The 288,358-nt window shown below is 42.3% G+C and overlaps 1 protein-coding gene across 4 annotated transcripts; it reads right to left on the reverse strand.

The window, feature by feature from the left end:
- Nucleotides 1-34,433: 34,433 nt before the first annotated feature.
- Nucleotides 34,434-176,922, reverse strand: KIT (KIT proto-oncogene, receptor tyrosine kinase). 4 transcript variants are annotated; one of them, XM_033945332.1, is made up of 19 exons: nucleotides 176,840-176,922; nucleotides 101,387-101,659; nucleotides 100,111-100,389; nucleotides 93,318-93,454; nucleotides 90,641-90,800; nucleotides 88,521-88,707; nucleotides 84,944-85,059; nucleotides 81,231-81,337; nucleotides 81,010-81,136; nucleotides 77,689-77,793; nucleotides 77,490-77,600; nucleotides 70,657-70,807; nucleotides 66,319-66,404; nucleotides 53,511-53,638; nucleotides 48,984-49,106; nucleotides 40,041-40,152; nucleotides 39,848-39,947; nucleotides 37,451-37,556; nucleotides 34,434-35,086 (listed from the first exon to the last, which is right to left on the reverse strand). In XM_033945332.1, exons 2-19 carry the CDS (start codon nucleotides 101,535-101,537, stop codon nucleotides 34,961-34,963), a joined length of 2,412 nt encoding a protein of 803 aa, XP_033801223.1. In that variant the 5' UTR covers nucleotides 101,538-101,659; nucleotides 176,840-176,922; the 3' UTR covers nucleotides 34,434-34,960. The 4 variants fall into 4 exon arrangements, with proteins under 4 accessions (XP_033801223.1, XP_033801204.1, XP_033801214.1 ...); XM_033945313.1 differs by lacking the exon at nucleotides 176,840-176,922 and adding an exon at nucleotides 176,576-176,744; XM_033945323.1 differs by lacking the exon at nucleotides 176,840-176,922 and adding an exon at nucleotides 154,142-154,277.
- Nucleotides 176,923-288,358: the final 111,436 nt, after the last annotated feature.

The following is a 288,358-nucleotide window of genomic DNA, read 5'->3' on the forward strand; positions in this document are numbered from 1 at the left end:
AGAAGAAACTTTACCACCATTTGTTCAAGTGTATTACTTGCCAAATAAAGATGGGGCTCAATTGCAGTCTAAAACACTGAATCAGGCACCATTGAATGTTTCTGAAATCTTAGAAACATCAGATGAGAAACAGTTGTACCTTCTACAATGATTTTGACTGTAGTTCTTGCAATAGATAAAATATGGTTATTGAGACTTTTCTTCAAAAACACAGTTTCTTGGTTGTAAAATACAAATGTTTCCTGACCTTTCCAGAGAAACTCAAAAGCGACGTAGAGAATTTCTATTATTGAAACCTGGAGTCACTTTACTGGGAGCAACGTTTTACCTGAGACATCCTTGCAAGTGTATTATTTGCTACCGCTCAGTTAAATGTCTTTTTCGAACCTCAACAGCCAACTGCTTTTCTGGCCATGTCTCAACTGGATAAAGAAAAACCAACATATAAACTGCCCATACCTCAGTTCTTATATTTCTCTTTTGCTCGCTTAAATGCAGTCTTGGATCTAAATTTTGAGGACTTGAGCTGGGTTAGTTGAAAAAATTTCCTTTTATGCATTTTGTTTAATTTGGTCTGATTGATTTATATTGGATATAGGTCATATCCTACTAACCCACTTTCTGTACAAATGTTTACTTGGTATGTAACCTGAAAAAAATTTATAAATAAATAAAAAAAAAGATTTTTACTGCAGTGTTCTGAATGATTTGTAATCTCCTAATCTCCTTTTGAGTTGCAAAGCTTTGAGTGCATAACTCTAGAATTGACTTGTAATCCCAAAACTGCTTTAAAAAAACACAGTTGAAGAGATTTTCTATACGAATGTAAAAAAATCTTATCTTTCAATCTTCCTGTTTTTTTTTTTGTTTTTTTTAAGTGTGTGTGATCAGAAATGAATCCATGGGTGAAACTGAAACTTTGCTGTACTGTGGACAGAATATTTTGTAAACTTTTTGTGCTCGATTATTTTCAAGATCATAAGTAAGGTATTGCGGTTGCCCTGCCAGTCCATTTGAATGGATAGAAATTAAGGTCAACAGGAACAAACTGTTTCAACTGAATAAGATTACTTATGAGATACAATCTTTGAGATAAAACAAAAGCAGGCCGCATGCTACACCTTCAGATCTTCCAGGCTATACCAACTCACAAAGCACCACTGATGCCACTGCCATCAAGTTTGTATCTGAAAATGAGATTTTAAAAAGTTTTACATTAGAAAAGCAATGGTCTAGATTTCTGTTATCTTTTATTTATTAAGCTTGATTACATACCTCACTTTGATGTTCAACATGGTATAATCTATCTATATATATATAAAATCGGAGGTATGTATGTGCCGCGATCACGCAAAAACGGCTTGACCGATTTGAACGAAACTTGGTATGCAGATCCCTCACTACCTGGGATGATATGTTCTGGGGGTCTCGCGGCCCACCTGCACACGTGGGCGGAGCTACAAACAAAATCAGATTTCACCCATTCATGTCAATGGAAAAAATGTAAAAAGCTGCCATTCTCACAGTAATTCAAAAACGGCTTGACCGATTTGAATGAGACTTGGTATGCTGATCCCTCACTACCTGGGGTGATATGTTCTGGGGGTCTCTCGGCCCACCTGCACACATGGGCGGAGCTACAAACAGAACATCAGATTTCACCCATTCATGTCAATGGAAAACAAGTAAAAAGCTGCCATTCTCACAGTAATTCAAAAACGGCTTGACCGATTTGAATGAGACTTGGTATGCTGATCCCTCACTACCTGGGGTGATATGTTCTGGGGGTCTCTCGGCCCACCTGCACACATGGGCGGAGCTACAAACAGAACATCAGATTTCACCCATTCATGTCAATGGAAAACAAGTAAAAAGCTGCCATTCTCACAGTACTTCAAAAACGGCTTGACCGATTTGAACGAAACTTGGTATGCAGATCCCTCACTACCTGGGGTGATATGTTCTGGGGGTCTCGCGGCCCACCTGCACACGTGGGCGGAGCTACAAACATAAAATCAGATTTTACACATTCATGTCAATGGAAAAAATGTAAAGAGCTGCCATTCTCACAGTAATTCCAACTACCTGGGGTGATATGTTCTGGGGGTCTCTCGGCCCACCTGCACACATGGGCGGAGCTACAAACAGAACATCAGATTTCACCCATTCATGTCAATGGAAAACAAGTAAAAAGCTGCCATTCTCACAGTACTTCAAAAACGGCTTGACCGATTTGAACGAAACTTGGTATGCAGATCCCTCACTACCTGGGGTGATGTGTTCTGGGGGTCTCTTCACCCAAGAATTTATATGTTCTTGCTCCTGGAGGTGAAACTAAAAATGTTGTTTATAATCAAGTTTTGTGTTTGTTGTATTGTATTCATTTTGTCAAATATTTCACATTATAATTTGAATATTGTACTTTTTATAAAGCTGTAAAAAAATAATTTCATTCACCACTATAAAGTATCTTTATTTGAATCCATTTACAGTGTTATTGCTATAATTAAATACCCGTGCTACGCCGGGGCTTCAGCTAGTAATAATATAATATAATATAAAATATAATATAATATAATCTTGAAATATAAAAATACTGGTTACAAACAAGTGGTAGGTTCATACCTTTCTATTGGATTAACTTAAAGCTGAAATAAATTTCAGTAATCGTATACTTGCTTTCTTCTTATTGTTTGTGTGATCATTGTGGTACAGCGAGGTTTCTGATAAAGTTACTGGGTTGAATGCACTTCTGAATCCTTCTACCTTTCAAAGGGGTATATGAGGAGGAACCCCCTACCATGGACCCCAGTGGTTCAGTCTACACAGTCTATAGTGTTTTCCGTTGATGAAGGGGTGTAACTGGTTTAACACTGTTTTTTCCCCAATACCTTGGAGATGAAGGGTAAAGGTTGGAGACAGGTGTAAAGTTGCGGGGCACTTTAGGGTCGAGCATAGTTTTTTCAAGATGGGTCTGATGACTGCCGACTTCCAGTTTGCAGGCACTATAACCATTTGTAGAGAGGTGTCAATGAGAGGAAGGATGGCGTCTACAAATGCATCTTTCACCACCAATAGGAGGCATGGCAGACAGGGGTCCAGGTTGGAGCCGGAAGGACAAATTGTGTCTAGTATCTCTAAGTTGTGTGCTCAAATTTCAGGCGGTGTAACTTCAAGGGGAGCAAGGATATGGGAATGGCAAGAACTTGTTGGGTAGGGTTGTCAGACAGTTTGGCACCCCCCCCCCCCCCAACTTCTATAAAATCTGCCTACCTTGGTACTCCTAGCCAATGTAGGTGCCTAACTTAATTGATAAGCTAAATTGGCACTGATAATAGGTAACTAACACCTCATAACTGGTGTTAATTGGACTTAATTGAAAGTTAGGCACTTAGTCCAGTGGGTATGGTTAGGTGGCAGATCGTGGGTGTGTTTATGAGTTAGGCACCTGTTTTTGACTTAGGTGCTGTTGTGCACACAACTTAGGTCTAGGCATTTAGGCCAAGAAAACCCTGGCATAAATACAGTGTGCCTAAAAATTAGGATGCCTAGCGATGTCTAAGGCGATGGTGCTAAGTTCAGTTCTATACGGTGTGCTTTTTATAGAAAAGTGCTTTTTATAGAAAAGTGCCTATCTCCACACTAGTTGGCACTGATTTTTTTAGGCAGCATATATAGAATTCAGCCACAGGTTATAAAATACTATCAATAGGTTGAAAAGCCAACGGTGAAAGCTAGAAGGAAACTTGGGTGCATAGGGAGAGGAATGGTCAGTAGGAAAAAGGAGGTGTTGATGCCCCTGTATAAAACTCTGGTGATGCCATTTAGAATATTGCATACAATTCTGGCGACCGCTCTTTCAAAAATTTATAAACAGGATGGAGTCGGTCCAGAAGAAAGCAACTAAAATGGTTGATGGTCTACATCTTAAGGCATTTGGGAACAGTTGCATACATTCAATTCCATCAGACTATATTTTGATAAATTAATCATTAGAATTTCCTCTGGGATCACGTCCAAAGGCATTCTCCTGAGTTATGGCCTTTGTTTGAATTTGATCTTCCTCTTCACCATCACTGTTGTGTTCCTTCCAAAAAAAGGTGGGCCTCCTCCTCTGATCCTGAACTGTTGCTTGACATATTTGATGATCCTTTAAAAGTAACAAGTCTCCCCTTCATAATCTTCACATGACCTTGTTTTGTTATCCAGAGGTATACTTTGCCTTGAGTGTAGTCTCATAGAAACATAGAAACTGACGGCAGAAAAGGGCCACGGCCCATCTAGTCTGCCCATACCAATGTCCCACCCCCTAAATCCCTCCGTGAAGAGATCCCACGTGCCAATCCCATTTTTCTTAAAATCTGGCATGCTGCTGGCCTCAATTACCTCTAGTGGAAGACTATTCCAGCGATCAACCACTCTTTCGGTGAAGAAATATTTTCTGGTGTCACCATGAAATTTTCCACCCCTGATTTTCAACGGGTGCCCTCTTGTTGCCGTGGGACCTTTAAGAAAAAAGATATCTTCCTCCACCTCGATACGGCCCGTGACATATTTGGACATCTCGATCATGTCTCCACTCTCTCTGCATTCCTCGAGTGAGTAAAGCTGCAACTTATCCAGCCATTCCTCATACGGGAGATCCTTGAGTCCTGAGACCATCCGGGTGGCCATTCTCTGAACAGACTCAACTCTCCGCACATCTTTGTGGTAATGTGGCCTCCAGAATTGTACACAGTATTCCAGATGGGGTCTCACCATGGATCTGTACAATGGCATTATGACCTCGGGCTTATGGCTGACGAAGCTCCTACGGATACAACCTATGATTTGTCTAGCTTTGGATGAAGCTTTCTCCACTTGATTGGCAGACTTCATGTCTTCACTAATGATCACCCCCAAGTCTCATTCTGCTACAGTCCTTGCTAGGGTCTCACCATTTAGGGTGTAAGACGTGCATGGATTTTTGCTGCCAAGGTGCATGACTTGCATTTTTTGGCATTGAAACTTAGTTGCCAGGTCCTGGACCAATGCTCCAGTAGGAGTAAGTCATGTCATACTGTCAGGTATTGAGCCTTTGTGAGGCACTATGCTTTTGTCTGTTGTTCTCTTGCCCACTATGTTGCATAGTTTGGCGTCATCGGCGAATGACGTATTTTACCTCGAAGACCCTTAGCCAAGTCGCTTACGAAGATGTTGAATAGGATCGGGCCCAAGACTGAGCCCTGCGGCACTCCGCTGATCACCTCCGTCGTTTCGGAGGGGGTGCCGTTTACCACCACCCTTTGAAGTCTACCCTTTGAAGTCTACCACTAAGCATTTCAATTTCTTACCAAAACAAATCTACTTTCTTCTTCATTCTCTCATGTAGTCTCTTGAATTCAACATCAGTAACTGTCTCCTTAATCTTCTTTAAGATATCTTTCAACTTTGTTTTTAATGAGGACATCATATTCTTTGTAGTGTCAATATTGAGAATCATTAGATTCAGGGAACATTTATTCAGGATCGCTATCAATTTGTTAAAATTTTCATTTTCCATGAACATCCAAGGTTCTTTAAATACAAGGAGTCCCCTTGGGATATATTCCTTCTTACAATATTCAGTCAAGGTAGCTCCGTCTAATTCCATTTTTATATACAGTACCTTTTAGATATCAGGAAAAATTTTTCCCATAAAGAAGTTATATCTGGGGAATTCTCTTCCAAGTAGAAACCTGTGGAAGTGCTCAATAGTTCAGTGATGAAATCTGTAGAGAAACTGAATCCAGTTTGTCATGATTGTGCAGCCATTTTATTCCCCCCCCCCAAAAAAAAAAATCCAGTGCCAAAACACAAAGAAATCCAAAGGGACAGTGGTAATAAACCAAATACCACATAACTAACCACTGTAAAAAAAATCTTATAGCCACCACTTCATATCAAAAATACAATCCTTATTTATTTTTTCTTGTTTTCTTTTTCTAGGGTAGGAAAAACCTCAGTAATTTCGTGCATCTGTAATCTGGTGCAGTAAAATCACACTTAAAACGTTTCCACTCTTTCACTCATTGGCATAAAAACCTCCCCATTTCGGGTTTTTTTTTTTTAAAATTGAAAATGAAACCTACTTAAATTGATTAAACTATTGGATTACTTATCTTGTCATCTTCTTTCAACCCTTATCTCATGATCCGACAGGATCAATCTTCTTCCTCACGTCTTTTGCAGTCAAAGAAGTAAGCTCTCACAGGAGATAAGTCCTGCGCATGTTCTGAAGTCAGGAAGGTCAGTCTGACACTGCAGCATTTTGTGGCACTTTTAAAACCACTGTGTCAGGAAATACTATTCATGCTGCTACCTCACTCTTCTCACTGCTCTCTTAAAAAAAGACCAAAAGAAATCAGAGAGGAAGATAAAAAAATGTTCTATGTCATGCACCTTCTTATCATATTCAATTACAATCCAAAATTCACCCATTTCACAATTGTTTGTTTTAATTGATGCAAACTGTTTAGTTTTTAATTGGTATAGAAAATTTTTTTAATAATTAAATAAATGGTTCTTGATTATAAACCTCAAATCATCGGCTGAAACCAATCAGACTGACACGTAGACTCAACTGATTTATGCTGCCATACATCACTCCCACAACACAACCAAGACCCTCACATTAATAGAAGTGTTGCCATTCAATCAATGAATTAGTAACTCAGTTCCCATGAATATAATTTAAAAAATCATCGCTGCTCAATCTGTGCTAGCAATGTTCTACAATCAATCCCTCTATGACCCACAGGTAAATACTATAGTCAATAACCAATGCTCTAAAATCATCAAACTTATGTAATAATTGTTGACAATGTTTAACCAGCAGGGCTTCACTTCTCTCAAGTTTTAAATTATTTTTATGTTTTGCTAACCTCGTTTTAAATTTTCATGAGGTCTGACCTACAGTATATAAATCTTATTGGAGGAGCATTTCAAGCAATATACTACTGATTCTGTAGTACATGAAGTGGAATATTTCAATTTAAATATTTTATCACCTGGATTCTGAAATAAAAGAATTATTTCAATTTTGGGGCACATTTGGCAAGAATTACAGGGGCGATGGTCCCCTTCTCTCTTTTCTTGCATAGTAAGATCTCTAATCATAGCTGGGCATAAATGTTCCTTAAAGTTCTGGTCTCTGTAATGGGCCATTCTTAAAGTTTCCCTTCAAAAGCTTCAGAAGACTGTAACATCTGCCAATGTCTCCTGAAGATTTTTGATAACTTATAACTCTCATGCATATACTTCATCACACAAATGACATATTCCACATCTTATTGAGAGTTATTTTTAGATTGTAATAACAACTCTCTGTTATACAATACTCTCTTATATGCACAGATAGCCAAGCTTCTAGGATATCTCTAGTTAGAGAATTTCTTAATCAAACCAGTAGCTTGTTACTTATACACTGTCAGAGGAACATAGCCTTCAGAACCTTAAATATTGAGAATAAGGAAGACTTATTTTTAAAAGTTCTGGATGACAACTGTGAAAGTGCAGAATTGTATTATGATCTGTTTTTTTTCTGGTATACAGCAGTTGAAAACCCTTCTGCTGACAATATTACTTGAACATCTAAAAAAAGAAAGAGATGTCTTATCATTAGTCATAGTGAATTGTATCTTGTCATGATGATCACTGAACCACTGCACAAAACATATTAAATCTTCTTCTGAGCCCTTCCAGAAGAAAAAGATATTGTCAAAACAAATCCATAAAAAAGATTTTTGAAAACGAAGACAGGTATATCCATTTAGATTCAAAATCTGCCATAAGTTAGCTACTGATGGTGCCATTGTAATCCTCATGACAATACCCGAAGTCTGCTAGTTAATCTTTCCATTATAGAGAAAACCCCCCTCTTCTTCATAGCTAAAGAAGCTAACTTTATTTAAAAAGAGGTAGGAACTTCTAGAAACTCTGTTCTTTCATTCAAGAAGTGTTGCATAACCTTCAAAGCTTCATCTTGAGGGATCATTGTAGAGAGGGATTTGATGTAGTTTGCATTAGAGGGCACAAAAAACTGATCTACATATATGGAGGTCGCTTCCAATAAAGATCCTTTACTAGACACAATGGGTCGACCAGGTGGTCTTGACTAAGATTTATGCACCTTTGGTAAAGTGTACAGCATTGGAACCTTGGGATATGGAACATTCAAAAATGTATATTCTCTTCTTGAAAGGAAACCTTGTTCATTAGTACCTTTCATTAAGTCTTGTATAATTTTTTATAGTGCACATGTAGGGTCTTTTGACTAGAACATAAACCCTCAGTGGCGTACCCAGCTTGTGACACCCGGGGCCCATCATTTTTTGACACCTCCCCCCCCATCTATATGAAAAATATGATTTTTAGTAACAATCCACATATCGCACAAGAGTGTACCTAGGCAGCATCTTAAACACTGCAGTGAGCACTAGAACACCAACACATATATTGTAAAACTAAACAAGCCAGATCCCGCACAGTCAATTGATCCTGCAGTCAATGGCAACTGAAAACTATGTTCTTTTCATACACCAACTTAGAGGGCATGGGGGATTTCATCCATTAGGTGCTGCAAAACCGAGCAGAAACAGATAATGTAGAAGTAATGTGGTCAACTCTGAAGCTACCATACAAGAAGCAACCAACTGCTATATAAAATCGGTAAGTAAACGGCGAAGAAACAATAAGCCATAGTGGTTTTCTGCAGAGATCTCAGACCTCATAAAAGAGAAGAAAAGAGTGTTCATCTCTTACAAACAATCAGGGAAGCAGGACTCTAGAGAAGACTATCTGGCCAAGTCAAGAGCCGTCAAAACAGAAGTCAGAGAGGCCAAATTCCGAATGGAGGAGAATCTAGAAGGGCGATAAATCCTTCTTCAGGTATATTAGTGACAGAAGCATAAACACAGGCGAGATAGTATGCCTTAAGAAACCAGACGGGAACTATGTAGAATCGGACTCCGACAAAGCTAAACTTTTAAATGAATACTTCTGCTCAGTCTTCACCCGCGAGGTGCCGGGTGTCCTCAGCTGCAGACAAGGGATAGCTCAGTAGACCTGTTTCGTAATTTCGAGTTTACGCACAGCACTGTCTGCTGTGAGCTGTCTAATCTCAAGGTTAACAAAGCGATGGGGCCAGACAACCTACACCCCAGGGTACTCAGGGAGTTAAGTGACATCTTGGCAGAACCGCTATCCACGCTCTTCAATCTCTCCCTTAGTACAGGTAGAGTCCCGTTGGACTAGAAAACAGCTAACGTCATTCCACTCCACAAAAAAGGATGCAGGACAGAGGCTGCGAACTACAGACCGGCGAGTCTCGCATCAATAGTGAGCAAGCTAATGGAAACTCTAATCAAACGTCAATTGGATACAATCCTGAACGAGGAGAATCTACGAGATCCTCGTCAACATAGATTTACAAAGGGGAGGTCCTGCCAATCCAACCTAATCAGCTTCTTTGACTGGGTGACGGGGAAGCTGGATGTTGGGGAGTCCCTGGACATCATATACTTGACCTTCAGCAAAGCATTCGATAGCGTACCACACCGCAGGTTGTTGAGCAAGATGAGCTCTATAGGATTGGGAGACACATTGACAGCATGGGTTGGGGACTGGCTTGGAGATAGGCTTCAGAGGGTGGTGGTGAACGGCACCCCCTCCGAAACGACGGAGGTGATCAGTGGAATGCCGCAGGGCTCGGTCTTGGGCCCGATCCTGTTCAACATCTTCATAAGGGACTTGGCTGAGGGGGCTTCGAGGTAAAATAACGCTATTCGCCAATGACGCCAAACTATGCAATGTAATAGGCAAGAACACAACAGACAAAAGCACAGTGCCTGATGAAAACTCAATGCCCGACAGTATGGTGAACGACCTACTCCTACTGGAGCGCTGGTCCATGACCTGGCAACTAAGTTTCAATGACAAAAAATGTAAAGTCATGCACCTTGGCAGCCAAAATCCATGCAAGACTTACACCCTATCTAGCCCACCATAAAGATACTAGGTGCAATTCTGGATCAACGCCTAACCATGAAAGACCAGGTGGACTCCTTAATCAAAAAGGGTTTCTTCACTCTCTGGAAGCTCAGATCCATTAGAACCTATTTCGATACGTTGGCTTTCAGAACCCTGGTCCAATCCCTCATACTGAGTCTACTTGACTACTGTAACATTGTCTATTTGGCAATTTCCCAAAAAAATATGCGATGTTTACAAGTAATGCAAAATGCAGCGGTCAAACTGATCTTTGGGCTAAAAAAGTTTGATCACGTGTCACCCTATTACCAGCAGTTGCATTGGCTGCCGATGGAGGCACGCATAAAGTTTAAATTTGCCTGCTTCTGCTTCAAAGCACTATACGGACTTGCCCCTAAATACATAACCAACCTTTTCTCCTTCTCAGCCAACAGACACAAGAGGAGCTCACACTTCAACTTCATTTTCCCCCCAGTTAGAGGTTGCAAACTGAAAAAACACCACAAACACCTTCTCTCACATCAAACAGCACTGTGGGGTAGGGACCTAGATCAATTGCTTTTGCCCACCACTTATGAGGATTTCAGGAAACGTACAAAAACACACCTGTTCCTAAAATATCTAGACAACTGAACCCTCTTCTCCTTCCCCCTTGAAATTGATCACCATATCCTATTAATCTCTCTATCCTCAAAAATGGATTTCCTGTCCCACCAACTCTCTTTCTTCCTCCCCTTTTAAGTTCAATCAATTTGTACCTTGCTTAATCTTTTGTAAACTGCATAGAATTTTACAGTATTGCGATATATAAACTATTATTATTATTATTATTAATGGTGAGATCCTAGCGAGGACTGTAGCAGAACAAGACTTAGGGGTGATCATCAGTGAGGACATGAAGACTGCCAAGCAAGTGGAGAAAGCTTCATCTAAGGCTAGACAAATCATAGGTTGTATACGTAGGAGTTTCGTCAGCTGTAAGCCTGAAGTCATTATGCCATTGTATAGATCCATGGTGAGACCCCATCTGGAATACTGTGTACAATTCTGGAGGCCGCATTACCGCAAAGATGTGCTGAGACTTGAGTCGATCTAGCGAATGGCCACCCGGATGGTCTCAGGACTCAAGGATCTCCCTTATGAGGAACGGCTGGATAAATTGCAGCTATACTCACTCGAAGAACGCAGAGAGAGGGGAGACATGATCGAGATGTTCAAATATCTCACGGGCTGTATCGAGGTGGAAGAGGATATCTTCTCTTTCAAAGGTCCCACGGCAACAAGAGGGTATCCGTGGAAAATCAGGGGCAGGAAACTGCATGGTGACACTAGGATATACTTCTTCACCGAAAGGGTGGTTGATCGCTGGAATAGTCTTCCACTACAGGTAATTGAGGCCAGCAGCATGCCTGATTTTAAGACATAATGGGATTGTCACGTGGGATCTCTTCACAGAGAAAGGTAGGGGAGGGTTATTGGGGTGGGCAGACTAGATAGGCCGTGGCCCTTATCTGCCGTCTGTTTCTATGAGATACATCCTCGCCCAATATGGAATAATCACAAACTAAAAATAGAAATATGTAGATAAAAGTTAGTAAACTGAATCGCCAAGAAACCAGATTCTGCATACAATGCAATACCACAACACCACAAAAACAGTAACGTGTCCTCTAATACTGTGCAAAATATAAAGACAGTAGATGTAAATTTGAAAAAACTGATACATAACAATCACCACTTTACAAATTAAAATAAAACAAATAAGAAATAAGAAAATACCATTTTATTGGACTAATCCATTTTTCAATTAGATTTCAGAGGCCAAATCTTTCTTCAGAACAGTACTGTTATGGTATCCTGTCCTGACCTGAGGAAAAGGATTTAGTCCAAAAAATTGCCTTATTTCTATTTCCTATTTATAAAATTTTATCAATACAGTTACAATACTACTTGATTCTAGGTAAAGCAACAAATCTTTCTACCTTTTGTCATTTCTGCTTTAATCATCTTCTCTTTGCTCTCTTCTTTCTATACAGTGTTTGTCCTCTCTCCCTTCCATGCAACATCTGCCCTCTCTTTGCCCCTTCCACCCAGCTTGTCCCCTCTCTCTCTACCCCTTCCATCTATTGTCCACCCTCTCTCTGCCTCTTGCATCCACTGTCCACCCTCTCTGTTCCATATAGCATCTTTCCTCTTTCTATGTCCCTTCAATAAATTGTATATCCTGTGCCTTTTCTCTCCTTTGTACATGATTCATTTTGACTTCACCCCCTCACCTATGCTCTGGCATCTCTCTCTTCTCCTTTCTTTCCTTCCTTCCTTCCCACTCCACCCCATGGTCTGGCATCTCTATCTCCTTCCCTTCTCTCCCCCCATAACCTGGCATCTCCCTCCTATCTCTCCCTCTGGTACCTCCTCTCCTTTCCCTCTGGTCTGGCATTTTGTCTCCTTTAGTTTCTCTTCCTTCCACCCATGCCCTGGCATCGCTCCCCTCTCCTTCCGTCTCCCCCTCCCACTCCATTATCTAGCATCTCTTCTCCTTCCTTTCTCTCCTTCCTTCCACCTGGTCTGGCATCTGCCTCCTCCCCCTCCCCCTCCCCCTGACATCTCTTCCCACCCCCTCCATGGTCTGGTAGCTCCTTTCTTTTCCTCCCATGGTCTTGGCATCTCTTTCCTCTCCCTTCCCTGGTGTTCTTTATCCCCTCTCTCTCCCCAATTGGGTGCAGCAGCAGCACTTCTCTTCCCTTCCCCAATTGGGTGCTGCAGCATTTCTCTTTCCCCTCCCCCCAAAAAAATTGGATGTAGCAGAACATTTCTCTTCCCCTTCCCCTCCCCCATTGGGTGCAGCAGGACTTCTCTCCCTCCTTCCCCTACCCAATTGGGTGCAGCAGCAGCACTTCTCTCTTGCCCCCTCCCCAATTGGGTGCAGCAGCAGCATCTCTCTTCCTCCTCCCCTCTTGGGTGCAGCAACAGCATCTCTCTTCCCCCTTCCCCCTCCTTGGGTGCAGCAGCAACAGCATTTCTCTTCCCATCTCTCCCATTGGCGGAATTACAAGCTTCCGTCCATCGCTGACCTCTTGCTGCTCTTCCTTGCTTCGGGCCTTCTTCATTGCTGGGTCCTGCCTTCGCGGAAACAGAAAGTAGGCAGGACCTGGCATCCAGGAAGGCCCGTAGCAAGGAAGAGCAGCAAGACAAGTTTTAACTTCCTTAGCTTCCCTCCGTCGCTGACCTTAGCCCTAGTGAACTCAGCTCCTGGGCTTGAACGTGTGTGTGCGCCTTCTCTTTTCCTCCCCCCCCCCCCCCAGAAAGTAACTTCCGGTTTCGAAGGGAAGCTGGCACGCACACCTTAAAGCTCCGAAACATGAGTTCGCTATGGGCTAAGGTGGTAAATCGCCAAGCTGGTGAGAGGTAGGGGTTGATTTTTTTTTTTTTTTAAATGTTGAGCAGCAACAGGATTCGCGATAGATGGTAGCCAGGCAATCATCTAAATTAGCCGGACGCAGCACCCAGCTAAAAGGCCCTAGGGCAGTGGTAGGCAAATTCATTAGTCAAAAGAGCCAAAATCAGCAGTACAACGATTAAGATTTTTTTTTGAGATCCATTCCCCGTTCCCACTTGCGCTACGACAGCTACGTCAACCCGACTGACACCCTGCTCGTCCGCATGTAGTCGAAATCGATTCATGGCAGAGCCTAGAGAATGACAGGGGGAAAAAATTTGTCTCCGTCCCCTCCGTCAGCTCGGTCCCCATCCCCTCAAACCACCTGATTCCATCCACACAAGCCTTGAATTGTTTTATATTGAACTTATTATATTAAAGTATAAAAAGAAACAATATTCTGTAAAAATTGTCAATTTATAAATCAGCGTCTTCTCCCCACTCTCTCTTCCCCATTTCCCTTCAGCATCTTCAGCCTACTCTCTCTCCACTTTCCTTCAGCGCACACACATAAAAACAAGCAAGTAATTTTATATCATTTTCATTCTATTCATTCATAGAAATTAAAGTCTAAATAATGCCAGTCACATAACAAAACATGATTTTACAAAAATAATTCCCTGCACAGTCAAGCCTGCAAGGATTACTAGATGTCTTTCAGCAGCTCCCCTCCCTCCCCCTTACCTTCGTGGCCAACTCAAAATGATCTACCAACAATAAAATTTAAAAAGCACACTGTATGCAGAGAAAATGTTAATTATCATTTATATTCCACGGGTTTTCAAAGAGGTCAAGGCAGATGACTTTATGCAATGTCACCTCAGTAACAACTATACAAAAATAGACAAATATACCCCTCCCTTTTTACTAAACTGCGATAGCGTTTTTAGCGCAGGGAGCTACGCTGAATGCCCCACGCTGCTCTCAATGCTCATAGGCTCCCTGCGCTAAAAAACGCTATTGCGGTTTAGTAAAAGGGGGCCATAGTACAAAATATAGAGAGCATATATAAATTCTCAAAACAAACACATTTTGATCACTAAATTGAAAATAAAATCATTTTTCCTACCTTTGGTAATTTCATCAATCTCTGGTTGCACTTTATTCTTCTGACTGTGCATCCAATATTTCTTCCCTTCTTTCAGCCTCCTGTATGCTTCCTCTCCTCCAGACCTCATTCCCTCCCCCAACTTTTTCTTTGTTTCACTCTGCCCCCTTCTTTCTTTCTCTCTCCATGCCCCCTTTCTCTCTGTATGTCTTTCTCTCTCTCTCTGTGCCCCATTTCTTTATTTCTTTGTTTGTTTCACCCTGCCCCTTTTCTTTCTATATGTCTGTCTTTCTCTCTCTTTCCGTGCCCCATTTCTTTCTTTCTTTTTGTTTCACCCTGCCCCTATCTTTTTTTCTCTCTCCATGCCCCCTTTCTTTCTGTCTGTATGTCTGCCTTACTCTCTCTCTCTCTCCGTGCCCCATTTCTTTCTTTCACCCTGCCCCTTCTTTCTTTCTCTCTCCATGCCCCCTTTCTTTCTCTGTCTGTCTTTCTCTCTCTCCATGCCCCATTTTTTCTTTCTTTCTGGCTCCCTGTCCCCCCACTCCCTTTCTTTCTTTCTGGCTCCCTGCCCTCCCCCATGCCACCACCATTGGGAAACATGCTGCCACTTCCGCCATCGGGAACAGGCTGGCGCCGAGTTCTCCCTGCTTTTCTTTCCCGCGGGGCCGACCAACTCTCGCCACCAGACGTCAATTCTAATGTCAGAGGACGTTCTGGGCCAGCCAGGCAGTGATTGGCTGGCCCAGAACGTCCTCTCTGACGTCAGAATTGACATTGGGTGACGAGAGTTGGTTGGCCCGATGGGGACGAGAAGCAGGGTGATCTCAGAACATGGCGCTGGCCTGTTCCCCGATGGTGGTAGTGGCTTGGGGGAGGGCAGTGAGAAGGGTAGGGAAGCAGGTTGGGCACCCCTGCTATAGACGAGCCGCGAGCTGCACTCAAATGGCTAAAGAGCCACAGTTTGCTGACCACTGCCCTAGGGAGAACACTGGAGGGTGGCCAGCTATGCACCCCCTTGGGGCGTGCACCCGGGGCAGACCTCCCCCCCTCCGCCCCCTCTCCTTGGTACGCCACGGTAAATCCTTCCTTTATTCAAGTGTGAAGTTATCTCAGCACATTTGGGGTACTTTCATAAAGCATTTTTGGAGTATAAAATATGTTTCAAATGCTTAAAATAGTTATTATTAAAATTGTACAGGGGCATACGTACACACAAATACCAACAAAAACAGGCATACTTTCACATGATTTGCACATAGGTGCTCAAGAAAGCAGTCAGGATGGAGCTGTGACAGAACTGTAATAAAACCAGAGAGAATTGACCCCAAAAAATCCACAGAAAAAACAATCCAAGGAAAACAAAAATAAAACAAAACACTGGAGTGACGATGTTCCTGAAATGGACTTTATTGAAAATATCAAAGTACCAAATGTACAATTAAGTGATCCACATGAAGATAAAAAGATTCACATAAAATCCTAAAGGATCTAGTCCGTGTTTCGACAAGATAGTCTTCTTCAGGGGTCCTATAAATAATAGGGTAAATTGGAGTGATATGTAAACAGTTTGTTGCAGTCTCTATGATGGTGAATCTAAAAATGTGAGTGACATCATGCACAAGAATAGTGTGGTGCAAAAGGTAAAAAAGACTGGTGGAGTGATAAAGTGATGAGACTAAAATGAGTTAGTGAAAGAACGTGACAAATGTGAATAAAGAGGATAATGAATTGGATGGCACAGATGAAAAGATGGAGAGTGACTCCAAAGAAATCTCAACGTGTGTAAATAGTAAAAATATCATGATCAATACAAAATGCGGAGATGGGTGAAGAAAATCTCTGGTGTGGTAAAAATAGTGACCTTAATGTAATATATACAGTGAATATGTTGTGAAATTGATTGCTAAGAACATGAGGAAAAAAGCAGAAGGAAAAGAGAAAAAAAAACAAAAAAATTACTATGTGGGACAACATACAAATCCTGAAAGTCCTATGGCGGTAGATAAGAGGAAAAACTAATTGATCCAGAAAAGACATAAATTAAAAATTAAATGATTAAAAATCGATCTACTTGTACCTGTTCTACTCCACGCAGGATTTTGTAGACTTTAATCGTATCCTCCCCTCAGCCGTCTCTTTTCCAAGCTGAAGAGCCCTAACCTTTTTAGTCTTTCCTCATACGAGAGGCGTTCCAGCCACTTTATCATCTTGGTCACTCTTCTTTGAACCTTTTCTGATGCCACTATATCTTTCAGCCTCAGTCCTTCTACACCAACATTCTTCAATGCAAGGCTTGAGGGTTAGTGGTTGTGTCCATTCATACTCTGATTCTTTCTTCTCTCCTTAAAGAATGTCTTGGAGATGTTTTCCCACAAAGATAGGAATAGTGATGAATTTTGTCTCCATGCCATTCTCTAGCCAATAGAGATTCAGCCAAAAGATTTTGCATGGTTTTGTTTGAGACCCTGGGGGACATCAACATAAAATTTTGCTCAGTTTGGAGGAGGTTGAATGTGGATTTCTGGCCCACTTGATATGGACTGACCCCCCAAAATTCAAGAAAACATAAGGTGAGCAAAGAGAATACATAGAGAAAAGCCACAGATTAACTGGGGTCTGTTGCACTGTACCAGTAATGAATTAGAGCAGATGGGATTAACCTTTTCTTCCCCCTTTGCCATTTGTTTCTCTGTTTTCATGTGAACTACATTTGTTTACATTGTAATATATAGAACCTTGCATAACAGCAGGAAAATGAAGTGTTTTATGAGTCTGACCTTCTTCATTGTGGTTTGTGGCTTAGAAAATATTCCTTTCTAATCTGCAAATTAAGAACAAGGAAGAGAAGCAACAAGGGCAGGTTTAATTCGTCGAGGGCCCCTAGGCACACAAGTACACTGGGCCCTCTGCCCTGCCCCACCCCACCATGTGCCCAGGCGGAAACAGGAAGCTGTGTCAGAGGGAAGCTTTGGGCAAGCAGCACCACTTGCAAAATTACAGTTCCCGTTGCCTTTCTTACCCACGTTGCCTGCTTGTCTTACTTTCTGTTGAGGGGGGGCACGTTGCTGATCGGGGGGACCCGCATTGCCGATCCGGGGGGGGGGGCGTGTTACCGATCGATGCTGGAGGGGCCCATCGCTGTTTGGAAAAAACAATGTTAATGCCCTCCTTCATTGGGCCCCCCTGACCATTTTGGGCCCTAGGCACATGCCTACTGGGCCTATTTGTTAATCCTGCCCTGGAAGCAACCACAAAATACGGAGGCACCGTTCTCCCTGTTAACTCTTTGTAGTCTAGAGCAGAGCATCCCAAACCTGTCCAAAGGACCCCACAGCCAATCAGGTTTGCAGAACATTCGCGATAAATATCTACAAGATGTCTGCCTTTGTCTAATGCAAATTGTTCTTATGTATATTAAATGTGAATATCCAGAAAATCCGACAAGCTTTTAGGGTCCTCAGGACAGGTTTGGAAAGACCTAATCTCCTAATCTGTGGTTTAGCATTTAAATGTGTCCTATTTTGGAATGCCTATGGGAGAAGGGTAATGCCATAACATGGTGCATTGGCAAAATCCCCCAAAATGTTTATTTTACAAACTACACCACCATTCCAAGAACAGTCAAAATTCCAAGTGCAAAATGGAATTCCCCATGAAATGCCAACTGGATAACCAGTACTCATAACTTGATAAAGTGGACTGTTATATCCCAAATCCTTTATTGTTCAACAATCCAAAATTCTTTCAGTGGTATTTGATGCTGTATTTTACAAAATACAAAGGTGCCTATGTGGCTTTATAAAAAAGGCTTTCCAAACTAACCCTAATAGTGAGGGAATTGTCAGTTTGAAAGTGGCCCCCACAATATTAGGTGGTAGGGGTTAAGTGAAAGGCGTACTGACAAACGCCAGGTCCCAGGTTCAGTTCCTTCACAGAAGTTTCATTAGGGATAGAATCAAATAAGAAGCACAGCCAGGGGTGATTATATAAAGAATATATTATAGAAATAGTCTTACAGAAAAGTAATATTTATAAGCATTACAATTAAGCAGAGAGCATTACACTTAAGCAGAGAACAAGCAGTCTCACTGCCTTACAGAGGTCAGAGGCAGAGAGGGACATAGAAGGTTGCAGTTCTAGGAAGCTTCGTGTTTCATAGATAAAGGGCAGGATAGACAGAGAGAGGGAGAGCCAAGACAGAACCAGAGTGCCAAGCAAAGAGCCAAGAGGTAGTTAGATAGAAAGAGAGAGAGGTAACTTGATAGAGCAGAGAGCAGGCTTTTATACCTTGGAATCTTATTCTGAATAGAGAAAATATTGTATCTCCCAGTATCTTTCTGTTTAGAATTTGTAAACTGTTTGAGACAATGGTTAATTTAATTAACAAAGGAGGGTGAGAAACCTGATGGGATTAAGTCTCTGGCTTGATCTGTGCACCATTGTCCTAAGCACCCTCTTAATCAGACATTAACACCTTTTAGCTAGCCATGATTCAATCAGGGCTACTTGAAACTTAAAATATATCAATCAGGGCTACTTAAAACAGTTTCCCTGCACTAAGGGTCTATCTGCCTTCCCATGCCAGGGTCAGATTGATATAATCTCCCAGAGGCCTCTAGGCTGACAGGAATCTGTGGGACTGTTGAATGATCAATGAGCAAAAGGGGCGCTCAGAGAGGATAAGGCTATAGTGGAGAGACTGAATGAATTTTTTGCTTCGGTCTTTACAGAAGATGTAAGAGATCTATCTGAACCGGAAATGTTTTTCAAGGGTGATGATGAAGAGAAACTGAAAGAGGAGAATTTAGAAGATGTACTAAGCCAAATCGACAAGTTAAAAAGCGATAAACCACCTGGACCGTATGGTATACATCCCAGGGTACTAAAAGAATTCAGACATGAAATTGCTGACCTGCTGTTAGTGATCTGTAATCTGTCGCTAAAATTATTGTGGAACACGTTGACTAACATGATTTAATGAGACGGAGTCAGCATGGGTTTAGTCGAGGGAGATTTTGCTTGAATTGGAATTGAAATACTGAATAAATATTTAATTAGAACTGAGCTGCATTCGGCAACTGCCACCTCCAGAGGGTCCCCAGAGGTCTAAGAATTAACAAGGAACCTAGGTTCTTGGATGATGTAGAATATGTGCATAGATGGAATGAGGTTTTGACCAGATGTTCGCTGGATTTAATGTTAACAATTGATGTGTTGGATAGGAAGTTGAAGATGCACAGCAGGAGTTGAGGAGTAAAATTGATCAGTTTAAAGCCAACACAACAGGAGATAAGTTTGAACAGCAATTTACTGATCATAATCAAAATATGGATAAATATAAATCAGACAACAGAAAATTAATAAATTTAAGAGAGATGCATTTGATTATATCTGGATGAGTAAAAATCTCAAGTCACGTAAGAACTATCAGGGGGTAAGAAGGTGATGCATATTAATTCTTCTAGTGCATCATCAACTGATAAGCTTCAATCCAGTGGTAGTAGTGTAGGAAGAACTGAGGAAAATCAGACGCATGTTTTACCCTTTGTATCTTACTTGCTTATGACTCATTTATGACTAGGGTATATTTACATAAATTTTTCCAGAAATTGCGACTATGTGTGTATTTTTCAGACCAAATAGAGATGAATGATTTGAATGAAATTCGAAAGTTTAAAAACAAATCTCCCAGGTCCTAATGACCCAGTGATCAAAACATTTCAAAGGTTGGTATTGAATGAGGTGGATTTCAATAGAAGGGACAGTTGAGAATGTCTATCATAATTTGTCCAGAAATCAAACTAGAGCATTACATGGATTGAAGAAGATCAATCAATAACTCGAGCTGATAGGCGGGGGGCAATGTTGTGCTTCTTTAGAGAAAGAATTATGAGAGGGAAGCTTATAATCAATTAATGGATCATGAGTATTACCAAATGGGTATACATTGAAGGAATTAAGGCCAGTGCTGGGCAGGCTTGCACTGTCTGTGTCCTGTATATGGACATTCAATTGAGGACGGGCTTTGATGGCTGGGATGGTTAAGATGGACTGGAGTGAGCTTTGATGGAGACTCCAGTAGATAGAACCTAAGCACACTACTGGACAGGGCTTTGGTTTCTAGCCCAGAAATATCTAAGAAAAAGGACCACTTAAATTAAATGATTGATTTATGGAGCATGTATGGTTGAGCAAACTGGATGGACTATTCAGGTCTTTATCTGCCGTTATTTACTATGTTACTATGTTAAGATCTGGGGGATTTTGACCCTACCAGTGATTTTTGCCTGGAAGGTTTTGGAGTGTTTAAATGAGGCAAAAGAAAAAGGGATTATTAGAGAAAGGAAATATAAGTACCTAATGGTGATCCAAAAGTTCCCTTTATATATTTCATACCCAAAATACATAAATCTCTTCATGGACGTCCAATAGCGTGTAGTATGGGGGTCCTTATTTCAGTCATTGTCTCAATTTCTAGATTTTCATCTACAGACTTTGGTTCATCAAATTCCTTCTTTTATAGAAGATTCCACACATTTGATTCAACAGTTGCTTCAAATTGAGGTACAACATCCAGTAACATTGGTAACATTAGATGTGAAAGTGTTATACTCAATATCCTGCAGCAATACACGGTGGAATTAATAAAAGAATTGGTGAATGGATTAAGTTTGTCTGTATTGTTGAAAATGTTGCTGGGGGAGTTTAGTGATTATTTTGTGTTTGGTAACTATTTTTATTTGCAAATTAAAGGAGTGGCCATGGGGGCTACAGTGGCCCCCATGATAGCCTGTCTGTATATGGCTCAGTTTGAACAGAGGTTTGGCTATGGTAGTATGTATAATAGATATATCGTGAATTGGAAAATATTTATTTATAAAGTTGGGTGATGAATATACTTTGCGTGAATTTCTCCAGTATTTGGAGGATTGTGATGTCAATATATCTTTTTAATCCATGATTTCTACCTCTGTGATTCATTTTTTGGATCTACAGATTACTATTGAACAAGGACAGTTTAAGATATCGATATTCAGAAAGATGACAGGTCGGAACACTGTCCTCCACTACGCTAGTTATCATCCTAAGAAATTGAGGGACAATGTTCTAATAGGCCAATTTCTGCAGCTAAAGCGATTGTTTGCTAATTCACAAGATTTTTTGAGACAGGCTGGCCAGATGAAAGAATGTTTTGCACAAAGGGGTTATTCCCCTCCAAAAAAAATGATAGAAAAACATTTAAGAGAGCAAAATACAGTAGTAAGAAATAGTTAATGTTGTGTTCGAATAGAGATCGAGAAACCCAAAAGGTGGCATGTGTATTGCCTCATTCAGCTCTGGCTCAACAAATTAGGAAAGTAATACGTAAACATTGTCACATTCAATAGAGGAAGAGACGCTTACAATGTAGGCCAGCAAAATGCTGACCTACATTGTAAGTAGACGCGGCTGCTACACTTACCACAATAAGTGTAGTGGCCGCGGCCACCTGTCCGATTGCCGGCAGGAGGGTGCCCAACCCCTCATGCCGGAAAGCCGCTCGCTCCTATACTCCCAATCGCTGGCAGGAGGGTGCCCAACTCCTCTGTCGGAGGATGCCCCCCCTCCGGACCCCCTAAGCTAACACCCCAAATGACCCCCCCTAACCTCCCTCCCAACTAACCTCTAATTGTTGGCCGGATGGACGGGTATTGATGCCGTCCAGCCGACAGGCCTGCCTCGTCGAAATGAGGCAGGCCTGCCCCTTCCCATCCCCATTAAGCCTAAGGACTGATTGGCCCAGGCTCTAGAAGCCTGGACCAATCAGGCCTTAGGCATAGTGAGTCCGCCCATCCCCACTAAGCCTAAGGCCTGATTGGCCCATGTGCCTAGAGCCTGGGCCAATCAGGCCTTAGGCTTAGTGGGAATGGGCAAGATCCGTCCGTCTGGCCAACAATTAGAGGTTAGTTGGAGGGAGCTTAGGGGGCTCATCGTGGGTGTTAGCATGGGGTGATGTTAGTGTAAGGGGTGGGTCCGGAGCGGGGGGACATCTTCCAGCAGGAGGGGTTTGGCACCCTCCTGCCGGCGATCGGGAATGTTGGGGGGAGGGAGGGTTCCGACCCTCCTGCCGATGATCAGACAGGTGGCTGCGGCTGCTATACCTATCGCAACAGGGAGATCCCTTGCCGCGATGTGTAGCAGCCGCGTCTACTCTAACCTGATTCTGTAATTGACGTCTGCAACATGGACACTGGTTACAGAATCGGGGTTAGTGTAGGCCTGATTCTGTATAGGATGCCCCTCCCGGGCGTCCTATACAGAATCCAGGCCTTAGTATCAACTAAGTGTGCATAAGTGTAATTTGGCATCCCCAATTTATTCCAGGTTTTCTATGCCTAAAGTTAGGCACCAATATCGGAGCTTAAGAGTACATGAGTCTCAAAGAGACCCTAACTTGAAAACACACCCATGATTCACCCTTAACCATGCCCGCTTTTAATGTAGACAACTTGGGCTAGACACCTAGTTTTTATACAATTGAGTTTTTCGAGTTAGGTGCCTAATTTTCAATTGTTCAATTAAAGCCGATTGTGAGGTGTTGAGTGCCAGTATCAGTACTGATTAAGCCTATTGCTCAATTAAATTAGGCGCCAATATTGGCACCTAATTTTAGGTGCACTTTATAGAATCAGGTCCACAAAGTACCATAGACATCCATGGTACTTTGATGTCTAAGTGCTTTGAAAATGAGCCTTTTAGTCACTTGTCCTGATTTTTCATCTTGGCAATCGTATCCTTGGAAAATAGAAACATAGAAACATAGAAAAAGCGGCAGAAAAGGGCTATAGCCCACCAGGTCTGCCCATTCCAAGTATCCCCCCCTGAATTTACTCCCTTAAAGATCCCACGTGAGTATCCCATTTTTTCTTAAAATCCGTCACGCTGCTGGCCTTTATCACCTGCGGTGGGAGTCTGTTCCAATGATCCACCACTCTTTCGGTGAAGAAGTACTTCCTGGGGTCGCCATGAAACTTCCCTCCCCTGATTTTCAGCGGATGCCCTCTGGTGGTCGAGGGTCCCATGAGCCAGAAGATATCATCTTCTGACTCGATGCGTCCCGTGATGTACTTATACGTTTCAATCATATCTCCCCGTTCTCTTCTTTCCTCAAGTGAGTACAGCCGCAACTTCTTTAGTCTTTCTTCATACGTGAGATCCTTGAGCCCCATGACCATCCTGGTGGCCGTTCGCTGAACCGACTCGATCCTCAGCACGTCCTTTCGGTAGTGTAGGCTCCAAAATTGAACACAGTACTCTAAGTGAGGCCTCACCATGGCTCTGTACAACGGCATCATAACTTCAGGTCTCCTGCTGACGAAACCTCTGCGGATACACCCCATCATTTGTCTTGCCCTGGAGGAAGCCTTCTCCACTTGATTGGCAACCTTCATGTCCTCGCTAATGATCACTCCTAGATCGCGTTCCGCCGTGGTCCTAACCAAGGTCTCACCATTTAGTACATAAGTTCTAAATGGGTTTCTCCTGCCCAAGTGCATTATCTTGCATTTTTTTAGCATTGAAGCCTAGCTGCCAAGTTTTTGACCTTGTTCCAGCAGCAGTAGGTCGTGTGTCATATTATCAGGTGATAAGCCACTGCCTACTATGTTGCAAAGTTTGGCGGCGTCGGCGAACAGTGATACGCTTCCTCTAAGTCCTTGCGTCATATCTCTTATGAATAAGTTGAATAGAATCGGGCCCAGGACCGATCCCTGCGGTACTCCACTGATCACGTCCGATGCTTCGGATGGGGTACCTTTCACCACCACCTTCTGAAGTCTACCGCTCAGCCAATCCCCAACCCATGTAGTTAGAATGTCTCCTAATCCCATCGATTTCAGCTTGTTCAGTAATCTTCGATGAGGGACGCTATCAAATGCTTTACTGAAGTCCAAATATACCACGTCCAGTGACTCTCCGGCATCCAGTTGTCTAGTAACCCAGTCAAAAAAGCCAATCAGATTAGATTGGCAGGATCTACCCCGGTTGAACCCGTGTTGGTGTGGATCACGCAGTTTTTCCTTGTCTAGGATTGTGTCAATATTCTGTTTGATCAGTGTTTCCATGAGTTTACACACTATAGACGTGAGACTCACTGGTCTGTAGTTTGCTGTCTCTGTCCTGCAGCCCTTTTTGTGGAGTGGGATTACGTTGGCTGTTTTCCAGTCTAAGGGGACCCTTCCTGTGCTTAGGGAAAGATTGAAAAGAACAGATAATGGTTCTGTCAGGACTTCCCTTAACTCCCTGAGCATTCTGGGGTGTAGGTTATCCGGTCCCATGGCTTTGTTTACTTTGAGTCTTGAAAGTTCGCCATAGACACTACTGGGCGTAAATTCGAAATCTTGAAACGGGTCTCTTCGATTATCTCCCGTCTGCAGCTGTGGACCAGCTCCCGGCGCTTCGCGGGTGAACACTGAACAGAAGTATTGGTTTAGTAATTCTGCCTTCTCAGAGTCTGATTCTGCAAAGTTACCGTCCGATTGCTTCAGGCGTACTATCCCATCTTTGTTCTTTTCCTGTCACTAATATAGCTGAAGAAAGATTTATCCCCTTTCTTAATTTTCCGTGCTAGCTCTTCCTCCATTCGGAATTTGGCCTCTCTGACTGCTGTCTTGACAGCTTTGGATATGTCTAGATAGTCCTCTTTTGCCCCCTCTCTGCCTAAATGTTTGTAGGCGATAAATGCATCTTTTTTCTGTTTAACTAGGTCTGAAATTTCTTTACTGAACCATTGGGGTCTTTTGTTTCTCCTGCGTTTACTTACTGTCTTTATGTATCGGTCTGTTGCTACGTGTAGTATGGACTTCAGAGACGACCACATATCCTCTACATTGTCAGTTTTTGCTTGTTTATGTAGCTCCTGATGGACAAAATCTCCCATGTGGTTGAAGTCTGTGCCTGTAAAGTTGAGAACCCTTGTTGCTGGGTTTGTTTTTGGGAAACCTTTCTTGAGGTTGAGCCATACCATATTATGGTCGCTGGAGGCCAGTGTGTCTCCTACTGAGACTTCCGTGACGCTATCTCTGTTGGTGAGAATTAGGTCTAGTAATGCCTGGTCCCTGGTGGGCTCCAATACCAATTGCTTGAGACGTGCACCCTTTATGGAGGTTAATATTCTTTTGCTGCTACCCGTAGTCGCGGAGAGTGTGTTCCAGTCTGCATCTGGCATGTTGAAGTCTCCTAGCATTACTGAGTCCCCGCGCAGTGTGATGTTCTCTATGTCCTCGATTAATTCCATGTCTTTGTCCTCCTGTTGCCTGGGAGGTCTATATATCACACCAAGGTATAGGCATTTTTCATTTCCTCTGGCCAGGTTCATCCAGAGGGATTCCCCAGTGTATCTAACATCTGTGATTCTGGTGGTTTTGATGCTTTCCTTAGTGTATAGCGCTACTCCTCCTCCCAATTTACCCACTCGGTCGCAACAAAGTAGATTGTACCCTGGTATAACCATATCCCACCCATGCGATTCCGTGAACCAGGTTTCGGATATCGCTATCACGTCAAGATCGGCGTTTGTTATCTCAGTCTCTAATTCTAGAATTTTATTGCCCAAGCTGTGTGCATTAAAATACATGGCCCTCCATATCTGTGAAGAGTTTACTTTATGAGTTAGTGTGGCTCCTAAATTATCAGTGATATTTCTCCCTGAATTATTGTGGATGTCATTGGTACTTACCTTAGACTTGGTAGTACGACTTGCCTCCTCAGGGTGGTTTCTTACTGCTCTGGAATATAAGTATGTACCCTCCCCCAACTTACCTAGTTTAAAGGCCTATGGAGTAGGCGGGCCAATCGATGTCCAAATACGTTTCTACCTCTTCTGGTTAGGTGGAGTCTGTCTGGTCCTTGTAGTCCCTGGAGCGTCTCGCCATGGTTTAGGAATCCAAAGTTCATTTCTATGCACCATTCTCGGAGCCATTCGTTAGTCCGTTGAATATGCTCTTCTCTAGCTCTGCCTTTGTTTCTTACTGGAAGGATTGACGAAAAGACCACCTGTGCTCCTATCTGCTTCAACTTCTTTCCCAGCGCTCCAAAATCTCTGGGGATGTTCTCTGTGGCATTCCTAGCAGTGTCGTTTGTGCCTACATGGATGAGAAACATGGGAAAATGATCATTAGGTTTTAGAATTTTGTCTAGGTTAGTGGTAATATCCTGGATCTTGGCTCCAGGGAGACAGCAGACCTCTCTTGACTGCAAATTAGGCCTGCAAATTGGTCCCTCGGTGCCCCTTAGCATGGAATGTGCATAACAGAAACGGAATCAACTATATTCTCAGTCCTAGTTGCCACCCTTCAAATATCCAACAATTAGAGACTATTTGAAGTAGGATTCAAGGCTTCCACTGGCATAATGATATCTGTCACTATGTAGAATCCTTCTGCTGTCCTCTTCTTGAATGATCTGGCGAGTCTTCTACCCAATGACCCATCCTCTACACTATACTGTATCCTATTCACTAAATTGTAATTCTCCAATCTTCTTGTAATTCTCCTGGAAATGTCCAGCTGTTTCTTTTGTAATCTGCCACAAACTGCAAGGTACGGGCGGAATAGAAGCCAGTAATGTAATGTAAATGAAGGACACTATACCCATTGGGCTCTCCTTAGACTCCACCAAGCTCAGTGAGGCCCTGATTCTGAAAAGTGCCGTCCTGATTTTAGGCAGCTGTAGGCGTCCTACAGCTGTCTAATCAACCAATCGAGATGCACGTTTTTTTTAAAAAATGCTCCGCAGGCAGGCCGCCTATATGAAGGCGCCTCCGGGAGCCTAGGGAGGCCTGCAAGACGCCTAAGCTCGCCTAAAGGCCTTAGGCGAACCTAAGCAGCCCTACGCGTCTCCCTAGTAGAGGAAGAGACGCTTAAAATGTAGGCCAGCAAAATGCTGGTCTACATTGTAAGTAGAAGCGGCCGCTATACTTATCGCGGCAAGAAATCTCCCTGCTGCAATAAGTATAGCGGCCGCGGCCGCCTGTTCCATCACCGGCAGGAGGATGACCAACTCCTCCTGCCGGATCCGCGGAACCCCCCTCCCCTCCTAACTCGTAATCGCCGGCAGGAGGATGCCCAACTCCTCCTGCCGGAAAGCCGGCCCCCCCCAACTAACCTTTAAATGTTGGTCGGCTGGATGGGTCTTGCTGCCGTCCAGCCGACAGGCCTGCCTTTATTGAGGCCAGCAGCGTGCCTGATTTTAAGGCCAAATGGGATAGACACGTGGGATCTATTCACAGAGAAAGGTAGGGGAGGGTCATTGGGGTGGGCAGACTAGATGGGCCATGGCCCTTATCTGCCGTCTATTTCTATGTTTCTATGTGGAAATGAGACAGGCTCGCCCCTTCCCAGCCCATCACCGCTAAATCTAAGGCCTGATTGGCCCAGGCTCTAGAAGCCTGGACCAATCAGGCCTTAGGCATAGCGGGTCCGCCCATACCCACTAATCCTAAGGCCTGATTGGCCCAGGTGTTTTCAAGTGGACTTTCTGGGACACCAGGCCGCTCAGTGGTTTAAATCAATATCTGGATTTTTGAATAAGAAACCAAAAAATGGTCTTCGTGACATTTGGAGCATTGAGATTAAGCATCTCAATGGCCACGAATTTGGACTCGGAGGATGAAATGTACGGTGTCATCGACCCCACAAATCACCTTAAGGAACAGATTCCAGCTTTTGCAGGAAGGACCTGCCGTTGAAGAATAGGAAATAGTCCAACAGATGGCTCCAGCTCCGGAACCAATGAATCAGCTTCCCCCGAAGAAGCGCAGAGTACTAGTCATCGGGGACTCCCTGCTGAGAGGCACCGAGGGACTAATTTGCAGACCAGATTTGCAATCCAGAGAGGTTTGTTGTCTACCAGGAGCCAGGATCTGGGATGTTACAGCCTGCTTAGGACGAATTATCAAGCCCCAGGACCACTTCCCCATGCTTCTCATCCAGGTCGGAATGAAAGACACTGCCAGAACACCCCGGAGAAGATACCTGAAGATTTTAGAGCCCTGGGTGAGAAGTTGAGGTGGATGGAAGCACAGGTGGTCTTCTCCTCGATCCTTCCAGTGAGAGGTAAGGGAGGAGCCAGGGAGGATCGTATCCAGCGGTCAAACGAGTGGCTACACGGATGGTGCAGAGAGATGAACTTCGGATTCCTGAACCATGGAGATTCACTACTAGGACTACAGGGACCAGATGGGCTCCACTTGACCAGAAGGGGTAAGTACGTCTTTGGACACAGACTAGCACGCCTGCTTTGCAGGGCTTTAAACTAGATAAGTTGGGGGAGGATACCCACTCATGCACTGGCGAGGTAAGCAACCATCCTGGCGAGGTAAGCTGCCACTCCAATTCGGAGTCTGAGGTAAGTACACACATAACAAATAGTACTGTAGGAACCACACTAACTCATGCAGAACAATCGCCACGGAAGCCGAGCAAACACAAAGGGCTATGTATGCTATAGCCCACAGTTTGGGTAATAAAATTCTGGAATTAGAAATGGAAATAAGGAACGCCGACCTAGATGTGGTAGCGATATCCGAGACCTGGCTCACGGATTCCCACGGGTGGGATATGGCTATACCGGGATACAACTTACTTCGTCGAGATAGAGAAGGCAAAACAGGGGGGAGGGGTAGCACTTTACACTAAGGAGGACATCAAAGTTACCAGGATCACGGACGATGTCAAGTACACCGGAGAATCCCTTTGGGTGAACCTGGCCAGGGGGAATGACAAATGCCTGTATCTTGGGGTTGTATACAGACCTCCTAGACAACAGGAAAACACAGACATGGAGCTAATCGAAGATATAGAGACCATTGTTTATCGGGCGCTGCAAAATCAGGCCGCAATTGATAATGTAGAGGTAATGTGGTCAGCTCTGAAATCTACCCTACATGAAGCAACCAACCTATACATAAAAACGGTAAGCAAACGGCAGAGGAACAAATAAGCCTCAGTGGTTCTCTGCGGAGATCTCGGACCTCGTAAAAAAAGAAAAAAACATTTATATCCTGCAAACAATTAGAAACACGAGAGAACAAAGAAGACTATCTGGCTAAGTCGAGAGCCGTAAAAACAGCAGTCAGAGAGGCCAAACTCCGGATGGCAGAGAATCTAGCAGAGAACATTAAAATAGGGGATAAATCCTTCTTCAGGTACATCAGTGACAGAAAAAGGAATATGGCTGGGATTGTGCGCCTTAAGAAACCAGACGGGATCTATGTAGAATCTGACTCCGATAAAGCCAAACTACTAAATGAATACTTCTGCTCAGTCTTTACCTGCGAGGCGCCGGGATCCGGCCCACAGCTGCAGACAAGGTAAAGCTCGGAAGACCCGTTCGAGATTTTGAGTTTACGTCCAGCAGCGTCTACTGCAAACTTTCAAGGCTCAAAGTGAACAAAGCCATGGGATCTGACAAACTACATCCCAGGGTGCTTAGAGAGTTGAGTGATGTCCTAGCGGAACCATTATCCACGCTCTTCAATTTTTCCCTGAGTACAGGAAGAGTACCATTGGACTGGAAAACAGCTAACGTCATTCCACTTCACAAAAAGGGTTGAAGGATGGAAGCTGAGAATTACAGACCGGTGAATCTCACATCGATAGTGTGTAAAACTATGGAAACACTAATGAAGCACAAACTAGATATGATCATGAATGACGAGAATCTACAAGACCCCCATCAACATGGATTTACAAAGGGAAGGTCCTGCCAATCCAAACTGATCAGCTTCTTCGACTGGGTAACGACAAAGCTGGATATGGGGGAGTCCCTGGACATCGTGTACTTGGACTTCAGTAAGGCTTTTGATAGTGTCCCACACTGCAGGTTATTGAGCAAGATGAGTTCGATGGGATTGGGAGAAACGTTAACTGCATAGGTAAAAGACTGGCTCAGTGGTAGACTTCAGAGGGTGAATGGCACTCTCTCTGAAACGTCGGAAATGATCAGTGGTGTGCCGCAGGGTTTGGTCTTGGGTCCAATCCTATTTAATATGTTCGTAAGGGACCTGGCTCAAGGGCTTCGAGGGAAAATTGCATTATTCGCCGATGATGCCAAACTATGCAACATAGTAGGCAACAGCTCAGTGCCCGACGAAGGACCTACACTTACTGGAACATTGGTCCGCAACTTGGCAACTAAGTTTTAATGCCAAAAAGTGTAAGGCCATGCACTTTGGCAACAGAAAGCCATGCGGAACGTACACCCTAAATGGTGTGATCTTAGCAAGAACCACTGCAGAAAGGGACTTGGGAGTAATTTTTAGCGAAGACGTGAAGTCTGCCAACCAAGTGGAGAAAGCTTCATCCAAGGCTAAACAAATGACGGGTTGTATCCGAAGAAGTTTCGTCAGCCGGAAGACCAAAGTTATAATGCCGTTGTACAGATCCTTGGTGAGACCTCATCTGGAATATTGTGTACAATTCTGGAGACCGCATTATCAAAAAGATGTGCAGAGAATGGAGTCATTTCAGCGAATGGCCACCAGGAGGGTCTCAGGACTCAAGGATCTCCTGTATGAGGAAAGGCTGGGTAAGTTGCAGCTATACTCACTCAAGGAGCGTAGCGAGAGGGGGGATAGGATTGAGACGTTCAAATATGTCACTGGTCGTATCGAGGTGGAAGAGGATATCTTTTTTTTCTTAAGGGACCTACGGCAACAAGATGACATCCGTTGAAACTCAGGGGTGGGAGATTTCATGGTGACACCAGGAAGTACTTCTTCACCGAGAGGGTGGTTGATCATTGGAATAGTCTTCCACTGCAGGTAATCCAGGCCAGCAGCACGCTGGACTTCAAGAGAAAATGGGATAAGCATATGGGATCACTTCAGGGAAGAATTTAGGGGGTGGGTCATTAGAGTGGGCAGACTTGTTGGGCCGTGGCACTTTTCTGCCATCACCTTCTATGTTTCTTTGAGACAAACTTGTTTTTTCTTAATACATAGAGCTTTCTGGACCCCTGTTGATTTACATAAATTAGATAATTCCAAGTCTAATAGACGCTGGCATTGTCATCTTGAAGCTGGGACTTTGGATCATTTACTTTACTATTGTCCCTTGATACTGAAGTTTTGGAGGTCTATTTGGGACCAAGTAAATAATATGATACTATTTTATTTGGTACACTTATGAGAGCTAAAAGCCAATTATCAATGAGAAATAACAAACTTCTATTAGTAATGACAGGGGTTGCCATGCAGCTTATTTTAAGAAATTGGAAAAACTGGGATAGGTTGAATTACTCATTTTGGTGGGAATCCCTGTGTTATACTTATAAAATGGAATGATGTATGGCTATACAACAGGGACGTTTTAAGAATTTTATTGATGTTTGGGAACCATTGGCTAAATACTGTAAAGAAGAATAATTGAGTTTTATTTAATAGATAAGTACACATACACATCCTGGGGTGGGGGTGGGGAAAGGAATGGTATTATAATTGATCCAAGGATTTTATGAATAGTTTCCTGAAGGTTTGATATATTTGTTTTTTAAATGGGAGGGTGGGGGAAATTTCTTTGTGTAGTAATATTTGTAAGTTTTGTTGCGCTTATTATATAATGTACATATATGTGAATCATTGCGCATTTGTAGTTTGAAAATCAATAAAGAATTTGGAACTAATTTACAATTTATTTGCCTACACACAATATTTACAATATTCCAAAAGGTATGTGCATTGTAGGAATGCCTCTAATACAGTTTTTGAAATAAGATAAATGTTTGTTTAACTCTCCATTATTAAATATAATAATAATAGCAGCTTATATACCGCATGACTGTGAAGTTATATGCGGTTTACAATGATTAGAAAGATGCTACAAATTGAGTAGAACTTACATAGTTGAAGAATAGTGGCTAACAGTTTAATATGTAATTATTCTATTTGAAATTATTACTCTTTTATATTATGGTCAACCATTTTCATTTTACCTGTTCTACCTTTGCTCTCTAAGCTTCTAGAATAGTAAAAATACAAGCAGATAATTTTTCTTTAACCTTTTTTATTAGAATGCCTCAGACTTACAATTCAACAAATTAGGTAACTTGTCCAAAACCGTTCATGTAGTCACAACACTTACATATTTATCCATATATAAAAAATATTTTGAAAAGCTAAGGGCTTGAGAATAGCCAAAAAGGAGTTATTGCTACATTTTCACTATTTACAAATATAACAGAACAATTTTAAACATCCTTTTGCTGTAAAATAACAATTTCAATTAAAAAAATATAAAAATATAAACTCTTAAAAACAATAAATGAAAAAAACTTTTTTCAACTAAGTACCCCTGAAGTACCTTATTGTCTACTACATCTTAAAAACTACTCTAGCTAATAGCTATGTGATACAGTAGAACTTACTTAAAACAAGTAACTCAGCAGTATGGATGTATTCTGGAGGGTGCACAAACTTTACTTTTGGGAAGGTGCAATAAGACAGACAAAATCAGTGCAAATACAAACAATGAGCATTTTGACATTGGTTGGCAATGGTCAGCTAGGCACCTAGAACCAGATGGTTATACATGTTTACATAAACACTGGTGGCAATTTTGTATGCTACAAGAAGTGTGTGATCAAGTCAGTTTGCGTTAACACCCTTTGCTACTCACAAACATATTGGATAGCATAAACACAACTGAACAGACTAGCATATTAACATAAATATCAGAATGCTAATGTGCAGACAGATAAGCCCAAACATCTTCATAACTGTGCATTTCCCATGCAGGAGATTTTAGGCACTAGTCAACGTAGAATGAAACGTGGATTGGCTAATCTCCCCTTTTCCAATATGTACATCTTTTACGTGAGGGGAAGACATGCACTTTATAGCACAGTTTCAAATCGCTACTCAAACAACATAGCCGTCTCAAATGTCTGCTTGGAATGTTTTCATTACCAGTTCTTCACATTAGTACACTGGCAAAAGCCAAAGTGGTTTTTATTTCCTGCAAACAGAGTACCTGGGAAGCAGTTTAACAATTTTTTGAGCTCAATACTTCATATATAACCAGCATCCATACATTTGGAAACACTCCGTTTTCATATCAGCAACCTGCCCATTCCACGGTACCAGGCATTTAACGCCATAAGGAGCGCTGAAGAGGCACTCTGCAGAATATAAACTGATTCTTCATTTCATCCTACTCCTATTACATCTCTTTGTCTAATATTTTATTACTTCTGACTTATAGTTGTTCTGCATTAAAGATCCCTTTTTTGAGTTCTTACCAACATCCTTTTCTTTTTTGCTATAGAACGCCTCTCTTAGATCCACTTTTCAGTTGTTCACAGTATACTTGAACCTTTCAAAGATCAGTATGGTGACTGTTTGGGATGCTCAAGAAGATCAGGAGGGGACCGATTTACTTGGATCCAAGATGGCAAGAATGCCAAACTAGGAAGAACATTTAAAAACCTAAACTTATTGTGTAAGAGGCCCCGAGTCCTATACATGGTAATTCAGAGTGTGCATCTTAAAAAAAAAAAAAGCTAAATAACTCTTTGACTACCCTGCATTGATAGATGCAATAGTGCTTCAGGGATGTCAGTTCATAATAGGACTCATCATCAGCCTCAAGAGGATACAAGTCAAAGAGGAAGGGGAAAGGCTGTAAGCAAGAGTGCTAGAAATTTCTGCTACACTGCTGAGATCCTACCAGCTAAGCAGTATATCAAATTTTAATAAACTTAACTACTAAAGCGGCTAATCTTGATGAGTCTGTGTGGTTTGTAATTAACCTGGCAAATGTATACAGCCCTGTCCTCAAGAATAGCACTATACAACTACAAGGATAAACTTTAGAGTTGATGGTTAAAGCCCAGCAATTCTTTTTATAAGGGTTTTGGGTTTTTTCCTTATAATACCTAACGTGATCATATAGGTCCAGGTACAAGAGGACAAGCTTATTTTAATGGTATTTCTGCCTAAATACTAAAATTGCAATAGATCTTCTTTCACAAGATGCAGGCCCTTTGGTAGATATCCAGCAAACCATCAGAGATGGGCCCCTCTGGAGACTCATTTTTCCTTTATAGCCTTTCACCATGACTAAACTGATTACCTTCTCTTATTTTCTTGCTTAGAAAAAGTGCGTCATTATGTAGAATATTCCTCACAGCACAAAGAGGTCAAGTGGTATGGTCTTAGTGCTAAAGATGATTATGGTTTTAAGAGAATAGTCAAGTATGTGAGGACAACATTTCAGCAACAGTTTTGGATTTGTTGAACAATTCAAGGAGTAGCTCAATAGAAGATTGGTAGAATGATCTGTAAAGTCAAAGTGAGTGGAAAGTACTATATTATAGCAGTGTCACACTTTTTCCTATTCAATGGTGGTCGGTCAGTAGAAGGAAAAAATATCAAATGAAGTCATAAAGCCCATATTGTATGGATTGTGATTTTTCTGGCCTTTTCAGTTTTAGTCATCCCCATGGACCAATAGCGGCTGAGTGGAGGAAGTAGTACTGCCCACGGAATTTATTCTCATTGGATGATCTGGTGTTCCTTCTTGGTTGGGTAACACAGTTGAACCATTTGAGCATATCTGTTGAACGAAAAACATAACATTAACCATTTATTTATGACCTTCCATAAAATGCATTCTTATTATATTGTTGGTACAATTTGGCCTACCTTCTAAAAATATTTTAGGAAAACCAAGACAGGAGTTGATCATGATACATCCAGAATTATCCAGGACCCCAATTATCAGAGCTCTTTTTTTTAGCATGGTTCTAAGCCAGCTGTAATGCTCAATTTTGGCACAGGGAGATGGACCTTTCTAATTGCCTCACAAAATACTCACGGATAGGAGAGCCCATAGGTGACAAAACTAACTGTTTGACAAATAGGGTTCCCCCCCAAAAAAAAAATAATAATAAAAAAATAAATAAATAAATAAAATGAAAGAATAGAACAGACGCCAGGTACTTGTGACTTGGATTGGCCACTGTTGGAAACAGGATTCTGGGCATAATGAACCTTTGATTTGTCCCAATATGGCAATTCTTATGTTCTTAGATATTATTTAAACTTAAAAAAATACCAATTCTAAATGAACCCCCTCCACACTAATATAATTTCAAAAAATGTTAAATGAGATAACATTTATATTCTTGCATTAGTCATTTCAGTGCCCAGTTGTTACAATCGTCTACCTCTTAGAATGTCCAACAACATAAAAAATGTTTTGAAATGGTTCAAAAAACTCAAAACACAAGGATGTGTAGTTTTGAAATGAATGCTTGTTTGGAGGTAACCAAATGTGGTGCTTCTCAGTTCCTGGATTTGAAGTTTGTGGGTAGGAGGCCATCTCAATCTATTTGTGCCCTGTAGAGCCAGTTGCTAGATACGGAGTAAGGAAAGATGAGCCCTGGTTATCCATATTTTGTGGGATTCTGAGTCTTAGAAAGGAAGAGACTGGTTCCAGAATTGTTAGGGTGATTTGTTAATTTTCCAGTCTGAGGGGTGAGTAGAGGATAAGCTACCCATTCAGAAGTTGATGCAGAAAGCTTTAGTTTAGAGTTGTATTCTTATGACCGAGTGTATGGCTTGCTAATGCAGGCCCACCATAAAAGCTCAACATCCTGAGTATGCAAATTGCTGCTGTGTTAAAAAGTGTAAAATACGCATATTGTCATAGTAACATGTAGCTCATTGCTAAAATGTTCCCTTACAAAAGGTATTTTTGAGGGGTCTCCCTTCCCTTGCTTTCTCCCTCCCACCCAATCTGACCCTCCTGCTCCTACCCCACAAAAAGTCCTGGTAATCTTGTGACCTCTCCCCCTCAATCTTATTTCTCCTATCCAGAATTTAATGAATCCTCTCCATTTCCCATCCTTCATTGGAACCTTTCCACCTACCTCAATAAATGGAAAGGCAGGAGCAATGCCCACTCAATCTGCTTCCAGAACCACTGTCATTCAGAATGGCGGCATATTGATTTATTTAGCAGTGGACTCTTAGAGGTGCACTGGGATGCACCACTAAAGTTCAGGTGCTGCCATTTTGAATGATGGTAATGTTGGAGGCAGGACTGAGTGGGCATTGGTCCTTTTTGTGTCTTCTTGAGATGGATGGGGAGGAATCAATGCTTTTGGGAGGGGGAGGGAAGAGGATCCACTAGGCTACTGGGATTTATTTTTTATGTCAGGGGTAGGAGAGGAAGGGAAGGGGATCCACTAGAACAGTGTTTCCTAAGTCAGTCCTGGAGTACCCCCTCCCCAATCAAGTTTTCATTCTATCCACAATGAATATGAATTAAAGGAGGTTTGCATATAATGGGAGACAGTGTATGTAGATCAATGTTGTGCATATTCATTGTGGATAGCCAGAAAACCTGACTTATAAGGGGGTACTCCAGGACTGACTTGGGAAACTCTGCACTAGACTATCCAAGGCTTGTTGTATGTGGCAGGTACGAAAGATCCAATTAGGTCAGGGAGGGAGGGAAGGGGGAGTCTATTAAACTACCAGGGCTTACTTCTGAGTCAGTCAGGGTATCAGGTCAGTTCAGGTGGAGAGAAGAGAGGCTGGTCCACTAGACAACCAGGGATTTTGGGTCATCTGAAGTGTCATGTAATATCTTCAATGAGAAAATCCAACCAAATTTTCCCTAGCAGTTGTCCTCTGAGTAATGCATAGCCAGAAGGTGGTCAAAGGGAGTTTTGTACTAGCTAAAACTAGCCGTGTAGTACCACCATGCAATCCTTTTCAACTGATAGTCATATGCTGTAAATGTCCTTAGTGTCTTGTAATGTATGAGGATCTACCAGTTTTATCATGGCCATTTTGTGCAATTGATGACAGATTTTACGGTAAAAACTTATTTTTTTTCTCCTCTATTGTCTTGGAATTTATGAAGTTGTTAGATACCATAATAGAGATCTGTGTGGAAACTAACACTCACGTGCTTTGTACAATCAGACAGCTGCTGCTCAACGAGGTGCACGATTTGTTTGAAGGTTGGCCTCTGCAAAGGATCAGCATCCCAGCAGCTTTTCATTATGTCATACCTGAAAATATATTCACATGTCATTGCCTTTTGATGAGGTCACAGGCCCAATTCTCAAAGTCTACCTGAAATTTGCCTTCTCCCTCCCTAAATCCATAAGAGGCCACTAAAAATGTGTGCACTAATTGTGTCAGTAAATTTATAGAATACTGTTATCCAGCATTGCACCTAAATACCATTCTTTCATTATGGGCTCAACTTGCATAGCGTGGAATTGTTAGGGGATGTTCAAATGGGAGGGACATAATCAGACCATAGGCGAGACTGGCATTTATTTGGGAAACTTACAAACTACTGTTCATTAAACATATAAATGTCACAAATGTGAGCAATGAGCCATAGACCTGTTATAAATGTTTGCAACTACAATTATGTGTGATGCTGCTGCATTTAAGCTAATATTCTATAAAGATACTTGCTTGCGTATCTGTCCTAAAATAGGCTTACTACATGCAGTAATACAGTATCTAAATGGTGGCACCCTGTTATAGATAGAACTGCCACCTGTATTTAGCAGAGGTATTCTGGAGGCAGGGGTAACCATACCTGTCCTGGGGATCCACAGGCCAGTCAGGTTTTGCATGCCTGTCAACCACATATATGCGCATCTCTCTCGTGGCTATTCATTAGGGATCTACAGAAAACCTGATTGGCCTGTGGACCCCTATGATAGGCTTGAGTACCCTAGTCTAGAAGGGTTGGGATAGGGCAGACATTGCATATGAATTTTGTATTTTCAAAAGATAACGTATGCATGTACCTTCACTTTGGAAAATGCTGCAAAGCCCTCAAATAAAAATGGCTTGTAAAATCTGAAACTGTGAGAAGGGTATAGAGAACTGGCCTTATTCTTTTAAACAAAAGGGGATGATTTTCTAATAGGATGCCTTTGTGAGGAATCCAAAAATTTGCCTCTTTATATATATATATAAAAAAAAAAGGGGTGGGAGGTTAATTTTTTTTTTAATTGGCTTAATTAGTGCTGATAATTTTTTTTAAAAATTGGTTTTTAATGGCACTTTCAATTATTTACCGGTAGGTGTCTATACCGAGGCGCCTACTGGCAAGTTAGGGGTTGATCCAGGTCAGAGTTTGGGCACAGATTGAGTAAGGTGCACTCATTTAGGTCAAGAAAAGCCAGGCCTAAATGGCAGTGCAAAGATTTAATGCTTACCATTGACTAAGAAAGCTTAGGAGCGGCTAGGTGTGATTCTTTAAACGGTGCCTAGCAGTTGATTGACATGTGTGCTGAACAGCGCCTAGGAGTTAGATGTCATTTATAGAATCAGGGCCTTGGTGCTTAGGCATGTGCTATTTTTCTGTGCATTTACATGTGCAAGGCAGCACATATTCTTGAGTGCCTTACTGTAAAATTGCTTTTATGTATAAAAATCTGTTTAAAACTATGCTGCTTTTTCTGAAATTCAGACTTGAACCCATAAGTTAGTTGGAAAGTGGCTGGATTTCATCACTCTGAATTTGGGGCTCATTTTACAAAGGTGCGTTAGGGCCTTAACGCGCGGAATAGCATGCGCTAAAATGCCGCGCGTGCTAGCCGCTACAACCTCCTCTTGAGCAGGTGGTAGTTTTAAGGCTAGCACGTGCTAATCCGGTGCGTGCACTAAAAACACTAGCGCACCCTTGTAAAAGGAGCCCTTAATTTTTTGGCTCGGCCCTGAAAAATCCCAAATCCCAGCCCAACCCAAAACGGATAACCTCAGCTATTTAGCAACTTATATGGTCAAAGATTATCCATATAAATAGCCAATATTTTCTAAAGCACTTATGCAGTCAGCATCTGCTGCTGATCGTTTATGTGCTTTTGAATATCAGACCTCCTATATTTGGATGTCTCAAGTAAAGCAGTTAAGGAATAACATTTTCACGTATAATGTGTGTTTTTTTTGTTAATGAGTTATATTTAAAAATTTCTTCAGCTGAGAGGCAGCGAGATAAAATGCTTGCACATACATACAAGATCAAGGGCTCCTTTTACAAAGCTGCGCTAGGGCCTTAACGTGCGGAATAGTGCGCGCTACCCGCTACCGCCTCCTTTTGAGCAGGCGGTAGATTTTCAGCTAGCGCATGCTAATCCGGTGCGTGCGCTAAAACGCTTAGCACACCTTCGTAAAAGGAGCCCCAAGTGTCCAAATAGTGCAATGTGTTTCAGCCTGAGGCGTCCCTATACTAGCAAAACAGCAGTGCTCAGTCTGACCAGAGTTTCCTGACACATGGAAGGTCACAATTTCAACCCTTTTGAAAACAGTTTGCAAATTGTTAATTGTCTCTTACATTTTAACTGGTGCACATTCTGGACTAAGCATTCTGTATCCATCTTTAATCAGTTTATAGAATTTTGAATCCACCGGCATTCGAGGGTAGGGGCTGCCTCCTGTTAATTAAAGAATTATTAGTAAATTTATACAAAACAGGTTTTGTAAACTAATTCTGTTACAAATATATTTGTAGAAAGAGTATAAGTTACCTAAAGAAAATATCTCCCATAGTAATATTCCATATGACCAGACATCACTCTCGAATGTGTACACACAGTTGAAAATACTTTCTGGTGCCATCCATTTTACAGGAAGTCGCGCCTGAAATAAATATATATGTGTGTGTATATATATATATATATAAAAAATCAGTTGACAGATATTGACAGATACATTTTCTAAGGACCTGAACTTATTTAAATCTAACCTAAAAACTTTCTTTTTCAAAACTTCTTTTAATATTTAAAACCTTCTCACTTACTATTATTTTTTAATTTTTTTTTAATCAGCAATTTTAAATAATTCCCATTTTTTTTTTCTCAACTTCTCTCAATATGACTTTCTAAACCCCCAACCCTAATGTTTTTTCCTCTGTCATATTTTCATTTTCTTCTCCTCTGAGAAACGCAATATGTAACTTTAACCTACTTTATCCCTTCCCATTATTTCTCAAGTTTGTCAGTAATGTCTGTCCGAAATTTTTATGTACCTCTTTTAAAACTATGTATAGCATTTTTTTTTTAATTGTTGCTCGCTTAGTACAAAATAGGCGATTTATCAAAATCAATAAAAACTTGAAACTTGAAAACTTGAGTTCACAACATCAATTTATATTTTAAGAGGAAAGGCTCAATTTACTTTTAAGTTTGTCACATTACAGATTGTGATTATACATGGAGGAGAGGGTGGTGAAGTGGTTAGAGCTACAACATCAGCACCCTGAGGGTATGTGTTCAAACCCCGCATTGCCCCTTGTGACCCCGGGCATGTCACTTAATCCTCCACTGCTCCAAGTACATTCGCTAGATTGTAAGCCAACTGGGACAGATAGAGAAAATTCTTGAGTGCCTGTTAAGAAAACCGCTTTGAATGTGGTTGTGTAACTACAAAAAGGCGGTATACAAGTCCCTATATCCTCATATCAAAAGTTGTAAGAGTGAACACATACAAAAGACTTATAGCTCAAGGTTATCATCAACAGGAGTAGGAGCTGCCTAGTAGTTAGGGCTGCAGCCTCAACACCCTGAGGTTGCAGGTTCAAGCCCAGTACTGCTCCTTCTGACCTTAGGCAAGTCACTTAACACTCCATTGCCTCAGGTAAGTTAGTCAAGATTGTGAGCCCACCAGGACAGATAGGGAGAAATACTTGAGTACCAGAATGTAAACCACTTAGGCTAATGAGTGGTATATAAATACTGGAATAAATATGTGCTGCTCTATTAGCTAAACCTTGTGGGCTCACATTTAGAGTGTGTGTCAAAGTTCTAGAACTTTCTGTTATATTTCAGGTACGGTTTGAACCTCAAATATTGTGACATAATGAAAAAAATGATTTGGGTTTTGCCCTATAATTCAGCACTTTTGGAAGCGAATAATAAATTATATGTCAAAAATAATTGGAAGATCATTGCGCTGTTCTCCTTCTTTCTTTATTTTGGATTTGCCAGAGGCTGTTGGCCATTTACCTAAAGGAAATAGGGCGTTGTGTAGGAAAATGAGTCTCTTGGCTAGAAAATGTATATTACAATATTGGACGATCCCAGATCCTCCGAGGTTTGGGCATTGGCAAAACCAATTACATCAGTTGGCCATTTGGGAAGCTAGAGATGCTGGAATTATAAGAAAGCGAAAGATGTTATTTATACAAATCTGGGGTTCATATTTGCAAGATTTGCATCCTAAGGGCCGTAGTGCGATTTAAAGTTGGATCTCTTAATTGGGCTTTTATTTAGTCAAATGAAGAGAGTATCATTGGGTAGAGAGTACTATTGGGTGGGGAGGGGTGAGTGTGGAGAGGGATGGTAAAGGTTCAAACACATATAGATATAATGGGGGTTTATTGAAATTGGAATTGTCAAAGAAGCATGGTACCTATTAAAAAATACTATCACCGAAGCGCAGAATCTCTACATTCCGCAGATATCCAAAGGAAGGAGAAACAAAAACAAGGGAGAACCGGCTTGGCTATCTAAGGAGGTGAAGGATGCAGTGAGGGATAAGAGGATCTCGTTCAAAAAATGGAAACGTGAAAAAACAACAGAGGCCTGGAACTGTCACAAGGTCGACCAGAAAAAGTGTCACAAGGCGGTAAGAGATGCCAAAAAGGCCTACGAGGAAAAGATAGCACAAGATGCCAAAAACTTCAAGCCCTTTTTTAGATATATAAAAGGGAAAAAACCATCGAGAGAGGTAGTAGGCCCTCTCGACGACCAAGGAGGAAAAGGGTGTATCAAGGAAGACAAACAGATTGCAGATAGGCTAAATTCATTCTTCGCCTCTGTCTTTACAAATGAGGACACTGCAACGATGCCTGAAACAGGAAGAGTATTCAAGGGAGAAATTGAGGAAAGCCTCATCACAGTGAATGTGGATCTGGACAAAATATACTATCAGATTGACAAACTAAAAAGTGACAAATCCCCAGGACCGGATGGAATTCACCCGAGTGCGCTAAAGGAGCTTAAGTTTGAAATTGGAGAACTAGTACAAACCCTGGCTAACATGTCAATTAGAACTGGGCAAATACCAGACGACTGGAAAATAGCGAATGTCATCCCAATCTTCAAAAAAGGATCAAGGGGAGAACCGGGTAACTACAGACCTGTGAGTCTTACGTCAGTTCCAGGGAAGATGGTTGAAGCACTAATCAAGGATAGCATAGTGCAACACCTGGAAGATCATGACCTGATGAGAGCCAGTCAACATGGCTTCAGGAAGGGGAAGTCATGTTTGACGAACTTACTTCAATTTTTTGAAAAGGTGAACAGACACATCGATGGTGGAGACCCGGTGGATATAATATACTTGGACTTCCAGAAAGCGTTCGACAAGGTTCCGCACGCAAGGCTTCTGAGGAAATTGCAAAGCCATGGAATAGATGGGGACATACTAAGATGGATAGGCAAATGGCTGGAGAACAGATTGCAGAGGGTGAGCATAAATGGGAATTTCTCGGACTGGGAGAAGGTGACAAGCGGTGTGCCCCAGGGCTCGGTTCTTGGGTCCATCTTATTCAATATCTTCATAAATGACCTGGAAGAAGAAACAACAAGCAATATTATCAAGTTTGCAGATGACACAAAACTAGGTCGGGCAGTTGGGTCACAAAAGGACAGCGAAGAACTACAGAGAGATTTGAACCAGCTGGAGAAGTGGGCAGAAAAGAGGCAGATGAAGTTCAATATAGGAAAATGCAAAGTCATGCACCTGGGCAGGAAAAACAAGGAACATGAATATAAAATGTTAGGTGTAACTTTGGGCAAGAGTGAACAATAAAGGGACCTGGGAGTACTGATTGGCAGGACCCTGAAGCCGTCGGCTCAATGCGCAGCGGCGGCAAAGAAAGCAAACAGGATGTTGGGCATGATAAAGAAGGGAATCACGAGTAGATCGGCGGACGTCATAATGCCGTGGTCAGACCACGTTTGGAGTACTGTATCCAACACCGGTCTCCCTACCTAAAGAAAGATATAACCCTGCTGGAGAGGGGGCAGAGGCGAGCCACAAAGCTAGTAAAAGGTATGGAGAATTTGAGCTACAAAGAACGCCTCAGAAAACTGGGATTGTTCACCCTCGAGAAGAGAAGACTGCGAGGGGTTATGATAGAGACTTTTAAAATACTAAAAGGATTGGACAAAATAGAGCAAGAAACATCGTTATTCACATTGTTAAATGTGACACGGACAAGAGGTCATGGACTGAAACTGAGGGGCAACAGATCCAGGACAAATGTCAGAAAGTGTGGCGTAGTGGTTGAAGCTACAGCCTCAGCACCCTGGGGTTGTAGGTTCAAACCCTGCGCTGCTCCTTGTGACTCTGGGCAAGTCACTTAATCCTCCATAGCCCCAGGTACGTTAGATAGCTTGTGAGCCCACCGGGACAGATAGGGAAAATGCTTGAGTACCTGATTGTAAAAACCGCTTAGATAACCTTGATAGGTGGTATATAAAATCCAAATAAAACTTACACAGCGAGTGGTGGACGCCTGAAATGCTCTCCCAGAGGAGATTGTGACGGAGACCACCATTCGCCCTCAAGTAAGTTTTAAATGTTTTTATGTTATGTTAATATAGCTATTTTGTTAAGTTTCTTATTTCATTGTATTATATTATGTACATCGCTTAGAAACTGTTATAGGCGATCCATCAAAAGATTGAATAAACTTGAAACTTGATTCGGGGATTAAAGGGCAAGTTGGATGCACACCTTCTTGCAAATCACATTGAGGGATACGGGCAAACAAGGGATTCATCAGGGAACACCTAGCATGACCTCTGCGTGCGCGGGTCACTGGTCTAGATGAAGGCATTTCTTATGTTCTTATAATAGTTGATGCATTATTGATGTGCTTTGATGTTGTATTTGCTGTATTTGATGATGTTTGCATCAATAAAAATTGTTTGAATCTAAAAAAATATAAAAGGAATAGAATTTGACAAAAAAATTGGAAGGAATTTAATTTGTGGAAAAAAATTATTGAGAGAACTTTGTTCAGCTAAATGGAAAAAACATAACTGAGACGCTGAAGAGACCGCTGCATGTGGAAAGGGGCACATAGGTTCCACCAAGGTAACAACTTATGATGTCCTGCTTGCCAGTGGCCAAAAGGCCTTTTATTTAAAAAGTGCATAGCCACTTATGGGCATACAAACACATGGACTGTGCCTATACATCTAGGTATTCCCTGTGGCATAGTTTGGATGGAGCAGAGGCAGAGTTATGAAGTATGTGTGAATTTTACAAAATATGCTTGTATATGCATAAGCAAATCATATGTCAATATACCCTCTAATTACAGATTTGAAGGCATATATTAAACCTTTAAGATGTATCTTCAGAATGTGCTTTCCATGTGGTTGTTTGTTATACCAACTGGAATGTTGCACTGCATTCTACATCAACTCTTGTTGAAATTGATGTATCACACTCGTCATTGATCAGCTTTTTTAGTTTAGTATAGAACTTCATATAAAACATTCAATGATTCAATATGTTGGTTATTTGAAACTTTAAATATCTTTGCAAAGTTATACGGCATGCTGTCAATGTGGTGGGTAGGGACTAGTTCTTCCGACATGTTTTGCCTATAACGACTGTATCAAGGATGTCCCCTAATCATGTTGCTCCGGTTCATTACCACTCCCCTTCTTCAAGAACCTATACTTGCTTAATTGAAAAGCTTGCCAAGAAGACTGAACTAGAGCAGTGTTTTTCAACCGCTGTTCCGCGGCACACTAGTGTGCCGCGAGATGTTGCCTGGTGTGCCGCAGGGCCGCCATCAGGGCAGTACTACCAGTCCTGCATTCAGGGGCCCGGAGCTGACAGGGGGCCTGAGGCAGGGGCGCCAGTAGCTCGCCAAGGCAAAGTGAGTCGATCACCCAGGACTCACTTTGTCTTGGCGATCTAATCTATCGAGCCGATAAGTCTTCTTCTCCCTGACGTCAATTCTGCAGTCAGAGAGGAAGTTCGGGCCAGCCAATCGCTGCCTGGCTGGGCGGAACTTCCTCTCCGATTGCAGAATTGACGTCAGGAAGAGCATGCGTCGGCTTTGGGTCCTGTTATTCATTGGTGGGTCCTGTTCCCCGATGGCAGCGGCAGTGGCGGTGGCTTGGGGAACCGCAGGGAGAAAGAAAGAAAGGGGGCAGGCAGGGAAACAGAAGGAAAGAAGAGAAACAGAAAAAAAGAAAGAAAGGTCAGGGAGAGAAGAAGAAAAAGTTGGGGGAGGGAATGAGGTGTGGAGGAGAGAAAGCATACAGGCTGATAGAAGGGAAGAAAGATTGGATGCACAGTCAGAAGAAGAAAGTGCAACCAGAAATCACCAGACAAGGTAGGAAAAATGATTTTATTTTAAATTTAGCAAAGTGGAGGCAGTATTACCACAGTTTTCAAAGGAATTTGCCCAAATAACTTAATAGTTAACTGGGTAAATTCCCAGAGATGAAAACTTCCCTTCACTTACTATGCACAGTTCTGAATTTATATCTGCTGTCTATATTTTACAATATGGTCACCTTTTACTAAACCGCAATAGTGGTTTTTAGCGCAGGGAGCCTATGACCGTCAAGAGCAGCGCTGGGCATTCAGCGCAGCTCCCTGCACTAAAAACTGCTATTGTGGTTTAATAAAAAGGATGGAGGGTATATTTGTCTATTTTTGTATGCTATAAAAACCAAATACAGAGAGAGACTGAGAGCTGTTGACGAAGAGCTACGTGTGTGTCTTTCTTCGATTCCAGCCAGAATATCAGCTTTGTGTTCAGCCAAACAGGCCCAGGTTTCGCACTGAATAAAGTATTTTATAATTTTTCACTATTCTGTTTACTTAATATTTCATAATAAAGTAATTATAAAATACTTTCTTTGTGTTTATTTGATTCCTATTCAAGAGAATTACTTTATATATAGTCAATATAGGCACAGAGTTAAATTTTTTAACATTTTCTAATGGTGGTGTGCCTCGTGATTTTTTTCATGAAACAAGTGTGCCTTTGCCCAAAAAAGGTTGAAAAACACTGATCTAGAGCATAGGTATAGGTTCCTGAAGAAGGGGTGAGTTGCCTTGAAACCGAGTTCAGTAGAACCTAGGGCTGTAGTAGAGACTGGCATCCAGCAGCAGTTTTGGATAAGCCCTTTGCAGAACCGGTATGCTGCACGGTGAAGAATGAAAAATTTAGAGATTAATGCTATCTAGACTGCATAGATCCCATATCAACAATCACCAACTACAGATCCGTAGCCAACATCCCCTTCTTCACCAAATTGATGGAAGGGCTCAATATTCCACGAATACCAATCAGGATTCCGCACACAATACAGCACCGAAACAGCCATAGCCTCCATTGTGGACTACATCACCCATGTACTCAGTTTAGGGAATCATGTGCTAGTCTTCCAATTCGTCCTGAGTAGTGCATTTGACCTAGTAGACCATGACATAATACTAAACTGTCTAGATGCCATAGGCATCTCTGGCAACGTGTTAAATTGGTTCAAAGGCTTCCTGAAAAACCAATCCTACCAGGTCATCAGTGAACAAGTCTACTCCCAATCATGGGCCAACTCCTGTGGTGTCCCGCAAGGCTCCCCACTATCACCTACCCTGTTCAACCTATACATGTCTTCACTAGGCCATGAACTATCCAAACTAAATCTCCAAACTTACATATACGTTGATGACATCACAATCATCAACCCCTTTTCTACATTATCAACCAAAACCAGACACTTCATTTCATCCATCATCGATCAGGTAGAAGAATGGACAAAAAAATTTCAAACTAAAGCTAAACCCTGAAAAAACTAAAATATTTATGGCCACGCCAACGAACAAATACAAAGAACCATCAATCAGCTTACAAGGGAGAAACTTTCCTATTAATCCCACTATAAAAATCCTTGGAGTGACCTTAGATCAGCAACTGACATTTGACATTCACGCTGACATCTTAGTAAAAAAAATGCTTCTACCTGCTATGGAAACCTACTATGATAAAACCATAATTTGACTTCGCATCATTTAGACTATTAGTACAATCACTAATCCTAAGCTCGCTGGACTACTGCAACATCATTTACCTAGGATCCTACAAAAAAAACTACCAAAAGATTGAGAACAATCCAAAATATAGCCATACGACTGATTTTTGACCTGAAAAAATCTGATCAAATCACTCCATATTTCAAAAAACTGCACTGGCTACCAGTCGAGGCTAGAATAATTTTCAAATTCGGTTGCCTATGCTTCAAAACACTATTCGGCATGGCACCCACCTACCTTCTGAATCACTTTGTTCTCCAAGACAAACTCCGCTTCTCACGCAGAACATTACTATTCGCCTTTCTGACTCCCAAAGGATGCAAATCCAAAAGATTCCTCGATAAGACACTTTCCTTCCAAGCAGGAATCTGGAACAATACTCTAAGTGACTTACTCCTTAACCATTTGTCATACCAATCATTCAGAAGATCACTGAAAACCCATTTATTTGACAAATTTGTTTAACTTCCTTAATCGTTTTCCTCTACGTCTTCCGGCATGCTCCTGTTGTATATAACTACATTATACACCTATTTGTTTCCTCCTACTTTATACTCATGATGTAACTTAGCTGCATTCATGCAGTCTCTCTTGTTGTAAACCGTCTTGAAATGAAAGGTATGACGGGATATAAATAAAGCTATTGTTACAAGAACTTTTTGAAATATGTTTTCATGCTATTTCACAGTAAGCACTCAATAATTATTGGTATTGCTTTGATTTGACATCACTGATGCCTATGATTGTGTGTGCTAGTGGGTTGAAATAATTCCTGGCAAAGTCTAAGCAGTAGAGCTGTAACCGTCTTGATTGCTGGGCTCACTTAGTTTATGATTACACACTGAGGGTACACTTATACTATTATAAAATTTGTTTTGATATTGTGATAAAGTGTTTTTGATCATGCACTTATCATGTTATAACATTATACACATTGAGGATCTGTTTTTGATGGGCTGAATTATCGGACAGATAGTTGCCAGTACAATGAGGTATCAAAAATGGGCACTTCCTCATAATCTCCACAGACATTAAGTAAGGCCACTTATTTTCTGCACATGTAGGTTTGTGAAATGGTTTCTCCCACTGAATGTACCAGGGAAACTGTGCACTTCCTGACTTGAACATTACAATTCCTAATTCCTCTATGTTCTATCCAAAACGGGGCTTTATACGTGAGAGCTTTAAATTCATGGATAGTAAAATTATCCATTTCTTTTGAATATTTGGGCATATATTTTCACATATTCACAATCTTCACAAAGACAAAGTTCTCCAGCACGTGAATGTGCTATCTCTCTTACACACAAATTTTCTAGTATCTGATTTAGCTCATCATAAGCTTGATTTATAACTTGAAATAATTCAGGACAAATTGTTATTTGCCATGCACTTACATTTCCCTTCACAACGTAATTTGAATCATTCCTAATATCTCGGGCAAGGCCAAAATCACATATTTTTGTTATTCGTCCGTGAGTGAGAAGAATGTTTCTTGCTGCCAGGTCTCGATGAATACACTTACAAAGAAAATAAATTATATTACTATCTAGTAGTCACTTTATCAAAATAATACATCTTTTTACTAGACCATATCTTATTAACTGTAAATGCTGGGCTTAACTTAGTTTGAGTAGTTTCTAGTATGTAGCATTCAGAAAACATTAAGGGGCACAGTTATCGATGTGGGTTACTATAAAGTTGTATTATTTTATCACTAACTCATGTTATTTTAGCACAAGTCCCATATTATGTAGGGATATCTAGTTAATAATAACGAGTTAACAGTAAAACAGCATCTTAGAAGGACCCATGTTGATAATGTGTATGGAAAAGTGGCCTAAAGGTTAGTGCAGTGGCCTGAGAACCAGAGAAATCAGGTTTAATTCCCACTGCAGCTACACTGTCAAGTCACATTATTATGATCACCTGCTAATATCCAGAATAACCATCTCTGGCAGCACAGATGGCAGCCAGATGCCATGGGAGTGACTCAATAAGATGCTGGATGGTTGCTAGAGGTATCTGGAGCCATGCAGAATGCGCCCTCAACAGTTGTTGACGGGTGCGTGGTGGTGGATCTAGTTGTCAAACATGTCGATCAAGATGGTCCTAAATGTGCTTGATTTGGTTAAGGTCTGGAGAATTTGGAGGCCAGGGAAGTAGCTGAAGTCTTGTTTGTGCTCTGTAAACCACTCGCAAACAATTCTGGCGGTATGATATGTTGCATTGTCCTGTTGAAAGATCCCATTGGCCATAAGGAAGACCGTCAACATGTATGGGTGTATTTGACTGGCAAGGATGGAGATGTATCAAGAGACCCAGACCATATCGAGACAACATTCCCCAGACTATAATGCTACCACCACCAGCTTGCATACATCCAGCAATGGCTGCTGGGTGTTTGTTCTTGGCAGTTTCATGCCTGACACATCTATTTGATGGAACAAGTTCATTGTCAGTACTCATGTGCAAATTGCAGCTGTTTTTTGTGATGAACCTTTGACAGCATGGATGCAGTCTCCAGCCGTCTGCTCCAGAGCCCAATTTGCAACAGGGTTTGTTGCACAGTCATTTTAGACACACATCTAAAATGACACACATCACACATTTGAAAATCAGGGGCGGGAAACTACGAGGTGACACCAGGAAATTCTTTTTCACTGAAAGAGTGGTTGATCGCTGGAATAGTCTTCCACTACAGGTGATTGAGGCCAGCAGCGTGCCTGATTTTAAGGCCAAATGGGATCGGCACATGGGATCTCTTCACAGGGCAAAGGTAGGGGAGGGACATTAAGGTGGGCAGACTAGATGGGCCGTGGGCCCTTATCTGCCGTCTATTTCTATGTTTCTATCTGGAAGCCCTCTGGTTCATTTGGACAGTGAGTTGCTCCACAGTTGCCGTGCAGTCGATATTCACCTCTCATATCAATGGCTCATGCTGCCCCCCTCCCCCCCAAGTTACTATGTTGGGTCACTGAAAAGGTTTCACTCATCCACTCATGGTACACATTAACCACAGCAGCCTGTGAACAGTTCACAAACTCCACTGTTTCCGAAGTACTGCCGCTGTTGACCAGGTAGCCAATGATCATGCTTTTTTCAAGGTCTGATAAAGCACACTTTTCCCCCATAACAGACATGGTTGCTATATTGGCAACTTGCTGACATCTCACCTTATATATTCATGAAGTCTGTGAGGGATACATGCATTAACTCATTGGCTGTGCATTCTTGACGTCAGGTAGGCGATGGTCATAATAATGTGACTCGACCATGTTATTTGTGACTCTGGGCAAGTCACTTAACCCTCCATTGCCCAAGGTACAAAATAGATACCTGCATATAATATGCAAACCATTTGGACTCTAAGCACAGAAAGGCAGTTATATCAAGTTCCATCCCCTTTCCCCTTAAGAGGTTAATTCTAGAAAGTGCTATTGTTTATGCACCAAATACATGTGAAATCATTTAGAATAACTGTATATTCACATGTATGCGGGCACATATGTGTAAAGATGCAATATTCCACTTAAGCACCACTCTATAAAATCAGGCTTATCCAACCTTTTTCTATTGAGGGCCACATTTTATATTGTATAACATTCAGAGGGCGAAAACATATACCATATTATTTTGTTAAATAGTGATAAAATACAATAGTGTATTGTCCCTTTCCCACTTTCACCCAGGCTCTCTGTCTCTCATTACTGCCAACCCCCCTACCACACTCCTTTCTTTTACTTAGCTTCAGCAGCGGGATTCCTGCTTCCCAACCGCATCTTGGCTCGCTGCAAACTTGAGCAGAATGGTGCCAGCAGTTGAGACTTGAAACCACAAGACCAGCCTGAACTTCCGATACCATGTGGTTAAAACGTATAGAGAGCTAAACAAAGGTGGGGAAGCAAGAATCCCACTGTCAATACTGTATTTGCCAAGCTTCTGAGGGCCAGAAAAAAGCACTTGACTTGCTTGATTCTGGCCCATGGGTAAGGCAAGCCTGCTATAAATACACATTATGTAAGATATGCATGTATGTCACAGGTACCTATACACAAAGGTGGGACTTGTACTTCACATGTAACTTATAGAAACTTTAACATTTAGCTATGAGCACTTACACCAGCTCTAAAAATATGCTGTATGGTACCAGATTATGCTAGTATTTTGTATACCAAAGTACATGCCTACTTTCCTTTATAGAATGGGTGACATATTCTAGGTGTCAAAATGTAGGCGCAACATTATAGAATTGTTTCCCCTCCATGATTCTTAAAAACCAGAAATGTTCAGTATTAAAATGAACATGATATTTTGGTATTCTGGTTTATCAGAAGGCACTACTTGGACTACAGTCTGATTAACAGAAAGAAGTTGCACCTTTACATGACAAAGCTAAATAATTAGCTCTATTTAAACTCTACTCTGAGGAAAGACCCCCCTGTACAGATCCATAAGCTCACACAGTAAAAACATATTTTGCTTTTTTCCTTTTGGCCTGAACTAGCATGACTCAAACCTGTGAGCAGCAAGGCCTTATCATGGCCTTTTTTTTTAGCTATTCAGTTGCTTTTCCTAAATATGCAGTCTTCACAGGAAGATTCCAAAAATGATGTCAAACAAGAACTGGTAAAAACATAGACCCAGGGGACTTTAAGCTCACAAAAGCCATTTATTCAGCCAATTATGGGGTCCTTTTACAAAGGCCCACTAGCCGTTTTAGCACTCACTAAAACGTCTAGCGTACCTTAGTAAAAGGACCCCTATGTGAGGTAAAGTTAGACATTTAAATACCTGGATAAATTAAAACAAAATTAATTCAGTAAACCTTGAGCTAAATATCTGGAAAAAGGAAAAAGTGTATGTGTGTGTGTATGGGGGGGAAGGGGGCATCAATCTGAGCTACCATTAAAATGTGTTAGTTTAGAGTTAACCTGGGTTATTGGTAACCAGGTCTCATTGTATAAAATGGGACCTGTGCTAAAATAGCATGGAGTTTGTCATAAAATAATCTGTCTTAATGATAACCCATGATGATAACTTTGCTCCAAAGTTATCTAGTAATCTTTAGCCCTGCAATCAGGCTGAACCCTTATCTTCAAAATTTACCTGGCCACTGTTTAATTTTCACTGCTGACCAACCAAAGCCAAAATGTGGACCAGGAAATTCCTATGAGTTGGGCTTTATTTGACTAGCTAAACTTTATTTGACTAGCAATGATTTGCTCAAACAAAACTGAGCTGGTCACTGAGGCAAAGTTGGGGGGTGGGAGGAATCTGCAACATCGTGGTTTGTCTAGTTAATGCCCAAAGTTTGCTAGACACACCCTTTGAATATTACCGCAAACACATTTGTAGTGATGCAGCACTAAAAGAACCATCTAAAACAGATCTTCCCAAACTGAGGGTTGGGACTCCCAAATGGGGGGTCACAAAATCCACATTTGTAGTGAGAACTGGGTGGACTCTCTATAGATATATCATGGTTTCCAGTTTATTTAAAATTTCTTATACCGCCTAATCAAACCTTCTAGGCGGTGTACAAAAATGCTAAAACCATCTATTAACTAAAATACAGTTTAAAAACAGTCGACAGCACTAATGAAAATACTAACATTAAAAGACTAAAACAAAACAAAATTTTTTTTTTATAAACAGAGACAAAAGAGAAATAAGGACTAGAACTACAATATATAAAGAAAAAGAAAACATATAAGGGAAAAAAAAAACAATAGGGAGGGGAGCAGGTATTAAGAATCCTTCTAGGTCCTAGGTCGTCCTTAAAAGGACAGTTAGGTTTCAAAAGCATCAAGGAAGAGAAATGTCTTTAATTTTGACAAACACTATTCTTGATACAGAATGAGGACAGATGGAGATGGATAAGGAGGTAAGTGAAGGGACAACCCACCTTCAAAATCACTTACATTTTTAGAGGCAAGGAAACTCATGCCCTTTGCAACCTGATAAGAAAAGTTTAGCAGATCTTCAATATCCAGAGCAGATTCATCTTCTTCTGGCATGGCTATAGTACCATTTCGATCAATGTATGATCCTAGCCAACAAACAAGGAAAACTTAGAAATATAGTTTATCTAAGTCTAACTCATTCAGTTACAATAACTCAGCACTGCTCTGTCAAAATTTCCCATCAGACACAGTAACTTAGTAAAAGATGGCAGATAAAGCACAGTTACTTACCGTAACAGGTGTTATCCAGGGACAGCAGGCATATATTCTCACATGTGGGTGACGTCATCTACGGAGCCCCGATGCGGAAGCATTTTCAAGCAAACTTGATTGAAGATTTAAGTTTGCTCTGCTGCTCCACGCATGCGTGCCTTCCTGCTCCACTAGGGGGCGCATCCCCTCGTGGTCTCCAGTTCACTTAACTAGCAAAGAAGCCAACCTCGGGGAGGTGGGCAGGTTGTGAGAATATATGCCTGCTGTCCCTGGATAACACCTGTTACGGTAAGTAACTGTGCTTTATCCCAGGACAAGCAGGCATGATATTCTCACATGTGGGTGACCTCCAAGCTAACTGAAGAGGGATGGAGGGAAGTTGGCAATTTAAGCAAATAGATTTCGCAAAACCGATTGGCCGAACCGGCCATTGCTCCTGGACAGTGAGTCCAGACAGTAATGGGAGGTGAAAGTATGAACCGAAGACCATGTGGCAGCCTTGCAGATTTCCTCAATAGGTGTGGACCTGAGGAACGCTACGGAGGCTGCCATCGCTCGGACCTTGTGTCCCGTTACTCGACCATGCAGTGCGAGACCAGCCTGAGCGTAGCAGAAGGAGATGCAATCGGCCAACCAGTTGGACAAGGTACGCTTGGAGACTGGGTGACCTAACCGGTTTAGGTCGAAGGACAAAAATAATTGTGGGACTTTCCGGTGTGGTTGAGTGCGTTGGAGGTAGAAGGCTAATGCTCTCTTACAGTCAAGAGTGTGGAGCGCCACCTCTCCGGGATGAGAGTGGGGCTTGGGAAAAAACACAGGTAAGACAATGGACTGATTGAGATGAAAATCAGACACTACTTTGGGCATGAACTTTGGATGAGTGCGGAGTACCACCTTGTCGTGATGGAATACCGTGAAGGGTGGGTCCGCCACTAGAGCTTGTAGCTCACTCACCCGCCGAGCGGAAGTGAGCGCAAGCAGGAAAATAACCTTCCAAGTGAGGAATTTTGGATGGCATTTGTCTAGGGGCTCAAAAGGAGGTTTCATTAGTTGAGCCAGAACCACGTTAAGGTCCCAAACCACCGGAGGAGGTTTGAGAGGAGGGTGGACATTCAGAAGACCCTTCATGAAGCGAGAGACTAGGGGGTGGAGCGAGAGGGCTTTCCCTTCCAGGGGCTGATGGAAGGCTGCAATCGCACTGAGGTGTACTCGAATGGAGTTGGTCTTTAGGCCGGAGTGAGATAATTGAAGTAAATAGTCAAGGACCAGGGGGACGGGGACCGACACCGGGTCCTGGCTGTGAGAGGAGCACCAGGCTGAGAATCTGGTCCACTTTTGGGAGTAGCAGGTTCTCGTTGAGGTCTTTCTAGAGGCCTCCAATATCTCCTTGACTGATTGAGACACGGGGAGAGAAGTCAGGGGGAAAGAAACCAAGCATTTAGATGAAGAGATTGAAGATTGGGATGTAACAGCGAACCCTGACCCTGTGATAGTAGAGAGGGAAACCAAGGCAGAGGCAGTGGATCTCTGACACTGAGTTGAAGTGGAAGGGAAAACCAAGGCTGGCGTGGCCAGCGGGGAGCAATCAGGATCAGGGTGGCTTGTACTGTTTTCAGGTGGACGAGCGTCCGCAGGATCAGAGGAAACGGCGGGAACGCGTACAGGAACCTTCCCTCCCAGTCGAGGAGAAAGGCGTCGGCCTCGAGCCGGTCCGGGGAGCATATCCAGGAGCAGAAGAGAGGCAGTTTGTGATTGTGGGGGGATGCGAACAGATCTATTTGAGGCGTCCCCCACTGTTTGAACACCTGTCGTAGGGTTTGAGAGTGCAGTGACCACTCGTGTGGCTGGAGGAGGCGGCTGAGTCTGTCCGCCAGACAGTTTTGTTCTCCTTGTATGTACACCGCTCGAAGGAAGGTGTTGTTGGAGATTGCCCATTTCCAGAGGCACAGGGCTTCCCGACAGAGGGACCAAGACCCTGTTCCTCCTTGTTTGTTTACATAGTACATTGCTACATGGTTGTCGGTTCGGATGAGGACCACCCGGTCGTGGAGCAGATGTTGAAAAGCTACAGCTGCGAGATAGATTGCCCGGAGCTCTAGCACGTTGATGTGACAGCGGCGGTCTTCCGCTGACCACATCCCCTGCGTGCGTAGGCCGTCCAGGTGGGCTCCCTAAGCGTACTCTGACGAGTCCGTGGTGAGTACCTTGCTGTGATGAGGGGCGAGGAAGAGTAAACCTTTGGAAAGATTTGAAGAGTCGGCCCACCAGCGGAGCGATCTTTGCAAGGAAGGAGTCACTGTCACGGGACGGTCGATCGGGTCCCGGTCTTGGTGCCATTGGCCAGGGTCCATTGAGGTATTCTCAGATGGAGGCGGGCGAAGGGTGTGACATGGATGATGGAGGCCATGTGGCCTAGGAGAGTCATCATCTGTCGAGCTGATACCGAGGTCAGCAGAGAGATCCTTCGACTCAGACTTACTAACGCCTCTAGGCGCGGAGGGGGGAGGAAGGAACGGAGGCGAACCGTATCCAGCGTGGCCCCGATGAACTGTAGGGACTGCGAGGGGCGTAGTTGGGATTTGGGGAAGTTTATTTCGAACCCCAGACTTTGTAGGTAGGTAATAGTCTGTTGGGTCGCTGAGATAACCGCTTCCCTGGACGGGGCTTTGATCAGCCAGTCGTCCAGGTAGGGGAATACCTGGAGGCCCTGGGAGCGTAAGGTTGCTGCGACCACCATGAGGCACTTGGTGAAGACCCGAGGTGATGATGCTAGGCCGAAGGGGAGGACTCGGTATTGTAGGTGCCAGTCCCCTACCTGAAAACGCAAGAACTTGCAGTGGGTGGGGTGTACTGGGACATGTGTGTACGCCTCCTTCAGATCGAGGGAGCAGAGCCAGTCGCCCTCATCGATCAGGGGGTAGAGGGTCGGAAGGGACAGCATCCAAAATTTTTCCCGTACTAGAAATTTGTTGAGGCATCTCAAGTCTAGTATTGGGCGCAGGTCTCCCGCTTTTTTCGGTACCAGGAAGTAACGGGAGTAGAAGCCCTTCCCCCGTCGGTCGGGGGGAACCTCCTCCATTGCCTTGAGGCGAAGCAGATCTCGAGCCTCGGAGAGGAGTAGGGGTAGCTGCGTCCAGTTGGGAGGGCAATTCCTTGGGGGGTTGTCTGGAGGAATGGCCCGAAAGTTGAGAGAGTATCCTGATGAGATCACGCCAAGGACCCATGCGTCCGACTTGACTTGTTCCCAGCGAGGGTAAAAGGCTTTGAGGCGACCTCCGATGGGAAGGAGGCCTGGGACTATGGCGGAGGGGGCCCGCCCCCTTCCGCGGGTCCCGTCAAAAGGACGGGGGTGGTTTGGAAGTCGCAGGCGGTTGGGACTTGGGCATGGCCCGGTGGTGGGCTTGCGGACGCCTGGGTGGAGGCCGCGAGAAGGGAGGGGTGGATTTTTGTGGGTAGCGGCGAGGAGGGGCCCTGAACGGCCTGAGCGCGGGCGGTTTAGGTTTTTGCCGGACGAGGGAGGCAAACGAGCGTTCGTGTTTGGAGAGGCGTTTTGTGGCCGCCTCGATCGTGTCATCGAACAGTTCTTTTCCCACGCAGGGTAGGTTAGCCAACCGGTCCTGTAAGTTAGGGTCCGTGTCGACCACGTGCAGCCAAGCTATTCGGCGCATGGCGATAGCAAAGGCTGCCTCTTTGGAGGAGAGTTCGAAGCCATCGTAGGCCGCGTGGAATAGATGGAGGTGCAGGTTGGAGAGGGACTCTAAAAGCAGGCCAAATGCTCCTTGGCGGGAGGCCGGTAGGTCAGTCTCAAAGGCTCTCAATAGTCCAATGAGGTGTTTGAGGTAGGATGTGAAGGTGAAAGTGTAGCTTTGCACCCTAGAGGCCATCATGGCATTCTGATATAGTGTCCTGCCGAACTTGTCTAGGGTTCGGCCTTCTCGGCCTGGTGGGACCGCGGCTGAGACTCGAGATGGGTGGGCCTTTTTCAAGGAGGACTCAACTAGCAGCGACTGGTGGGAGAGCTGTGGTTGTTCGAATCCCGGGTAGGGTACTGTGCGGTACTTGGCCTCCATTTTGGAGGGTACGGCTGTGACCATGTAGGGGGGGTCTCCAGGTTCCTGAAGAAGGCCTGTTGGAGTACCGGGTTAGGCGGTAAGCAGAGGGACTCTCTGGGCAGTGATGGCATATCCAGCTCCGCTAGGTATTCCTTAGAGTATCTGGAGTCGGACTGGAGGTCTAAGTCCAAAGCGTGGCCCATGTCCTGGACAAAGCGAGTGAAGGATGGGCGAGATGTTCCCGAGGCCCCGTGCGGGGTCAGTGAACAAGACCTCCGTCGGGTGAAGAAGGATGGGGAGGCTTCCCTCGAGTATCGAGGTTCCTGCTCCGATCCACGCTCCGAGACCAGGGAAGTACTGTGAAAGTGTTCCGGGGTTGTAGATCTCCGACGTCTCAAGGAGCCCCTCGGAGACGATGTCGGGGTTCGAGGTACCGATCGATGTCGAATCGGTGACCTCGACCCGGACTCACTCGGTGACAACCTGCAACCTCGGGTCGGGGTCCCGGTCCGAGGGGGAGTTCGGAGGATGCGCGGGTTGGAGAGTGATAGCTCAGCCACCCTTAGCGGTCCTGTATGAGGTGTAGGTGAACGGCCTCGTAGAGTGGGGGAACCCCGGGCCTTCTTGGAGATACGGCGGTTCGAGGTTTCTGTCGTTTTAGCACTACGTTTTGCACCGCGGCGGTCTGTGGATGGAGAGCGCCTCGGGTGCCTCGGTGAGGAGTCCGAGGAGGATGGAATGCGGCGAAGCTTGCGCGCTTTTCTTCGAGGTGGCTCGACGTGAGGCTCAGGCTGGTCTGGCACCTGCGGGGTTGAGGTCGAGGCCGGTTGCAAATGGGCCATTGCAGCGGACAGCTCCGACGAGATAATCGCTCAGAGTAGGTCCTGGAAAACGGGCACGGACAGCATCGAGGGCATGTCCACTGCCTCGGTGCACTCCACGGGGGGCGACCTCGTATCAGAGTATTCCCGTGTGGTGCAGGCACGGCCCGAAGGCTTGGAGGGCTTCGCCGGGGCTGTACGCATGGGACTTCCGCCATGCGTCGCCGGCGTCCCCGAGGCTGGTTTCTTTGCTGGTACAGAACCTGAAGAGGGAAAAGGGGACTTACCCGGAGCCGAGGTCTTCTGTTGTCCCGAGGACTTCGGGTTCGAGTCTCGGGGCGATGCCGAGGTATTTGGGGCCGAGGTCAAGGCCGTGGCCGACCTCGAGGCCGAGGTAGAGGGTTGGTGCGGGGCGAAAAGATCCGCCATGCGGGCTTTCCTTCGACGGAGGGCCCGGTTCTGGAAAGTAGCGCACTGGGGGCAGGAGTCGGTTGGATGAGCGGCCCCCAGGCAGAGGATGCACCGGCAATGCGGGTCTGTGATGGAAAGAAGCCGCTCGCACCGGGAGCACTTTTTAAAGCCGGTCAAAGGCCGGGACATAGAATCGAAACTGGCCGCGGCTCGAATAGCCACGCGGCCACGGGGACCCGGAAGCCTCCGGGTCGGTGAAAAACGAAGCAGGAACAGTTTAAACAAGAAAAAACTCGCGCACAGCGACTAAATCGAGAAAAACAAGAAAAAATTGCGGTGCTAGAAGGCAGTTGGGGCAGAGCCTGAAAAAACACAACTTCTAGGCTCAGCGGAAAATTTTGAACTGGAGACCACGAGGGGATGCGCCCCCTAGTGGAGCAGGAAGGCATGCATGCGTGGAGCAGCAGAGCAAACTTAAATCTTCAATCAAGTTTGCTTGAAAATGCTTCAGCATCGGGGCTCTGTAGATGACGTCACCCACATGTGAGAATATCATGCCTGCTTGTCCTGGGATAAAGACTTGTGTGGTCCCCATAATGCAGTCTATAATCACAAATACTAAAGAAAGCCCTGCATCTCATTTTAACAATCTATAAAGAGCTTCCAAATCTTTGTAGCATCTGGGTATTAATCTTTAACCCTGGAGAGAAGCTGTTCCATTGAACTGGTATTCCAGAAACTTTGGAACCACAGTTCAACAGAAGGCTAATTAGGGAACCTCCAGTGCTTGGCTAGATTACATCTTGCTAATATTGAGAAATGTTTTTTGTTTTGTTTTTTAACTGGACTGTTGTAGTTCCTAGGAGCAATGGCATTGACTGCTACAGGTAGTGCTGGGTTTTATATCAGGACATATTGGTCTTCTTCTTCAGTTATCCCTTAGGTGAGACACAAAAGACTACACTGGCAAAGGGAAAAGCTATTTTAGCTCAGTATGTGCTGTTCCCAGACAATCAAAGGCACTTCCGGAAGAGCATCTCCATACCCTGCCATAGATCAGGTTATCACATCTACCAAGGGATGAACCCAATCTGCAAACCAGCATCCAATATTTTAAAACTCTGTTTTATTTTAGACATGTATTAGGACATGTCAGGACAAGAATGTTCTCAGTGATGGCTCCAAGGTGGTGGAACTCACTTCCGAAGGAATTAAAACTAGAAAAGGACACCGAAAGTTCAAGAAAGGGATAAAGACCATTCTCTTCACAGACTACTTTAACTAATAATGCAACATAGAGGAGATAGCTGGCTAGTCCTCACTAGGAACATTATAGGGTAAACACAGTAGAAATATCTAGAATTACTGAGGAGATGATAAACAAAGCACAGATAACTAGAATTATCAGGATGTACGTAAATCTAAGATGAACACAGAATACAATACAGGTATTAGATGTGCAAATAATTAGGATTTAGTATGAACATAGTACACAATACTAGTATTATATGTGTATACTAGTTTTTTTTAGCCCATTACATTAACGGATGCTAGAATAGATGTGTAGATTTAGGCATTTCTTTTTCTTTCTTTCTTTTTTCCTGTCTGTCTTTCTTTCTCTCTCTCCCTGGCCCCTGTCTGTCTTTCTTTCTTTCTGTCTCTCTCCCACTGTCTGTCTTTCTTTCTGTTTCTCCCCCTGTTCAGCAGTAGCCCTTCTCCCTTCCTTTTACGTCCCCCATGTCCAGCAGTAGCTCTTCTTCCTTCCTTTTACCTACCCCCTGTCCAGCAGCACCCCTTCCCTGCTCCCCCTGTCCAGCAATAGCCCTTCTCCCTTACTTTTACCTCCCTCCTGTCCAGTAGTACCCTTTTTCCCTTCCCTGCTAATCACTTCTATATTTAGTGGCCCTGCTCAAGAGTTAAGCAATTCTGAATGCAGGTATGAAGGGAAATCGCTAACTCTGGAAAAGGAGGTGGAACTCACTGTGCCTGTTTGCTTCCATTGCGGGCAGCCTCAGGGCTTTTGCTATGCCAGCACACCTCGCATTATCGAAGTGGGCCAGCTTAGCAAATGCCCCGCAGCTGGCATCCCAGAAGCATAAGAGAAAGTCAGCCGGCCGGCTTAGCAAATGCCCCGCGGATGATGTCCCGGCAGCATAGGAGAAAGTCAGCCAGCTGGCTTAACAAATGCCCTGCGGCTGGCGTCCCGGCAGTGTAGGAGAAAGTCAGCCGGCGTCAGAGATCGGGGCAGGAAATCAGCTGAGGCAGGCATTGCGCATGCGTGGGCACAACGCCACAGATCAGGGATCACGGCTGCACGGAGACTGAAGTGTGCATATGAGCTTAGGGTTTTATTATAGCGGATATGTAGGATGATCGATTTTGGCATAAATGTGTCTGCATTGAAAACCATCTCAGAAAACGCTAACTCTGTATTGTAACACTTTTACAGAAACTCATGTAGACTGCTCTGAATTGACTCCCCAGTCATTAGTAGCGGTACAGAAGCTTTCTTTTTTGAAAATCTCTATTGGTACACTTGGTGCAAAAATACAAGTGATCAAAACAACACAAAAGAACATTCCTCAAACAAATAACAGGCCATCAGAAAACAACGAAGAAAGTACAAATGCTTAATAGAAACAAGCAAGTGAGGAATAAACAATGTGCTGGAAAGAACCAAGAAGCCAACACATGCCAGCATGAAACGGAACAGAACTAGAACAGTAGCCCCAGAATGCTCAACTGTGAAAAAGTACAAAACAATAACGAAAGGTGTGGGCAGAGAGGAAAATCTTCTTGCACAAATACAGGGCAAGGGACTATACAGGCATAAAGAAAAGCCCAACATGCCATAACTTTTTCTATGTTTGTAAAAGAAAGCTAAAATTAACCCCCCCATCCCCCCATTACCTATGACCCCTGTGCTCCAGTAGCCAAAGCTTCATAACATTTCCAAAGCAAACAATAAGCTTTACAGACATCTCGTGGTTTGCAAGAATCTTGTCTGTTTCCACTGAGCCATCTGCAGCATGAGGTTCTGCCAATGCTTTAAAAGCGGTGGGTCATCCCCCATCCAAAGCTGCAGTATGGCATTCTTAGCCAAGGTAATAGCTAATTGAATGAAATGTTTGTGATACTTCCCAACCCCTTGACCATTCAGATCTCCATTCAATTCCAGTAACAATACTGTATAAGGCCATTCAAGGGAAGAGGACCCAATGCTCCTTCCACACCCTTTAAAACCCCCAACCAAAATTCTTGAAGCGCTGAGCACTCCACAAAATTATGCACCAGAGTGCCAACAGTAATGCGGCACCTACCACAGGCGTCGTCTTCCCACAAACCCATTTGCATCCCCCTACTCTTTCTAATATAAGCCCTGTGGAGCAACTTAAATTGTACCTCATGTAGACTTACATTAAGGGTAGTATGAAGAGCATTGACAAAGTCAGCTGACAACTCTTCCTCTGATACCTCCTCTTCCATCAAAAAGGACCAGGAAGCAGTTAGTTGAGCCAGAAATGGAGACAGGCGATATTCCCTACCCAGGGCATACTACCGTGTTTCCCCAAAAATAAGACCTACCCCGAATATAAGCCCTAGCAGATTTTTGGGGTAGGTCTTAATATAAGTCCTACCCCCCAAATAAGCCCTAGTTCTGGGATTCGCCGGCAATTTCCCTTCCCTCCCATCCGTTGTGCAGCAGAACCCTCGAGTGAGCACCACCCCCTGAGCACCCGCCCCCGTCACGCAGCCAAACCCCCATCCTTCCCTCCTTCCCATCCAAACCCCGCCGACCGCATGCGATCCCTATATACAGTACCTCCCTAAGCAGCGCCAGGCCAGCAGCACTCTAAACAGACTGCTTCGGCCTTGTACATCCGTGAATTCACTCTACAGCGTTACATTATATAAGCGCAAATCTGGCAAATTTATCTCTTCCTGTCGCCGATCTCTAACTATATTATTAAAGACAATCCGAGCTTGCCTGGCCTTCCAAATGAGAGTAATCATACATCGATTCCTCTTTTTGGGTAACCCATAGAGGCAACATTTGTAATGGGGAGCATAACCATTTTAACCAGTGCTACCTTCCCTAGAAAGGATAACGGAAGCTCTTGCCACCGATTACACAACGTTTTAAGATGATCAAGCTTATCCCGATATTCTTTTTATAAATCACCAGCAGGTCTACATGTAAATATATACCCAGATACTGAAGAGTGCCTTTTGCTCAAAAGAGGGGAAAAAGGGGGGTCCCACCAGTGTCTCAGATTTTTTTTAAAGTTAAGCCCAGAAAAGGACCCAAACTGAGTAATGGTGAAAACCATCTTGGAAATTGCTAGAGTGACGTTATCCAAAAACAACAACATATCATCCACAAAAAGGTTGATCTTAAATTTCTTTGAGCCGGCTCAAATACCCACAATGTCATCCACTTGCCAGATCTAGGAGGCTAATGGCTCCAAGGACAACACAAAAAGCATAGGTGACAACAGGCAGCCCTGGCGAGTACAGCTCTCAAGCTGAAACAGCAGAGAAACTTCCATCGATATGAATTTGAGCAGTAGGGCCCCTGACAGGAAACTACTCATTATATCAAATTGTGGGAGGATCAAAAAGAGATAGTGCCCTATAATTTTGTTAAAATGATTTTTTAGCGTCTAGACCTGTGTTTCTCAACTTGGTCCTGGAGTACCCCCTTGCCAGTCAGGTTTTCAGAATATCCATAATGAATATGTATAAACTTGATTTGCATACACTGCCTCCATTATATGCAAATTTCTTTCATGCATATTAATTGTGGATATCCAGAAAACCTGATGGCATGGGGGTACTCCAGGACTGAGTTGAGAAACACTGGTCTAGACTCATGATAATCACATCCCTAGAGTGATTTCCCCGAGTCTGCAGAGCAGAGAGCGCGTCTAGAATATTGGTGGATGCATATCTTCCCTGAACAAAGCCCGTCTGGTCAGTATGGATGAGAGACGGCAATACCCACCCTAGATGCTTTGCTGTGATGGAGGCAAAAATCTTAACATCCTGATTAAGCAGAGATATAGGCCTATACAACCCCAAGAGTTCGCTATTTCTCCAAGGTTTCGGGAAAACCACAACGTGAGCATGTGTCAACCTGCCCTGTGCTCTTCCGAACTCACACAAATCATGACAAAAAGCCCAAAAAGGGGTGGGGGGGGGGGAAATCAGGCACTCCGCCACAGTTTTGTAAAATTCAGACCCCAAACCCTCAGGTCCGGGCATCTTCACGAGCTTGAGATCTCTAATCAAATGTAAAATTTCTTCCCCGACATTGGCGCATTGAGAAGCTCCATCTGAGCCTGATCCAGGCAAGGAAGTGCCAAATCTATTTTTTTAAAATTATTTATTTATTAGATTTTAAACTAATTAACAAGCATATAAATCTTGAACATATAGTGATGATTAAAGCACAATAGTACAGAAGATTGCGTTTTATGCAATGAAAGAAGAAAACAAAGAAAAACAATCTTTTAACTTGATTACATTAATCATACTCAAGTCCACTTAAGTGCCAAATCTTTGAAAGAAGGCATCTCTCTGCCCCACATCAGTGACCCTTATCATACAGGAGCCGATAATATTGAACAAAAGCATCCTGTATATCCTGTTCTGCAGTAACTACTTGTCCCCCCACATTTTTAATTTGCGTTATTGCACGTCGCGTCTCTCTCCAGCACACCATGCCTGCCAACAGCTTCCCCGCTTTATTGCCCAATCTATGAAGATTATACTTGTAGACTTGGATGTCCCAGGCAGCACGCCTGGCTAGCAGGGCGTTAATCTGTTTTTTCACATTCAAATATTCTGCTCTAGCCTCTTTTCGGCTCAATAGATTTTGCCCTCTGAGCATATTCAAACACTGACTTACAGACAAAAGCTCCCTGTCCTGCTTCCGTCTCAAATCGAGTGCAATAAGCAAATATATGTCCTCTCATGACAGCTTTCCTTGCCCTTCAATATACACAGTGAGTGCAACATCCTCAAAGCGATTATCAAGTAGATAATTATTCCACTGATTCTGCAAAAATACTTTAAACTTAGAATCAAGATAAATAGTAGGGTTCATTCTCCACACGGCCGACAATATTTATAGTTGTGACCCCTGTTGAATATCGTCTGTGAGCCGCATAAGCTCTGGTGACTAGCACAACACAAATTAGCTCAAAAAAAAAAAATTTAAATTGAATCAGGTTGGGCAGACTGGATGGACCATTCGGGTCTTTATCTGCCGTCATCTACTATGTTACTATGTTACTCTAGATAAATCAACGCCAATGACCAGACATGACCCAGCATTGAATATTTAGGGCCAATTCTGCCCTCGGTGGTGAGAATAAAAACAAAACACTGACCACTGCAAGCTGTCAGGTTTTTAGCAGTTTATATAATTTCATAGAGCCCTGTGCAAATCTTAAACAAGGGGAAAAGAATTTCACAAATCAGGGTCCAGTGCTTTAAACATTTCTTTACAAAACGTTGAGAGACAAATAGATGAATCTGTTGGTAAGGTCAACTTATTGGCTTGAGACTGTCAAATAGGTTTAGTAATAGCTTTAAGTTGTATCAAAGTAGTAAAGTATAGTGGACTTATCATATTTAGATTTATAGAATAGCAGTTGTATTTTGTAATCATTCAAGTCATTAGCAGCATCCATGTGCAATACATTACAATAATCAAGGTGTGAAAATTAAATTATGCCATGAGCCAGCTTTGTAAAATCATCCATTATTGAACTTACCAAACAATGCAATTTGAAAAACAATGTAGAAGCTAATTTACAAATCTGTGCTTTGCTGGTCAAAGCTTAGTCATTCCTAAGCTATGTTTGAACTAGTTTTGGAGACTTTTCCCTCCCACTCATAAGTGTTGTTTTTTTTTTTTCAGCATTCAATACAAGGAAATGATCAATTATCCAGCGAGAGATTTTTGAAAAGCATATAGTAACAAAATTGAATATATCAATAACAAATTCAGAAATGGGGAGCAACAACTGAGCAGTGTCCACCAAAGGCCCACCAAGCCTAGTATTCTATTTCCAAAAGTGGCCAATCCAGATCATAAGAACCTAGGAGGATCCCAAGTAGTAACAAGATTCTATGCTACTTGCCCCCAGGGATAAGAGGAGGCTTTTCCCCCAAGTCTGCCAGTAAGACACAAGTCTCCATTTATAAGCAGAAAGGAAAAATAATTTGTATAGGGAAAAATTTACACAGTGGCATGGTTACCTGTCTTCACTGGTCTTCGTTTGTCTGCTTTAGATGGAATATAAGGCACTCCTGGCTTCATATCCATGTATTCATTGGTGCCATCACTGCACAGAGAAAAGAAGCAATACTCATTAGGGGATGGGGTCACAAGGAGCAACACTAGGATCAATCACACAACCTCAGGGTTCTGAGGCAGCATTTCCACCACTAGGCCACTCCTCACCTCTGTCAGTCAGACAAACCCCAGCAGTTTTTATTTTCCCCACTCATGGTAAAAAAATAAATAATAGCTAAAGACCAAATTGGATCTTCTTGCTTGGCCAGCAGCGATCTGTCCACTTTGGGTAGATAGGCCAACAAATTCCCATTTAGAACCAACACCCTCTCCTTCTGCATTGCTCATTGGTTACCAGTTGAATTTAGGGTTAAATTCAAGATTTTGCTTCTTGCCTTCAAAGCCTTCCATATCGGAACTCCTCCCTATTTACATTTCTTTACAATCCCAAACATTCTACTTCAGACATTTTGCTCAATCAATGACTACAGTATGGTCCTTTTCAGTCTGCAGATGGCTCACTATAAGTCTATGCACTATATTACATTATGTTACTGTTTTCTATCCCACCAATACCTTTCAGTTCTGAGCTGTTTACAAAAAAAATTGGTCTGGGCATTCCCAGGGAGCTTACAAAGTTGATAGATATAATGAGTTTACAAGAATTATAGTATTTTTTGTTGTTGGGTTTTTTCGTTCTGGAATTCATTGCGTTTATTAATTTATGGGGAACTTTCCCTCCCATGCTTCAAAGCTTCAATGAAAACTTAACTATTTCAACAGATACACTCCGGCTAAGAATCAGGTTTCTTTGGTCAGAACCACTCGCCTGTTTCCTTACTGACTTATTTGTTGTTTTTATGTCTGCTGTCCAACATTTTTTCTCTGGTTTGTCAATGTGAAGGATTACTTTCCTACTGAAGTTTGTATTTCCTTTCCATATGAATTTTGTTTTAGGACTGTACTTTTAAAACCAACAGGAGGAAATATTTTTTCATGCAGAGAATAGTTAAGCTCTGGAACGCATTTGCCAGAGGTTGTGGTAAGAGTGGATCGCGGACAATTTCCTGGAGGAAAAGTCCATAGTCTGTTATTGAGAAAGACATGGGGGAAGCCACTGCTTGCCCTGGATCGGCAGCATGGAATGTTGCTACTCCTTGGGTTTTGGCCAGGTACTAGGGACCTGGATTGGCTACCGTGAGAACGGGCTACTGGGCTTGGTGGGACCGAGATTGTGGAACACATTACCTGACTATTTGAGATCAATGTGGAACCTTGAATAATTTAAAAGTGCTTTAAAACTTTATTATTTCAGCATGCCTTCAGTGAGTGGAGAATGATGAATACTAGAGGCTTATTGACTTTTGGCTGTATAGTTCATGAGTAGTTAGTTTTGAATTGGCTGTCTAGTAAGGTTATTATGATAATGGGTGCCAACAATTTATTATTTTTGTATTGCTTTAGTATGTATGTGTTTTATTGGCTAAATATACACATACATGTTTATTGTAATCCATTTAGGATAGCAGATCAAGTGGAAAATAAATAAATAAATAATACCCCATTCAAACCACCCTAAAACTACTAGGAATGACAATAGACAGATGCTGTACCATGCAACAACAAATAAATAAAACAATGCAGAAATCTTTCGCAGTTATGAGAAACCTAAGACAAGTCCAAAAATTATTTGAAAGAACACAATTCCAGCTCATAGTACAATCCCTAATCTTAGGTCTACTAGATTATTGCAACATCCTCTACCTCCCCTGTCCTGCAACAATGACTAAACAATTACAAACAATACAAAATACAGCTCTGAGACTCATGTACTCATTGATGAAACACTACCACATTACAGAAGCATACATCAACTCACACTGGCTTCCAATTCAGGAAAGAATACTATTTAAATTTTACTGTATACTATTTAAAACTATAAACAGAGACAGCCCAACATACCTGAACAATCACCTCATCCAGACTACCTCAACCAGACATAGAAAAACACCCCCCATTCACACACCCTCCAATCAAAGAAGTTAAACGGAAAAAAAACTATACGATGGCCTCCTAGCTACTCAAGCAGCAAACCTAGATAACCAAATCTCCAATCTACTGATAACTACCGTATTTTCACGTAGATAACGCGCACCCGTGTAAAACGCGCACACGGGTATAGCACGCGAAAAACACAAATTTATCTACAGAAATTTTTATATACTGCGCACACCCGTATACCGCGCATGCTGCCCGACTCTCCTTTCGCCCACCCCGACTCTCCTTTCGCCCGCCCCGACTCTCCTCTCCCCCTTGAAGTCCTGTCCCCACCCTGAAAGCCTGATGCCTCCCCCGATGTCCGATTCACACCCCCCCCCCCCCCCCCCGCCGGACCGCTCGCACCTTAACCTTAGGAGAAAGGTGGAAATGATGGAAAATAATATGCGATTGAATAACCTTAGATTTTTGAACTTCCCAAAGATTCCTTCTTTATCAGCAAAAGAAGTTTTGAAAAAGTACTTTTGTGAAGTTCTTAATGTTCCTAATGATGCCTTTCCTCCTTTTTCCAAAATATATTATTTGCCAACATCAAAAAATTCGAAAGAACAGCGTCCACAAGAACAACAAGGTCAGGGTGAACAAATGGATATAACATTATTATTGGAATCTTCAATGAGGGAGGTAGCTATTCCAGCTACCCTATTGGCTACGGTGGTTTTATCACCAGATAAAAATTGGATATTATAGCTTATTTTAAGAATAGACCTATTCTGATTGGCCCAGGCGCTTTAGGCCCCACCAGTAGGCGGAGCTTTGGGACGGATGGGCCAATCCGGCCTCATTCCGTCGTTGGCTGCCTGCCGGACAGGCGAGTTTGACTCCCGTCTGTCCGGCCAACTACACAAAGGTACGGGGAAGGGGGGTGGGGGTGTCGTGGGGGTCGGCCAGGGGGGTCACGGGGGGGGGCGGTCGTTGGGGGGAGGGGGGTTTGCGTCGAGGGCAGGAGGGCCTGGGATCCCTCCTGCCCGTAATGTAGTGCGGGGTGGGGGTTGCCGTGGCCAGGAGGGTTTGGGCTTCCTCCTGGCCCGAACAACTAGCGGGGGGGGGGGGTCACCAGGGCTAGGAGGACTTGGGCTCCCTCCTGGCCTGATATTGTCGGGGAGTTGGGGAGTCGGCGGGGCAAGAGGGCTTGGGCTCCCTTTTGCCCCGATCGTGTTGGGGAGTCGGGGGGGGGCAAGAGGGCTTGAGCTCCCTCTTGCCCCGATCGTGTCAGGGGTGCCGCGGTTGGCTGGGGCAAGAGGGCTTGAGCTCCCTCTTGACCCGATCGTGTCGGGGGTGCCGCGGTTGGCTGGGGCAAGAGGGCTTGAGCTCCCTCTTGCCCCGATCTGGTTGGGTGTCGGGACCGCCAAGAGGAAGCAGCAGGACACCGGTAGGAGCTTCTACATGATGGGGGGGGGTCGGGAGGCTGTGGGGGTGCGAGCGGTCCTTCAGGGTGGGGGTGCGGGTGGGAGTTCGTGCGAGCGGTCCTTCGGGGTGGGGGTGCGTGCGAGCGGTCCTTCGGGGTGGGGGTGCGAGCGGTCCTGCGGGGGGGGGGTTGAATCGGACGTCAGGGGGGGGGAACTATGTAAAAAAAAATTTTGTACAACGCACTCACACGTATAACGTGCAAGGGTATGCACGGTACGTAAAAACCACGTATAACGCGCACGTTATATGCGAGAAAATACGGTACCCCAGACTACAAGATGTTCAGAAAAGAAATAAAAACTATATTCTTCAAGAAATCCCTGAAAATGTCTTAACATGAATACCTTCCTTCTTCCCTTCCCGACTCACCGATAATACCCGAGCTTCTCTTTACCTTCACTAGAAAGGACCAATGATCTCCTTTTGTAACCCACCATCTATATCTCTTTTGTAATACGCCTTGAACCTCAAGGTAATGGCAGAATAGAAATCTCTAATGTAATGTAAAGTAATATAGGATCTAAGGCCAGCAGGAGGAGAGGAGTGATAGTGTTTATTGTAAAAACCTACTTTCCCTAATACACTCCCCTTTTACTAAGCCACAGTAGAGGTTTCTAACATGGCAAGGAGCACTAAATGCTCTGACACTCATAGAATTGCTGTGAGCATAGGAGCAGATCGAAGCATTTAGCACTCCGGGCCGCGGTAGAAACCTCTGCCACTGCTTAGTAAAAGGGTAGAGGGGGAGACAATTTCTTATTTTTCCCATTAGGAATTTTATAACAGCATTTACCATTTAAAATGTAATTAGAAGCCTTATTTATAATCCTTACCAGACAAACTCTTTTGAGTATAGAAGGTTCTTGTAAAGTGCCAGTTCCACATGATCTTCAAACTTTGGGCAAATAAATGAATCACGTTTTCTTCTCAAATAATTTAGAAGATCCCCGTAGCAGCAGTATTCTGTGATAACTAAGGTAGGACCTGAAAACAAAAAATAGTATTTGGACATATCCAGCACTGTTTAGTAATTCAGGTACAATAAATCCCTGCCTGAACGAGCATATACTTTAATTTATGGTAAATAAGTATCAAATGCAATGGGAAATAAAAAGAGCTTAGGCAAGTCAAGTAAGACACATTTTGCAAAGGATGTTGAGGTGTGAACTGTCATATAATATGATTGTCCTAATTATTTCACATTAAGAACTAGCAATGCATGATAGAGTGGACACTAGTCAAAAATAGTGAACACTGTTAGAGTATTATGATAAATACTCATATGATGGTATAGCTAGATTGTATGGACCTTCAGACAACCATCAGGGTAAAAACCACTGATTGTTATTACTCTTCGTCGGTCCAGCCTTTATTGATTATCAAAATTTTTTCAAAGTTTTTAACTGAATTTTCTTAAAATGTTAGTAACAATCAGAACATCACTTAGCTGTAGCTTCTAGTGATACTGTCCTGTCTTCTCCTCTCCCGACATGCATGTTTCACAAAATAAAACTTTCTTCAGGGTTGATAATCAATAAAGGCTGGACCGATGAAGAGTAATAACAATCGGTGGTTTTTATCCTGATGGTTGTCTGAAGGTCCATACAATCTAGCTATCTAACAGTATTCACTATTTTTGACTAGTGTCCACAATATCAAGCATTGCTAGTTCTTAATGTGAAATAATTAGGACAATCATATTATATGATATTATTGAAGGTACAACTGAGGCTTATATATATTTAGGTGTGAACTGTGACATCCAGGCCAGGATAGTCATGTTCCCCCCTGGATTTTACAAAAGGTTCTGCCAAACATGAAACTTTTTGTAAAATAAATACTGTAGAAACTGACCTTAGCATGGCTTCTACTTCATTGCAAATGGAGGTTTGCAGCTGCACAATAGTGACCTCATTGTGAGATCATCAAGGTGCACCTACAAGGTAGAATGCCACAATTAAAATATGTGCTGGAGAGCTGGTTAGGATTTGAACTTATGACCTCTGGATGAGGAGCACAGGGCTTTTACTTATTGAGCTATAGCAGTTTCCAGGCAGGTATCTCTGACTGCCCTGTGATATGATAGATTAGAGGCATCCAAACTGTGTCCAAGTTCCGGAAGAACGTCCAAACAGTGCCTAAGTTCCATCCACAGAACTCAGGTCTATCTGAAGCCTAAACTGTGCTTAAAAGTAGACTTCCTTACAATGCCTATAAGACCCAGTTTTAAAATTGCTATGCAGCTTGCTAGCTTACTCTGTAGCACACTGGTTAAACCTATACCCTTCTACCCTAATGTTGCTGGTTCAAATCCCAGTCACTCTGTCTGATGAAAGAGAAATAAATAAAAGCATTAAACAGATCCAACTCCTAGGATTATAATGAAAAACAACATAAAATTGCTATGGGTTATCATATGTTGTGGTTTTCATTCTAATAACATAATAAATTATAACAACATTAAGGACATTGTTTGGACGTCTAAATCTCACCTAAAACCTGATTCTCTAAAGGATGCCTAAAAGTTAGACACCTAAACAGTGTTGAACTCTGCTGAGCGTGATTCTACAAAGGGCGCCTAACATTAGACGCATTTTGCAGAATCAGGACCAAAGTGTTTCTATTATAAAACAGCAAAGGTCTTTAATAGTAACATCTAAATGGTCTCAGATGGCAATCAACAATGTGAATCATACCATATTCTATGAGTGAGGGTACTGTGCATCTCAAGGGGGAGGGGAAACATCTCAATGTTCAGATTTTTAAATACTGTTACTAATACTCTTGGTATAAAAGATTGTCCCAAGACTGCATCAAATTTAGCTACATATATGTTGTTGGCATGATAGCAAATTGCCAACCAGTGTAACCATAAATAACTATAAGCTGTACAGAGTGGCGGGCGCAGATTTGCCTTGTTGGGCAGATTGAATGGACCATGTAGGTCTTTATCTGCTGTCATTTACTATGTTACTGTGATTTAAGTGAGACCTAATGGTTAAATTCAGACTTCTCTGTAATGCAGTTACAATCTGCTTAAATGTTTTTTGGTTCTCTGATTATATCTAAAATAATATTTAACTTTCAATTTAGAAATAATATTTTATTAGAAAGATTAAACAAACAAGGAGTCAGGACGATCCATTTGCTGCTCTCCACTGGGTGTGTCCGACTTATACAGCTCTATTTAGCTTTTCTTGGTTCCTGAGAGGAGCAATTCATTTCCAAACATTTCAGAAAAATTTCAAACTCTGATCCGTCTGATATAGCTCTGTTTACAATACAGTTCACTTCTCTTAACAGGATGACAAATTACATTGCAGAACTGAATGCAAAAAAAAATTTGTGGAACTGTTCAAGGCCAAATTAAAACTAGTACCGGCTAGATCTTTTGAGTATAATATATAAAATAAATACAACATACAGTTAAGATTAATTTGAGTGGCTGGACTACAAGGTGTTAATCCTCCAGGAAAGCTCACTTTCCAAATATAACAGTTCAGCCTGTGACAGCTACTTCCTTTAGAAGCTTATCATGAAAGAAAGACCTTTAGAAAAACACATTTTAGTTTATATTCGCAATAACCGCAAGGACATAAGATGTGCCAAACTTATCAGCCAGCTCACCTGGCAGATCCTAATGGGGTGATCCATTTCTAGTTGCTCCCCTCTTATAACTACCTAGTTAGTAATTACTAAAAGAACTTGTCCTCCAGAAACCTGTCCAAACCGTTTTAAACCTATTAACATTAACAGCTTTGGCCACATTAATTAGCGACTAATTCTGCAGTTTAATTGTGCACTGGTTGAAAAATCATGAATACTTGTTTTGAATGTGCTGCCAATTTAATTTTGTAGTATGTCCCCTATCCCTGATGCTATTTTAAATGACTGTCTCTATTAACTTGCAGGGCAGTTCTACAACTACCGTAGGAGCAGAAAGTGCCATCACCTTGTGCATGTAAGTGGTGCCTTAATTGGTGTTTATGATGCAAGTGCACTATGCACATGACTGTAAGGGAGCAGGCATGGAGGCAGAGCTTGGGCTGGGCTGTGGATGCGTTGTTAAGCGAGTATGCAACTTATAAAGGGTGGAAAAAAAGTAACCCTTAAGAATTATTTAAAAGAGAAATTTTACGAACTTTAGTCATCATACTTACATATTACTATTAAACAACACTTATCTTATACTATGTTGATGTTGTTGATATTTTAGCATTATTACATAACATTTTTTGCATGTTAAAAATGTTCAAGCTAAAACACAATAAAACAACATCATTCAAATAATACAAGTAACAATGTGTTAGAATTTCGTAACCAGGGCCCCGATTCTATAAAAGACACCTACAGTTAGGAGCATTGGTTGGTGCATGAAGCCGATCCAGGCGCCTAACTTTTTTTTTTTAATTAGCTTAAATTGGTGCTGATAATTGAAGCACTATTAAAAAACAAAAAAACAATTTATAAAATTAATTTGCCGGTAGATGCCTAACACTTCGATATAGGCATCTACACTGAGACGCCTACTGGTGCCTACCAGTAAGTAGGCTTGGTTTAGGTGTGGATTGAGTTAGGTACTAGTAGGCACCTACCTTAGGCGCACTCATTTAGGTCAAGAAAATCCTGGTCTAAATGGAGAGTGCCTAAGGATTTTACACCTACTGGTGCCCAAGAATGCTTAGGCACCGCTAGGCGCAATTCTATAAATGACAACCACGCTGAATGATGCCTAGGAGTTAGATGCCGTTTATCAGGCTCCCAAAGTGTCTGCCGTCAGCTACAGCACAGGCCTTCAGTTGCTTTGTGAAGTTCTTAACAGCTTTGTCGATTGGTCCCTGTGCCAGGATGTCCCAAATCATCTGTGGCACTTCCTTGAGTTCGGCAATGGTTTGTGGCTCCCTAGACAAAATTCTACATTACTATGATGTCATTAACAAACAGTAAGCTAGTACCCTGATTTTTTTTTCTTCAAATAATGGTAGGTTTTACAGCGCAAACATTTTGAATGCATGAAAATCGCTGAGTGGTCATGCTAAAAAGTCTGTAACTTTGCTGTGTTAAAAGATAATCACACTCAGCACAAAGACGTAGATAGTAAAAATAAATAAGGTGTACAATTTCACAATGAAATTCCAAGTAGTTGCTGAGAAAAAGCTCTATGAGTTTTGTATTTTACAAGGCTAGGCAAAAAAAACAAAAGTATTGGTTGTGCACACCAGTTATTGACTTAGCATAAGTGAGTGTGTCTAAAGCATGACAAACCAATGAGGCTTTACACTAGTATTCTATAACAGCTTAAGTCTTCCCATATATTGTTATAGAATTTGAGCTCAGCATGCATCATTGTGATGCCTACATTTATAGATTTCCAAGTTACAGATTGCCCCCTTGTTCTAAAGGCCTCTAGTTTTATAGACCTCTTATCACATCCCTTCATAGTTGTCTCTTCTCCGAGTTAAAGGAGACTCAACCTATTTTGCTTTTCTTCATAAGCAAGCAGTTATATATGTCCGTTAGCACAGTAATACAGTAAATGATGGCAAGAAAAGACCCTCACAATCCATCCAGTCTGCCCAAAAATGGTGACCACAATCTTGCTCATTATTCTGTGTAGGCCCAGGTTACCCATGTTTAAATGCTGATTGTGAAGTCAACATCATGCCAGACATTATGGGGATGATATGTGGTGTTTTGCTGACAATATTCAACTTACCAGTCAAGATGCCTTCCCCTCCCTCCTAAGATGCACAGTTCCCCCACTTGCAGTATGTGACAATAAAATGATCAACATACTGGAGTTGTCAAACCTTCACCTTCACTGTACAGGTTTGTCCGGCATCGTGCTCCATTCCCCCATGCTGGATTTGGCCACTCTTCTTTGTCTCTCACTATGTGGGACAGACCATTCAAGTCTGTCCAGCATCAACCTCTGCTCCCACTATTATTAATTGTGTTGCCCTCTCTGCACCTTTCCTAGCTCTTCATTACCAGTTTTTGAGATAGGATGATCACAGCTGCATGCAGTACAGATCTTGGGTACCCTTGGTTTGAATCGCATCTTTTTTACAGGTGAAATCCATACTCAATTTGTGTTACATAATCAAATAAAATAACAAATTGTAGTAATTAATATGTTTTCTTAATACAAAAGGATTAGGTTCTTACTTTGATAATCCTCTTTCCTGTAGAATAGCATACAATTCCTTAAAGATGAATTGAATACCCCTACTCACAAGTTGGATTGTAAAAGGCAATCAATCATTTTTTTCAGCTCTGCCTCCTTGTCTCCCTGGGCAGTGCTTTCTCTCTTCAGTTTTAACATCTACAAGTAAGTTGAGAAGGTGTCTTTTCCTCTGCTCTGCACTAGATTTGTTATTTTTGGGTCTTAATCCAGTCTTTATTGAGGCTTCTATGCTAAAAGGTTCTTTGTAGTCCTAAGACAGCTCTGCTGGGTGTAGGGTCAGACGTTGGGATCTGAAGTCAGGAGGACTACACTTATAAAGCACCTGCCTGGCTTGCCTGCTCTAACACTTGGAGCTGCGGAGTCAGGCATTGGAGTGCAGGCTGATTTGACCCCATGACTGGACAGGAAGCTTGGAAGATGTCGGCTGTGTCCCCCTGAAGAATCATGTGGGATTGTGAGGGGTCGAGGATTTCAGGTTTTGGAACCTGAATAAAAGGCAGCCTGAAAAGACAAGCCACTGGAGCCACCCTTGCTTGTCTGAGGCAGAAATTTATTCTCCATTTCCAACTGCAGTGAGAAGCTGATGCAGGCACAGCACATGGCAGGTCTGTGAACACAGCTCATTACTGTCTATGGGAAATTCGGGGTGGGTTAGAAATGAACCAAAGATTCCCCACCTCTAAAATCCTATTTTCAGCATTTTTGAATTTTTAGTTTTGCTCCCAAGGGCCATTTTTTAGCACCAAAATGCAGCAATGACCACCTTGGATATTCCAATTTTATTTTAAAAGTTTCTATCTGCCTCCAAAACACCTCAATTTTGGTTTAAATTGATTGTAATGGACTCCTCAGATGATTTTACCCCTATATCATGCCAAGTTTGTGCTGAATGGGTGCCTAAGGAGCGTCCATGTGCATTGTGATGCAGGGGGTGGGAGTCATGGGCTTAGCCCCCTCTCCGGGTCATGAGTCATGAACATGTGAGAGTTGGGTCTCAAAACACCGCTGAAGCCCCTAAATTGCGACTACAATGGGGACATTGAACATTAATTACAGACACTTTTTCCATCCATCTAATCTACCCAATTTCTGCTTTTATCCCACAGTTTTTACTTCTTATGTTTTATTTTTTAACAAACTGTAAACCGAGTCAAGCTCCTTAGGGAGTAGATTCGGTATATAAAATGAAGATTAGATTAGATTAGACTAGATAACGCTTATTGGAAAGCGTACATGGACTGATGATGAAAATTAGAGCTATATGGTGATATTTCCATGAAGCACTATCTGTTTTTAAAGACCATATATATCATCGCAAGGTTTAATCCAAGAGATCAGATTGTTTTGATTGCTTATATGTATGTGTTGTATATATAAAATAAAATAAAAATAAAAATAAAAAAAATCAAAGTGATCTCATAAGCCTTCTCTTCAAAGCTAGCTTAAAATCAGCATCAGTATGATTTTTCAAATTGTTACCTCCAATGGTGCAGGCTCCGAGAAGATTCACAATATTCATATGGTGTCCGAGGTAACTCAACACCTTAAGTTCAGACATGAGGGCTTCTCTTTCAGTTGCATGAGCACTTGCTGAAATTAACGTATAAAGTTTTATATAGCAAGTAGTGGGGAACAGAATATAGAAAAAAATATCTCTAAATACATATGAGCAACTTACTTTTGAGCATTTTAACAGCTACTGTTAATGGAGAGTCAGATTTAAAAAGGCCATATGCAGTAGCCTCCACAACTTTCCCAAAAGCGCCAGCACCAAGAATTTTACCTAAAAAGATAGAATAATATTATTCTTCATGCTGCATACTCTACGAGGAATATGTTGCAATATAGGCCTTTTTTTTTCTTTTAAAACAAGCAATCGCCTACATGATTCTCAAGTGGATCCCTTGAAGACTGTGATACATTTTATGCGACCAGCATGAAATCTATCCAGATATGTTAATGCACATATGAGCTTTTTGAACCACATAAACTCCTTCTTCAGATAGCATTATACAGGTCTAAAATTATAATCAAAGGCCTAAATTTGTAGTTTCCAAAATACACTACTGCATTAGAGCACGCCAAAGCCATTAAAATGCATTATTAGTAAATAAGCCCCACTGTATAAATTGCAACCCGTTGTAGATAAAGCATTCATATATGTGAGTGTGTGTACTGCAATAGCTCACTTTTACAAATCTAGCCCTTATTTTGTACCAAACACAAGTTAAAGATGTGGAACTTGCTTTATTCATAATGTCATGTCACTACTCAGTTCATATTATTAATTCTTTTAAATTGTATTCAAAGACCAACAACCTATCAACAAACACAGTTTGTTATTTAATATTAAAACTGCCCCAGGAATAAAATAAATTGGCTAGTAAATCTGGTGTAAAACATCTATTCAAATTTTGCCCAAAGGCAATCAAGGAGGACAGATGTTTGTGTCAGAAAGGATAAAGTAACAAAGAGGCTTCTATATATAGCAAGTGAAACTGAGGTGAGAGCCGTTGTGTTAGCTGTCAAAACAAGGTCACTGAAGATACAGTGGTGCCTCACACAACGAACTTAATCCGTTCCAGGAGCAAGTTTGTTATGTGAAACGTTCGTTGTGTGAAACGCGTTTTCCCATAAGAATACATGTAAAACAAAATAATTCGTTCTGTAGCATAAAATATGCTAAGGTGACATAAAAAAAGATAAATTTTTGGTTACTATTTTTATTTAGATACATCTAAAAACATAATTGTTTTTTAAAACAACACACATTTTTAAAATTTAAAGACAGACTAAGTAGAGTCTAATTTTACAGTGAGAGAGGGCAGAGTCTCAGCGGCAAAAACTGGGACTTAACTGTTCATTTTTTTTTTTTTTCTACCGTGTTTCCCCGATGATAAGGCAGGGCCATCAAATAAGACAGCCCCCCCTTTTTAGAAAAAAATGTAAAATAAGGCCCCCCCCCCCGCAAATAAGCCACCCACCGATACCTGCGCTTACCCGAATCGGGTGGTACGGTGGGTGACTCCGTGTGGTCCCTGGCACCCCCGACACGATCGGGGCAAGAGGGAGCTCAAGCCCTCTTGCCCCCCCGACTCCCCGACACGATCGGGGCAAAAGGGAGCCCAAGCCCTCTTGCCCCGCCGATTCCCCAACTCCCCGACAATATCGGGCCAGGAGGGAGCCCAAGTCCTCCTGGCCACGGCGACCCCCTAACCCCACCCTGCACTACATTACGGGCAGGAGGGATCCCAGGCCCTCCTGCCCTCGACGCAAAACCCCCCTCCCCCCAACGACAGCCCCCCCCAAGAACCTCCGACCGCCCCCCCAGCCGACCCGCGACCCCCCTGGACGACCCCCACGACACCCCCAACCCCCTTCCCCGTACCTTTCTGTAGTTGGCCGGACAGACGGGAGCCAAACCCGCCTGTCCGGCAGGCAGCCAACGACGGAATGAGGCCGGATTGGCCCATCCGTCCCAAAGCTCCGCCTACTGGTGGGGCCTAAGGCGCCTGGGCCAATCAGAATAGGCCCGGGAGCCTTAGGTCCCTCCTGGGGGCAGGGCCTGAGGCACATGGTCGGGTTGGGCCCATGTGCCTCAGGCCCTGCCCCCAGGAGGGACCTAAGGCTCCCGGGCCTATTCTGATTGGCCCAGGCGCCTTAGGCCCCACCAGTAGGCGGAGCTTTGGGACGGATGGGCCAATCCGGCCTCATTCCGTCGTTGGCTGCCTGCCGGACAGGCGGGTTTGGCTCCCGTCTGTCCGGCCAACTACAGAAAGGTATGGGGAAGGGGGTTGGGGGTGTCGTGGGGGTCGGCCAGGGGGGTCGCGGGTCGGCTGGGGGGGCGGTCGGAGGTTCTTGGGGGGGGGGCGGTCGTTGGGGGGAGGGGGGGTTTGCGTCGAGGGCAGGAGAGCCTGGGATCCCTCCTGCCCGTAATGTAGTGCAGGGTGGGGTTAGGGGGTCGCCGTGGCCAGGAGGACTTGGGCTCCCTCCTGGCCCGATATTGTCGGGGAGTTGGGGAATCGGCGGGGCAAGAGGGCTTGGGCTCCTTTTTGCCCCGATCGTGTCGGGGAGTCGGGGGGGCAAGAGGGAGCCAGGCGGAGAGAGGGCAGTTAAGCGCAGTGCCTGCGCGGAAGGATGCAGCTCGGGCGACTTCGTTGTGTGAAACGAAGTTCGTTGTAGGGAGCAAGACATAAAGTTCGTTGTGCGCAGCGTTCGCTGTGCGAGGCGTTCGTTATGCGAGGCACCACTGTACTTGAAATTTTTTGTGAAGCTAATTGGGTGGTTGACAAGGCCTCCCCCAATCCCCAACCCCCCATATTAGAATGACAGTTTAACAAGAACAGCATGTACCATCATGCAGATTTAATCCCAACTGAACAGAAAACAGAAAATATTTGATTTACCAGGAGATTAACAATGTTTTCTTCTAATTTACATCTGGACCATCCTCAATGTGGAATGAAGATGTGACCTAATTTATGCCATGAATTTAGGAAAGGGATTGGGACTTATATACTACCTTTTTGTAGCTTTACAACCACACTCAAAGTGGTTTACATAAAGGTACTTCAAGCATTTTCCCTGTCTGTTCTGATGGGCTCACAATCTATCTAATGTACAGTAGAGGATTAAGTGACTTAACCAGGGTCACAAAGAGCAGTGCAGGGTTTGAACCCACAACCTCAGGGTGCTGAGAATGTAGCTCTAACCATTATGCCACACTCTCCTCCCAAAAATATGGTGTTCAGCAAAACTGTACATTGACAGGTTTTTGCACCAACTCAGCACTCTTACAGGTATGGGCAACTTCTCTTCAGAAAGTTTTACCTAAAGCAAAAAAAAACAAAAAAAAAAAAACTGGAAAGTTTTATCCAAAGCAAAACACTGGAGAAAGACAAGTCCTTTTAAAAACTGAACTTGAAGATAAGCTACAGCAATTCATAAAAAATGGTCCTTGCCTAAAGTGTTACACAGGAGAAGGAGGATATAAACTAACCAAAACACAGTCTGTCTCGTGGAAACTCCCATTTTTGATCATAAGGAAGTTGGGTTGGGTCTATATAAACATAGTTGTTGCCATTGATTTCCTCAACAACCTTCCATTGTACTTCATACTTTGGTTTCTATAAAATAAGAAATAAAATGTAATATTCCATCCGGTACAATAAGCATACCAAATATATCAAAAAGTTAAAACATGGTACTATGATACTTTACCTGTAGATATTTATACACAAGTACTGCAACTGCAAATCCCATCAGCCCTGCTGCTACTGCAAACCCTATCAATAAAGGCGTGAAGAGGGTGTGTGTACTGAGAATTTCTAGAAAGATAAAAATATTTATTTAACATAACCATTGCCATACTAGGATAGTAGTCTATTTCAACAGTGGCAAATCCAAGTCATAAATATCTGGCAAGATTCCAAAAGAGTAAAACAGTTTTTATGCTGCTTATCATAGAAAAATAAAGACAGATAAAGGCTATATGACCTAACCATGAAATAAGCAATGGATTTTCCCAAGTCCATCTTAATAATGGGCTTATGGACTTTTCTTTCAGGAAATTATTCCAACTTTTTTAAAATCCTGCTAAGCTAACTGCTTTTACCATATTCTCTAGCAATATAATAACATAAGCATTTATATCATCAATGCATTTTAAGGGATAAATCAATATGGGGGAGCATACTTTAAGCTGTAAAGTGTGCACCCACTTTAGAGTATTTTAATCATTTACATGAAGATATGGCAACACATGAGTGAGTGTAAGTGACCTTCTACAGAATGTTGACTAGTTGAAGAGTACATACCATGAGATGATGGCATATACTGAAGGCAATTCTATAGTAGGCTGCCAAAATTTAGCACCTAAATGTAAGTGTACACATTTATGCCAGGTGTACATGGGCATGCCTAAATATGGCATTTTCACATAACTTATAGTACAGGGTGCCCATAAAAATACTCCTTGATTTTAAATGGTTACAAAACCAAAATTTATTGGAATATTCTTTCACCTTTGAGACAAGAGTTTCATCAACTCAAAGTTTCATGTGATATCTGTTGATTACATACACTCGATGTGCACCCCTAATTGTTACTCGTCAAACATCGCTGCGATAATTGAGCTCGGACCAGACTCTCCAAAGCATATCCGGCGTGATCGCGTTTATAGCTTCAGTGATGCGTTTCTGCAGTTCATTCATAGTTGCGGGTATTGGAGGTACATACCCCCAAAGGAAAAAGTCACAAACAGTAATGTCCGGTGATCTCAGGGGCCACTTGAGGAACACCTAGTCATTTTGTCGCATTGCATTGTCTGAATGTTGTAACTTCTGCACTAATTAGACTTGTACTTGCTATCATCTTATTTATAAACATATTCCAATAAGTTTTGATTTTGTAACCATTTAAAATCAAGGAGTGTTTTTGTGGGCACCCTGTACTTTGTAAGCTTCCCACATAAACAGACATCAAATCAGAAAATGAAGGCAGATAAAGACCATATGGCCTATCCAGTCTTCCCAGGCCTAATATACCAACACCTACCTCCAGCTGTACTAGAGGCTAGATTTACTCAATTCTGCAATAAAGTAAAAGATCATGATGTATTAAATGGGACATGGAGTAAATATGAGGACAGGTTGTGCCTATAATTAGGGAACTTATTCTTTAAGGGAAGGTAGGAGCTCGATATTCAGCCAGTGACAATCAGCATTCTGCTGATTGCTGATGGGATTAAACATAGATATTCAATGCAGGGCCTTATCCAGGATGTGCCACTGAATATTCTTTTTTTTTTTTTTGGAGCTGACTAACCGGTGATGGGTTACTGAATAAACCAAAACCAATGCCAATCAAATACAGCATTCCTCAGGGTGCTCTACTAACCCATCTACTGTTTAATCTCTGCATTAGACCTGTCCTAAACATAACCCACAAATTCAAAATCCAGATTTACTCCTTCCACTGGGAAAAAAAAACATGACTCCCTGATCACAAAATTTCTCAACTGCCTCTCGGAAATCAAAAACCAGATGACCATCAACAAGCTACAACTAAACACCTCTAAAACAGAGCTCATTTGGATCCACAAAGAACACTGCACCTACACCTGTCCCTCTCTTCTCTTGCAATCTACTATCATTACTGCAAAAGACCAAGCACACAGCTTAAGAATACTCCTCGTCTCTAACCTCTCTCTCTCCAACCATATTTCTCAAGTAGTCTCTTCCTCATTCTACTATCTTCGACAACTCCGAAAAATAAGGAACTATTTCACTGAACCTGACTTTACCCAACTTCTCTATGCCTTCGTCCTCTCCCGTATGGACTACTGCAACACCCTATTCATCGAACTAACAGCAACAACATACATCGTCTTCAACATGTCCAAAAACGCAGCAATCAAACTCCTAAAGAACTTTCAAACCATGATCCCGTCTCCCAGGTTTTATGAACCCACTGGTTATCCATAGCCAAATGATGCGTCTTTATGGGTTTAATGTCAGCATACAAGTCCTTGCACAACATGGCGTCCAGCTACATGTTAACTAAAACTGGTCTCCAGATACCTCCTGGTTACACCCTCCATCTACAGAATGTCAGACAACGATCCTATTCCCATTTCATACCAAGCTACAGGAATCGACTATCCCCACAAATCAGATCACTTGAAGGTCTCTTAAACTTTAGAAAAGTGATAAAAAAAATTTACCTCTTCACTTAAATCCCCTAAATGGGAAAAAAGAAATGTATATGGAACTAGATCCTCTATTTAGGTAAAGTTAGGATGAACACAATGGTTCATAAGGATGACAAATTGTAACCTGTCTAACTGTATGCTATGCATATTATGCATGTTAACCTGTAACCCTTTCTGAGCTCTTTGGGGAGAACGGGATAGAAAATGAAATAAATAAATAAAGATAGGATTGACTTTTATGCAGTTAATATTGGCACTTAACTGGTCAAGTGGTGACTTCATACCCTTCCCTCCCCGGAATGTCCCCAAAAGAGCTAATGTTCAGTTTGGCACTAACCAGTTATTTTCAGCAGCACTAACCAGTGAGAGGTTAGCCCCAAAGAGGATATTTAACTAGCAGGAGTCTTTTCTGGCTACTTAAATTGCTTTGAATATCGACCCTTACATATCTACATTCCTTTACCAAATACTAGCATAACTGGAAATATAGGTGCATATGCATTTAGACACAAGCCATAGAGGTGGTGTAAATGCTTGCACCATGATTTCAGCATACATGTAGCAACTTACAGTACTTGCTATGTTGCATTTGTAAGGCATGTCCCATCCATGTTCCTCTTCCTCTTACTTATTATTTCTATAGCGCTGCTAGACATATGCAGCGCTGTACATCAAACATGTGAATGCCCACTTTCAAAGATATGCTCTTAGTTATACAATAGTACATAATTAGAATGCTGGTATATATTCATGTGTGGGTGCGCACATACACATGCACATGCCAGTATTCTGGTCATTTACACACATTTAGCAAAAAAACAGAAAAAAACTGCAGACAATATGTACAAAGTGCAGGCTGTGTTTATTATACCAAATATTAAGTGCGGTCACTAATACCACCTTTTCACAAACCAAGGGACCCGACACGGTCTGTGTTTCAGAAAACACGCCTTCCTCAGGGGTCCACAGTTGATAAGGTTTAAGACAAAACCGCAATTTAAATTGATAATGAACAAAAGCCTATGTGTGCAGTAATCACAAGCCGACAGTTCCAGTGCAAAATGGATACCGGAGCAAAAATATGCCACAAAAATATGAAATGCCTTCAATAAAGAAATGAATCCCATTATAATGTGATGCCATTCTCTAACACAGTAACATACTTTGGTATATCAACACCGAAATGTAATTAAAGAAAGGAAGGTTGTATAAGATTACTTACTTTTTACATCAACTTCAAATGTCACAAAGGAGGAGGCATCACCGTTGGAGACATAGTATGAATAAAAGCCTCCTTCTGTTCCTTTCAGTCGGATTAGGTGGAGTTCACTAAAGTATCTGAATAATTTAAAGAAATATAGAATTCAGCCTCTTTTTTGTTGCAAGAATTGTCTGTCTTGAGGTTGATTATGTCATCTGTATTTTCATTCAATATACTCAACACCCAGTCATTGTTATCATTACTAGTCCAAAAGGGGCCAAATACTTATTATTTTAGACTTTTTATGATCCTCAGAGGGCTTAAGAATCCCGTTAGTTCATGTGACTCAAATCACAGAACCCGATCGTCATAGGATCAATAATTTGTTTGTTTATATAAATTTAATACTTTTTTTTTAACTTTTATATCTTTTTTAACTGTCACATGAACTAACGGGATTCTTAAGCCCTCTGAGAATCATAAAAAGTCTAAAATAATAAGTATTTGGTCCCTTTTGGACTAGTAATGATAACAATGACTGGGTGTTGTGAATATTTAAGCTATAACTAGAGAAAATGGCACAACAATTACCTAACCAGGACATTTGTATTTTCATGGCATGTAAAGACTGGCATTATTTTTACTACAAATGTATAAAATCACATGACAATAGGCATTATCTGTTGGAACAGCTACAACCTATATGAAGAGGCAGAAAAAGAATACTGCAGATTCCTTCTATAATGAAAGATTAGGTTCTTATCTGGATAATTTTCTGTTAATCTACTACGGATTCCATACATGTAGTGATCAATCCATTCTCGTAAACTGGACTTGCAGAAGTGAGAATACTTATAGCTTTGAGCACCTCCAGTTAAGTCCCAAAGCAATCAACAGAAGACAAAGAAGGAGGGGAACGGGAAATCTCCTCGCATACAATAAACAATTCTGTTCTGCTCTGTAACTCAGAAGACAAGAATTAGAACAATTCAACATAACAATCGGAAAACAACCATAGAGAAACAACCTGCTGTGGGAAATGGGCACAAACATTAAGGAAGCCAGAGGCTGAGGAATATACTTACTCATACAGGATTTCTTGATGTTTAGCCATCTGGCTGATAGAAGAACTCCAGGCCTGGAACACAGAAATATCTGAGGCAGAAAAACATGCAATGCTAAAGAGAGACAGAGGGCAGGCCATACAGAATCCATAGTAGCTTATCAGAAAGATCATCATCTAAGTAAGAACCTAATCCTTTCATTCTGTTACATCTACTCCGGATTCTGTACATGTGGTGATGTATCAAAGCAGTGATGTCCAGAGTGGGACAGAAAAGCCTGCCTGCAAGACCAAGGACCCAAAAGCAGCGTCCTCCCAAGCTGCCATATCCACTCTGTAAATTTTGAAAAAAGTATGCAGAGTAGACCAAATAGCTGCCTGACAAATCTCTGTGGGAGGAACTACCCATGATTCTGCCCAGGAAGAGATGGCACTCCTTGTCGAATATGCCTTGAGAAGAGACTGGGGACTGCTTACTGCAGGCCACGCAGGCTGAAAAGATGGCCATGTGAATTCATTTAGCAATATAGGCCTTAGACATCAGTTTGCCAAGCTGGTAATCATGAACAGATGGTCAGAAATAAGCAAGTCATTTGTCCTTTCCAAGTACTGGACGTAACTGGAGCAAGTCCAGTTTCTTCAAAACTCTGTCCTATTTGGCAGACCATGGGCCAAGGAGGGAAGACTTAAAGGAGCCTGACATGCGGTCAGGTCTGGATCAATGTGTCCAACTCCGAGCTTCCTGGTTCCACTCTTCGACTGAAGAAGCATTTGGACTTTGCTTTCTTGGCGAAATCCATCACTGGTCTGCCTCAGCAATGCACAATTAGACTGAACGCCTTGTGCAAGTATGACCATTGCATTGGGTCCAGGAACTGTCGACTTAGAAAGTTGATCTGAACATTTTCCACTGTGGCTACATGGACAGCAGAAAGACCCTGAAGGTGTACTTTTGCCCAATGAAAGAGCATCTGAGTTTACAGACGCAACAGGGATGCTTCTTGTGCCCCCTGCCTCTTCACGTATGCCACAGCTGTGGCCCCCCCGCCTCTTCATGTATGCCACAGCTGTGGCTATGTTGGAGAACACGCTTACAGATTTTTCCTCTAGGACAATTTCTAGAGCCTTCAAGGCCAGTCAAATGGTTCTGAGTTCCAGACGGTTTATGGACCACTTCTTTTGATGTGGGGTCCACTGGCTCTAAACCAAGTGGTTCCCTAATGAGCTCACCAGCCAAAAAGGTTGGCATAGATCTGAGAGTCATCCAGTTTGAGATCTGGAGAGGCATGCCATTCGACTAGGATATATACTGAAACCACCAGCGTAGGCTGAACCTTGCAGCTCATGTCCAAGGGAGCTGCATCTGAAGAGGATGTCTCTGTGGAGACCACCGAGATAGAAGGGAGTTTTGAAGAAAACACATATGAGTCCTGGCTCAGGGGACAACTGCCAGCATGGCTGTCATGGAGCCCAACACCTGAAGGAATGCCAAACAGTCAGAGTCTGTATTTCCAAGAGAGACAGAATTTGTCTCCTGAGCTTCTTGTTGCATGGTACGGTAAGAAACACTTGTCTACAGTCTGTGTTGAAGAAAAAAATCTAAGCAGAGCAGAAACACCTCTGCAGTTTGCTTGCAGAAGAAAAACTGGCGGGTGCACTGGGCTCCACCTTCATATGGGAGGTGCTCAGAGCTGTAAGTATTCTCACTTCTACAAGTCCAGTTCATGGGAATGGATTGATCACTACATGTACTGGATCTGGAGTAGATGTAACAAAACATTTTTACAGTATACACCATATACAAAAATCTACAAATTTCTTGATTAATATTCAGCTGATGGCTGTCAGTACTTTTTTTTTTAATTTGTTGATCATTGCTAGCTAAATTAAACCTAGATATTCAATACTGGGTCATGTCCAGACATCAGTGCTGAATACCCAGGAATGATCAGTCAAGTGTTAGCCACCAGTTTTGCAGGTTCCAGCTGAATATTAGACAGTACTCAAATAAGCAGATTCTTTATTCTTCTTCGCCCCTTCTAGAAAGGTCTGATCCTCACTCAATACCCATTTTTTGGGCCCAAAAATCTCTGTTTATATTTGAGTATGTACAGTATACATATTTACATCTTCCAGTCTCAAACCTCTTACCATTTTTGTTACCTTCCCCTGGACCGCTTCAAGTCTTTTTATATCCTTCACCAGATATGGCCTCCAAAACTGAACACAATATTCCAAGTGTGGCCTCACCACAGACCTATATAGGGGCATCAACACCTCCCTTCTTTTGCTGGTTACTCTTCTTTCTATATAGCCTAGCATTATTCTGACTACAGCCATCCGCCTTATCACACTGTTTCGAAGCCTTCAGATCCTCAGACACGATCACCCCAAGGTCCCTCTCCCCATCTGTGTATATCACCCTCTCTCCTCCCAGCAGTAATCTTGTGATACTGCTTTATATGATTATTCTTTTATTTTGTTATGAAGAATCAAGAAAGCAGAACAGAATAAAACATTTATATAAACTTTTACCTGTTATCATCCTCTTCTTGTGTTCTTACATAATGATCTGATGTGTTTAGTAAGGTTTCATTCATATAGGTCCACAATCCTTCCGGTTTTGGATATGCCTCATAATCTATCATTAAAACCAGGTTTTCTCCCGCATTTACATCTATTGTTGCGTTAGGGACATTAGACAAGTTGATGAACCCTATCTCTGGTAATCAGAATGAAAAAAGAAATCAGTAAGGATGAAAATCCTCCACTCAGTTGTTCAGTCCTTACACACCAGTCCAAAATAGTCCAATCAAAATTCAAAGGGAAATATCCAGATATCTCCAGTAGTTAACCAGGTGATATACCGATGCTCTTGCTGAAAATCCTTACAGGCTTCCTTGGCTCTATCAGGATAGAAGACAATTCTATAATCCATTTATGATTGCACTATGCATGTACAAAATGCTGATATTTATGTATGTGCACACATACACACATAAATATCAATAATCCCCCTACTCTGTAACTTATCACTTAACTTACAAAGTTAGTGGTTACAATGGGGGCGGATGCAGGGGAGGGATCTGGGTGGGACATAAACAAAGCTCCCACTTACATGCGCAATGCTGTAGGGCAGTGCCTAAATGTGACAGGGACACACACCCTACAGCAGTGGTTCTCAACGAATATGCATGAGAGAGATTTGCATACCTGCCACTTCCATTATATGCAAATCTCTCTTATGCATATTCATTAGGGATATCTTGAAAACCCAACTGGCTGGGGGTCCCCTAATACAGGGTTGAGAACCACTGCTGTAGGGTGTGTGTCCTTGTCACATTTAGGCACCCACACTTACACCATCTTTATAATACGCTCTCGGCATGCAGGATTTTCTTCTATAACAGCCAGTTTATATGTAACCCACAGAGCAAAAAGCAACCAAGTGGTGTTACAAATAGAAGGGATAAAGGTTGCAGAGGAGCCAGTTTCGTTTTTGAAAGTTTTGTGTACTAAAGGAACAGTACAAATTTTTTTTCACAATTTTGGTGTTTTTCATGTTGTACAACCCAGTTTGCTATTTTTTCAAAAAGCATACTTTATTGATAAATGTTTTGCATTTTTAAAGACATAATTAGTCTATACCTCAGGCATAATTTTTGCAGAATTATGCAGTTGATCTTTATCTTGTTGTAAAATAAGTCACGCTGACAACTCCCCCCTCCCGCCCTCACTCACTCTAAGGCCCGTGGGTGTTCAAAATCGGCTCGCCATACAACAAACCGCTGCCGCCGCTGCTCTTCATTCGCGTCTGCCCTCCTCTTCAAAGCAGCCTGCTGAGGATCGCCAGCCGGCTGCAGCGAACCTCACAGGTTGCTCTCCACCTCGGGAGCACGTTCCCTCTGACGTGATCCTGTACGTCAAAGGAAGTGGAGAGCGACCTGCGAGATTCGCTACAGCCGGCAGGCGATCCTCAACAGGCTGCTTTGAAGAGGAGGGCAGACGCGAATGAAGAGCAGCAGCGGTTCGTGCCGGTGGGCCAGAAAAGATCAGGAAGCCGGGATGGAGGGAGGGTAAGAACGGCAGTATGGGAGCAGGTATTAGGGAGCAGGGAAGGGGTGCTGCTGGACAGGGGGAGCAGGCAAGGGGTGGTGGTAGACAGCCGAGGAAAGAGAGAGACAGAAAGAAAGAAAGAAAGAAAGAAAGAAAGAAAGAAAGAAAGAAAGACAGACAGACAGACAATGGCCAAGGAGAGAGAGAGAGAAAGAAAGAAAGAATTAAAGAAAGAAAGACAGACACACATCTATTCTAGCACCCGTTAATGTAACGGGCTTAAAGACTAGCATTCTATAATGGCTTAGGCATTCCTTTAGTGGCAACCTAAAACAAGGAGACAATTTATAGCGTTGCTGCCATTGTGTACACTGACACTTAAACCAGATTTTTTTTTTAGCATAAATCAATGTGTATTTACCAGACCTAAGGAATAACCATATAAACTAGTTTTATTTTATGAGGCTATTTGGTTTCATTACAAGACTATGAAAATGTGTGCCAAACCTGAGACACAGCTCCTGATAGAAGAATACGGCAGTAACTTTCCCACTCTATATACATTTCCTTATTGTAAAAATATGAAAAAAGGTATCTACCTATTACATTCAAACTTATTGAAGCACTAGCTGTTCCAACGATGTTCTTTGCTTGGCAGGTGAATATTCCAGAATCATTGACTTCCACAGACTCACTGCGCATTGTCAGGTTAAGTTCATAAGAATAATCAGCATTTGATTTACTTTTGCCATTTATTACCTATAAGAAAAACACATCTGTTGGTTTAAAAAAAACGAAAGGCATATGCAAAAATGCTACTTTTTGCTTAGGTAAAAACAGCAGCATGCACATTCTGGTACAATGCATTTGTCCTGCAGCTCAAAGGACACAGGCTCTTTCCACAATGAAAACAGAAAGTGGATATTCTTAGCTGCTCCTAAATCGCATCATACAGATTACTCTTGGTCACTGCCATGTAAGTTCTCCCTTATTGGCAATATAAGGACTTATCATCTGTTAAGTCTATAATAAATTAATACAAATGGCAGAAACAGATAATAACATAAGTTTAAGTCAGTGGTTCTTAATCCAGTCTCCGGGACAACTCCTAGCCAGTTACATTTTCTGGATATCTACAATGAATATGCATTAGATAGATCTGCATACAAAAGAAGCAGAGCATGCAAATCTCTCTCATGCATATTCATTGTGGATATTCTGAAGACCCGACTGAGGGGCAGATTCTCAAAACTAAAATCTGCCTTTAACGTGCTTGCTAAACTGGTTCCAGCCAGTTTAGCGTTCATGTATTTTAGCTTATCGAGGTCTTTTCCGAGTTTTCTAGCAGTCTCCGATACTGTCATGCAAATGTAGTACAATGAGGTCATTAATATTAAAAATGATCACTATGAGCGATTCTCTTTAATCACCGAGTGATTCTTTAACCTCGTTGTGCCACATTTACAGCCAAAATTTGCTGGCAAGTCTGAGCTATCATTGCCTTACTTTCTGATCCTTGCCTGAGCACTGAATGGCTCAGACACCGACAGGAAAGTAAGGTTTGACAGCTCAGGACACCCCCACCACCAGCACCACGCAAATTTAAAAACTCCCAAAACAAAATTAAAGGAAAAATAAACACAAGCAGGACAGGCTCCTACCATTTTGTGAGGAGTTACAGGACTGCACAAAGTGAAGGGAGGCAGAGCAACAAAAATGTAAATGAGGCTCTCTAGACCAGATCTCATGCTCAAAGATACACAACCCACAGGTTCAAGAATGACATGCTTATTGAACTAGAACAGAGAATTTTGTCCAAAGCATACAGCTTCTGTCAATCTCTAAAACATCCTTAAGTGTCTCGAGGACCCTACTGATGAGAGGCAGCATGTGCAGGCTGTGAAAACCAGAAATTGTTTAGTTATAAGTCTCATCAGTAGGCATTCTGCTATTTTTTGAGTATGCTGAAGGTAATGGACTTGGGTATTTTATAAACCAGAACATAAGTTGTATAAATCAGGTCTTAAGGTGATCAGTGTGTTTAGCACCATTGCCAGATCTTTTCTTTGTAAATACTGTCACAGGTTTCAGATATTACATAGCTATAAGGAAGGATGCTTAAGGCTATTTACATTACATTAGTATTTATGGATCACTAATATGCCCCAGAAGGAGTTAAATAGGATTTACAATTTGGAAGAATCTGGTCATGTCCAGGGATTATATTACTTCATTTGGGTTCACGACACAGATAACTTGGTTTGGGTTCACGTAGGCGTATGATTATGGCATATGGTTTGGAGAGACGATTGTGTTTGCATAGTCAAGTGGGAGTCTACAGTCACACTAAGGATTTTAGCTTATTTGCAGATAGGTAGAGCCATGCCATCGCTTACTACTTAAGAGGAAGGATGGGAGAAATTTGAAAATTAGTTTGGTTATCCAGGGCAATTCTGCTCTGGCTGGGTTTGAACAGTTTATTCTTAGCCATATTCATTGGCATATTCTTTTTCTTGGGATTCTGTATCATGCATCTGGACATTGTCTGCATAGAAATGACATGTGCGATTTATATTTATGCCCACGGGCATAAAGCAGTCCCTCCTCCTAGAATTCTGCGCAGTACAGCAAGCTGCCATAAGAGGTCACGGCAGCCATTTTGGAAGGGTGCCACAAGGAACAGGAGAAAGGGAGCTGTGCTCCTGCCCCCAACAACCACTGCGGTAGCACCAGGAATGCAGGTAGGCCGGGAGAGAGGGGGCTGCTTGATGACAACAGGTTGGAAGCAAGGTAGTTGGGTGGGAAAGGGATCCAAGGTTCATATTTAAAAAAATAAGTTATGAGAGTGTCGACCTGATATTCAGTGCCGGCATCTTCATGGCTCAGCAACCTTATTTAGAACAATGTTTGAGCTGTGCTAAAATTAGGCCACTTAGTTATGCGGGTGTTGGTACAGAATATTTCCAGCACCTGCATAATTTATTTATTTCATTTGTTTTCTATGCCGTTCTCCCCAAAGAGCTCAGAACGGGTTACATAATTCTAGGCTCCTCCCTGACACTGTCCCCTGACCTACCCACTTTTTTTGTGAATGGTCAGAGGTAATATTCAGCAGCATTGCTCAGTGTAGTGCCTCTGAATATCAGGGGTTTGGCAGCCCAGGGCCTCCTGCCCACTTAAATCACCTTGAATATTGGCCACATAGTGCTTTTCCTGGATTAAGTTTTGTACCACATATTTTAAAACATGCCAGTGGAAAGATAAAAAGTACCTCACCATATCTGAAGCTCCCAGCCACTTAGCATCCACTGTGCTGAACACATCTCTGACTGTGCATGTAACTTCAAACTTTTCTCCTTTTTTAAGAAGTTGCTTAGTTTTTGATAAGATTATGGTAGGAATCCTTTTGTGAGCTGGAAAACAGAGATGCAATGTATTTTTTGTTTTATGCTAGTTATATGCTGCCTATCAATGGAGGTTGTCTAAGAAATTTACCTTTAGGTATTCAACCATTTTTCATATTTTTCCAGCATGCTCACAATCTATCTAATGTACCTGGAGTAATGGAAAATTAGGTGACTTGCTCATGGTCACACGGAACATTGCGGGGCTTGAACCCAAAACCAGTAGTGTAGTAAGGAGGGGAGAGTGGTCCCCCCTGGGCACTGTCTTGGTGGGAATGCCGGCACACATCCTTCTTTCTAACCTCTCACTCCTTCCCACTCCTCCCCCCCCCATGCGTGCGCATCTTCACTTCTTCCCCACTGTACATCTAGCTCTTTGCTGGCATGAGCAGCAACTCCAACCTGCTGTTTACGCCAACATCGGTTCTCCCTCCAACGTCACTTCCAGGTCCCGAATCTAGGAAGTGACGTCAGAGGAAGAGCCGATGTGGGCAGCAAGTTTGTGATGCTGCTCGCATCAGGAAAGTTAGAGGTACAGGGGAAGGAGAGGGGGCAAAGAAGAGGGTGGGAGAGGGGTGCCACCGCCCCGGGTGCCTCTCACCCTCGCTATGCCACTGCCCACAACCTTAGGGTGCCGAGGCTGTAGCTGTAACCACTAGGCCACTCCTTCCTCTTGGGTAAAGAGGATGGGACTTGTAAACCACACAGTGGTTTACACAATCAAAGCGGTTTACATATTTTAGACAGATACTTATTTTGTACCTGGAGCAATGAAGTATTAAGTGACTTGCACAGAGTCACAAGGAGCTGCAGTGGGAATTGAACTCATAATGGGGGCTAATTTTCAAAGCACCTGCACACAAAGCATTTGCACACAAAACACTTACGTACAAAGTACCATAGGTTTTTCTGGCACTTTGTGCGTTTAAGTGCTTTGAAAATGAGCCCCAACGCCCCTTCAATTTTTTAGCCCTTGACTGCCAAATACAATTTGAAGTTCTTCTACTTAATAATTCAGTCTCTTCATAGATTTGTAAGTGCCCCATAATTAACGCCACACATTTGTCCCAGCTGAACCGGTCCTGAATTATCAGTCTCAGACTTCCCATGGGGTTTGATCCCACCCGCATCCACATAAGACAAGCTCATAAAAAGTCACTACTGCACATGGATGATGGCTTTCTGTATACAGTACCAGATCTGAAACACAGCCAGAGAGGCAAGTAGATGGGACAAAATAATAAATGTGACCCACTGAAAAGATACCGAATAACAGAGATAAAGGGTATAAAAGTTTTGAAGTGCAATTTTCATTTTTGAAAGTTTTGTGTACTGTAGTGTCAGTGAAAAGGATTTTTCTCTCTCATATTTATTTGAGGTGCCAAAATAGATAACCATTCTATATAGGATATTAGCAAAAATGCATACAAAAAGTACAATAAGTATAAACAGAGATGAGAACCCAGTAGAATGGGAATCTGCAATTTTTTTTTTTTTTTTTTTTTTTTGCAACTTTAACGATTTTCATGTTCTACCTTCTAAAAACTGCAAGTGCCTAAAAGGTACCTAAGGTGGGGTATGTGATTTCTGGGGTTAATTACTTCTATTGATAAATATTTCTCATTTTTAATAATAATAATAATAACTTCATTTGTAGACCGCAATACCTCGCAGTTCAATGCGGTTAACAACAAGACTAAAACTGTACAATTACAGTGATAATACGTGAGGCTGAAATTTTCTCTCTCTCTCATGATATAAATAAGTCATATAAACCACTTTTGGTACCTTTTCACTCAGTGGATCACAAACAATTTCTCCAAAAGCAATCTTTGAAGTTTGTTTTGTTTTCTTTAAACAAAATTGTACATACTAAGCTTTATTCCTATAGGATCAATATTCAAAGCAAGTTAACCGGGAAGGAGAGGTTCCTGCCCAGTTAAATCCAAGGTGCTAGGCTACCTGCTAATATTCAATGTCAGTTAACCAGTTAGTGCCACTGAATATTCACACTAACAACTAAATAATAATAATGATAATAATTTATTTCTTATATACCGCTATACCAGAAGTCACAGGGCTAAATGCATAAAACTCTCCAATCGTGAACCGATGGTTGCTAAACGAATTTAACTGGTTTAGCAACCGAAGGAATATGCTGACCCAATGCTGAAAACGTCTGCCCACGTGGTTTTCCATGTAATCGTATATTCTCCAATTCTGGCATGCAAATTAGGTCATTAATATTAAAAGCAACCATCTGATCGATGACCTAACAGTACATGCCAGAATCGGATCGGTACTATTAACCCAAACCCCCCCCCCCCCACCAGAACCAAATTACAGGCAGGAAGGACCCTCCGCTGAACTGACCCAGGGGAAGGGCCTTAGGCAGGATGCACCAAGAGCCAACATTTTGGAATGGTGGACCTGCTGTCATCCTGATTTGAGGTATAGGGGCAGGCTCGGGGGGGGGGGGGGGAGGCTGAGGGCATCCAGTGGAAGGAGAGAGTGGGCAAACTTCCTGCCGATTTTTGTTAACGTGGGGCACGAGAGGGGAAGGGCCGATTTGGGGTGGTCCTGGCGGGGGGTGTCAGTTTGGTGGTGTGTGTGTATGTGTCATGGCAGCAGGAGGTAATAGGCATCCCTCCTGCCTCTATTTTGGTACCGGGGTCGTCAGTTGGGGGGGTAGGGGGCTGCTTTGGTGCTTCCCCTGCCACTCAGATTTGGGTTTCCCCAAACTGGCTCTGCATATGTGTCAAAGTTGCTCTCACAGTGACCAATTGTACAGGATTATGGCGAACCTCCATGCAAATCATTTGCATGCAAACTTGTTGGAACATCAGTCGCTGTTTTAGAAGCGGCCCCAAAAAATATCGGCCCATAGCAACCATGTTTTGTGCATCTAGTCCCTAGCTGGAGATTTTGTGACAGGTCCGAGGGTGGGGTTGGCACCTCATGCTTTCATTTGCTTACTGCCTAAATTAAATGAACAGATTGGATTGCATAAGACTTTGCTAGATAAGGGATAGATGGCTGCACAAACCAAGATTTTCAATGCCAGTGCCCAGACATGGTTCAGAATTGAATATCCAGGCATAACACTGCTGGCAGTTAAAAACAAACAAACCACTGATCGACACTGGCTGAATATTTACCCTTTAAAATATGAGACATATCCCAAGTATTGCTTGCTATTGTACCTATACACCTACTGTACCTAGATGTAACTCGCCTTGAGCTAAAACGAAAAAAAAAAAAAAGCATGAGCTAAATCTAAATCTCTTCCCTTACTGAGATATGTTATCCATCTCCTAATATACAAGCATTAAGGATTCTTGTTCTGGGGCGCCTCAGCCAATCAGAGCCTTAGGCCCCTCCCCGCGCATCAGATGATGCATTGGGATATGGCCTAAGGCCGCACTCATCGGCGGAGGAGGCATGGAGCAGGAGGGACTGAGTACCCCTCCTGCTCCCAACAATATTAAGGTACGGGGAGGGGGTAGGCCTTGCCCGGTCATCCTGCCAGCCTTGGAGGAGGCCTGGAGCAGGAAGGAATGAGCACCTCCCCTGCTCCCAACGATTCTTGAAGGTAGGGGGGGAGCAGGTGGGCTGGGCCCAGCCATCTGGCCAGATCAGGATGGGGTTTCACATGGCAGGAGGGAGTTGGCATCCCTCCTGCCTTTTGTAGGCATTGGTGGGGCTGTGTTTGGGGAGGGGGAATTTTGTAGGGGTTTGGGGAGAGAGGAAGCAGTTCTGGGGGGGGGGGGCTTTATTTTTTTTGTAACCTAGCAGATATTTTGCATGTGTAAAACACACAAAATATCTGCCCGATTAAAAAAAAATTACAAGCCCTGACAGCAGTGACAGGAGGCTGCTTTTCCTGTCACTACTGTCAAGGTCTGCGCATGAGTGGGGATCGCACATTTGCGATCCCTGCTCGCAAATGGGGGCGTTCCTCCGATCACCCCCATTTGAATATGATTGATTTGTGAATCAGTCGGACCTGCCCGAATCGGAAACGGATTGTTCCGATTTGGGCAAGATAGTGAATCTGGCCCTAAGTTCTTTATTGTTAGAGTCAATGATCGTCTATCATCACTAAACAGAGTTTTGACTGGTTTAGCGATGATCGCCTTTACCAACCTGATGCAGAAATCAATTCACCGCATGGTTTCTGCACAATCGCTCATTCTCAAATCCGACCATGCAAATAAGCTCATTAATATTGAAATGCCATGTAAACTAGCAGAGCTATTGATGCTCTAACATGGTTTCCCGGTGCACTAAAAAAAGTGATCACTTTTGGCAATCTAAAAAAAGCGACTGGTCAAGACCAGTTGCTTACCTGTCTAACAATAGTTTAGCCCTTTTTTTTTTTTAAAATAAGCACAGATGCTTTGCATGTTACACATGCACAATATCTGCCCATTAAAAAAAAAATAATAAAAAATACCCACTTCCCTCCTGCCATGCTGACCTCTCCCTCTAAGCGAGAGAAAATTGTTAGGAGGGATGCTCACTCCCTCCTGCCAATGGAGGCCACCCTCCACGAAACATCCCCTTCCTTTCACCTCGCTCCCCTCTCAAAATGCAGAAGGGAAACCCACTCCCTCCTGCCAACAGATGCTCCCTCAACCCCCCCAGTACCTCTTTCCAAAGATGGAAGTAGGAGGGAAGCATGGTCCCTCAATCTTCAAGGCCTGCCAATCCAAAATGGCAGCCTTCCCTCCTCGGTGTATCATATGATACAGGGAAGGGGCCTAAGGGAGGGTCCCAAGGCGTCTGAGCCAATCAGGGCCCTAGGCCCCTCCCCATGCATCACATGATGCACCTAGGAGGGAAGGCCTGCCATTTTGAATAGGTGGGCCTTGAAGGTGGAGGGACCATGCTTCCCTCCCGCTTCTAACTTTGGAAAAGATAGCGGGGGTGTTCGGGGAGCATCCCGTGGGAGGAGGGACTGTGTTTCCCTCCTTATTCTAACTTAGAAAAAGTTACCAGGGGAGGGGGAGATGGTTCGTGGAGGGTGGCCTGCATTGGTAGGAGGGAGTGGGCATCCATCCTGCTAATTTTCTTTCGCTTGGGAGGGGGGGAGGTCAGCATGGCAGGAGGGAAATGGGCATCTTTTTTTTAATGTGCCCATGGTTAGACAGGTAAGTGACTGGTCTTGACCAGTCGCTTTTTTTGTATCGCTAAAAACATCACTTTTTTCAGTGCATCGGGAAGCCATGTTAGAGCATCAATCGCTTTGCTAGTTTACATGGCATTTCAACATTAAAATCCAGACCCATGGCCTGCTCCAAGGCTCGCTCATTTTCACCCAGCTCTGCCCTGTTCCGCCCAAGTCACGCCCCGTTCTGCCCCAGCCCCATCCCCTAACCTCTTTAGTGCTCGAAGCCATGTCGGGAGGGTATCTGCACATGTGTAGATGTGACGTGATGACGTCACAAGCATGCGCGCATACATGCAACATCACTACATCGCATCCGCGCATGTGCAGATGCCCTCCCAACGCGGAACCCGAGCTGGAAGCTTTTCAAAACCGGGACAAAGTACCGAGTTTTGAAAAGCTGTCCGGATGCCTGGACAGTCCTCTAAAATGAGGATATCTCCGGGTAAATCCGGACGTCTGGTAACCCTACACTTGGCAGCATTTAAACCCCCAAACAATCTCTTTTTAAAGTACAGAAAATAAACATCAAAACCTGGAAATGACAAGTAGGCGATAAGTACTCCTCTGTTAATGCTGCATTAGCCAGTTAGTGAGAGATAAGCATAATGAGCTAGCTGGTTAACACTTCCAGGCCCACTTTACACCCATGCCACATCCTCAGAGAAAAATCCTAAAAAAAAATCACTAATATGCAGCAACAAGCAAACTACCACAGCCTCTTTATGCATTTGCTCAGTAGCCCGTTATTACACACAGACTGTGTATTAAGGGCTTAACAATAGAGAATGACAGGGTGACAAAATTCATCACCGTTCCCGTCCCCGCGGATAACCGCGGGAAATAATCCCATGTCATTTTCTAGTGTCTATTTCAACCTCGGTCCTTCTACACCAGCATTCTTCAAAGCAAAGCTTGCGGGTCAGTGGTTGTGCCCAATTATACTCCGATTCTTTCCTCTCTCCTTAAAGAATAACATGAAGATGGTTTCCCGCGGTTATCCGCGGGGACGGGAACGGTGATGAATTTTGTCACCGTGTCATTCTCTACTTAACACTCTTTAGGAGAAAGGCTCCTAAATTAGGTCTCATCTTTCATTTCTGAGCATGCCATGGAGATAGTATGCTCAAACCTGAGAAGGAAGGAAAGAAAATCATCATGATTGTGGTGGCCCCTGCTAGCTAATGAGGGAACCATTCAGACAGGCAAGAGATTATACAGGCAACAAGCTGGCTAACAAGTGGAGAACAGACAAAAATAAAAAAAAGAATGAAAAAAACCTTATTTCCACCAGTTTCCCTCCCCCAATACACAAATATCTAGCACACTCAGATTGCTATGAGCACCTAGTGGATCAGGTATGATGAAACTATCTTGGTGGTTACCAAGTATATAAGAAAAGAACAATCTAGACAAGACGAAGCAAAGCAATAAAATGATAAATGGCAAATAATAATCAGGCTACTTGAAATCCGAACATATCATTTGATTTTACCTGGTGTTACTGTCAAGGTAAACATCCTTGATTTTCTAAGAATCCCATCTTGATACGCTGAGCACATGTAACATCCATTAAAAGATGTTTGCAGGTTTCTTATAGTGATGCCCATCTGTAGATCTGTACTGTACGTCAGGTTCTCAGGGAGTGAAGCACCGTTGCACGTTATCAATTCAAAATTTGAGATGCTGGGATCTGTCACAGGGCACACAACTGCCTCACTGCCCTCTTCTTTATCAACAAAGCTAAGTTGATCAAGAAAGGGAGCACTTGAATCTGAAAGGACAAAATATTAGACATATGAAACATTTATGGGCAATAAAATATTATACAAACTAGTCTTTAAGTCCGTTACATTAACGGGTACTAGAATAGATAGATGTATGTGTGTGTCTTTCTTTCTCTCTCTCTCTCCTTGGCCGCTTTCTGTTTGTGTCTTTCTTTCTTTCTCTCTCCTTGGCCGCTGTCTGTGTGTCTTTCTTTCTGTCTCTCTCTTTCCTCGGCTGTCCACCACCACCCCTTCCCTGCTTCCCCTGTCCAGCAGCAGCCCTTCTCCCTTCGTTTTACCTCCCCCCTGTCCAGCAGCACCTCTTCCCTGCTCCCCCTGTCCAGCAGTAGGCCTTCTCCCTTCCTTTAACCTCCCCCCCTATCCAGCAGCACCTCTTCCCTGCTCCCCTGTCCAGCAGTAGGCCTTCTCCCTTCCTTTTACCTCCCCCCCCTGTCCAGCAGCACCCTTTACCTGATCCGCCTGTCCAGTAGTACCCCTTCTCCTTTCCCTGCCCCCCCTATCCAGCATCCGCTAGCCCGGGAAGCCTCGATGCTTTTACTAGTCTGGCCCGCCTCACATTATCTGCTGCGTTTGCTGGTCTGGAGGTGAGAAGAGGCGCCCCGGCTGCAACAGCACAGGAGTCAAACCGCCACCACCGCTGAACTCGCTGCACGCGCCGTAAGCACGTGGGGTATGTGCCGGAAATCGAATTTGGCACGGACGCAGATTTCACAGATTTTCTACTGCGTATGTGCGGTAAGGGTTTTATTATGAAGGATAACATAGGGATAAAATAAAAGACTACACTATAATTTCATAAACCAGGATCCCAAAGATCCATACTTTTGCCACAGATTGGCTTGCACTAGATGCACATATTTTGTGATTTGCCATTGGGTATCAATTAATTTTCAGCATGTCTATAATTAGTCTAGCATGTTCTGGAACTCATGAAATACTTTTTGAATGATTAATATCATGAGAAAAATAATAAAAATGATTTACTTTTGATATATACGTAAATGGAAAGGTTTTCCATTTCCTTGTTGATACATATATAGCTGCCTGTGTCTCTTGCGGTTGTTTTGGGCAGGTAGAGCATTTTCTCAGTGTTGGTGCCGTAGATGTTCTTAGTGTTGACAGACTTTGGTTTCATCAAACCAGCCTTCTGAAAACTCCAGCTCACTTGGGTATTATCTTTGCAACTCAATCTCAATTCTTGCCCGATATCCACAGTTAGGTTGGTTTTTGCTGGTGAAATTGATGGTGCTGAGAAAGCTGCAAAGGTAATATAATTTACTATGTTATAATAAATGTTTACACATAATCACTATCCCCCAGATTCTGTACAGAAAAACAGAAATATAGAAACATGATGGCAGATAAAGGTCAAATAGCCCATCCAATCTGCCCTTCCACACCATCTCCTCTTCTCCCTAAGAGACCCGATATGCTTGCCCACACTGTCTTGAATTCAGATACAGTCTTCATCTCTACCTCCACCACCACCACCTTTACTGGGAGACCATTCCACGCATCTACCACTCTTTCTGTAAATAATTTTTTTTATATTACTCCTGAGCCTATTGCCTCTTAATTTCATACTATGCCCTCTTCTTCCGGAGTTTTCCTTCATTTGACAAGGACTCACCTCCTGTACATTAATGCCACAGAGATATTTAAATGTCTCTATCGTATCCCCTCTTTTCTGTCTTTTTTCCAGAGTTTACATATTAAGTTCTCTAAGTTTGTCCCCATATGATTTATGCCAAAGGCAACTAACCAATTTTGTAGCAGCCCTCTGGACCAACTCCATCCTATTTATATAATTTTTAAGGTGCGGTCTCCAAAACTGCACACAGTTTACCAAATGGGGCCTCAAAAGAGGCTTTTACAATGGCATTATCACCTCTCTTTTCCCACTGGCTATTCCTCTCCTTATGCACCCAAGCATCTTCCTGGCTTTGGCCGTCGCCTTTTTTACCTGTTTTGCTACCCTGAGATCATCAGACACAATCACCCATACATGCAAAGTAATGAGTCAATTAAGAGATAACAATCAATTACAGGCAGTCCCCGGGTTAAGAACGAGTTACATTTTTAAAGCTGTTCTTAAGTCGGATTTGTATGTTAACGCAGAACTTGTAGATTTTAAGATCTTTGCTGCTTACCTCTGCTCCTAGCTGACAAAAGGGGCAACTGTCCCTACCAGTGTTTCCTCTAAGGCAATGTATCGCAAAATGTGTGCCACGGCACATCTGTGTGCCTCCTGAGATTTCAGGTGTGCCGCAACACACTGATGAAGAGGAGATTCATCCACGCTGGCTGACTGCCTACAGGACATGCCATCAGTTGGGCATGAATATTTGCACCAGTTTTTGGCAGGCATAAGTGCTTGTACCCAAAAGTTAGGTGTGAGAAGCATACTTAGCTAGTATTCTGTAAAGGTTACTTTGCACAGAGTCATGTACAAAAAATTAATGTAGCTCAGATATTAACTATGTCTAATTTTGGGCACCATTTAATGAATCTGGCACTAAATGGATGTGAACAACTAAATTAAAATTACTTCTCCTGCATATCCAATGACAATTGTAATTATGACGCAATGAATTAAAAAATTGGGAAACATTGGAAAGTAGAAATGTAATCTATTAATTAGAAGTTTCCAGAAAGACACATTCTGATCTTCCTACTGTGATTTAATGTGAAGAAAGCAAATTTGCTAAAACAGCCACAGCATCAAAGTATCAACTGAGTCAATCTTCAAAATTCTTCAATCAGAAATTCTTTTAAGTGCTGGCCACAGTATTTATACAGATGTTTAGTTTTGGCCACTATCCAGATATTGACACTAACTCTTCGAGTATGCTGGATTATCTGGAGAAAAAGAGTTTTACCCCACGCAAAATTGTCATTTCATTAATAAGACATTAACTATTTTTTCTGAGGCCCTCCAAGGACCTACAAATCCAAAATGTGGCCCTGCAAAGGGTTTGAGTTTGAGACCACTGATCTAGCACTAAAACAGACAACTGTCCTGGTAGCTCTAGCCAGTCTATATATCTTGTCCCCCAGATTCCAATAGAAATCTCCACCCCACTCCTCTCCCCTACCCCATAAAAGAATCTCCCAGAACCTCTTCCCTTCAGACCACCTTTATACCCTGTTGAACGGCCAGTGTCCAACCTAGGCAAGAGCAATATCTAACTGCTCCTCCCTGCTGGTACCAAAAATTCAGAATGGCATCAGCTGACTTTGTATTCTTCTACACCTGCACATAAAGATCAAAGGAGAAAAGAAAAAATATAAAGGTGTGCACTATAAAGAAGCAACAAATAGAGCTCCGTGTTCCTGAATTAAAAATCCTTTATTTATGTATCAGAAAACCAACATGTTTCGCCATCAGGCTGCTTCAGAGGTTGATATAAGGGCTCATTTTCAAAACAGGAAAAACATTCAAAAAGCAGCACAAATCAGCAGATAGACATTTTTTTCTCTAAAAAGTCCAAATTGCTTTTTTCAAAACCCATTTTTAAAGACTGTTTTCTATGCCATGCATCTATAGCACCAAGAGCAATGGCAGATCTGAAGACCTGAGTTTCTTGAAGCTTTGCAGTGGCAAAGAGAATACCAGAGCGCCTGAAGTACACAGCTTGATGTATAAGGAATCCATTATTACAGTATAATCTCATTATAACAGACTCCCTTATAACGGAACCTCATCTACAGCTGGCCGAGCGCCTTTATAAACATGCAGAAAATCATCGCATATAACGGACGTTCAGATATATAACGAACAACCAATTTGGTCCCCAGAGTAGCTTTTAGCTGTAGTTTTATTCGGCTATAACGGACATGCAGGCTCTGCCTACAAGGCGTATGGCGTGCCGGTGATATAGTATCAAAATGCAGCCCAGAAGAAAATGACAAATTATTTTTCTTTCCAGTACAGTACGACATGCTTTAGAACATCTTTTAGTGTTCTGGTTTTGCAATCATTTCTTGACATACTAATGTTTTGCTGAGTTTTGTTATTGATGTTGCTGATATGCTTGTGCAGTGACTGTTGTACGTTGTTTCAAGTTGACCTAAATAAAGTTTTTTAAAAAATGCAACTCTGGATATAACGGACTGTTTTTCCAGGTTCCTTGAAGTCCGTTGTAATGAGATTATACTGTATACCAGGGGTGTCCAATCTGCGGCCCGGTGAAGTATTTTGTGCTGCCCCGGTCGAGGGCGATGCAGTGTTTTCCTCTGCTGCCCTCGGCTGTTTACCGTCTTGCTGGCTCCCTCCTCTGTCTTGCTGCAGTGTTTGCGCGTTTGTGCAGCCCCAGAAATATTTTTTCAGCCAATGCGGCCCAGGGAAGCCAAAAGGTTGGACATTCCTGCTGTATACAATTACCTAATCTTGAATAAACTGTCGAATATACAATAGATATAAATACTTTAATTTTGACCCCAGCTTTGTCATAAAACAGCTATTTTCTTTATGTATTTATTATGAAAAGCCCGAGCTCTGATTTATGAGTTCCTTGGTGTAGCTTCCACAGGCACTGCTAACTCCGTACATAGCAAGGGTTTGTTCCGAAACATCATTCTTTTGATCTACTATAAATATTTCAGCACCACAATAAACTATTTGTTTCTAGGGCTTTCTGCACCAGATTTACTTCTCCTTTAGATAACAAAAATAATTTTCCTCTTCTGCTTTGTGTTGATTCATGTAGAAAGACTAATGGGAGACAGTAATAAACATAGAAACTGTTCAAAGGCTGAAAGTTTATTGATGTGACTCAAGTATTAAAAAGAGACGTTTTCTCTTACTTTTCTTTATGAGGGGTAGATTCTCAAAATTAAGATCTGCCTTTAACGTGCTTGTTAAACCGGTTCCAGCCGGTTTAGCATACATGTATTTTAGCCGTGGATTATCAAAACGGCAAAACGAGGTCTTTTCCGAGTTTTCTAGCAGTCTCTGATACAGCCATGCAAATGTAGTACAATGAGGTCATTAATATTAAAATGATCACTCTGAGAAATTCTCTATCATTGCCAAGTGATTCTCTAACCTCATTGTACCACGTTTGCGGCCCAATTTTTCCAACAGATTTGAGCCGTCATTGCCTTACTTTCTGATCAGTGCCTGAGCGCTAATTGGCTCAGGCACTGACAGGATAGTAAGGTTTGACAGGTCAGACCCCCCCCCCCACACACACACAAATTAAAATAATAATAATAAAAAAATCCCAAATTAAACAATGGCAGGAGAGATGCCCACTCTCCTGTCAACAAGCAACAAAGTCAGGGCCTCTCAACAGTGGCATGCAGTCAGGGCCTTCAGGGGATTTCCCATCCCCTAATGGACCTGAGAGCATTGCTCTGAATTTGTTTGAGCAGTCAACAATAGTGGATCAGCTCCCCCATCTCCCACTGTCTTAGGGACTTGGAGCTAGAATCTCAAAAATTTGCATTTAAAAGCCGAGGGGCCACTGAAGCAGCTGTTATTGTAGCAATTTTTTTTAAAAAAAGAGAGTCATTCTCCAAAAAACACGAAGGTCCACTAAATTTACATGTGCTTATCACTGGTGATAGTGATGGGCACATGTGCAGAATAAATAAGGTGCAACCCCCCTGGCAGCGGGAGAGATGCTCACACCCTACCACCCTCATGCAACGTACCCCCAACACCCATAGGAGGGGCCTTAAAAAACCTGGGGGGTGCATTGCTTGGTAGCAGGAGGGAATTGGTATTTCTCCCACTGCTGGGTGAGGGGGGGGGAGAGGTGTACTTCGGTGGCTTAATTTGTTGTTGTTTTTTTGCATTTATTCTGTGCATGTGCCCATCACTATCACCAGCAGCGATAGGCACATGTAAGTTTAGCGAACCTTCGCTACTCTCTGCCAACTTCATTTGCATGAGACTGACTCACTTTTTAAAAAATTGCTACAAAAATGGCTGCGACAGCGGCCCATTGGTTTTTAAATACAAATTTTTGAGAATGTAGCCCCAAGTCCCTAAGACAGTGGGAGATGGGGGAGCTGATGCACTATTGTTGACTGCTCAAACAAATTCAGAGCAGTTCTCTCAGGACTTTTAGGGGGTGGGGAATCCCCTGAAGGCCCTGACTGTATGCCACTGTGAACTAAAGTGCATGAAACTTAGCATTTCAGCTAACTACCATTAGAACATATATCAGTGCCATATTTGCAGGAAAACACATTTGAAGAAAGCTGAGCCTCTCTTTGATGCCTAAAGTACAAAGAATGTTCGGCTCAACAAAAGTGCTTGCATTTGAGCATTCGATTTATTTGGCTAACACCGGGGTCCTTTTACTAAGCTCCATTAATTTTTTTTCAGAATGTGTATTTGGGGCAGAGAGTGGGCTTGAGAGTGCAACCACATTATTACATGCTAACTGATTAGCGTGAGATTAGCATGTGAATTCTTACCACCTTCCAAATAGGCGACACTAAGGGCTGACATGCTCATTTTTGTTATTGGCCATGCACAAGTGGCAACATTAATGCTTGGCTGTTAATTGGGAAAACAAAAATCATTTATTTTCTGACTGAGGTAAAATTGACCTTAATGCTAAGATCACTTTTTATCATAACTTAGTAAAATTACCCTATTGATTTGAGTTGATATTTATTTCAATTTAAACCCAGTAATCATACATGACAGCCTTTCAGTAATACCACTTACACAAATGTTAAAAAGAACAGGCCTAAGAACTGAACCTTGAGGCACATCACTAGTAACATCCCTTTCCTTAGAGCGATCTCCAGTGACCACTACTAGGGTTACCAGATGTCTGAGAAAACCCTGACATGTCCTCTTTTTAGACGACAGTCCAGGATTCCAAAGTTTGGTAGTTCTCCAGGTTTTCCGAGCTCGGGGCCGCATCTGAAGGGCCTCCAAGCATGCGCGGATGTGATGTGATGACATGTGATGTCATCGCGTCGTATCCATGTAGGCTCAGAGGACCTCCAGACATGGCCCTGAGCTCGGGAAAGGATATGAGGGGGTGGGGCTTGGGGCACAACAGGGTGGAGTCAGGGTGGAATAAGTGGGGCTGAGGCAGGACCACATGTCCTCTTTTTGGGGAGAAGAAATCTGGTAACCCTAACCACTACTCCCTGTTGCCTTCCACTCAACCAGTTCATGACCCGGTCCATTGCTTTGGGGTCCAGACCAAAGGCACTCAATTTATTTATTAGACACCTATGTGGAACACTGCCAAAGGCTTTGCTAAAATCTAAATATAGCACATCTAGCGCACACCCTCTACCAATTCTCTGGTCACCCATTCAAATAAATTGATCAGATTTGTCTGATTAGACCTGCCTTTAGTGAATCCATGTTGCCTCAGGTCCTGTAATCCAGTAGATTCCAGAAATAGTACTATTCTCTGTTTTAAAAGCATTTCCATTAATTTACTTACCATAAAAGTCAGACTTACTGGCATGTAGTTCCCTACTTCCATTGAAAAAAAGTCAGCCAGCAGAGCCACCAGAACTTCCCTTTTCCTTTAGTACCCTTGGATGTACACCACCTGACCCCATCACTTTGTCCACCTAGTTCCTCATGAACACAAGCCTCTGAAAATCGATCAGGATTTACTACACCTCCATCCCTATTTGCATTTGTCTTCTGCAGTCCTGCTCCTGATGCTTCAGTTGTGAACACAGGAAATATTTGTTAAACAAGTCAAACCTAATTTTATCAGCTTCTACATATTTCTCCCCTTCACCTTTGAGTCTCACAATACCATTTTTGTACTTCTTCCTATTACTAATATTTCTATTAAAAAAAAAGTCTTGTTTCCCCGTTTTACTGTCAGCTATTTTTTCTTATATTTGCATCTTTGCATTTCTGATTTTTTGACCGGCCTCTCTTAACTTTTCTTGATATTTTACCTGTCTTCTTCTTTCTGCAATCTTTTGTAGCTTATGAAAGCTAACCTCTTTCCTTACTTTCTCAGCTACTTTTGAGAACCAAAGCAGCCTTCGTTTCCTCTTACTTTTACTTAATTTCCTTACAAAATTGTTTGCTGCTCTTACAATAGCTTGTTTCAGTTTTGCCCACCGCATCCTACTTCTTCTAGATGTTTCCATCCACACAACAGTTTCTTGACGTAATCCTCCATCTGAACAAAGTTAGGGGTTTTTTATGTTTGTTTTTTAAAGTCTAGAACCTTTATTTTTGAATGAGACCTCTCTACACCTATCTTCATATTAAACCACAACATGTGGTGATCACTGGATACAAGATTGATGCCATCGTAACATCAGAAACACTATTTCTGTGTGAAGGAGGTCTGTATAAAACACCAATGTAAATGTAGCATGAAATGATTTTATAATTCTGATATGATCTTAAAATATGTAGAATGATAAAGTTAATGTTGCTGGGGTTATGAATTTTGAATTTGAATTATTTCCTGACCCAATAGATCATTTATTCCAAGGGACTTAAAGTAAAAATGATATAGTTTTATAATTCTGCTTGGAGTTAAAATGTTTTTATAATTCTGCTTGGAGTTAAGATAGTTTTATAAAGTGAATTTCTGACTTGGTCTTTAAACCAGCACAGCCATCTTCCTTCAGAAAGTGTTAAGTACCTGGCCAGGTTAGATAATAGGATATAGGTCAGAAGACCAAATTCATCTCTGAACTACCTCAGTCTGAACAATAGAAGCTCATTTTTGTGTTAAATGCACCTATTACAAAAGAAAGGACTGAGCCAAGCACCTTCAGAAAGTGTTACCCGATATTAGAAGGTGTATCAGTGGAACAGTCTGCAAGATCAACAGAAGCTCTTCACACCATTTAAAGCTACTCAAAGAAGATTCAATCAGAAGACCTCATCTGCCTAGAACAGAGGGAAACCACTCAGACATAGATTCACACCACATTCAGCAAGGACAAGTAACAATACTCTGTATTGGGACATCCTTTTAAGCCATTGTGATTCAATCATAACACCACCTGGGAACAGAGAAAAAGGCTTAACTGCTATGCATCCTGGGTCCAGAGACCTAGGATTCTATTTTTAGAACAGGTCTCAACCCCATAAATATGAAGTGGAATCTTTTCTAATCAGGGGAAGATTCTCTCGCTCCCTCTGGAATCAGCCTGGATCAAGCTATAACTCTACTCCCTGGATCACCATGCTGCTTCACTAGGCCATGCAGCCTCTGCTCCATTTTAAGGACTATTCACATTGTGAGTAACTTTTTGAATCCAGATAAATTAATCCTTCTGCTTTAGCAACATTTGTCTTGTGCAATCCTATTGTCTTGGCTCAAAAGGTCCCATCTGTAACAGCTTTACCTGCTTGATTAATGCTTTTAAATAAATTTTCAGTTTGCTTATAAATGTTCTGAGTCTTAGTTCTTTAATAAATATTCACATACAGTGGTGCCTCGCATAACGGACGCCTCGCACAGCGAACGCTGCGCACAACGAACTTTATGTCTTGATCCGTACAACGAACTTCGTTTCACACAACGAAGTCGCCCGAGCTGCATCCTTCCGCGCAGGCACTGCGCTTAACTGCCCTCTCTCCGCCTGGTTCCCTCTTGCCCCCCCAACTCCCCGACACGATCGGGGCAAGAGGGAGCTCAAGCCCTCTTGCCCCCCCGACTCCCCGACACGATCGGGGCAAGAGGGAGCTCAAGCCCTCTTGCCCCCCCGACTCCCCGACACGATCGGGGCAAAAGGGAGCCCAAGCCCTCTTGCCCCGCCGATTCCCCGACACGATCGGGGCAAAAGGGAGCCCAAGCCCTCTTGCCCCCCCGACTCCCCGACACGATCGGGGCAAAAGGGAGCCCAAGCCCTCTTGCCCCCCCGACTCCCCGACACGATCGGGGCAAAAGGGAGCCCAAGCCCTCTTGCCCCGCCGATTCCCCAACTCCCCGACAATATCGGGCCAGGAGGGAGCCCAAGTCCTCCTGGCCACGTCGACCCCCTAACCCCACCCTGCACTACATTACGGGCAGGAGGGATCCCAGGCCCTCCTGCCCTCGACGCAAACCCCCCCTCCCCCCAACGACCGCCCCCCCCCAGAACCTCCGACCGCCCCCCAGCCGACCCGCGACCCCCCTGGCCGACCCCCACGACACCCCCAGCCCCCTTCCCCGTACCTTTCTGTAGTTGGCCGGACAGACGGGAGCCAAACCCGCCTGTCCGGCAGGCAGCCATCGACGGAATGAGGCCGGATTGGCCCATCCGCCCCAAAGCTCCGCCTACTGGTGGGGCCTAAGGCGCCTGGGCCAATCAGAATAGGCCCGGGAGCCTTAGGTCCCTCCTGGGGGCGGGGCCTGAGGCACATGGGCCCAACCCGACCATGTGCCTCAGGCCCTGCCCCCAGGAGGGACCTAAGGCTCCCGGGCCTATTCTGATTGGCCCAGGCGCCTTAGGCCCCACCAGTAGGCGGAGCTTTGGGACGGATGGGCCAATCCGGCCTCATTCCGTCGATGGCTGACTGCCGGACAGGCGGGTTTGGCTCCCGTCTGTCCGGCCAACTACAGAAAGGTACGGGGAAGGGGGTTGGGGGTGTCGTGGGGGTCGGCCAGGGGGGTCGCGGGTCGGCTGGGGGTCGGTCGGAGGTTCTTGGGGGGGGGGGCGGTCGTTGGGGGGAGGGGGGGTTAACGTCGAGGGCAGGAGGGCCTGGGATCCCTCCTGCCCGTAATGTAGTGCAGGGTGGGGTTAGGGGGTCGCCGTGGCCAGGAGGACTTGGGCTCCCTCCTGGCCCGATATTGTCGGGGAGTTGGGGAATCGGCGGGGCAAGAGGGCTTGGGCTCCCTTTTGCCCCGATCGTGTCGGGGAGTCGGGGGGGCAAGAGGGCTTGAGCTCCTTCTTGCCCCGATCGTGTCGGGGAGTCGGGGGGGCAAGAGGGCTTGAGCTCCCTCTTGCCCCGATCGTGTCGGGGAGTCGGGGGGGGCAAGAGGGCTTGAGCTCCCTCTTGCCCCGATCGTGTCGGGGAGTCGGGGGGGCAAGAGGGCTTGAGCTCCCTCTTGCCCCGATCGTGTCGGGGAGTCGGGGGGGCAAGAGGGCTTGAGCTCCCTCTTGCCCCGATCGTGTCGGGGGTGCCAGGGACTACACGGAGTCACCCACCGTACCACCCGATTCGGGTAAGCGCAGGTATCGGTGGGTGGCTTATTTGCGGGGGGGGGTGCCTTATTTTACATTTTTTTCTAAAAAGGGGGGGCTGTCTTATTTGATGGCCCTGCCTTATCATCGGGGAAACACGGTAGAAAAAAAAAAAAAATGAACAGTTAAGTCCCAGTTTTTGCCGCTGAGACTCTGCCCTCTCTCACTGTAAAATTAGACTCTACTTAGTCTGTCTTTAAATTTAAAAAATGTGTGTTGTTTTAAAAAACAATTATGTTTTTAGATGTATCTAAATAAAAATAATAACCAAAAATTTATCTTTTTTATGTCATCTTAGCATATTTTATGCTGCAGAACGAATTATTTTTTTTTACATGTATTCCTATAAACGCGTTTCACATAACGAACGTTTCACATAACAAACTTGCTCCTGGAACCAATTAAGTTCGTTGTGTGAGGCACCACTGTATATTATATTTAATTATTATTACAGAGCTAAGTTTTAATCAAGAGAGCTAACTTCCCCAAATTAATAGTTCTTTAGAATCTCTCTCTCTCTCTCTAAGCCAGAGAGGGTTTGTCTAAATAAGATCATATTTCACCACATCTCCAAAACTTGCATTGTCTACCAGTTGCCTTCAGAGTACAGTATAAAAGCAGTAATGATTCGTCATCAATTCTTCTATGGAAGCATTCCAGAATTGTTTAAAAATAACATACTTAGCTATACACCAAACAGATCATTACGTTCTGAGAATTTGGCTTTACTGAAGATGACTGTGAACCCAAGGCTTGTTAAGACTGATAAAATGACTTTTTGTTGCGCAGGAGTCAAGATATGGAATTGTCTGGTGGATCAGATATGGAATTGTCGTGAAAGAGGTATGTTTAGAAAATTACTTAAGACGCAGCTATTTGTAGATGCCTTTTTCTAGAAATAATTTTCTTCTCTGGTAGAGCTGATAAATTTTTTATGATCGTTATTGTGCAAAGTTATGGTATTATTTTGTAGTCATGAATTTTACTGTTTGCTTGTATGTTTATTTTATCATGCTTTTGTTTTAAAACTATGTATGTAAATAAATGTAAACAGTATAGAAATTTTTAAAATAAATAAATTATTGATGGAGTTCCCTTCATATAATATAAACACATTTTCCATTTTCTGTTTCCAGATTGACCAGCAGTGCCTCTTTCTTACCCTGCAATTGGTTGGCTTTAATAAGATTTTTAACATATAACACCACTCCCACTCCTTTTCTTCCTACCCTGTCTTACTTGAACAGATTATAGCCTGGTATAACTATATTCCAGTCATGGTTCTCTATGAACTATGTCTTTGTAGTTGCCTCTAAATCCAACTCAGCCTCTTCCATCACAGCCTCTAGATTCAGAACCTTGTTTCCCATACTTCGAGCATTAGTCTCCTTTTTCCATTTATAAGGTATTTAATGATTCACTTCCAAGAGGGCTTATACTCACCTGGGGACTTTGATCACCCTGCCCCAACAATTCTAGTTTAAAGCCCTCTTCAGTAGGTTAGCCAGTCTGCTGCTACATCTTCTCTTCTTTGATAGATGTATACCATCCCTGCTCAGTAGCCCTTGGAAAGTCATCCCATGGTTCAGAAAGCCGAAATGCTCTCAACGACACCATCCATGCGCCACACATTCATCTCCAGGATGCAAGCTTCTCTGTCCTGGCCTTTACCCTCAACAAGGAGGATCGGTGAGATTACTACCTGTGCACCTGACTACTTCACCTTCTCTCCCAGAGCCACAAAATCACTTTTGATACATTCGGAGGGGTACCTAGTAGTATCATTAGTACCTACATGGATGAGCAGCATTGAATAATAGTCATTAGGCTTGATGCATCTCGGTAAGCTATCTTCTTTATGTTTTTGTTTTGATTTTTAATGTAAGATTTTAATTCCTGGTGATGGCTTCTTATTAATTTGGAAATCGCATTGAACTTCTATTGAGGGTATATTAGCAATTCATAAATATTTATATAAAGTAATGTAATAAAAATGTCTGACTATTACCTTTTCTGCCTCTTCAAGGTAAGTTTTTTTTTTTTTTTTTTAGATCTTAAAGTCTGTCTCTTATGCCTTATGACAGTCTGCTGACCATTTTAGGTCGCCCCTGAACTGACTATATCTGGTTTATTTATATCTTTTTAAATATGCAATCTCCAGTATTGCACAGAGTACTCCAAACAAGGCCTTATACAGAGACATCACCACCTCCTTCTGCTGGCCATTCTTTTCCTAATGCACCCAAGCATCTTGTTGGCTTTTCCCCATCACCTTTTCTACCTGTTAGTCCCCCACCTTAAGATCACATATCATCCCCCTCCCACTCTTCTTTTGTGTGCAGGGAAATTACACTCTCTATACCAGGGATTTCAAAGTCCTTCCTTGAGGGCCGCAATCCAGTCGGGTTTTCAGGATTTCCCCAATGAATATACATTGAAAGCAGTGCATGCACATAGATCTCATGCATATTCATTGGGGAAATCTTGAAAACCCGACTGGATTGCAGCACTCAAAGAGGGACTTTGAGACCCCTGCTCTATACTATTCTGTTCCCTTGGGTTTTTACAGTGCAAATTGATTAATTTTATGACATCTGTAGATGTCTCTGAATATAGCCACCCATCTGATCTCAGGTGCATCTAGATAGGCACTACTCTCTTCATTGTTAAGAGAACTACATTGGCTGCCAGTGTGAGTGAGAATACAATTTACGTTACTATGCCTGGGTTTTAGAATAAGGGGAGAGTCCTGGGTGTATGGCTGAAAAAACTGAGTTGGTATGTCTCAAAACAGACACAGTTGCATTCAAGCCTAGGAAGCGTTGGTTTCAGAAGCAGAGCTTTTTCTAGTGTGGTTCCTAAATTACAAAATAAACTTTCGGAAGATTTGAAACAGGAAGAAAACTGTAAAGACTTCCATATGAAATTAACACAGCTTTTCCCGCAATGCATAACGTGAAGGATGTCTTGAGAGAGGGAAAATTCACACTTTACATTTGAGAGCTCATCTGACAACAGCAATCTATTCTAGGTTCTGGGTTCAACCCTCAAAGAGGAAGCGGGAAGTAGAATAAAACAAGAACCAAGTGGTGCATAAAAAATTATATACAAACTTTTATATATATATATATATATATATATATATATAAATAAAAGTTTGTTGTTACAGAGGTGCAATGCATAGAAGAAAAATGTTAAAGAGATACTTTGTTTAGGTGAATGAGAGAGAAAAGACAGTTTGTATGAATGGGTGTCCTATGTTCTATGTAAATAAGATGTGGAGGTGTGAAGGGACTGAGGAGGGGGGGGGGGTAATAGAGAGAAGAGGGGAGGTCAAGAGAGAGGGGGAGGGTTTTAGACTTTATTTATAGGTTTGAGTTTATTTTAAAAATATTTTCCAGTATCAATCTTCTGTCACAATTTGGTATCTGTTTGAAACAATAGCTTTCGATTGGCAAGATTTCCTTAAGCATCTGTCTTTAGCACATCTTGAAATTCCAGGGCTGTGCAGGCTACTCCCCAATACTATGCCAAAGGTACTTTGTTAATCTCAAGTACTGGTATTTTAGAAGTCATTTAGTGGCATTCTAAAGTCTTTTGTTGGACTGAATGGCTAGGAGCCAGTCAGTCTATTTGCACTAACATTCTCAGAGTCAGATTTATTTAATATCCCAGAGTCCATTGCTGAATCTCTGATCCTGCCAACACACATGCTAATAGCCAGCATACACTAATGTAAGGCTGTCAGCTATCTTTTCACTAAGGGGAAGGGTTTGTTTTTTTAGGTTGACATGATATTTGGTGTGTTGACCTGAGGGTTTGAGAACATGAGACAATGCAAGTTTAGTGGGATGAAATGGATTTTTATTAGTTTAATTTTTTGTTATTGTGATCCACTTTGAATGATCATGATTCATGACCAATATAAGAATTTCAGTAAAAAAAATTAATATATGACTCAGCATTAACCCCATTTAGAGAGTGATCCTAAACCATGTAACAATCACCCTCATCTCTCCCCAGCAAGAACTGATAGTCAAATATAACATGTAGGTTGGAAATGTATAAGTCCAATATAATGTCAGAACTAATTAATGAAACAAATAAACAAAAATAAAGAAGAACTCCTTATATATAGAAGAGAAGACTTTCAACCAGAGAGGTGCTCAGAACTTTGAGCAAAGGTGATGAAAAACACTAACTGGGGAAGAACCCCTATAAGTGTTTCAATGCTCTATCATTGCATCTTCTCCATTGGAAGAAAGAAATCTGTGAAAAACTTGTGCAAAAAACTTAACTGGTGTCAAATATATATATATATAATATAAGCAAAGCTTAATAATGTGCTGAAACTTAGCTTGCATGGGTGATTAGGAAGCAGGCTCACTCCAGCAGGTTCTAACGCGTTTCGCCATTGGCTTCCTCAGAGAGCCTTCAAAAGCTGGAACAGAGTGAAACTTCTTCCTTCCTCGTCACCCAAAATTACATCACTTCCTGCTGGAGTGAGCCTGCTTCCTAACCACCCATGCAAGCTAAGTTTCAGCACATTATTAAGCTTTGCTTATATTATATTATATATATATATTTTTGACACCAGTTAAGTTTTTGCACAAGTTTTTCACAGATTTCTTTCTTCCAATGGAGAAGATGCAATGATAGAGCATTGAAACACTTATAGGGGTTCTTCCCCAGTTAGTGTTTTTTCATCACCTTTGTTCAAGGTTCTAAGCACCTCTCTGGTTGAAAGTCTTCTCTTCTATATATAAGGAGTTCTCCTTTATTTTTGTTTATTTGTTTGGTTCTATCCTTTGGGAGACTACCCTCTATACTATTGACCCAGTATATTTGATTGAGAACTAATTAATGTACACAGAGGGGCATTTTCAATATGATACCTAAATCTGAGTTTAGACATTTTATGGAGAACGCACAAAAATGCAAAACATCTACGTATCTTGTTTTGGGGTGGTTTTTTTTGTTTGTTTTAATGGATGTTTGTGCTCAATGCATCTATCTTTTGAACCATTAAAATAAAGTCACAGAACAAGCCATTGGGATATAAGAGGAGGGTCAGCATTTTTAGTAGACTGGCTATACAGATATCCCAGCAGAGCAGTGGGGCATCCTAGGGAGCACTGCAGTGAACCGCAAATAAAATCTAAACCCCTTTTGTCCATATTGCAAATGCTGTAAAGTCTGTATTTCTCACTAAAATTTGTCTTACCCATACTATGAATGTACTCTTGTAACCCATTCTAGGCTCCTTTTGGGAGGACGGCCTAAATAAATAAATAGTCCCATCTTATCATAGTCCCCTATGTTAAGCCCTCCAAAACCTACCTAAACCCCACTGTACACCACACCAGTAGCCCTTATGACTGTAGCTGACATCTATAAGTAGGTACTGTGGAATTAGGATGGGGTTTGTAAGGCTCACATGTTCCACTACAAGGGTAGTGGTTAGAGTGGGGTATGGGCCAGAGTCCCCGTCTCTATGGTTGACTAACTTCCCACCAGCCTACTCCAGGAACCTGCTTGCTACTCTATTTGGTCTGGCCATAACATCTGAAGCTCTGATATAGACAGGTATATACTTTTCATTTCACATCTTTGGGGATGGCTGGGAAGGAGTCAGTGACCACTGGGGCAATGTGGGGGGAGTCATGCTTACATTGCTCCAGTGGTCATCTGATCAGTTTGGGTACCTTTTTGGCACTTATTCATTGTTAAAATAGGTCTAGCCCCAGATGTCCTGGGAATTCTATTGGACTCCTCTTTCATTCAATGATCAAGTTAATCATTTAGTAAGGAAGTGTTTCTTTAACTTACAAATGTTGAAGAAAGTCAGACATTTGTTTTATCAGCAACATTTTACAGTATTGGTGCATGCTGTCATACATGCACAATTGGATTAATTACATTACATTAGTGATTTCTATTCCGCCATTACCTTGCGGTTCAAGGCGTTTTACATCCAAACTAAAACAAGAATTACATTTCAACTTTGAAGTAATAGATTAAACGATGAGATAAAATTTTAAGGGAGAATTATGGGTTTTAGATAATGTTTGGTAACTAGAAAAATTAGAGAGTACTAAGGGTTTATAGAGTGTTGGATGTTGGGTTAGGATTGTTGTGCTGGATAGGTTTAACGTGTTTTTTGAAGAGTATGATTTTAATTTTTTTCTTGAAGGTTTTGTAATCTGTGGATGAAGATAACAGAGTGGTGAGTTGTTTGTCCAACTTTGCTGCTTTGGAGGCTATTAGGTTGTCATAAAGTTTTTTTCATTTGACATTTTTGGATGGTGGGTAATAGAATAGTGAATGTGTTCTTCTGTGTCTGATTGAGGAGGATTGATTTAGTCTGTTATTCCAGTAAGTTGGGCTTTCTCCGTTGATAGCCTTGTAAAGTAAGCAGTAGAATTTGAAGTTCACTCTCGCTTCTATTGGAAGCCAATGCGAGTCATGGTATGCCTCTGTGATATGGTCATATTTTTTTAGTGAATAGACAAGTCTCAGGGCTGTATTCTGCACCTTCTGCAATTGCTTCATCATGGTCGCGGGACATGGTAGGTATAGTATGTTGCAGTAGTCCAGCATCCCAAGGATTAGAGATTGTACCAGTAGTAGGAATTGCTTCTTTTCGAAGAATGATCGGATTTTTCTCAGCTTTCTCAAGGTCATGAATGATGTCTTTATTATTTTGTTAATTTGGGGTTGCATGTTACAGCTTCTGTCAATCGTGATTCCAAGCAATTTTAAAGTAGGTTGTATTGGGTATGAAAATGAATTTATTACAAGATTAGTTAACGTTGGAGTTTTGTCATTTTCAAGTAGAATGAAATTTGTTTTGTCAGGATTAAGTTTTAATTTGTGCTCTGTTATCCATATAGCCACTGATTCGAGGGTTCTGTGTATTGTGTTTGCTATGAAGGATTCTGGTTGGTTGAAGGGTAGAAGAATAGTGATGTCATCTGCGTAGCTGTATGAAATTATGCCAAGATTATCCAGGTAGTAGCTGAGGGATAGAGTAGGTGATAGGGGTGATCCTTGGGGAACTCCGCAGGGGTTGGCCAAGGTTCTGATTTTTCTTGCATTGTTTTGACTCTGTAAGTTCTTGATTGTAGGAATCCTTTAAACCATGCAAGTACTTTACCAGAGATTCCTATTGAGTCGAGAGTTTGTAGAAGCATGTCGTGGTCGACCAAGTCAAAGGCTGCAGAAAGGACTAATTGTATCAGTATTTTTTTTGCCTGTACTGAGGTGTTGTCTTGCAGTGTCCATTAGTGTTCCTAGAAGTGTTTCTGTGCTGTATTTGGCTCGGAATCCTGATTGTGTGGGGTGGAGTATGTTGTGATTCTCTAGGAAAGAGGCTAGAGTTTTGGCTACGAGACCTTCCATCAGTTTAATGTACAATGGGATTGAGGCAATGGGTCTGTAATTGGATGGTTGGTCTGTTGCTTCTTTAGGGTCCTTTAATATCAGAATTATTATGATTTCACTGAGTTCTGGTGGGAAATAACCCTCTAGTAGTGAAGAGTATATCCATTGTAGAAGCAGGGAGCGGAATAATGTGCTTGATGTTTTCAGTAGGTATGTGGGGCAATGGTTGAGTTCACAGGCTGCATGGCTATAATTATTATAAAGATTGTTGAATTCTGTCCAATCTATAGGTGAGAAATGGGACCAGGTTCTATCTGCTGCGACTGATTCTTTATCTATTGGTGGAAATGATGACTCTGTGTGTGAGGGTGTTCCGTTGAAAGTAGCTCTGATAATTGCGATTTTGTTTTTGAAGTAGGGGGCGAATTGTTGTTCTCTATGTAAGGTGTTGTGTTTGTGAGGTCTTTTAGTAGCTGGAATAATTTTTTTGAGTCTTGAGTATGTCCTTCTTTTTTATTTCAGTTTTTGTTTGTACTTTCGGTTTGTTGTTATCCATGCTGTTTTTATGGAATCTTGGTCTCTTTTTCTCCATTTTCTTTCCAGTTGTCTACATTGTCTTTTGAGTTGGAGTAGTTCGTTGTCAAACCACTTGTCTGATTTTCGGAGGATTTTGGTTTTAAGTTATTCTGGGGCTAGTTCATTGAGGGTGGTCTTACTTAGCAGGTTCCATTTAGAAATGAAGTCTTTAGGTGTGTAGTGTTGTATTATGGAATCTGTTTTTGACCAGAATACTGTGGGATTTATATGTTTGCGTGAAAGGAAGGTAGTCTGTTGAGTAGTCGGAGTGTATTTGTTGCTGGACCAATTGATTTCAAAGAAGTAGGTGTAATGATCAGACCAAAGGGAACGGTTCCATTTTCCGTTTGAATTTTTGGATGTGTGGTCTGTTGGGACATGTATGCTACGATGTCCAGTTGGTGTCCTTTTTCATGTGTAGCTTGAGGATCTAAGATTTTATATGTTAGGGCTTCTAGGTATGCTAGTACAGATTTAGCATTTTTGCAAGATTGGTTTTCAAGGTGAAGGTTGAGGTCTCCTAGAAGGAGGTTGTAGGTAGTTGCTAGAGATTTTCGATAGATAAATTCTTCAAATATTGGTTTGGCTGTGCTCCAGTTACTTGGGGGTATGTAGCATAGTATGCATGTGAGTGTTCCTTTAAGTGATGTGCTTGAGAGTTGACAGGCAAGTAAATCTATGTATTGTTCTGTTATTTTGTCTTGTAGGTGTATGTTTAATGTGTTTCTGGCTATGATAGCAATTCCTCCTGCATACCAGTGTTATTTTGTGGCTTTTTGGGCAGACTTCAGTTATTCTAGGGTCAGTATCAGAGGTGAGCCAGATCTCTGTGAGGAAAAGGCAGTCAAGGTTATCTTCTTCTATCCAATTTTTTATGCGTTCCGTTTTGGGGCCAATGGTCTGATGTTCATATAGGCGCATTTGAGAGGGGTGTATTCTGTTGGCGAGTTGCTCGTTGTTTTCAGGTATATGAGTGATCTTTGGTGGGGTAGTATTGTGGTAATGTAGGGATTTGTTGGTTTTCTAGTTGTTGATTTAGGGGAGGGTTGATAATTGAAGGGCTGGTAGTTTGTGTTTCTGTTTAATATGCGATGCCAGTTTGGCTGAGTAATTCCTCTGGAGTTTGCTATGATAGGTATTGGGTATATGTTGTGTGCATATGTTTTCCAGTCTGTGAGGAGCAGAAGTATCAGAAGGATTGCTTGAGTATAACTTAAAAGTGTGGTTCTCATGATGGTACAAGATGCAATGTTCATTGTACCTGACATATCTAGTATGGTATAGGATTTAAGGATGAACAAATATAATACCCAAGTCAATGCTAATATTGCCTGCTACAGGTTTCAGTGCATCCCTTGCATCTCCCTCTTGTTTACAGTTATCTCCAGCTGGGTAATTCTATCTATATAAGTTTTAGTAACGGTAGCTTAAATCGACTTCAGTTAATTCAGAATATGGCGGCACAATTGATATTTGGAAAGAGAAAGTTGGTCCATGTCTCTCCCCTGTTAAGACAACTTCACTGTTCCAGAATACAATTTAAATGTGTCTCTGTAGTATGCAAACTCTTACATGGTATATCCGCATCCTTATTACCTTTATCTCTGAATGCTCAACAATCACTTGAGTCAAGAGACAGTCAAAAATTTAAACTTTCCGTCTTTTAAGGAAATAAGATCAATTGGTAAGATCTGCCAATCCTACTCATATACAGATTCACAGAGATCTGAAATGAAATCCATTTGTTATTAGAACTCACTTCTTTTCAGACCTTTTGGAAGTCTATGAAAACAATGGTCTTAGGGTATATAAATGACTCCCCATATTGTCGACAGTGAACTTTTATTAGATGGCAGGAATTCATGTATTAATAAATTATATACTTATAACAACCTAAATATAAAAGAAGTCTTTTTTAAATTATGACAAGTACAGCTATACAACTGATTACACGTAACTAGAAAAACTGTGATTGTCTAAATTTTGCATTCTGGTGGGCTAGTTTATGTCAAATATATAAATATGAAAAAAATGAGAGCTGATCAGTTGGGGAATGGGGTCCTTTGATATCTTTTGTAGATTTAATATAATTATACATTCTTGTTGTTAGAAGAATTGCACATCCTGAGAGGGAGGGGGGAGGGTGGAAGGAATATAAAGGTTATAATCAATTATTAATACCGAATCGGGTATCTTTCAGGAGATGATGCAATATTACAAACTTATATTTAGATTAGATTAGTTGTCCAAATTGTACCCTGGATGTGTACTTAAATATTCAATTATGGCAGAAAAATGTCCAAGTCATAAGCCTGCCCTAGTCCCGACCACATCACACCCTTGAGATTTAGACAAACTGCAGATGAACAGCATTGGACATCTTTCTTTTTTTGAAAATGAGCCCCATAATATTAAAAGGGACATCACTGATCTCAATATAGCAAAAATATTGTTACTTCCAAAGAATCTGAAATATAAAACAAGCCCAGGAATAAATGGTGATCTACATACCCCCAGAACACTTTTAACCCTATTCCCCACAGCTTTAATTTTAATATGAATTTCTAACATTTCCATTACAAAAAATGTTTTCCCCTAGCATACAGTCTTCAAACTCAGATTCAAAGTTTGTAGTCTTTTTTTTTTTCAAAAAGATCTTGAATAACTGAGCAAAGACACATCCAAACAGTGAAGGCAACTTTTACTGCACGTGTCAAATGACAATGTCTTGCAGGATGTTACCACTCATTTCCTCATGTGTTTTGCTTTTTTTCAAAATGGAGAAAAAACATCTTTGAGGAAATGAGTCAAAATCCTGAAAAACAGTTCTACTAGCATGGAAGAAAATACGTAAGCATAAAGATTTGGAATTTTTACAAGCTTACATGTGCCCAAGCAGCACCTGTTAAAAACAGTTTTCTGGTCACAACAAATTAAACATAAAAAGAAAAGAGATAGATGGATAGATAAAAAGAGAAACAGAGTGTGAGCGTGAGTGTGTATATAAGTTTCAGGATTTATGCACATAAGTATAACTCTACTCCTCTCAAACATTATGAAAATCCAACCTCAGTATGCAATCTTGCGCTAATCATCAATCACCACAGTGATCTATAAATAAATAATTTATACACTATGGGGCTCATTTTCAAAAAAGATATATGTCCAAAAGAAAGCACTTGGAACGTCTTACTAGCCAAAACATCCAAGTGGGCACTCTCAAAACAGATTTTCTAGATGTCTTTCTGGTTGCTTTGTCTCTAGTACATCTAAATTTTAAAGGGGTATGTTAGAGGTGTGTTTTGGTTGGCCGTAGGACTTGGACGTTCTGCAGGCATAATCAAACCTTTAACATAACATCCAGGGCTTTTTTAGGACGTTTGGAGCTAAGCCTGTTTTAAAAGCATATAAATGCTAAAAAGGTGCCCAAACTGACTAAATGACCACTGGAGGGATTAAGGCATGACCCCCTCCCTTACTCCCCCAGTGGTCACTGACCCCCTCCCACCACCCAAAGATATGAAAAAAAAACCCCAGTACATTCTAGCCCAGTGTTTCTCAACTTCTTCAAGCCAAGTACTCCCTAAACTTAACAAATATCAAACTGAGTATCCCCCAAGCTCCGCCCTAGACCCACCCAAGCCCCACCTCTGACTCCATCCTCATAATAATAGTACCAATTGTAATGCAATTTATTCCATCCATTTTCATATACGCACAATATAATCTTATTAATACATAATGGTAATCAAACATTTAAAAAAACACAAAGCACACTGAACGTAGAGAAAATGTTAATCATTTATATTTGGGATTTTTTTTCAAAGGGGTCAAGGCAGATGACTTTAAAATATGCAATGTCACCTCAGTAATAACTATAGAAAAATAGACAAATATAGTACAAAATATAGATAGCAGATATAAATTCTCAAAACTGACACAATGTTTCAAGTTTCAAGTTTATTAAAGTTTTTGATTAATCGCTTAATTATACTTCAAAGCAAAGAACATACATAAAATAAACAATTAAAATTACAATATTAAAAGTAATACATTATTTAAACAGAAACATTAAAATAAACTAGACTATATACAAACTTAACAAACAAGAACAAAAAGGCGAAGGGGATTTGAACTACAAATTATTATAGAAAAAGGTAGTCAGGGAAAAACACAAGGTTAGGAATTTAAGATGCATGGTCAAATACAACATTATTAATAAATTCAAGATTAAGAATTATTGCTCAAAAGCATCTTTGAAAAGGAATGTTTTTAAATTAGTCTTAAATTTATCAATATTATGTTCTTCTCTTAAATAAATTGGAAGAGAATTCCAGATTTGTGGGGCAGTAACGGAAAAGATAAATTGTCGTCTAGTGTTGATGATCTTGAGAGAAGGAATTGTCAGTAAATGATGTTCGTTTGACCGCAATGTTCTGTTTGAGGAGTAAGGAATCAGTGATTTAAAAATAAATGCGAGGTTTTAAAAAGTATTGATTTAAAAGTGAGTAAGCATAGTTTATAAGTTATTCTATGAGATACCGGAAGCCAATGAGTGTTCTTAAGAAGTGGTGTTACGTGATCAAATTTTTTTGTTTTTGTTATAAGTTTGATGGAAGTATTTTGTATGATTTGTAGATGTCTAATTTCACTTTGTGCAATTCCTTTAAAAAGGGCGTTACAGTAATCGATTTTAGAGATTACTAAGGAGTGGATAAGAATATTAAGTGATTTAGAACAAAGATATTGTGAGAGGGAACGGATGTGATCACTAAATTGAAAATAAAATCATTTTTCTTACCCTTGTTGTCTGGTGATTTCATGAGTTTCTGGTTGCACTTTCTTCTGACTCTGAATCCCATATTTCTTTCTTTTTGCTTCCTGCACTCTTTGTCTCCTCTGGACCTCATTCTTTTCCCCAACCAACATCTCTCTCTGTCCCTCCACGAGTCCAACTTTTCTTCTTCTCTGCTCCACCCCCATTGGCAACATGTCTCCCTCTCTCTCTCACTGTCTTTCTCTCATTCCCTCCCTTGCTGCAAAGAGAGTGAGGAAAGAGAGAGAGATCCAGGGTGCATCTCTCCAACTCCCTCTACTGCCACATCCAACATGTCTCCCTCCTTTCCATCGGTCCAACATCTCTTTCTCTCTGCCTCCTGCACGTTTCCTCTCCTCCAATCCTCATTCCTTCCCCCAACCAATATCTCCTTCCCCCCCCAAAAAAAAGGAGGAAAAAAATGTTGACTCGAATATAAACCGGGGTGAGAGGTGTTTAATATTCAAGCGCAGTGCCTTGCCAGGCGCTGCACCCTGCTCCCCCTCCCTCACTACTCTGCCAGTCTCTGCACCCAGCCCTACTCCCTCCCTCCCTTCCAGGTCCTGTACCCTGTCCCCCCTCCCTCCAGATGACTTCTAGGCCTCCACCATGCCTTCTGTGAGTCCTGGTGGTTCAGCAGTGGCCGGGACAGGAGGGAACCCTCCCGTCAGTCCCAGCCAATTCTAAAAATTTTTACCTCCCTCCCGCCTCCCCCATGACGGGAGATCGCTCCTGCCGCAATTAACCATGAATACTAAAAGGAAAATGGGAAAGACAGGAGGGAAGTAAAAGTTCTTAGAATTGGCTGGGGCAAGAGGGATCCCTCCTGTCCCTGCCACCGCTGAACTAGTAGGTCTCATGGCAGGCCTGGCAGAGGCCTGCAACAGGTTTAGGAGGGGGTGGGTCAGCATTGACCTGAATATAATCTGAGACCCCTATTTTTGGGCCAATTTTTGACCTAAAATCTCTATTTAATATAAACTGAGTATATACAGTAGATGATAGATTTGAGGAAGTAGAAAAATGAAAGAAAGTTGAATGTTAAAAATTAATGCCAAAGATGGAGATAAAAACAGCAAATGGATAATAAATCGAGGGGTTTTTTTTCAGTTAAGTTGAATAGATTTTTTCAGTTAAGTTGAATGGATTATAGTTTCAAAAATATAGGAATCGCACTAGTTTAAAAGTTTTATCTATTACTTTGCACAATGTTACATATGCAATGAATAGGTGGTGGGTCTTGCTATATGGACTTTGTGTCTTTGGCAGGGCTGCACATCTATGAGCACATGTTACAGTTATTCAATCAACTTTTGAAATATTGAGATTATTATTTCATATTCATTATGCTTTCTTTTGATCTCGACTATATTATTTGTTCCCTTACTATTTTTGGAAGATATCTGTTGACAGTGTGTCAGGGGTTTGGAAAGCGCCGAGTTCTGGGCTACATCTGGAGGGCATCAATGCATGTGTGGACGTTGATATGACATGCATGTGTGCTTGAGCATGTCGTCATCGTATTAACATCCACACGTGAGGAGGCAGGCTCGGGGAAAGAGACATGAGGATCATGGGAAAGGGGCTTGGGTCAGAATAGGGCAGGGCCACATGTCCTCTTTCACTTTAAACAATTTTTTTTATTGATGACAACAAAGGAACATAACCAAGAACATACAATGCCAACAGAGTATACACAAATCCAGGCAGACAATAAAGGATCATACAGTACAAGTCATCAAGTTTTATTCCCACCCCCCAATGACAAAACCCCACCACAGATATAGTCACAACCCAACAGTACTATCCCAGAAATCATTCAATGGACAATACAAAGGAACTCCATTCACCCTCCCCAAAATACTATAAAATCCCCAAACACAAAAACTCTCCATAGAAATCAACCCCCTGCCCCCAGGAAATACCACACCCTCCCCTATACCAATCACCAATGTCTAGGAATTGGTTTCTAATTCTACCAGACATCACCAAAAAAACCCTATTCCATCCCCCTCCCCCCAAGCAACCTTCCCCTTCCCTTTTCCCCCACCCAGAGATGAAGCAAAGAGTATCAATCTCCTAACTAAGAACCAAAGCTATACTATGGGCTCTAGAAGACAAAGAGGGGCATAATCAAAAAAAGCATCTAAGTCCCCTTTTGGCCTAAGTCCCTAAATGTTCAACCCAGAAGCAGGGAAAGTGTCCATAACCAAAACAAACGTCCATGTTTTGATTATGGCCTTCCTCTGCCTAAACGCCCAATCTCCATTACGTCTACAAGTACCCCCACAGCACGTCTACACTTTTTAGCCATAATGAAACAAAAACATGCCTAAGCCACAAACGTCCAACAGAAGGGCTTTTAGGCGAAGGAGGAGCCAGTCCTTCGCCTAAAAGCTGGATTCTGTAACCGGTGCCTGTCAAAAACAACACCGGTTACAGAATCCCCTCCCCAACGATCCAGGCAGGAGGGTGCCCAAGCCCTCCTGCCATGTCAAACCGCGACCCCCCCTCCCGACAACATCGAGGCAAGAGGGAGCTCAAGCCCTCTTGCCCCCCCCGACTCCCCGACACGATCGGGGCAAGAGGGAGCTCAAGCCCTCTTGCCCCAGCCAACCGCGGCACCCCCGACACGATCGGGGCAAGAGGGAGCTCAAACCCTCTTGCCCCCCCCCCCCCGACTCCCCAACTCCCCGACAATATCGGGCCAGGAGGGAGTCCAAGCCCTCCTGGCCCTGGCGACCCCCCCCCCCCCCCCGCTAGTTGTTCGGGACAGGAGGGAGGCCAAACCCTCCTGGCCACGGCTATCCCCTACTCCCACCACGCACTACATTACGGGCAGGAAGGATCCTAGGCCCTCCTGCCCTCGACGCAAACCCCCCTCCCCCAATGACCGCCCCCCCAGCCGACCCGCGACCCCCCTGGCCGACCCCCACGACACCCCCACCCCCCTTCCCCGTACCTTTGGTTTAGTTGTCCGGCAGGCAGCCAACGACGGAATGAGGCCGGATTGGCCCATCCATCCCAAAGCCCCACCTACTGGTGGGGCCTAAGGCGCCTGGGCCAATCAGAATAGGCCCGGGAGCCTTAAGCCCCTCCTGGGGGTGGGGCCTGAGGCTTCCGGGCCTATTCTGATTGGCCCAGGCGCCTTAAGCCCCACCAGTAGGTGAGGCTTTGGGACGGATGGGCCAATTCGGCCTCATTCCGTCGTTGGCTGCCTGCTGGACAGGCGGGTTTGGCTCCCGTCTGTCCGGCCAACTAAACCAAAGGTACGGGAAAGGGGGTGGGGGTGTCGTGGGGGTCGGCCAGGGGGGGTCGCGGGTCGGCTGGGGGGGCAGTCGGAGGTTCTTGGGGGGGAGCGGTCGTTGGGGGGAGGGGGGTTTGCGTCGAGGACAGGAGGGCCCGTAATGTAGTGCAGGGTGGGTGTAGGGGGTCGCCGTAATGTAGTGCGGGGTGGGTGTAGGGGGTCGCCGTGGCCAGGAGGTTTTGGGCTCCCTCATGGCCCGATGTTGTTGGGGGGGGAGCAGGATCGGCTGGGCCAGGAGGGTTTGGGCTCCCTCCTGGGCCGAACAACTAGCGGAGGGGGATCGCCAGGGCCAGGTGGGCTTGTGCTCCCTCCTGGCTCGATATTGTTGGGGAGTCAGCGGGGCAAGAGGGCTTGGGCTCCCTCTTGCCCCGATCGTGTCGGGGGTGCCGCGGTTGGCTGGGGGGATGTTGTGTATGGGGGGGAGTGATGCATCGTGGCAGGAGAGATGCCTCATCTCCCCTACCGCGATGTCATCACTCCTCTACCCGAACTGCCGCAGGTCGCGACAGTTCGGGTAGAAGATTGATGGCATCGCGGTAGGCCATCAGCTCAGCGGCCCGTTTTTCGCCACTTAGTCCTGGTTTTATTCCATCTAAGTGAAAAAGGTCTAAGTGCCGACTAAACTGTATTGGTTATACCTGTTGTACGGCTAGGTGTAGGTCGGCTCACCTCCCGCCCACTGCCCGCCCTTTCCCCTCCTCTAAACACACCTCTTTTCTCTCTGTGAGTTTAGAGGCAGGGGAAAGGCCTAAGTTGGTTTTAGATACTTCTAAAAACCAGCTTTGGTTATGGGTACTTGGACGATCAGGCTCTTTGATCGTCCAAGTAGCCATTTAGGACACTTTTTAGACTTTTTTTTATTATTATTATTACCCCCATAGAGTCTAGATAGACTCCCCAAATCTTCTGAAATCTTTTCCACCATCAAAATGTGGCATGGGCTCCCCGAATCTCATAAAGGAACAACTTATGAAACTTATTCCTCCATTCCCAAAAAGAGGGGGGAGTGGGGGAAACCCAATGCTGCATTATGCAACTCCTACCCACCAATAAAACCTTACGAATAAATAACAGTCTTGCCACTAATATATAGCAAATATTTAACCCTATCCAAAAAAAAATAACTGAGGGTGTACCCCCACTGGTTGGTGAAGCAACTTAGTTAAAAAGTTTGCCCCTTCACCTACAAATCTCCCAATCAAAACACCTCTCCCACCCCCAACACACACATAGACACACAATATGGAAAAAATTATGACTCACATTACATTTCCCACATATTGCAGTATCTAGGTGCCCATAACTGGGACTGGGAAAATAGGCTCTCTGTATTACCCTAAAATGACATTCCTGAAATAGGGCCTCAGAAATCAAAGAAGGTGTCCCTTTTATACTATCCCCAACCACCCAAGAGGCCAAACTCACATTGTCCTCTTTTTTTAAAGAGGGAATCTGGTAACCCTAATCCAAACAGTAGTGCTGAATATCACTTCTATCCAGATAATTTGCCACTCGGCCCTCACTCCAGCCTGTAATGATTTTCAGTGTCACTCTTCAGATAGTTTCTCTGAAATTCAATGATACTGCTAGCCCCGAACAAATACTTTTGAATATTGGTCTGAAAGCTCTTAACAAAAATCTAGCTAGTTTCCACAAACTAATTAATCTAGGATACTGATAAAACTGCATTAGTATTGATTAAATTGTGCTTTACATCCCTTTACAGAACACAGAGAATAAGTAATCCTTTCTAAATGTACCTCTATGAAGAATAGAATAAAGCCCATTTAAAGCACTTTTACAAAAGCAAGAAATTTGGGCTGACAAAGAACTTGTTTGTTATTCTAATATTTGCCTTCTCAATAAAGTAAGTTAATTAAAATAATAAGCTCTACAGTTGTGGTGCGAGTGGCACTGGAGAGAGATCCGGCTCTGTTTCCAGGAACCTTCCAATAAACATAAGCTCAAACTGCTACACAAAGCTTTGCATGGTCTCCCTCACAAAGCAAATCATTGTGGCCATCAGTTTTGAGATTGCAGAACTGAAAAGTAATCACACTGAGAGGCTCCAAATTGATTGACTCAGAAACACCAAGATGGAATATTTCTATATGGGGAACAGTACATACTGGAAAAATAAACAAAAGGGCAGAATAGAAAAAAATCACTATATATAATATAAATCTACTCTCTTCCGATGGAAAGGGATGAATATTAGTAGCACTGGAGTATATACTTCCAAATGGAGAAAAAAATAAGACCTCAGTTCAAGCCAGTCTTGGCTAGGACATCCCTGCTATAGCCAAAAAGCAAATGCAATAGGTCCTAAACAATCATAAGTCAAAGAAAACAAAACCCTTCACTTTCTTCAAAAGCCAGAAAAATGTACTGTAACGGGAAGTTGAAGAATCTATACACTTGTCAAGAAAGGCAGAGTCAATCACTCATGCAGTATGTATTGGCCATTTAGCATATTTCATCAGAAGTCCAAATATTGCGCCTGCTTCACTGTCTTAAGTAGCCTGCTGGGTGGACTAGTGAACCACAGAGAGGGATAGCAAGTCCTATAAGCCACTATAATCACTACATTCATGGTGGAAAATGTGAGCCCACCAACCCCTCCCCCCAAAAAAACCCTACTCTACTGCCATATAGGTGCCATCTACAGCCATAAAGGCTATTCGGGTTGTAGACAGGTAGGTATAGTGGGTTTAGGGGGGCTCACCATAACCTATATGGGAGTTCTACAAGATGTTTATCAGGCACCTTTATGTGAAGTTCACAACAGTGCCTTCTAAGGTGCCCCACTGCTCTGTTGTCATGTCTGGTGGCCAGTCCATTACAAGATGGGCACCTCCAAAGTCCAAATGGTCTTGTTCTGGACGTTTTAGGACTTGGATAAAATTTTGGTCGAAAATGTGGTATAAAGACAGATGTCTTGGTGGTCTGGGCATCCCAATGGACTGGACATCCAAATATATTATTTCTAGATTTATGGTGGTTTGCCTTTTGAAAATAGGCATTTTCTTACTTCCACTGCCAACTTTGGATGTCTAGCACCATACAACCAAATCGTTAAGACATATGTTTTGAAAATTCCCCTCATTATCTATAATTATACACAGACAAAAATGTGAGCTACAACTCTTACACCTTCTGACTTTCGTTCCACCACAAAGAGTTCCAGGGGTGATCTGGGGAAATTAACAACTGGTAAATCTAGAGTCAGCACTGGGCAAAATGATAGGAACTATAATAAAGAAGAATATTACTGAACACATAGACAAACAAATATGTTTTAATTAGATATAGTCAACGTGGATTCAGAAAGGGAAATTTTTCCTCACCAATCTACTACATTGTTTGAAGGCATGAATAAACATATGGATAAAGATGAGCCAATTAATGTAGTGTACCTAAATTTTCAGAAAGCTTTTCTTAAGAGTCCCTAATAAGAGATTCCTAGGAAGATTAAAAGCCAAGGGATAGTAGGTAATGTTCTATTGCAGATTGGGAACTTGTTAAAAGATATAAGACAGTAGTATTAAATGGCCAATTCTCTCAATGGAGGAGAGTGAATAGTAGAGAGCCACAGGGATCTATACTAAAACCTGCACCTTTTAACATATTTATAATTAATTTGGAAATGGGAATGACAAGTGAGTTGGCCAAATTTAAAGATGATGCAAAACTATTCTAAGCTGATAAATTAGGTCAACTGCAAGAAATGGCAAAACCTTACAGGGATAGAACACTAGGTATTTAAATGGCAGATATTTACTGTGGACAATCGCAAAGTGATGCACATTGAAAACAACCCAAATTATAGATATAAGATGCTATGTTCTATAATGGCAATCACCACCCGAACAAAAGATCTAGGGGTCATTATGGACAATACATGGAAATCTGTTCAGTTTTCAGCATCAGCCCAAAAAAATGTAAACAGAATCCTAAGAATTATTAGAAAAAGAATAGAAAATAAAAACAAAGATTAGGCATCTGTATCATTCTATAGTGCAATCTTACTTTGATTATTATATAGAGCACTGTTCTTCAACCGCCGGTCCGTAGGAAATTTCTGCTGGTCCGCGCAGGGCCGGCAAGATTAAAGTGACCATAGGTCCGTTTTCAGACCTCCTGTCCCGTTGTCCCCGCACACAGCTTTGGGACCTGGATTGGTCACTTTTGGAAACAGGAAACTAAGCTAGATGGGTCATTGGTCTGATGCAGTATGAGTGTTCTTATGCTTCATAAGATTAAGACATGCATGTCATTAAAAGCTGTATCAAGATGGATTATTAAAATGGCCTAGGGAAATCCACTGCTTATTCCTAGAATAAGCAGCATAACATCTGTTTTTCTCCTTGGGTTCTTGTCAGATACTTGTGACTTGGGTTGACCACTGTTGGAAAAAGGATATTGGGCTTGAAGGAACCTTTGTATCTGGATAGCAGATAAAGACCTGAACCTGAACTGTCCATCCAGACTGTCCAATAGTTAACTTGGATTATAAATTCAAGTTTAAATTGTCTTCTTTTCTTTGATATGTCTGGGCCATAGACCATAGGAGTTCATCTGGTACTGTTTTTATGTTCCAACTACTGTTGAAGCTCACTCCAGCCTATCCAAATCTTGTCATTTGTGGGATACAGACTGTAGGGGCCGGATTCTGTATACGACACCTGGTCTTAGAAGCCGCATAATTGGCTTTTGGAGAATTGTGTTTGTCCTCAAAGAAAGATGCCTAAGCCCGCATAACACCACGATTCTCTAACCCGTGTCCATGTCACAGGCACCAGTTAGAGAATCGGGTTTACGCTAAGCTGATCGCAGCAAGGGAATCGCCCTATTGTGATGAGTTTAGAGGCTGTGTCAGGGAACCCGTCCCCCCCCACCCGCAAAGACTACTGACAGGAGGGATGCCCAGTCCCTCCTGCTGGAATCCCCAAAGCCTCCCTCCACCCTTGAATGTCTGCAGCAGGAGTGGCCAATTCCTCCTGCCACCACATCTGTTGCAGAAGGAGCGTCCAATTCCTCCTGCCACCACCCCGCCGCCACATCTACCAGCAGGAGAGATGCCTAGTCCCTCCTGCTGGAATCCCCAAAACCTCCCTCCACCCTTGAATGTCTGCAGCAGGAGTGGTCAATTCCTCCTGCCACCACATCTGTTGCAGAAGGAGTGTCCAATTCCTCCTGCCACCACCCCGCCGCCACATCTACCAGCAGGAGGGATGCCCAGTTTCTCCCGACAGAACCCCCCCCCCCTCAAAGATCATGGGCAGGAAGGATGCCCAGTCCCTCCTGCTAGAACCCCCCGGCACCCCCCTATGACCACCCAGATCCCACCAGTACCTTCTTTAGTTGGCCAGCTGGAGGGATGGGGGTACAGGAGGATGTCTCAGGGTGAAGGGGTTCCGGCAGGAGGAACTGGGCATCCCTCCTGCTGATGATCTGTGTGTCGGGAGGAGGAGGGGGGTTCCGGCAAGATGGACTGGGAATCCATCCTGCCGATGATCTTAGGGAGGGTTGGGGGATTCTGGCAGGAGGGATTGGGCATACCTCCTGCCATTGGATGTGTGAGCAGGGTGGTGGCAGGAGAAACTGGACACTCCTCCTGCCATGGGCATTCGGGCGGGTTCCCTGCCATGGCTGTTAAACTGATCGCAGCAGGGAGATTCCCTTGCTGCGATCAGTTCAACGGCTGCATCTATTTGAAATGTAGGCCAGCAAAAGCGACTCTAGGGAGAAGCCTAGAGTCACCTAAGCTCACTTAAGGCCAATGCCCATGACTAGCCTTGGGCGAGATTTGGCGGCCAGTCTGCCTTGGGGTGGTTTGTTGTTTTTTTTAAGTGTGTCCCGATTGGCTGGTTAGACAGCGGTAGGACACCTACCACCTCCTACAATCGGGATGCCATTTATAGAATTTGCCCCTAAGCGTCTGTCTAGCACTGCCCCTGTATGGCAACTCTTATGTTCTTATGATATTTAAATAAAGTTACCTGCTTACTATGAGTATCATTCCTGAGTGTCAAGGATACCTGGAATAATGTGTGGTTACTCTGCTGCACATTGCCAACAAAGATGCTTAGTCTGTATGACTTCAAATGAGTACTTTTAAAAACAAAATGGTCAGGCTGTTGTTGGATGACTGCACATTTTACAATGGGGAAGGGTTTGATAGTCCCTGACAATTATGCTTTGAAGGGATGGAGAAAGTTGCAGCTGTGATGCTATCCTGGTAGGAAGTTAACAGGAAAGACTGCGACAGTCTCAAGGAAATTGCTACAAGGTGCAGAACATTTCTAATGCTACAGCTAAGAAATGCTGACTTCATGTATTATAACACATTATTCAGTTGCAGGATTAATGGCACATTTTGTAATAGCTGTGTGAAGTATCAAGGTGTTTTACTTGAAAAATTATGAATATCATAAGGTGCCAATAAAATATAAATTGAACTAGGGTAGGGGTTCTCAAGATAGGTTTTCAAGATATCCACAATGAATTTATTTATTCATTCAATTTTCTATACTATTCTCCCAGGGGAGCTCAGAACAGTTTACATGAATTTATTCAGAAACTCAAGCATTTTTTCCTGTCTGGCCCAATGGGCTCACAATCTGTCTAATGTACCAGAGGCAATGAGGAGATTAAGTGACTTGCACAGGGTCACAAGGAGCAGTGTGGGTTTGAACCCACAACCTCAGGGTGCCGAGGCTGTAGTTTTAACCACTGCGGCACTTTCCCCTGCATATGATGGATGCAGTGCATACTAATTTATCTCATGCATATTTATTGTGGATATTTTGAAAACCAGATTGCCAAAGTATGTCCCAAAGACTGTGTTGAGAACCCCTAGACTAGAGGATTCTGGGAGCTCATTAAAACAGGATGTAGACCACTAGAGCAGAGGACATTAAATGAGTGCCTTTGCTGACAACCTCATACACACGCTAAGATTCAAACTTATAAAGAGGCAGTTTAGGAGATATGGTTCTACAACACTTGGTATTCTTCAGAACTTAAAAGTGATATCTCCTTCCAGAGCCCAAAATGTTTGAGGTGAACTGACCCTCTTTTCTTTACAGAAATCGTCACTCACTGAAAAAGCAAGTGGAATTTTTTTTTTTTCAATGGAATTGTGGCAAACTGAATGCCTCAAGTCTTCTCATAATGAGTATAATGAGGAATACCACTGGGGCCATGGCCCAAACCCCATACAGCAGGGGTGCCCACACTTTTTGGGCTTGCGAGCTACTTTTAAAATTACCAAGTCAAAATGATCTACCAACAATAAAAATTTTTTAAAAAAAGCACAAAGCACACTGTATGCAGAGAAAATGTTTATCATTTATATTCCACGGGTTTTCAGAGGTCAAGGCAGATGACTCTATGCAATGTTACCTCAATAACAACAATACAAAAATAGACAAATATACCCCCTCCCTTTTTACTAAACCGCTATTGCAGTTTAGTAAAAGGGAGCCATAGTGCAAAATATAGACAGCAAATATAAATTCTCAAAACGGACACATTTTGATCACTAAATTGAAAATAAAATCATTTTTCTTACCTTTGTCTGGTGATTTCATGAGTCTCTGGTTGCACTTTCTTCTTCTGACTATGCATTCAATGTTTCTTCCCTTCTTTCAGCCCTCATTCTCTCCCCCAACTTTTTCTTTCTGTCTCCCTGCCCCCTTCTTTCTTTCTGTCTCCCTGTCTCCCTTTCTTTCTCTCTCTCTCCATATCCCCTTTCTTTCTCCCTGTTCCCACTTTCTGTTTCCCTTCTTTGTCTTCCTGCCTGCCCCTTTTCTTTCTTTCTAACTGCCCTCCCCCAAGCCACTAGATTGCTGCCGCCGCCGCCATCAAAGAACAGGCCCCTAAGCCACCGCTGCCCCAAGCTCTCCCTGTAGAAGTGGTGCGTAGACCAGCATTCCGCTCACCGACGTCAATTCTGACGTCGGAGAGGAGTTCCTGGCCAGCCAGGCAGCGATTGGCTGGCCCAGAGCTTCCTCTCTGACGTCAGAATTGACGTCGGGGAGTGGAATGCTGGTTGGTCCGACGCTTCTCCAGAGAGAGCTTGGGACGGTGGTGGGGGACGTCGGGGAGAGGAAGGCTGATCAGGATGGCAACACAAGTCTATCACGGATCTCAGGATGGGCTCCACGATCGACTCGCATTGCCTTCCCAATCTACCGGTTGATCGCGATCGACTTATTGGGCACCCCTGCCATACAGCATCTTCAACTAGGGAGCTTTGGGGCCAGAGTGAAGTTTGGATAGTTAGGCTCTCCCAATCAAAAAGCTGTTCCACTGCCCATATTTGATTCTACTATTGGAGTAGAAGGTGGTTAGTACTTATGATCAATTTTAGGTGAATTCTGCTGAAGTTGACTTAAGCCCTGTTCTGGAAATGGAATAGAAGCATTGTATCAGACCTCATAAGAATTCAGTAGTGGTCACTGTGCAAATTGAACAGATCAGAAAACTGGCATTAACATCAAAGATGCCATGAAAGACCCAAATCAAAGCAGAAGCTGTTACATTAAACAACACACACACACACCATTTATTCAGTGGATAATAGGTAAAGAAAATAGAACATCAATCTTTTACAAAGAGGGTTTATGTTCACTAATCAAGGATGTCTGACTGGCTAGCACAGCCTCACCATTCATGGGATATAGAGAAGGAAAAAAAATACAGAAAGAGATTAATGGGCAATGAATGAGAATTTAAAAATGTATTCACCTTGCAAAACCTGTGCCCTTCTGCAAGAAAAGATTTATTAGTATATGCTGAATATTTTGCTCTGATCAGAAAAGTAGAAGTGTCAAGAAATATGTTCACTGAACAACCTATCACAGTCTACCATCTCCCAAATTCTCAAACCTTCTTTTCAAGAACAAGGTATTTGGCTTTAGCTCACACTTTGAACTGTAATTGAACTACAAAATATGCACACAAACAAACTACATTTTCCTCAATGTGCTACTTAGCCATAGAAGTACCTGGTTTATTTAATCTTCATATCAGCACCATTGTTTATCTTTACCTCATCCGCTGTAAGAGCAAGTGGTATTGCAAAAGAGACATTAAATGCCTTCTAATCCACAATAAGTCACCACAGACACAGTATATACTCTACAGACTACCAGCACATCCATGAAATTTAACCTACTACCAAGGGGACCTTATCTCTAACTTATCTGTAGTCATCCTTAGAGGTAACATTAAAGGCGAGCAGGTCAATATTGAAAGCACTTATGTGATCAAACATGGCAACAGAAATACATACTTAAATATTTAAGGTACTTGTATATATAGAAATATAGAAACATGATGGCAGATAAAGACCAAATGGCCCATCTAGTCTGCCCATCCGCAGTAACCATTATCTTTTTCTCTCTCCGAGAAATCCCACATGCCTATCCCAGGCCCTCTTGAATCCAGACACAGTCTCTGTTTCCACCACCTCTTCCGGGAGGCTGGTCCACGCATCTACCACCCTTTATGTAAAAAAATATTTCCTCAGATTACTCTGGAGCCTATCACCTCTTAATTTCATCCTATGCCCTCTCATTGCAGAGTTTCCTTTCAAATGAAATACTTGACTGATACACATTTATATTACGTAGGTATTTAAATGTCTCTATCATATTTCCCCTCTCCCATCTATCCTCCAAAGTATACAGATTGAAATCTTTAAGTCTGTCCCCATATGCCTTACCATGAAGGCCACACACCATTTTAGTAGCCTTCCTCTGGACCGACTCCATCCTTTTTATATCTTTTTGAAGGTGCGGCTTCCAGAATTGTACACAATATTCTAAATGAGGTTCTTACCAGAGTCTTATATAGAGGCATCAATACTTCCTTTTTCCTATGCAACCTAGCATCCTTCTAGCTTTCACCATCACCTTTTCAACCTGTTTGGCCACCTTAAGATCATCACATATAATCATACCCAAGTCCCACTCTTCCGTCGTGCACATAAGTTCTTCACCCCTTAAACTGTACCGTTCCCTCTGGTTTTTGCAGCCCAAATGCATGACCTTGCATTTCTTAGCATTACATTTTAGCTGCCAAATTTCAGACCATTCTTCAAGCTTCACCAGGTCTTTCTTCATGTTATTCGCACCATCTACTCTATTGCAGATTTTGGTATCATCCGCAAAGAGGCAAATCTTACTCAACAACCCTTCAGCAATATCATTTATAAAAATGTTAAAAAGAACAGGCCCAAGAGCAGAACCTTGAGGTATACCACTGGTAACATCCCTTTCCTCAGAGTGATCTCCATTTATCACTACCCTCTGTCGCCTTTCACTCAACTAGTTCCTGACCCAGCTTGTCACTTTGGGATCCATCCTAAGGGCCCTCAGTTTATTTATTAGACGTTTGTATGGAGCACTGTCAAAGGCTATGCTAAAATAAAAAAATACACCACATCTAGTGCACATCCTCTATCCAATTCTCTGCTGCATGCCCAAAAGTTATATAACAAAAGTTGTGGCAAAATCTAGGGTCAGCACAAAATTATACATGAATGCAGAGCTTCCCAAACGGCAGGTCAGGGTCATAAAATCTGTGCTTGGATGGAGAGTATCACAATCTTGGTGGGCTCTCCATAGGTACTGACAGCAAAAAAGTGCACACTTTGACATGAAAGTGCATGCAAGAACACACAGATTATAAAATATAAAAATCTACATGTACTGAAAGCCTACAGATGTTGACATTTACACCTGTCCTGGAGAAGGTATTTATTAATTTATTTTATTTATTTCAAAATTTATTACCCGCTAAATCCACCAGTTCTGCGTGGGTTACAATAAAAACCATACATAATAAAATAAACTTTAAAATAAACATAAAACATGAAATCAAACAAAATAATAATATCATAACCTCCAAGAAAAACAGGTCTCTAGAGTTTAGGAATGGTGCCAAAGGACTGGAGAAGGATGGATGTGATCCCTCACCATAAAAGTAGAAGGAAGAGATAGGAACTACATGCTGATATAATGTCCATGTCTGCAATGTAGGTGCACATTATGACATTTGCTACCATTTTATATAGATATATAGGCACCTATATGTCTTTGTTAAATTGTATCTAAAGTCACCCCCTTATACAATTTCTCTCAAAATAGAAATATTCAGCCTCTATTCATAGTAGTACAGTCAACTTTAGAAGTACAGTATAACTTATGTGTAGTAAATTCCTATTTATGTGTCCTATATTTGATATACCACTTTTCAAAATATAAAATAACTAGTCTTTAAACCCGTTACATTAACGGGTGCTAGAATATGTGTGTGTGTGTGTGTGTGTGTGTGTATTTCTTTCTTTCTCTCTCTCTCTCCTTAGCCTGTTTCTGTATTTCTTTCTTTCTGTCTTTCTTTTTCCTCGGCTGTCCACCACGCAGTACCTGTTTCCTGCTCCCCCTGTCCAGCATAAGTCCTCCGTTCCTTCCCCCCCTGTCCATCAGCACCTCTTCCCCTGTCCAGCAGTACCTCTTTTCTGTTTCCCCTGTCCAGCAGTAGGCCTCCCTTCCTTTTTTTGCCCCCCCACCCATCCATCAGCACCTCTTCCCCTGTCCAGCAGTACCTCTTTTCTGTTTCCCCTGTCCAGCAGTAAGCCATCACTTCCTTTTTTTGCCCCCCACCCATCCATCAGCACCTCTTCCCCTGTCCAGCAGTACCTATTTTCTGTTTCCCCTGTCCAGCAGTAAGCCTCCCTTCCTTTTGTTTGCCCCCCCCATCCGTCCATCAGCACCTCTTCCCCTGTCCATCAGTATCTATTTTCTGTTTCCCCTGTCCAACAGTAGGCCTCCCTTCCTTTTTTGCCCCTCCCCTCCATCAGCACCTCTTCCCTTGTCCAGCAGTACCTATTTTCTGTTTCCCCTGTCCAGCAGTAGGCCTCCCTTCCTTTTGTTTGCCCCCCCCATCCGTCCATCAGCACCTCTTCCCCTGTCCAGCAGTATCTATTTTCTGTTTCCCCTGTCCAGCAGTAGACCTCCCTTCCTTTTTTTGCCCCCCCTCCATCAGCACCTCTTCCCCTGTCCAGCAGTACCTCTTTACTGTTTCCCCTGTCCAGCAGTAGGCTTCCCTTCCTTTTTATACCCCCCTCCATCAGCACCTCTTCCCCTGTCCAGCAGTACCTCTTTTCTGTTTCCCCTGTCCAGCAGTAGACTTCCCTTCCTTTTTTTGCCCCCTCCCTCCATCAGCACCTCTTCCCCTGTCCAGCAGTACCTCTTTTCTGTTTCCCCTGTCCAGCAGTAGGCCTCCCTTCCTTTTTTTTGCCACCCCCCCAGTCCATCAGCACTTCTTCCCATGCCGACATCTGCCTAAAGCCATGGCGGCCTGCAGGCACCGACAGCCTCTGCGGCCTGCTCCCACTCCCTCCTCGCCGTCACTTGCCGTGCCATCCTCCCCCCCCCCCCCGAGAAGCTTTGTTTCGGCTTCGGCAGCCTTCTGTTTGCGGGCCGCCCGCCTGTGTTTCAATTGAAAGCCGCCGACTTACCTTAAATTAAGAGGGAGCTGCTTAAAGGCTAACGCTCCCTTTTTTTTTTTTTCAAACCCGTCGTCGCGGCTCCATGCACAGTGAGAGTCAGGGGTGAGGAAGGCCGCCGCAACCTCGCGGCTACCCCCAGCTGTGTAATTTTTTTTTTTAGTTTAAAGCCGCCGCTGCAGCTCCTCTCTCGATCCCGGTGCGGTTCAATAGAGGAGCCATGGCGGTGGCTTGAGCATAAGCGCGAGAGAGCCGTGGGCGCGCATGCGCACTCGTGTTTCCGCGACGGATCAGGGAACACGACTTTTGAGTGCGCATGCGCGGCCTAGCATTTTATTATATTAGATATCAAGGAGATTTATAGAGTGAAATTAATAAATTACACATAAAACACATCCAGACTGGACAGGAGAACAGAAAAGGGGAAAACACAAAAGGATGGGGACATATGGAACAAACCAGGGACTCTATGACACTGCAAGGCCACATCAGCACATGCACTCAGTCACAAATGGAAAAGCAAAAAAGAAGTTGAGAAAAAGCATCAGTTATGCTTCATATGTCAAAAAAACTCCACTTCACATAAATAACCACTTGCACGTGTGGAATATAAATACTGTTGAAAAAAGGCACTATAGCAGCCCTTAGAGAACCACCAGATAATTTAGCATGTCAAAAACTGATTCAAAAAGTGATCATGTGGATAGAATGACACTATAGTCACCAACATTGCTTCAAGAGCAGAATGAAACAAACAAAAAAAAATAGCGGCTCTCTCCAAAGCACTCACAAACCGTGCTCCAACACCCGGACGCAGTAGCCAGTTGACACGACGGGGAAATCTCCGTTTCGCCTTGCTGCATCAGGGGTTAAGATCCAACTGCATCACAGACAAGTCAGCACCCTTCATGCAGGACACTCTCCAGTTCCATACATGAATCACTTCTGGCGCAAAGAAACACCGTAGCTCAAGTCTGTTAAATCCATACAGAACTCCGCCCACTGAGCCTGCTCACCAATCAGCAAAACCTATTGGCCAAAGAACGCCGCCCACTCAGTCCAGGCATTTAGACCCTCAGCTTGTACGGAACGCAGTATGTAAATCCATCGCTGTTCTTTCTGTCTTAACTGACGTCTGTGGGGGAGGGAGGGTTATGGGATCTGAATTAGATTTTAAAAGGATATTAAGTTATTCATTTTTTTAAACTTACAATAAGTGCATCAACATATAACATCAATTTATATTTAAATACATCAAGAATATTAAAAAAATATAAATAAATATACCACATTCAGCACTCTCCCTCTATCCAATTCTCTGGTCACCCAGCCAAAGACATTGATCAGATTGATCCATGTCCCAAAGACTCATTAGGAGTAAATCATGGTCAATTTCAAAAGAGTGATTTTTCTTACTTCCATGAAGCTGGACCAGTATTTCATTCAGCTAAGCACCCAATGCTAACTCTGTGCTGTGTTCTATCTTGAAGCTGACTTGGTGGGATGGAGGGTATTATTGGCTTCAAGGAACTTGGCTAACTGATGGGCCAAAGTTTTTTTAAAAGTTTGCTTAGCCAGAATTGGTAGATTAGCGATAGAGCAAGTTTTTCAGTGAAGAAGGGTTTATATTGGGTTTCTTCATCTGTGGACCTTGCAGGAACTATCCTTAAATCTACAATAGTATTAATCAAGTCCAGCAAAGTAGCAGATACATATGAAACACAATTCATGGCAAACAGTTTTGCAGTTCAAGAGTAGATGGAGGGTGTTAAAGTTAGAAAGACAGAAGCCTGAAAAAGTGGGGTGATTAAATTTGCCGGCGATACTAAGTTATTCAGAGGATTGCGAAGATCTGCAACATGACATAAACACGCCCGAGAAATGGGCCACAACATGGCAAATGAGGTTCAACGTGGATAAGTATAAGGTGATGAATGTCAGTAACAAAATTCTTATATACGAATACAGGATGTCCGGGGCGTTACTTGGAGAGACCCCCCCAGGAAAGGACTTTGGAGTGCTGGTCGACAGTCGATGAAGCAGTCCGCACAATGTGCGGCGGTGGCGAAAAGGGTGAATAGGATGCTAGGAATGATTAAGAAGGGGATCATGAACAGATCGGAGAAGGTTATCATGCTGCTTTACCGGGCCATGGTACGCCCTCACCTGGAATACTGCGTCCAGCACTGGTCACCGCACATGAAGAAAGACATGGTACTACTCGAAAGGGTCCAGAGAAGAGCAACTAAAATGGTTAAAGGGCTGGAGGAGTTGCCGTACAGCGAGAGATTAGAGAAACTGGGCCTCTTCTCCCTTGAAAAGAGGAAACAGAGGGGACATGATCGAAACATTCAAGATACTGAAGGGAGTAGACTTAGTAGATAAAGACAGGTTGTTCACCCTCTCCAAGGTAGGGAGAATGAGAGGGCACTATCTGAAGTTAAAAGGGGATAGATTCTGTACAAACGTAAGGAAGTTCTTCTTCACCCAGAGAGTGGTGGAAAATTGGAACGCTCTTCTGGAGGCTGTTATAGGGGAAAACACCCTCCAGGGATTCAAGACAAAGTTAGACGAGTTCCTGCTGAACCAGAACATACGCAGGTAGGGCTAGTCTCAGTTAGGGCACTGGTCTTTGACCTAAGGGCCGCTGCGGGAGCTGACTGCTGGGCACGATGGACCACTGGTCTGACAGCGGCAATTCTTATGTTCTAAGATCCGGCAGTATTGATAACTGGGATGGGGGAGGGGTAGCGTGATTTTTTTTATATTTGTAATATTCTTTTGTAAAAACAATAAAATGATCAGGGAATATTCTGCAGAGGGTACTTAACTTTCATGACCAAATCAGTTCAGTGGTAAAAAACTGTTTTTACAAATTATGAATGATTAGATCTTTAGCGAACCACCTTCCATGAAAATATTGATCCATTCACTCATTATTTCAAAAATAGATTACGGTATTATATAGACCCCGCCCATCTCTACCCAATGTCCACCCCAGATCCCGCCCCCATAATAGTACTAATTGAACCTTGCACGTCCCTTGCCTCATCTGGAAGCCTTCCCTCTGATGTTGCAATGTCAGAGAGAAGGCTTCCAGTTCAGGCGCAGGATGCCCATAGGAGCCACTGCCCGTGGCTTTGTGCACTAAATCAGTTAGGAAGACGGAGCTGGCTCGAAGATAACGCCGCATCGATCGCACCATGGACTAGCGGTTGAAGAACACTGTATTGGGCTTGATGCACGTGCTGGTCCTTGTGGACCAGCAGGAAATTTCTGTGGACTGGCACTGGTCTATGGACCGGTGGTTGAAGAACACTGGTCTAAAATGTTCATGGAGCTGGAGTTCGTTCAAATGGCATCAGCCGAACTGATAGGGCTGCCAAGGATGTCACAGCGAATACCCCGGTGATATGACGGCCATAAGGAGATATGCAAGTAGACCCCTGTGAGACCGAGTGCTATAAAGAACTCACATTGTAGCCCCGCTGCAATAATCGATCTCACAATTTACTTTCAGAAACGTCTACCCTTGAGAAACTAATCGACCCATAGGAGATTCAGCCCGACCGACCGATCCCCCCTTTATGGACACTACGAAGAAAACTGAATAACTTCCCTTGCCACTTGTCCTGGAGGAACAGGAACAACCATCCCGTGTTCCAGGAAGCCTTGAAATGGACCTTGCACCCATATCACCTTAGGCTGCTCAATATACAGCGAGCCCAATACACAGTGAGTCTTAGAAAGAATCAGGAAAGGGAGAAGAAGATTCAAAGTTGATTAGACATTCTCTCTCCCCCCCCCCCTTCCGCAAGAAACCTAATGTGTTGACAGACCCCACGCGAATGACACACGGGAGGTCGAGGTGCAAGTTCTGTATAAAAGAAAGAACCGACCTGAAAAAACTCCAGATTTGCGATGCAAGAAGGAAGAAGAAGAAGAAAACGGCCAACCAGGACCATGCACATTGGAATTCTGAAAACAGGGTCGTGATGGCTAGGAGTAAAAACAACTCCACAAAAGCTGCTCCCCAATACCAATGGCTCTTAAAGTAAAGACACCCTAAGGGAAAAGAAGAAACTGAATACAGTGCCCCAAGGCAAAGTATATGTACCCGGATGTCTGAAAGATAAGACAGCCATTCCAAAAGAGAAACTTCAAGGAGGATTCAAACTGACATATAGCCCTGGTTCCCCCCACTGAGAGCCGCCCGGTTCTTGGCTGCGAGATGAAATGAACCCCCAAATAACTATGCACACAGGGAAAAAGGGGGGCTGCGAATCATACGTCAGGAGAAGACGGTAGCCTCATAAGTCTGTATAGTATCCTGTAAAACACAGGACCGTGCATCACTTCCGAAACAAATAAAACCTAGTCCTGCCCATTGGAAAAGGCAAGGCGCCACCCGGCTACCCCACTCCCTCCGTAGAGTGCAGCCCAACAGGAAACCAAGCACTCTAGGACGATAAATTATTTCTATAGCGCTAGCAGACACCAGCAGCGCGGCCCCAAGGCGCAAAGAAGAGGAAAACAGACAAACTGTATAAACCTCACCATACAGGGACCAAGGGAGAGAGGATTACCAAGATCCGGTTATCCCCTGCCGCTGACATCCCTCAGCGGCAATTTGACTGCTGCAGCCCCAGTGCAGGAACAAGCCGCAACCTAGGAGCCAAGCACGCAATGGTTCTCCCTCTTCTCAGGCAATTCAGGATGACTCCCATGCTAGAAAAAGTGGAGAGGCCCAAACAACAGCCTCGGGAGAGTCCAACTGCCGCATTATTGGTAACTGCAACCCGCAGATGCTGCTATGTCCATAAACAGGAAGACCGCGGTATGCGCAGCGCGAAGTGAGATGCCGAAACAGACTCCAAGAACGCCGCGGTGCTCCCGCCAGCGTTGGAGCACAAGCGTGAGCCTCCGGCTTGCCGTTAGGCACTAGTTCTACAAACAGTGACCATCTGGTCAACTGAAACACAGCCGCGGTACACGCTGTGCAAAAGGCAGCCTCAGTGAACAGGCCGCCACTACGAGGACTCTCCTGCCCACGCATGAGAACAAGCTCGTGCCTCCCGCGCGTGGGAAGGCACCGGCTTGTTCAACGGTGCCCAAAATTCATATCTGGAGCCCTCCATCGAAACATTTCCACACATTCCAAAAGTCTGAGAAATAAATCATCTATTTGTTGAACCACGCAACCGCACAGCTGCAGTTTCCACAGAAATACCAAACCAACAACAAAACCCGCAGTTCTAAGACAACTTCAAACTAAACTCACAGCTCCAACACCAACAAAAAATATAACCCGCATCAAAATATAAAAAGAAATACTCACAACCTGGTGGACAGGGCTGGCAGACGTCGACACCACTGACAGGGCACAATCATATATAGCAAAAGTGGTCTCTGTTGCTTTTTTTTTTTTGGAAGGGAAAGAAGAAAAAATAGAGACCCAGATAGATTCTCTATCACTGGAGGGAAGGTGAGGCAGGGACCTGGGGGGCCCAGGTGTGATCCCTAAAGCCGGCACCATTCAACCAGACACCCCTGTCTCACTGAAGAGAAAAAAACTCAACAGGAGAAATAGAATGGCCGTCTCACTGAAGAGAAAATCTCAACAGGAGAAATAGAATGGCCGTCTCACTGAAGAGAAAATCTCAACAGGAGAAAAGCATGTTAACAGCCACAGCCAGAATCCAGGAACTAGTAGAATAGCGACCATCACCTGCTGGGAGATAGAGCATACTGGAGATGCAGGAGGTGTGCCAGCCAATAAGACCACCTGTCAGTTTCTCTATCTCCACCTGCTGGTAGATGTGTGCTATCCCATTAGTCTCTGGATTCATCTGCTGCTGTTGCTAAGGAAGCCATTTTAAAGTCATATTACTCTCTCAATAACATGCAAACGCATTTGGCCTTTACTGAGCTCTGTTAGGTGCAATTACAACAAAAATGGCCTAACGTAGGTCATGCTAAAGCACCCCATGTTGGTGCATGCAAATGATAAAACTAACCATGTAGTAATTTTTTTTTTTTACTTTGTATTTTTTTGGGGTGGGGGGGCATGTCGGGACCAGAAAATGGGTGTGGATGTGCTAATAAGTTAGTGCATGTACATTATTACTGTGATAACTGGTTAGCATGTCCAAGACACAGTCCACAACAGAACCCATGACAACAGCACAGCAAAAAGAAACAGTGCGATTTGTGATGTTGCATTTTTTTTTTGTGCGAACTTTTGTGATATATACTGCTTTTACTCCAGAATATACCGTGACTTATTCCATTCAGCATGCCTCATTTCAGCACATATGACCCCTGAAGGAGGTGTTCTTTATGCCAAAACACAGAGCTATGTCGGGTCAAACGCATTGTGAATGTACATAAACATATTTTACGTATATCCTTGTTCGGCCTTTTGTTTGGAGAGTCCATTGTCCCATTCCTATCTGATTAGAATGTCCACAATGCAGGAGCCCTTAATGCCACCAAGATGCTAATATGTACTTCTGCAGTAATTCTTTCAAATGGCTGTGTGCTAATGGCAACCTGGGCGTACAGCTGCACTAGAAATAGCCTTAGTACGCAGAAAAGGTACACTAAGCTCATTTCTTAGGACAGCTAAGTAAAAGGATTCCTGAATTTGCATATGTGTATACTGTATATAGCTTATACATGGATTTGCTAGAAAAAAAACAAGACTATCAATAACTCAGTTCAGACTCATAGATAATGATAGAGTTAGGATGAAAAATGTAAGCTGATTTCTACTAATTACCTGAAGAAATTGTGAAAGTACTTCTGTACTGGTAGTGGTAAAACGCGAACCTCGCGGATCTAAACTGCACGTCCTTAAAAATCTTCATTTATTGACAGCTGAGGTTTCAGATTTCATTTCTGCAGGTCAGTGTTTTAGCTCCTCATCCCACCGCTGTAACTGTTGCCGTTTCTGACCTCACGGATCTGTGTGGACAATCTTATTAATAATAATTAATTTGAGGAAACACTTCAGCTAAGGGAGGTCTGCGTTTCATCCCAGAGCTGCAGCAGGAAAATGTATTGTGGCTTGGTTTAACCCGGTCCTGAACCCAGATCAGCAAGGCCCAAGACAGCTAGCTCATGAAATAGCAAAGTTTTGCCACGTTTAGTCTCAGCATAGGTCGGGGGTCGGCATAGACATCATATATCTAGATTTCCAAAAAGCCTTTGACAAGGTGCCCCATGAACGTCTACTCCGGAAACTGAAGAACCATGGGGTGGAAGGAGACGTACATAGATGGATCAGAAACTGGTTGGAGGGTAGAAAACAAAAGGTAGGAGTGAAGGGTCACTACTCCGACTGGAGGAGGGTCACGAGTGGTGTCCCGCAGGGCTCGGTGCTCGGGCCGCTGCTATTTAATATCTTCATAAATGATCTAGAAACAGGAACGAAGTGCGAGATAATAAAATTTGCGGACGACACCAAACTATTTAATGGAGCTCGGACTACAGAGGACTGCGAAAAGTTGCAAAGGGACTTGAACAAATTAGAAGAATGGGCGGCGAAATGGCAGATGAAGTTCAACATTGAAAAATGTAAAGTATTACATGTGGGGAGCAGAAACTCGAGGTACAACTATACAATGGGAGGGATGTTATTGAATAAGAGTACCCAGGAAAGGGACTTGGGAGTAATGGTGGACATGACAATGAAGCCGTCGGCACAGTGTGCAGCGGCCGCTAAGAGAGCGAATAGAATGCTTGGTATAATCAAAAAGGGTATTACAGCCAGAACGAAAGAAGTTATCCTGCCGTTGTATCGGGCGATGGTGCGCCCGCATTTGGAGTACTGCGTCCAATATTGGTCGCCGTATCTTAAGAAGGATATGGCATTAGTCGAGAGGGTTCAAAGGAGAGCAACACGTCTGATAATAGGTATGGAAAACCTGTCATATTCTGAGAGATTGGAGAAGCTGGGTCTCTTTTCCCTGGAGAAGAGGAGACTTAGAGGGGATATGATAGAGACTTACAAGATCATGAAGGGCATAGAGAGAGTAGGGAGGGACAGATTCTTCGAACTTTCGAAAAATAAGAGAACAAGAGGGCATTCGGAAAAGTTGAAAGGGGACAGATTCAAAACAAATGCTAGGAAGTTCTTCTTTACCCAACGTGTGGTGGACACCTGGAATGCGCTTCCAGAGGACGTTATAAGGCAGAGTACGGTACTGGGGTTCAAGAAAGGATTGGACAAATTCCTACTGGAAATGGGGATAGAGGGGTATAGATAGAAGATTACTGCACAGGTCCTGGACCTGTTGGGCCGCCGCGTGAGCGGACTGCTGGGCACGATGGACCTCGGGTCTGACCCAGCAGAGGCATTTCTTATGTTCTTATGTTTTCCACCTTTGCTGCGGCTCCGGTAGTGAGTCACGCAGGCATGCACCTTACAAGTCCAGCGTCGCGGCGGGAAATAGCCATGCTGAGCAGTGAGCTCAGCACATACACAGATGAAAGCCTTGCTTGCTGATTGGTCCGGCGGCCCCGCCCCGCCGCCGGACCAATCAGCAAGCAAGGCTTTCATCTGTGTAGTGCTGAGCTCACTGCTCAGCATGGCTATTTCCCGCCGCGACGCTGGACTTGTAAGGTGCCTGAAAAAGAAATCATCCTGGCCGGGGTCGGTGTCATGCTCCGGAGATCTACAGCCTTCCTATCTCCCTCTCCCTTCTACCTGCTTCCGGCCACATCCCCTGCTCCGCGGCTCTCTTCGGCAACTCAGCAGCAGCGATCGACACAAGCTTCTGACGTCGGGGCCTACCCTCTGCGAGTCCCGCTTGTTTCAACTTCCTTTTTCCACAAAGGCGGGACTCGTAGAGGGAAGGCCTCGATGTCGGCAGCTTGTCTTGATCACTGCTGCTGACGAGTTGCTGAAGAGAGCCGCGGAGCAGGGGGGTGTTGCCAGGTGCAGGTAGAAGTGAGAGGGCCAGATGCAGGACTCGTGGGTGAGGGAGGAGAAGAGAGAGAGAAAGAGAGAGGGGAGGGAAACAAAAGGAAATATTTCATACTGGGCTGGGCCGGAGTGGAGGGAGGGTGGAAAGATTCTTGCTACAGGGTGCAGTAACAAAGGAAAAGGGGGGAAAGCTGAAAATGGAGATAGTGACACAAAGAAGAGAAAGAGTAAGCAGGACCTACTGAATAAGGATAGAGATACAGAGGGAACATGAAGAGGAGGTGAAATAGAGACATAGAAGTAATACTGAAAAAGTGTGTGTGTGGGGGGGAGATAAAGACATTGAAAGGGCAAATGGTGAACATGGGGTAAAGACAAGGACAGAGACAAATGAAGATTCTGAAAAAATGGTGAGATAGGGATATAGGTGAGATGGACACAAAGAAGGGTGATGCTGGAAAATAGGTGGAATGGTAATTCTGACAGACACAGAAGGGAAATGCTGGATCAAGGAGAGATGGGGCTCAGGCTGGATGGAATGAGGAGAAATGCCTTGTTGGCCCGGAACTTCCTCTCCTACGTCAGAATTGACGTCAGGGAGCGGAATGCTGGTCAGCGCAACACTTCTGCAGGGAAAGCTTGGGACGGCGGTGGCTTGGGGGCTGTTCCCCGATTGCGGTGGCAGCAAACCGAGTGGCTTGGGGGAGGGCACGGAGACAGAAAGAAGGGGGAACAGGGAGACAGAAAGAAAAAGTTGGGGGAGAGAATGAGGTCTGGAGGAGAGGAAACATACAGGAGGCTGAAAGAAAGGAAGAAAGATTGGATGCACAGTCAGAAGAAGAAAGTGCAACCAGAGACTCATGAAATCACCAAATAGCAAAGGTAGGAAAAATGATTTTATTTTCAATTTAGTGATCCTGTATATAGCATTAAGATAAGAAACAATATATGCAGTGTTAGATTTGTTTTATAATGGTTTTGCGGCTCCAAGTTTTTTTTTCTTTTCGAAAACGGGTCCAAGTGGCTCTTTATGTCTTAAAGGTTGCAGACCCCTGGCATAGGTCATGGCTCTGACAGACTTCCATGACACGTTAGCTCTGATGGATCCCAATGCTTCTCCCTCCCTATGCTGAGACTAAAAGTGCCAAAACTTTGCTATTTCACAAGCTCTTTTCCCTGGAGAAGAGGAGACTTAGAGAGGATATGATAGAGACTTACAAGATCTTGAAGGGCATAGAGAGAGTAGAGAGGGACAGATTCTTCAAACTTTCGAAAAATAAAAGAACAAGAGGGCATTCGGAGAAGTTGAAAGGGGACAGATTCAAAACAAATGCTAGGAAGTTCTTCTTTACCCAACGTGTGGTAGACACTTGGAATGCACTTCCAGAGGACTTAATAGGGCAGAGTACGGTACTGGGGTTCAAGAAAGGATTGGACAATTTCCTGCTGGAAAAGGGGATAGAAGGGTATAGATAGAAGATTACTGTGCCTGTTGGGCCGGCGCGTGAAGCGGACTGCTGGACGCGATGGACCTCGTGTCTGACCCAGCGGAGGCATTGCTTATATTCTTATGTTAGCCTAGAGGTTAGGGCAGCTGTCTTGGGCCCTGCTGATCTGGGTTCAAGACTGGGTTGATCCAGGCCAAAATGCATCTTCCTGCCACAGCTCTGGGGTAAAACGCAGATCTCCCTTAGCTGAAGTGTTTCTTCAAATTAATTATTACCGTGTTTCCCTGAAAATAAGCCCTAGCATGATTTTTGGGGTAGGTCTTAATATAACCCCTACCCCCGAAAATAAGCCCTAGTCGCCGGCAGAAGTGCGTCCCCCGCTGACCCTTCCATATCTCCCTCCCATCTGAACCCCAACTGCAAAACCGCAAGACCGAAATACCTGGTAACAAATTGCAGCGTCAGCAGCACAGGCTGCCACATGGCCTGCCCTTCTCATGCTCATCCGTTCCGTGCCGCGTTGCTGATGACATCATCAGTGATGCGGCAGAGGAACACCCAGACGTGAGATGCAGCCTGTGCTGCCGACGATGCCATTTGTTCCCAGGTATTTTGGTCTCGCGGTCTGGATTCGGATGGGAGGGAGAGATGAAAGGGTCAGCGGGGAGGGGGGGTTTCGCAGCAGCAGAGAGGATGGGAGGGATAGAAAGATTCTGCACAGGGGGATGGGAGGAAGGAAGGGTTAGAAGCTTCAAGGGTTCTGCTGCACAAGGGATGGGAGGGAGGGAGGAATAGAAAGATACTGCACAAGGGGGATGGGTGAGAGGGGATGAAAGATGCTGCACATGTGGAGGAGAGAAAGGAAATACACTTCTCCCTCCTTATTCGCGGGGGATACGGGCAGAGCCGGACCGCGAATGGTGAAAAACCACGAATATCCGGCTCTGACCCACCCCCGCCTCCCTTCCGCCTTCCCCCGGCATCCCGGCCTTACCTGTTGGTCTAGCTGGTTTTCGGGGCAGGAGCGATCTTCCTATGCTCCTGCCCCGTGCAGATAGCCATTAGGAAATGGCTGTGGGGAGTTCCCATAGTCCTCCCCACAGCAATTTCCTAATGGCTATCTGCACGGGGCAGGAGCGTAGGAAGATCGCTCATGCCCCGAAAACCAGCACTCCCAACCGGCAAAGCGCATTATCCCGCAGGCCGGAATTCAGCTTCTGCGCACTACCACGGACAGGCGCACACCCGAAGCCCGAACTCAAACGGCCAGAAAACAATTGCTCCCTCGTTCCCAGTGTCACCGATGCCTCTGTGTCTACAGCGGAGTGACTGTCCCGAACAACGAGGCCTGCACAAAATGGAACACAAAGCCCAAATGACTCACCCAGCTATCCTGCACAGCACAGCCAGGTAAGGCTGAGATGCCGGGGGGAAGACAAAAATATGGGGGGGGGGTTCCTCCTCCCCCCCCAAAAAAAGATCACGATTATGTGAAATCATGAGTAGGGAAACCGTGAATGGGGAGGGGGAAGTGGAAGAATTGGGATGGAGTAGAGGAAAGGAGAGATGATCATTGTACATGAAAAAAAATAAGACCTACCTGAAAATAAGACCTAGTACCTTTTTTGGGCCCAAAATTAATATAAAAGTGTCTTATTTTCAGGGAAACACGGTATTAATAAGACTGTTTGCACAAAACGTTGGGGTCAGAAATAGCAACATTTATAACAGTGGAATGAGGGTAAAATATGGACCTGCAGACATTAAATCTGAAACCTCAGCTATCAATAAATGAAGATTTTTAAGGATGTGCGGTTGAGATCAATGGGGTCTGTGAGGTCCGCGTTTTACCCGTCCCCTTAGTTACTTACTGTTAGGATTCACTGCACATTAATTGAAGCAAACCTGGGTGTCCCTGGGCTGATTTGCATCAGAGCTTGACAGGCTTCCTTCTGATGTACAGTCTATAAAGTGTGAATGCAGCATAAACAATTGAAGCAGTGCACTCAGGGACAAGAGAGCAGTCATAATAGTAATAATCGCCACAACAAAAAGTCTTAAATTCATCCCAAAAGTCTGGAAAATAAAAACAAAATAAGAAGGTAGAAGCAAAAAGGTGTTTTGAAGACTTTTGTGCTATTGTTGTAAAAACGCCCTGGTGTGAGACCTAATAATTGTTTGTGGTGCAATGGCCATTATCAACTGTTTCTGTTACCTTAACAACAAACAAAGTTCTGATCTACAAACAGCCAGTATGCAGTGACACTTTTAAGGTTCCACAAAAGTTGTTCAAGTTATTCCAGAACAAGCACCCCCAAATAGCCCACAGCAAAAGGGTGAGAGGTGAACGGCAGAGATCAAATGCCCCTAGATTGCATATTTTTATGGGTTAAAAATCATAATCACATCCCAAGCCAATGCCACAAAGGGAACAAAAGCGAATCTCCTTTAGTATAGAAACAGAGAAAAAACACCGCTTATTGTACTCCAAAAGATCACCGAGAAGACGCGACATCTACTGTAAGCACACACAGAAAAAGATCATTTATGCTACTTAAGTAACTAAGGGCTCCTTTTACGAAGGCGCGTTAGCGGTTTAACGCGCGTAATAGCGCGCGCTAAACCACCGGTCGCACTAGTCTCTTGAGCAGGTGGTAGTTTTCCGGCTAGCGCGGGGGTTAGCGCATGATGAAAAGTCACGCGCCTTCGTAAAAGGAGCCCTAACACTTCGACCTCCTGTTTTCCATGGTATCCTTTATTACTCAAACGTTGGTCCTCAGAGACAACTAACAATGAGCTTTAAAGTTTCCTAAATGTTCTACAAAAATTCCCGATCAACACGCTCAAGATAATATATCTGACTGTAAACTTAATAAAAAAAAACCACATCTGCTTTTCTTCCTTTTAAGAACACCACATAGATATTAAAATAATACCTCTGCTGGCACAAAAACGAAGAGATCGTTATAAAATGCAAATTCTTCATACGGTGGTGGAGAAGGAAAAAAAAAGACTCACCAGGATAAAGGATGTTTGTGTGGGGTGGTTTTGTGTGTGTCGATCTGACAGACAAACACAGTAGAAAAAAAAAGGGAGCAAACTTTTTACTCATCAAAACAATACAGTACTTCAGCTGCCAGATTATCACATGTAAAAGGCATGACGCCTTAAAACCATAGCACTATACACTCAGAAATAAACTTCTCCTAGCTTAACTGCTATTATCGCACTTTCCAAGCACGAATTTGCCAACAGCAACGTGCTTTTCAGTTACTCAAATCCACCTTAAATATTTTCGACCAGTGAATGGCTCCTTCATTTGTTTATTTTGATCACCACAATAGATGGTTTAACCTTCTCTATGCTGGATGAATCCAGGTTTGCTTTCTCTGTTCCCCCATGGCTGCCAGCGCAGCTTGAAAGAATAGTCATCCTAAACCGGTCAATAGCAGTCGGCACAGGTGAAAACACCGGACACCAGGGCTCAGAAAAAAAAAAAACTTTCCCAGAGCTTCACTTTCACACCAACTTCATCACTCTCCCGGAGACAAGGCAGCCCTCGGAGCACGAAAAATAACAGCAAAAAAAAAATAAAATTAAACAATCCAGAATAAACCTTCCCACCTGGCTCTAAGCTCACAAGGAGCAGGAGGACCAGTAGATTCCAGCCCATGACAGTTGGCGAGCTTTGCCAGTCTCTCCAGCCGTCTGCAGCTCCTGAACTGCACTAGTATTCTCCCTCTCGTTCTTTCCAAACTCCAGTTTCACAGACTGCCTTGTGCATGTGCAGTGAACGATAGAACTACTGTACAACCCAGCCCCGCCCCCTGGACCCGCCTCCCCCTCCCCCTTTGCAACATTAATAAATAATCAGCAGAAGGTGGCTGCGTGCGTCTGCCGCCACTGCACGTGCGAACTGGCTCCGGGCTTCAGCTAAGTAAATTTACCAGCACCGTTTTCTTTAGAGGGGGAGGGAGACTAGAATGGATTCCCAAACTTTAAGGAGGGGCAGGAATGGATGCTGATGGTCGTTTTGCTCCACACCTTTACAATTTGTCTTGGAACTTAAAATGACTGTATTTGGTTGAAGAGAGTCTCCAGAAACTATGCCAAAAGGTCACCTCTCAAAGGTGCCCTTTTACTAATGTGTGATAAGCTTACCCCACCATGCACTCATAATTCTGGGATCAGTGCAGGCTACCCATGTGCTAAAAAACAAAAATAAAATTTATTTTTTAGCACTGGGGATGGGTCTGGTGGTGAAGAGTGGGCATGCTCTGTGCTAATCAGTTAGTAGAGTGGCTTCATGCTGATTAACACATGGTTAGCATGTGAGCCTTTACCACCTACAAAAAAATAGGTAGCAGAAGGAGCTCTATGTGCTAATGTCCACATGCTAAATGTGAAAATTAGTGCTTGGCCATTAATAGTGAAAATAGAAAAATTGGCCATTTTAGGCTGCAGAAAAATGGCATTAGTGCATGGGAATGACCCATGTAAGAATATGCTACGGTCACTTTTTTTTATTTTTTTTTTTACAGCAGTTTGGTAAAAGGGCCCCAAAGTTTTGTACACCAGTGCAATAAGCTAACCCTAAGCAAATTGGATGAATGCAGAATTTGTACACTAATGAGTAGTACATGAGTAGCCTGATTTTTAGTGCAGTGGCCTGAAAATCAGGGGAACAGCGTTTAAATTCCACTACAGAGCCTTGTAACCCTGGGCAAGTCACTTCCCCTCCTTTGCCCCAGGTACAAAATAAACACCAATATGTATACTGCGTTGATTGTAACCACCGAAAAAAAAAAAAATACAAGAATACCCAAGGGGCAGACCAATGTCCTGCTTCTAGCAGTGGTTAATACAGGTCATAAGTAACTAGCAGAATCCCAAATAGCAGCAAGATTCCATGCTACTGATCCCAGGGCAACCAGTGGCTTTCCCCATTTCTATCTTAATAGCAACTATGGACTTTTCTTCCAGGAACTTGTCCAAATCTTTTTTTTAAACCCTGATATGCTAATTGCTGTTACTACAAACTTTGCTAATAAGTTCCAAAGCTTAGCTATTCATTGGGTGAAAAAAGATGTCCTATTCATTTTAAAAATATTATCATATAACTTCATTGAGCATCCTATAGTCCAGTACTTTTTTGAAAAATAAACAAATTGATTCATAGTTATCCTTTTGACACCATTCAGAATTTTCCAAGCTGAAGAGGCAAAGGTATCAGCTAAACCTATGCAAATTTGATGCATGCAGAACTTTTGACGCTAATGAGGGAGAACATGGACACAAGATTTTGTGCTCAGGGTAGCTAATACTGTATGAATAGCTAAACAGAAATGTATTAGGACATAATCTATGCTTCTTTCCTAAAAAGTTGCAGTGTTATGCTCACAGCAAAAAAAAAGAAGAGCAAATTAAATCCTCAGTGCTGTAGCATAGAAGAAACAGCTACTCCTGCTTAATTCAAGTTCCTGCATTGGGCTTACCTTAAAAAGTATGTGTACTTTACATTGGGGCAGAATAGCTCATTACAATAGATTTTAATATGCTGTGTGATGATTTCTAGCACAAGGTGTCGTGCAGAGTTAACTTCTCAAGCACTCAGAAAATTGTGCATGGAAATCTTGCTTTCCATCTGTGTTAGTTTTCTGCATCAGCCCCTCTACATTCACATTAAAATATGTGTGCTCAGCCACCAGCACACAGCTGTAAGTTTTCTGCATCAGCTCCCTAGCAGCAGCCCCATGGTGCAACCTCATCTGGAGTATTGTGTTCAGTTCTGGTCTCCTTATCTCAAGAAAGATATAGTGGCGCTAGAAAAGGTTCAAAGAAGAGCGATCAAGATAAAGGGGAACTCCTCTCGTATGAGAAAAGACTAAAAAGGTTAGGGCTCTTCAGCTTGGAAAAGAGACGGCTGAGGGGAGATATGATTGAAGTCTACAAAATCCTGAATGGAGTAGAATGGGTACAAGTCTGTAATTTCAAAAATTACAGACTAGAGGACACTCGAAGTTACAGGGAAATACTTTTAAAACCAATAGGAGGAAAAAAAATTTCACTCAGTGAATAATTAAGCTTTGGAACACATTCCCAAAGGTTGTGGTAAGAGCATATAGCATAGCTAGTTTTAAGAATGGTTTGGACAATTTCCTGGAGAAAAAGTCCCTAAGTCTGTTATTGAGAAAGACATGGGGGAAGCCACTACATGCCCTGGATCGGTAGTATGAAATATTGCTACTCCTTGGATTTTGGCCAGGTACTAGTGACCTGAATTGGCCACTGGGCTTGATGGACCATTGATCTGACCCAGTAAGGCCACTATTATGTTCTTATGCCTAAGTTTGCTCTTCTGAGCAGGCTCCAGGCACAGTTCCTCACCCTTTTATCGGAGCTGCTCTGCACAAATAGCATGCATATAATCTGCATGCTATCTGCTGAGCATCACCCTCTAAATGAAAATCGCTCCCAACATGGTACGTGTTGTCAGTAACTTCAAGAGCATTCTAGAACTTTCCACCAGCTCAGTTCAGTTCCAACTGCCTAAGTGGTAACATATCTGCATTGTTTTAGATAGCATCCAGAGGCTGCAAACATCTGGCAGATGCATTTTGCTATGGAATGTGACCAATTTTTCAAGACAAGAGGGAGAAAGTACTCAACCGAAGTATCTCCTAAGATGTCTACAAAGCATATTTTGGCATGCCTGTTGGGGATCAAGACAAATCTTGGGCACCTCACTTCACATGCGAGTACTATTTAAAAAAAAAAATAAAAAAAACCCTCTGGAAGGTGAGACAATTTTGTTGCTCCTATGATGGTGGAATTTTCTGCTGTGAAATTTCTTAGAATGTTTAATTTTTTAAAAATATTTAAATTTAAAAAATTTCAATGTTATTTGAAAATATATCATTTTATATCATATTTCATACACATTAGTCATAGGTGAAACAAATGTATTGTCTTCATTACCACGATTCATTTTGTTCTTCTACAGCAGTGGTTCCCAAACCTGTCCTGGGGAACCCCCAGCCAGTCAGGTTTTCAAGATATCCCTAATGAATATTCATGAGAGAGATTTGCATACCTGTCACTTCCATTATATGCAAATCTCTCTCATGCATATTCATTAGGGATATCTTGAAAACCTGACTGGCTGGGGGTCCCCCAGGACAGGTTTGGGAACCACTGTTCTACAGGATGGTACAGAGGGGGAAAGAGAGCCATGAAGTTTGTTAACCCAAGAATTTGGCAGAAACTCACTGACCACTCTGGACTCTTCCAAACGTCAAACTGGAAAGCATTCATCTGCAATCACTTATCTGGACATTCATAGGGTTACCATATGGCTCCAGAAAAAGAAGGGCAGATTGAGATATCCGGGTTTTACTTCCATTGAAAGCAATGGAAATAAGGAGGGCAGATTGAGATATCCGGGTTTTACTTCCACAATGGAAGTAAAACCCGGATATCTCAATCTGTCCTCCTTTTTCTGGAGCCAAATAGTAACCCTATTCATCCATCATCCTAGTGCCACATTTTTCTGAATCCCTATACCCACTCTCCCAGAGTGAGAGCAGTAAGTCAAAGAGCAAGGGAGACATTGTAGATCCAGTTTACAATATCAGTGGTGCAGCTGATGAGAGGAACCCATACTGTCCAAACCAAAAAGATCTATGTTACTTCATTAGAGATCTTAGTCTCACCAAGTCCAATGCCGAGCTTTTGATGTCTAGGCTCAAACAGTGGAACTTATTCGATGAAAGTGTGCAGGTTAGAAATCAGAGGAAGTGTCGCCAAGCTTTTTCCACTTTCTTCATCCATCAAGATGGACTCTGCTTCTACCACAATGTGGCCAGTCTGTTTGAGGCAAGTGGAGTTGCCTGTAGCCTGAAAGAGTGGCATCTCTTCCGTGACAGCTCATCCAGGAGCATTAAAGCCAGGAACAAGTACCCATCTCTTCCACTGGCTTACTTAGTGCACCTCAAAGAGGATTAGAACAGCATGAAGACCAGTGGCATGTGGTGACATTTATCTCAGGGGATTCAGTAGATGAGCTAAACCAGGGGTGACCAACCTCAGCCCTCACCAAGTCAGGGTTTCAAGATTTCCACAATGAATATGCATGAGATCTATTTGCATACAAGGAAGGCAGTGGATGCAACTAGTCCAGGGATAGGCAATTCCGGTCCTTGAGAGCTGGAGCCAGGTCAGGTTTTCAGGATATCCACAATGAAATGTATGAGATGGATTTGCATGCACTGCCTCCTTGAGATGCAAATCTATCTTATGCATATTTATTGTGGATATCCTGAAAACATGACCTGGCTCCGGCTCTCGAGGACTGGAATTTCCTACCCCAGAACTAGTCTAATGCATATTCATTGAAGAAATCCTGACAACCTGAATAGATTGAGGCTCTTAAGGACCAACTTTGGACGCCCTTCTGCTAAACATTAGCACAATACGTACCATTAACCAAGATTAAAGTGCTCATTTTGTGAACGATGTCACAGAAAGAGACCAAGATGTCACCTATACCATTTGTCACTTTTCTTTTTGATTTCTGTTTTGATGTGAAGAAACTTAAGTTCTGTATCACCACTACCTTTCCATATTTTGAAGTAGAAAGTTATTGTGAACCCACAATCAAGAGGCAAAAGCAGTAGCAAACATATGACCTCCAGGGTGCATGCAATAAAGTAAAATATGCTTTGCCTTGTCATCCATTCCTACTTCAGAACAAAACAGGAGTGACAGTAGACCATGCAAAGTCATTGTCATTATGAGCCAAACTGATGGTGCAGTTGCCTAAAACATCCATGAAAATGTCCTTGACACAGAAAACAGAACCAATTAACAAGATCCCTGTCTTTGACATCCATGAAAATTTCCTTAACACATGAAACGGAACCAGTTAACACAATTTTAACATAAAATATCCCCAAAGAAGCAAAAGAGGGGCTCGGCGGTCCCAGCATATCATCTCTCACCCCCTAGAGAAACAGCAAGCGAGGTGTGGTGGTTCCATCACATCATTTCTCAATGGGAGGTTATAGGTTTGGAAGTCCCACTCCCTCTTGTTTTGCTGAAGCATGCCAGTTCACAGCACAAACATAAGCTGCCACTGTAGCACCATGTGCATGTTCTGTTCATGCACGAGAACATGCTACTGGCTACCATCTATTTCTGAGAGAAGACAGTATGCTGGCTCTGTATTCCTTCAGCTGATGTGGATTGCCAGCTGAGGTACTGTTGCCTCTTCCCTCCTTTCTGGCTATGCTACTGATTGAAATGCTCTATAATTTGATTCTATTTTCATTATATACAGCCCCTAGAGCACCAATATACCTGCTACTGGGCAACTGAGACAAGATAGACTTACAGATTCCTACACAGACACTACACATCAGTAGAATCCTTCACCTCAGATGTAGAAAATGACTCTCACCTGATATAAAACAGGGAACTGTAAAAAACAAACAAAAAACCTAAAACCATGCAGACCATAGCTGAAATGTAGACAAAAACTGAAAGTAGAGATACCAGCCTCTGCCTGCCATGCAAGGCCAGAGAAATAGAATAAAATGCATAACCTCCTGTATAGGGCAAAATAAAACCGACAAATGTAAATTCTCAACACCAACATAATTCAATCACTAAACTGAAAATAAAATCACTTGGTTGTATCTATAAGTATTATATAATAAAATTTATTGAACTAAAAAAAAAAATCACTTTTTCTACTTTTGTTCTCTGGTGATTTTATGATTCTGCTCTCTTCCTGTCTGTGCTGTTAACTCTGTTTCCAGCCTCCTTTCCATCTACTATTTCTTTTTTCACCTTTGTTCTTCAGTGTCAGACACAAGGCGGGAAGTGATCTTTTACATTGAGCTGTCTTCAATTTTTCTACCCATTTACATCCCAGCCCTTCTCTGCTTTCCCTTCTGGCATCTATCCCCCTTCCCTTTAATCCCCACTCCCCAAAGGTCTCCCCTCCAACTTCAAGACCCCTCCCCTTGCAGGTCCAGTACCTCTCTTACTTCCCTCCAAAATCCAGCCCTCCTCCTTTACAGGTCCAGTATCTCTCCCCTCTCCAACTCCCCATAAGGTCCAGTACCTCTCTCCCTCCAGCCACCCCTCATGTCCAATATCTCTCCCTTTTCTTCCCTAAAGCGAGTACCCCCCCCCCTCACAGGTCCAATATATCTCCCTTCCCTACAGTGATCCCCCCCTCCCCTCACAGGTCCACTACCTCTCTCCTCCCGCCCTCCAGTCACTCCTACCCCTCACAGGTACAATACCTCTTCCTGGGGTCCAGCACCTTCAGGGTTTTGTTTTACCAATTTAACCCCGCTGGTGCCTGCACATTAGCTTTAAGTGCCAGTTCACAGAGCTCCAAGCCTTCTCCCATAGGTCCAGTAGCTCTGCGGGCCACGATGAATTCTAACTTATTGGCTGCTTCACACGGTGACAGGCCTGCACCAGGATACAGCAGAGTAAAGGCCCCAGAGCAGGTCTGTCACCATGTGAAGCAGCTGAAAAAAGGGAAACAAGCATGTCATAGCAACATGTAACAAGTTACTCAGGAGCTCCTTGTTCTTACTCTCCTACCTTCTAAGAAGATTGTGATTCAGACTTGTTCATGGGAACCTCATCCTATTAGATCAATAACCATGAATGAACCAGGCCTTAGTCACAGCCTCTTTGTTGGAAACCTCCCTCTCTCAACACAGCATAGCACATAAAAACTGGGACTCAGTGCCTTGAGTGAATCCCGTAGGCACATTTTTTTGTTTTAATTTGATTAGTTGGATATGCCCAGAGGTTCTGCCAGCTGAACCAATCAAATTAAAGCAAAGCAAAAACAAAAAACACTTACAGGATTCATTCCAAGAAACTGAATCCCTGTCAGCACAACACATTCCAGTACAACAATATGTCACAGGAAGAGGAGCCCACACTGCTGGCCGGGGATTGGTCAGCCTTTGGCAATAAGGGGATTCTGTGGTTGTAGTGAATCCCTGACTACACAACGCCAAGTTCTCTGGCTATCTCCGCCTTTGGGACAGCAGAGACACAAAGGCACCCTATCTAATGTGGGATTGGCCATAGTGGACCAAGTTCTCTGTGAGGAGAAACAACATCAAATGGGAACCACTGGTGGACCTCAGGAAGCTGCTGATGCCATCATTGCACATTAAACTGAGCCTTCAAGTACCTACAAAACATCTTCCCTAACCTGTCTTGAGGCAAAGGTCAAAGCTGGTGTCTTTGTTGGACCACAGATAAAGAAGATCCTGAAGTGCAATGAATTTCCTAAGAAGCTAACTAGGAAGGAAAGAGCGGCTTGGAACAGCTTTGTCACAGTGGTTCGTGACTTCCTAGGCAATCGCAAGGCTGAAAACTACATGGAGTTGTTTGAGAATCTGATGAAGAATTACAGTAAAATAGACTTTAGGATGTCTCTCAATCTGTGTCCATGATGCTCTTCTTGAGGAGAACATGGTAGCATACGCAGAGGAGCAAGATGAGTGCATCCATAATGATGGGAGACTACATCTGGGGTGCTGATTCATGAAAACGACACAATATAATTGCAAATTTAAAAAAACTACTCACTTCTACAACTTCTGTGGTCATCTTTTTATAACTTCAATATAAATACATGTTAATTGTGATTCATATGTTGCTTTTTATGGTTTTATAAGAATGAAAAGATGAAAATCCACATTTTCACATCCTAGTCACAAAAGCAAGTTTTATGTATATAACAAGATATTTATTTTCTGTAATTTTTAGGCATGAGCAATTAGAAAATTATACTTACTGTCCAGGAACAAAAATTATGGGCTCCTTTTACAAAGGTGCACTAGCGGTTTTAGTGCGCGCTAGCCGCTACCTCCTCCTTTTAAGCAGGTGGTAGTTTTTCGGCTAGCGCCCACTATAGCACACACTAATCTTGTGTGTGCGCTAAAAACGCTAGCACACCTTCGTAAAAGGAGCCCTATGTTACATAGTGATTCAGCAGCAGTTAATTTGTCAGTGCTGCTGAATATCAACACTTACCACTAAAACTATAGAGGGGCATAAAACATATGTCTAAGTCCGATTCGCATGTATGGCGCAAAACGCCCAAAGTCAGCACTGAGAAAATGTCCTTTCTTGAAAGGCAAATCACTATACATTCAAAATATTTTTTTTTTTTTTGGGGGGGGAATTGTCTATCTGGACGTCCAGACGGTTGATCCAAGTCCCAAACGTCCAGAACCAGACCATTTGGACATGGGAGGGACCAGCATTGTGATGGACAGGCCATACAGACATGGCAATAGAGCAGTGAACTTCACAAAAAGGATGCCAGATAAACATCTCACAAGAACTCTCCAAAACCCACTATACCCACCTGTCTACAACCCCAATAACTCTTATGGCTGCAGGTGGCACCTATATGGCACTAGAGTAGGGTTTTGGTGGCCTCACATTTTCCGCCATAAATGTAGTAGTTAGAGTGGCTTATGGGCCTGGGACCTTCTCGCTGTTTCACTAGCCTTCCCCCAGGCTACTTAAGACACCTGAATGCATCTCCACTAGGCTTTTCTATATCAGGTGCTGATGTTCCGGAGACAGGTATGTACATTTTTATTCTGATATTTGTGGGGATGTGAGGGGGGGTCAATGATCACTGGGGGAGTTTATAGGGGGTCTTTACTTTGTCTCTGCAGTGGTTATCTGGTCACTTTGGATACCTTTGTGGCACTTATACCTATTTTCACATCATCTATCTCACAACGTATACTTTTCATCCAGGAAGTCTTGTAAAATATTTGATTATCCCTGCAGGACGACTAAGAGTAGGTTGGCCCACATCTCGCCCAAATTCTGACCTAACCACTTCTCCAGATAAGCCCCTTCAGCTCTGGGTGCACAGTGGCATTCAAGAGGCCTAAAAAGTCCCTCAATACATCTAGAAATTCAGTTTGATTATCAGCACTTGGACAGGTTTTTAGACGTGTTTAAGGTATGATTATGAGCCCCATAGCCATCAATTTTGCGAGTGTTCCCTCTAAGTTGAGGATGGTGTTTCAATATTGTTTTCAATTACTAAGGACAGACAGGTTGCCTGGAGAGAGACCTGCAGAACCTGCCTGTCCCACACTCTTGAAAATGTGAGAATGAAACTAGATATTCAATGCTTGTGCCTATACATGGCCCAGCACTGAATATCCAGGCATAGAAACATAGAAACATAGAAAAAAGCAGCAGAAAAGGGCTATAGCCCACCAAGTCTGCCCATTCCAAGTATCCCCTCCCCTGAATTTACTCCCTTAAAGATCCCACGTGAGTATCCCATTTTCTCTTAAAATCCGTCACGCTGCTGGCCTTTATCACCTGGAGTGAGAGTCTGTTCCAATGATCCACTACTCTTTCGGTGAAGAAGTACTTCCTGGAGTCGCCATGAAACTTCCCTCCCCTGATTTTCAGCGGATGCCCTCTGGTGGTCGAGGGTCCCATGAGCCAGAAGATATCATCTTCTGACTCGTTGTGTCCCGTGATGTACTTATATGTTTCAATCATATCTCCCCGTTCTCTTCTTTCCTCAAGTGAGTACAGCCGCAATTTTTTTAATCTTTCTTCATACGTGAGATCCTTGAGTCCCAAGACCATCCTGGTGGCCGTTCGCTGAACCGACTCAATCCTCAGCACGTCCTTTCGGTAGTGTGGTCTCCAAAACTGAACACAGTACTCCAAGTGAGGCCTCACCATGGCTTTGTACAACGGCATCATAACTTCAGGTCTCCTGCTGACGAAACCTCTGCGGATACACCCCATCATTTGTCTTGCCCTGGAGGAAGCCTTCTCCACTTGATTGGCAACCTTCATGTCCTCACTAATGATCACCCCTAGGTCGCGTTCCGCCGTGGTCCTAACCAAGGTCTCAACATTTAGTACATAAGTTCTACGCGGGTTTCTCTTACCCAGATGCATTATCTTGCATTTTTTAGCATTGAAGCCTAGCTGCCAAGTAGTTGACCATTGTTCCAGCAACAGTAGGTCGTGTGTCATATTATCAGGTAATAAGCTTTTGCCTACTATGTTGCAAAGTTTGGCGTCGTCGGCGAACAGTGATACCCTTCCTCTAAGTCCTTGCGTCATATCTCTTATGAATAAGTTAAATAGAATCGGGCCCAGGACCGAGCCCTGCGGCACTCCACTGATCACGTCCGATGCTTCAGATGGGGTACCGTTCACCACCACCTTCTGAAGTCTACCGCTCAGCCAATCCCCAACCCATGTAGTTAGAGTGTCTCCTAATCCTATCGATTTCAGCTTGTTCAGTAATCTTCGATGAGGGACGCTATCAAATGCTTTACTGAAGTCCAAATATACCACGTCCAGTGACTCTCCGGCGTCCAATTATTTAGTAACCCAGTCAAAAAAGCTAATCAGATTAGATTGGCAGGATCTGCCCTGGGTGAACCCGTGTTGGTGTGGATCACGCAGTTTTTCTTCGTCTAGGATTGTGTCAAGATTCTGTTTGATCAGTGTTTCCATGAGTTTACACACTATAGACGTGAGACTCACTGGTCTGTAGTTTGCTGTCTCTGTCCTGCAGCCCTTTTTGTGGAGTGGGATTACGTTGGCGGTTTTCCAGTCCAAGGGGACCCTTCCTGTGCTTAGGGAAAGATTGAAAAGAACAGATAATGGTTCTGCCAGGACTTCCCTTAACTCCCTGAGCATTCTGGGGTGTAGGTTATCCGGTCCCATGGCTTTGTTTACCTTGAGTCTTGATAGTTCGTCATAGACGCTACTGGGCGTAAATTCAAAATCTTGAAACGGGTCTTTCTGGTTATCTCCCGTCTGCAGCTGTGGACCAGCTCCCGGCGGTGAACACTGAACAGAAGTATTTGTTTAGTAGTTCTGCCTTCTCAGAATCTGATTCCTCAAAGTTACCGTCCGATTGCTTCAGGCGTACTATCCCCTCTTTGTTTCTTTTCCTGTCACTAATATAGTGACATAATGCTAATGGCAGCTTAAAAAAAAAAATGCTGACCGCTGCCGGCTGAATATGTAGTTATATACGTGGAGGGGCATAATCAAAAGAAACGTCTAAGTCCGTTTTGGGCCTAAGTCGCTAGTCGCCCATAGTCGGCAGTGTTTAAATTCATTCCCGAAAAATACATCCAAAATATTTCTTTTTTTCGAAAATTGTCTAAGTATAAGTACAGCTATTTGGTCAGCCAGACTGCTAAGTCGTCTATATTTATACCCCATTCTCGTCCAGAAATTCATCCAAGTCAAAAATGCCTATAACAGGACCTTTTGGACTTTGGAGGGGCCAGCAAAGTGATGTACTGGACACCCAGACATGACAACACAGTAGTAAGGCACCTTACAGGGCACTGCTGCAAACTTCACAAAAAGGATGCTATATACATATCTCACCACAATTCTCTTATAAGTCATGGTGAGCCCCACTAAACCTACTAGACCCACCTGTCTTCAACCCCAATAGTCCCAGACTACTTAAGCCACCTCTGTGCTGCTCTACTAGGCTTTCCTATGCCATGTGCTGATGTTCTGGAGGCAGATGTGTAAAGATTTATTTCGATTTTTATGGCGGTGGATGGGGAGGGGGTCAGTGCCCACTGGGGGAGTGTGTGGGGGACTGTACTTTGTGTTTGCAGTGGTTATATGGTCACTTTGGATACCTTCTGGGTATTTAGACCTGGTTTTCAATTGCATAAGTTGCTACGTTTCAAGTTTCAAGTTTATTAGCATTTTATGAATCGCCTATCGAAATATCTAGGCGTTGTACACTCTAAAAGCCACAGATAGTGGTTTCACATATATTTTAGACAGGTTAGACATAATACAGACATTTTAAAACAATACAATACGTCTGGGCAGCTACGTCTGGGCAGCCTCGTTAAATTTTCGGTTATACTTGCAGTACAACTAAGTCTAGGTCAACCCATGTCCCGCCCAAAACCCGCCCTCTCCACTCCTAAAATGCCCCTTTTAGCTCTGGGCGTACAGCAGCACTAAAAAGGCTTAGGTCATTTTAAGATACGTCTAACACCCGGTTTATCAGCACTTGTACGACTTATCTTACTGATCATCCAAGTGCCGATTTAGGCCAGTTTTTAGACATATTTCCGTTTTCATTATGAGCCCCTTGGCCTTTAGAGACTAAGGGCCGGATTCTGTATAGGACGGCCCAGGAGAGGCATCCTATACAGAATCGGGCCTACACTAAACCCCGATTCTGTAACCGGCGTCCATGTTACAGACGCCGGTTACAGAATCGGGTTAGAGTAGACGCAACCGCTATACTTATCGCGGCAAGGGATCTCTCTGCGCTATAAGTATAGCGGCCACGGCCACCTGTCCGATTGCCGGCAGGAGGGTGCCCAACCGCTCCTTCAGGAAGATGCCTCCATTCCCCCCGACACTACCGATCGCCGGCAGAAGGGTGCCCAAACCCTCCTGCCGGAAGATGCCCCCCCAACACTGCCGATCACCAGCAGGAGGGTGCCCAATCCCTCCTGCCAGAAGACGCCCCCCCTCCGCACCCCCCTCCCGTGCTAACAGCCTCCAAACCTCCCCCCCCCCCCACCAAACTAACCCTTAATTGTTGGCCAGAAGGGTCTTGCCCGTCCAGCTGGCAGGCCCGTCCCTTCCCGCCCATCCAGCGAAGCCTAAGGCCTGATTGGCCCAGGCTCTAGAAGCCTGGACCAATCAGGCCTTAGGCATAGCAGGTCCGCCCATCCCCACTAAGCCTAAGGTCTGATTGGCTCTAGGCTCTTGGCGCCTTGGTATGGGCCCCAAAGTGACAGACTGGATAAGGAACTGGTTGATTGGAAGGCAGCAGAGGGTATTGATCAATTCACTCTGAGGAAAGAGATGTTACCAGCAGTGTGCCGCAAGTTTCAGTTCTTGGGCCTGTTCTTTTTATCATTTTTGTAAGCTATATTGCTGAAGGGCTGTCTTTTTATGGATGATACAAAATCTGCAATAGAGTAAACACTCCTGATGGTGTGGATAACATGAAGAAAGAACTAGTGAAGTTTGAAGAATGGTATGAAATTTGGCAACTAAGATTTAATGCTAAGAAATGCAAAGTCATGCATTTGGGCTTCAAAAACCTAAGGGAACAACAGTTTAGAGGTGAAGAACTTTTGTGCATAAATAAGGATTGGGACTTGGGTGTGATAGAATGTGATGATGTCTAACAGGTTGAATAGGTGACGGTGATAGCTAGAAGGATGCTTGGGTGCATAGGGAGAAGAATGGCCAGTAGGAAAAAGGAAGTATTGATGCCCCTGTATAAAACTCTGGTGAGATCTCATTTAGAATATTGTGTGCAATGCTGGAAACTGAACCTTCAAGAAGATATAAACAGGATGGAGTCAGTCCAGAGGAAGCCTTTTAAAATGTTCGATGGCCTTCATTATAAGTTGTACAGGGGCATACTTAAAGATCTCAATATATATACTTTGAAGGAAAGGCAGGAGAGGGGAGATATGATATAGATGTTTAAATACCAATGAGACATAAATGCGCATAAGGTGAGACTTTCAATTGAAAGGAAACTCTGGAATGAGGGGGAACAGTATGAAGGTGAAAGAGGATAGATTCAGAAGTAACCTTAGAAAATACTTTTTCATGGAAATGGTGGTGAATGCTTGGAACAGCCTCAGTTGAGGTGGTGGAGACAAAAAGTGTATCTGAATTCAAGAAAGCTTGGGATGAGTAGTACGTACATTGGATCTCTAAGGGAGATGTAGGAATAGTAGATGGTATGGTTAGGCATACTAGATAGAAAAATGAAGGTAGATAAAGACCATAGGGCCTGTGTTTCTATATTTTATGCCCCTTCATTCCAGAGCTTTCTTCCAACTAAAAAATGCAGAACCAGTGCTTCCATTCAATAAACTAGGCAGTCAGCTAGACAGAGCACTAACAGTCTGGGTATGGCAAAGTAAAGTGACTGTGAGCAGCAACCATTTTAGATTTATGAGTAGGAAAAGGAAGAGTGGGTCAATTACCTCTGAAGTGCCAGTGTAAGGTGTCTCCCTGACAGAATGAGCCACAACATCTTGCGGCTTATACCACAAGAGGTTGACCCCCATAAACCAGCCAGTACCTTAGAGAAAATGGGTGTGATCTGAAGTGTCCTTCCTCCTGCCAGCAATGGGGATTCACTGGCTGAGCCAAGCTGTGAAGAAGCTCTTGGACATGGACTGAGCATTGGAGGATTGGACTAGGAATAATAATAACCATTAAAATGCTAGAAATTGGGGGAGGAGCTGGAAAAGAACACCTACATGGGGGGGGGGGGGCGGCACAGAAAAAAAAAAAGACCATCCCTCCTCTCATTTTTCCTACCTTGTCCTGTCTGAATTGATTATAGCCTATTATAAAAACATATCCCATAGTTCTCTGTACATCACATCCCCTTGATTGCCACTAAATACAAGGCAACCACTTCCATCACAGTCTCTAGATCAGAACCTTATTTCCCTCATTACTCTCAATGTGTATACAGAGCTTTCCAGATATCACCCTTTTTTCCTTTGAGTATGGTATGGAGGAAAGTGGAAAGAAAGCAGGGAGTAATGGGAAGATAGTCACTGCCCTTAATAGGAAGAATATTGGTTTGGAAGAATTTCAAAAATATTCCCAGTGTCCCTGAGGGGAAGGGAATGCTAAACCACAGAAACAAAGGTAGCAGTCTCAGAGTTAACCCAAAGACCATTTCAGAAAGTTTATGCATATAGCTTGGGATTAGCATGCAATTCTATGGTTGCACAATGTGGAGTGAGGTTTTCTACATAAAATAATGCTGTGAGAATCCACACATGTTGAAAGTAAACTATTAGCTATTAAGCCCCAATGCAAAGAAAATCACAGAAAACTAAGGCTGAACTCAAAATGAGAGCTTTCACAGTATCTCAAAGGAGGCATATAAAGATTAGATCTTTTACCGTACCATCTGTATTTCAACCCATGAAATAATGTTCCAATCCTCCATCCCTGGTCCTCCCATTTCCCCCATGAGATGACACTCGATCCTCTGATCCCCTACCCCAGAAAGGCACTCCATGTCCCAATCCCCTATCTAGAGATGCCTCCTCTGACACTAATAAAGAAGTACCTGGCAGTCTAGAGGAGACCCATCCCCTACCCATTTATACTCTTCCTGATACCCCCCAAAATAATCCTCAATTATCTAGTGCAGTGGTTCCCGACCCTGTCCTGGAGGACCACCAGGCCATGGAGCAGATTTGCATGCCTGTCATGTCCATTATATGCAAATCTCTCTCATGCATATTCATTAGGGCTAGCCTGAAATCCCGATTGGCCTGGTGGTCCTCCAGGACAGGGTTGGGAACCACAGATCTAGTGGACCCCACCCCTGATCCTCCTGACACCCCCAAAAATCTCCCTGATAGTCTAGTGGACCCTTCTACTCCCAGATCACCTATAGCATAGTGAGCTGCATGGGAATGGGGATTGCAGCAATCCCACAGAACCCACAGGATTCCCACAAGTATGGAAGAAGTTGCCAATGGATCCCCTTGGGGATGGAAGAAGTTACTATGGGATTTCTGCAGGAGCACCGCTGTCAAAATCTCTACTGACTCCAGAATGAGGCTTGGAATACACTGAGAGAGGCAACTGGAGCACCAGAATAAGATGAGGAACACATTGGTTAAATAACAAATACCATCCAAAAAAACCATAGGAGGTTGTTGGGGTTGGGAGGAAAGAAGTCTGTAAGTTGTAAATAATAATATCAACTCCTAAGGGTATGGGTGAGGATGGAGGAGTTTAATTGTGTAGATGGAATGGAACTTAGTGAACACTGGTGGATATGGGTTAGATTCCATTGGGGATCTGAGACAGCAAAAAGTGGATTACAAATAAAGCTGTGGACATTAAAGCTGGTGCTCTAATATATGAAAATATTGTATTAGCACCACCTGAAACTTTGATTAATAAGTAAGGGAAGCGAATCCACATTTAATTGTAGTTTATTGTGAGGTCTGTCCTAGGTGATTGATGTAACCAGCATCAGTGCTAACTTTCAGGGAACCCAACTGAAAAATATCACAGCCCTGCCTTCTAAAGCAGTGTCATGTGACTTGTCATGACAAGAGGCCATTTAATATTTCACTTACCCTAGGGTTTTGTCACCCACCCTTTGTAACCCTTCAATAGGCTAGCCATTCTGCTACAAAAGACATTTTGCACCTTCCTTGATAGGTTGGCACCTCTACTCAGCAGTTCTTGGAAAATCATCCCTTGGTCCAGGAAGAAATGCCCTCCATTACACTATTTTTACAGTCTTGCATTCATCTCTAGGATGCAAGCCTCTTTTCCATGGCCTTTGTCCTTGGCCAGGAGAACTGATAAGAACACTACCTTTCCATATATGTATCTGCTTCACTCTCTCACCCAGAGCCAAGAAGTTACTTTTGATATGTTCAGAGGGATGACCAGCAGTATTTTGTGTACCAACATGGATGAATAATATCAAATAGTTAAGGAGGTTAGATGACCCTCAGCAAACTCTCCATAACATCTCAGAGTTTGGTACCAGATAAGATAGTACGGTATATTTCCTGAGCATCATGTATGATAGGCAGATGGATGCCTCTCTACCCTTCACCAATCACCAATACTCTTCACCAATCATCAATACTCTTCACCTCTAGTGGCCACTGATCTGCAATTTTGAGGTTTCTAAGGTCTGGTTCTTCCTGTTCTTGGGATATTTTTGCCTCCTTTACTTTCAGTTATATATCAGGTCTTCAGTATGAGGGAGGGTGGAATTGGGGATAGTAGGTGCTTTAGAAAATACTAGCATGAACAGCAGAAATCAAGCCTATATTGTAAATATTGCTTGAGAGCAAGTGTAAATGTTCACACCTAGGTTATTTAAGTACATGCATAAATTTGCATCTAATATAATAAAATGGTAAGCCGCGCATGCGCACTTCCTAAGTGTGCGCCGCTTTTCTGTGAGCTGTAGCGACACATAGGAAGTGCGCATGCGCGGCTTACGGTTCTTTGAAAGACGCGGCGGTGGCTACTTTCACAAAGGGGAGAGTATTAAAAGAAGTACCAGACTGGGCATGGGGGACAGCTTATGGGGCCAGGAACAGAGGAGAGAGAGAGATGGTAGGTAATGGTCTGAAGGGAGAGAAGCTGGATCTGGGGAAAGAGATACTTGAAGAGAGGACTATTGGGGAGAGATGGTGGACCTGGGGGAGGGAAGTTGGACCTAGGGATGGAAGGGAGGGAGAAATGTTAGGTCTGGGGGTGGAAAGGGGAGAGAGATGCAGCATCTCTTTTTTTCCCTCCATCTTATTGTTCAGCATCAAGGGGGGAAGGAAGAAGAACAACAGAAAATGGAGGAAAGAAGAATCCATGGGAGGACAGAGAGCTGGGATAAGAAGATGCTAGGGGATGAAGAGAAAGGGACAGGGAGATATAGACTGACCAGTGGAGAGAGGGAGGGGTATTCTGAAAGTGTCTAGCCCAGCAGTGTCTACGATGAGCTGTCAAAACTCAAGGTTAACAAGGCAATGGGGCCTGACAACCTACACCCCAGGGTGCTTAGGGAGTTGAGTGATGTCTTGGCAGAGCCATTGTCGGCACTCTTCAACCTCTCCCTTAGTACAGGAAGCGTCCCGTTGGACTGGAGGACGGCTAACGTCATTCCACTCCACAAGAAAGGCTCAAAGATGGAGACAGCAAACTACAGACCAGTGAGTCTAACATCTATAGTGAGCAAACTTATGGAAACTCTGATCAAACGACAATTGGATAAGATCCTGGATGAGGAAAATCTACGGGACCCCCGTCAACATGGATTTACTAAGGGGAGATCATGTCAATCCAACCTGATCAGCTTCTTTGACTGGGTGACGGGGAAGCTGGATGTTGGGGAGTCCCTGGACATCGTGTACCTGGACTTTAGCAAAGCATTCGATAGCGTACCACACCGCAGGTTGCTGAACAAGATGAGTTCTATAGGATTAGGTGACACATTAACGAAATGGGTTGGGAACTGGCTTGGTGGTAGGCTTCAAAGGGTAGTGGTGAACGGCACCCCCTCAGAAATGACGGAGGTGATCAGTGGAGTGCCACAGGGTTCGGTCTTAGGACCGACCCTATTCAACATCTTTATAAGAGACTTGGTAGAAGGGCTTCGAGGTAAAATAGCCTTATTCGCCGATGACGCCAAACTAAGTAATGTAGTGGGAAAATGCACAACGGACGAAGATTCAATGCCCGACAACATGATGCACGACCTACTCCTACTGGAGCGCTGGTCTAGGACCTGGCAACTCAACTTCAATGCCAAAAAATGCAAAGTAATGCACCTAGGCAACCATAATCCATACAAGATTTATACTCTTAATGGTGAGATCCTAACAAGAACGGTAGCAGAACGGGACCTGGGAGTGATCGTCAGTGAGGACATGAAGGCTGCCAGTCAGGTAGAGCAGGCCTCATCCAAGGCAAGACAGATCCTAGGTTGCATACGCAGGGGTTTCGTCAGCCGTAAGCCGGAAGTCATTATGCCATTGTATAGATCCATGGTGAGGCCCCACCTGGAATACTGTGTGCAATTCTGGAGACCACATTATCGCAAAGATGTGCTGAGATTGGAGTCGGTACAGAGAATGGCCACCCGGATGGTCTCGGGGCTCAAAGATCTCCCGTACGAAGAAAGGTTAGACAAACTGCAGCTATACTCGCTTGAGGAGCGCAGAGAGAGGGGGGACATGATCGAGACGTTCAAGTATCTCACGGGCCGCATCGTAGCGGAAGAAGATATCTTCTTTTTCAAAGGACCCACGGCAACAAGAGGGCATCCATGGAAAATCAGAGGCGGGAAACTACGAGGTGACACTAGGAAATTCTTTTTCACTGAAAGGGTGGTTGATCGCTGGAATAATCTTCCACTGCAGGTGATTGAGGCCAGCAGCGTGCCTGATTTTAAGGCCAAATGGGATCGACACGTGGGCTCTATTCACTAGGCAAAGGTAAGGGAGGGTCATCAGGGTGGGCAGACTAGATGGGCCGTGGCCCTTATCTGCCGTCAATTTCTATGTTTCTATGTTTCATTTGTATGAGGTCAAAAGGGAGATGACAAGATGAATGAGAGTATGGAGAGAAACAGAAAGAAACACAGACATATATTCTACCGCCAGCGGGAGAAAGGGAGACAGAAATAAAAGAAGAAAGACACAGGGACAGTGAGAGACACAGAAAGACAGACAGACAGACAAAGGGGGCCAGGGACAGAGACAGACAGAAAGAAAGACAGCAGGACAGAGAGAGAGACACGGAAATAAAGACAGACAGACAGACATATATTCTAGCACCCGTTAATGTAACGGGCTAAAATACTAGTAGTTTATAATATACCTGCATACTTGCAAACTCCATCTATGCTCTGCCTGAATGCCACACCTGTACACACCTACAGTACACCATCATGTCAACTTGTATATATTTTCACTAGTCAGAATTTTTTTGTAATAGGCCACCTATCTGTGAAAATGACTTAAGAAAATTGAAGCTATTAAGTGTAAATGCAGCATAATCAATTGAAACGTCTGTTCCAACTGATACTGGCTTGAATATTCCCTTAGACCAATCAATGCTCAATATGTAAATGAATAGTTTCTAAGGTGCTCAGTAAACGTCTTATGTCACCTTAATAAATGTTTTCAATAATTTTCTAGTCTATTTAAAAGACCTCAGAACCAGATTTACACACAAAGACTGATTAGAATTGGATGGCAGCGGCATTTGACAGACCCCTGAAGAAACAATTGTGAAACATGTCGGGTCTTACCGCCAGTCCACCGTGAGAACTGATTGTTCGCCATTACTAAGATAAGTAAATTTAAGCATAAGAATTGGTGGAATGTTATAAAGTTTAAATTAGACTGGTGAGGAGTGCACCACTTGCATATCCCCGTGATTACACTTTGGTGGGATGGAGGAGTGGTAGTTCTGAGGTCTATTAAATAGTCTAGAAAATTATTGAAAACATTTATTAAGGTGACATAAGATGTTTACTGAGCATCTTAGAAACTATTCATTTACATATTGAGCATAATCAATTGAAGCAGTACACTAGGGAAAAACAAGTACAGTAAAACCTTGGATTGCAAGTGTTTTGCAAGACAAGCAAAACATTTTATTACATTTTAACTTGATATACAAGCAATGTCTTGCAATACAAGTACATACAGTATACACACATCACAACCGAGCCGATGGTTCTTTTCTCTCTGACACTGCAAGAGTGTAGTGACTGTTCTAAACAAGCAAAGTCTTGCAATACGAGTACATACAGTATACACGTATCAAATCATCACAACCGAGCCAATGGTTCTTTTCTCTCTGACGCTGCGGGAGTGTAGTGTTTGTTCTAAATGAGCGAGGTCTTGCAATACAAGTACGTATAGTATTTTGTATTAAAGTTTTTGGGTTGTGGAACGAATCGTCTGAGTTTCCATTATTTCTTATGGGAAAATTCGCTTTGATATACGAGTGCTTTGGATTACAAGCATACTTCTGGAACGAATTATGTTCTCAAACCAAGGTTTGACTGTATTTGATAACAAAGAAATCAGTAATAATATTAAAAAAGAGCATGCACTTTATATTCTAAGAAAAAAAAAGTCCTTAATCAAAAATACTATGATGTCAACAAAATAAAACCAAAAGTTACAGAGGCAAGAAATTATTTTGAAGACTCCTGTGTTGTTGTAAAACGCCCTGTTGCGAGGCCTAATGGTGGTTAATAGTTGTTTGTGGTGTGATGGCCATTATCTACAGTTTCTGTTGCCTTAACAACAAACAAAGTTCTGATCTACAACCAGCCAGTATGCAGTGACACGTCTAATGATTCACAAAGTTGTTCATGTTATTTCAGAACATGTACCCCAAATAGACCACAGTGGGGTGGGGGAGAGAAATACAGAGATCATATGCCTATAGATTGTATGACTCTTAACCCATACACGTATGTCGCACTCGCCTGGGATCTTATTACAAAGGAAAAACAAATATTTTATAAAGGGGCCATCTTTTATTATAGAAACAGAGCAAAAGCCCTATCCAGAAGGCATCACATTCTGAAAGAACCCTTCCTTATATACTCTATGATCAGCGAGAAGACATGACATAATCTCAAAACAAGGACTGTCATTTACTCTAGTGACAACTAACCTTCTTGTACTCCCGGTTTCTCATGGTATCCTTTATTACAGAAAAACTAGCACTGGATTTTAAGGTTTTCCACATATCTTGCCAAAAATCCTGTTCAGACTATTCACAATAACATATATTAAAAAAGTGAGCATTTTTAACTTAAAAGAATACCCAACGGATATACATGATACCTTTACTGGCATAAGACGAAATATCGTTATGAAATGCAAATTCTTCATAAACTGGTTGAAAAAGAATAATGGATATTTGTATGTGTGCGTTTTTTCTCTCGGTCTGATAATCAGAAAAATGGTTCTCTCTCCCCCTCCCCCCCCCCCCCCCCCCCCCCCAATTCAAAGTATTTCAGAATGTCAGCTTCCAGATCTTTAAAAGTAAAAAAACAACTAAACATAACTTCAAACCACAGCACTATAAACCCATGATTAACCTAATTTCTTCAGTAGCATCATTCTGCTGAATTTTTGTTACCTCGTGTCACTTTTCAAACACCAGAACCTTGTTTGTTTGTTTGTTTTTTATTTTTATCCTGGTTTATAGCAGGAATTTTATATTCCAAAGTAGAAATGTGCTTTTCATTCGCACAATATCAAATCCCACCTTAAATATTTCTTTAAGCAATTTCAGGATTAAAAAAGAAAAAAAAATCCGTGCCTCCTTTTTAATTACAGTACTTCACAATCCCCACAGCAAGAAAACCAGAAACGGAACGGGCAAAAAACGCATAAATATCCCAAAGATTAAACAAACGAAAAAAATAGCCAATAAAATAAACCTCCCCACCTGGCTCTAAGCTCACAAGGAGCAGGAAAACCAGCAGGTTCCAGACCATGACAGCTTTGCCCGTCTTTGCTCCTCTGGACTTTACCAAACTCCAGTTGCACTGACTGGATTGTGCAGTCTCGGCAGTGGTACAACTACCAGCAAACCCCGCCTTCCCTCTCCACCTCTGCAGTCATTAATAAATAATCATCAGAAGGTGGCCTAGGGTGGCTGCGTCTGCCGCTCTGGCTGCAGGTGAGAACTGGCTCCCCTAAGTAAACTTACCAGCATCGTTTGCTTTAGAGGGGGAGGGAGTCTAGGACTGATGCCAAACTTTAAGAAGGGGAAGAACTGATGTTCATCTTTTGCTTATACTTTCACTTTTTCAATTGTCCGGAAATGAAATTGCCCAGCTCTGAATTTTAGTTATTAGTAAGGGTTTTCTTTCACTTCAGAAAATTTATAAACTTAAGAATCAGTGCTAGTGAGGTAGTTTCCCTATTAGCAGCACACACAATAAAAATAAAATAAAACATTTTTTTTTTTTTAATCACTAGTAGTATAGAATATAGAGCAGGCTTGTCCTAGTTCAGTCCTGAGGACCGCCAACTGACCAGGTTTCCAGGATATCTCTAATGAATATTCATGAGAAAGATTTGCATGCCCACTACCTCCATTACATGGAGAGCATGCACATATTTCTCATACATATTCATTAGGGATATCCTGAAAACTTGATCTGCTTGCAGCTGCATTCGATACCATCGATCACAACCTCATCCTCCATCGTCTCAAAAACAGTGGAATTTCAGGATCTATCTTCCACCGGTTCTCCTCCTAATTTGCAGATCGGAACTTCAAAGTCCATTCCAGAGGAACATCTTCTTCCCCAATCCAGACCTACGGCGTTCCACAAGGCTCTATCCCAGGGGTGGGCAAACTTTTTGACTCGTGAGCCACAGTGGGGGGGGAGGTGGCTTTACCAGGCAACTGGGTTCTGATGCGCTGCAGAATGATGATAGTAAAAGAAAGGGTTAAGGCAGAAAGAACCCCCTCCCCCCTAAAAAAAAAGGGCAGACTGTTTTTTCTGGTTTCTGCTTTCATCTTCTTTTTACTCTCTTCCTTCCAGCATCTGCCCTCTCTGTCTCTTCAGTCCGGCATCTGCCCCTTCCATCCACTGTCTGCCCTCTCCCCTTTCCACATATCTGCCTTCTTTCTATGCCCCTCTCCCCTTTCCATTCAGCCTGCACCCCCTCTCCTTTTTTATGATTCATTCCAGCTTCACTGCTCTCATTTTTATCTCTCGTACACCAGATCTAGCATCTTTGTCCTTCTCTCCTTATTGCTCTGCTGACCCCATTCCCAGCATCAATCTCTCTCTACTTTCTCATTCCCGTCTCTCCCCTTTCCCTCATCTGATCTCTCCATTCCACCCTGACTCCTTCCCTTCCTCTAATCTACCTGCCAGCTGTTTCCTTTCTTTTTTCTCCTCTGTTGTCCAGAAGTACCCTTCTCCCTTCCTTCCCCTATCCAACAGTAATTCTCTTCCCTTCCCTTTCCCTCCTCCCCTCCCAGCAGCATTTCTCCTTCTCCCTCCCTCCATGTCCAGTAGCAGCTCTCCTTTTATTTTCCTTAGTCCAGCAGCTTCCCAGACCCCTCCCCTCCCGGTCCAGTAGCAGCTCTACCTTTATTTTCGTTAGTCCAGCAGCTTTCCAGTCTCCAAACCTCTCATCCCCTCTCAGTATTTGCCTGGAGTAGCAGTGCTGGTGCTTTGCACGGTGGCCCCACTGCACAGGAGAAGAACCAGGGAGCAGCTCCTCTAAAGCGCTGCAGCTCGCGCCTGCCACAAGTGCTTCATTCGCTCAGGCGCAAAGCCTTCTCTCGGCCATTTGCGATGCACAACCGCGCCACCCGCTAAACTGCGACAAATGGAGGTCAACTTTGACGCTTTCACTCCTTCCACACAACAGTTTCCCCGCCCCCTGAGCGGGGCCAATTGCAGGAGAAGAACACAGGAAGCAGCTCCCCTAAAGCACTGCAGTTCGCGCCTGCCACAAGTGGACAGAGGTCGGTGGCGGCGACGCTCATGCTCCTTGCACACACCAGTCGTAAAGAAGGGCCGGATAGTCGACGGGCCGTTTTAAACATGGCCTGCGGGCCATAGTTTACCCACATCTGCTCTATCCTCTCTCCGCTACTATTTAACATTTTCTTAGCTCCACTACTGACCTTAGCTCAATCAATTGGATTTATTACTTTTGCCTACGCCGACGGCATTCAAACATCAATGAGATTCAAGAAATTAATATCAAAAACTCGACAAAATTAGCTTATGGCTCCAAACCAATAGATTGTCTCTCAACATAGCCAAATCTCAAGGAATACTATTTCCGATTAAAAACAATGAAACTCTAAAAGGACCAATATGTATTGAATCCTATCCTATCAAAATCGAACCCAAAGTCAAATTGCTAGGAATCATCCTAGACAAAGATCTCACCTATCATGACCAAATCAGTTCATTGACTCAAAAATGCTTTTACAAACTTCGACTAATTTGCTCCATAACCTCTGTTCTTGAACCCTCCTCTTTTCAAACCCTAATCCAGTCCTTGATTATCTCACATATTGATTATTGCAACTCATTATATCATGGTATAACTCAAAAAGAAATCTGCTGATTACAACTGATATAAAACACCGCCATCAAACTTATCTACAAAGCAAGAAAATATGACTACATCACTCTGCTACTCCGTGAAGCTCATTGGTTACCAGTTTGCCATTGAACAACATATAAAATACTCCTACTCGTTTTCAAAATTAAACTCACCCACTCCCCAGCTTTCATAGACTAATATCTCATCCCTTATGCATCCTCTCAGGTCCTTAGTCCACTGATCAGAATCTGCTGACTGTTCCCCTAATCAAGGAACTTTTCTGTACTCAAAACACCATCTTTTTTTGCCACAGCCCCTGTCATCTGGAATGCTATGTCATCACACCTCCGCAATGAAAACTCTCTCAACAAATTCAAAATCAAACTTAAAACCTTTCTATTTCAAGACGCTTACAAAATACAAGATAATATCCCTTCTCCAAATATTTCCAACGACTAATGAGAACTGCTTTTAAGAAGCGACTCCCCTTCCCTACTTATTCTTCCCCTTCCCCTCCTTACCTCCCTTTAATTTTCTTTTAACTTTGATGTAATTTTGAATCTTCCCATTCCCCCAGCCCCTCTTGTATCAATTATGTTCTTGTCTATGTCCTGTCCACATCCTGTCCACATATTGCCCCTTTTTATTTTAACTTAAATGTTAGCATTGTAAACCGACCAGCTACTTGTCGATGGTCGGTTTATCAAATTGTAAAGAAACTTGGAAACTTGGCATATCAAGCAGCAAAACTATGGAAAGCATTACCAACTACAGTTCCCCGTCCCCATTCGCGGTTTCTGCACTTGCAATTTCACATAATTGCGATTTTTTTCTGGGGAGGAGGAAAATTTAAAAACCCATATTTTTTACCTCCCTGCCGTCTTCCCGGCCTTACCTGGTGGTCTAGCGGGCTTTCAGGGCAGGAGCGATCTTCCTACGCTCCTGCCCCGTGCAGATCGCTATGAGGAAATGGCTGTAGGGAGTTCCCGTCGTAGTCTCGAGAGAAAACTTCTCAAAACGCACCTCTTCCGCGAACAGGGCTCTTAATCCCCTTTGCCCCCGGCTTCTCCCCTTTCCCACTCTCCCCCGTTCCTTCTGCTCCCTCTCCTCCCCCCCTCCACACTTGGTCTCACTCTCGCTATCGCTTACCAACCCTACCTTCTGTCTTACCATTACCCCTGCTAAATCTCAGTTATAGTTTTCCCCTCGCCCCCCCCCCTTCATTGCCTGTAATTTTTTGTTAAAATTCTGTAATTTTGTAATTTTGTCAAAATTTTGTAAATCCATGTATCATCGCGGACCTTAATTAATGAATGTGAACCGCCTAGAACTTTTTGGGTATGGCGGTATACAAGAATAAAATTATTATTATTATTATTAATTACAGACCGAATGCCTCCATTCCTTTCATTGTAAAATTACTAGATGAAATTGTGCATCACCAGTTGCTTAATTATTTGGAAAAGCATAATATATTACATGATTCTCAATTAGGATTTTGCCCTCTTTTTAGAATGGTTATTGAATCATTATTTAATATTTTATGTATGTATGGTTGCAATCTGTTTAGTTTTTAGATGGACTATAAGTCTTTTAAATAAATAAACTGAATGATATATATCAATTATTTAGGAGGGGAGAGGGAACACTTATTATGCAATTTGATCTTAGTAGTGATTTTGATTTAGTTGTTCATGACATTTTTAAATCCTGTTTAGATGCGATAGGCATTTCTGGTTTGGTTCTTAATTGGTTTCAGGGTTTTTTATTTAGCTGCTCTATCAGGTTTGTCAGAATGACAAACTTTCTCTGTTTGGACCACTAAATGTGGAGTTCTTCAGGGTTCCCTGCTGGCACTTCTTTTATTTAATATCTACTTAAGTTCTTTAGGGAGTCAATTAACATTGATAGGTGTGAAATGTTATAGTTATGCAGATGATATTACAATACCATCTAAAGAAACTAAACATATTAGTGAAGTAATTAATGCTGTTGAAAAATGGATGATGTATTTTAAATTAAAATTGGACCCTGAGAAAACTAAGTTCCTTTTGCAAATTGCTCAAATTTAGATGACGATGGGATTGTTATTAGGGCTAAATCCTTTACATTAAATTCTACTGTTAAGATTGTAGTAGTGATGCTGGATCAGAACATAAGAACATAAAAATAGCCTTACTGGGTCAGACAAATGGTCCATCAAGCCCAGTAGCCTGTTCTCAATGTGGCCAATCCAGGTCCCTAATACCTGGTCAAAACCCAAAGAGTAGCAACATTCCATGCTATTAATCCAGGGCAAGCAGTGGCTTCCCCATGTCTTTCTTAATAACAAACTATGGACTTTTCCTCCAGGAAATTGTCCAAACCTTTCTTAAAACCAGCTATGCTATCCGCTCTTGCCACAACCTCTGGCAATGCGTTCCAGAGATTATCTATTCTATGAGTGAAAAAAATATTTCCTCTTATTGATTTTAAAAGTCTCCTAGTCTTTGTAATTTTTGACGGAGTGAAAAATCGATCCACTTTTACCCATTCTATTCTACTCAGAATTTTCTAGACTTCAATCTTATCTCCCATCAGCCATCTCTTTTCCAATCTGAAGAGCTCTAACCATTTTAGTCTTTCTTCATATAAGAAGAATTCCATCCCCTTTACCAACTTGGTCGCTCCTCTTTGAACATATTTTAGTGCCGATCTTTCTTGAGATAAGGAGACCAGAATTGAATGCAATACTCTAGGTGAGGTCGCGATAAAGAGGCATTATAACATTCTTAGTCTTGTTAACCATCCCCTTTTAAATAATTGCTAGCATTTTGTTTGCTTTTTTGGCTGCCGTCGCAACCTGGGTAAAAGGTTTCATTGTGTTGTCTACAATGACATCCAGATCCTTTCTTGGGTGCTAACCCCCAAGGTGGACCCTAGCATCCAGTAACCGTGATTTGGAAGCTCAAGTTGATGCTGTTGTATAAAAGGGATTTGCTGCTCTCTGGAGATTACAGTCTATTTGTTCTTACATTGATAACCTCTCATTTTAAATTTTATCTCAATCACTGATACTCAGCATCTTGGATTACTATAATCTAGTGTATCTCACGCGTCCTCAGAAGCATTACAACTGACTTCACATGAAGGATGTACCCAGAACTCAGCAAAGCAATTCCACTCTTGGTGAAGGGCTATAGATGGCAGCGGCTATGTACTTTACAGTACACTGCTTTTCTTTTACCGATGATGAAAAGCAAAGACTTTGTATAACAAAGAACACAAAACAAGCTTTTACCATAAATATTTAGCAGTGTGAAGAGAAAAATACCACATATAGTACAAAATCATTTATTTTATATATTTCTTAAATATTTTCTTCCTGCATGACAGATTTGATGAATTTCCATCTCTTGCTTTGTAGAGTTATTGTGTTTGCAGACACAACATTCCAACATTTCTTATAGTGGAAAGCATAAATAACAATCTATCTTGCATAGGCAATTAGGCATGCTATAATGATGAAAGAGAGGACTCAAAAATGTACTCCTGTCCTGAGAAAGACTAAACTTATTTGCAATGGAGTCTGTGCATAAGTAGATGAGGGAAGAATCCTTGATGAGTCAAATCAGGGGTGACTAAATTAGTGAGGTTTTCATGGTAGCTCTGTCTCCTGCCCTTCCTTAACTGTTGTTTTCTGGCCTGTCAAATATATTTTTATGTACTTCAAATATCTCTTAGTTGTATCTTTTGACATGGGAATAGGAATTTTCTAAGGCAATTCTGCATGGATTTAAGTGCAGAAATAGAGATTGTTTTTTAAAGTTAAATATAATGGTTATTTCCAAATTTGGCACGGGATTACTGTATAAGTCAACCAATAAAGAAAAATGTAATAATAATGCAGCTTTGGATACTGTCAAATCGTATTTAAGAGTTAACTGTATTTATGCACTTGCAGCTCCTATGCCCCCAAATTTCCACCCCACACAAATAACTTCCGTATACTACTATCCATTCAGTCGTGTCCAACCCTTGGATACTCTGTAGGTCAGTCCTCACCATGCTTCACTGTTTTTCCACGGCTTCTTTCAATTAGTCATGATTTTGGTCTTCTTGATGTTCAGGTAAAGTTCCATCTTCTCGCTTTCATCTTTCAGCTTGAGGATCAACTTCTTGAGATCCTTCTCACTCTCTGCCAGCAGGATAGTATCATCTGTGTATCTCAGATTGTTGATGGTTCTTCCGCCTATTTTCACCCCAATACTCCAGTTATCTAAATCCAGCTACCTCATGATTACTTCTGCATAGAGGCTGAAAAGAAAAGGAGAGAGCCTTCACATGCTGAGGAAAGCGAGATCCTGCTTCCATCAACAACACTTTGCTGTCCTCATACAATCCATCATCCTTTCCAGATTGGACTATTGTAACTCCATTTACTTAAGCCTAACAAAGAAAAGCCTTCAAAGACTTCAGTGGATTCAGAATACCGCGGGTAAGCTAATCTTCGCAAAAAGTAAATTTGACCATGTCTCCCAACTCCTGTCCAAACTTCACTGGCTTCCAGTAATCTCTAGAGTCCACTTTAAATGCACTTGCCTAACTTTCAAGATCCTATAGGGCATCCTTCCTCCCCATATCCCACTATCTTGGAATTCCTTGAATCCTAACATCACCAGATCCACCCAAAAATTCAAACTATCCTTCCCTTCATTAAAAGGCATATCCCATGCAGGAAAACTAGGGACATCCCTCTCCTTCAGAATCACAGAGCCCTAGAATAACCTTTCTACCCCACTTCGGAATCTGGACGCTCTCCAACTTTTCCGAAAACATCTGAAATCTTGGCTATTCTCAAAAATGTAATATTTCCTCCTCTTTGTTATACTAAGTCCCTCTAAACTTTCTCTATACTGTCCTGTAACCATCATTGGAGTTCCTTCTCTATACCATTTCCTGTAAACCGTGCCGAGCTCTACGATTGTGGAGATGATGCGGTATACAAACTTAAGGTTTAGTTTAGGATTCATCCTTGTCTTATACTCTTTTTGATCTTGAACCATTCTGCATCTCCATACCTGGTTCGCACTTCCATATACTTTCCACTAAATATTCTCCACTATCCATAAATATCCATATAATAATAATAATTTTATTTCTTATATACCGCTATACCATAAGTTCAAAGCGGTTTACCACAAGTTACATACAATGAGAGTAAGAGATGTTTACAACAAGAAGTAAGAGATGTTTACAACGAGATACATAAATGAGTGTATGAGATGTAAGGAGAACAGAAAAAGTACTTTCTGGGATACAAATTGCAAATGGAAGAGAACCAAGATGGTTTGAATCAAAAGGAAGTATCTAGTCAGAGATTGGGGTGCAGGGGAGAACAATTTGGGTGGAATACCTTTACAAATGGGAAGAAGGATGAGTTAATCTAAAATCAAGAGAATTGAGGATTGGGATGTGGATAGCTGAGGGGGATTGGGCAAGAATTGGGAATTAGAATTTGTTAAAGAGACGGGTCTTCAGTGATTTTCTGAAGTCAGCGTAAGAAGTGGCCTCGAGAATGGGTTTTATGAGCCATGTGTTCAGTTTGGCTGCCTGGAATGATAACATTCTGTCTAGGAACTTCTTGTAAAGACATGATTTCAGGGATAGAACTATCATCAATACAACCACTACACCAACCACAAAATACACTACAATTGCTTGCGCTTATATGAACATCAGATCCGTCAGCCCAAAGGCAGAATTAATCAAAGATTGGCTGACCAAAGACAATCTAGGCTGTCTCTTCCTAACAGAAACATGGCTCACCTCTGAGTCAGATCCAAGCATCACAGAATTCTGCCCCAAAGGATATAAACTTGAAGTAGTATGTCGAGAAAATAGAAGAGGAGGAGGTCTAGCAATCATAACAAAAAACAATCTCAACATCGACGTACTAACCAAACACTCCACCCCTTATCTTGATCTGCTAGCCTGCCAAATATCTGACAAATCACTCAATGGAAACCTGAACTGTCTTATTTGCTACATTACACCAGGTAAATGGAACACTTCAAAACAAGAACTTGAAGAATTCATCTTCCAGAACTCACTCTCCTCCACACATAACTTGATCCTCGGAGACTTAAATCTCCACTTAGAAGATCAATCATCCAAACAAACAACAGATATACTCTCATACCTCAACACTCTATCCTATCAAATTCTCAACCCAGAACCCACACACGAAAAAGGTCATCAACTCGATATAGCAGCTTATTCATCTCCAAATCAAAACACACAAAACATCTACATCTCAAACGGGTCCTGGCACCCTACTCTATGGTCAGACCATTTCAAATATTCATTCACCATCAATTGGGCTCAAAATAACAACAAACCCATCCCAAAGAAAACACTCATCAAATTCAGACCGAAAATCGAACCTCACACATTCTGGAATACAGTCGACCCCAAAATCGACCCCAACAACCCCAAAGAATTCATAAACAGTTGGCGGACCCTCAGTGAATCTACACTAAACGAACTAGCTCCAATAAAAAACAAAAACAAAATAGACAGACCATCTAATAAATGGTTCGACGACGAACTTCTACAACTAAAAAGAAAATGCAGACAATTAGAAAGGACATGGAAAAAACACAATCACATCAAAGATGAATGGAAAATCCTAATCAAACAATACAATACCAAACTGAAGGAAAAACGAAAAAACTACTACTCCAAACTCATCAGCACCGAAAAACCAGACACAAGAATACTTTTTGACATCTTAAGAAATCTCACTGATACCAAACCATTTCTCGCCACCCAAGGAAACCAAACTCCCACAGCCACCCAATTAGCGGATCACTTCAAACACAAAATCATCACAACCAGATCCACATTCAACAATTCAAGAATCAACATAGAAGAAATACGAATCAATCCCAAAACAGACGAAGCAATCCCAGCAGACAGGATATGGACAAACTTCCCAAAGATACAATGGTCAGACTTGAACAGGCTTTACAAAAAATACAGCAAATCCTCATGTGACTTGAACAACTGTCCCTCATACTTACTAGCAACAGCCTCCACCAAATTTAAAGCTAGCCTCACACTATGGCTTCAAACAACACTAAGTGAAGGTCATTTCCCACCGGAATTAGGAGAAATCATAATTACACCTATCCTAAAAGATCCCAAAGGTCCTATAGACAATCCTGCAAACTATAGACCAATCGCTTCAATCCCACTATACATTAAAATAACAGAAGGCCTTGTCGCACAACACCTCTCCAACTACCTTGAAGACCATCACATACTACATCCATCACAATCTGGATTCAGATCCAACCATAGCACAGAAACTCTACTGGTATCACTATTAGACATTGCCCGACAACACCTCAGCAAAGGAAACAAGCTGCTTCTCATTCAACTCGATCTTTCTGCGGCATTCGACCTAGTTGACCATCACACACTACTCCAGATATTAGACGCAATAGGAATCTCAGGTAATGTTCACAAATGGTTCCAAAGCTTCCTCAAAACACGAACATACAAAGTCAAATCAAAAGAGCACATATCCGACCCATGGTCAAACCCATGTGGAGTACCACAAGGATCACCATTGTCACCCATATTATTTAACCTCTTCATAGCATCCCTAGGCATAACCCTAGACACCCTAAACACAGTATCATTCAGCTACGCAGATGATATAACTATCCTCCTCCCCTTTAATATTCAAGACCCCTTATCCACAAACCACCTGAAAATGATAATGGAAACGGTAGAAAAATGGATGTCAAGTCATAAACTAAAACTGAACTCGGAAAAAACTAAATTCCTACTACTGGAAAGGGAAAAAAAAACATCTCTCACAGAACTAGAAGTAAATACAATCAAGTACCCAATGCAAAGCACACTCAAGATCCTGGGAATTCTACTAGACAGAAACTGCACAATGCAGTCCCAAATCCACAAAATCATCCAAAGAGCATTCTTCACAATACGTAACCTAAGAAAAATAAGAAAATTCTTCAACAAAGATCAATATAAGATATTAGTACAATCCCTAGTACTGAGTATAGTAGATTACTGTAACAGCCTATACCTATCATGCCCAAATTACATGATAAAACAATTACAGACAGTTCAAAACACAGCCCTCAGAATCATCTACTCACTAGGCAAATATGACCACATCACCAAAGCATACCTAGACTCACACTGGCTACCAATAAAAGCAAGATCCCAGTTCAAATTCTATTGTCTACTATACAAAGTAATACATGGAACAGCACCCAGCTACCTAAACAACAGACTACACCGTAACCTCTCACACAGATTAAGGAGAACTCAGAGCCTATTCACTCACCCCCCTCTCAAAGGAACACGACGAAAGAAACTATATGACAGCCTTTTAGCGACACAGGCAGCAAAGATCGATACTACCATCACCAATCTACTGACCAAATCAATAGACATTAAAGCATTCCGAAAAGAAATCAAAACTCATCTCTTCAAAAAACACTTCCCATCATCATAACCTCACAAAAGTATTAGAAAATGCTCTCATGACTACCCTAACACCACCACCAGCAACACCTCGAATCCGGACAGTATTAGCGCTATTCGTCTAAACAACAGAATCCGGACAATATTATCTCTATTCGTCTAAACAACCTATCACTATCTACTATCTACTACCAATCTATCCTGGAAAAGTCCAGAATAACAATTGTAACTTAACGCATTCTTGATTATATGTACTGCAATGCTACTGGAAATGTCCAGTCTTCTAACTTGTAATCCGCTTAGAACCGCAAGGCACAAGCGGAATAGAAATCACTAATGTAATGTAATGTAATGTAATTTATTCTGCGAGAGCTCTTATTAGAGCTGTTGAGGATGAATTGAGAGGCGAGGTAAGTTGGTAGCATCCCAAAGATAGATTTGTACCTGATGCAGGCACATTTGAAGAGTATTCTGGATTCCACCGGCAACCAGTGGAGTATCTGGAAGTATGGGGTAATATGTTCCCTTTTTTTTAAACCAAAGATGAGCCGGACCGCAGTGTTCTGAATTAATCTCAGCTTGTTAAGTGTCTTCTTATAAGCTCCCAGATATATAATTTTCAGTAATCCAGTGTACTCAAGATGGATGACTGTACAAGTAATCGAAAGGATGAATCATTGAAGTATTTTTTAATGGTGCGGAGCTTCCGTAGGACTGATATACTTTGAGGGGGTGCTGAAAAGTCTCAGCCCTACCAACCAGCTTCCTACATTATGAGTGTTATTTTGCCACTGTAGCTGAAAAGAATGTTATCTTGTTTACTTAAGTGCCATAGAAACAAAATTCTATGTATTGATTAAACCATATCCACGTCATTCTCTTCTTGGCTGGGCTGAGAACTTTTCAGCACCCCTTCATATATTCACGTCACACTTTCATAAATATACACGCACAAAATCTCAGTTATTTCATATTGCTAAAATTGTTAAAAAAATTAGAGAAACATCCATAATGCAAATATATTATTAACTTAGCTATAAATAGCTCACCTTTGCACTTAAAAGCAGTGGCAAGGCAAAGAGCCAATTTTGGGTGGACACAAAGTTTTCTCTCTGCCCTCCCCATCCCCCAGCACCTCCCAATTCAAAATACAAACACTTTAGCTGATGACTTTAGCTCTGTCTTCTAAAAATGGCCAGAACTCCCTTTAACCAAGCTTGAGAGGCAGCAGGAACTCCTTGGCCCATCAATGCTGGTACCCCACGCATGTTTAGTTGTTGGTGGGTCAAGGATGCTGCCTGGTCTGCTCTGGCTAGCTTCAAAAGAGGTTTCAGTGGATCCCCACTGCAAGGGTTAGAGCTAGGGTTAGCCATTCTGGGGTCCAGGGCAGAAAATAAAGAAGATCTACCCCCCCAACAATTCCCTCTCCTCCCTGCCTCCGCTCCAATCTCCCAAACTGACATTAAAATCACACTGACAAACCTTCATCAAATAAGAAATAAAAATATCTAGGACAAAAATTGATCTGGGAATCTCAGCATGTACTGCAACACTGGAGAAATGCATTTCCTTTTCTACTGAATACAATATAAGGACATCCGCTATGCACATTTCCCAAAGCTAACATATTTCATTTAAAACATTCAAAATAAAATCTGTTTTCTACCTTTGTTGTCTGGACATTTTATTCTTCCATCATATTGGTCCCAGTTTCTTTTTTTGGCTTTCTTGTCTGTCTTCGGCTAATTTTCCTTCAAGTGGCTGCTGTGAATATGTCTTTTTGGTACATACTTTGAATTTGTTCCTCTTCGTTGGAGTGGCCCACTGCCATTCAGACCACCCGGCTGTGGTTCCCCCCAAGGATGTCAGGGAACAGAGCAAGTCAGGGGTTGTGAGAGAGTTGCTCTGGCTCCTGATGCACTGGCAGCGCGGTGCCATTTTGGCTCACACTTTGAACTTGTTCCTCTTCAACGGAGCAGTGTTGGGGAATGGAGCAAGTTGGGAGGTGTGGGAGAATCTGTTTTCCACAGCCAATGCCCATTGAGTGCTGAAGCCTGTCAGTGACTGCAGCTTCTGTTTCTAAACACCAACCATGTGTTTACTTTCTGTGCTGCTGAAACAAACACTATCTGGGGTGCCTACATTATTTATTTATTTATTTATTAGGCACCGCTAGGCTTCCTAACTGCAGCTGCCTAGTAGCGCCTAAGTTCAGTATCCATGCCCAATTTTTATTTTTTAATCGGCATGGTAATTGACCATGCCGGTTTTCAGCCAATCAAAAAAACAAACAATCCCCCCAAACCCCCCCTATTAATTAATCAATTTAGAGTTGGATACCAAACTCTTAGGATGCCTTGCGATGTCTAATTGGAGGCACCCTCCCATGCCTAAAGATGCCTAATGACACCTATGTTTAAAAGTAGGTTTGGTTATGGGCGGAGAATAGGCATGGTTGACTTAGGCATCGTTAGGCATCCAACACAGGCACCACCAAATTAGTGAAAAGCTGACCTAATGGAGCAGCGCCTAAGTCTAGGATGCCTAGTGATGCTCAAGTCTGATTAGGCGCTACTAGGCATGATTCTACAAACAGCACCTTTTTTTGATTGACAAGCGCACCAAGCAGCTCCTACAATGTAAGTGCCTCTCGGCACTTTTATAGAATCTGGCCCTATGTGAATTAGCATCGAGGTATGTGACTAGTTTGGGGATTTTTCCACTGGGTATGATGCACTTAGAAGTAAATCCCACTGCCCAACCATTCCAGAGGCCTTTGCAACATCTGCCAGTTGCTATCAATGAAAAAGTTAAAGCAGAATTGCAAGAGTTAGAAGGTTCATGAGATCTTGTTTAAGATACAGATGGATGGTTGTGAGAGAACATCCAGACATTTTTGACTAAGTCATGAGTCCACAAGTGCGGTCAAAGATCTGGATTGCGCTACCAGGATAAGGGCACTACACAACCTGGACATCCTACAAAAGAATACGCCAACCAAGAGCCCAAGATATCCAGAAGTGTCACACTCCCCAATACCTGGGCCGTAGTCCATCGTGGAGCTGCCGCAGATCATATGGCCACCAGGCCATGTTTTAGTTGAGTTATACAAAAACTGGTCCAATATATTGAAAACTATTAAAGAGAGGGAGATGTAATGGGTCATGCTGACTGTTGTGTAAGTCTCTATGATCTCTCTAGGAAACGAAGGGTGCACAGGTAAAATGGATCACTTCCTGTTGTTGTTGCAAGTTGTATTAAAGTTGAGACTATTTATCTGACTTGAGAATGTCTGAATACATTACAGTAGACCCACTTGAGACTACTCCCTCTTCCTTTCCTTTCCATGCCCTCTTGCAATCCTTAGACTTACTGAGTTTCCCTATATGTGAATGGTCCCTGGTTAGAAATGGCTTTTAAACATCTTGGCCTCTCTTTATGCAATTTCCAATTCAACTGGCAAACCAAATGCTCCCCAACCAAACCCAAGGAGGCAAAAAGGAGTAGGAAAATGACAGCCACCAGAGGCTTGGTAAACCCAGTGGAATTCTGGTCACATTACGACATCTCATCAGACTCGGACTCCCTCTCGGTAGACTCTTGGACCAATACGAGCCCACAGATCCTAAACAAGATGGCCCCTATCAAATTAAGAAAAATGAGAAATAAAAGCCTAGACGGCTGGTTTGACGCCGAGCTAGGAACAGCGAAACGAGAATTACGAAAACTGGAAAGACAATGGCTGAAATCAGGAGATAACAAAGAAAGAACAAATTGGAGACAAAAATTAAAAGAATACAAAAAACTCATAGCTACAAAACGCACAAATTTTTAAGGCACAAAAAATAGACTTTCCCAACACCAACACCAAGAATCTATTTAAACTAGTTAACAGTCTTTACGATATACAGGCCTTCTCACGCCCCACTACAGACTCCCCCACCGTCAGCTTATGCGCTGGCTGAATTTTTTAACAACAAAATCAATAACCTAAGAGCCAACCTATCGAACTCCACAACAACCATCTGAACTACCCAGTCACCCAACACTTTGACGAACCCAGGGTAGACATGTACTGGAACAACTTTTCTATCCCCACCTGGAATCACTTCTGCAAATTCTACTCGAAATACGCCGATTCATACTGCAGATTAGACAGTTGCCCACCAAATGTCATGAAAGCTGCTCCAATCACCTTCAAAGTCAAGTTACACGATTGGCTCTCATCTCTACTAATGTCTGGTACATTTCCCAAGGAGTTAGGTCAGATATTAATCACACCGATTGTAAAAAATCCCAATGAATCTATCAAGTTGACATCAAATTATAGACCCATCGCAAACACTTCCTTTTTTGTAAAGCTGATGGAAGGCTTGGTAAACCAGGATTTAGTATCGTACCTGGACAAACTCAACATACTTCATGACAACCAATCAGGTTTTCGTTCTGGGTTCAGCACGGAAACAGTTATTACTTCATTGCTGGATTCCCTCCTAAATCTATTCAGCCAAGGTTCTAGTGCACTTATCCTTCAGTTAGACCTGAGTAGTGCCTTCGATTTAGTCGATCATACAATCCTAATTAACTGCTTGGAGACTTTTGGACTCTCAGGCAATGTATTAAAATGGTTCCAAGGTTTCTTGACTAAACGATCATACCGAGTCCATAGCGATAATAATCTATCCTCCAGCTGGGTAAACCCATAAGGAGTCCCACAGGGTTCTCCTCTATCCCCCACTCTGTTCAACATTTACCTAGCCCCACTGGCGAATCTACTGCAAAAATTAAAAATCAAATTTTACATTTACGCTGACGACATCACCATAGTCCTCCCCCTAACAAGCCTGACTCCTGAGACGAGGAATCATCTAGCATTAACTTTAAAGCAAATTGAAACATGGATGTCAGAGTTCAAACTGAAACTCAACTCTGAAAAAAACAAATTTTTCCTGGCAAGCCCGAACGACAAAATCAAAGATACTTCAATTGCACTGAACGGACAGAACTTCCCTATTGTCGATACCATAATAATTCTGGGAGTGACGCTGGACCGTTACCTCACTCTAGACATTCACACAGAGCTCCTGATCAAAAAAGGCTTCTCGACTATATGGAAACTAAGAACCATCAGAAAGTACTTCGATGCAGCATCATTCCGCTTACTGGTGCAATCCTCAATTTTAAACCTGCTTGACTATTGTAACATTATTTATCTGGGGTCTCTCAAGAAAACCATGCAAAAACTCTGAATCATACAAAATGCAGCAGCTTGACTGATTTTCGGTATAAAAAAATGGGATCACATAACCCCCTACTACCAAAAACTCCACTGGCTGCCCCTAGAAGCAAGAGTACTGTTCAAATTTGCCTGCCTTTGTTTCAAATCCATTCTTGGTCTAGCCCCCCTATACCTGGTCTCCCATTTTAAACTGGATTGTTCCACCAGACCTACTCGCAGAATACATATGTTTAGCCACCCTACTATAAAAACCTTCAGATACAAAAGATTCCTTGACAGAACCCTTGCTTTCCAAGCAAGTCAACAGAACAGCTGGCTAGGTAACATCATTAAGCACTCCTCATCCCACCTCAACTTCAGAAAACTAGTTAAAACAAACCTATTTAACCGATTTGTAACCAAGAATTCATAAACCGATATGTGGAGAGTGATGAGGAAAAAGCAAATGTGCTAAACAAATACTTCTGTTCTGTGTTCACAGAAGAAAATCCTGGAGAAGGACCGAGATTGTCTGGCAAAGTTACATGAGAAAATGGAGTGGATTCGGCACCGTTCACGGAGGAGAGTGTTTATGAGCAACTTGAAAAATTGAAGGTGGACAAAGCAATGGGGGACCAGATGGGATCCATCCCAGGATACTATGGGAGCTCAGAGAGGTTCTGGCGAGTCCTATTAAAGACTTGTTCAACAAATCTCTGGAGACGGGAGTGGTTCCTGGGGATTGGAGGAGAGCGGATGTGGTCCCTATTCACAAAAGTGGTCACAGGGATGAAGCAGGAAACTACAGGCTAGTGAGCCTCACTTCAGTTGTTGGAAAAATAATGGAAGTGTTGCTGAAAGAAAGGATAGTGTACTTCCTTGAATCTTATAGGTTACAGGATCCGAGGTAACATGGCTTTACAAAAGGTAAATCGTGCCAAACGAACCTGATTGAATTTTTTGATTGGGTGACCAGAGAGCTGAATCAAGGCCATATGCTAGATGTAATTTACTTAGATTTCAGCAAAGCCTTTGATACAGTTCCTCATAGGAGGCTGTTGAACAAACTTGAAGGGCTGAAGTTAGGACCCAAGGTGGTGAACTGGGTTAGAAACTGGATGTTGGACAGACGTCAGAGGGTGGTGGTTAATGGAAGTCGCTCGGCGGAAGGAAAGATGAGTAGTGGAGTCCCTCAGGGTTCGGTGCTGGGGCCGATCCTGTTCAATATGTTTGTGAGTGACATTGCTGAAGGGTTAGAAGGAAAAGTGTGCCTTTTTGCAGATGATACCAAGATCTGTAACAGAGTAGACACCAAAGAGGGAGCGGAAAATATGAAAAAGGATCTGCAAAAGATAGAGGATTGGTCTAATGCCTGGCAACTAAAATTCAATGCAAAGAAATGCAGAGTAATGCATTTGGGAATTAATCATCGGAAGGAACCGTATATGCTGGGAGGTGAGAAGCTGATATGCACGGACGGGGAGAGGGGCCTTGTTCGAAGATCTAAAGGCGAAAAAACAGTGTGACAAGGCAGTGGCTGCTGCCAGAAGGATGCTGGGCTATATAAAGAGAGGCGTAGCCAGTAGAAGGAAGAAGGTGTTGATGCCCCTGTACAGATCATTGGTAAGGCCCCACTTGGAGTATTGTGTTCAGTTTTGGAAACTGTATCTGGCGAAGGACATAAGAAGACTTGAAGTGGTCCAGAGGAGGGCGACGAAAATGATAGGAGGCTTGCGCCATAAGATGTATGAGGAGAGACTGGAAGCCCTGAATATGTATACCCTAGAGGAAAGGAGGGACAGGGGAGATATGATTCAGACGTTCAAATACTTGAAGGGTATTAACGTAGAACAAAATCTTTTCCAGAGAAAGGAAAATGGTAAAATCAGAGGACATAATTTGAGATTGAGAGGTGGTAGATTCAAAGGCAATGTTAGGAAGTTCTACTTTACGGAGAGGGTGGTGGATGCCTGGAATGCGCTCCCGAGAAAGGTGGTGGAGAGTAAAACTGTGAATGAGTTCAAAGAAGCGTGGGATGAAAACAGAGGATCTAGAATCAGAAAATAATATTATATATTGAACTAAGGCCAGTACTGGGCAGACTTGCACGGTCTGTGTCTGTGTATGGCCGTTTGGTGGGGGATGGGCTGGGGAGGGCTTCAGTGGCTTGGAGGGTGTAGATGGGCTGGAGTAGGTTTTAACGGAGATTTCGGCAGTTGGAACCCAAGCACAGTACCGGGTAGAACTTTGGATTCTTGCCCAGAAATAGCTAAAAAAAAATTTAAAAATTTAAATTGAATCAGGTTGGGCAGACTGGATGGACCATTCAGATCTTTATCTGCTGTCATCTACTATGTTACTATGTTATAGTACCTTTTACCTGTACTCTACTCACATATATTCTAAGACTTTTTTTTTTCTTCTCGCTGAATGTCCAGCTCTTCTCATTGTAAACTTCCTCTGTCCCCCTTCCTCCCTACAATTATTCATATTTTCTATGACTTCATTGTTTATTTTTTCGCTGAATGTCCAGCTCTTCTTATTGTAAACCGCCACGAACTACTTTGGCTTTGGCGGTATATAAAAATAAAATTATTATTATTATTTATCCAATAGTTGTTAAAAGATAAGAGGCCTGTTGAAGATCCCTCTAAATCAGTGGTTCCTAACCCTGTCCTGGAGGACCACCAGGCCAATCGGGTTTTCAGGCTAGCCCTAATGAATATGCATGAGAGAGATTTGCATATAATGGAAGTGACAGGCTTGCAAATCTGCTCCATGATATTCATTAGGGCTAGCCTGAAAACCCGATTAGCCAGGTGGTCCTCCAGGACAGGGTTGGAAACCACTGCTCTAAATCACATCATGCCTATCCTCATATAGTATTTCAAAGCAAGACAGAAAAGAACACTGCTCATCTGTAATAGCTTCTGTAATAGTGATAAACTTTCTACCTGTCCCCAAATAGGGCAAAAAGTTCAAGTCCCTGGAGCAACTCTTTTATTTGAAATCTCACTACTTCATCATGAGCATCAATATCATTCCCATTCAAAAACTTGTCTTTCATTTCCTAGGATATTATGTTTTTATTGTCGGTGTTGTGGCATAAAAAGGGTTTTAACAGATTAGCCAAATTGCACTGCCTGATTGTCAAATTGCCTAATGAAAAGTTGCAAAGGTTAAATGTCCATTTATGGCTCTCTGTTCTTTCTCGTTAAGCCTGACAGTATCCATCTGAACTGCTTTTTGTGTTCCTAAAATGTCACATGAAACGTCTGAAAAGATACCATTACTGTTTAATGTCGGAAGAAGGGGGAGGGGTAAATTGTAGAGCAAGATAAAAGTTGCAGGAGACTATTTTTTTTAACTGCATGACCAGATGTTACTTAAAACAGTACAAATCCATATTTTGTAGAATAGTATGCAAGAACAATTTACAGAATAGCATCCAAAGTCATTTAACTGGGGAGGCGAGGCCTCTGCTTGGTTAAATCATGCTGGGCAGTAGCCAGTGTTCCCTCTAAGCTGAGCGGGTATCCTTCAACTCCATTGTTACCAGTAAAGGGGTAGTGAATTTTCAATCGCTATGGACAGGCACAGTTCTCACAGTTGAAAATGTGATAGTAAAACAGCACCCCACCCCTCACTGGCAGGACTGCAGGTGGAGGAGAAGCAACTGTTATTAGCAAAGAATCTTTTTGGAAATATGCTTTAAGAGTAGAGTTATGGTTAATCGTCACACTGTTTGTTGGAAGGCACACTTTTCTTGCATTATATACGATACAAATATAAGGGAGGGGAAGGAGGGACAGGTGTATATGATTAAAACAAAGTCACAGGATGTTGACCTGGAATATTATATAAATTATAAGAGGTCCTTTGATCTGACCATTTGTGGTTAGATAAGTGTCTGGGGAGAGTACATTGGATATATTTCAGTAAAAAGTCTCTATATGAAGGTTTGGTTCTTTATAAATAGAAGCTCCCTGAGTTCTGTGTTAAGGATTTAAAGGTATTGGAAAAAGTTTTTTTTTTTTTGACCATCTGGTTTTACCCTTTGGCTCTAGAACTCTTTGGATTTTGGCCAGGTACTAGTGACCTGGATCGGCCACCATGAGAACGGGCTACTGGCCTTGATGTGGGACTTGATCCTGGGTCTCTCACTTTACAGTCCACTGCTCTAAACATTAGACTTCCCCTCTGCTCTGTGTGGCCATTTTCTAAGAAGGATGTTCCTATGTTGCCACACAGACATCCATGTCTGTGTGGCCATTTCCATTTGCAAAATGGATGTTCATGGTGGACGTTTCCAGCACTTGGACATCCATCTCACTTGTTTTTGAATAGGCTGTATCTTGATCAAAAATATATGTGAGAAGGATTAGCTGTTGTGATGTTTTAAGTTAGACATCCCTATTCTTAGCTTTAAAAATACCTCACCACATGTCCCTATTATGTGAAGTGTGTATATTTTAGCAACACTATTTTTGTGTATGCTCATAATTGTGTTCTAAATACAAAAACCCTTCACTTGCTTAACACACTTTAGTAAAATACTCCCTAAATGTGACTCTTGAAACTCAAGCTATCATTATCACAAAGGCAGAATTATATTGCGGTAAAATAAAGGCACATACATCATTTAGGAAAATAAAGTCTCCAAACACGGAGTAGTAAGGAGAGCAATGACAGTATCATCACTATGGGCCTTGTAAGTTCAACCTAAGCTACTATAAAATATACATGATCTCTAAGGGTGACCAATATACCAATATATAAACCACCTTAAGATGCCTGAAGTTTTTTAAGTGGAATTATACAGATGAGTTATGCAGCCAGTTACAATTGGTAGAAAAGCCCCTTGCATGTTTGAATTCAAGTTTCAAGTTTTATTTTAATTTGATGAATCGCTTATTTAGATTTACTAAGCGAGTTACAACATTAATAAAAAAAAATATATAAACATATATTTAGACATACCATTTAAAATTTAAAAATGATGGGTTAGACCGACAGACTTACAGACTAATCAATACACAAGGTAAGGAGGGATAGAACTACAATTCGATGCTTTAAAGTACAGAAAAGAACCATAGATGGAAAGAACATTAGGGAGGGAAAAGTAGAAACCTGGAAGGGAATTCTCCTTCTCTGAGGGAGAAGTCATGCAAAATGGCTACTTTAAATGGCCACAAGTTTTGCAGGGGCAAAAATATATCTGCTGTTTGCTAGAGAATGACATGGAGACAAATATTTCCCCACCCCCATGGGAACTCATTTTCCCGTCCCGTCCCCGCGAGTTCTTTTCCTATCCCTGCAAGCTCCATCCTTATTTGCACAAGCCTCAAACACTTTAAAATCAGGAATGGGATAGGGACAGCGACAAAACTTGCGGGGACGGATCAGGGAAATTGAGTTCCTGCAGGGATGGGAAAAAATTTGACCCTGTGTCATTCTCTAATAAGTGCTTTATATATTTACAAACTTTAAACCAACTCCATTGTGTTCATTTCCATTTACAGGTGTAGTTCTAATAAAGAAATACAGTGCTAAACTTTATCACTGATGTGTAGTTCTGCAAATTTACTTTTTGTCTAGACAGCTTGCCTATGAAAACCATTAGCCCTGTTTCATGTGAATTCATTAATACTGTATTTGAAAATGTTATTAATTTGAATCTGTAAAATGAACTATGTATGGTATGAATTTGTAATAGTCTTATTTATTAAAAGAATATTAAGGTACTGTGATCTTCTATGCCATATCAAATCCAGCCAGAATGTACTCCTTTGTGCTTTATAGATAGCTTATCATCTTTTAATTATGCTTTTATTATGCTTCCCAATCAGTTCTTTAATCTATTAAAAACACGAAGACTCCAGTACTGAGCTCACCCAGGGAATGTCTGTAATAGAATTTTATTCTCCTGTTCAGTTATGTGCTTGAATGTAATATGCATAGTTATTATATAGTTATGTTAGATTTGTGTACAACCATCCTTAGCCATAGTATAAATTGGCTAGTGAGTTGAATGAGTGCAGTGAATTACATCTAGATCCGCTAAGTAATGCACACGACTGTGGCTCTTTGTCACTCTTTGTCTGAGGTACGTTGGGACAGTGGGGTTTTTGGTGATGTCACTTGGTGGAATGTTCTATGAACCCTGTTTCCCATCTCAGGTGTATACATGAGGTGTGTCTCTTCCCCGTCCTCTAAAATCTCATCTGGCTGCTGTATCTATTAAAGGATGGGTATGCCCACACAGTGTATGGTGCTCTCGTAAGTTGAGAGGCCGCGGAAAAGTTCTCAGCTCAACTTACATGTTACTTTTCTTAACATTTTTTGTTTCAATGATATGAAATGAAAAGTGTCGAGAAAAATGTGGAATAACTTGTAAGTTTCACGGCTCCACATCATGCTCTTCTTGGTTGGGCAAAGAATTTTTCAGCGGCCCCTTGTATAAAATAAAAGCAAGATTAAGCTGCTCCATGTAGATTGAGGGACACAATTTTCTGCAATTATGAAACATTGTAAAAATGTCCAGGCCGATACTGTGCTTAAGTTCCATCTACTGACGTCTCCTTCAAAGCTCACACTAGCCTATCTAAACCATCCCATCTATCGAAGCCCTCCCCAGCCCATCCTCAACCAAATAACCATATACAGACACAGACCGTGCAAGTCTGCCCAGGACTGGCCTTAGTTCTTCAATATATACCATTATTTTGGCAATATTCAGCAGTCAGCATTTTTTAAAGTGCTAAATATGGCCAGCTAAATTAGCCCCAGATATTCAGTGCAAGGCCATCTATAATGTTTTGGATGAAAGAAAGACAAGACAAAATTAGGTATAAATAACACATTTAAGAAGCTTAGATACAAAAGGGAAGAGGTAACTGGAATGATAACAAGGTAGGGAGAGAACAAGTGAGAACATATCTCCAGGGTTGGGTTCCATCTTATGGAACTTGATGCCCTCTGACTAGAGAGGAGAATACAATTACATGCTTTATCTTAAATATCTGCAAATATGGCTCATTAGTCAAATTTAATTTTCCTAGCTATAAAGTCTGTTAGAGTAGTTAGGTCGAAAGATTATTAATGGGTCAGTTAAATCTACTGGATAACATACCAGTTTTATCCCACTCTCTATTTTTACACCATTATATAGTGCTTTGCTTTGCTATGAAGATATGATGATAAGACTTTCTATTGAATTATTTAAGATCTTGTTATCATATAGATGAAAATATTATTGTAACTAGTGCTTCAAATGTGTTTTTATTTGTAAGTAGGGATGCATTTTTCTTTTATTTGAGGGAGTATCTGGGTTTACCTTTTTGAAGATTGTGAACTGCATTTGACATTTTGTTATTATAATGCACTTTGAATGAGTATCTTACTTTAGATAAGAAGAATATAAATTAATTTTCACTTTATTTTTTAAATTACACAAGAACATAAGCAGTGCCTCTGCTGGGTCAGACTAGAGGTCCAGGACCCAGCTCACGCGGCAGCCCATCAGGTCCAGGACCTGCATAGTAATCCTCTATCTATACCTATTGTCAACAATGTTAGACCACAGTTCTTCAACCGCCGGTCCGCAAAAAAATCTTGCCGGTCCGCAAAGGATTCAGACCCCGCAGCAGCAAAAGGTGCCGGCGTCAGCTGACGTGCAACTTCCTGTTGCCATCGCTATGCCGGCACTCCTGCCTTCCACCACCGACTTCTCCGCACCCCCAGAAAAGCAGTGGCAGGTCTGTGTGCATTTAACTTCGGCACACAGCTGCCCCTAGGCAGTATTTTAGCGCGGTTTCATGAGGCAGCCTCGGGGCCTTTGGTAGGCTGGCCCACATCGCATCATCGAAGCGGGCCGGCCTACCAAAGGCCCCGAGGCTGCCTCATGAAACCGCACTAAAATACTGCCTAGGGGCAGCTGTGTGCCGAAGTTAAAAGCACACAGAGCTGTCGCTAGCCTACAAAGAGGAAACATTTGCTGGAGAGGGAAGGAGGGAAGGGAGTAGGGGTGCTCCTGGACAAGGGAGGGGAAGGGGCTACTGCTGGCAGGGGAGAAGGGAAAGGGAAGAGAGTTACTGTTGGATAAGGGGAGGAAGAAAGGGAGAAGGTACTGTTGGACAGGGGAGGAGGAACATTGGAAGGAAACAGCTGGCAGGGAGATTAGAGGAGGGGAAGGAGTCAGGATGGAATGGAGAGATCAGATGAGGGAAAGGGGAGAGACAGAGGAATGACAAGGTAGAGAGAAATTGATGCTGGGAAGGGAGGTCAGATGAAAAATAAGGAAAGAGGGACAAAGATGCTAGATCTGGTATAGGAGAGAGGGGTTCATAGACAACGGTGCGAAAGACAAAGGTGCGCCCAGACAATTGAGCGCAGCGCGGGGGCGTGCACCGCTCAAAATTACTGTTTTTAGGGGCTCTGACGGGGGTTTTGTTGGGGAACCCCCCCCACTTTACTTAATAGACATCGCGCCGGCGTTATGGGGGGTTTGGGGGGTTGTAACCCTCCACATTTTACTGTAAACTTAACTTTTTCCCTAAAAACAGGGAAAAAGTGGTTTTCAGTAAAATGTGGGGGATTACAACCCCCCAAACCACCCACAACGCCCCCACAATGCGGCGCGATGTCTATTAAGTAAAGTCCCGCCCCCACACACCCCCATCGGAGCCCTAAAAACAGTAATTTTGAGCGGTGCACGCCTCCGCGCTGCGCTCAATTGTCTGGGCGCGCCTTTGTCCCGGCGCGCTTTTGACCTGACACCGGAGAGAGGGGCATAGAAAGAACGCAGATACCATATGGGAAGGGGAGTGGTAGAGGGAAGACAGTGGATGGAAGAGGCAGATGCTGGATTGAAGAGACAGACGGCAGATGCTGGATGGAAGAGAGTGAAAAGACGATGAAAGCAGAAACCAGAGACGACAAAAGGTAGAAAAAAATGATTTTATTTCTATCTTGTGATTAGAATATATCAGATTTAAAATATGTATCCTGCTAGAGCTGATGTTAGACATAACTGGGGAGTGCAAAGCCCAGGCAGTGCGTCTTTAGCTTCCAGTTGGCTTAGGGATCTCTCTGACCAGGAGCCAGTTGCCCTAGTTGCACTCCCCCCTAACACCATTCCTGCCATGTGTGACAGCGGTATTCTGTTAGCATGATATTTGTGTAGCATTCTGTAATAATTTGGCTTATTCAGTTTTCTTGTTAGTAGAGGGGATATATGTGAAGGGGAGGGGAGACGGGGGTTTTGTTGATCTTTGCCCTGTATTATTTATATTTATAAAATGACAATTGTACAGAATATTGTTTTTCTTTATACTTTAATAAAATATGTTCAATGTAAAATCATAACTATTTGAGGCTTGTGCAGATGGGATCAGATAGTTAACGGGACCGAGCTCACGGGAACAGGGCGGCAATGGGGTTTTTTAAAATTTCAGTCTTATTAGTTTGCCGGTCCACAAAATAATTATTTTATTTCCGCCGGTCCATAGGTGTAAAAAAGTTGAAGAACACTGTGTTAGACCATGGACATAGAACAGGCCATATCATGACATCAGCATTGAATATCCAGTGCACAGGGAATTATTTAATTGAGTTCCTGCAGGGATGTATTAAATAAATCACCAATACTAAAATACAATACTAAAATCAACAGTGAGATGGAGAGCTATCCAGTCTTTTGCACTGAATACCACAATTATGATTATCTCCCAGTTAGAGAATGACATGGGAACAAATTTGTCCTGTCCCTGCAGGAACTCAATTACCCTGCCTCGTCCCTGCGAGTTTTGTCACTGTCCCTGCCCCATTCCTGTAAACTCTGTCTTAACCACACAAGCCTCAGACACTTATGGTTTTAAAATGTTTGAGGCTTGTGCAGATGAGGACGTAGCTTGCAGGAATGGGGCAGGGACAGGAAAAAACTCATGGAAATGGGACGGGAAAATGAGTTCCCACGAGGACAGAGAAAAATTTGTCCCAGTATCATTCTCTACTCTCAGTTATTGACATATGTGTGCAGTTGATGCAGAGTTGTGGCTTTCAGAGAATGATTCTCATTTATTGAAGCTATACCAGCAGAGGATCTGAGGCAGACAAACCTGAAGGTATAAAAACTTTCAGAGACATAGTACAGAAGTTCCACTTCTAGTCCAACACCTTCTGTGCTGCTTTGGAGGAAAAAGGTTACCTGGAAGAGGAGCATCACCTTGGTGTAGCACAGAGGTTCTTAACCCAATCCTTGGGACCCACTAAGCAGTCAGGTTTTCAGGATACCCACAATGAATATGCATGAGGTAGATTTGCATGCTGTATGTCCTTTGTATACAAATTTATCTTGTGCATATTCATTGTGGGTATCCTGAAACCCTGAGTGGTTAGGTATATCCTGAGAATGCTAAGAAACCCTTGTATAGCAAAAAGTAATTCTGCAGCCAGGACCTGCCTTCCAAGAGTTGAAATACCCTCTGTCAGTGGCGAAGTGAGGGTGGGAGGTGCCCGAGGTAGTGGCATCCACCCTTGTCCTCTTCTCCACTCCCCTGCTCCTTCTCCGCCCCCTCCTGCCCCCTTCCCTTCCCCCATACCTGTTTAGCTCCCCAGCATGAGCAGCATCTCTAACTTGCTGCCTGCGCCAGCTTCGGCTCTCTGACATCAGTTCCTAATCATGGGACTCATAAATAATGTCAGATGGGAGCGCCAGCGTGAGCAGCAGATTGGAGATGCTGTTTGCACCAGAAGTGTCACCTCAGTAACTGCTACAGAAAACTCCCCTTCAATGCCAAAAAGCATAAGAATAGAAATACTGGGTCAGACCAATGGTTCATCTAGCACTGTATCCTGTTTCCTTTTTTTGCGTAGCTATTTAATTTTAATAAACAACATACATTGCACAAATTGTGAAGTGTTGTGAGTTCTTTAATGCCCACTCTCAATGCCATCTTCTCTCTCTCTTCCTTTATTTTCCTCTCCCCTCCATCCTTGTATAACATCTCTTCCCTTCCCCTCCATCCATGTGCACCATCTCTTCCCTCTCTTCCTATTCCCTCCATCCAGGCGCACCATCTTCTTTCACCTTTTGCCTTCCCTACATCCATGTGTCACCTTCTCCTTCCCCTCCCCTCTATCCATATGTCCCTATTCCTTTCCTTTCTGCCCGTCCCATTCAGTATCTCTCCCTTCTTCCTCCCTCTCTCTCTCCCACTCTCCACATTCCATCAGATAACCTCCCAATCCAGTTCTTAAGCCCCCCCTCACCTCAAAAACTACAGTGAGATCGCCGATGCGGGAGTAATTCTCTTACGCTACCTGTAGCCTCCTCTGCACAATTCCTTTGCCACAGCCCGCACAACTGGAAACAGGAAGTTGTTTTACAGTGGGGGGTGGACCACATCAGAAAAACAGTGCAGAGAAGGTCCCCAACAGCACAGGAGAATTGGTATTGCAGCAGCACTCTCGTTGCAGTTTTTGAGGTGAGGGTGGCCTTAGAACTCGGCGGGGAGCTGTAAGTCGCATAAGAGATCCTACCGCCAATTTTGGGGGGGTGGCCATGGCCCCTTTGGCTCCCCCTGTTCCAATGCCTATGATTAAAAGAGACTTGCCTCGTGTGTATTTATGTCACATAGCTATTTAAACCTCTCCCCTTTTCTGCCTTTACTCTAAAATATACATATTGAGATCATTAAGTTTGCCCCGATACATCTTAGGATGGTTTATTATGGTTATGGTTTATTAAGCTTGTTATACCGCTCGTTCATTTTACTGGTCAAAGTGTTTTACAAAATACCACTGATTATTTTAGTAACCTTCCTCTGTACTGACTCTATCCTGTTTATATCTTTATGAAGGTGTGGTCTCCATAATTCTACACAGTGTTCTAAATGAGGTCTCACCATACAGGGGCATCAATACCTCTTTTTTCCTAATGGCCATACCTCTCCCTAAGCACCATAGCATCCTCCTAGCTTTCGCTATCACCTTTTCACCTGTTTTCACCTGTTTGGCCAAACAGGTGAAAAGGTGATAGCGAAAGCTAGGAGGATGCTACGGTGCTTAGGGAGAGGTATGGCCATTAGGAAAAAGGAGGTATTGATGCCCCTGTATGGTGAGACCTCATTTAGAACACTGTGTAGAATTATGGAGACCACACCTTCATAAAGATATAAACAGGATAGAGTCAGTCCAGAGGAAGGTTACTAAAATAATCAGTGGTATTTTGTAAAACACTTTGACCAGTAAAATGAACGAGCGGTATAACAAGCTTAATATAATCACACCCAATATATAATCACAAAATATAATCACACCCAAGTCCTGCTCCTCTTTTGCACAAAAGTTCTTCACCCTAGGGGACAAGGAGGGAGTCAATGTGTGAGATCAGGCCCTTTATGCATGTGACTTGGAGAAGGGGCCCAACTGTGTGTGTCACATGCAAAATGTGTGTGATTTGGCATGTCTGCATTGAGCCCTCCATGCAATCTGAGCTGTGGAAAGTCATTAAAGCGCTTCCAGCCACTGACGCCAGGACCCTTTCTGTATGCTAAGTTCATGTGAATGAAACCTAGCAGCATCAGAAAGCGCATTGCTGTCCTCCCCACTGCACAGAATATATGGGGGGCTCGGGCAGAGAACCTCTTCTGCTGGTAGGGCTTAGATATTCCCGCCAGCCTTAGAATGAGTGCCATACTTTTTGGGGACCTCAGCACAAAGTGGTGGTGGGCCCAGGTCCCCCTTTGGCTGCAATACACACTCTTAATACCTGTACTCCACCCTTGGTATGCCACTGTATACATCAGAATTCCACTTCACCCAAATTATGCACCTGGAATGACTACATGCAAACTGTATGAAAGTATGTGCACATTTTCCATTTGGGTACATTTTACACTCATATGTGGTTGTACAGTTTTACAAAAATCCCCTATTCAGCAAGTAAAACATGATTTACATATGGAAATAGCTTTATATAATTCTCCTCTTACCTCCCCAACCCCTCCTTTTCACAATATATATTTAAATGTTTTAAGAAATAAGGACAAGCATAGAGAGTATCTCCCAACAATTGATTTTCTAGATGGAGAGACCTTGGACTTGAGGCAAAGCTGCAAGACCTGATCTCATCAGAACATTAAGTAATCTACCTTGAAGGCAGTTACTACTATCAAAATCTCATAGAAATAAAACACACATTTGTTTCATTTCAGATCAGAATTGTCATTCTGAGCATCCTGTTTCTTTCAGGTTCTTCTTGGTGAGATAATGGAGTTAATCTTAGTAAACAGAATGTTGAACAGTGGCCAATCAGGATGCAGGATGCCTGCTCCAGTATGGAAAGTCACACCCATGGATTTTATGCTAAAGGTTAAACTGCAGGGAGATTGAAATGCCTGCAGGCATACAGAGCTCCCTAACCACTATATTCTCTGAAGAAAGGTTGAGAACAAGGTTTGTAGATAGTGAGGATAGGTGGGGGGCTATGGAGGAAATCACCATGGATTGATGGCTTTACTTAAAATTATAGCAGGTGGATTTCATTTTCAAATGTTAGCATATTGCTGGATATTGATTTGGCTCTTTTGGATGTACTGCACAATTATATTTATTTTGTTCTTGTAACCCTTTTAGCACTTGCCTACAAACACAGGTGTTCTCACGACACATGACTTTTTCATTACCTTAGACTGCTCAGGTACACACGCATGCTTATTATTATTTCACCTCAGGCTTTTTGATTAATAAAAAAGGGTTCTGTGTAAAATTGCTGAAAAATAGATAAATAGAGTAATATTTGTTTATGTTATTGCTCGGTAACAGTGCATAGATGACAACTTCTGTATTTCTATATCCTGATCTATGCATTGTGTTGTTCTAATGCTGCTAGGTTTCTGGCTGCCCTGTGTAGCTTCAAAATTTGGCACCCACTCAGCCCCTGGCCAGCACCAAGACTGATGATACCTCCTACCCTATTGGCCCACACTGATTATATTGGAAACACCCCATTAAATCCCTCTTCTCTGGCTTGATGCCTTCCACCAGGCCTCTGTTAAGACAGCTTAAATCCATCCATGTGATTGCTAATGTCCTCAAATGTACATTAGCAATCACATGGACATTTGAGGACATTAGCAATCACATGAATGCCTGAATGCAGAACAGGTTCTTTGGGGAGATGATTGTGCTTTAGAAATATACCCAGGAAAGGGAAGAAGCATCACAGAGATTAGAGCAATATACAGCCAAAGCCTGATCCATAGGAGAGTGTGGCGTTCAAACCCTGCACTGCTCCCTGTGACCCTGGGCAAGTCACTTAATCCTCTACTGCCCTAGGTACATTCGATAGATTGTGAGCCCATCAGGACAGACAGGGAAAGTGCTTGAAATATCTGTACTTTGAGTGTGGTTGTAAAACTACAAAAAGGCGATATACAAGTCACAATCCTTATCCCTTTCCTATAGCTGTCTAGGATGGCAAAGAAGAAAAACGAGGGAGTGTCAGCAGACCCTAATTTTATACTCTTTACTGTTTGATATCTACAGTAGTTTGTACTGGACAGAGGAAAACAACTCTACAGTGCACATTTAGTCAGCCTAGGCCTGGATAATGGACTTCAGTGAAAAAAGGGTGGAAGAAAGAAAGGCAAACCAGGTACAAGACATAGAGCTAATAAGAATAGAAAACCAGTGTCAGGTATCTATATAAAGGCTGATATTCAAAAGCACTTATGTGGCAGTCGAGTGGTTAATTTTGTGCATGTCCAGGGTACTTTAATAACAGAGCACCTACGAAGAGCACTAATTAAGCCTATTTGAAACCTAGTCAATAAAGGAAAATAAGGCCCAGATTCTGAAAGCGGAGCTGTAATCGGCAGGCGCTTGATAAAATGACTCTGGCTGCATGTCACTCAGATTACAGAGCTGTTTTCAGAATTATGGCCTACATCGAAGGTAGGTGCCGGAAATATAGGCCAGGGTTTTTATAGGTCTATATTTCCAGCACCTACCTTTGACGTAGAATCACGCTTAGCAGTGCTGAATGGCAACCCCACCCATAACCATGCCTCTTGATGTTCGACGCCACTAAGCATCTGCGTAGGTGCGATTCCAGTGCCGTGTTTTGTAAGCACCTCATTTAATTTGTTTTTGTTTTCTAACGGTGCAGTCAATTATCAAGCCGTTAATAGCCAATTAAAACTTCCTAACGGCGCCGCTTTTAGAATCTGGGTCTAGTGCCCAATTGAATTCATAAAATACTAGCATAAGTGGCTAAAAATATGCCTTGATTTAAAGTTTGATCCCTCACACTATCCCTAGGGCTGGTATAAATGCCCACACTTAGATATTGGTAAGAATGCATGCAAACCATAATATTCTATAATATGTGCATATATACCGTAGACTCCCCATAAAATGCTGATGTTGGGGGTCCAAGATATTTCACTACTTTATAAGTGAATCGGCATTGTATGAGGATGCATAGAATAATAAATAATAGCAAAAAGAAAAAAGGGGTCCACCCATTGAACACATTGTAAGTGGTCCCGCAATATATTGAACGTCTATGGTGTACCTCAGGGCTGTGTCTGGAGGGTGTCTGCATTTGCTCAGACATCAACACGATGATGTCATACGCCTATGTGTGATGTCATCGCATCAACATCCGTGCATGGTTTGCAGGGGAGGCAGAGGGCAGAATGGGGTGGAGTTGGAGGATGAACGGGATGGGGCAGAGGCAGAACAGGGCAGGACCAGGTGTTCTCTTTTGTTCATATATGATTCAGCTGAGCCAATTGTTACAGAATAGGACCAGCACCCGAATCATATTTAGTGCCAATCCAGGGCTTGTTAATGCCAATAATTAAATTATTGGAGTCCATTAACTAGTTATTTTGGGCACCAATCTGGGATCCATGCCCAATTTGAGGTGCCCAAATATGGGCAACCTTTAAAAAAATTGGGGAGGGGGGGAGTTAATGTAGAAGTTCAGAGCCTCATTTTATGCACAGAAAGTTTAACTCGGAAATGGGATATCCAGGACAGAACATTCAAAATTTTCTTGATATATTTTGTATAAAATGCCAGGTATATACAGATTCTTTCCTAAGATACATGTGCACATGCATTTCCCAAAATATACAGCAGGACTAGATATCTTGTAGAAAGTATAGTTTCAAACAAAGAGTGGCATCGCTGTGCAGTTTATACCTGCCAGTATTGATAGGGTGGTATCTTAATGCATTCTGCTTCATTTTTTCAATCAAGTTCCTTTTATTCAACTTGATGTATTTTATCTGTTCTATGTATTACTTCTTTCCCTGACATGCCGGTATTTTCTGCGTTATATTGTAAATGCTTTCTGTCTTTATCTGTTTTTAAGCCCATTATTCTAATTTGTATTTTATCTGTATCCCATGTATTAGCTCACCTTGTTGTGAACCACCTAGAACTTTTACAGTATGGCGGTATATAAGAATAAAATTATTATTATTATTATTATTGGCACTTACACAACACGTACCTGCTGACCTTTGCAATCTACACTTGCAAGTACTGATATTTACACTTATAAGTGCCATAATTCAGAAAATGACACGTATAACAATAGTTAATTAAGAAGCCAAGCTCCTAATTTTGACATTTTTAAGGTCATATAAGGTACCAGAGGATTTAGCAGAATGATCCTCCTCAATCACTCAATCAAAAGAGCAGTTACCTGACATTTATGCATGACTCAAAGGAGGTGCAAAGCCATCAGGGAAAATATTTAAACATATATGTTGTACTTCCATCCAAAATTGGGAATACACATCTAATTTTTTAGATCACCCAAATCGTACACTTAACATGCCCCTTTTTAATATGTACCTTCTGCAGGTTTGACATGTATAAATATTATTATGAAATCAGCATTGTGTTTCTATGTGCTATCATTTACATGTGTGAATTCCCTACAGAGCTTATAAAATGAGCTCCCACATGTCTAGCTGATTCATAGAAATAGCAGGCATAACTTGTCCAATTTAGATGCTTCAAATTCTTCTAACTGTACACCATGTTGGGTGAATCTTCTCATACAGGTGGTTAATAAACAAAGATGCCATCTAAACAGATAGCTGTGCTGTATGATTTGAAACTGTATTAGACATTCAAATTATATGCTCTCCATGCCACTACATATTGACCTCTTGAAGAATCTTTATAAAAGTAGCTAGCTACTCTTTTATTATCAGTGGCATTATTGCCAGACAAGGACTGGATAATGAAAATGTTCTTTAAGAATAAATATAAGGAGTTTCTTGGCCTGAAAATACAAGTTTTCCCAGATGTTAGTAGTGAGACTCAAAACCGTAGACAGCAATTTCTTATGTAGAAACCAGGAGTTACTCAGGTGGTGTATTTTTTCTTCGATTCCCATGTTTCTATGTTTCTATATGGAACAGTCTCCCAAAAGAGGTGGTGGAGATAGAGACTGTGTCTGAATTCAAAAGGGCCTGGGATAGGCAAGTGGGATCTCTTGGAGAGAGAAAGAAATAATGGTTACTGTGGATGGGTAGACTAGATGGGCCTTTTGGCCATTATCTGCCATCATGTTTCTATGTTTCTGAATGTATTGTAAGATATGGTGATAATAAATATGTGTTCTTCGAACCGTATCAACTTACTAGTTTTCTGGCGTTGAAACACTTGAAAAGGGAAAGAACATAAAGTTAGATAAATACAGTATGATAAGCTCCTTGAATCAGACACCTTTGTTTTCTTCTTGTGATAGATATTCTATGAATTTCTTTTAGAATCACTCAGGTTACTCTTGGATCCAATATGAGAACTTGAGATTGTTTGATATTTCATTTTGATTTATAAGAAGTTTGTTTTCCTTTTAATTGTTAAATACATTCAGTCTTTCTGTACAAAATGTTTAATTTTGATAAAATGTAAAAATGATTAAAAAAAAGCCTTTGGGGCTCATAATCAAAAAAAACCCAAACATCTAAAAAGTGGCCTAAATGGGTACTTGAATGATCAAAAAGCCTGATCGGCCAAGTACCCATAATCAAAGCTGGTTTTAGACGTATCTAAAACCAGCTTAGGCCTTTTCCCTGCCTCTAAATGCACAGAGAGAAAAGAGGCGTTTTTAGAGGTGGGGAAAGGGCGAGGAGTGGGCGGGAGTGGGCCGACCTACACCTAGACGTACAATAGGTATAACTTTAGGCAGGTTGCCTAGTCGGCACTTACACGTTTTGACTTAGACCAAGCCAAAACAGGTATAAATGCCGAAAAGGGGCCACTGAGCTGATCGCGGCTGGCTCGATCAGCTCAGCGGCCCTGCAACCTACACACCCCCCACCGCAACCATCGGGGCAGGAGAGATGCCTCATCTCCCCTGCCGCAATAGCAATACCACCAAGTGCGATCCACCCCTCCCCCCGATCCGATCGGGCCAGGAGAGAGCCCAAGCCCTCCTGGCCCCACTGACAACGATCAGGGCAAGAGGGAGCCCAAGCCCTCTTGCCCCGGCGGCACCCACCTTCCCCCGACTCGATTGGGGCAAGAGGGAGCCCAAGTCTTCTTGCCCTGGCGGCACCCACCTTCCTCGACACGATCGGGGCAAGAGGGCCACTCTTTATGTTTAATTGACACATTATAAAATTATCCCATGGGTGCACACACTCAAGAAGCTATATGCTTGTACACAATCCCAGTGCAGGTGTCTTTGGTGGAAGAGCTTGGGAAGAGAACAGGCAGAGTCACATGGGGGAAATTCTATAAATAGCATCCAAAAATGGGTGCCAAAATAGTTGGCTCTAAGCGCATTCTATAAAGGGTAAACGTTCTTTATAGCATAGCATTAGGGACTGATTTTATAAACAGCACCTAACTGCGCCTAAGGCACCAGTTGGCACGGTTGTCAATCAACTGCTAGGCGCTGTTAATAGAATCATGCTTAGTGGTGCCTAAGTGTGCTTAGGTGTTGTTAGGCATCCTAGAGATAGGCACTAGTGCTGACCGATTCAGGGAAAATTTGTTTGATTTGGCCTATTGAATTGATTTTTTGATTCGATTCGCTTTTCCCACCCAATCAGGCATTTTTTTTTCAAACGTCCTGGTGGGTTTATTTTGTAGCTTCTTCACCCATCCCACCCCCTTTTATTTAATTTAATTTTTAATTTAATTTAATTCTTATATACCGCTAATAACCGTGAGGTTTCTAAGCGGTTTACAAAAATGATGCATTACAAAGATACAATAGATAAAAATAAATAAGATAGGTACTTGGAAAAATTCCCTAACTGTCCCAAAGGCTCACAATCTAACTAAAGTACCTGAAGAAACAATTTATGAAAAATAAAGATAAAACTATAAAGACAGAGGTAGAGATAGAGATAAATATGAATATTCCAACAAGTAATGTATAAATAACTATTTTACATCTTACAATTGAAAATATTCTAATATCAGCGAATATCAGGATACAATTATGAAGAGGGAATTTTTAGCAGACAGGGAATGTGGATACCTAGTGTGAGGAAGCAATTCAGGATAGGTGTTGAAGTTATGTTCGCAGGAGAGTGTCTGGCTAGGACAAGAATTTCTTAAACAAAGTGGTCTTTAGTTCTTTCCGGAAGATGCTGTAGGTCAACCTAGCGGTATCGATGAGATAGCCTAGCAATGATTGCTGTCTACCAGCTTGAAACTTGAAAGTTCTGTTCAGGAAGGTTCGATATCTGCAACCAACGATTTTCGGGTATACAAACAGGTTGTTGTTTCTGGTAGATCTAATGGGGGAATAGAATTAAAGATGAGGTAGGAGGTAATTAGGGGCCATTCCCCAGATTAATTTATAGCAAAAACAGGAGAACTTGAATAGAATTCTTTCTTCGAGTGGTAACCAGTGTAGCCGTTTGTAAAAGGGATTAACGTGATCACTTTTCTTTAGTCCGAATATTAAGCGGACGGCCGTGTTTTGAATTATTCGCAGTTTTCTTACGGTTTTTTAGGTATCCCCAAGTAGATAATGTTACAATAGTCCAGGGTGGATAGAATCAGCGACTGAACCAGTAATCTGAAGGATAGAGGGTCGAAATATTTTTTTTATGGTTTTCAGTTTCCAAAGAGTAGAGAAGCATATTTTTGTCACCGAGTTTATGTGATCAGTCATAGTTAATTTGGTATCTAGAGTGACTCCTAATATTCTTATAGTTTTTAATATTGGGTGGTCGTAACCATTTATTTGTATTGTTGTTGTGGTGATTTTTTTCTTTGGGCTAGTCAGGAAAATTTTTGTTTTTTCTGAGTTTAGTTTCAATTTAAAGTTTGTGGACCATTGTTCAATTTCCGTCATAATGAAGGAGATGTGCTTGGATGTAGCATTCGTCACATTTGTTATTGGAATTAATATAGAGATGTCATCTGCATAAATGTAATATATTAGATTTAACTTTTGCAGTAGGTGACCTAGGGAGGAGATATATATGTTGAACAAGGTGGGAGATAGTGGGGAGCCTTGAGGGACTCCCGAGGGACTTTTCCAGGATTCCGAGTAATTTCCATCGTTGACCACTTGATATGATCGTTAGTTAAAAAGCCTTGAAACCAGATCCACACAATTCCCGATATTCCCATTGCATCTAGACACGTGAGCATTATTTCATGATCCACTAGATCAAAAGCGCTACTAAAGTCTAATTGTAAGATCAGGGTGCTGGTGCCATGACTGAAGAGATTGTATAGATGATTAAGGAGAGAGCCAAGGACTCAGTGGTGAATTCTTTTCTAAAACCTGATTGATGGTCATTTAAGAGATTGAATTTTTCTCAGTGATTTACAAGTTCCAGGTTGACCAATCCAAACATTTTGGTGAAGAAGGGGGTGCTCGCAATGGGTCTGTAATTGGACGTCAAAGTGAGTGAGGTCTTCTGGTCTTTGGGGATGGGTGTGATTAGAATATGACCCATATTTTCCTGGTAAATTCCAGTTGTAAGTATGGATGTTGCCCAATTAAATAGATCCCTTTTGAATTCGGGAACTGCAACTTGCATGATCTGGGATGGGCATTCATCTAGAAGACAATCTGATTTGGCGTATTTATTGAATAATGTGAGGAAGTTAGACCAATCAGGGTGTTCGAATTCATTCCAGTACATATCGACATTGGGCTCTCTTTCCTGTGGAATGAACTGGAAAACGAAGTTGGGTTAAGGTGAAGATATTGAGGCTCTTAAATCAATGATTTTTTTGCTAAAGTGGTCAGCGAGGATGTTGACCGTTGGTATCCGTTCATTTTGGATTTTTAGGATCTGTGTAGTGTCTGTTAATTTGTTCAATATTTTGAACAATTCTCTACTATTGATATTGACTGCTCCTATTTTTTTGCATAACAATTGCGACGCTTTTCTTTTATCAGGTTTTTGTAGATTTTCATTTTATGTTTCCAACTAGCTGATGCCCCGGCGTTGCACGGGTATTTAATTATAGCAATAACACTGTAAATGGATTCAAATAAAGATACTTTATAGTGGTGAATGAAAGTATTTTTTTACAGCACAATAAAAAGTACAATATTCAAATTATAATGTGAAATATTTGACAAAATGAATACAATACAACTAACGCAAAACGTGATTATAAACAACAATTTTAGTTTCACCTCCTGGAACAAGAACATATAAATTATTGGGTGAACCCACCCTTGAGCAAGCAACATAGAGTTGTGGGCCGCGAGACCCCCAGAACATATCACCCCAGGTAGTGAGGGATCTGCATACCAAGTTTCGTTCAAATCGGTCAAGCCGTTTTTGAATAACAGTGAGAATGGCAGCTGTTTACATTTTTTCCATTGACATGAATGGGTGAAATCTGATTTTCTGTTTGTAGCTCCGCCCACGTGTGCAGGTGGGCCGCGAGACCCCCAGAACATATCATCCCAGGTAGTGAGGGATCTGCATACCAAGTTTCGGTCAAATCGGTCAAGCCGTTTTTGCGTGATCGCGGCACATACACACACACATACATACACACATATATACCTCCGATTTTATATATATAGATTGGTTTTGTCATCCACATTTGCAGTTTTTAGCCATACTCTTTCGAGTTGTCTGAGTTCTTTTTTGAGGGCTAGTAGTTCGGCATCATACCATTCTTTAGACTCCCTTGTATTCTTTTTGTATGTTTGGACAGGAGCTATTTGGTTTAGTATATCTTTGGTTAATTTTTCCCATCTGGAAGGGAAATCGTGCTTTTCCTCTGATTTGGGGTGTAATTCATAATGGGTCCAGAATTCTGTTGGATTAGTGATTCTTCTGCGGGTGACAAATTTATTCTGTTTGGCTTTGTTTGTGTATTTTGCAATAGAGTTTTTCTTTTGCCAACGTAGTTCAAAATTGTGAATGTAGTGGTCTGACCATATGCATTTTTCCCAATGTCCTATGTGGTATTGAATCTTTGGATTAGTGAGGTCTTTATGGGAAAAGGTGACGATGTCCAGTTGGTGTCCCTTTTCATGTGTTATCTCTTTGATTGGTATTCCGTAGCCCAGGGTAGTTAGAAATGTGTCAATTTCAATCACTTCCGGTTTTTCCACTTGTTCTAGATGGACATTTATATCTCCCAATAGAATGTTGTATTCTCCTTTTATGGTGTTGGCCGAGATGAATTCAAAGAATTCTTCTTTTGCAGTGGTCCATTTTTTGGGGGGGATGTAGAATAGAATCACAATTAGTGATTTTTCCAATTCGGTATTGGTGATCTTACAGATAAGGATTTCCAATTCTTCTGTGATTTTAAAATCAATTCTAGAGAAATCGAAGTAATGTTTGAGGATTATTGCTAGACCTCCTCCTCTTTTCCAGTTTCTAGTTAGTGGAATGATTTTATAACCCTGTGGTAATATTTCCTTCATTATGGCATCTGTGTCAGAGACCAGCCATGTTTCGGTTAAGAATAAAAGGTCTGGGTTCTTCTGTTCAATCCAATCATATATGATTTGTGTCTTATTTCTCACCGAGCGAGCGTTCAGGTAATAACCCTTGAAGCTCCTATGTTGAGTGGGGATGGGGATTTCAGTGTACTTCAATCTTTTTAAGTTATTTCTGTTGTTTGTCTTGTTTCGGTGTTGTTTGGAGGGTTTGTGAATGGATTTAGCTATAGGGATTTGTAAAGGGCCAAATTCTGAACAGTTATATAGGGTCTGGGGTGAAATATTTTGTTTATTCAGTTTGGGTGACCTATGCCAGGATATGTGAACTGGTATAGGTTCTGGGGGGTTTTCATCATTAGCTCAGCTTCTATAGCAGGTTAGGTAAATTATGCATAGTATTATCTGTAAATTATTTGCTGCCCTCATTTTGGCTAAGGTTAGAACAGATGTGGTTGTATTTTACAGTATTGTGGCCGTTAAGTATCGAAGATTCTCATTCCTAGGGGTGCTTTGAGTTTATTGGAATTTGGCGAGGTGTGGAAAATGGTCTAGTTATCAAGCAGAGAATTAGTATTCTAGTCTAGGTGATTGGCAAATTGAACAGAGAGTTAGTATTCTAGTCTAGGTATTGTCAAATTAATCAATTTTGATCTAATGGATTTTCCATAATTGTATCACGAGAAATATGTGAAATATGATTAAGAATAGCATACAATTTCAGCACATAATAAGTACAGGTATGATACAGTTTGTATATCACAGAATTATAATAAGTTTGCAGCACTTATAAATGAGAGACAGTTTTCTACATCAAAAGATATGATATCATTTGGGGTACAGTACAACATATAGTGTTCACATTTTCAGGCATGTCATGCAGGTCATGCAAGCTAAATTGTGGTTCATGGATAAGTATACATTAGCACATGGAGTCGAGCTCGGGTTCACCAAAGATATGGTATTATTTGAGGTACAGTACCCATATATAGATCACATTTTCCTACAATGTACATTCGGGGTCATGCAAACTAAAGGAGGAACATAGATACTTATACTTATCGCATGGAGTTGGCTCAGGTCCATCTAGCTGATTTTCTGACAAGTATGGTCGGTTTCGGTTTGCGTCAGTCGGACGTTGTTGGTAAAGCTGGACTTTTTCAGGCCATTCCCCTATGGAAAGGGAGTGTGGCGGAGCACAATAGTTTACGTGCACTGTTAAGGTGGGCTCCTGCAGAGGTAGAGCAGTTAAAAAATTAGAATTAGGTTCCTGTAATCTTGCTCACTGGCCTCACAGGAGAAGTTTGGGGATTCAAATATATTGGCGCTTCTCGTGGCGGCGCTTCACGAAGGCGCTCACAAAGGAAGGTATGAATGTAGAAGGGGTCCATGGGGGAGGGAATTAGGAAAAAACAAAAGGGGAGCCATGGCCTCTGTGTCCCCCCTTTCTGTCGACTATGTGTGCAGCTGCTAGCCCCCTGGTGCTGTGCATGTGCGGCTCTACTCAGCACAGAGAGCTGTTCTCTGTGGTGCAGCTTGTAGCCGCCTGCCTCAGATTGGTGGGGCATTAGTTGCAGGAGCCTGCTCCCTTGCCTGTGTAGCAGGAAGAAGCTCTGCTGTTATAGCAGCCTCCTCTGCATCATCACTCCAATCATGGTCCTATTGCTGCTGCGAGAGAGAAGAAGCTGAGATCTGATCACTGTATCGGTAAGGCCAATTTTTTTTAAAAAAACAAATTGATTCGAATCGATTCATCCAGAGTGAATCGGTGAATTGATTCGACTTGAGAATTGGGCAGCTCTAGAAGGCACCAGTATATTATGGCACCTAACTCGAATGCCTAGCAAAACCATGCCTATTCTCTGCCCCTAACTGCCCCTTCTTATCAAGCAGGCATTATTAGGCATCAGAGGGTGTCACTATGTCGATATCTGCACACAACCTAAAGGTTTCAGTGGGCCTAGAGGAACTCCAAATGGAAAACAGATTACCTTTGACATATTTGTGTGAATAACCATTCAATCTGTAGTGTTTTTAAAAGACACCAGTTTCCATCTAAATACTGAATTGTTAATATTCCTGTAGTGGCAGGTATTTCCTTGTTTTTCCCTCCATCGTGAGAATCCAGAAAAACATTCTCTTTTGCTTCCTTTAAATGACATCCTGTTTAAACTGTCCATTCTTCTGGTTTCTCTCGCTCTTCATTCCAGAACATTAGCAATTTGCAGTTTACTGTGTAAATGGAAAATTGCTCAGCTATGGGTTCTTTTTTTGTGTAAACTACAAATGTTAACAGAATGGACCACTTACAGTAGTAGCAGAAGTCTTGCTCCAACTAAATATGTATAGAAACAGAGGACAAATTAGCAGTATGTTCTGAGGGGGACTTCTGGTACAGAAAACATAAAGCAGGGATTAACAAATTTTATTTGAATTTATGAGCCAGCCTCTAAAAGACCTCTCTTGCTAGCATATGCTCTCTACTTTGGCCCGGATGCACTAAAATCAGTGATAAAATCCCTTGGGTAACTGCGGGGCTGACAAACTGTCTGATTTGAAAACAGCGATCAAAGTTCAAACAACCACATGCAATTGAGTTTAGTGGAGGCCTGCTGTAATCCCAACTGATCAGTTGTTAGGAAAGCAACTTTGACACATGCGCAGAGCTGGCAGGGGAAGCCTGAACAGCTGAGTGGCAGGGGAAGCCCCAAAGCAGCCACCTGCCATTGCAGGTGCCGGTGGTCCTGGGGTAGGTTGCGAGCCGCTAGAGGCTCATATGGTGCTGGCTGGGGGATGGTAGGAAAGGCCCTGGTTCTATCTGAGCTCAGAGCTGCATCTGGAAAAATAGGAGAGATGAATTAATTATTTGTTAGGATTTATTGACCATCATTTTGAAGAAATTCCCCAAGGCAATAAACAATTTGACAAACTAAATAGTAGCAAATCATCTGGACCTGATGGTATACATCCCAGAGGGAATCCTGAAAATTTGTAAGAAGACAATTGGTAGAGTGACATTTTGTAGTGCGACAATTTTCTATACTGTTCTCTCAGGGGAGCTCAGAACAGTTTACAAGAATTTATTCAGGTACTCAAACATCTTTCCCTGTCTCTCCCGGTGGGCTCACAATCTATTTAATGTACCTGTGACAATGGAGGGATTAAGTGACTTGCCCATGGTCACAAGGAGCAGTGTAGGTTTGAATCCACAACCTCAGGGTGCTAAGGTTGTAGCTTTAACCACGGTGCCACACTCTTCCCACATTGGTAGGAGTACTTGTGCTAGTAGCACAGCAACTCTAAGAGCTTCGTAATCCTGAATTGTATATTTCTGATTTTGCTTTAAGCATAGAATCTAATACTTTCCCTTTCCCTTCAATTTCTACTGTACTTTCAGCTAGTAAAAAAATTATTTTAAAAAAAACCCTCTTTTCCTTTACTTTTTGGGAAATTTGGTTCTCATCTACTTGGTTCTTGGTTGAATTAAGGAATTTATAGTGTCCCCCTCACCCCCCCCCCCGGATTTTCTACTGATATATAGACAACCCAATAATCAAGAATATTTCTCAGTCAATTCCCATACCAACCAATCAGGATGACTTTTATTCAGTGCAGTCATTGTGGTGCTTTAGTTCCAAGGCACACCATCTAGAGACTTAGGACTTATCCCATCTGTCTTCAGCTTTCTAGTATTAAGTAGAAATTGGATGCAATTAAAGCAGCTTCCATCAATCCAGAGAATCATACCAATTTACCATCACTGCCTTAAAGAATAAAACAATCCAAAAATAAATGGATCACAGGAGGGTCAGGTAGATTGTGACATGTGACACAGAAATATCCACCCTCACAATTTTTGTACCTAAATAATTATTTTGCTCCATTTGAGCATTGCAATGCTCAAGAAAAAAGAATTGAGATGGAACCGGAAACAGTGAAGGTAGCTCATAGAAACATGTTGGCAGATATAGGCCAAATGGCCCATTCAGTCTATCTATCCGCAGTAACCATTATCTCTTAAGAGATCTCAAGTGACTATCCCATGCATTCTTGCATTCAGACACAGTCTCTGTCTCTACCACCTCTTCTGGGAGACTGTTCCATGCATCTACCACTCTTTCTGTAAAAAAGTATTTCCTTCGATTACTCCTGAGCCTATCACCTATTAACTTCATCCTATGACCTCTCATTCAAGAGCTTCCTTTCAAACGAAAGAGGCTCAACTCATGTGCATTTATGCCACGTAGGTATTTAAATGTCTCTATCATATCTCCCCTCTCCCACCTTTCCTCCAAATTATACATATTGAGATCTTTAAGTCTGTCCCCATATGCTTTATGACAAAGACCACGCACCATTTTAGTAGCCTTCCTCTGGACCGACTCCATCCTTTTAATATCTTTTTGAAGGTGCGGTCTCCAGAACTGTACACAATATGCTAAATGAGGTCTCACCTCCTTTTTCCTACTGGCCATATCTCTTCCAATACACCCTAGCATTCTTCTAGCTTTTGCCATCACCTTTTCAACCTGTTTGACCCCTTAAGATCATCACATACAATCACACCAAAATCCTGCTCTTCTGTCATGCACATAAATTCTTCACCCCCTAAACTCTACCGTTACTTTGGGTTGTGGAAGCTCAAATGCATGACCTTGCACTTCTTCTTCACTTGGAGGCGAGGAGGATGGCAGTTTGAGTGCAGAGCTCCTCTCCCTGGACAATCTGCCTGCTTTTAAATATCAGCAGCAGTGGGAGATCAATTGCTTTTACACCTAAGCAGCAACGGGACCAACCCACCAAAAACCCACAGTCCCGGTCCTGCAAAAATATGAGCTCCACCCTCCCTGCAGTTCGCTAGGAAAATCAACTGCTTTTACACCTAAGCAGCAGCAGGACCGATCCAGCCAGGCATGTGAGCTCCTCCCTCTGCAGTCCATTGGAGAGATCAATCTACCTGCTTTTAAATATCAGCAACAGTGGGAAATCAACTGCTTTTACACCTCAGCAGCAGCGGAACTATCCGCAACTACCAAGAGCACACAGACCCGATCCAGCCAAGAGTGTGAGCTCCACCTCCCCCTGCAGTCCACTAGGAAGATCAACTGTTTTTTACACCTAAGCAGCAACAGGACCAGCCACCACTACCGAGAGCCCTTTGCCCTGATCCAGCCAAACAAGTAAGCTCTTCCCCCAGCATTCCGTTGGAAAAATCAATATGCTTGCTTTTAAATATTATCAGAAGTAGGAGATCAACTGCTTTTACACCTAAGCAGCCTATAATAGGAGCCCTTGCCCCGATCCAACCAGGCATGTGAGCTCCTCCCCCTATATCCCGTTTAAGAGATCAATCTACCTGCTTTAAATATCAGCAGCAGTAGAAAAACAACTGCTTTTACATACAAGCAGCAGCGAGACCTACCACAACCACCAAGAGCCCACAGACCCGATCCTGCCAGGAGTGTGAACTCCTCCCCATGCAGTCCATTGGAGAGATCAATCTGCCTGCTTTTAAATATCAGCAGCAGTGGAGATCAACTGCTTTTACACCTAAGCAGCAACGAGACCAGCCACAACCACCGAGAGCACACAGACCCGATCCTACCAAGAGTGTGAACTCTCCCCCCCATGCAATCCGCTAAGAAGATCGACTATCGGCTCCGGGCGGCTTTCCCGCAGAGGAGAGAATCCTGCATTCACCGTGGGCCTCATCTGGGGCAGCCTCCTTGGAGCGGCTGGGGCACGGGCAGTGTGTCTGGGAGGGAATGCATGGATGGGAGAACATCGCAGGGGAGGAGACATAGGCATCCTGGGACTGTCTGCCAAGTCTCTTCCCTGAAGAAGCCCTTTCTGGAAACGTCAATCGCTCCTCCTAAACTTACTTGCTCCACTTCATCACTGACGCTGAAACCGTGGATTGAAGACAAAGTTTTATTTTATTTTTCTTTCCAGCTTATGATTTATCTTTAATCTTATCTATTGTTTTGCCTTTTGTCTTTGTTTTGTTCTATTTCTATCATTTAAATTTCTCCAGAATTCTACTGTTCAACGGCTCCCCCTTCTGCTTCTATTCCTTTCTCTCCTCTCTTCTACCTTCCAAAGTATTTAGATCAATGCTGTCTTGTTAAAATGTTTATTTTATTTTTATTTTTCCTCTAACTCTACTTTTCACTTCTCTATTACCCTCCAGGTACTTTAGTTAGATTGTGAGCCTTCGGGACAGTAAGGGAATTTTTCAAGTACCTTTCTTATTTCTAATCTTAATGTATATTTTCTGTAAACCGCTTAGAACCTAACGGATGTAGCGGTATATAAGAAATAAATTACATTACATTACATTAAATTTTAGCTGCCAAATTTCAAACCATTCTTTAAGCTTCGCTAGGTCTTTCTTCATATTATTCACACCATCCTAGGTGTCTATTGCAAATTTTGGTATCATCTGCAAAGAGGCCAATCTTACCTGACAGCCCTTCAGCAATATCACTTATAAAAATGTTATAAAGAACAGGCTCAAGAACAGAACCTTGAGGCACACCACTGGTAACATCCCTTTCCTCAGAGTGATCTCCATTGACCACTACCCTCTGTTGTTTTCCACTCAACCAGTTCCTGACCCAGCCTGCCTCTTTGGTGCAGTTTATTTATTAGACGTTTGTGTGGAACACTGTCAAAGGTTTTGCTAAAATCTAAATACACCACATCTAGTGCACTCCTTCTATCCAATTCTCTGGTCAAGAAAAAGATCAACCCCAAAGGAAAAATAAGGTTACCTCGGGTGCCTGGGCCAATCAGATTCTTAGGCCCCTCACAGTGCATCCCAGGATACACTGGGAAGGGACCTATATCCCTGATTGGCCCAGGTACCTAATGCTCCACCTATAGGAGGGGCCTTAGGTACCTGGGCCAATCAGAGTCATAGGGCCCTCCCAGTGCATCCCACCATTTTGTTGAGACGGGCCTGCCAGTAGGAGGGTGTTGTTCATGCAATACCTTAGTGGCTTATCTACTGAAGTGTCGCATTAATAGAATATTTTACTCTTTTAGTTTTATAGTCTATTTTATTTCTCGGTCTTAACTATTAGTGTATTTATGAAGTAATGCATTAATAGCATCTTTGTTTTTTTAGGTTTATATTCTGTTATATATTCTGATGTTAAATACTTGTGAACCGAGTTGAGCTTTTTCAGGAGATGACCCAGTATACAAACCAAAGACTAGATTAGATTAGATTAGATTAGAGGGAGTGGGCATCCCTCTTGCCGATTTTCCATCACAGGTACTGGGGGTGGGTGGGGATGTTAGGGGAGAGGTGTCTCTTTGGAAGGGTACTGGGTGGTATCAATGGGTGGGGGGGGGGGAGGGAGAGAGAGAGAAAACTCAGGAATCTCCCTGATGGTTCAGCTAATCACAACAGAGGAATCCCTAATCAGCTGAGCTGGCACTTATCTTTGCATGAATTGCATTTATGTAGGCACTTGAAGTGCAGTTCTTTAACTGGTGCTGACACGTGATTGATACTGATTGGCAGCCACTTTTAAAGCAGCTGCTGACACAGGCACCAGTTAGAGAATCTGAGGGTTAGGGATGAGTTGTGGTTCCGAGTGGGAGTGGAGGCAGGGTGCAGAAGAACAACTAGGCTAAGCCTCATTTATAAATGGGTAAGTCTTTAAAGAGGATTTCTACCATTTTACTTCAGCATCAGGCTTACTGGTCATCAGGGAATAGAGGTCCTCACAGGGGATGGGATTCAAGAGGCCTCCAAACTGGGCTTGTGGGCACTTTAAAGGTGCAACAGCATGAAAAGCACATTTTAAGGAAATTTGTCATACATTGTATGTATGAATGTATGAAATTTTCGGCTGTGGTGATTCATGAAAACTTCCCCTTGAACCGCTAATGGTATAAATGAGACAAGAGCTCTTTGTATCTCCTATCTAAATTTTGCAGAAATGTGTGTTAATATACATTTTCATGGATTAGTACATAGGGCTTTCAATTGTAGCAATTTAACCAGTCTGAGACTGTTTCTAAACCAGAATTAAACCTAGTAAAATCAACAATTTGGTACTTACCTATCTAACCCCCCCTTTTACTAAGCTGCGGTAGAAGTATCTACCATGGCCTAGAATGCTAATGCTCCAACACTCATAGAATTCCTATGAGTGTCGGAGCAGCATTGGAGTATTTAGCACCCCAGGCTGCGGTGAAACCTCTAGTGCAGCTTAGTAAAAGAGGGCCTAAACAATCAATTGAATTTATTGAGTAGATGTGGACATAAAACATTCTTAGTGGTTGGACTTGAGCTCATGTGGTCTGGTCGAATGATTTTTGTTGCATTGGTTGAGCTACATAGAAAGAAGGGAAAGGGGGTGTATAGAGAAATATATAAAGAAATAAACACTCAGACAGTTGTAAATGAAGGCTCACGGCACCACATTCTCAGCTGAGGCAGGAGCAGGGAGGAACTCACAGGCCAGATGCAAAAGTGTGTCTGTTTTGATTATATCTAAAACATAACTCCGTCTGTTTAGGTTAGTATTTCCTGATGGTTGACTTCCCATGATTCATCTTTGAATTCACTTGGTTATCTCAGACTTATAATTTTACTTGTCCAGCAACTCAATGTATGGCTTCCTGGATCAAAATACCTTCTAAAAACAGAATTATTATTAAACTAAATCTGACAATGGCCAGAATTCTAAGATGAATATGTCAGTGCCTGAGACTGAGGTAAAAAATATGATTTTGCATAGCAGGTGCAACAAGAAAAAGACCAGAGGACAGTAAAACGTAACAAAGAGGATATACAAGGTTCTGCCTAATATCCGATTTTAGAGAGGCCATCTATCTCTCCAGTGTACATTGAGATTTGTGATTCTCTAGCAAGTTTGCAATTGGAGGGCTGGATTGAGAAAATAAAAATGAGTCCCTGATAAACAGACTTCCCTATTTTAATACCTGACTGCCAGTCCTGCTAAACAGATGAAAGGGATTGCTAATTATAGGGGTCCCTTAACTAAAAGCATTTGCAATTTATCCCATTGTATACCTGTGGGCCATGTCGCATATAGCACACAGTAATGCCCAATATATATGTCACTAACAGATACTTGTATTAATGTGATTATAAATGCTCATTATTATTTATTATACATATTTTGTATGAATAACACACATGCCATCGTACTTTTTGTTTATTTTTTTATGCCTTTTAATTGTAGTTGTAATGGTATTTGATTTTATATATTCAGCAATAAACATGGTTTTAATTAATTAGTAATTTGAATTAAGCTTGAATTAATTAATTAGTTAAGCTTGAAGCTTTAATTGTTTATTACTTATTATTAATTTACTGTAGCCAGTGGTTGAAAAAACTAATTGTTCCTGTGGGGGTTGGGCTGCAGGAGACCTGAATGCAGTCCCGGACCCATTTGCAGGTCCGACAATGGATCCGACATTCGCTGCAATTAAACCACAGCTGTCCAGGCTGTAGAAATGCTAGAGAGAGCCTTGAAGAGCAAAAAGAAGGCCTGGGAAGGTGGCAGGCAAGGCACAGGCTCTGCAGAAGTTTGGGATCATCTTCAATGGGTGTCCGTGCATGTGCATGACATCATCATGTGTGTGTCAATGACATCATGGCACACGCATGCATGGAAGCCTGGAATCAAGCCTGACCGGGGGGGGGGGGGGCGGGGGGAAGGCCCAGAGAAGTTTGAGCTCTGGGAGCCTCAAAAAAGGAATAAAATATATTTTTAATGGTGGCCAGAGAGGCAAGGCCAGAGTGCATCCAGAATGTTGCCGGTTATGGTACATTCGTACTTTCACTCATGTGTGAAATGCATATAAACTTTAATATTGCTGCCCCAGAGAGTCCTGGGAATTGTTGGCTCTTCAGAAGTTTGATTTAGTTAATAAAATGTTTCCCAATGGGGATATAACTTTGAAAAAATACTTTTGAGGTCCAGAGAGGGGATTCCTGTGAGCTCTGGGGTTGAATTTGCCACAATTTTATACAGAGCTCCTGAAGATTAAATGGGTTATGTTTTGGAATTTGGTGATCCTTTAAGAGTGGGATTTTCAGTTAAGCTCAGGTTAGCACATGTAGAAGATGAGAATTGATATATTTAAGTCCAAAAATGAAAGTATTAAGGGTTATTTATTTTAACACCAGAGAAATAGAAAGAAATTAATTTCTTCCTGCAAAATATAGACAGCGGATATAAATAATCAAAACTGACAAAATTCATTCACTAAATTGAAAATAAAATTATATTCCATACCTTTATTGTCTGGTGATTTTATTTTTCTAATCATCTTTTCCCAGTCACTCGTTGCACTTCCTTCTGTCTGTACTCTTAACTGTGTATTCAGGGCTTTCTTATCCATTTGCTGTTTTTCTCTCCTTCTTCTCTTCTGCCCTACATCTATTTTTGATATTAAATTTTAACATTCATTGAAAACCTATTTGTTTGGTAAATTTATACAATGATTTCCCAATTTTATTGTATTGGTGATATTGACAATGTTAATCTACTGTATTATCGCTGCATTTGTACAGTTTCCCTCTTGTTGTTAACCGCATTGAACTGTGAGGTATTGCAGTCTACAAATAAAGTGCTGAAGCTGTAGCTCTAACCATTATGCCATACTCTCCTCTAAGGGAGATAAATCGAAGGTCTTCCATGTCAATCTACCAAAGAAATGGCTCCCCTTGACTGCAGCATTAGTCCAGAGGGATAACTTTGGCCCAGAGGTCCCGACTGAGCTTTCTCTTTCACAGAGAGATGACCTGGAACAATTAGTATCTTCATGGAAGCCAGGTTGGACTCACCTTGCCACTCATGATATCATCACTGAGCTGGGAGAAGTTGTTCAGCAGTAGGCTGTGGTGAAAGAAGTTTCGGACCTGCTAGAACTAGGTGAAGTAAGCCTTTAGGACGTACACAGGCAGATAGAAAGTGGAGAGGGACAGATTCTTCAAACTTTCGACAACTACAAGAACGAGAGGGCATTCGAAAAAATTGAAAGGGGACAGATTCAGAACCAATGCTAGGAAGTTCTTCTTCACCCAACGGGTGGTGGACACCTGGAACGCGCTTCCAGAGGGAGTGATAGGACAAGGTATGGTATTGGAGTTCAAGAAAGGATTGGACAATTTTCTGAAGGAAAAGGGGATAGAAGGGTATAGATAGAGGGCTACTACACAGGTCCTGGACCTGATGGCTGCCGCGTGAGTGGACTGCTGGGCATGATGGACCTCAGGTCTGACCCAGCAGAGGCACGGCTTATGTTCTTATGTTAGGTGTTTTTGAAGAGTCAGCAAGTAACTGGTCTTCCCCCATTTTGTTGGTGCAGAAACCAAATGGGAGCATCTGGGTTTTGAATCAACTTCCAGAATGCTGTCTCCAGGCTGGAAGCATACCCCATGCCAAGAGTCTATGAGCTCATTGAGAGGCTGGGAAGAGCACAGTTCATCTCTTCTTTATAAATGACCAAGGGATATTGACAGGTACCCCTAATTCTGGCCTCCAAGGAGAAGACAACCTTTCTGACACACAAGGGTTGTTCCAGTTTATGGTACTGCCTTTTGGACTTCATGGAACTCCAACTACTTTTCAACCCCTAGTCGATTGCCTTCTTAGGCCACATGGAGATTAAGTGGCCACCTATTTAGATGATATTGTCATCTGTGGTAAGGACTGGAGAACCCATTTCATCCAAGTGGAAACAGTTCTGGATATTTTGCAGACTGCTAGGTTGACAGCCAACCTGAAAAAAAATGCTTCCTGGGGGTCAGAAGGTTTGGTATATGGGATTCTCAGTTGGGAGTGGCCTAGTGAAATCCCGGATCTGGAAGGTAGAAGCCATTATCAGAGTGCCAGCACCCCAGACCAAGAAGCAAGTGTGAGACTTTTTAGGACTCATATGATACTACAGTTATGTCATAAGAACTTCTCAACTTTGCTTTTTAATAGTTCCATTGAATTGGGAAACATATGGAATGTGAGCATTAGAATAAGTTTGGAAATAGACTTGGATTGTATGCAGGTCTGAGAAAGAAAGACCAGATCATGGTGTGCTCTAACTTTTGAGATGAGAATATCTCTTGCCTTTTTCCATTGCATTCATTCATGGCCGATGTATGGTCATTTAGGGTACTGTTGGATTTGTATGGAATGCTCATTTCCTCTCTTGTCAGCCTAGAAAATCAGTGCAAAAACTAAATGTAAAGTTTCAACAAAAATATCTACTGAAAAAGACACAAGGAGATTCTAAGGAAGATAAAATTAAAAAGTGGGTAACTCACTTAACTCTCCATTACCCCAGGTAATGGAGTACAAAATAAGTACCTATATAATATGTGAACTGTTTTGATTATAACCACAGAAAAGTGATATATCAAATCTCATCTCCTTTCTCCTTTCCCCTTTCCTTATGCCAATTGATGAAACCAAATTAATAATATGCGCTCATAAGAGCAACATAGATAAGTATGTGTCACTTCATACCCCATGGCAACAAATTTATTAACACAACTAGCAGACAGAAAGGAAGACAAAAGAAAATAAAAGATGGAAAAAAGATCATCATTCCTAATGTACAAAGTTATTAAACACTACCAGGGTCAGCTTTGGTCTTTCATTAAAATGTCAATGGAGAAAATTAAAAAAAGGAATGCAGCATACAGATCTCTTTCATTAGCATTGTGCCATAAACACAAGAAGGGAGAAAGCCTTATAATAGATAAAGCATTATAGCTATCAAAGATCTGCAGAGATTACTTGAAATACTTTATTACTCTAAAATTTCAAGTTATTGCAAAGTGAAAACTTGGTATAACTCTTGTGTTTGGAATACGACTCCATCTTTAAGATCACAGGACTACATTAGAATTATTTGATTTGCATAGTCTCAACTTGTACAGTACATATATTAGCAATTGCATTAATGAACACATACACTGCCTCCAAGACAGTACTTCTTAACCCAGTCTTCACGGCACACCCAGCCAGTCAGATTTCTGGATCCCCTAATTGAATATGAATGAGATATATTTGCATGCACTGCCTTGGTATGCAACTCTCTCATGCATATTCATCATGGATACCCTGAAACCCCTAACTAGCTAGGTATGCTCCTAGGATTAGGGTGAGAAGCACTGATCTAGGAGACATATAGAGGGGCATTTTCGATATGACGTTGCCTGGAAGAAGTCTAAAATCTAACAGCAATAATAAAAAAACACCTAAAATATATGGTATATTTTGAAAATTATCAAGATAAATATCTGGGAAATTGGTGTCTACAGATGGTATCACAGTTTGCTAATAAATGTCACCACACATGAAAATACCCCACAAAAAATCTGCTATATTATCAGGTACGACATCAGTGATGATGTCAATATGGAATTGTGGTGGTGAAATGATGTTCCCGTGATGTGTTGAACATGTATATATAGCACTATACACGGAAAAACTTTTTTTGTGGGAATTACACAGAGGGGGAGAGATAGAGATAGAGATAGATAGTGAGGATACAGAGGAGATAGTGTGAGAGGAGAGTGAGATAACAATAGAGAGAGCGGAGGATAGAGAGAGGTACAGACAGAGAGAAAGGGAGGAGGAAGGAGAGCTTGTCAGTCAGGAGTGAGCCCAATTACTCCCCCCGGGAGACTGAGGCCCTTGTTCTGCTATGCCTCTGCTACAGGAGGCACATATTTAAATACCACCATCCTCTGCCTCACTCTTCAGTGTGTCCATGAGGGTCTGAAGAACCATCCACAGTAGCCTACACAGATGATTGTGAAACTATGCCCCCCCTTTCAGGATCACAACAATGCTCATGTCCTCCTAACATGAGGGGCCCACAGATGTAAGACCCCTTCCATCCTCCCTTTCTGCCCCATGCCTACATAGTAATAGTAATGTTGGGGGTAGCTCATTAAAGTACAGTGAGCCACCCTAAACCACACTAGCCTGTCCCCAATGTCTATTCCCATCTACTACTAACAGTGCAAATAGTCCATACAAAATCCACCAAATCACCCAGACCTACCTCAGCTCACAACCTATCTGGGTCGTGTTGGCCATTTCCCCCCTAGCCTTCCCTGCAAGAGGCCTGTTTTCATCTGTCCCAGGCCATGTGAGGAATATTGCACAGAATGTCCCAACAAACAATCATGTATTTGAAGCCAAGAAGGCCCATCACCTGACCCCATTCTCCAACAACTTGTGTCTTGCAGGCATTATGAGATGTACAGAGACCTGGAGTCACTGCGGCCCTTCTACAGGTGCGTTCACCAGGAGGATCCCAACCTCTTCTGGTGCATGGGACTGCACCTCAGGGCTGAACTTAAATGTAATCTTTTATGTTTTACCTAGTCTTTTGGGTCACAGATATCAAGCTTCAGAGGCAGTGGGAAGTAAAATAATTAAACAACAGCCAGGGGTGGTTTGGATAAGGTATATTATATAGAAATAGGTTTATTACAAATATAGAGCATAACTTGGTTACAAAGCAGCTTCAGTGTGTGTGTGTCTAAGTGAAGGGATCTGAGCAGGTCCTGCTGTGCAGGGTGTCAGAGGAAGATGTATTCAAGTCCAAGTTCAGTTTATTTGATATATTGCCAATATAAAACCAAAGTTAAAATCTAAGTGGTTTACAATAAAATAAAAATGGGAAGGGGGGGGGGGGCGGCAAAGACAGACCAACAATAATAAACAAGTAAGACCAGAAACAAAAAGAAAGAATATGTGAATGTGTGAACTGAAGAAGTTGGAGAAGGAAAAAACATAGAGAGGTAGAGGATTGAAGCCTTTCTTTTATAGACATGAATTCCCTGTTCTAGTATTTTCCAGTATCTTTCATTGTCACAATTTGGTATTTGTTTCATCTAATGGCCTCCATTGACAAGGAGACATGACCCTTTTGAAGACCTGGTAGATAGAGCCAGGCTATCTTGAATCCTTTGGTATGTTCAAGCACCTATCTTTACCATACCTTTTGAAAGTCCAGGGCTTGAAGGATATTCCCAGGCATTGGGCTTAAAACATGTAAAGTATAGGCAGGGGCCATTCAATCTATTTGCAGACATTCCCAAGGGTCAGATTGTATAATATAATATCTCAGAAGCCTTTCCTGACCCTCTGGACAAGCCAGCACAATGTAATGCTGAATGTAAATGCTGACAGTAAGTACCCCCACACAACACCCCTGCAACCTCCCTGTCCCCTATCAGGTTCTCAGTGTGCAAAAACCCTAATTTCAGTGTGCCTGCAACCCCCAGAATCCCAAACAATGAGATGACCTAGTATGGTTTGGGAGAGGAGGGGAAGGCATTTGCCGACCAGCAGCCAGCAATCCAAAAAGGCCAGAGTGTGCCACACACTCATATCTACCACTTTACAGAAACAGGGGGGGAAACAAAGCAGTATCCATAAATAATCAACCAGATAGCCTGGCATCGACTAGGTTTTCAAAATGTTTATGGATATTGAACCCCCCACACTTGCATTGGTGCACCTCAGCACTAACACCTATACTACACAAACATCTGACAAGGAAAGAGCAATGAAGAACAGCACACTGGCCACAAAAGGCCCTCACAGCACCCCAGGCCTTCAAACAGATACCCACTACATCCCCCTATCCCACATTCAGGTTAAAACTTTTTTAAAATCTGATTTATAGTATTCTTGCTTTCTTTTAATTTTTTTCTATCAATTTAAATTTACAATCACTTCACTACATTCATGATAGAGAAATCTCAGGAAATGCTTTTTAAAAATTTTGTTTTTATTATATATGCCAGAACCCGAGGCAGGGAATGACACTGGTGGAGGGTAAACATTGGCAGGAGTCATAATTCTGTGCAAGCAAAAAACTATCAACTTAGTCTCCTGTTTGTGGTATTGACCTTTTGTGGTATAAATTTGTTTTGGAGATCCGACCCAGTGTGTTTTGACCCTGAGATAGGTGTTTCGCTGAAACGTAATAAATGGACTTAATGCTGATTCTCTTGGCTCTTACTGGAAGTCCATTGCTCAGCCCCACCTTTTTCACTGGATGTTTTGCTGGCAGATGTCCATCCATGTCCCCTTTATGCCATTTTTGGAAGTCTATCTTTTTGAAAATGACTTCAATAGTAAGAACTTAAGCATACTGAGACAGAGGAAAGGTCCATTAAGCCCAGTATCCTGTTTCCAACAGTGGCCAATTCAGGACACAATTACATGGCAAGATCCCAAGAGAGTAAAATAGATTTTATTCTGCTTACCCTAGAAATAAGTGGATTTTTCGCGAGTCCATTTTAATAAGAGCAAATTGGAGAAGTGGCCTAGAACAGCTGCCTCAGCACCCTGAGGTTACGAGTTCAATTCCCACTGCAGCTCCTTTTGCCTCTGGGCAAGTCAACTAACACATCATTGTTCCAGGTACAAAATAAGAACCTATCTAAAAGTATGTAGCCACTTTGATTGTAGCATACAGAAAAAGTGGTATATCAAGTTCTATCTCCTTTACCCTAATAATGGCTTATGCACTTTTCTGTTAGGAAACTAGCCAAACATTTTTTAAACCCTGCTAAGTTAACTGACTTCCTATTTTTTGTGAACTCTCTGGCTGCTGAACGGCGTGTGAGCTTGCTCCAACCCCTGCCTTTCGTCAGACACTGGGCTTGCTCAAAGCCCAGCGTGGGACAAGTGGAAACATCTGACTTCCTATTTTTGTGAACTCTCTGGCTGCTGAACGGCGTGTGAGCTTGCTCCGCCCCCTGCATTTCGTCAAAGGCGCGCACCTTAGTATGCACATTTGTGCAGTGAATTGGTGCAGCGAAGCTAAGGGCTCCTTTTACTAAGCTGTGCTAGCGGATTTAGCTCATGCTTAGCGTGCGCTACAATGCTGCACGCGCTAGATGCTAATGCCTCCATAGAGCTGGCGTAAGTATTTTCCATGTAGCGTGGGGGTTATCACGCACTAATCTTCAGTGTGCGCTAAAAATGTTACCACAGCTTAGTAAAGGGAGCCCTAAGTGTCTTAAGGTTTTATATTTTTTAATATGGCTGATGAATTGGACTTGTTGTTTATCAACGTTTAATTATGTTAGTTATCATGTGTTATGATTACTAGTCTATTAATTATTTGTCTCTGGTAGCTTGTTAATTAGCTTATGCTGCTAATCCTTTATTATTTGCTGCAATTTCATCAATTTGTTATTTTTTTTAGTTTATTAATGGTGTATTGCTGCTGGTCTTCTACTTACATTTCCAGTTTTCTAAATTATCCATTGCTGCTAGTTCATCATTTGTATACTGCTGTTAATCTTATTTGTGCTGTTAGGTTTTAATTATTCATTGCTGCTAGTTTACCAATTTGTTATTGCTGCCAGTTTACTAACGGTATAATGCTGCTGGTTTTTTAAAATAGTTTTAAACTTACCACTTCAGTTAGTTCACTAATTTGTTTAGTTTATTAGTTTTTAATCTATTATTGCTGCTATCAGCTCTTATTCCATTATTGCTGTTAGACTATCATTTGCTATTGCTGCTAGTCCATTTACTTTTTAATGTTGCAAGCTTCTGAATCTATTACTGTTTTTAGTCTATTAATTGTTATAACTAGTCTACTGGCCTGGATCTAAAATATTTTTAAATTGCATGCTATCGCTAAATGTCTACTCAATAAACATGATTAGATGTCAATGAACAGAAGCGTGTATGTTAAAACTGAATACCAAAAGTGCAGGAGTATTGATCGTAAAAGTATTATCATAAGTTTATTTTCCAAACAAAATTAAATATGATTTAAGCCAGTTTCTGTTGAGATAATGTTGAATGTTGCTTGAAATGTTTTGAGTAAACAGATATGTTGACAACAGGTTTTATTTAACGTATGGCGATTGAATGTCTTTTGAACATTTATAGACATGCTTTTATGATCAATACTCCGACACTTTTCAGTTTTAACATACACGCTTCTGTTCATTGACATCTAATCACGTTTACTGAGTAGACATTTAGCAATTGCATGCAATTTAAAAATATTTTAGATCCAGGCCAGTAGACTCAATTCACGGCATTTACATTGATGTTATCAATATTTAGATTGGATGTAAAATCTTATCGTTTCAATCTAAAACAGCAGTAGCTCTATGGATGGCTAGTGCTATTACAAGTTCATCTGTTAAACAAAATCAATTGAGGTTTGTCATAATGGAGACATATGTTAATATGTCACTTACAATTCTTTTAATAAACAGGTATTAGGCAGTATGCTTCATTCAATAGCTTGATTTATGATAATATTTCAGTCTCAATAATTGAGCGGTTGGTGCTTTATGCAACAATTTTTTAAATTTTAAATATTAATCTAATGATTTGTTCAGTAGAATTTTGATATAATGTGTTTATTTATTTCTTCTTTTGTTTAAGACCAATGAGCAACATTGAAGTTCAACTGGCAAACCAATAAGCCCTATCATCACCCTTGAAGAAGCCCATTGGTGCGAAATGGACTGGGCCTCCGTCGGGTTATTAAGATAAGTGCTTAACAGTATTTTATAATCAAGCCAGATAAAAATAATGTGAAATTGGATTATACAGTTGCTGGTCATTCAATGCTCATTAACAAGAAGGAAAAATTGATATATCATCACTATATTTTCTATTTAAGAATTCATCACGAAAGCATTATAAAAATTTAAAATTTAATTAAAAACTAAAAATTAATATATTCAAGGGTTTTTGACCAGTGATGATACCCAACCCCGAAAAAGTTGTAACTTATTGATCATACTCTTGGGGTATTTTGAGGTCTTTTTTCCCTTGATTTAAATTACATTATACACATAAGTGTTCCACCTTACTGGTTTAATTTCAAAATTTGTCATTTGGACACTTCAATAGGTTTTCCATTGTTTTATTCAATCTAACACACACTACACACCACATATTGCTGGGCTGGTATGTGAATTCTAATTAAGCAATAAGTACTGAAGTACATTTTCAACAATCAATCTCATGAGCATGATGGATGCATTCTGGGTGCATGATTTAGAGGGAAGCACCAGATTTCTGGTTGAAATCCTTGAATAATAACTCTATGAAATTTTGGTAGCATTAATAAGACATTTTCATCTGAAAGTGGTGATTTATTTGGTTTTAAGACCATGAAATGCTTTACAGATTTTGGCTGTGATTTTTGAGCCTGAATTACTGGCTACAGGGTTGCAGCATCATTGCTAAATAGTTCCTCTTTCTTGATGTTAACTTCCTATTCATAAAGCAATCTTCTGTGTTTATATCATTTGTATTTCTGTTTTCTTTTGGGTAATATCTATGTGCTTCTTTGTTATAAAGGTAGACGGGGGTTTTCCATCTGAGTGAAACCAATCCTATTGTACTGTGAGAGAAAAAGAGTTATATAGTTACCCCTCTCCATTTTAACATAATTTCCTCTTTTTTTCCTTCCATCTTCTTCTTGATTCCTTTACAGTTGGTTCTTATTGAGATCTAATAATAACAATGTACCAAAAAAGTAAGAAAACATAAATATGTTATGAAGCCCTATCTGGAGGCTGCTTATTCTGCTAATGACTCCTTCACATAGCAGCATATATCTAACCTATTAGCCTTGCCTCCATATAAAAATATAGAACATGATGGCAGATAAAGGCCAAAGGGCCAATCCATTGTGTCCTTCCACAACATCCACTATCTCCTCCTCTTCTTGAGAAATCCTATGTGCCTGTCCCATACTGTCTTGAATTCAGGCATAGTCTTTGTCTTCACCACCTCTGTTGGGATGCTATACCATGAATTTACCACTTTTGCTGTAAAAAATGCCTATCACCTCTTAACTTCATACTATGCCCTCTCATTCCGCAGTTTTGTTTCATTTGAAAAAGGCTTACCTCCTGTACATTAATACCACAGAGATATTTAAAACTCTCAATCATATTCCCCCATTTCACCTTTCTTCCAGAGTATGTTATGATGGATCCTCCTCCGCTGCCATCCCAGTGTCTATCGGTGTACCTCAAGGCTCTGTCTTGGACCCTCTCCTTTTCTCCATATATACTCACTATCTTGGTACACTGATCTCCTCCCATGGTTTTCAATATCACCTCTATGCCGACGACTCCTAGACCTACCTCTCCACACCAGATATCTCTACAGGAATTCAGGCCTGAATCTCAGTCTGCCTGTCCAACATTGCCGCTTAGATGCCTCACTACCATCTCAAACTGAATATGGCTTAAACTGAACTCCTTATCTTTCCACCTAAACTCATCTTCCCCCTTTCGCTGTTCTCTATTTCTGTGGATAACACTTTCCTCCTCCCTGTCTTGTCAACTCACAACCTTGGGATGATCTTTGACTCCTCTTTCTCCTTCTCCACTCAGATCCAACAAACCAGTAAAACCTGTCGCTTCTTCCTCTATAATATTACCAAAATCCAACTTCTCCTTTCAGAACACACCACCAAAACCCTTATGCACACTCTCATCACTTCACACTTAGACTACTGCAATGTATTTCTCTCAGGTCTCCCGCTCATCCATCTCCCACCCCTTCAATCTGTTCAAAATGCTACTGCACGACTCATATTCCGTGAGAACTACCATACTCACATTAGCTACTTCCTCAAATCATTTCACTGGCTCCCCATCTGTTTCCGAATACAGTTCAAACTCCTTTTACTGACTTACAAGTGCATTCACTCTGTTCCCCATCAATTGATATGGAAGTATTTTGTTTGTTTTGTTATGTTTTAGTTTCCTCTCCTGAGGAAGCAAGACACTGCGAAACTCGAGTTGGGACGGAGACTCAATAGACACATCTTCAGGAGTTTGTTGTATAAGTATGGTGGTTGCCTAATTATCCAGCTTAATGGAATCTTGAACCTTCTGCCACAAGAATTCAGATAAGTTACTAGAATATTATTAAACTCTATTATTGGGCAAACACATTTGTTCACTATTAGTTGGGCACCGTTGGTTGTGGGTCTGAGCACAGCACAAAAATTTTTAAATGAATGTAAGCTGATTCTAGAGTAAATACCCAGTTATTTAATGCCACGCCATTTCCAGTGAATGGCATTGAATATCTGGGTTTTCACTGGCTGGCTAGTGCATGCCTGGCTAAGCCAATATTCAGAATTAAACCATGCATTGGCTAGAACATAAAAATAGGATCACATAAATAGCTGTCCTACCTTTGCCCTAACCTTGCCCAGTCAGCACTTAATATTAGGGCATAACTGTGACACGCCCCCGAGATAGCTGGCTCGCACTTATGTGCTGTGAATATTCAATGGAGGTAATCAATTATCTCCCACTGAATATTTAGGGATAGCCAGCTAGTAGTGATTTAACTGGTCAGCAACCATTATCAACTGGTTAAATTCTTTTTATAAGTTTGGTGACACTTCAGATTTCATACCAGCTGTGACAAATTGGTTGACTCCTGACACAGGTACAGTCACTGAAACACAGCCATGTCGAGTTTGATTCCAACTTTTATACCTTTTCTTGATTACTGCTAATTAAATTGACTTTGTTTGCAAATTCTGGGTTTTGCCTATTTATTTTTCTGGGCTGTATACAAATGCCAGACAATCCTTCAGCATACCTCCTAAAAGAAAACCCCATGGACAACAAATGAAGGTCCGAAAATACTGGCATTACACTTACATGAGAAGAGACGCCTGGGACCAATCTATCAGCTGCAGAGAATAGAAGGATTTTGCGGGAAGGCCCATAAAAAGAGTAGATCAACTAAAAGCCTGCAAAACCATCCTGACACCCAGCTAAGAAAGGTCTATGATAGTGAACTGATCTAAGTATAAACCAGGCTTTCTTAGAGATTAATTTTTCAATGTAAGTTTTAAAATCAAAACCCAGATCTAAACTCTTTACTGTGGGCATGATCAGATATGACATCCCATTCACAGTAGGTTCAGCATTTAGAACAGCAAAAACAGTTTTGTTGATCCAAAAAATGCCAGTATTTTTGGGCTTAATTTGGAAATCTCTTAAACGAGTGGTAACCAACCCTGTCCTGGAGGACCACCAGCCAGTCAGGGTTTCAGGAACAGATTTGCATGCCTGTCACCTTCATTACATAGAAATAGACAGCAGATAAGGGCCATGGCCCATCTAGTCTGCCCAAATCTCTCTCATATATATTCATTAGGGTTATCCCAAAAAACCCGACTGGCTGGTGGCTGTCCAGGACAAGGTTGGGAACCACTGTCTTAAACCATAAATAGACTGCAATGTCGGACAGTCTTGATTTGGCTGCTTAAAAATTGTAGGTTTTCAGGTGATTTGCATAGCATTGAAAACTAAAACAATTTCATTTACAATGTCCAATGTAAGGTGATGAAAGATGTGAACCAAGATAGGGGATGAAACGTATCTGAGATGAAATATTACTTTAAACTAAAAGCCTAAGAGAATAGCATTTCAATGGCAAGTGGCATCATCAAAGGCGAATCATTGTAGCCTCTCTCTGTGAAGTTTGAAGATAAAACCTTTCTCTGCCATTTCACACTGAGGTGGAGATCGTGGGTCTTTGCTCAGTATAAATAGTAAAAACTTGCCTTTGTTTTTACCTGTCCTCAAGTACAACATTTCACTTTCTTCAGTTGCATTGATTCAATGCCTGAACACATACAAGCGCAAAAATAAATGTTTCATTAGCAAGTGATGATATCATACTGAAATATTTTATTGCTAGTGGCAGGCTGTGATTTTTTTCTGCATGGATTTTAAAAGAATGCAGAGAATGTGAAACATGTCAGGGAAAGAAACAAATTTGTTCATTCACTTTAATGAGTGTATTAACATGGGTGTGGATGATGGTGTCTGTGCATTGTAGTGAAGGGATGATGATAGCAGACATTTTTCCTTAAAGTTGTTTTAATTTTAACACAACATAAGCTTTATTCTTTTTTTTAATAACATAAAGAAGTACATAGACAAAGATTGATATGTTTATATTTTGCTCTATAAGCTCTTAGCTCAAAAAGAAAAGATGTACTTTTCTACTATCTCTAAGGCTTTTCCCTTTGACCTTCTGACACTGTGAGTAGAAGGTATTGTAGCTTCTTTGTCATCTTTAGCAAGTTGCTTCTTTGGTTATACTATCAGTTATTACTTTAGAGCAGTGGCCCCCAACCCTGTCATGAAGGACCACCAGCCAGTCGGGTTTTCAGGATAGCCCTAATGAATATGCCTGAGTGATATTTGCATATAAAGGAGGTGGCATGCATGCAAATCTACCTCATGCATAATCATTAGGGCTATCCTGGAAATCTAATCAAATCTGGAATTTATGGGTCGCACTATGCCTACAGAGGTTCAAGGCAATTTACAGTTTAGATATACATTACAATACCATCTGACTGGCTGGTGGTCCTGTAGGACAGTGTTGGGGACCACTGCCTTAGAGGATGTATGGCTGGCAGTGGAGTCTATGCACAAGCTCTGTGGAGTGTTAGCTCAATTTGCCTCTCAAACTTTGACCAAAACACGATTGAGTTCAAGTTAAATGTTGTGAAACAAAAAATAGGAACTTATTTTGGTCAAAACTTTTAACAATACCCAGTCCTTGCTGGTAGTTGATAAAATGGTAATTCATTGTTATTTTGATTTTATTGGAAAAAAAAAAAAAAGCTAGATCTTTAGATCTGTGCATTTTGAATTTTCCACAAATTTTTTCTCCGCTACCTAAGGATTTTTAAAAAAAAATAAATACTTGAAAGATGTGTTAAACTTTCCAGAAAATACTCTCAGGCACATAATAAAAAAACATAGATGTCCAAAAACCATCCTAAATCGGCACTTGGATGTTCTAATTACCAGGACGTGGATATGTTTGGAACTAGATCTGTTTTAGAAGGATCTAAGTGTCACAAAGGTGCCTCAACTGACCAGATGACCACTGCATGCATCAAGTTAAGACACTCCCCCAGTGCTCACTGATCTATTGATTTAAAAAGTATTTCCCCGCAGTTTCATTGAATGTCCCCTAGTCTTTTTAATTTTTGACGGAGTGAAAAATCGATCCACTTGTACCTATTCTACTCCACTCAGGATTTTGTAGACTTCAATCATATCTCCCCTCAGTCATCTGTTTTCCAAGCTGAAGAGCACTAACCTTCTTAGTCTTTCCTCATACGAAAGGAGTTCCATCATCTTTATCATCTTGGTCACTCTTCTTTGAACCTTTTCTAGTGCCGCTATATCTTTCTTGAGATAAAGAGTATAGAATTGAATGCAATACTCCAGATGAGGTCACACCATGGAGCGATATAGAGGCATTTAAATATCTTTAGTCTTGTTAACCATCCCTTTTTAATAATTCCTAGCATCTTGTTTGCTTTTTTGGCTGCCGCCACACATTGGGAAAAAGATTTCATCATATTGTCTACAATGACACCCAGATCCCTTTCTTTCTTGAGCGCTAACCCCCAAGGTGGATCTTTCAATTAAATTCAGTAATTCCTATGGGTCTGAACGCTGAAATAGAATGGATGACGTTAATATAGGCCGGTAGAATGCAAGGGGAATTTCTCACGTTTATGTGAGGTCATCACGTTTTAGCTAAATTGATGCCCCGGATGAAAGGGGTTGGGCTATTTAAATGCCAAAACGCCGCAGCCATGTTTCCTGATTTAAATCTATAACGCGGGGAGCATGAGCTGCTTATACTACCAACTTGCTTTTGACTGTTTTCTGAATGAATATTTAAATTCAACCTTTTAAATTTAACAGAGTATCCATTAATATCTCTAATTTATATATATTCTATGTTGCAGGGGGATTTCCTTGATACAGCCCTTATGGGCGAAACGTAGGACTACGTCGGAGTGCTTACCCCCATCCGCTTAGTAGAAAGATGAGTACTTTAATATTCAAATATATTTATTGAAAATATTTAAAAAGTATATAAAAAGTATTGCAAAATAACTATGAGACCGATGACGATTAGGGATACCAATTGTGTCTGTATGATCTAAAGTTTAGTGGCATACAGATGGTATCACTGAGGTCTGTGAGTGTATAAAATATTAAGACAAACCCACATAAGATCTTCTTACTGTGATATATACATTATTATTAGGCAGCAACTGACTGCACAGCTAGAAATTATGTTGGAATTATAACATTTATCAAAATAGACACACTTTGGAATGAGGCATGTTTTTTAACAGCTTCTAATAGAGTTCAAACAGACCAATTAGCAGCAATTAGCAGAATTTGCTGGGACACGTGCAGGCAAGCACCGTTTCAAAAAGGGTGTGTACTCTAGTCATGCAAATGAGCTTTCTTGACAGAGAAGCCTTCAAGCACTTCTTTAAGCTATAAAATATTTTCAGAGAGCTATCTTTAGTGCTTTGCATCTATGCATAATAAAAATCGTGCAGCCTGACTATGACATGAAAATATGATTAATATCAACTTTACGAGGAGGGGGGGTGGGGTGGGGTGCTTAAAAGTTCTCAGTCCAACCAAGAAGAGAATGATGTGGTTAAGGTTCAATCAATAATCTGAAACAATGTCAAAACAGAATTTTGCTTCTGCAAATTGGACTTAACCAAATATGATAACACTCTTTTCAGCTACAGTGGCAAAATAACACAGAATTTAGGAAGTTGGTTGGTTGGGTTGAGAACTTTTCAGCATCCCCTCATATTCTTTTTAACATTATTGTAAGCAATATTGCTAAAATGCTCTCTGGTAAGATTTGCCTCTTTGCGGGTGATACTAAAATTGTCTAACTGATGTTCATTTATGGTCTATGACTTAACTGATGGGCTGAGATCACTTATATTCAGTGATAATATGCTTTGATAGAAGTGGGGAGATATGCAGATGATAGAAGTGGGGAGAAGGGGCAGATGATGGAAGTGGGGGAGAAGGGAGAGAGAAAAGGGGCAGGGCAGATGATAGAAGTGGGGAGAAGGGAGAGAGAGAAGGGGGCAGGGCAGATGATGGAAGTGGGGAGAAGGTAGAGAGAGAGAGAAGGGGGCAGGGCAGATGATGGAAGTGGGGAAAAGGGAGAAAGAGAGAAGGAGGCAGGGCAGATGATGGAAGGGGCATTTGATGGAAGTTGGGAGAAGGGAGAGAGAAAAGGGGCAGGGCAGATGATAGAAGTGGGGAGAAGGGAGAGAGAGAAGGGGGCAGGGCAGATGATGGAAGTGGGGAGAAGGGAGAGAGAGAGAGAAGGGGGCAGGGCAGATGATGGAAGTGGGGAAAAGGGAGAAAGAGAGAAGGGGGCAGGGCAGATGATGGAAGTAGGGAGAAGAGACAGATGATGACAGTGAAGAGAAGGGGAAGATGATGGAAGTGGGGAGAGAGAAAAGGGGCAGGGCAGATGATGGAAGTGGGGAGAAGGGAGAGAGAGAGAAGAGAGCAGGGCAGATGATGGAAGGGGGCATTTGATGGAAGTGAGGAGAACCTGTGCCATCAGCGTCAGGAACATGTGGGAAAGCAGCAACAGCGGTGGGGAGGTGAGGGGGCAGGATAACACAATGAAATAGGGGTGGAGGAAGAGAAGGAGAAAAGGGCAGATGATGGAAGTGGGGAGAAGGGAGAGAGAAGAGGGCAGACAGATGTCAGTTGAGAGGGGAAGGCAGATGCTGAATGGAAGTGGAGAAAGAGAACACATACTGGATGGAAGGAGGGGCTAAAGAAAAAGAGCATATGCTGGATGGGGGAAGAGAGAGTTAGTGAGATACTGGAGGGGGGAAGGAAAGGGGTGGCAATCTGTGGGTAGACAGAGTGAAAAGAGGGAAACTGAGGACTGAATAGTAAGAGAAAATTTAATTTAGACAGATGCAGAAAATAGAGAAGAGAGAGATGCCAGAGCATTGGGGGGGAGGGGAGAAAGGGGGAAGGAGACAGAAATATCAGTTCTGAGTGGAGGAAATGAGAAGAGAGAGGGGGAAGGAGAGAGATGCCATAACATGAGGGGAACAGAGGGAAGAAGATGGATGCCAGACCAAGGAGGCGGGGGAGGGCAGGAGGAAAAATAGAAAGATGGAAGGGGGTTGGCAGACAGTTTCTGAAAGGGGCAGACAGTGGATGGAAGGAAGAAAATGACAAGATGAGGAAAGCAGAAACTGGGAGACAAAGGTTGTTAGGTGCCATTAACTCATGCTCGAGTCCTAGTCCAATGTGAGATGAATATTGGAGAAGAGCAAAAAATACCAAAACCCCCTATACCTTTGCTTCATCTACTACAGCAAAGCTTTTGACTGTGTGGATTACAATAAACTATAGAGAACTCTAGTGCAAATGGGAATTCCCAAACACATAATTCAGCTGATAGAGAGCCTATATGAAAATCAAACAACAAAGGTAGAAAAAAAATTATATTTTTTAATTTTTTGTTATAGGACAAAGTAGTATTGTAGCTGTGTTGATAAATGTTTATACATAGAAAATGGAAATACGGTGATCATTTTATTGGACTAATTTTAATACATTTTTGACTAACTTTCAGAGACCAAATTCTCCTTCCTCAGGTCAAGATAGGATAGTGTAACAGCAGTATACTTTACTGACCTAAGGAAAGAGGGTTTGACCTCTGAAAGCTAATTAAAAAATGTATTAGTCCAATAAAATGGTACAGTGGTGCCTCGCATAACGGACGCCTCGTACAGCGAACGCTGCGCATAACGAACTTTTTGTCTTGCTCCCTATAACGAACTTCGTTTCACACAACGAAGTCGCCCGAGGGGCCCGGGGGGGGGGCGGAACTACTCTCGCCGCTTCCTAATGTGAGCCGGGAACAGCAGCACCCTCCTGTCTGAATGCAGTGTTCCATCATCTCCCTCCACCTTACCTTAGATGCCGAGTTTTCCGGCTTTCTTTTTCCGCCAGCCACACACTTTCAAAGAGCAGCACATGCGCGCATGCTCTGTTGTTCAATCTTCTCCTCTGACGCAACCGGAAACCGGAAGTTGCAGGAGAGGAGAACATTGATCAACTTCAGCAGCTGCGCGTGCACAGCTTTTTGAAAGCGTGCGGCTGGGTGAAAAAGAAAGCTGGCAAACTCTGCATATAAGGTGAGGTGGAGGGAGGGAAATGTAGGGCTGCAGAACGAATTATTTTGTTTTACATGTATTCTTATGGGAAAACAGGGCTGCAGAACGAATTATTTTGTTTTACATGTATTCTTATGGGAAAACGCGTTTCACACAACGAACTTTTCACATAACAAACTTGCTCCTGGAACGGATTAAGTTCGTTGTGTGAGGCACCACTGTATTATCTTATTTTCCATTTTGTGTTTATGTGTAAAGTGATTTGTTATTTCTCTTTTTTCAAATTTATATCTGCTATCTTTATAATTTGTTCAGTATTGGGGGATATGCACCACTGTTTCTTCATCCCCTAAACTGTACAGTTCCTTCGGTTTGTAGCACAAGCCATCATGCTGAATGCTCTGCACTGCTCCGATGGTCATAGAATTCCTATGATCGTTAGAACAGTGCAGAGCATTCAGCCTGCCAGCCAATGCTAAAAACCTCTTCTGTGCTTTTGTAAAAAAAAAAAAAGAAAAAAAAAGAAGGGGGAGGGTAATTTGTGATTACTTATTCCATACTGAGTGAGGGTGATTCTGTGTCCTGTGTGTATGAAAGGCATGGTTTTCTGTTAGCATTGGCCAGCCTTGTTTGGCGAAATGCATCAGGCATGGTTCCTGGGAGCACCTTGAATAAACCTGATTTGAATCTCTTATTGTCTGCCAATCTTTTGTTCCAATTTGGATTCTTTGGTGGATCGTTTGCCTTATTGTTTTGTTACAAATTAACCTACCTGGAGTGGAACGTACCACAGGAGTTACAGATTTGGTTGTTTATACATACATATGGGCTAAAGTTGGACAACAGAGTGAGGCAGTTGAGAGGAGTTGCAAACTTGGTTATTAATATAGACTTATGTTTCAGATCGTATTACTGCTTTACAATGCATCTGAACACTTTTATATACGTATGGAAAGGGTTCAGAGTTAAAGTCCTGGGCAAGCAGGTGGGAAGGGAAGGAAGGAGGAATTTGTTCAGAAATGATTGGGGCTTGCATAGAGCTAAAACTACACTGGCACTGATATGATAATTTTGTGGTTTGTTCTGAATTTTATAATAAAAGAAAAAAAGTGGAAATAAAGAAGTAAATAAGAAAACAGGTAAATAAATGGGGGCGGGGTGTCGATGGGCAGGGGCAGGCCATGGGCGGGGCATTGCTAGGGGGCCCAGTGTACTTATGTGCCTAGGGGCCCTCGAAGAATTAATCCTGCCCTGGATAAATGTTTCAAAAATAGGTTTCAAAAATAGCGAATTGGACAGGTTTGGTGAGAAAAACATCAGTTAAGTCATAGACCATAAATGAACATCAGTTAGACAATTTTAGTATCACCCGCAAAGAGGCAAATCTTACCAGAGAGCATTTTAGCAATATTGCTTACAATACCCCTTTATGCCACTTTTTAGACATTTTTCTCTTTTGTAAATGAGCCGCATTATCTATCCTTCACAGTGTGCTATTTTAAAGGTTATATGACTTCAGATAACACTAAAAAAACAAAAAACATTCACCTCTCTGGAGTTGAAGTATCTTTTTACCATGCTTAAATGGTTTAATTTAGGGGACTTGTTTCTTGATATAGTCCAAATTCTCTATTCCTGTCCAATGTCTAGATTAAATGTAGATGGGCCCGTGTCATCCTCCTCTTTAACCAGAGGTACTCAGCAAGGACATCCCCTTTCACCTCTGCTTTTTAATCTAGCTTTGGAACTGTTGCTTCTGAAAATACAACCTCATCAAAATATCAGAGGCATTACAGTTGGGGGAGTTGAGGTGAAAGTACCCACTTTTTCAGATGATGTCCTTCTTTATGTGTCTGATCCCTCTTAAACTATTCCTCATATTCTATGCACTCTGAAATATTTTGGTCAATTTTCTGGTTATTCTGTCAATTGGGGATAAAACTGGTTTTGCCCCTTATACCAAACATATGATTGTAGCTCATAATCTTAAATAGTGTGATAATGATATCAAATATTTAGGAATCCATTTTAAGAATACCGTTGAGGAAACTATAAGCCATAATGTGCATTTACTTATTAGTAAAGTCTGAGATACTTGCACGAGATGGTCACTTTTATGGTAAACTTGGTTGGGTAGACTCAAAGCTATTCATATGGTTGTGGTCCCCTCAATTATGTACCGCAGATGCTACCAATTATTTTTCCAGCTTATACTGTATGTTTAAGACCATTGACAAACTGTTACTTAAATTTCTCTGGTTATCCAAACCTCCTAGATCAGTGGTTCTTAAACCTGTCCTGGGGGATCCCCAGATAGTTGGGTTTTCAAAATACCCCTAATGAAATGCATGCCTGTCACTTCTGTTATATGCAAATCTGCCTCATACATATTCATTAATGATATATTGAAAACCCAACTGGCTGGGGGACCCCAAGGACAGGTTTAAGAACCACTGTCCTAGATTACACAGGCCAACAACAACAAAAATTCTTGGTGCCTTGGATTTTTGACCTGTTCCTGGGGTTATTTGGGGCACTGATGCAGAAAACTGCATTGGATAAACCACATCAGCTCTAGTTTCTTAGATATGGTTGAATTTATTAATTTTTTTTACCACTATTTAAAAGATCTCTTCCACAGAATTAGGATTTCATAACAAGTTTTCTTTTTTTGAATAGAAAATTTATGTATTTAAATTACCCACTTTTTTTTTTTATATGATGACCTTTGTTTCACAACTATTCATCTACTTCCTTTCCTATAATGCACACTGGCATAAAAATTATATTACATAATTAAGTGCAAAAATTTTAGATGTTAAACATGGTTTCCTTAGACTACATAAATTTGTATTTCAAAGGTTTCTCAACCTGATCTGCTTAAAACAGTTGCAGATAGATTTAAATTTTAACTGGTTTTTCAACTTTGTCTTTGTTACCTGGTTTGTGTTTTTGTGTACAAGTTAGCAGATATAGTGAGAGGGTTTACATATTCCAAACTGTAGTTTTACATCCAAAACATTGAATTGTAAAAGGTCCACAGATCAGATAACTTATAAATGACCCACATTTCATAGCATCAATGAATTAAATTGAATCATGTGCCTGGTCTTCATTTGCTCTTGTGAAAAACTTTCTTGGCAACAAGAAGGCAGACAACTACACACAATTAGAGGATATGCTCTTTCATTTCTGCAGGTTTGGCTGTAACATGAGTATTAAAGTCTATTATCTGAACAGTCACTTAGATCGCTTTCCAGAGACCCTTGGTGACTTAAGCGGAGAACAAAGTGAAAGATTTCAAAAGACATAAAGACAATGGAAGTCAGATACCAAGGAAGATGGAATGCACACATGATGGCAGACTATTGTTGGAATGTTATGCGGGATTGTCCTGGCAGATCCCACTCTCGGAAGTCGTGTCGAATGACTGGAAAGTTTGTATCATAAACTTGTGCTTGTGATATGAAATATGCAGATTTTCATGTTGTAGACTTTTCTTTTAATTTTTAATATGTTCTCTTCATGCTTAAAAGATATTAATTTAAACACAATAAAATATCCTGATTTTTTAATGGGCAAGCAGAGTGAAGAGTGGTATATGGCACATGTTCTGTATCTCAAAAACTAGAGGAGATAGGAGAAAAACTGTGCCATTTTTGGAATCAGCAGGTCAAATATACCCAGAAACAGGTCTAACATTTTAGGCACCAAAATGAATGTTGGCCAGTGTTATTAATAGTCTTTTATTTATGAAGCATTGGTGTGTGTGTAATAGATTTCAGCTAGATATGAGAACAAAATAAAATACATGGGAGTCACAGCATGACAAACCACAGAATGACAAACAAATACAGAAGGATGTAGGGCCCCACCCTTAAAAGCACTGACAGGAAACTCAGTTTCTCAAAGGATACCCAAAGAACTGTTTTAGTGGGTTCATGCAATAAATTTGCATAGAATTTCTAAATATAGCGAGTATATTTTTGTAGAAGGTTTATTCTTCCTGCTTTACCGGTGGTTATTACTGCATATCATGAATTTGATTGGATAGCAGGATATTAACCCTTATATGCAACAGCATGTCTCAGGAAGGGGCTGTCCTTGGCCTGAATCTCAAACCCATGTATTTGATTCTACACCTGATCTTAACCAAAAGGCCAATAAGCTCAACGCCTAGTTTTCAAAACAATTATCTCCATAGTGGTGGCAGTTACACAGATAAGTCCCTCTAGCCCAGGGGTGTTTCAAGTGTTTATTATTATTTGATAAATCGCTTATTAAATTAACTAAGCGATGTACAGTTTTATAAAAACTGAGAAACTAACAGGGTAATCCACATCTTTATGACTCTAAGGCAGACATGAAACATGAGGATAGCGGGGAGAAATTACAATTTATTAGTTCAAGAAAGAGAACAAAAAGAGGAGAAAACAAAAGGGACAGTAACCAAAGGAAGGTTAGAAGCTTCATGTGTTAGGTCTCGTTATTAAATGCTAAACGCGTCTTTAAAAAATATAAGTTTTTAACATTTTTTTAAATGAAGTGATATGTTTTTCTTCTCTGATATACTGTGGTAATACATTCCACAGTTGTGGGGCCATCACAGAAATCATTTTGTGTCTTCTGATGCCTATGATTTTCAAGGAGAGGACAGTTAAGAGGTTTTGCGTCGTTGAGCGGAGAGGTCGGCAACTGCTGTGAGAGATAAGCATTCTGGAAATAAATTGTGGTTCGTTAGAAGATAAGGTTTTGTGTACTAGAATCAGAATTTTAAAATTGATCCGGTGGCTGATTGGCAGCCAATGAGCATCCATTAGTAAAGGAGTGACATGGTCATATTTTTTGGCATTATAAATTAATTTAACTGCTGTATTTTGTATAATTTGTAATCTTCATTTTTCTTTTTGCGTGATATTAAGTAGAAGAGAATTACAGTAATCTATTTTGGAAAGAACAAGAGAATGAATTAAAATGTTGATGGATTTGGGTTCAAGGAATTTTGAGATAGATTGGATCAAACTTAATTTGTAAAAGCATATTTTAACTATATTACTGATATGGTCTTGAAACAAGAGTTTGTCATCAATGATGACGCCTAAGATTTTTACGGAGGAGACTAATTCAATAGTGTCAAACTCAATCACATTAAGGGGCTGAAATCCAAAACACAGGCTAAGAGGTATGCCAGCCCCTGCTCATCTCTACCCCAGACCCTGCCCCCATAATAGTACTTATTATAACACCATTTTTTCCATTCATTTTTCATATATACACATACAATATAATCTTATCAACAACACATAATGGTTAACCTCAAAATTAAACTACACAAAGCACACTGTATGCTTTTCAACATTCATTCCTACCAGAACACAGATAACCCCTATGCAAATACGGGACCAAAAACTAAAAGTACTAAAACCAAACCTTAAGATTCAAGACTCTGCATGCAGTTTCTTCCTAAACAGTGCAAAATATAGACAGCAGATGAAAATTCACAAAATTGACACAATTCAATCACTAAATTAAAAATAAAATCATTCCCCCTACCTTTGTTGTTTCCCTCCCTCCATGGTGTGCCTCAACTAGGTGCCTCCCTACGGCGGGTGTCTTACCTTATGGCCGGCTCCTGCCTGGTGTTTTATGCGGCCCATGGTGTGATGCGCATTTTCATTGCTGCCCCCAGTGTTATCTTCTAGCTGGCTCCCTCTTCCTCACTGCCACAGTGTGCACAAAGCCACGGGAGGTGGCTCCTTGCGCTTCCCGCGCCTCATCCGGAAGCCTTCCCTCTGACTTTGTAACATCAGAGAAGGTTCCGGTTCAAGCGCGGCATGCACATAGGAGCTGCCTCCCACAGCTTTGTGCACACTGTGGCAGTGAGGAGGAGGGAGCCAGCCAGAAAATAACTCCGGGGGTGGCAATGAAAACGCAGCATTGCATCGCGGGCTGCATAAAACGGCCTGGTGGGCTGGATTCGGCCCAAGGCCCTTGAGTTTGACACCTGTGCTCTAGCCATTGATTTTTCAGTGGCTATATAGTACTCCTGAAAATTTTCTTTGACCACTTCAGTACTATGGGGGTAATGCTATAAAGCACATGCAGAATAATGGCCTATTTGTATGGATGTATGCATATAAGCGCATAAGTGCCCAAATTTTGCCTAAACGCCGTTCTGTTAATAGATGCATATCTTACATAGTGCATTATGTCCAACTATAAAGATAGCAGTGATATTCAGACCCTATCCATGTAGCTATGTGGTTTAAACTAGGCCAGTAAAGTGCTGTTCTAACTTAAACCATTGCATATATGGATAGGAGCTGAATATTGCTGCTATCTGTATATTCGCCAGCAGTGAGCGCTGTCTACATATATTTTCAGCACTAACACCTATCAAGGTAATTATACTGAATCCATGCTTTTAAAAATTGATTTTAAAATAACCATTTGCCGGGTTAGCCCCAACCACTTTGTAGATTAAGTGTTTGCCTGGGGCGGCACAAATTGAAGGTGACAATGATGCTGCAGTCTGCACATCTATGGAAGATGTTGCCGCCCAAGTGGATCCTCAAGGTTCACTAGGTGCTACCCTCTTTGTACTTCCTGTTTAGAAAGGGGTAGTACCTAGTGGGCCTTGAGTATGTATGGATGCTCAAGGCCATACTCCAGCCATAATGCCTTCCATAGGTCTGCTGCTTGCAGATTTGGTGGCACACTGGAAGGGGTGAGAAAAGGAAGAAAAGTTATTGAACACCTCATGGTAGGGAGGAGGAATAGATATGGGAGATACTGAACTCTGAGGGAAGAGATAAGGAAGAGAGAGATGCTGGATTCCATAGGGGGAAGCAGAGAAAGAGTACTGGACATCATGTTGGAGGAGGAGGTGGGAGAAAGGAAGGAGAGAAATGCTGGACAATGAGTGGGTATGGAAAGGGAGAAGCTGGACTATGGGTGGGCAGGGTAGGGAAGATTCAAGATGTCAATTGGGTGCAGGAGGGCCTTGAGCCAGTCCAGGGTGCTGGTGCATGACTAAATATTTGCCTGGGGTGTCAGGTATCCTTGGATCTTCTCGGCAACTTGCCTTGGCAGCTGAATATCGAGCCCGTAGTTTCTAAGTTCTACATGGCTTGAAAAATGAAGCTGCTGCTGCTGCTAAAGGGCTCACACTATGTGAGAAGACAGCACTGATTGGGACCCGGCAATTAAAGACGAGCTGGAGAAATGTCAATACCTTATTCTATGTCATTCATATAATTAAAACCCCAAACCATGAAAATGCGTGCTTTTATTTGCTGATAATATTGCACACTCTTTTGAAGGAGTGTACACTACAGTATTTAGAAAGCACATATGCCCAAACTACCGCACAAGCATGAAATACTGTGCATGCTTAAAAGGCGTACACATGTGCGCACTGCTGGGAAAAAAGAGTGCGAGTTCATGCTTTTTCCAAAAGCGTGGCCTTTTTTCCCCCAAAACGTATACCCATTTTCCAGTGTGCACACTTTTGAGAAAGTATCCTCTCAATAATATTGCTCCTGTGATATAAAATATGGCCAACAAAAATAATAGAAATGAATGTTCCCGGAAATGATATGAGAAACTACACAAGGAGTACATTTTCTGGCTACCAATCCCTACCAGCTATACAGAGACAGGAATGCAGAGCAAGGGGTACTTCGTGCAGATTACACTGTAAATCAGTGTTTTCCAATCCAATTCTGGAGGTCTAAGTAACCTTCCAGTCATAGTGAATATTTATGAGATAGATATGCATGCAAAGGGCCTCCAATGTATGTGTATTTATCCAGTCTGTGCCTCTAGCACGGTGTTTAAAACTAATGCTATAAGGGTGGCTAGCATGAGATCTATTTGTAATTGCTGCCTTCATTGTATGCAGATAGATCTCTTGCATATTTGTTGGGGAAAACCTGAAAACCCAACTGGGTTGCATCTCTCAAGGACCGAGGTTGGCCACCTCTGCTATAGAAATATCAGGTGGTGATATTGCTTGGTGTGTATTGTAGATTAAAGGGTTCTCAATAGGGGGGTTTCATAGAGGAGAGAGGAGGGGCAGTATTTCCCAGATAATATTACCATATGACTATAATTTAGGTAGGCTGAGTCAGCTTTAGTTACTTTTACCCTATTGTGATTAGGTCATTCTATTTTCTTAAGCAAAACTAAAAGAACACTTTTAAGTAGCTGCAATGGGGTAAAGCCAAGGCTTAGTTTCTTTAGAACCCAACAAACTCAGTATAGTGAAAACAAACAGTAAACACGATATCACACTTTCACAAACTGGTGCAACAAATGCAGTGAAAGAAACCCCCGCACAAACATCCCCAAACTAATCAAAATATGACATGAACAAGTTAATTCAAATATGAAAAGAAGGAAAAAGACATCGTGTGTTGCAGGGAGAGACGCTTCTTTGTGCTCCCCGAGGAGGTATGTAAGGTTTGAAACACTGGCCCTCGCTGGCGTGCCGATCCTCCACATGAGATAAGTAGCTTTGTACTATTATCTGGAATTTCTCTCTTTCATTGCATTGCACAGACTCATTTTAAATGTGTTGAAAAGGAGGGTTTTTTAAAATGCCCGTGAGGTTCGTTCAGGCAGACCCTGAGCTGCTGTTGTGGTTAGTGTTTGCTGTATTTTCTGAGGCTTTTTCCTCCTATTCATATTTGAATTAACTCGCTCATGTCATATTTTGATTAGTTTTAGGATGTTTGTGCGGGGTTTTCTTTCACTGCATTTGTTGCACCATTTTGTGAAAGTGTGATATTGTGCCTAGTTTCTTTAGAAGTCATGAAGTTGATTGGTAATCCTAACTTTAGAAGTAAGATATAGCAATAGAGGTCAGATAAAAGTGACAGAATGGTAAAGAAACTAAAAAGAGCTGAGCGACATAAGGCCTGAAGAGATCACAGGGATCAGGAAGAGTAAACTGAAATGAGTTTTCTGTAAACAGCATCAGATGGATGAATCAGTTTTGGGCAGGGTTCTTCTACTGCACAGAACACTGGGAAATTTTGTGATGGGTAAATGCAATTATCTAAGCCAGTGCAACTGCTCAGGGTTACTGACTTTTTAATTTATTGCTATCTCTGTACAGAACCGACTTATGAAATGCGTGATCTTGGGGAGACTGCAAAGAGAAAATAAGAACATAAGAATTGCCGCTGCTGAGTCAGACCGATGGTCCATCGTGCCTAGTAGTCTGCTCACGTGGCGGCCCTCTGGTCAAAGACCATCGCCCTAACTGAGACTAGCCCTACCTGTGTATGTTCTGATTCAGCACAAACTTGTCTAACTTTGTCTTGAATCCCTGGAGGGTGTTCTCCCCTATTACAGACTCCGGAAGAGTGTTCCAGTTTTCTACCACTCTCTGGGTGAAAAAGAACTTCCTTATGTTCATATGCAATCTATCCCTTTTCAATTTTAGAAAGTGCCCTCTCGTTCTCCCTACCTTGGAGAGGGTGAACAACCTGTCCTTATCTACCAAGTCTATTCCCTTCAGTACCTTGAATGTTTCAATCATGTCCCCTCTCAATCTCCTCTGTTCAAGGGTGAAGAGACCCAGTTTCTCTAATCTTTCGCTGTACGGCAACTCCTCCAGTCCCTTAACCATCTTAGTCGCTCTTCTCTGGACCCTTTCGAGTAGTACCGTGGTCTTCTTCATGTACGGCAACCAGTGTTGGACGCAGTACTCCAGGTGAGGGTGCACCATAGCCCGGTACAACGGCATGATAACCTTCTCCGATCTGTTTGTGATTCCCTTCTTTAGCATTCTGTTCACCCTTTTCGCTGCCACCGCACATTGCGTGGACGGCTTCATCGACTTCTCGGTCAGAATTCCCAAGTCTCATTCCTGGGAGGTCTCTCCAAGTACCGCCCTGGGCATCCTGTATTCGTGCATGAGATTTTTGTTACCTACATGTATCACTTTACACTTATCCATGTTGAACCTCATCTGCCATGTTGATGCCCATTCCTCGAGCCTGATTATGTCAGGTTGCAGATCTTCACAATCCCCCTGCATCTTCACTACACCGAATAACTTCGCATCGTCTGCAAATTTAATCACCTCACTCGTCGTACCAATGTCTAGATCGTTTATAAAGATGTTGAAGAGCATGGGTCCAAGCACCGAGCCCTGCAGCACCCCACTGGTGATGCTCCTCCAGTCTGAGTATTGTCCATTTACCCCCCACTCTCCTTTTCCTACGATCCAGCCAGTTTTTAATCCATGTGAGTATTTCACCCTCGATTCAATGGCTCACAATTTTCCGAAATAGTCATTCATGTGGAACCTTGTCAAACGCCTTCTGAAAATCCAGATATACAATGTTGACCGGGTCGCCTTTGTCTATCTGCCTGTTTACTCCTTCAAAAAAGTGCAGCAAGTTCGTCAAACATGATCTGCTTTTGCTAAAACTGTGCTGACTGGTCCTCATCAGCCCATGTCCATCAAGGTGATCAATGATGTGGTCCTTTATCAGTGCCTCTACCATCTTACCCGGTACCGAGGTCAGACTCACCAGTCTGTAGTTTCCCGGATCTCCCCTCGAGCCTTTCAATTCCTTGATGACCCTCGGATGGATGCCATCCGGTCCCGAGGATTTATCACTCTTAAGCCTATCAATCTGCCTACACATCTCCTCTAGACTGACCGTCAGTCCTGTCAGCTTTCCGTCTTCATTTCCAACATATAGAATGATGGGTTCCGGTATACTGTGTAAATCTTCTTCGTTAAAAACAGATGCAAAAAATGTGTTTAGTTTGTTGACGATTGCTTTGTCCTCTTTTAGCGCTCCCTTTATTCCATGGTCATGCAATGGTCCCACCGCTTCCTTTGTGGGTCGTTTCCCCTTGATATTCTTGAAGTTTTTCACTTCCTTGGCTATTTTTTTCCTCGTAGTCTCTTTTGACCCTTTTACCACCCTATGGTACCTGCGTTGTTGTCATTTGTGTTTGTTCCAGTTTTCGTCCGTTTTTGACCTTTTCCATTCTTTAAATGAAGATTTCTTGTCTGTGATCGCTTCCTTCACCTCTACAGTGAGCCATGCCGGTTCTTTGTTCTTTTTCCTCTTGGATCCCTTATTGATATGCGGTATATATAGATTTTGCGCCTCAGTGATCGTGTCCTTGAAAAGGGACCAAGCTTGCTCTAGCATTTTTGCAGTGCTTATCCTCTTCTTAATCTTCTTCCCTACCATGAGTCTCATCCCTTAGTAATTCCCTGTCGTTTTGGACCAATGTTTATCCCCTGCCCTACTCACCCATGCTCTTCCTGCTGCTGTAGCACCATTCTTAGTCTTTGCCCTTATCTGTTTTCTGTCTCTTCTCCAGGTGCAGTTCTCTCAACTCCGCCAACCTTCTCTCCACCTTTTCTTCTCTACTAATGACAAGGCTCTATGATTTACATTTTGACAGGAAACGAGTGCTGTGAGTCCTGCTTGCTAATGTCCTTTCTAAGATCCAGTGGAGTTTGCCACTGTGCTCAGTTCTATGCTGTGGATGGGGTCCTTAGAGCTGCCATATAGCACAGCCAGAGATGCATCCCTTGGAGAAAGGCATGATTACTACTGATGCAAATGCAGCCATCTATGTTCCCAGAAGTTGACCTTTCTGCCTCATGGGACTCATGTTTATTGGACTTACTGAAGAATTGTGGACACAGCTAGTTTGGGAGGGAGCTGTGGTGAGCCCTCTTTCTGCATAAGTGCCACAAAAAGCAAGCAGACTGGGTCCCATTTCCATGTGGGCTCTGCAGAGAGTACTCAGACTGGGTATCTTTTTGCCTTGGAATGATGGGTACTTGGATAGTGTATGCTAAATCCTCAGGACTGCTGAAGCTGTGTACTCGGAGCACTGAACTGCCTTTTATACAGTTCCCTCAATCAAATAGAACCACAGTCCAGGCAACACCAAGCTAACTCCAGCGATGAAGAGCCCTCTATCTTCTGCCACCCTCCCGCTGCCTGTCAGGGAGTCCAGAGTCTATACAAGGCCCAGCACTAACACTAGCTTAACTGACACAGAGCCTTCAAGTCTATCGCTTGTGAGGCCCTATTGGTACTTCCCTTCTAACGCAAACATGTTAAAGTGGGTGGAACCAACAGGATTTTCCCCGAGCCCGTGGACATGAAGGCTCTTTAGTGGAGGGGGGCATGCTGCTGGAGGAAGGAGGGTGGGAGACCCACACCACATTCCCCCAACAAACGGCTCGCGTACCCCTAAAGGTATGCATACCATGTGTTGAGAAACACTGTCCTACACTACAACCTTCTCTTACCCCTGTCTAGGGTGATTGACTGCCAAGTTTTGAACCAGACAGTCCAATTTTAGTGAGGCTTCAATGCCTGCCTATATCTGCTTGAATTGATTATAAGGTACTTTGATTTATAAGTTGTGGCATACAAAGAAGCCGGTAGTGATAAGTAATCTCTTCAACCTATACCAGCCAATTCGAGCATTGCACTCTGATAAGAAGTTCTGTTTGGAAGTAACATCTTTGAAATGGGTGAAATTGTCTCGATTACGTCACTTGATGATTGCTGTGCAAAGCGCTCTATTATGGAATGCATTACTGTTTGAAGTAAAGAGTGCTCTTTCCTTGCTGAATTTTAGGAAGATGATGAAAACAGTACTATTTGAGAGATATTTCTCATGTAAGTGGGAAGGTTGAGGCTGAGCTAATGTATTGACGTTTGCTTTTAGACAATTTGATGTCTAATAGTATTTTGTATGTTTGTATGTTTTGATGTTTAGTATTAACTATATGTTTTAAATTATGAATGTTTTCCCGTAAGATTGTAAGATGTCAATGAGTAAGAAATTTTTTAAATAAATTAAAATTAAAAATACTGAGCACGATATCACCTGTTTTCTTTTCTTTTTTTTAACAGCCTGCATGCTGCATTCTTCTGTCTATTTTTACCATTTTTGCCTACTTGTGCATTGTACACTGCATTTGTGTGCTCCTGTTTCCCATAGCTCAGAGTCCCGCAAACTTTCTCAAGCCAGCAGCACATTAAAGGTAGTGGCTGTGGTTTGAGGCACCTGGAAGTGCGCGGATATTGCTGTGATGACATCACACACATGCGTGACATCGTCATGTCGATGTCCGTGTGAAGGCCCTCCAGGCGGGCCCTGAGATGCCAGTGGGGGAGGGGCAGAAGGGAAGAGGGCCAGAGAGAAGGATAGGTGCTGGCACCCACTGATTGCATACAGGACGTGCCTCTCGCCACGAGAGGCACGTCCTGTAGGTAGTCAGCTGGCGCCGGTGCCTTTCCTCCTCCCCAGTGTACTGTGGCACACTTGAAATCTCAGGAGGCACACCAGTGTGCCTTGGCACACAGTTTGAGATACACTGCCATAGCTGGTGGCTGCTCTTATTTACAAGTCTCGATCTTTCCTACAGTGCTATTCTTGTGGTAGCTACTCCTCTCAACCACCTCCTAATCTAATCTAATGCTTAGTTTTGTATACCGAGACTTCAATCCAGGAAAGCTCGACTCGGTTTACACTGATTAAGTTAGGCCAATAAGGGCATATAAAGAATTATCAAGAAAGATTTGTTTCCAAAATGTTTAGTAAACAGAATGGTTTTCAGAGACTTATGAAAAAAGGGAAAGGAACCAGAACTTCTTAAGCGAAGTGGAAGGTTGTTCCAAAGTCGAGTAAACTTAAAAGACAGAGATTGACCAAGAGTCTTGATTCTATTAATACCTTTACTAGATGGATGAGACAGCTTGAATGGTTGATCACCCCTTGCAAAAGAGAATCTATAAGAGTTTGTTTCCAAGATAAAGGAACTAGAGGAGTAAAAATACCACAGAGGATTTTAAAAGTGACACAGGCACATTTAAACTGGATTCTAAAATATACAGGGAGCCAGTGGAGATTATAAAGCAGTGGGGTCACATAATCAAACTTACTTTTCCCGAAAATCAATCTAGCAGGTGTTTTCTGGACCAACTGTAGTCTAGAAAGACAGGTTTTTGTAATAGTGAGATAAAGGGCATTACAATAGTCAAGGTGAGATAAAATAATCGACTGAACCAAGATGGAAAAATGGTGTTGATGAAAAAGGTGTCTGACCTTCCTCAGCATGCATAAGTTCAAAAAGCATGTCTTAATCAGAGTTGATTTGATCCTTGAAGGAAAGTGAGGATTCGAGGAGGACTCCTAGGATCAGAACTACAGAACTAGGGAGACTATTCAATTTTGAGCTGAGCCACAGCAGTTTCGTCTTAGACGCATTCAATTTCATCCGAACAGACTGGGCCTACATTAGAAGTTTAGAGATACAAAGATTTACTTTAGGCACTAAGCCCTGATTCTCCAAAATTGCGTCCCGATTTTAGGCAGCTGTAGGCGTCCTACAGCTGTCTAATCAGCCAATCGGGATGCACGTTTTTTTAAAAAAATGCTCCCCAGGCAGGCCGCCTATATTGAAGGCGAGGCCCGCAAGACACCTAGGCCCTGATTCTGTATAGGACGCCCGGGAGAGGCGTCCTATTCGGAATCGGCCTACACTAAAACCCCGATTCTGTAACCAGCGTCCATGTTACAGATGCTGGTTAGAGAATCGGGTTAGATTAGACACGGCCCGCTACACTTATCGCGGCAAGGGATCTCTCTGCCGCTATAAGTATAGCGGGCCGCGGCCTGTTCGATCGGATGCCCCCCCTCCGACACTACCGACCGCCCCCTCCCACTCCGACACTACCGAACGCTGGCAGGAGGGTGTCCAATCCCTCCTGCCTGAAGACGCACCCCCCGGCACTAACAACCCCCAAACCTCCAAACTAACCTGTTCTTCAGGCCAGACGGTTCTTGCCCGCCTCGTCGAAATGAGGCGGGCTCGCCCCTTCCCGGCCCATCCCGCCGAAGCCTAAGGCCTGAATGGCCCAGGCTCTAGAAGCCTGGACCAATCAGGCCTTAGGCATAGTGGGTCCGCCCATCCCCACTTAATCTAAGGCCTGATTGGCCAATCAGACCTTAGACTTAGTGGGGATGGGCAGACCCGCTATGCCTAAGGCCTGATTGGTCCACGCTTCTAGAGCCTGGGCCAATCAGGCCTTAGGCTTCGGCAGGATGGGCCGGGAAGGGGCGGGGCGGGCCCGCCCGCCTCATTTCGATGAGGCGGGCCTACCAGCTGGACGGGCAAGAACCGTCTGGCCTGAAGAACAGGTTAGTTTGGAGGTTTGGGGGTTGTTAGCGATCCATATTGTCGGGGGGGGGCATCTTCTGGCAGGAGGGTTTGCCAGCGATCGGTAGTGTCGGGGTGGGAGGGAGATCGGTACGGGGTGGGAGGGAGATCGGTAATATCGGGGGGGGTGGCGGTCGGTAGTGTCAGAGGGGGGAGGTCATCCGATCGGACAGGCTGCGGCCCGCTATACTTATAGCGGCAGAGAGATCCCTTGCCGCGATAAGTATAGCGGCTGCGTCTACTTACAATGTAGACCAGCATTTTGCTGGCCTACATTTTAAGGTTTCTTCCTCTACTAGGGAGACGCGTAGGGCCACCTAGGTTCGCCTAAGGCCCGCCTAAGGCCCTTAGACGAGCTTAGGCGTCTTGCGGGTCTCCCTAGGCTCCCGGAGGCGCCTTCAGGCCTGCCTGGGGAGCATTTTTTTAAAAAACGTGCATCCCAATTGGCTGATTAGACAGCTGTAGGACGCCTACAGATGCCTAAAATCGGGACGCACTTTTGGAGAATCAGGGCCTAAATCAGTAGTATCCGGATCTATCTCTATCAGAATAAAAATGTCATCAGGTTTCACAAGTAGACAACTTAAAGATATTAAGAGTGGTCATATAGAGGTTAAATAATATCGGTGAAAGCAGAGAGCCTTGAGGAACTCCACAGGAAGGTTGCCATGAAGCAGATGTATTACCTTCAAGGTTCACTGAATAGAAATGGCACAAAAGAAATCTAGAGCAGTGGTTCCCAACCCTGTCCTGGAGGAACACCAGGCCAATTGGGTTTTCAGGCTAGCCCTAATGAATATGCATGAAGCAAATTTGCATGCCTATCACTTCCATCATATGCAAATCTCTCTCATGCATATTCATTAGGGCAAGCCTGAAAACCCGATTGGCCTGGTGTTCCTCCAGGACAGGGTTGGGAATCACTGATCTAGAGAACCAGTCCAGGACTACTTGGTGGAGACCTAAATCTGAAAACAGCTGAAGAAGGATATTGTGGTGAACCACATCAAATGCTGCAGACAGATCAAATTGGAGTGAGATGGAATATTTATTTTGGGATTGAATTTGTTGGATTTTAGAAAGGATCAATAGGGTTTCGGTACTAAAAATGGAACGGAATCCATGTTGAAATGGCTGGAGAAAGGAGAATTTATCTAGGTAGTCAGTAAGTTGACTAGCTACAATTAATTCTAACATTTTTGTCAGTATACGGTGACCAGTACTGTACACAGTATTCCAGATGGGGGCGCACCATAGCCCGGTACAGTGGCAGGATGACTTCCTTCGTTCTGGTCGAGATACCCTTCTTAATGATACCTAGCATTTGGTTTGCTTTCCTCGAGGCTGTGGCGCACTGTGCTGATGCCTTCAATGTCGTGTCTACCATCACTCCCAGGTCTCTTTCCAGCTTACTGACCCCTAGCATTGTTCCCCCCATTTTGTAAGTGAACATCGGGTTCCTTCTCCCTATATGCATGACCTTGCATTTCCCCACGTTGAAGCTCATTTGCCACTTTTGCCCATTCTTCCAGTGTCGTAAGATCCCTTTGGAGATCCTCGCAATCTACCGTGGTTTCAACCCTGCTGAATAGTTTGGTATCATCTGCGAATTTGATGACCTCACATTTTGGAGGCGGGAACAAAATGTGAGGTCATCAAATTCGCAGATGATACCAAACTATTCAGCAGGGTTGAAACCACGGTAGATTGCGAGGATCTCCAAAGGGATCTTACGACACTGGAAGAATGGGCGAAAAAGTGGCAAATGAGCTTCAACGTGGGGAAATGCAAGGTCATGCATATAGGGAGAAGGAACCCGATGTTCACTTACAAAATGGGGGGAACAATGCTAGGGGTCAGTAAGCTGGAAAGAGACCTGGGAGTGATGGTAGACACGACATTGAAGGCGTCAGCACAGTGCGCCACAGCCTCGAGGAAAGCAAACCAAATGCTAGGTATCATTAAGAAGGGTATCTTGACCAGAACGAAGGAAGTCATCCTGCCACTGTACCGGGCTATGGTGCGCCCCCATCTGGAATACTGTGTACAGTACTGGTCACCGTACCTCAAAAAGGACATGGCAATGCTTGAGGGAGTCCAGAGAAGAGCAACTAAACTGATTAAGGGTATGGAAAACCTTACATACACTGACAGACTGAAAAGGCTGGGGCTGTTCTCCCTGGAGAAGCGGAGACTCAGAGGAGATATGATAGAGACCTTCAAGATCCTGAGGGGCATCGAAAAGGTTGACAAGGACAGATTTTTCAATTTGAAAGAAACCACAAGAACAAGGGGACACTCGATGAAATTGAAGGGGGACAGGTTTAGAACAAACGCAAGGAAATTTTTTTTCACACAGAGGGTGGTGGACACATGGAACACCCTTCCGGAAGCCATGATAGGAAATAGCACAGTACAGGGTTTCAAGGAAGACCTGGATAGGTTCCTGGAGGACAAAGGGATTGAGGGGTACAGATAAGAGCAGTGGAAGGTTTAGAGATAAGTGTAGAGGTAGGTATAAAATTAGTCAGGGACTGCTGCTCAGGCAATATGCCTGATGGGCCGCCGCGTGAGCGGACCGCTGGGCAGGATGGACCTCTGGTCTGCCCCGGTGGAGGCGACTACTTATGTTCTTATGTTCTTATAGGTATGTTAGCAATTGCCCTTTTGCTCTGGTAAGTGTTCTCTGGTGAGCTTGGCACTGCAGAAGGGTCATGGTGCCAGGAAGACCAGCAGGGGCAATGTGACAACTGAGTGGGGGCAAAGTTACACTTTAAGGACAGTATTATCACTACTTTTGTGACTATAAAGTGGGTGGTTCACATACTTGTTATCTAATTAAGTGTGTATGTTGGGGGGGGAGGGTCTTTTTGTAATAGAAAGATTTTAGGTGTTTTTAAATTGGATGTGGATTGCAGATTGGAATGCAAACATCAATACTATCAAACCCTGTTGCTTTCTAAAATGTTTTATTCCAGTGGTAGCAAATGTAAACACAAAAAAAGAGCCAACAACCCAAATGGTGAATAACAACAGAAGAAAAAAGTGGGGAGGAAACTATCATCAACACATCAACCTGCGACGGTGTTGAGTTTCAAATCATTTATTAGATACAACACATATGCAAATAAATATCAGTCCATACAGTATATCCTTATAGACACGTGGTCTATCTTATGAATCTTTTCTAGTCCTTTTGGACTCTCTTATACCCGACATGGTCCGTGTTTCAGCTACAACACTGAAGCCTGCCTCAGGAATGTGGGTAAACAATCTAAAACAATACACTTGTATAGAAATAAGAACATATCCAGTGATATCCATATCTATGCCCACAATCCACAGCTATATGAAATACAAGTATATTCCAGTCTAATGCTATGTTAACTGTTGTTTATGGGAAACCTTCAGTCAGTCACAAGACACTAAAATCTTTTCTATTCTAGTTTAATGTTCACCTTTTAAAAATATTATTTCTATTATTTTGCAAAATATACATTGCAAAAGTACTTGCCTCATCATTACAATTCATAACAGAAAATCATGTATCAATTTGAACAATTATAACATAATTGTTATAACATAATTGTTATAACATAATTGTTATAACATAATTATAACATAATTGTTACAGTGGCTATCTTATTATTCAAGGAGATTAATATCTCTATCACATTGTTCATTAATCTCTGATTCGTGATCAGTTGGTATTAATGGTGACACGCAGATCATTTCTATCATGTTTATTTCTTGTTGATATTGACCCTCCTATTGTTTTTTTTCCCATATGTGTCTTATTTACTACCACTCAATAAAACTTGTGAATCTCACTCTCCACTTAAACAAAAGCGCTGTCGCACAAATTTTTCTTGCACTCTCACAGAATAATTAGAGATTAACAGGGGTCTCAAGTGCTCACAGCCATGGATCTGAGATATTTTTCAAAACCAATGGCTGATACCGTGAGCTATCATCGGTCCCGTTTATATTCTCTATACCTCTGATTCGTGCATATTTATTTACTTTTATTAATTCATTGTAAAACTATATATTTTCTAATAATTTGCCATTCCCTATTTGTCAGGATTACTTGGCTTTTTTTCTATTTTCTTTCTCCTTTTATTTGACTTCTCGTTCGATTTCTTTCTTATAAATTATTTATAAAATGTATAAATTAGTATTTTGCCATTCCATCTAATTCAGGATTACTTAGCTTTTTTCGTTCTCCTGCTCTTATTCAACTTCTTATATTTCCTCCTGCTCTTATTCAACTTCTTATATTTCTACGGAAGATCTCCGTTTCGCCCCCAGGATTTAACACGGGGCTTCATCAGGAGCGTGCCAACATTCTCTCATTTTTATCCATGGCACGATATTCCTAAAGGCTGAATACTCTGTGAGATGCACTTACTCTCAGAGAGCCCGATCCTCAGAAAGCGGAGAGGAGGATCTCCGCTTTCTGAGGATCGGGCTCTCTGAGAGTAAGTGCATCTCACAGAGTATTCAGCCTTTAGGAAAGAAAATAGAAAAAAAGCCAAGTAATCCTGACAAATAGGGAATGGCAAATTATTAGAAAATATATAGTTTTACAATAAATTAATAAAAGTAAATAAATATGCACGAATCAGAGGTATAGAGAATATAAACGGGACCGATGATAGCTCACGGTATCAGCCATTGGTTTTGAAAAATATCTCAGATCCATGGCTGTGAGCACTTGAGACTCCTGTTAATCTCTTATTTACTACCAACAACTTTTATTTCTCTTCCCGTCTTTTCCTTTTCTTTAATATGTTTTGTCAGGTTAGTTCTATTCGTTTGTTTTGTTTCCCCCCAAAATTTGTAATTTTATTGATTTGTACATCGCTTAGAATTTTGAATAAGCGATTAATCAAATTTATAATAAATTTGAAACTTGACTTGAAACTTGAAGTATATGAGGGAAACTGGCTTCAGAAAGAGATACCATGAATGCTAGGGACTGACTGGAGGGGGAAAGTGAGTGAAGAGAACTGGCTAGGAATGGAGATAGAATGTGATGGAGAGTTGACCTACTGCATAAGTCCTTATAACATTTTTTATTGTTCTTAAATTCTATCTGATCGATATTCAAAATGATTTAACCAGCCAGAAATGGTTGCTGACTGGTTAAATTGTTTTGACTTAACAAGCTGACATCACTGAAAATGACTGGTTAGCCCAAGTGAAAATTGGATATGTTGGGGGCATTCTGTCAGCACTTGGCTACTTAAGTCAGGTTTAGGGCACAAATGTGACTGCAGAAATCACAACTCTATCTTTATGTACTAGACCAGTGTTCTTCAATGCAAGGCTCAGGACCAATGGCAGGCCTTGGAGACATAGAAACATAGAAGAAACATAGAGTATGACGGCAGAAAAGGGCCGACGGCCCAACAAGTCTGCCCACTTGAATAACCCACCCCCCTAGCACTTCCTCGAAATGAACCCACATGTTTATCCCATTTATTCTTAAAATCTAGCACGTTGCTGGCCTCTACTACCTGGAGTGGAAGATTATTCCAATGATCAACCACCCTTTCGGTGAAGAAATACTTCCTAATATCCCCATGAAATCTCCCACCCCTGATTTTTAGCGGATGCCCTCTTGTCGCCATAGGTCCTGTAAGGAAAAAGATGTCTTCTTCCATCTCCATATGGCCAGTAACATATTTGAACGTCTCTATCATGTCTCCCCTCTCTCTGCGTTCCTCGAGAGAGTATAGCTGCAACCTACCTAGCCGTTCTTCATATGGGAGATCCTTGAGTCCCGAGACCATCCTAGTGGCCAATCTCTGAACCGACTCTATTCTCAGCACATCCTTTCGATAATGTGGCCTCCAAAATTGAACACAGTATTCCAGATGTGGTCTCACCATTGACCTGTAAAGCGGCATCACCACTTCGGGCTTACGGCTGACGAAACTTCTCCGGATGCAACCCAGCATCTGTCTAGCCTTGGATGAAGCTTTCTCCACTTGATTTGCAGCCTTCATATCTTCATTAATGATTACTCCCAGGTCCCGTTCTGTAACAGTTCTAGTTAAGGTCTCACCGTTCAGAGTGTAGGTTCTGCAAGGGTTTCAGCTACCAAGGTGCATAACTTTACACTTCTTGGCATTAAAGCTCAGCAGCCAAATAGTAGACCATTTCTCCAGTAAAAGTAGGTCCTGTGTTATACTGTCGGGTACGGTACCTCCGCCTACCACATTACATAATTTAGCATCATCGGCAAATAATGCAATTTTACCCTGAAGTCCCTGAGGTAGATCCCGTATGAAGATATTAAATAGGATTGGACCCAGGACCAAGCCCTGCGGTACTCCACTGAACACGTCCGACGTTTCAGAAGGAGTGCCGTTTACAACCACCCTTTGAAGTTTGCCGCTGAGCCAGTCTTTAACCCATGCAGTTAATCTTTCTCCAAGTCCCAGCGAGCTCATCTTGTTCAATAATCTACGGTGTGGGACACTATCAAAAGCCTTACTGAAGTCCAGATACACTACATCCAGTTTTTTTGTTACCCAGTCAAAGAAGCTGATTAGAATGGATTGGAAGGACCTTCCCTTTGTAAATCCATGCTGATGGGGATCCCTCAGCCTCTCATCATCCAGAACCATATCTAATTTGTGTTTAGTCAACATTTCCATAAGTTTACACATCATCATTCTGGCTTTTTTTTTTTTTTTTTTTTGCTATGCTGCCTATCTATCCAAGTTCATGACAGAAAAGAAGTGGATGAGAGGAAGGCTCTTCCTCTCATCCACTTCTTTTCTGTCATGAACTTGGATAGATAGGCAGCGTAGCAAAAAAAAAAAAAAAAAAAAGCCAGAATGATGATGTGTAAACTTATGGAAATGTTGATTAAACACAAATGCTTGGAAGGCAAAGCATTCCTCAATAGGTAAAGAGAATGTAATTGGAAATGCCCACTTACTTGAGGATATGCTCAATAAACAGTTTGAAGGTGGGCTGGTAGGGTGGATGTCATTGACACACACTAGACAGCAATGTTGTGAGTGCACATGGAAAGATATTTGGCAGCTCTCCTTCAGGCACTGTTCTTGGGAGCCCATTGATTAAATCTTGCTTTTATCTCCATATGGTCTCCTTGCTGTTTTCTGTTCCTCGATAAGAGCCTGCCAAGAAACTGTCACATAAATGGCAGCCTCTATAAGTTGTTCACATTTTGGCACTTGCACTCAAGGGACTAAGTATCTTTTACCCTTACATATTTTTTTTTGTATTACTTTAAGAGTGCTTTGATTGCTCTTTATTAATTTCCTTCAGGCTTATTCAGACCACGAGAGATGGCAGCAATCTCCTGTGGTTTGCAAGAATATTGGAAATTCAATTCCAGTGTTATATCAGGCCACTGGCATTGAATTTCCAGTCTATGCTAATATTCAGAGGCTAGCCAGCTAAGCCTCAATGGCTAAAGATATACTACCTTTTTAGGTGGTTGTCTTTGGCCGCCAAACTCAGCCGGTTACATGATATAGCCGGTCACCAGCCAGTCTGCTAAACGGATATTCAGCTAACTATCCACTGGTATTCATTGGCTATATGCTGTTCCCAACTGTCTAAATAGCTCTGAATATCAGACCCCTTATGCTTTTTCTGTCTGGATAGTTTGTATTGATTGAATCCTCCTTGCTTTGGGATATGATATAAGACATGTTGGGTTTAATAGTCAAAGGATTTATGCTCCATATATTGGCCTTTTTGAAAATTTACTAGTATTTTAAAGTATGAAGGGAAATTCTATAATTTGGCACATGTACTTATCTATACTTTTGATGGTATCTGTAGACACATTATATTTTTGTTCTTTTGACAACTTCAACATTGGAAGTTTGCGGTATACGATATTTTATGGTTTTACCCCTGATGAAGGTATATTATTGCTGAAACATGGATCTGTTAATACATATATGTGCAAAGATTGAAGGGTAAGACATGTCTTTTAGTTTTTGGCATGCTGTGTGTAGCTTGATCCTAATTGATTGTTAAATCTTATCAAATATTTGATTGTCAGCAATACCTAGTGTTAGTGAGTTATAATTGTCATCCTAGGTTCTCTTTTTATTGTTATTACTACTGTATAGCTACTGTATAATGCCATAAAATCCGATCATGTATCTCTACTTCTCTGTGAACAGCATTGGTTGCTTGTCTTTAGTAGGATTCAGTTCAAAATCTTAGTAATAGCACACTAAGTTTTCAGCATTGAAAACTTACCTCTCTCTCATCTCTCACTCTGTTCTTCTGATTTTATGGTTAATCTACCCTTGATCAAATTAAGATTGAACTTTTCACTTTATCCACAACATGTTGCTGTTATTCCCTCTCCTTCTGGAACTCTTTCACCTTCTTTTGGAGCCCTTGCAGGTGATGTTCAAAGCATTTCTTAGAACTTGTTTTTATTCATTCATTCATTTTTTTTTTTTTTTAACCTAGGCTTTTCTTGACTTAATTAGCATGATATTACTCTAGTTGAATAATATCCTTCCATATACCAGCAGGAAAAAAGAAGTGGTAGTGATGCTTTATAAGACCTTGGTGAGACCCCATTTAGAGTATCAAGTACAAATCTGAAGACCACACCTTCAAAAACTTGTAAATAGGATGGAAGTAGTCCAGAGGACAGCTACTAAAATAGTTAGTGGTCTTTATCATATAGCGTATGGGGAAAAATTTAAATGTCTCAGTGTGTATATAGGCAGTCCCCAGGTTACATTTTTAAAGCTGTTCTTAAGTCGGATTTGCATGTAACTCAGAACTTGTAGATTTTAAGGTTTCTGCTGCTTTCCTTTTCTCCCAGCTGACAAAAGGGCCAACTATCCCTACCAGTGCTCCCTCTAAGGTACAGCACGCACAACCACACACTGTTCTTAATGTGGCCATGCATAATTCCTGAACCTGCTGCAGGAGAAGTGTAGGAGTCTAAGCCACTGGAAATACTGCTCATGGAAATCAAATGGAGTCACAACCACGTTCTTAAGTACGAGTTGTATTTAAGTCGAGTATCTGTAACTCGGGGACTGCCTGCACACTTCTCCCTCCATATTCACGGTTTCAGCAATTGCAGTTTCGATTATTCGCGGTTTGTAGCTTGCTGGCTCCTCCCCCCAAATGATGTCAGCCTGCATAGAGAAATCGCTAATTGCAAGCATTTACAGAGAAAATCACTGATTCCCAGCACTTTCTTCACCATGTGTTGCCTCTCCTTCAGGAACAGGCCAAGGTCTCCCACCATGTTATTCGCGGTTTATAATAGAAAACAGCGAATAACATATGAAAAAATTATTCACGGTTTTTCTGTATTCACGAGTCTGTTAATCCCCTATCACAGCGAATACGGAGGGAGAAGTATACTGTGGAGGAAAGACAGGAACAGAAAATATGAGACATTTAAATACATAAATGGCATAAATGGACAGGCAAGTCTCTCTCATTTTAAATGAAGCTCTGGAATGAGGGGACATAGGATAAAGGTGACAGGGGACAGACTCAGGAGTAATCTATATTTCTTCACTGAAAAGATGGTGGATATGTAAAATGGCATCTTGATGAAGGTGGTAAAGCCAAAACCTGTACCTGAATTCAAGAAAATTTGGGATGAGAACATAGGATCTCTAATGAAAAGGAAGGTAGTGGCTGACTGAATTTTGGTTTCAGTTATGATGTCAAATCCAGACCCAAATTATGTTTCTGCTTGGTTTCAGTTTTGGCCAAAAGTTATTTTAAATATCAGCCAAGTTTTCAGTTTTGACCAAAAATGACCATGCATTTTTGGTAGAAGTCAAAAGTGTGAGCTTTGTCTCATTTATCTCCCTCCTTCCTTCTGGGCCAGCCCATGCCTCTCACCTCACCTGTAGGCTTCACTGGGGCTTTCTTACAATCCCTGTTGGTCTAAGGATGTAGTTGGGACATGACAGTGATCCCCAGTTACTCCTGCCCATTCCAGAATTGCACTCAAAACAGCTTCATTGGAAGGAGCATCGTTCCTGCCCTGACTACACTATTAGACATATATATATTTCACAACAGGGAATAAGGGCCACATCAAAAATATAGTCTAATATATATACACACAGTGTGGATCAACACCAGACTTGATAATGTCTTTGTTGCCTCACAATCAATTCTTACAACAAGGAGGAAAGAAAGACCTCAGTGAGAAGGACAGACTGCATCAATGAATAACATTCTGTAATACTGCGTAACTCAAACTCATTCTAATCATAGGTCAAAACCTTCCAAAAACAATTAGGGGCTGATTCTCTAAACAGGTATCTTACCGCTGTCTGGCAGCCAATTGTGACACATGGCTTCGGGGAGACCTGCCGGCTCAGCTGATCAAGGATTCCCTTGCCTTGATCATCTGATGGGAAGGGATCCCTCGATTAGGCAGGTGTGATTCTGTAACTGGCACCGGTAACATGGGTGCCGGTTACAGAATCGGCAGTTAAGGCGTCTATTTTCACAGACAGGTGTGATTCTGTATAGGATGCCAGTTTGGGATTCTCATTTGCTTCTTAGGTGACTGCTGAGACCGGTGTCCTATAGAGAATCTGCCCCTAAATGTCTGCACTTGTATTTAATGCAAAAAGTAATTTATAATAGCATTTATCTTAAAGATCCCTACGGAGCAACTCAATTTCACATACAGCTTCTTCAGGGGGAAAAACACTGTCTATATTCAATAGTAGTGGAAGCACTTCTTTGTGCCTGGGGAGTTTTGTATCATGAAGTGGCAGAGCACAAAGAAATGCCTGCAGTAGACAGCATATTTTTCCCCTAAAGAAGTTTGTATGTGAAACGGAGGTGCTCCGTAGGGATCTCCAGGATCATAGAAGGTGCAGGGGGAGAGGACACCGCTGTGCTTATCCACGTGGGAACAAATGATGTGAGCGGGCGGAAGTATGACAGGGAAGAACTGAAGGGCCAGCTCCGCTCACTCGGAAGACAACTGAAGATCAGGGAGGTGAAGGTGGCCTTCTCTGAGATCCTCCCAGTACCAAGAGCGGATGGAAAGAGACAAGGGGAATTGCAAGTAATCAACGCCTGGATGAGACGATGGTGCGAAGAAGAAGGCTTCGACTTTGTGCGCAACTGGACGGCGTTCTGGGGAAAAAGCAAGTACTACAGAAGGGACGGACTACACCTCAACAAGGAAGGAGCAAGAGTTTTGGCAGGCAACATGAAGAAGGCAATCGAGAAGGCTTTAAACTGAAAGATAGGGGAAAGCCGACAGTCGACCACCGGTCGATGGCACGGATAGCAGGATGCCCCGACGAAGAAGCCAAGGACTACTACTCCTACACAAGAGAAGACGACCTCACAGCCAATAAGGGAGAAAAAGCAGGAAGGGACAACTCAGACACAGGAGGGGACGACCACACAGCAAACAAGGGTGATAACACAGGAGCAGTAAAGGATACCGTAATTGAAACTATAGGGACGGCCAAGAGTAGAAGGTCCAAAAAGGTAACACGAAGGGAACTTAGATGTATGTATACGAATGCTAGAAGTCTAGGTAACAAAATGGGGGAACTAGAGACAATAGCAAGACATGACATATTGGATATCATTGGCATAACAGAAACATGGTGGAATGAAGAAAACATATGGGACACAGTACTACAGGGATACAAACTGTATAGAAGAGATCGAGTAGGGCAGAAAGGTGGAGGTATTGCTCTATATGTTAAGGAGGGAATAGATTCTGTTGAAATGGTTACAACAGAAATGAAAGAGAAGCTTGAGTCACTCTGGATCAAAATTCCTGGTCAATATGGCGCAGATACGAAAATTGGCCTTTACTATCGTCCCCCAGGACAGGCGGAGGAAACTGACTCAGAAATGATGGAGGAAATCAAACAAGAATGCAAGACAGGCAATGTAATTATATTGGGAGACTTCAATTTCCCAGGGATAGACTGGAAACTAGCAACCTCCAACTGCGGCAAGGAGGCCAAGTTCCTGGAGGTGCTAGGGGATTGCTTCCTGGAACAAATGGTAAAAGAGCCGACAAGAGGCAACGCCACCTTGGACTTGGTCCTAAATGGCCTCACGGGACCGATAACAGAAGTGGAAGTTGTGGTTCCACTGGGAACGAGTGATCACAATGTAATCAACTTTAAACTTGACATCGGGAAAGGAAAACATGCCAAAATCTTAACCACCACCTTAAACTTTAAAAAGGGTAAATACGATCGCATGAGAGCCATGGTAGAAAAACGACTCGAGAAGATGGTGGACAAACTTGAAACGGTAGATCAGGCATGGTCCCTACTGAAAAATACTATCACAGAAGCACAAGATCTCTACATTCCGAGGATTTCCAAAGATCGGAGAACAAAGAGCAAAAGAGAACCGGCATGGCTTACCATACAGGTGAAGGAAGCCATAAAAGAAAAGAAGGACTCTTTCAAAAAATGGAAATGCATAAAGACAACCGAAGCCTGGAACAAACATAAAGATGATCAGAAGAAATGTCACAAGGCGGTGAGGGATGCAAAACAGGAATATGAGGAAAAAATAGCCCAGGAGGCCAAAAACTTCAAGCCCTTCTTTAGATACGTGAAAGGGAAAAAACCTGCAAAAGAGGCTGTGGGACCCCTGGACGACCAGGGAAGAAAAGGGTACATCAAGGAAGATAAACAAATCGCAGACAAACTAAATTCCTTCTTTGCGTCAGTCTTTACGAAGGAGGACACCTCAACAATACCTGAAGCGGAGAAAGTGTTTGCAGGAGAAATAGAAGACAGCCTCACCACAGTTGAAGTGGACGTAGACCAGATATACTATCAGATCGACAAACTTAAAAGTGACAAATCCCCTGGACCGGATGGAATTCACCCAAGAGTCTTAAAGGAATTGAAGGTTGAAATCGGAGAGTTATTGCAAAAACTTGCAAACCTGACAATCAGAACTGGACAGATACCGGACGACTGGAGGATAGCGAACGTCACGCCAATTTTCAAAAAAGGATCGAGAGGGGAACCGGGCAACTATAGGCCTGTGAGTCTTACGTCTGTCCCCGGCAAGATGGTTGAAGCACTGATCAAGGATAGCATAGTCCGGCACTTGGATGCACACGACTTGATGAAACCCAGTCAACATGGATTCAGGAAAGGGAAATCATGTTTGACGAATTTACTCCAATTTTTTGAGACCGTGAACGAGCAAATTGATAGTGGGAAGCCGGTGGACATAATATACTTGGACTTCCAGAAAGCGTTCGACAAAGTCCCACACGAAAGACTTCTCAGGAAACTACAAAGCCATGGCATAGAGGGAGATATACAAAGATGGATAGGCAAATGGCTGGAAAACTGAAAGCAGAGAGTGGGCATAAATGGGAAGTTCTCCGACTGGGAGAAAGTGACTAGTGGTGTACCCCAGGGCTCGGTACTTGGGCCGATCCTTTTTAATATTTATATCAATGACCTGGAGGAAGGAACATCCAGTGAGATCATCAAGTTTGCAGACGATACAAATCTATGCCGGGCAATCAGATCGCAGGAGGATAGAGAGGAACTCCAGAGCGACTTGTGTCGGTTAGAAACATGGGCGGAGAAATGGCAGATGAAGTTCAATGTGGAGAAATGCAAGGTAATGCATTTAGGCAATAAAAATAAGGAATACGAGTATACAATGTCAGGTGCAACTCTGGGGAAGAGTGAACAAGAAAAGGACCTGGGTGTACTGATAGATAGGACCCTGAAGCCGTCGGCACAATGCGCGGCAGCGGCAAAGAAGGCAAATAGAATGTTGGGCATGATAAAGAAAGGAATCTCGAGTAGATCGGAGAAAGTTATAATGCCGCTTTATAGGGCAATGGTCAGACCACACTTGGAATACTGCGTCCAACATTGGTCTCCCTACCTAAAGAAGGATATAAAACTGCTGGAGAGGGTGCAGAGACGAGCAACAAAACTGGTAAAGGGTATGGAGAAACTGGAATACGAGGATAGACTTATAACACTAGGATTGTTCTCCCTTGAGAAAAGGAGACTGCGTGGGGATATGATCGAGACCTTCAAAATACTGAAAGGAATCGACAAAATAGAGCAGAGAAGATTATTTACATTGTCCAATTTGACACGGACTAGAGGACATGTAATGAAGCTAAGGGGGGACAGGTTCAGGACTAATGTCAGGAAGTTCTGCTTCACTCAGAGAGTGGTTGACACCTGGAATGCCCTCCCAGAGGAGATTATTGCGGAATCGACCGTCCTAGGCTTCAAGAGCAAACTAGATGCATATCTCCTTAAGAGAGGCATATAAAGATATGGTGGACTATAAATTACGCCAGGTGTACACCTGGCAGGGCCTCCGCGTGTGCGGATCACCGGACTTGATGGACCGAAGGTCTGATCCGGAGATGGCAGTTCTTATGTTCTTATGTTAAGATACGTGCTGTTACTTTTTGCATTAAATACAAGTGCAGACATGTATTGTTTTTGGAGGGTTTGACCTATGATTCGATTGAGTTTGGGTTATGCAGTACTGCAGAATGTTATTCATTGGTGCAGTCTGTCCCATTCACTGAGGTCTTTTTTTCCCTCCTTATAAGAATGGATTATGAGGCAGCAAAGACATTACCAAGTCTAGTGTTGGTCCATATTACACCTTTAGACTACCAGGGACTGTAAGGTAGTCCTGAGGGAAGGGCTAGTGTATATACTGTATGAGATATATTGTATAAATGGAGATTGCAAGTAACACAGTTATGATTTTAAACAATATCGTATATGCTAAATAGAGTTCTCCAAATAAAAGCTTTTAATCAGGGCTTAATTTAACCCCCCAAAAAGCTGGGAGCTGAGGGAGGGGCAGGGCAGCAGCAACAGAATAAGAGGGATTTAATTAGGAACTAAAGTAACAGTCTTCTGCTTCTTGAGGCCCACTCATACCATACCAAATAGTTTCTTATGTCCCGGAATTTTCAACAAGGAATCATTGTGGCTTACAATAAGATTGGGATCAGTTATTACATTAGCAATTAGATTCTAGAGAGCAGGTTGGGTAGAGATCAATCATTATGAGAAGAAAAGATAAGTCATAAGAACATAAGTATTGCCTCTGCCGGGTCAGACCAGGGGTCCATCGTGCCCAGCAGCCCGCTCCTGTGGCGGCCCTCCAGGTCCTTGACCTGTAAGTTTCCACCACCTGAATTGTTTATGCCCTAATCCTGAAGCACCCTGTATAGTACCCCTCTATCTATACCCTGTCATCCCTTTCTCCTTCAAGAAGTCATCCAAGCCCTTTTTGAAACCCATTATTGTCTTTAACATTTTTCTGAAGCTATAATAGGATGGAACTTGACGTAAGTATAGGGGTAGTCTATTACAGACTCTGGGGCCCAGGGATTCGATGGTGGACTCAAATAGTTTTTTTCATTTAACATGTTGAAGTGAGGGGAGGGACAGCTTAAGTCTTGCATTGAGTTAGGTGCCATTTATAGAATCGGGACATGTGGCTTTTAGTTTCAGTTTTCATTAGCTGTGGTCCATGTGGGTGAAGGCCATTTTGCGGGGAGGAAAAATACAGTTTTCAGTATTTAAATTATTATATTCTGGGGTGGATACTGTGGTTTAATAGAGGGATACAGACTGCAAGCTCTGACAATCCCCAGCGGCCCTCACTGGTTCACATTCACACAACCAAACTTGAGTTTTTGGTTTCAGTTTTAGCCAAAACCAGGTGATGAGTTTCAGCTGCAGTTTCAGTTTCAGCCAAAAACTTTCAGACAGTTTTGGTGTCAGTTGTGGTTTATGCCGAAACTGTAAAATGTAGTTTTGGTCAGCCTCTAGGGCAGGGGTGTCCAACCTTTTGGCTTCCCTGGGCCGCATTGGCGAAAATTTTTTTTCTGGGGCCGCACAAATGCTGCAGCAAGACAGAGGAGGGAGCCAGCAAGACAGTAAACACCCAGGGGCAGCAGAGGAAAACACTGGGGCTGCACAAAATACTTCACAGGGCCACAGGTTGGACACCCCTCCTTGAGGAAGGGATATTAAATGTTATGGATGGGTAGACTGGATAGATTATATTGCCTTTAACTGCTGTATCTCTTTTTAGTCTCCCTTCCCTTGTCTTCTGTGTCCTGTCACCTCTCATTCTCCACAGTTTTAGTTTTCAGTTATGCTCTGGTAACTGCTGTTTGTGCTCTCTCAGTTGAGTACTATTTTTCTTCTCAATAATTTTCTAAATATTGTGTATACCACCTTGATGTTTTATGACTGACAGGCATTCTATCAAATACTGGTTAAGAGTAAATAAACACATGCACAAATATGAGAACAATTTTAAAACATTTCTTAGGCTGGTATGAAAAGGTAGGCCAAACCAGATTTTTGGGCACTAACTGAAAGGATTAATTCATGAGCAGGAAAATAAAAAAGAAGTCCTGCCTTTGTTGTACAAAAAAAGGTTTAAACATTAACTTGACACGGTGGGAAAAGATTTCCATATGGTTAACATGCCAGCTGAACAGCTGGATGGCCATCTATCCTTGTTTAACAACACTATCCGATAACATAAACCAATTAAAATAGATTTTTTTTGTTGTCATGGATATGTAGCAGGCTGCCAAAATGTATTTTTCTATGCAGTTGCAGGAAGAATATTCTGGGCCCCTGCCAAGGTGCCAATCAAATTTGAAAAGGGGGAGGTCTGTACTGGGAAAGTAGACCAATAGAATTGAATTCTTAGCTTTTGAAGGGAAATATAAAACCCTGAATTCAGTAAGGATCCTTGTATTTATCTTCCAGAGGGGGTCCACAAGTAGAAATACACTAGGTCGATTATCTCATTCTGGGGCTGATTTGAAACTTGGCTCCCTAATCTAGGGTCTAAGGGGAAAGGAAAAAAACATAGGGTTGCCAGTCCAGTCATCTGAGGAACAGACTGCCAAAGAGAAGAAGCCAAAAGAAGAGGCAGGAAAGGAATTTGGGCGATCTGATCCTCTAAAGAGCGAAAGATAGAATGAAGTGGCAACTAGTTTACAGTCATTATTTGAGAAAGGACTGGATGCTGGAGAGTAGTGGACCTGATAAATCCTAAGACTCTGAAAAACATAGGAGGTAAGGCTCAAGTCTTGGGTTGCCTGATTTACTTGATGAAAGGAAATTTTGGGAACATAGAACCACAAGAAGAGAGAGAGAAAGAGAGAGAGAGAGAGAGAGAGAGATGATTGGAACACAGAAAACCTATTTGTCTACCAAAGGATGGTGAGAGCAGTGATATGAAGGGCTTAATCTATTCCCAGAACTAAAGGTGAAGGACTGCTAAAGAGAAGAGAGGCTGCTAATCAACTTGAAAGAGCCTAAAATCACTTTCAGAGAAGAAGGAGGTGCGGTACCCATCCAGGCTACCAAGAGGTGTGAACGATGCATGAGAATAAAGGGTCATGGATTTGATAAACCACCTTTCTGTGGTACAACTAAAGTGGCCTTCCACTTAGTCATCTCGCTCCACTCCAATCCATCCAGAATTCAGCAGCACAACTCATATTTCGTGAGAGCTGCTATACGCACGATACCACTCTCTTAAAGTCAATTCATTGGCTTCCCATCCGTTTCTGAATGCAATTCAAACTCCTCATACTGATCTACATATGCACTCATTCGGCTGCCCCTCACTATCTCTCCTCACTTCTCTCTCCCTATGTCCCCCCCCAAGCTCCATTCAGCTGGTGAGTCCCTCCTATCTGTGCGCTTATCTTCCTCCGCCAACTCCAGACTCTGTCCCTTCTGCCTTGTTACTCCGTATGCGTGGAACAAGCTGCCCAAATCCTACGCGGGCTCCTTCTCTGGTAGTGTTGAAGACCCAGTTAAAAGCCCACCTTTTCGAGACTGCTTTCAACTCCTAACTCCTGTCACCTTGGGTTCTACATCCTTAACCTTATATGTCATGTCTGTCTGTTCAAGTTAGATTGTAAGCTCTTCTGAGCAGGAGCCATCAATTAAATGTCAAATATAAAGCACTGTGTATGCTTTTCAGCGTTATTTAAGTGATAAATAGTAGTTGTAGTAGAAATATTATATGCAGTTACTTTCTCCATCTCTAGTGGGTTCACAGTCTAAGTTTTGTACCTGAGGTAGTGGATGGTTAAATGACTAGCCTAGGGTCAAAAGGAGCTGCAGTGGGAATTCCTATGAGTGTCAGAGCATTTACTTTGTCAGCCTGCAGTAGAAACCACTATTGCAGCTTTGTAAAAAGATCCCTAAATCCGCTTTTGGACTTGGGGGAGGGGGGGGAGAAATCTAAAAATCTAGAAGAGAAAATGACAATTTTCAAACTAGAAAAATGTCTATCTTATTTCAAAAATGATCATTTCCTATATATATTTGTCCTCAGTTCATCTATCTTTTAGGATCATTTATGAAAAAAAGTAAGTCCAAATGAATAACTCACATAAGCCAGCAATTGGGATATAGGAGGGGCCAGCATTCTTAGCAAACCTGCCACACAGACATTCCAGCAGAGCACCCTAGGGGACTTGGGTGAGATTGCATGTGATGATCTTAAGGCGGCCAAACAGGTTGAAAAGGTGACAACAAAAGCTAGAAGGATGCTAGGTTGCATAGGGAGAGGTATGGCTAGAAGGAAAAAGGAGGTATTCATACCGTGACCATACGTCCTGTTTTGAATGGGACCATCCCATTTTTAGGTACGTTGTCCCCAAGCAAAGCTTCGGGATGCCGAAATGTCCCTTTTTCAGAAAGTGGGCAACTAGAGTCTAGTTGTTCTCTTTCTGAAAACAGGACATTTTGGCATCCCGAAGCTGTCCTTGGGGACAACGTGCAGGAGTGCCCAAAAGGAGTCTGGAATTTCTCTCTGGTGGCGTGAGTGGCTGGCTATGAGGGCCGAGAGAGAATGCGCAGGGAGCGCTGAGTGCCCTGGGGACCTTGGCTCACACGCTCTCCTCAGATCCCTCCACCCCTGACAGGACCGCCCCGCTTCCACCCTCCCTTCCTCCCTATGGCCCTGGCCTAGTGTTCGTCCCAGGGGCTGGGGTGGGATTGAAAATTATTAGATGTCCCGTTTTGAGGAAAAAAAAATGGTCACGTTAGATATTGATGCCTCTGTATAAGACTTTGGTGAGACCTTGTTTAAAATATTGTGTACAATTCTGGAGGCTGCACCTTCAAAAAGATATAAAAAGGATGGAGTCTTCCAGGAGAAGGCAACTAAAATGGTGTGTGGTCTTCATCATAAGGCGTATAGGGACAGACTTACAGATCTCAATCTGTATACTTTGGAGGAAAGGCAGAAGAGGGGAGATATGATAAAGACGTTTAAATACCTATGTTGAGACTCTCATTTCAAAGGAAACTCTGCAATGAGAGGGCATAGGATTAAGTTAAGAGGTGATAGGATCCGGAGTAATCTAAGGAAATACTTTTTTACAGAAAGGGTGGTAGATGCAGTCTCCTGGAAGAGGCGGTGGAGACAGAGACTGTGTCTGAATTCAAGAGGGCCTAGGATAGGCATGTGGAATCTCTCAGCGAGAGAAAGAGATAATGGTTACTGCGGCTGGGCAGACTAGATGGGTCATTTGGCCTTTATCTGCTATCATGTTTCTATGAACTTCACAGAAAAGGTTCCAGGTACACATCTAACCATAACCCCTTATATTGTATGGTGAGCCCTCTGAAACTCATCCAAAACCTACTGTACCCAACTGTATACCAGCTCAATAACCCTTATGCCTTCAGGTGTTACCTATTTATCTATACAGTAGGTTTTTGGTGGGATTTGTAGGGCTCACATATTCCACCACAAGTTTACTTGTTAGAATGGGATATTGGCCTAGGTCTCCTTCTTTGCAGTCCACTGCATCAACCACCAGGCTACTACAGACACCTGCTTGCTGCTATAATAGGACTGACCATAACATTTGAAGCTGTCACACAGTTGGTATGTACTGTTTCATTCACATCTTTGGGGGGGGGGGGGAGGAATGGTGTCAGTGACCACTGGAGGAGCCGTGCCTCCATTGGTCATCTGGTTAGTTTAACCACCTTTTTGGTACTTATTTGTTACTGAAACAGGTCTAGCCTCAAAACATCCAAGTTTTGCCATAAGTGCAGAAAAATGTCTAAATCATAAGTCTGTCCTAATCCCTCTCAAAATGCCTCACTCACGCCTCCTTGAGATTTAGATGCGCTGCAGACAAACAGCATAGAAAACCATCTAAAAAAAGTGTTTTGAAAATGGCAATTTGGACATTTTAACAAACAAAATGCCCAAATGCCATTTTATGTAATTTTTGGACATTTGTCTCTTCCCATCTGTGCGCCCATAGTCACAATGTTGGCTCCCAGGCCAGTAACTAGGTATCAAAGGCCTAGCTATAAAAATTTGCTTTTAGGACAGTCTTAAATTTTGAAAGTGACTCTTCCAGTTGAAAGTCTGAAGGTAACTGGTTTTACAGTGTACTGTAGGTACTAAAAAGAAAAAGGCTGAATGCCTCGTACTCTCTAGGCCAACTATTGAAGGGGGGGATATTCAGATGTAGAGTGTTATATGACCAAAGAAGACAAGAGGATGATTAGAACGATAAGAGATGCTAAATAAGGGGGTGGGAGGAACCAATGTGAATAGCTTCAGAACATGAACATGAATTATTTCCCTCATTGTTTTTCTAATCCTTCTTTTGTAAGTATTTGCACATTTTTGGAGAGTCCAATAAATTGGAATTTTGTTAGATTCCTGCTACATTTTTCCTGTGCTTATCTAGTATTACCTTTACTATTAAAGCTTGCAATGAAGGGACCCTTTGTTAGTGTGTGTCATTTGCGAGAAGAATTTTGAGAGCATTATACAGTTTTGGCCACAGAGCCTATAGACACAATTTGTGCACCAACCTCCGCAGTATGTGTTAGCCCCACTTGACTTGAGTTGAGAGGTCCACTACAGATAGCTGAATTTAAGATAAAATAAAATCTGTATAGAGTGGCGTAGCGAGTGTGAGAGGCTCCCCTCCCCACCCCATCCACTCTTCCCCGCCCCTTACTGCCGCACGAGTGCCCCCTTCCCTTCCCCATACTTTTTTAATGTTCACAGCGCGATCCGCATTCCCTACCTGCTGCTCGCGCAAATTTCGGCTCTTCCTCTGATGTCACTCTTTAGGTGCGGGTCCAGGAAGTGAGGTCAGAGGAAGAGCTGACGCTGGCACTAGCAGCAGGTTGGGGTTGATGCTTGTACCGTAAATGTTAAAGAGTTACAAGGGAAGGGTCACATGTACGCGGTAGTGGGGTGGGGGTGGGGCGGAGAGGAGAATGGGTGCCGGCGCCCCCTCCAATACGGTGCCTGGGGTGGACTGCCCCCCCTTGCATATTTTTGCAAAACAATTTGTTTATAAACATTTAAAGTGTTGGATTTTAACCACATTTATAACTTTGCAGTCTGAAACCTACTGGGGCTGGCCCAGGAAGTTGGAACTCAGTTGGCAGGATTGTGCACTCTCAAGCACAGGACCCATAATTTGATTCTCAGTTTCAATTTTCTAAAACTGGATTGGCTAGTGCAAGCATTTATAGGTATGGCCAGTCATGATCACTATTGAGAGTGACATCTGTTGGCCAAATCTAGAACTAGAAGATGACCCAGTACATGACCTCCAGCCTTAGCACTATTGGTTCAATGACCAAATGAGGAACATTGTAAATATTACTATGTTAAAATAGAGGAAAACCCCTGAGCAGTTGTGAATGAAAACTCATGATACCAAATCCCAGATCAAATTACAGTATATTCAGCATCATTTATCCAGTTAGGAGCGGATCTTGCATGGATAAGTGCTGCTCACCAGGTCCACCCACTGAATTTCAGCAGCATTATCCAGAAAGGACTAGATTCAGTAAATTGCATCCAAAAAGATGAGTACCAAACACTATTCTATAAACAGTGATCTGGATTGGGCACTGTTGATATCAGTAGTTCCCAACCCTGTCGTGGAGGACCCCACAGGCCAGTCGGGTTTTCAGGATAGCCCTAATGAAATTGCATGAGAGAGATCTGCATATAATGGAGGTGTCAGGCATGCAAATGTGCTCCATGCATATTCATTAGGGCTATTCTGAAAACCTGGCCTGGGGGTCCTCCAGAACAGGGTTGGGAACCACTGGTTTATATAAAAGCTTGCAGCACTGGAATCTGCGCCCAAGTTTTCACACAAGGATTTACACCAACTGAAACCTGATATAAATCCTCACTCATTAGGCAAAGAACCCTTGAATTCTATAATACTGTGGGCATTTTTAGAGAATGCCCTCACCCGCCTATGCTCCTACCATGGCGATGTCCCCTCTTTAGTTGCAAGCAAAAAGATTTACATGTGCATCTTTATAGAACTGCGCTTAGCAAGATGCGCACATAAATCCAAATTGTTGTTAATTAATTGTAGTAATTAATTGTCTGAATACTGCAATGCCAATTCATGATACTGCTGCCACAATCAAATCTTGAAAATAAATGCAGTTATCAATCAAATATATTTCTTTATAATATCTCGCAAGATCTCCCGTGAGTTGTACATTGCGCTACATAAGATTTTGTGCACTAAAATCTTCATTTGATCAAGCGATTTAAAAAAAAAATTTTTTAAGAACTTATTACAAAGCTCACTTAATAGTAATGCTCATTACTAAATACTTAAAGTTCTAAAATGTCAATAAAGATGATTGAATTTAAAAAAAAAAACTAACTTATCTTTTATATGCTTTTTACACAGCGTCGTCTTTCCAACATGTTTCGCCTGTTGGCTTTTTCAAGGAAGTCCCCTACAAAACGAAATTCATGATTAGCACTGTAGTAAAGTTAAAGAATTAAAATCAATTACTGAACTCCAATGTTTTAAAAGAACATATACAAGACAAATTATTTTTGAACTTAAGTACTAAGTATTGAGCATTGCTATTAAGTGAGTTTTGTAATAAGTTCTTAAAAGTTTCCCCCCCAAAAAATTGCTTGATCATATGAAAATTTGAGTGCACAAAGTCTTATGTAGCACAATGTACAGCTCACGAGAGGCACACCTGAAGATGGAGTTGGAAGTTATCTGAGTACCAACAATATTCATTGCTGCTAGCCACTGTTCAAATATGAGAGGGGGGGGGATTTATATAACATAACTTTATTTTTCTATATCGCCTCAATCAAAAGAATTCTAGGCAGTTTACACAAAAGAGAAAAGCTGGACAATCAGCAAAATATAAAATAATAATAGTAAGAATACAGCATATTAACTAAAAGACAATAAAAATGCAGTAAAATGATTATGTTGGGAATAAAACATCAAATTAAGCGATGAATTTATCAAATAATACGGTCTTAATTTCTTTTCGGAAGGCGCCATAAGACAATTTGGCTCCACTAATATAGTTGCCCAACCGGGACTGTAATGGAAGGTCAGGTGATTTGCCCAAAGTCACAAAGAGCATCAGTGGGATTTGAACCCTAGTTTCCCTAATGCTCACCTTGCTGCGCTAAAAACTAGACTATTCCACCATTCTCTTATGCATATAACCCCCCCTCCTCCCCATTCTATGTAGTGCATCAAAAGTTAGACACCAATTCAGAACAAAACTTCAGTGTTGCAACAGCAGTTACATGCCAAAACAGTGGTGAAATGCACTATTTTGTAGCCTGGTGCATCAGTGCTTTAACGCAGTGTTTTTCAACTGCCGGTCTGCGGACCATGTCGGTCCGCAGAAATTTCCTGCCGGTCCACAGGGCTGGCACTTGCATCGGGCCTAAGACAGTGTTCTTCAATCGCCAATCCGTGGAGCGAACGATGCGGCGTAATCTTCGGGCCGGCTCCCTCATCCTCAGTGCTGCAGTGCTCCAACGCGCGTCCTGCGTCTGAATTGTAAGCTTTCTCTCTGACGTCACAACGTCAGAGGGAAGGCTTCCAGATGAGGCACGAGATGCGTGTGAGGAGCCACTGCCTGCAGCTTTGTGCACTGCATCAGTGAGGAAGAGGAAGCCGACCCGAAGATACCACCGGGGACAGCATAAAACGGCCAGGCGGGAGCAGGCCAGAAGGTAAGACACAGCATGGAGGGAGGGAGGCAACAAAGGTAGGGGGAATGATTTTATTTTTGAATTTAGTGATTGAATTGTGTATATTTTGAACTGTTCAGGAAGAAATGCATTTGTTTCTTTTTCTCTGGGTGTTGTACTGCATGCAGAGTTTTGCATCTTAGGGTTTGTTTGTATATATTAGTAGTTTTAGTTTTTGGTCCCGTATTTGCATAGGGGTTATCTGTGTTCTTGTAGGAATGAATGTTGGGAAGCACACAGTGTGCTTGTGTAGTTTAATTTTCCGGTTAACCATAATGTGTTGTTAATAAGATTATATTGTGTGTGTGTATATATATGAAAAATGAATCGAAAAAATGGTGTTACAATTAGTACTATTATGGAGGCGGGGTCTGGGGCAGAGATTGGGCGGGGTCTAGCCCATGACTTAACCCAGTGTTATTCAACCGCCAGTCTGCGGACTGGTTCCGGTCCACAAAATAATTTTTTTATTTCCGCTGGTCCAAAGGTGTCAAAAGGTTGAAGAACACTGCGCTAGCGTATAAGGGGCATGGGCAGGTCAAGGATACTCTGACCAGATGCACGTACATGGTGCCACATTTACTCGCACACATTTACACTTTCCGTAGGGCAAGTATAAGTAATAGGGGCATCATTGCTGACTTGCGTACGCTAGTATTCTATAATGGATCTGGTGCACAGCTTTGCCATTACAGAATACTAGCTTAGGGCTCAGATTTTTGTCACCTTACTATTATGTGAGGGGTGGCTCAGTGGCAGCCTCAACACCCTGAGGTTGTGGAATCAAATCCCAGCACTGCTCCTTGTGACCCTGGACAAGTCACTTAATCCTCCATTGCTGCAGGTACAAAATAAATACCTGTATATATGTAAACTTCTTTGAGTGTGTAACCACAAAAAAAGCGGTATACAAATCCCATTCACTTGCCCCCATATTGCAAACAATCCTCATTATCAGTAGCATGTGTACATTTGCCCGTGCGTAGGGCTACCAGACGTCCAGATTTACCCAGACATGTCCTCTTTTTAGAGGACATGTCCGGGCGTTCAAATGGCTCTTCAAAACCCGGCACTTTGTCCGGGTTTTGAAGAGCTTCCAGCTCAGGACTGCATCGGGAGGGCATCTGCGTATGCACCGATGCCACGCAGTGACATCACACGACTACAAATCATTCAGAATGCATCAATTAAATTAATAACAAAATCCAAAAAGTTTGATCATGTAACACCACTCCTTAAAAAGGCTCACTGGCTTCCTGTTATGCACCGAATTACGCATAAATTATGTACAATTATTTTTAAAAGTTTATATAATAAGACCCCAGCATTTTTATTTAGATTACTTATCCCTTATTCTGCAAAGAGAACCTTGAGATCTAGCGAACAAAATCTTTTATCCATTCCTTCTCTAAAAATTATCAATACTAGGAGACAATTTATCTTCTCTTGTACGGCACCGCAGACATGGAACGCCCTCCCTATGTTTTTACGGGAGGAGAAAGAGTTTGTAAAATTTAAAAACGAATTAAAAACTTTCCTTTTTAGAGATGCATTTGCAAGTTAATCTTTTATTTTATTGCTTTGCTTATTTTATTCCCCTAAATGTCTTATTACCCTTTTGTATTTCCCTTTGATGTCTCCTCTTTACTTTACAAATTGTACTTCATCCCTCCTTTCCTTTTGTTAAACAATGTTAATTTTTAGTATATTAAGTTTATTTATTAATTGTATGGACTGTTTTGTTACCTAAGCTATGTAGCTTTTTAAATGTTCACCGCTTAGAAACTTTGTCTAAAGCGGTTAATCAAGCCATCTAATAAACTTGAAACTTGAAAACATCTGCGCAGGTGCCCTTCTGATGCGGCTTTGAGCACGAGCACAGGTTGAGGGGCGGGGCTGGGGGGCAGAACTGAGCAGGCCTGGGGGTTGGGCCATCGGTCCAGATTTTGCAATAGTAAAATCTGGCAACCCTACCTGTGCATATTTGTAGAGTAGTATTGCTAAGTATGCTATTTGATTTCTGTAGTGTGACACATAAAAGAACAATTCAACAGTTGAAAACAGAGTGGGTGTGTCTTGTGCCATGCAATGAGAAGTGGGTGTGCCAAGTATAAAATCAATTGAATTAGTACTGTACTGTGTGAGTCAGTCACGTTTACATACAACACTAGAAAGGTAAACCTGCTTACATTATCAGCTACTATACCGGCAGCATAAGAAGGTCAGACTTCTAGGCCCCTCCCTTAGTCAGAAAGTGTGTTGGCAATTACCTGCGGTATTTAAAAAAAACAAAACAAAAAAAACCACCCCACAGTGTATTCTCATAAGCCTTTTCATTTATTCCTAACTAAAAGGATATTAGTCACTGTGGCTAGCAAATGCAAAGCAAATATATATATATCAGCTTAAAGGTGATGATGTTTGATGTTCAAGTGAAAAAAAAAAAAAAGAAACCTAAGTCTGGATGCAACTATGAGGATTCTGGGAACAGGGAAGAAATGGAACCAAATGATTTAATATTGTGAAAACCGTGTTTTCCCTTCAAAATTTATAGAGATTGGAATAAAATATTTGTGGGGTTTACACTTCTCCCTCCGTATTCGCGGTTTCAGTATTCACGGTTTTTAGCTTGCTGGCTCCTCCCCCCCAAATTATATCAGCTTGCCTAGAGAAATCGCTGATTCCAAGCATTTACAGTGAAAATCGCCGATTCCCAGCACTTTCTTCACCGTTTTTTTGCCTCTCCTTCAGGAACAGGCCATGTCTCCCACCATGTTATTCACGGTTTCGCCATATTCATGATGGTTTTTAATAGAAAACAGCGAATAACATATGAAAAAGTTATTTGCGGTTTTTCTGTATTTGCAGTTCTGTTAATCCCCTATCACAGCGAATACAGAGGGAGAAGTGTAGATGGAATGAAGGCAGTGGCGTACCTAGGGTATGTGGCACCCGGGGCCCATCATTTTTTGACACCCCCCCCATGTAAAAAAATATTTTTTTGTAATGACCATGAAACGGAATAAATGGTCAGAATAGAAACAGACAGTGAAAATTTTCTTATATTCCAAACATAACATAACATAAATTATGTCTGAATTGTCATGACATCAGAAGTACATATGGAGTAGTTGCAGGTGATGCTTGGGACAGTTCTGATTGTGTTAGTTCGGTTTTATGTGTTTTTTGAATAGAAGGGATTTTATTTCTTTTTTGATGGTTTTGTAGTCTGTGGTCGAGGTCAATAGGTTGTAGAGTTGGGGGTCGAGTGTTGCAGCTCGATTGGCTAGGAGGTTGTCGAACAGTTTTTTTTCTTTTGACGTTTTTGGTTGGAGGGTGTGTGAATGGTGCGTGAGTTCTTCTATGTCTGGTTGAGATGGATTGAATTATTTAGCTGAAGAAATTAGTTACCCCCTCATCCCACACACATTAATTCTCTTCCATTTTTGTTCCCATTATAAAAAACACTGATAAGTTCCCAGAAAAAAAATACATTAAAATAAGAAGTGAAAACAAAGGCCCCTACAGATGAGAACATAACATAAGAATAGCCTAACTGGGTCAGACCAATGGTCCATCATGCCCAGTAGCCCATTCTCATGGTAGCCAATCCAGGACACTAATACCTGGTCAAAACCCAAAGAGTAGCAACATTCCATGCTACCGATCCAGGGCAAGCAGACACTTCCCCTATGTCTTAATAACAGATTATCGACTTTTCCTCCAGGAATTTGTCCAAATCTTTCTTAAAACCAGCTACACTATCTGCTTTTACCATAACTTCTGGCCACTTCATTTTTAAGTTTAGATCTTTCCTTTCAAACAGAGACCTTGCTAGATGTCAAATACAGCACAAGGTAACTTCACATGGACTTAGCTGTGCAGGAAATGTGAATCTCCTCATACACCCACCATATAGTGCAAAAATGTGCAAAGGTCTGTTTTTTTCTTTCAATCACTACATAGCCTAATGCCACACAAGCAGCGCTGTTACAAACATATTCTGTGGGTCAATGCTAAGGATAACAAAGTTTCCTTCCTTGGACCAGAAGGAGATACTGATAAACCACTGGAAGAGATCCCAACACAACACCCAAAGACCCACTCAGTGTGTGAACCAATTGAGTGGAGTGGACTAACTGGGGGGTGGAAATGGGCCCGGAGTTTGCACAGCAGAATTTCCCAGACCACCTCTTCCTCTCAACACATTGACACGCTGCCACCACCACCACTAGGAACACCTCACTGGGTAGGCCAGCTATGCTATAAACTTTATAAAACACATTATTATATTTTGTTATAAAGCACATATTTTAACTGAACTCTCTGACATCCTCAGCCTTTCCATTCACAAAAATAGAAGGAAGAAAAGTTCCCATTTCCTGCTGTCTCATGTCCCCGGCCTATACAATATTTTTTTTCTGCAGACCCTTCAAAAGTCTGACCAAATCCTCGTTTCACTTGCATTATAAAGTACTGAGGATGCCATCTCTCCCCAATCCCAGGTCCTAAAGTCTAAGACAGTAGCGCAAACTAATGCTGCCAGATTCAGGAAAAAAAATTTTGATTCGATTCAGCCTATTGAATTGGTTTTTCAATTCGATTTTCCTGCCCAGTTGGGTGATTTTTTTCAAAACTCCTGGTGGGTTTTATAGCTTTTTCACCCCCTTTGGCTTCTCCTAATCACACTGGCACTGTGGTGTAAATAAAATAAAGAAACAAAAAGGACTTTTCCTCTCTCTGTTAAATCCTAGCTCACGTTTGCAGTCCAACACCAGCTCTGGCAGGATACACATTTCAAATCTGACATATTATAATCATAAAACAGAAAATAAAATTAATTTTTCTACCTTTTGTTGTCTGGTTATATTTCAAATCTTGTTGGTCCAAGGCTCTGGTTTTCTTCTGATAACTTGGGGTCTCCTTCTTTCTTCTTTCTGCATGCTAACCATCCATTTGCCAACTCTGTCCTCCCTTTCAATTTCCCTTCCCTCCCCAGGAAGTCTGGTATCTTTCCTTTTTTTCATCTCCCTCCAGAGACCCACCTTTTCTTAACTACCCTTTCATCCGGCATCTCTCCCTCCTTCCCCACCACCCGAGTCCATCA

The sequence above is a fragment of the Geotrypetes seraphini genome, chromosome 1 (genome assembly GCF_902459505.1).
Source record: "Geotrypetes seraphini chromosome 1, aGeoSer1.1, whole genome shotgun sequence".
Classification (NCBI taxonomy): Eukaryota; Metazoa; Chordata; class Amphibia; order Gymnophiona; family Dermophiidae; genus Geotrypetes; species Geotrypetes seraphini.

Bases quoted from the DNA above. Each gene is read 5' to 3' on its own strand.
- KIT (XM_033945313.1), bottom strand. From the start codon at position 176,624: ATGGTCTGGAACCTGCTGGTTTTCCTGCTCCTTGTGAGCTTAGAGCCA. The intron at 77,601-77,688 runs GTAAGTTGCTCA...CGTTAATTTCAG, and splicing joins AGCTGTTAAAATGCTCAAAA to CAAGTGCTCATGCAACTGAA. The intron at 66,405-70,656 runs GTAAGGATTATA...TTCTCTGTGCAG, and splicing joins TACTCAAAAGAGTTTGTCTG to TGATGGCACCAATGAATACA.